At 48.0% G+C, this 241583-nt stretch overlaps 4 protein-coding genes across 10 annotated transcripts; 2 read left to right on the forward strand and 2 right to left on the reverse strand.

The window, feature by feature from the left end:
* Positions 1–1654: 1654 nt before the first annotated feature.
* PTPN11 (protein tyrosine phosphatase non-receptor type 11) lies at positions 1655–53665 on the reverse strand. Of its 4 annotated transcripts, none has more exons than XM_040986963.1 (16): positions 53438–53630; positions 34339–34461; positions 29974–30168; positions 27579–27771; positions 26682–26798; positions 25261–25374; positions 20205–20301; positions 18310–18389; positions 18025–18183; positions 15450–15581; positions 13799–13953; positions 13109–13176; positions 12548–12699; positions 8176–8288; positions 6785–6885; positions 1655–5883 (listed from the first exon to the last, which is right to left on the reverse strand). In XM_040986963.1, exons 1-15 carry the CDS (start codon positions 53449–53451, stop codon positions 6816–6818), a joined length of 1782 nt encoding a protein of 593 aa, XP_040842897.1. In that variant the 5' UTR covers positions 53452–53630; the 3' UTR covers positions 1655–5883; positions 6785–6815. The 4 variants fall into 4 exon arrangements, with proteins under 4 accessions (XP_040842897.1, XP_040842895.1, XP_040842896.1 ...); XM_040986961.1 differs by having other exon boundaries at positions 13799–13965; positions 53438–53622; XM_040986962.1 differs by having other exon boundaries at positions 1655–5918; positions 13799–13965; positions 53438–53622.
* A 7446-nt stretch (positions 53666–61111) lies between these two features.
* On the forward strand, positions 61112–63797 carry RPL6 (ribosomal protein L6). The gene is made up of 7 exons (XM_040986965.1): positions 61112–61165; positions 61608–61856; positions 61951–62049; positions 62237–62380; positions 62907–62955; positions 63236–63420; positions 63612–63797. Exons 2-7 carry the CDS (start codon positions 61608–61610, stop codon positions 63762–63764), a joined length of 879 nt encoding a protein of 292 aa, XP_040842899.1. The 5' UTR covers positions 61112–61165; the 3' UTR covers positions 63765–63797.
* Positions 63798–70504: 6707 nt separating this feature from the next.
* On the forward strand, positions 70505–209213 carry HECTD4 (HECT domain E3 ubiquitin protein ligase 4). Of its 2 annotated transcripts, none has more exons than XM_040986966.1 (76): positions 70505–70836; positions 101423–101940; positions 107147–107236; positions 107829–107959; positions 111806–111914; positions 112571–112709; positions 116743–116913; positions 119566–119758; positions 124129–124287; positions 127064–127177; positions 128399–128539; positions 132394–132626; positions 133000–133145; positions 134939–135009; positions 135597–135702; positions 136259–136379; positions 136994–137122; positions 139237–139361; positions 140493–140646; positions 141095–141195; positions 143107–143305; positions 145549–145668; positions 146675–146779; positions 147705–147868; positions 148375–148608; positions 149482–149674; positions 149895–149999; positions 150677–150765; positions 151066–151241; positions 152611–152746; positions 152869–153010; positions 153114–153280; positions 155569–155715; positions 156351–156535; positions 157378–157531; positions 159389–159669; positions 159858–160047; positions 161179–161260; positions 162689–162891; positions 163342–163477; positions 164132–164314; positions 164736–164900; positions 165304–165473; positions 166775–166890; positions 172482–172585; positions 174933–175094; positions 175203–175351; positions 175827–175906; positions 177008–177171; positions 179348–179585; positions 180785–180921; positions 181338–181464; positions 183288–183425; positions 184740–184876; positions 185026–185186; positions 186551–186732; positions 187724–187929; positions 188173–188303; positions 188592–188797; positions 189881–190060; positions 192176–193482; positions 194204–194411; positions 196556–196779; positions 196866–197017; positions 198097–198203; positions 198981–199104; positions 201227–201417; positions 202472–202618; positions 203086–203205; positions 203724–203879; positions 204778–204881; positions 204970–205191; positions 206060–206226; positions 206536–206731; positions 206941–207163; positions 207481–209213. In XM_040986966.1, the coding sequence occupies exons 1-76, from the start codon at positions 70651–70653 to the stop codon at positions 207615–207617; spliced, it is 13266 nt and encodes a 4421-aa protein (XP_040842900.1). In that variant the 5' UTR covers positions 70505–70650; the 3' UTR covers positions 207618–209213. The 2 variants fall into 2 exon arrangements, with proteins under 2 accessions (XP_040842900.1, XP_040842901.1); XM_040986967.1 differs by having other exon boundaries at positions 136994–137116.
* A 5428-nt stretch (positions 209214–214641) lies between these two features.
* On the reverse strand, positions 214642–233081 carry TRAFD1 (TRAF-type zinc finger domain containing 1). 3 transcript variants are annotated; one of them, XM_040986971.1, is made up of 12 exons: positions 232986–233081; positions 230543–230601; positions 226238–226373; positions 226055–226108; positions 222958–223369; positions 222206–222412; positions 220037–220113; positions 218303–218533; positions 217469–217589; positions 215918–216254; positions 215655–215727; positions 214642–215480 (listed from the first exon to the last, which is right to left on the reverse strand). In XM_040986971.1, the coding sequence occupies exons 2-12, from the start codon at positions 230587–230589 to the stop codon at positions 215421–215423; spliced, it is 1755 nt and encodes a 584-aa protein (XP_040842905.1). In that variant the 5' UTR covers positions 230590–230601; positions 232986–233081; the 3' UTR covers positions 214642–215420. The 3 variants fall into 3 exon arrangements, with proteins under 3 accessions (XP_040842905.1, XP_040842903.1, XP_040842904.1); XM_040986969.1 differs by having other exon boundaries at positions 230543–230607; XM_040986970.1 differs by lacking the exon at positions 232986–233081 and having other exon boundaries at positions 230543–231190.
* Positions 233082–241583: the final 8502 nt, after the last annotated feature.

The following is a 241583-nucleotide window of genomic DNA, read 5'->3' on the forward strand; positions in this document are numbered from 1 at the left end:
ATAAAAGCTAAGCTTTCTGCATCGGTGGGGAAGGGACAGGTGCTCCACGCACCCACATCCATATTTATTTTTGGGACTGTGGGGGTCGTTACGCCCAATAATAACCCCACTCATCTGCCACAGTATTTTTTTTTTCCTTTTTAAAACGTTTCCCTTTATCTTATTTGAAAGGCAGAGTGACAAAGATGAGAGCTCTTTCATCCACTGGCTCACTCCCCAAATGCCCAAATAGCAGGGGTCAGGCCAGGTTGAAGCCAGGAGCCCAGAACTCCATCTGAGTCTCCCATGTGGATGGCAGGGGCCCAAGTACTTGAGCTGTCACGGCTAGGGTGCGTGTGGACATATTCCAGCGTGTGTGTGGACACCAAGATGTCCAAGACACCCTTTGCTCTCTGTCCACAGTGGATTTTGTTGTGGGAATTCCTCCTGAGAGTGGGCACTGTGTAGCTAGGCAGCCCTTGCCTTGGCTTTAATGCACCACCCAGGTTCTCAGGAAGGACTGCATAGAACCAGGTGTCCCCCAAAAAACACTTCCTGAATCCTAGCGGGAAGTCGACCAGCGGCTCCAGCGTGGAGGTCCAGGAGACACTTTCTGTCCAAGCCAAGTTCCATTTCCCCACCAGCCACACCCTCAGCCACTGCAGGACTTCCTTCCCACGCGTGGAGTTCACTGCCTTAGCCCTGGGCTATCTTCAGTAAGCTAGCATAAGGACAACTGCCCACCTGGTGACTCATGCGGGCTCTAGCTTCACCTGGAGGACAGCAGCCATCACGTCCGTTCCAGTCGCTGCTCACTCCCAGGGCCTGGCATCTCTCAGTTTCTGCATGGGAAGGTGTCCGAGTTAGACAAACACAGCAGCTGGATCTGACTTACATGCTCCAAAGGACTCAGCTGGGGTAGACAGGAAGGCACTTTGCTGAATCATCAGGGATCTGAAGCCTTCCTCATATCCACAGGGGAGCACTAACAGCTCTCTGGTTTACTTTTTATAAAATGACTTCCTTCTATTCCAGCCGATATGCACTGTGGTGGGACGATCATCACGTGTGTAGGGGCCTAAGCGTACCCTCCAGGGAAGAGCTGATGCCTCTTATGTGGGACCCCACCAAATCCCCGACATTCAGTTCTCTGTGTGTGCACGTACACACACATACACACACACCTTACCTTTAACCTACCCACATGTTCTTCCAATCTCACCACCAGACAGCAGGTATAAGTCTTTGAACTCCGGGGGACTGAGCCGCGTGTCTGATGTGAAGTCACTGAAGACAGGATCTGCTAGATGCCTGTTAGCGTCTCAGTGGGTGTTGGACAGCCTGGGATGCGCAAGTCCCAGCTGCACTCCCAACTTCATCTTGCTGCTGACACACCCTGGAAGGCAGTGCTGATGGCCCGAGCAGGGGGGTGGGAGGCCTGGACTGAGATCTTGGCTCCCAGCCTCACTCTGTACCAGCCCCAGCTTTTTGTGTTTTGGTGAACAAATCAGAAAGGATGGGAGTTCTGTCTCTATCAAATAAACTCAAGCAGTACATCTTTAAGATTATTTTTTAAAATGACATCAGTGTTCTACCGGTGTGAAAGATTGGGTTAGCCCCAATCTTAATTTCCCCCTGAGTATTTCTGATGAAGTGAATGACAACTACCACAACCTAAGAAAATGGTTTTATTCCTAACTTTTAGTTCCCATACAGTTTACAAATACACTTATACTCTGATAATACAGCTTTGAAACTAGCAAAGCAGTTGAACTAACACCCATAAATACAGGTGGGGAGACAATTAACATCACTAATGTTTCTCTACATAAACTATTCTTTTAATGTCACTGTTTAAAAAAAAAAACAATTGCAAATAGACTCCATGATATAAGTGGGCAAAAAGGCAATGGCTGGGTCTCTTGGACCACTAAATGTATAATAAACAACATATTATCAACATTTACATGATTCACATCAAAATGATGGCATCCTAAAACGTTCTCCTTTTAAAGGATAGATTTATCAATAAAATATTACATATCTTTTTTAATACTCTGGTACAATACTTCTTCATAATGCTGCAGGAAAATTAATAATGGGTCTAGTCATCAGCTTAATAAAGGATCCTTTTCCATTAGCTTTTATTAATAAAAGAATCACAATTAGTTCATAAATAAACAGGCAAATGATTAATTACATGATTTGTGGTTTAGGATGGAAAAAAAAAAAACTTGTAGAAATTAGTTTAATAGATGGCAAAGTGATGTAACATTAAAACCAACTGTGGACTATTCTTGCCTATGTGAACTGCCCCTAGTGAGAAAGAGCGATCTTTTTAAGTAATGGAGGATACAATAAACTCTATTTCAGAACTTAGTTTTCAAGAGGAAGAAGGAGAAAGATTTCCACAAAATGAAGGGCTGATCCACTTCCTAATAAAGGCATCTTGATGCCAGGGCGGCCCTGTGCTTGCTGTGTCAAACTCTCTCCCCCAGCAACTGGGGGAACGCAGCAATGTTGGTGTGCCTTCTTGCCTGCAGGCTAAGTCCCCTTAAGGATTACTACTCTACAACTAAACACTTCCCAACCCCATACTCTCCCACACCCTCATCCCCCCCCCCCATACTAGAAATAACCCAGGCTGTTAGATCAGTTCTTAAGATCCCCAGTGAAACGGCTGCTACAAGCAATCGGGACTGTTTGCTTGGCTGTTCCGAAGCCACTGGGTTGTGCAAAGCCAGCTGGGTCTCCAGGTGGGCCACCACGCGCCTCCGCCTTCCTGTGTGGCCAGGTTTGAGAAGTCACTGGTGGCAACGGGAGATGTGACCTCCGAAGCAGGTCACGCACTGGACTAGAAGTATCCTTTGACACTTCTTTAAAAAAAAAAAAAAAAAGAGCTATCAAGACACTGGCAGTTGGCCTTTTTCATGCGTCAGATCGTGTCTTCCCTTTGAATATAAACGCCTATGCTTACAATTGTCAAATGCACTTCCGGCTCTGGCCTGCTGTCCACACTGCACCTCTAACAGCAGGCTGCAAGTGCGGGGCTCTCACAGCTGCCTTCCAAGTCAGCTGAGGCAACTGGTGACGGACTGCTCTGGCCCTGGACCACCTGACTTGCTCAGAAACCGCTTCTTCAGAACTTTCGTTTCCACCTTCTAACCTGTCTGAGCTTCCCCATACCTCAGCCCCTCTGTCCAATTCCACCCCACACACAGCACCCTCCCCTGAGAACCCACCATCACCTTTTATCAAACACGCCGTGAGCCTCAGCCACCAAGAGACTAGGAGGAATCTAGTCTTGGCCTAAGTTGACAAAACAACAGGATAGTTTTCTGACTTTGCAGAGGGAAATGCAAATGAAAACCAACAGATTAAGCTAGCCAAGATCAGGTATTTCTGTTCCGAGGGCAAAAACAGCTCATCTTGAGCTACAGGCGGAAACATTAATATGGCAGGTGTTTCTGTACAATCAGACTCTTGTATGCTGGTGAAAGCCTTTGTTCCCCACCTCCCACTACACCCCCAAAGCCCAGAATCAGAACACAGCCAGAAAATCCAAGCAAAATAGAGAACAATTCCATGTAACACTGCCAGGGAAAGAACAAGACTCAAGACCCTGGTCGCAGACACTGAGCTGGAATCCCTCTCTTCACAGGCTTGATGAGACCACAGTCATTACATCTCCTAATAAGTAACACCTTCAGCCCACACCTGTATTCAGAAGCAATGTTAAAGGTCATGGGGAGGAGAGGGGGAAGGAACGCTTTGGCGGTGGCCACTGCACTGCTCAACCGTCTCGGGGTTCCCAGGGAATGAAAGACCTCCAGAAGGGAGCACTTCTGGAACTGGACCATGAGTCCTTCCTGTCAGGAGCCAAAGCAAGAAGCATCTGGGTCAGGAGGCCAGGACTTCCGGGCACAAGGGGCCATGGCGCTTCCTCATGGTTACCCAGGAGACTGTCACTGAGACACTGAGGCTTCAGGCCGAAGGGGATGTCTTTGGAGAAGGCACTTAAGGTAGAACATCAGCAAATCTCACTGCTTGGTTCAAACCCAACTGAGCTCAGCCAGTGTGATGGGAGGCCTCCCTAGGGCTGAGCCCCTTCTCCCCACAGCCCATCTACACGTGTGCACGTGTAAGGCCTGACCCAAAACTACTGGCCCCAATAGCAGCTCATGCTCTCCCAAAGGATGGCTCTACTCTCGTGGGGTCCGTCCCCTTACATACATCGGGGCTTAGGACACCTGCTTGTCCAAGTGAAACTTCAGGAAATGGGCTCAAAGCTGCCAGAACTGGCTCAGGAAGTTTCTCAAAGGCCCTCTCTTTTTCACTTTGACTTGCAGCTCAGGGAACAGCAGTGTCAGCAGCTGTGGCCTCTGCCAACCACGCTTGGGGTTTCCATGGCCACTGCTCAGGAGGGTTGGAAAGACTGGTGGCTGCCAACAGAGCCCTCCACTGCGAGGTTGGCCATGGACCTGTGGCAGGGGGCCCTCAGTCGTCAGTCAGCCTGCACGGAGGGGGAAGATGTGGTGGCAGTTCTGAGCTGAGGTCCCACGAAGACTTGGGTGCTGCTTCTGCTGTGGAACCCTTGGGAGCTCGGAGCTGCCATGGGAGAGGTCTAGCTGCCCTGCTGGCGAGGTCCCGAGGGGGACTGCATGCGGAGAGTGGCCTAGTCAGCCACGGGTCTCAGCCCACTCGACACTCATAGGAGTAGCCAGCCACCTGCAAGATCAGTTGAACAATCGCTAGGACTGTGGGGAGGGGACAGTGCTGTATCAAGCCACTACGTTTAAGGGTAGCAGTTTGTCAGCCATATTGGATAACCAAAATGCTAGTCATCCATGGATGTCTTTTCTTCCTAAACACAAGACAATCGCTCAAATGCAAAGAAAATATGGCCCACCACAACCTTCGCAGTCAGCAGCTGAATGGTCACTGGTTGTAGGTCAAGAAGAGAAAGACAGCTCTTACCCTAATTCATGCATTCCCATGATTTTCCCCAATATTAATCAAGGATAGTGCAAAGGGAGATGGTCAAATTCTATCTCAGCTGATGGCCTAATTCATCCCCCCCAAAAAAAAAGCATCGCCCAGTGGATCACAGCTACTGTTTGACAAAGTCCCCCAGAGTTCACGTGCCGGAAACCGAATCCCCAGTGCAACAGTGCTGACAATGAGGACCTTGGGCCTAGGCCGTGAGGGCTCTGCCCCCTCTAAGCAAATGGGGGTGGGTTTGTTCTTCTGAGAGTGGGTCCTGTTGGAAGGAGCACCCTCGGTCCTCTCTGGCCCTCTTCCGGCAGGTGACGGCTTCCGTTGTGTTCTGGTATAAACAGGCCCTCACCTGTAGGCCGTCGATCTCCAACTTCCTGGTCTCAGTTCATGACAAATCACCCCGTCTGCAGGATTCCATCCGAGTGACACAAAACTGACTCACATAGTAGCGACGGTCAAGGAAACTGTCCTCCTCTCTCAAAGAAGTTGTGACCTAGTCTTCCCAAACTACTTCTGCTTACAAGCACCCTAATGTGCTCCACCAAGAGGAAAACAAAACAACATAGGGTTATAAAAAGAAAAAATGCAATTACAAAACCACCCATAACTAGAACTTGAATCCCCATATAAACCTGCAAAATACAGAGCACAGCTGAACTGCTTCCTCAATTTAAAACGAAATTCTAGAAAATGTCACAACATCTACATTGTAGAGATGGTTTCTTCTTATCTGAGGAAATGAACTGTGGAGTTAGAATACAGTGGTCTTCAAATGGTTTCAAATTTTGCTTCTCCAAAGGCAGTCAGCCACAGTTAACGCAGGCCTTGCCAATTCGAATTCATTCTTCATGTCAACTTTCTTGTGACTGCTCTGGATCTTTTCAGGGAGACGGCAAAAGTTGACATCTGGGGAGAAGTAAGGATGTTTAATCCCTTTATAGCTGCAAGTACAACAAAGCATTCAACTTGTGAGATGCAGAGTTTAAAAAGAGCTATACTACCCAATTAAAAGGGAGGGGGGTTCAACCTGAAAACTGTGACACTGCACATCTATAACTTGCCATTAAAACACACAGGATGCAATGGGTCTCCACCTAAAAAGGTGACTGCCAGAGAATGGAGATGAGTTCGCAGTAGCAGAGCTGGCAGGGGCGTGGAGCTGACACGGCCAGGGGCCAGGCGAGCCTGGAACAGGTGTCATATCTCAGTCAACAGGGATGAGAACTTGGACACCATGACCCCACCCACCTGATACCACATCCAATCACTTCCCAGGTCCTTGGCAGATCATCCAACAGCATAGCTTGGGCTATGCTAATACCTGCTGCTGTCAGGGCGCATGTTGGGCACAGCAGTGAAGATGCCAATTGGACCCCATTTCAGAGTGCCCGGGTTCAAGCCCCACCTCTGCTTCCAATCCAGCTTCCTGCTAATACACACCCTTGGGTTCCTGCCACCTACGTAAGGAGACCTAGATGGAGTTCCAGAGTCCTGACATGACCCGGGCCTAGCTGTTGTGGCATGTGGGGGAAGAAGATCTCTAGCTCTCTTTCAGATAAAATCAAAATAAATAAGTAAGTATATTTTTTAGGTTCCCAGCACCAACTGTGTCTAGAGTCAATACCAGCCTTACCCCTCCCCTCTGCAGACGCAGGTCTACATTTGATTTTAATGTTTATAGGAACTCTAAGCTACATCGCACTTGGAGATGGAAGCACAAAGAGAGGAAGAGGAGGGTGCTTAATCGAGCTGGGACAGCCACAAGTCACGTGAGTCTCTAGTCAAGACAGCGCTGACATGTCAGTACCGAGTCCTGTGCTGAAGTCAGGTGCCTCCTCTCACCGGAAGCTTTTCTGCTGCTGCATCAGCCCCACATTCTCGTAGACTCTGGCGTTATCTTCTCGCATCCTGTGGAGGAAGGGAGGCAGGTGTTTATAGAAGCACAGCCTGTGCTGCTCGAGCTGCCACGACACAGACAAAGCACAGCTACCACCTATGGGGACCGGTTAGGATGCAGTCACTGTCCCTGCCCTGTGGAAGGGGAACGAAACATGAACACTCAGCAACGAACGACCTGGGGCCCGGTGCTGTCTGAGATTTGGAGGGAAGCAGGCTGTTTTTTAGGAAGGCACAGCAAAGGAACCTGTAGGATATGGCATTTGAGTGCGACTGGAAGGAGAGAGAGACCTGCACACAGAGAGAGGAATTGTTGTTCCCAGCAGAAGGACTGGACCAGGCTAAAAGGCCAGGAAAAGCAGGCATAGGAACAGTCAGACCAGGGGATGCAGGTAACACTAGGGCAGGGAAGGTTCAGAGCCCTGGCACAGAGGCCCAGAGCACCAGAGGCAGGGAGGAGCTCAGAGCGGGCAGGAAGGACAGGCTGTCAGCCTGCAGGGACTCGAACACAAGTCAACCCAAATGGGGGTCCATGGGACAGAGATGCGGAGGGGCTGTGAGCCCCCAAGCCTGCCACCACCAAGCTGGGAGTCGCTCGAGCTGCTTCGGGGAGGCCAACACGAGGAGACAGCTTTTGGCAGGCACTCAGATTGCTGATGTTCTAGTTCTACCACAAATGACGGCAGAGAGTGAAAATGCCAGGTCCCTCGGCCCCATTCCACTGGGACAGAGAGAAAAGCAGGCAACAGCAAGAGGCAGCCTGCAGCAGGGACCACCTCTGCCACGCAACGTCACTTCCGCATTAATAGGAAGTCAGTGTAAACACAAGTCGCCCATACGCCAAGAGGTTGACGTAGTGTGCAGGGCTTTCATAATCCACAGCAGATGCTTAGGGGAAAATGCAAAGTAAATGTTATACTAAGGAGTGAGTTCAAAATACACAGAATACAGAAAAATAACAACTTAGAACTGCCATTCTCATAAACACTACAATGGACTGTTTTCCATTTTCTTGAAAAAAAAAATGGAGTTAAAGTTTATTTTAGTACAAAAAAATTTTGAAATCTTAGCTTTTTTTTTCCATAGTAGGCATTTTCCATGAAGTTTGCAAGCCCCCTTGCAGGGTCTCTTAGCATCCTCGGTGGAGGAAAAACTTGTGCCTCAGTGGCATCAACACAACCCACACAAGCCACCCGCTCACCTCTCAAGTGCCACAACATGCCTTCTTTTTTTTTTTTTTAAATGAAAAGCTGCATGTAAAACTCTGGAGCAGTACAAAGAATTTCCTTCCCCGCTACTTACTCTGCACACGGTGGCGTTGGGGTGCAAGGCGGAAGGGGACTCTGATCTCCACTTGTCTGGTCCGCTAGGGAATACTTAATATTGGTGTATTCATGCCCTTTCCTCTTGCTTTTCTGAAAGTTGGAAGAATACATGTGTGAGGGACCGTAGCCTTTTTTTAAAAAAAAGGAATAAAGAATCAAAAACTTAAAACAAGAGACAGAAGGAAAGAGAGCGAGATGGACCAGAGGCTGGAGGATGCCAACTGGCTGACCGGTAGTTAGGAGCCACACCATGTGACTGAGGAGAACGTGGGAGCCACAGCACTGCAAGGCACGGAGCTGGACGTCCACAACTTACCACACTGGATCAGAGGGAGGGAGAAGGCGTACTCCTTGCCACATCAGCATCTAATCATCCCAGGGGCCAAGGGAACACATTTAATGATTTCCAGAGACACCGTGGGGAGAGGAGTCTAATGGCTGTACTCTTACTAGAAACAGTAATGCACTCCACCCTCTCTTCTCTCACCCAGGGAACACCTTTAACACTTCACTTTCGGCTCTAATGATCCCTGGGGTAGGAAAGGCAGGAGCAATGGGGACGTGCAAGGGGAAGCAAACAGAACCAGTGTGTCTCCTTTCAGACATGGAGTGAGCTATATTTGGCAGAACTCCTGGTTGGATGACTGATTATTTCTTTCTCTAATATTCACCTAGACACAGCCAATTTGGAAAAATCTCATCTGTCAAATAAGCAGTATTCTACAATGCGGCTTCCTTAAAAGTCTGCTTGGAAAGGGCAAGCAGCTCGAAGGGTAGCCCTTTCAAATATAAGGAGGGGGCTTCCATTCACCTCTGCTGGGTGGGAAGACAGGAGCCCAAGCAGTTAGAAAAGGCAGTGCTAATAATTCAGCTAGCAACCCAACTGGAAAGGCATCTGGCTTCCAACCTGGAACATGACTTCTCCAGGAACCCCTGGAGCCTGAAGGAGCTGTCCAACAGTGGCCTTTGAGTGCATAGTCTCGCCAAGGCCCACTAACAGGACGAGGGAGTGTGATGTGCTCAGATGGTGAAACGATACGTGATACTAAGGAGGAACACAACAGATGTGTGTGAAAACAGACTTCATAAACAAGGTGCAAAAACACAAGTCACACAACAATAAAACAACACAACATACACAACAATAAAACAACAGAGCATATGCCATCTGGGCATATGTTCCAAACTTCTAGAACAAAGTTACACACTGTTTACAGGTACTTGTATTTCATAATATAAAAAGCGACTAGTGACTGCTTTTGGATTTCAGGAATGGAATGAGGGATGGATCTAGGGGTAAGCGTCAAAGGGAAATTCACTGGTAACTTGTTACACTTGTTTCCTTAAAGTTTCTTTATTTCCATCTCTTTGAAAGGAAGAGCAACAAAGAGAGAGACAAGCTAGATTTTCCACCCACTGATTTACTCCCCAAATACCTGGAAACAGCCAGGGCTTGGCCAGGCCAAAGCCAGCAGCTGAGAATTCTAGCACAATCTCCCACACGAACAGCAGGATTCCAAGTATTTGAACTATCATCCACTGCCTCGTAAGCACATTAGCAGGGAGCTAATCAGAAGAGGAACAGCCAGGATTCAAATCTGCTCTCTGACCTGGGATGCAGGTGTGCCAAGTGGCAACTCAACCTGCTGCGACACAATACCAGCCCCATGGCGTGTTCAATAAAGAGAAGGACCTTGAAGGAAATGTTGGAGTTAGCACTACAGCACAATGGGTAGAGCTGCCACCTGCAATCAGCATCCCATATGGGCACCGGTTCATGTTCCAACTGCTCCACTTTCAATCCAGCTCCCTGCTAATGGCCTGGGAAATCAGGGGCAGATGGCCCAAGTGTTTGGGCACTTAATATTCATGTGGGAGATCTGGATGAAGCTCCTGCCTCCTGGCTTCAGCTTGGTCCAGCCCTGACCACTGCAGCTGGTCAGGTTCACCTGGAGAGTGAACGAGCAAATGAAAATCTCTCTCTTCCTTTCTCTCCCTTTATTGTTTAACTCTGACTTTCACAATAAATAAACAAATCTTTAAAAAATAATATGGGGCCCGGCGCGGTGGTGCAAGTGGTTAAAGGTCCTCGCCTTGCACGCCCGGGATCCCATATGGGCGCCGGTTCTAATCCCGGCAGTCCCGCTTCCCTTCCAGCTCCCTGCCTGTGGCCCGGGAAAGCAGTCGAGGACGGCCCAAAGCTTTTGGAACCTGCACCCGCGTGGGAGACCCGGAAGAGGCTCCTGGCTTCGGATCGGCATAGTATCGGCCCGTTGCACTCACTTGGGGAGTGAATCATCGGATGGAAGATCTTCCTCTCTGTCTCTCCTCTCTGTATATCCACCTTTCCAATGAAAAAATAATAATAATAAAAAAAATAATAATATGGGCCCAGAACACCACAGCCTAGTAAAAAAAGTCCATACCTTGTATCTGCAGGGATCCCATATGGGCACTGCTCCACTTCCCTTCCAGCTCTCTGCTTATGGTCTGGGAAAGCAGTAGAAGATGGCCCAAAGCCTTAGGACCCTGCACCCACATGGGAGACCCAGAGGAGGCTCCAAAGCTTCTGGCTCAGGATTGGCTCAGCTCCAGCCATTGCAGCCACTTGGGAAGTAAACCAGCAGATGAACCATCTTTCTCTGTCTCTCCTCCTCTGTAAATCTTACTTTCCAAAAAATAAAATAAAATAAATACATCCTTAAAAAAAAAAAGTGATTGGGGCCCAGCGGCGTGGCCTAGCAGCTAAAGTCCTCGCCTTGAACCCACCAAGATTCCATATGGGCGCCGTTTCTAATTCTGGCAGCTCCACTTCCCATCCAGCTCCCTGCTTGTGGCCTGGGAAAGCAGAAGAGGATGGCCCAATGCTTTGGGACCCTGAACCCGTGTGGGAGACCTGGAGGAGGTTCCTGGCTCCTGGCTTCAGATAGGCACAGCACCAGCCATTGCACTCACTTGGGGAGTGAATCATCAGACCAAAGATCTTCCTCTCTATCTCTCCAGCTCTTTGTATATCTGACTTTGTAATAAAAATAAATAAATCTCTTTTTAAAAAAAGTGATTGATCCCTGTCCCCCTATAAGAAAAAATGTCAATACTAAATCATTTTGTGGATGCTATGTTTTTTGATTTTTCAAAATAAGTTGTAAATCATACATGAAACCTCAGTCCATCAAGGAGGTGTCTTTCCCCTATCTTACTCAGAACCATAACCCGTGCCCAACAAAGAACAGAAAAAGATTTTAAGAGACACAAAACCATGTCCGGCACGATAGCACAGTGGTTAAAGTCCTCGCCTTGCACGCGCTGAGATCCCATATGGTCACTGGTTCTAATCCCAGCGGCACTGCTTCCCATCCAGCTCCCTGCTTGTGACCTGGGAAAGCAATCCAGGACAGCCCAAAGCCTTCTGACCCTGCACCCACATGGGAGACCCAGAAGAAGCTCCTGGCTCCTGACTGGCTTAGCTCCAGCCGTCGTGGTAACTTGGGGAGTGAACCAGTGGGATGGAACATCTTCCTCTCTGTCTCTTCTTCTCTCTGTGTATACTGGTCACTTGTTAATTATTTGGCCTCAGATCTTCATTCATATCCTGTTTCTGAAGTTATTTCTGTACAATGACACAACCCAGAGTCTTTAGGTGGATCCAGATGCCCGATTCCGGATAAGCTAGAAATATTCCAATTGGGTGCCGGGTCCCCTTTGTGATGTAAAGCTTTCTGGCAGGAATAAACAGAGAAGGAGGCATGTGGGTGTTGTTTAAACATCTCCCTGCCTGCAGCGCAGCAACAAGGCTGAGGGGAGTCTTTAAGGGGGAGTGTAGGCACGGCTCCCTAAAAGCGCAGCCCTCTCCTCCTCCCGCTCATTTCAGCATACTCCTCATTAACACGGCTTTGTGTCTGTTATGAATAGCTTCAAATGGAGAGGCGCCAACTCCACATTCTTCATTATGCATAGCTTATTAAAACTGAAATTTCACTGTTTCCAACTCAACCAAGTTAGTGGTTCAAATAGCCATACGCTATTAAGAGTGAGGCACTCATTTTCAAAGATGGAATCAGGATAAACAGGGCCGGGATCAAAGCTGACCAGGCTGGAGGCTCCAAGGCTGAGCTGGGCGGGCTCTGTGAGCCTGGGAACTGTCCACGGGGCAGCTGCTCCATCGGTAGTGCTTCTCCCTGAGGGCCAGACTGGAAACCCTGAGAGCGCGGCAAGAAACGCTTGCAGTGGGAATTTGTTTCCCACTCCCCAACAAAGACAGGTGCCTACTGGAGTCATGAAGAAAAACACAGCCTAGATATGCAGAGAGGAAACGAAACCCCACATGCCACCCTTTCCTGGCTCAGCACCTGCTCCTCCTCGATCCTGCGCTGTAGTGTTTCAATGTAGTGCTGGACAGCCATGTAGATAAAGCGGTACTGGGCTTCCGTCTGGACCATCCCTGACCTCTGGGACCGCACCATCTGAATGGTCTTGGGCACGTCAATGTCACAGTCGACACCTGCAAAGCAAACACCACAGAACATCAGGAGGCACTGCAGGCGGCAGCACGTCGTCCCACGCACAGCTCCTGGCAGACTGAGAGGGGGCAGCTTCAGTCTTGAAGGTGTGAGCTGAGCTTCTTCCAAAGTCTACTGGACTCTGCACCAACCCCAGGGATCCAGGACGAAGGGGTGAGCAACACATCGCACACCGGGGCTGCCTAGCCCCTCCTCTCCAGTGATCCATCCCACCCTGTAAACAAGGATCCAGTGGCTGGGCAGGGACCACCACTGCCCTCACCACAAAAAGCCATAGCAGTAGGGTCCTAGACTCCTGACTAGGGTCCCAAAGCTCAGACAGCCTGGCTTCTATTCTGCCGAAACTCTGCAGGAGAATGTTTTGGGCCGGTTTCCCTCCAGGAGACCTACCTTTCTCTCTGATGATGTCAATGAGGATATCAATCACAATGAACGTCCCGGTGCGGCCAATTCCAGCACTGTGGGCACAAGGACAGAGGACTCATTCATCGGCATTTAAAAACTATATTCTTTATAAAAGAAAAAAAAATTCTGGTGTGGGGCTCAACCTCCATCACAGGCCTTGTAGGAAGCAGCTGGACTTTGGAAGTAAACAAGCAGAGGAATATGGTCGGGGAAAACTACGAGGGACGTCAAAAAGTCAGCAGGAAGTGGAATTAAGTGCAAGAACAGATCTTCAATCCGTGCACAGGTTTTTAATAACATGAATTTTTTTTAATTGTGGGAAGGCCCTACACCTCTTATCTCCTTGACAGACGCGAATAGTCCCAAACAAGATGAATTCTGAGCTGGCAGGTTAGGACAGAAAACCAAGCCAGAAGGCCCAGACACAGGAGTCCACAGGAGTCCATGAGAACAAGGGCTGTGACTGCCCCTCCCACCCCCAACACCTGGCAGTCCTGCAGGGTCTGCAAGAAGCCATCTCAGAGCAAGTGTCCCTTCAAGAAGCTTGTGCATGCCTGGGGCAGACACTGAGGGCCCCCACAGGTACACTGCTGAGGCTGGGGGTGAAAGAAGCCCTAGGAGATAAGCTGGGAGTTGGGCACAGACTGTAGCCAAGACAGAGGCAGGGGATGTCACCTGCAGTGGACCACAACCGGGCCTGCGTCCATGATGCTCTCCTGCTTGTGGTGGACCTCCTCCAGGAAGTCCAGCACGCCTCCAGGATCACTGGGCACGCCGTGGTCAGGCCAGGTCCGAAAGTGGTACTGCCAGACCGTTCTCTCTGTATTCCCCTGGAGTAGAGCCAAGAAAAACCAGAACCGAATTAAATAAATCAAGGGGTTGAGGAATTACCCACTTCTCAGCTTTCCTACATCCCACAGAAGCCAATGGTGCTACTGGGCCCAAGGTTCCGGCTCGCCACTTAGGGGTCCACTTTCTGAGTCTCACATCTGGCTGGGTCACCACCAAGGGAACTCTGCCTGTCGTGGGAACTAAAAGTTCTGGTGTGACAATTAGCTTCCTGTATCACCTCTCTGCATTGTTCCCAGCACGGGGTGGCCCCACTCCTCCTCATCCAGGTGACACTCAACTCCAGAGCTGCAGGCCCGGCCAAAGTCAGGTCTCTGTTCTCTGCAGGAGAGGACAGCTGTGGCCGTCTGTGGCCTCTGTGGACCTGGCCCATGTTACAATGTCACTGAATTTCGCTCTCCCCCTAGTGCCAAGCAGCCAAGCAGACTGACGTTGCCAATCAGATGATGAGGTCTGGGCTGACATCCAGACATTTACACTCACTAGCCCTCAGACATCTCTGGGTCTCCATTTCTTCATGTGTAAAAGAGGAAGAGTGATCTCTAACTTGCTCTCTCCCACCACCACAGCGGGGACTATCCGAGCTCGGAGACCCTTTGAGGGCCAGCACACAGTTGGGAACCACTGAGAGGGACAGCGAAGGCCTCAAGCCTTCCCAAGACATGCAGGGCTCAATGTGGCTCAGGTTCTTGCCCATGAGGGCAAGCACGAGGTTCAGCACGAGCCATGGCCACTCTCTCTCCTCCTGTGTATCAGGGGACAACTCAAGCTGAGTGGAAACAAGGAACCAGGCTGTAAGGGAGGCTTTGCTTTGGTTCTACTGACAATCGGTCTCCCTATTCATCAGCATGGGTTTCTTTTCAGTTTTAGTGACAAACCCATGCCTAGTGCAGCTCATTGGTAGGAGTACACACAGAAATGCCGGTGGGCGCAGCAGTCCGGGCGTGGTGCCCTGCCTGAGCACTGCTGCTTCTCCTGACTCCTGCTTGGGACAGTATGGGAGATTTGCTCAGAAGTGCCTCCCCATGACACAGTGGAAGCTCTGCACTGCCAGGCAGGAGGAGTGAGAACAGAGGCCTCACAGACCACTTTCCAGGGGACAGGGCGTGGATGGGCAACTCTGAGTGATTTGGGGCCACCCTGTAACATCAGCTCACACATCACCATCTGAGGGAGTGCCTTCCCTATTGACCCCATGCCAAGGGCCCAGTCACTGGGGAGTACCCCACCCTGTGGCCTTGGCACACTCAACACAGAGTTCAACTGACTCCAAATGGCCCATCTCCCCAGTTACCACTGTCCCCATCTAGCTCAACATGTGCCAGCAGTGCCTGGACTGTGCCCGCCACCCAGATGGTATCCAATCAAGGAGTGAAGGAGGGCACAAGCGCACACACACATGAGTAGCCTCAATACCCTGGCTCATGGCACACCTCACACAGTCATCCAATCTCTAAAAATACGACAATATACTTACTTGTCCAACCTTTGAAAGTTTAAGTTCTCGTAAGGTATAGTCATGAGCAGCGCTTTCCTTGACGTTTCTAACACGCATCACTCCGTATTCTTTTAGGGCGTACTCATCAGGCCAGTATTTGACACATTTACTCTGGAAGGGATTGGCGAAAAGACAATTCACTTCTGTGAGCCTGGCAGCAAACAGTCAAGTCTGGCTTAATGACCACTCACAGGGAGAATGGCATGTCTAGCACCTGCTGGGTTTTCAAAGAGCAGGAAGGGGTGCAGACATGTGGCTCGACAGTTAATTCACTCCTTGGGACAATATGTAGCACGTATCAGAGAGCTACATGTCCGAGGACTTGGGGGCCCGCCACCCATGTAAGGGAGTCACACTGAGTTCCTGGCTCCTGGCTTAGCTGAGGCAGACATCTGTGAGGTCAACTAGGGTACGGAACAACTCTATCTGACTCTCTGCCTTTGAAACAAAATGGAAATCAACAAATTAAAAGGAAGGTAGAGTTCAAATAAGAAAAGTAGATGCCTGGAGAAGCGGGCGGAAGCGGAAAGGGAAAGTCACGAGTCAAGGTCAACGTTTGTTCGTCTCCAAGGGACAGAGGGACCCACCAGTTGGGTGCTATCTAGCACCACTGATTTTTGAGTTCTAGAGATCTGCCAGTCACTCTAAGGGGAAGGGAAGGGAAGCAAGAATGTGGAGGTGGCGGGGCTGCCCACCAAGCCAGACTGTCTGGTTTGTTTCCGCACTGTGTAGGAGGACTCGGCGCCTTCTCTAACCCAAGTGTGAACAACTCTGTCACGAAAAGGCAGCCTCTCGGGCTTTTTCTATATCCAGACCCATCTGATACCCACCACATGCGTCACTTTCCCTGAACTGAGGGCCTGGGGATGCCACATCTGCGGTCGCCGTGGACGTCAGGAGCAGGCGCACTGAGAAGCGTGACAGTCAGGAAATCATCCTGTTGCCAACAGGGAAGCTATTTTGCTCAGAGAGACTTTCTATCTATTTGGTGATGTGTTCTGGGCAGAAAATGCTTTTATGTTTTGTTTTTTTCTAGCAATGGCCAACTGTACTATGCACTTCCCAAATCCTCTGAGACACAAATATCAGCAAGAGAAATTTATGTTGCCTATTAGGAAGACGGAAATTTATTTACCCCAAGGTTAAGACACTCACGTTTCCCATCAGAAATAGGGGTTCAGCACCTGGCTCCAGCTCCTGACTACACCCCCTTCAATGCACAAACTGGGAGGTAGCCGTGATACTTCAGATGAATGAATTCCTGCCACCCACCTGGGGGATGTGTAAACTGCATCCCCAGTCCCCAGCTTCAGCCCAGGCCCAGTCCCAGCTGCTACGGTTATTTGAAGGAGGAGCAGCACATAGGAGCTTGCTCGCTCTCTTGCTCATTCTCTCAAACAAATTAGCTAATTAAAATGGCTTTAATTTAAAAAAGAAAAAGAGGGCCTGGGGTCCAGCGCAGTGGCCTAGTGGCTAAAGTCCTTGCCTTACATGCACCAGGATCCTACATGGGCACCAGTTCTAAACCCGGCAGCCCCTCTTCCCATCTAGCTCCCTGCTTGTGGCCTGGGAAAGCAGAAGAGGACGGCCCAAAGCCTTGGGACCCTGCACCCACATGGGAGGCCTGGAAAAAGTTTCTGGCTTCAGATCAGCTCAGTTCCAGCCATTGCAGCCATTTGGGGAGTGAAACAAATGGAAGATCTTTCTTTTTCTCCTTCCCTCTGAAAATCTGCTTTTCCAATAAAAACAAATAAGTCTTAAAAAGGGCAGGGGGAGGAAATGATACATATGACAATTAAAGGGCAAGGACATTAAAATGGGCATTATAAAGAGATCGCACGTTCACAGAACACGGGGAATGCTGCACATGTTAAAAGCAGACAATGAAGATGTTTAAAAGACCCACATAAGACTTCCTGAGATTAAAAAAAAAATCGAATGTTTGCTATGAAAAATATACTGGATACACTAAGAACAGATTATATATTGTGGAAGAAATCATCCAAAACTAAACACAGAGCAGAAAAAGAACTGATTCACAAGACTGGCACTGTGATGCACTGGGCCAAGCCACTGCTCACGCCACAGGCATCACTGGGCATTTTAGATCAGGAGTGCCGGTCCAAGCCCTGGCTGCTCCATTCAGCTCCCCGCTGATGTACTGTAAAAGAAGCAAAAGATGACCCAAGCAGTCAGGCCCCTGCCAACGATGCAAGAGTCGCCTTTCCAATAAATTTTAAAATACATATATTTTTTTTAAACAAGTAACTAGGGGCTTGGGCCAGGACAAGGAAGATACCCGAAGACATAAGGCTGGACATTACCCATATTTGAAATAACTACCAGCTCCACAGCTTCATGAGCCTCAAGTAAGCAAAACAACAAAAATTACACCAAGGTACATAAATCCTAATCAAATCTATTCTGGTCTGGTTTTTTTTTTTCTGGAAGGTAACATAGAGCATGCATAATTTGTTTATCCATTTCCTAATACAGCAAACCTGGACTGTCAGGTACTTACAAACAGCTCCTGAGAGGGGATGCCAGGACATACCTTCCCTCGCTCCACCTCTTTCGTTGTCATGACGATCACACGCGAGTTCTCTTGGAACACCATCCGCCAGAAGTCATTCACTGTGTTCTGCAGGCAGCCCTGGGTGGCAATGTAACTCTTCTTCGGCTTTGAATTGTTGCACTTGGTTTCAAATTCAGGCTAGGATTTTAGGAAGAAAGTCCTTTGAACACTAGAATATTGCTTTGAGGACACAAAGAAGGACACAGAACCCAGGAAAAGGCCAGCAACGTGCAATCGGAAAACACCGGGCACAGCCAAGCTTACCATGATGATGTTTGCGTTGATGTAATCCGAGGCTGGCTCATTGGGGTCCCCGTCGTGGAGCACGACCCTGGTGTGATCAACTGCAAGGCAAGGAGACTACAGTCACCTCCAGATACACAGTGTTCCGGGACACATCTGTTCAAATCAGCCACACCTCAACTAGTCTAAGTTTTGTTCACGCAATGATAAAGCCACACACACACACACACACACACCAGTCATGTAAATGCCACATGAGACCCGGTCATGCTTTCTCCAGAATTTCCTGTGTTTAGTAACATACTATGGGTATGTGGTACAACGATCACAAAGGACACTGAAGACAGGTATGTGAGGATCTGCTATACTATCTTTGTAATTTCAAAACAGAAATTACAAAAATCTTTTATTTTTAAAAAGATAAATGTACAGAGAAATGCCATGCGATCTGAGATTTGCTTCAAAATAACTTGGGGGACAGATCAGAGAGTATAGACACATACACACAGGCTGGGTTCACAATATCTGCCCAACTGGCTCTGACCACTTTGATCATACACCCCAATCAAAAACTTTCAAACACTGAAACACATATATGCAACATAGATACAAATAAGCCTTATGTTTTCATTGGATAAACATACTGTAAATGTATCAATCTAGACATCAAACTTTTCTTTTTTTTTCTTTTAAATAAAACCTGTAAGTAAACAGAAGTTCTAAAGTCTCCTCCGCTTCCCTCCAGTGCATTGCCTTGCATGGCCCATCCTGCCTGAAAGCCAGCTGCACCTCAGCTTCTCCATTTTGACTACAACCTTGACCAAAAGGTCTATGAGGCCTATGATAAATGCGCCTGTTTCAGGTATGCAGCACAGGTGAACAGAGGCCCAGACGCAGAGTTTGGTATAGACTTAGCCCTTGGGAGAGAAGAGCTACGATGTTTTGAGTCATTCTGGAGTATTCATTAAGGACCTGCCCCCTCACAGTTTAACTTGACCTCCACCTCACACCACTTGGGTGTTACAGGAGGCACAGCTTTCTGAATGCTCTCGAAGCCCTTACCATGGTCTAGACATGGTTCAAGTCTGTCCCTCAACAATCCATGTGCTGAACTTAAACCCCACTGTGAGTGAGGCAGGAGATCACTGAAATGTGACCTGGCTGTAGTGTTCAGAGCTGGGACCTCTGGGAGGGAACAGGACTGGACGAAGTCATCAGGGCAAAACCTCCATGACTGAATCCTGCAGACTCTGTAAGAACAGAGAGAGACCAACGCCTACACGCACACACACACACACACACACACACACACCCTGTCTCCAGCCACACAGTGGGTCAGCAACACACCAGCCGTGGCCCCTCAGCCTTGGACATTCAGAACCATTAGCCAACATAGATCTCTTTCCTTTATGGAGTAGCCTGTCTTTGGTGTTTCACAACAGAAACCAGAAACAAGCCCAAAGTGTCTTCTGAGCCAAGAGTAGGTGAGCACAGCAGCTAAAGGAACCACAAGGAATTTGGCTGTTGCCAGTGAGACAGTTGGAGGCCCAGAAAGGAGGTACACCTGACCCAAGACTTACAAACAGACATAAATCTGAATCCCTGAGGCTTGGGCAGTAGCCTGCCACTGAGTGATCACAAGCCACGCAGGCAGAAAAATCAACTGATTGGCTAACAAACTGACAGAAGGAAGTGACCACAGCCAAAGCCCCCTGGTGGCAATGTTATTCAGTCACCAGCATCATAGGAGCTCGCTGAGTGAGGCCTCCCATTCCCACTGCAGTAGACTGTGGAAACCGCTTACAATTCAGAGGCTTTGGGCCAACATCTGCCAGCCTGTCCCCCAGGAGGAGGTCTAGGGACACATTATGCCATCCGAGCTATAGTGACCAGCACAGGGCAGGCTGGATACTTACAGGGCAGGATGTTTTTATATCTATTCTTGTTCTTATTTTCTTGCCTCTGACCCTCTTTCCGGCTGTAAAGGAGTTTGCACTCCTGTTGCTGTAGAGTCTAGGAAGAAAGGGAAACATCACATTGCAGTCACCCTCCACTCTCCAGAAAACAATAACCACAGCAATCCCGGCTCTGTGTTCCGCTTTGAGCTCATCCTCACGAACAGTCAGGTGAGGTGGCTACAAGAATGCTCTTGTGAACAAAACAACATCAAGTGACAAGAACTTTTTAAACGCTAAATTTTAAAATGTCCAGTGGGTCAGAGCTGCCTGGTCAAAGTGTGGTTCAGAGGTGAGCACCAAGCCTGACAGTTGCACTGCCTGCCTCTGACATCCCGGTGCCTCAGGACAAATTCCGGTTCTGGTCTGATTCCAGTTCATGTGGACCACTGAAACAGAAATAACAGCAAAGAAACTGGGTTCCTGTCACCTACACGAGACCAGGATTGAGTTCCTAGTTCCTGGATGTGGCCCCATCCCGGCTCTAGCTGATGCAGACCCTCGGAGAGTAAGCCAGCAAGTAAGACCTCTATTTCTAGCCCTCCTTATCTATCATTCATTCACACAGAAGTATGCTCTGTGGTCATTTAAAAACATGTTCTAGAATGTGCCACGGGTTGGGCCATTGCTCAGAATGCCCACAACCCATGCCAGAGTGGCTGGGTTTGAGCCCTATCTCCATTTTCTAACCAGCTGCCTATGAACAAACTTGAGAAGCAGCAGAAAATTGGGCCTGCAGCACCCAAAACGGAGAACCAGATGGGCTTCCTGGGTTCTGGCTTTTGTGTGGCCCAGTTCCAGCTTTTTTCTTTCTTTCTTCCTTTTTTTTTTTTTTTTTTTTTTTTGTTGTTGTTATTGATTCTAGCAGAATAACACCTAATAGCTTGGAAAAAGCTCACAGTAAAGTGAAATGGCCGGACTTCCACACCAGAGCCTGGCATGAGCTGCACGCTTGTGGTCGTCTCTGAAAGAGAAACAGCTGGAGGGCTCACACTGCAAGGGCAACAGGAGGGCTCACACTGCAAGGGCGATAGCGATTGTTGTCTTTCCCCCAGAATGGTGGGATCGTGAAATTTCCTTCTTCTTCGCTTTTTTAATTGTCTTTTCCCTCAAATTTGTTCCCTTAATTTTCTCTAATGGGTAAATATGAGGGTATTTCAAAGAGCTCACAGAGAAACTGTTTTCAAAGATAAGACAGAGACAGAGATTATCTCCCACCCGTTGGTTCCCTTCCAAAACGACCAAGACTGGGCCAGGCCGAAGCCAGAGGCCAGAAGCCCCATCTGGGCCTCCTGTGTGGGTGGCAAGGAGCCAAGCACTTGGGTCACCTTCCACTGCTTTCCCAGGGCAAGAGCAGGGAGTTCAACTGGAAGTGGAGCACCAGGACCTGAGCGGGCACTGGATATGGGATGCTGCTGTTGCAAGCAGCAGTTTCACAATTTGAAAATAACATTAAGAATGAAAACTAATGACTACAAGTATCCTTATCCAAAAATGTGCAGGCTTGGGTTACAGAATTTTTTTAAGACTTTGTTATATTTGTAGACACATAATGAGATATCTTGGGGATAACACTGAAGCCTAAGCATTAAAGGCATGTATGTTTCAGATCTATACAAGTAGTGTAAAGTATACGATACATATTTTCTAATAATTTTGTACACAAAACAAAGTTTCAAGGCATAGAATTTTTTCTGCTAGTTTCTGCATTTTTAGATTAGACACACCAACTTTTATTGGTGTAGACAAGTATTAGATGTGACCATGTTCTTGAGACATTTAGGATCTGCCTGCTTGAACACTGATGAACTTACAGCAAACCACTGACCAGCTCTTAGACTGGGATACTGGAAGACAATGGAAGTAGCTTTGGCGCCACTGGGGAATGGGCATGTAATGCCCATTAGCAAAGCTTAGAAAACTGTGCCCCCTTCCCACCTGCCCAGGCCAAAAAATCCAAATTAGCGTCCCAGGTAGACAGCCTGCATCTACACAGACACCTGCTCTCCCATGGTCTCCCCAGCAGAACCTGGTAAGACTAAACAAATCCAAGGACAGAGCCAGCTCAGTCTCCTAAGGCAATCGCCAGGAAGGACATCTCCAAAGGAAAAAGGTGGCACTGCCATCAGGAAAAGCAGACAGACCAAGCCACACAGCCACAGTGGGGTTTAGCCCACTGGAAGAAGGAACATGGGGATGAAGAGAAGGTACCAGCTGCAGAATCGGACATGAAGACGGATGAGCCCAGCAGGTGCAAATTCAAGACACACAGTTCCTTCTCGCAGTTATCAGAGTGCCTCCTTAAGAGGCCTTTGGTTTCCATCAAGCCTAGATTTTAATGGGAAATCTCAAACCAGCAATTCATGAAAGTAAAAGGCATGCTGAAGGGAAAAACAATTTTTACATAAGCCAAGATGGCTAACCTTCAACAAGGAGAGAAAGAACTGATATTTCACAATACACAGCCCTGTTTTATTCCCATTTCATTTATCTGAATTTCAGACAGGGAGAAAAGTCAGAGTTTTAAACTGATATTTGACTTGGTTCAAAATGCAATATTCAACATGCAGCTCATAACTCAAGTGTTTATATGGCTAAAACCTGGACCAAAATAAAACAGAACATAGGGAGAACCCTGACAATGATACGGTTATCCACATTTTTTAGATGAGCTCAGTCTGAATAACCAAAGTTTCCAAGTTGTCATTTCCTTGACCTGCAAGTCAGTCTTGCCAGACGCCACTGCTGTGCAGGAAGAACTTTCCACAGATTTTCAGATAGATCATTAGGGTGAGTGAACCTGCGGGTAGAAAATCTTTCTGCTTCTCCTTCTTTCTATAAATCTACCTTTCCAATTAAGAATCAATAAATCTTTTTTAAAAGTTTGTTTTACTTTTTGAAAGGCAGAGTTACAGAGAGAGAGGTCTTCCATCCGATGGTTCACTACCCAAATGGCTGCCGATTGCCAGAGCAGGTCCATGCCAGAGCCAGGAGCCTTCTCCGGATCTCCCACGCGGCTGCAGGGCCCAGACGTTTGTGCCACCTTCTGCTGCTTTCTCAGCAGCATCAATAGGAAGCTGGATCAGAATCCTAGTCCAGTCCAGATTCAAACTAGAGCCCAACTGGGATGCCAGCACTGTAGGCAGCAGCTTTACCCACTACACCACAATACTAACCCTATCTGGGAAGATTTGTCTGTTTCCCTAAGCACTGTCCTAAATGAACTCAGTGTTAAAGAATCCACTACTGTCCGATATCTGTACTTTGTTTATTTTTATTTTCTAAATTTATTTGAGAAAGACCTCATTCACTACTTAGCTCCCTAAAGGCCCACAACATCCAGGACCGGGCCAGGCCAAACCCAGGAGCTGGTGACTCAATCCAGGCCTCCCTCACAGGCAGTACCATCACCCGGTACCTCCAGAGTCAGACCCCGGAGTTACATCCAGGTGCCCCCCTAACCAACAAAGTGCTATCATTCAGGGCTGGCACTGTGGCACAGTGCGCAAAGTCACTGCCTGTGATGCAGACACCCGATATGGATGCCGGGTCACGTCTCAGCTGCTCCACTTCCAATCTAGCTCCTTGCTGATGTGCCTGAGAAAGCAGCAGAAGATGCCCCAAGTTCGTGGACACCTGCATCCACGTGGGAGATCCAGAAGCTCATGACTCCTGTCTGGCCCCAACCCCAGCCATTGCAGCCATTTAGGGAATAAACCAATGGACAGATCTCTCTCTCTCTCTCCTTATCTACAATTTTATCTTTCAAATAAAATTTTTTAAATCTTAAAAAAAAAAAAAAGGAAAATGCTGCTGTTCTATCTCACTGCTATAAATTTTAAAGTCATAGTCACTTTAAAGAGAAGTCATTTATGCAAAGATCATTATTTCTAAATTAAATGTAAGACCAAAAAGAATTCAGATTACAAAATAACTATTTCCTTATACTTAACAAAAATTTTAACTTTAACTAATAGCTGTATTTTGCTGGTGTCAAATATGCTAATCAGAATCCTAACAATAAGGTCTGAGGGGGCAGGTGTTACAGGGCAGCAGGTTAAACTGTGCTTGAGCCACTTGGAATCCACATCAAGGAGGGGGTTGTGCCCTAGCTGTCCTGCTTCAAATCCAGCTTCGTCATGCATGCAGGTCCTGGCACTTGCAAGTCCCAGACTGAGGCCCTGGCTCCTGGCTTCAGCTTGGCCCAGCCGCAGCTGTTCTGGGAATTTGAGAAGTAAACCAGCAGATAGGAGATGCTTATCTCTCTCTCATTCATTCTGCCTCAGATAAACTAAATAAATAAGCTTTTTAAATTATGTAAGCATTAGCTAAATATAAATATTCATTCAACAAACATGAATCAGATTTCTGCTGTGTGCAAGGGACTATACTGTGTACTGAGGATAACCATACAGATGAATATGCCAGAATTTTTCCCCCTGAAGAGGTCTTCAGTCAAATGGACGAAGACAGAGAGATGATATCAACGGCGAGTGACATAGGAGTATGTGACAGAACTAGGCTCCCATCATGGACAACGTCTAAGCAAGTCATTTGGCCAGGAAAGGGGGAAATCAGTTCACTTAACTTCCCTAAGTTACCAACTTGAGTCCCAAGTTAAAGGCAACATGAGCCATTTCTGTTAGATGTATTCAATGTGATGCAATAAGGCTATAAGCTTCTGAAGACCTCAGCCAACACTGGAAGCCCTCCAGAGAGACACTTTAGTTTTTCTGGGGTTTTGCCAGTGGCCCAAACCAGAAGAGCCAAATGGAGATGCTGGCTCGTCCGCTGTACTAACTGCCAGCTCACTCTCTGGGAACACACACCCTTCTATATCAAAGAGACTCTCTCAGCAGCTTGTCGCACGTCAATGAGTGGTTGAACTAAGACAGCAGGTCAGATTCAAGTCCATCAGATCCAAGTTCAAAAACAACACCAACTTTTTCTTCAATCAAAAACAAGAGACAACAACTTCATGTGAAAAGTTTTTTTGCTTTTTTTTTTTAGAACTTACCTCAAATTCTTCCCAAAAGCCTTGCTTGACCTTATCTGTGGTCTCAGCTAGTTTGCTTAGTTCTCGAACCCGGCTTTCTATTTCAGCAGCATTAATACGAGTTGTATTGAGAGGCTGACCAAGTTCAGCAGTTGATGTAAAATGAAGGAAAACAACATCAAAGAAGAAAAGGAAAAGTTAGTTATGTCAACATCAATGTTCGTGGAGGCAAAGACCAGACTCTTGCAATACTGTATTCCACAATACAACCTTCAGATTCAGGAATCTGGTCTTCAGACACCTGTCTCCCATGTCGGAGTTCTGCTCCTGGCTCTACTACTGACCCAGCTTCCTGCTAGCTCACACCCTGAGAGGCAGCAGAGGACGGCCAAGCATGCGGGTCCCTGACTTTGGTATGGGAGACCAGGTGGAGTTCTAGACTCCTGATAGTTAGGGTTATTTAGGGAGGGAATCAATAGACAGAATACTTTCCACCTCTGTCTCTCTGCCTTAAAAATAAAAATAGATAAATAACTTTTCAGGTTTCCAAATACAGTTTCACCTCTACTGCACTGTTAGGAGATGAAATGTTCTTCATTTCCACACATACCACACTGCTCTCTGTTGATAAAAATCCAACGCTGTTTTTTTTTTTTTAAGATTTATTTTTATTATTTTTTTATTGCAAAGGCGGATATACAGAGAGGAAGATCCTCCGTCCGATGATTCACTCCCCAAGTGAGCGCAACGGCCAATACTATGCCGATCCGAAGCCAGGAGCCTCTTCCGGGTCTCCCACGCGGGTGCAGGTTCCCAAAGCCTTGGGCCGTCCTCGACTGCTTTCCCGGGCCACAGGCAGGGAGCTGGAAGGGAAGCGGGGCTGCCGGGATTAGAACCGGCGCCCATATGGGATCCCGGGCGTGCAAGGCGAGAACCTTAACCACTTGCGCCACCACGCCGGGCCCTCAACACTATTTTTCTTCACAAAGAGATCACAACATTATTTAGAGAAAATACCAACTGTCTCTGTCATAAGGGTGACCTCTGAAACAGCCACCACTCCACAGTCCGTGTGCTATCCACCCAGGGCAGCCCCACGCTGAAAATTTCCTTTAAGAACTTCATCAGTGGGAAGGGAAATTGGGAGCCTATTAAACTGCAGCATGAAAAAATAAAAATTAAAACAAAACCCATCAGGCTCTTTGCAGACACACAGGAAACACCACAGCCCCTGGACTTTGTCTCCAAAAGCTGTAGAGGGGACCAGCAAGCAGAGTGCTGGAGGAGGAAGGACCTGCTGGGCAGCCATAACTGAAGATGGAGAATGAGCACATGAAGGTTGGCAATTCCACTCAGTCTCCTTCTGTAAGTCTGCAAAATTGTAAATTGGGAGTTTCAAATTCTCAAATGGAGAAGCGGCTGTAGCTTCCCGACCTGCTCACCTGCTTAAGTTGTAGCACAGTGCCCAGAGTTTCAACCATGGGGTTCTTCTTGTAGTGCTCCACCAGATCTGTCAGAGAATCAAAGCGCTCTCCTCCACCAACATCGTACTTCAGTTCCTTGAGACAAAGGGATGGTGTATATTACCTCAGTGTTAAATGACCGTCCTTCCTGCACTCTGGTGTTCGCTGCAGCAACATGCATGACCACCTGGATTCAGAAACAACCTAAGTGTCCACCAGCAAATGAATAAAAATGTGGAGTATGTATGTGAACAGCCGTATGCACAAACACTGGAAAATTGACCCAAAGAGTGTGCAAGGTTGCGGGGGAAGCAACTCTGGATGGACATCCGTGACAAAAGTGATGAAACTGGAGGACAGGCTAGGCAAAGGCAAAGCACCACGAAAGCTCACCTACCAGCGGGAGCTAAAAGCAGACTCATGGTGGCAGGGAGCAGAACAGTGATGGCAAAGGGGAAACGTGGACCAAAGCATCAACACTTTCGGAAAAAAGGGGGAGCTCTGGAGACCTCACTCACACACACACACACACACGCACACACACACACACACACACACACACACACACGGCAGCCACAGCTAATAACAACGTCTTGTTATACTTGAACTTGCTAAGACAGCAGATCTCAAAACCATGGAAGTGGGACGATGATGGTGAGGCATGATTTAATCTGCCAGAGATAAACTGCAAGTAGATAATTCAGTAGAATTTTGAAATGCTGACATGATCAGATCAACCATAGACTACGGGTGTTGACGCCCTTGCCCTAATCAGCTAATCTGGCCCAGGAGGCCCCAGTGTCCGTCTCCTCCTGGCAGGCCAGCCCGGGAGGCCCCAGGGTCCGTCTCCTCCTTGCAGGCCAGCCAGGGCCTTACCTGACAGCGAATCATGACGTGGGTCACCTTGGACTTGCCATCATTGCTCTCCACTTTGTCATCGCCAGTGCGGACAGAGAGGACGAAATCTCCAGGGTGGCTCTGGCTCTCTCGTACGAGGAAGCTGCCATGCTTTCCCTTTTCGGTCAGTAATTTCTCTGCTTCTTTCCCAGAGAGGTGTCCATGAAACCACCTAACAGCACCAGGAATGAGAACGGATCGAGTTCCACCATCAGTTCACGACATTCTCCATGAAGTGACCATACATACTCCAGCCCGCCCAGGCGGAAATCCACAGCTTCAGCAGGTGAACCTCCCTCAAGGCACCCACAGGTATGCTCTATATACCACTTAACTAATTTTTTTGGTCTTGCAACTTTATAAAGTATTTTGCAGATCATGTTCATGCATTTCATAGCACCATCCCACATGTATCTCCTGGAACACAACCTTCTCAGTGCTGAAGAAACGTTTAAGCATGGCACTGTATGGAAGATTATATAGAAAGTTTACATAAATTTAAAACAGGGGGAAAAAAAAGAGAACTAAAACGACCATATTCAGTTGGCTCAATGAAGAATCAGTTCCTGCAAGGGACTGATCAACCTCGTGTAAATCTATATATTCAGGCCAAGAAGACAGGAAAGGACAAAAATGTTACAACAACCACTCAACTTCTTCAATGAGTCCACACTCATTTGGAGACAAATGTCTTCCTTTTTTCTATTAAAGCTCTCATTTTTTAAAGATGTAATTTGCCCTTTTGGATTGTCCAGCTCTTAACAGCCCAATTATTTAATCACAGCCATTTGAAGAAGTTGTTAATAAAATGTTTTAGGGGCAGATATCTGGCACAGCAGCAGGACACCCCTTAGGATGCCCCAGCCCCTATCGGAGTGTCTGGGCTTCCGTCCCAGCTTCCTGTTAATGCACCCTGGGAGGCAGGAGGTGACGGCCCAAGCAGCTGAGTCCCTGCCGCCAACACCGGAGACCTAGGCCGAGTCCCCGGCTTCAGCCCGGCCCAGGCTTGGCTGTCAGAGGAATCAGGACAGGGAATCAATGGCTGGTAGATTGTTTCTTTCATTGTGTGTGTATCTTCCTAATAAAAAAACAATCTTTACAAGTTGTGATAGAGACATGAAATCATTTTAAACATTTGTCCTTGCATTAGCAAAGATTAAAAAGGATCTTTGATGTAAATAAACTCAAACATTCTCAATGTTTCCATCTGTCCAACTTCAACAGCCTCCATATTGACTATCCACATGAGCAGACTGTATGGTGGGCTACCATCTTAAATTTCAGTGCACACTAAGGCCTGGGGAGTAGGTATGAGAGATTCCCTAAAAATGTGAATCCTCACACTCCACACTCAGAGTTATCAATCCAGGCACTTAAGCCGAATGGGCCCCAAAAATCTCCAGGTTTGGCCAGCAGAACAGAGTCCTAACGCAGGCCAGCAATAGTCATCTGAGGACAGACTTCGGGACCACACGCTCCAGGTCGCTATGGGGAACATGAGGAAGGTGACTTCTCTGCTTAGGAGATCAAGGCAGGCAGTGCTAACAGCCCATCAGTAAAGGCAGGGACCCTGAGTCACTGAAAAGGCTGCAGGGCAGAAACAAACGGCAGAGCTGCTTGACTGCCTTTTGCTGGGAGACACAATGAAGTCAGAGGCACAAATTATCCAGCACACAACAGCACCGACATAACGGGGTAGGATGGAAAAATGCGCACCTCAAGATACAAACAGCCAGCCCTCATTAAGAGACCCTGGCTGACAGAGCAGGCTGGGAATGCAGAATCCCACCACAATCCCAGTACATCAGTAGAGCCCCAGCTCGGATCGGCTTAGCTCTACACCAGGGAGCAATCTCTAAATTCATGCAGTTAAGGGAAGGCCATGCCCACACTTTTGCAAATACAGCATTCAGAGAATGGATGACCAAGATGACTTTCTGAGCACCCTGATTTTCCACTTCTGGGCTTGAGGTGACATCTGTTGGCGGTAGTGCTGAATGACTGGCCAGGAGCAGCCCTGGAGAGCTGCTGCTACGGCTGCTCTGGCGTCTCCGTGATCAGAGCTTCCTCTAATTACTCTCCAAGAGCTGCAACCCAAGGGAACAAATCTCACATACACTGCATGTACCAAGTATGTTCCAGAACAGCCCAAGACCCTGCAGAAGGAGCCTAAGTAACACTGACTCAGATTAGCACAAGGAAAGGTCGCTCTGAGAATCACTTGATCCAATTTAGTTTCACTTGAATGACACTAAGAAGACACAGACACCAGCCTCGGGAGCCATCCGGTCACCCGCGGCTCCCCAGGGTGCACTGAGGTAACACACGCGGCGCCAGAAGGAAAGGACCGTGTGGTCCCTACCAGGCCACTGACCTCTCAGAGGTAGGATCGGCACAGTTCAGAGGATATTTGAGCTCAATCACGTCTCCATTCTTCTCTTTCAGTTGCCCGTGATGTTCCATGTAATACTGCACCAGCTCAGCCAAAGTGGCAAACTTCTCCCCTCCATACAGGTCATAGTAATCGCCAGTGTTCTGAATCTTGATGTGGGTGACAGCTCCATTTCTTCTAAAATAGTCCAGGGGAAACGGAGGGAGACACAAAGAGTTAGACTAGTAAAAACAGATCTCGCATTTGATATTAGACTTCACCCAAATGTTGAGATAAACCTAAGGAAAGAATGAATTTGCCACTTCGCTGTAACAAACGTGATGGGTAAGACGACCACACACAGCCAACCACCCGAGACACTGCTCGTCTCCACCCTTTGTGTATCTGCTACTCTGAACGCTCGGTCAACGTGACAATGATTATTGTCTTCAGTATTCAAGGGATCACGTAACTACACAGTACCTTACTGTCCAGCCAACTCAGCTATTTGGTTCCCCAAACTCCTGAAAAGTTTAAACCCCAAAACTTCCTTAGGCCAACTGGTCACAGACTACTGGTTGATGGTATCAGAAGATGCAGCCTCCAAGGAGAGACGGAAGTGGGCTGGACTGGGTGTTGAGGGTGGAGTACATGGTCCAGCGTCAGGGCTTTCTAAAGGTGATCCTAGAGGGTCGAGGACCACGTGCCCCCTATATACCAAACAACTCCCTATACACTACATAGCTTTAATGTCTCGCAGCTTTCTGAATTACCATGTGACTGCTGGTACAAACACTTAGGCAGAATGCAGGAACTCCATGAAAAGAGGTTGAGAAGAGACTACACAAACATCACAGAATCTCATCTCACAGATCACAAAACATTATAACAGGAAAAGTCTTTTTTTTCCCCATAGTAACAAAAAAATCTGGCAACACTTTAACCAAGTGGTTAAACTGAATACAACCCCCAAAAATGAAGTGATCTAACAGGATGCAGCTAACACAGGCCTTCTCGTATGAAATCATCAGATGGGCCAACTTCCTCTAGGTAGTATGCTTGCCAGAAACGTTACACTGACCCTAAAAATGAGGAAATGGTTGGCAAGTCCAGATGCGGGGAGAACCTGTGAAGAGATCAGCCTAAACATCAATGCCAAGATGACAAACAAGACAAAGCAAACGTGAAACACCAGCAGAGGGAGCCGCTCAAAATCAAAGGAAGGGGTACAGCAAGTGAAGTCAGTCTGTGACAGCTGAATCCTGTACAGGTGCCAATTTATGTCCTGGCTGTTCTACTTGTGATCCAGCTCCCTGTTATTATGCCCAGGGAAAGCAGTGGAAGAGGACCCACATGTTTAGGCCCCTGCCACTGATGAAATGAAAGGAGGGCCCGGTGCAGTAACCTAGTGGCCAAACTCATGCGCATGAGCCAGGATCCCGTATGGGCGCCAGTTCATATTCTTGCTGCTTCATTTCCCATCCAGCTCCCTGCTTGTAGCTTGGGAGAGCAGCTGAGGACGGCCCAGGGTCTCAGAACCCTGCACCTGTATGGGAGACCTGGAAGACGTTCCTAGCTCCTGGCTTTGGGTCGGCTCAGTTCTAGCCATTGTGGCCATTTGGGGAGTGAACCAGCAGATGGAAGATCTTCCTCTCTGTCTCTCCTTCTCTCTGTAAATCTGACTTTCCAACGAAATATAAATAAATCTTAACAAAAAAAAAAATGAAAGGAAAGCAGAAAGATAATGATTTCATGCAAGGAAGCTCCTCAACAGGTCCGAGAGAGTTGGAATTTAAAATCCATTACAACAGCAAACGTCTGGCACAGCGGTGAAGACGCTGATGGAGACGCCGGCATTTCCTGTCCGAGTGCCGGACCCCAGCCCTGGCCCTGCTTCTAACTCCAGCTGTCTGCTAATGTGTCCCCCGGAGGCAGCAGGCGACAGCAAGAACCTGGGTCCCTGCTATTCATGGGGGTGGAGTCCGACTCAGTGCCTGGCTCCTGACTGCAGCCAGGGCTCAGCATTTGGGGAAGTAAACCAGCAGATGCAAGATCTCATTCTTTGTCTACCTGCCTCCTTCCCTTTGTCCTTCAACTAAAGAAAAATAAATACTAAATAAATTCTTTAAAAAATCATTGTAATCACGAAGGAAATTTAGATATGGATGATCAGATTTTATCAATCAATATTCTACATATCTATCAACATCAAATCTACATGTAAAAATTCAAAACTTCACGCTGCCGTATGGGGCAGTGAAAACAAGTGCTGTCCGACCTGCATCTTACCTTGGGAAGGTTCAGGGCAAACACAGCACTTGTCCACATGCAAAGCACACCTGCACTGCTTCTGTTTTTGTTTTTTTTTTTTTTTAAGATTTATTTATTTTTATTGGAAAGGCGGATATATAGAGAGGAGGAGAAACAGAGAGGAAGATCTTCCATCCGATGATTCACTCCCCAAATGAGCACAACAGCCAGTGCTGCGCCAATCCGAAGCCAGGATCCAGGAACTTCTTCCGGGTCTCCCACACGGGTGCAGGGTCCCAAAGCCTTGGGCCGTCCTCGACTGCTTTCCCAGGCCACAAGCAGGGAGCTGGATAGGAAGTGGAGCTGCCGGGATTAGAACTGGTGCCCATTTGGGACCCTGGCGCGTTCAAGGCGAGGACTTTAGCTGCTAGGCCACGGCACCGGGCCCTGCTTCTTCTGTTTTGATCTTATTGTTTACTCTCTCTTTTTTATTATTCGTTTTTGGCGGCTGTGTGTGTGCGTGAGTGAGATTTCTACAAAAGCACCGTCACAAAGAGAAAAGAGTAAAGCTGGCCAGTGTCAACAGCTGAAGGGAAGGTGGCTGGTTACTGTATTCATCTTTCAACTTTTCCGAGGTCTGAAATTTCTCAAGATGAAAGGTCAGTGGAAAGGAAAGAAAAAAAGAAACCCTGGAGTCGCAGCTCTGCGGCTCAGCCGCTTGGTGATTTTCACTAACGTCATCTGCAATGACGATAATAAGGTACCCAGTCACAGGATGCTGTGACATGAAACAGCACAAACCATGCAGGTGTCAGCATGGCTGCCACCGTGTCAGCCTCAGGAGAGTTTGCCACCACCACCAGCACCAGCCCCATCATGCTGTGACCTCCATCCAAGCCCTTACAGCTCAGATGTCCACGCAGAAGACGAGTCCACGAGACAGGGCATGTCTCTATACCCCACTCCTCGTGTGCAACAGAAGCAAAAGTCAACGACAGGAACTCCTCGAGGGACACCTCTCCTCCAGCAAGGGACTTCCCAGCCACGAGAAAAGCCCCTGACGGACTGACGGAAGCGTTTCACACGGCCTTTGATTTAAAAGTTAGGATGCAGAATGCTAATCCACAAAGCTCCAACAATGAGCTAGTTAAAGAAGTAAAGGAACAAAGTTAATTCCCAGACTAACTTCCACAGGCAACAAGATGTCTTTACGCTGCTTATGAAATGCTAAAACAGAAAACAACCCAATGTCCGACACCAGGAGGCCACAGCAATCAACTGGATGGTCACACCTTGTCACTGTTACACAGCCTTCCAAATTAATACTTAGATCTGTATGCCCGAGTGCAGAACTGTAAAGGCTTGGAGAGAAGGCTACAAAATGATATAGGCACTATAAAACCGTTTATTCGAGTTTTAAAAACACACACCCCAACGTTACGTAAGGATATTTTAAAAGGTTGACGGAAAAGGGAATTAAATGACATGCTTCTTTTGGTGCAAAAATGGGTTCACAACCCATGCAGCTTCTCTGTAACACACTGTCCACAAACTTTTTCAAGATCCCTCCTGTGCATGGATTTTTAAAAAATGCTCCAAAATAAATTTCTTTTAATTCTATTTTGTACAAACTTTCCAAGTCCCCCAGTGTCGTTCCTATACAATGCAAATGTGGTACAAGAATAGCAACGCCGTCAGGAAGGACACATGCCAGCCTCTCGGTGGCGGTTTCCTCTGGGGAGAGAGAGGGGGAGGGGGCCAGGCACAGGAACAGAGGGGGCCACAACTTCCTTAGCCACGTCTTCTTTCTTGACAAAGCAAAGTGATCCAAAAGAACCCTTAAGTGATGTTTGCTACTCAGGAACCAGGCTCCAGAGGCGTGGGCCCAGGATCATGCATGGAGAACTTCAGGACCTGTCTGGTTGGTCCAACTCTGCCCCAGCAGGTGGAGGCGGGGAGATGGGCATCACAGGCCCCTTGTGCTGAACTCCCTACAGCGCCCCATTGGAGGACCCTGTTCCCCAACCCTGTAGCGGGGCAGACAGCAGTCCTCAACCTCACAGCCACAGGTGGCTTGACCATACCCTATCTGGATCCTCCCTGTAACTCCCCACTTACCTGACGGAAAGGGTGAAGTCTCCAGGGTTGCTTTTGCTGGGCCTGGCCAAAAAGCTGCCATCAACTCCTCTTGTCAACAGTAGGTTTTCTGCCTCCACACCAGTGATATTTGGGTGAAACCATCTGGAGAAAGAGAGCAATAAAGTTACAAAGGCCTCCGTCAGCACTGCTTCCCATGGCAGCACTGCTAGGATGCCCCAGGAGTGGGAGAGCTGACAAAGACGCAGCTTCCCTGTACCTTCCCCTGCTTCTCCTTGGTCACCAGCTCCTCCCGGCCTTCCTGGTAGGGGCCTGGTATCCTGGCAGCACTGTGGGAGAGGCGGCCAGGATTCACAGTCCTCTGGCGGGGCCACAGGGTCAGGATTCGGAGCACGTGGAATAAGAAGGAGCCAGCAAGTCAACAAATGAACTTGTTAGTGTCTCGCTGCAGAAGCAGACACAAGCATGGAAATGGAGAAAATCAGGGCACTTTTTGTGGTGTTAGGCTGGAACTGGAGGCATCAGTGCAAACTTTAATTCTGAACATAGACAAGGAATAAATAATACGGATATAGGAATCAAAATGTATGCTCCTGTGTGTATGTGTGCTTATGAAGACACACAGGCATACACACCTTTAGAAAACAATTTGAAAGGCAGAGAGGAAAGCAGAGATGGAGATCTTCTACCCAGTGGCTAACTGTCCAAAGGAGACCAAGATTGGCTTCCCCAGCTCCTGGCTTGTGCCCAGCCCATCCCCAGCCATTGGGCATTTGAGAAGCAAACCAAGGAATGGAAGTGTACCTGCTTGCTCACTCACTCTCTGCACCTCTCAATTTTTAAAAGTGATTTTAAAAGATTATACTCCATTAATTCAATAGGAAATCAAGAATCCACCATACATTCTTGTTAAAGATTAACTGGCAGGTGACCAATCAGTTTGAAAGACACAGTGAGAGAGGAAGAATCTCTCATCCACTGGCTCACTCTGCTCAACTGATGACAACAGCTGGAGTTAAGCCAGACCAACGCCAGGCATCAGGAATTCCTCTGGGTCTCCCACATGGTTGCTAAGAACCCAAGTCCTTGCGCCACACTGCTTCCTGGGTGCACTGGCGGGGAGCTGCACAGCAGCAGAGTGGCAGGTGCCCCAGTCAGTGTTCCAATAGGGGACACAGACTCCCCAAGCAGCAGCCGAACCTGCGGTGCCACAACAAGGGCCTCCATGAACCACTAATAACTGGTGAATCTGAATGAAGAGTAAACAGGGATTATTTCTACTCAACTTCTGGGTGAATTTAAAGTTTTCTCAAAATAATGTGTTTTCCAAAACACAAACAGGGCAGTGGCACAGAGACTTGAGCTGCCCCCATCCTCTGAGGAGTGCCTGAGATCAAACCCTGCCTCTGCTTGTAATCTAACTTCCTGCTAACGGGCTCCTGAAAGACGGTATCAGCCCAAGAACTTGGCTCATCCACGCAGGGGACCCAGAAGGAGTTCCAGCTCCTGGCTCCTGCACACATCTGGGAACCAAATACCAGACAGCAAATTTCCCTTTCTCTTGGTTTCCATCTTTGTCATTCTGTGAAAGCAACCAAGCAAGCTTAAAAATTAACACCAACATAAATGCTGAAGTCCATTGTGGATGGCATTCTCTTCAGAAGTGCCTTCTCTAATTTCCAGCAGGAGTTTCTTCCTGGACCCTTAAAGTTACTAAGATGATCATTTCTAATGTCTGATTATCCCGAGACAATTCAAAGCCTTCTCTTTTTTTAAAGGTTTTTTTAATTTTTATTGGAAAGGCGGATATACAGAGAGGAGAGACAGAGAGGAAGACCTTCCGTCCGATGATTCACTCCCCAAGTGAGTGCAATGGCCGATGCTATGCCGATTCGAAGCCAGGAGCCTCTTCTGGGTCTCCCACGCGGGTTCAGGGTCCCAAAGCTTTGGGCCGTCCTTGACTGCCTTCCCGGGCCAAAAGCAGGGAGCTGGATGCAAAGCGGGGCTGCCAGGATTAGAACCAGCACCCATATGGGATCAAAGCCTTTAAATGCTCCCATGAACGTAAGTCTACACTAAACACAGAGTCCTACTACAGACAACCTAACCAACTTGTAACAGACTTCCTTATCAAACACTGGCCTGATTAAAGCACTGCACAACAGGGAAGGAGAGGGCAGGGTAAAGAGCTATGGTAACCCTACTCCAGGCACCACGGGAGCCACCCAGCACGCTACGGTCAGAAGCTACTGCCCGGACAGAGCCAAGCTCCTCCACTTACTAGACCTAACCTGGCTTAGTTTTCTTCCCTCCCTCCTTCATTCCTTTGGTCCTTTCTTCCTGTCACAGAAAGAGAAGGAAAGACAGAGATCTTGCATCTGCTACTTCACTCCAGATGGCTCCAACAGCTAGGGTGGGCCAGGCCAGGCCAAAGCCAGGGGCTACATCAAAGTCTCCCACATGGGTGGCAAGGGCCCAAACACTTGGGACATCAGCTGCTGTCTTCCCAGGCAACTGAATAATCAACCAGGGAACTATTATTTGCTCATAAAAAGGAATTAAGTTGCCTCTTACGGAACCCACATCCCTTATCAGAGTGCCTGCTTACAATTCAGCTTCCTGCCAGGAGACAAAGGGTGATGGCTCAGCACTTGGTTCAATGCCACCCACCTGGGAGATCCAGACAGAAATCCAGAGATTTTACGTGAAAGAAGCCAGACACAGGAGGCCACACAGCGAACAATCCCGTTGATAGGAAATGTCCCAAACAGGCAAATCCACAGAGCAAACGGGATGAGTGCTCATGTAGGGGGGGGACTGGGGTGGAGGCTGGATTAGAGCAGGCATAGTTAACAGGGATGGCTTTCTTGTTGACATGATGAAAACACCCTAGAACTGTGGAGACTGTCACAAATGGGAATACACAATTACCCACAGAATCTTACAGTTAAAACAAGCTAACTGTATGACAAATAAATCATATCTCAATGCAGCTATTTAGGAGTATCTGAGATAACAGAAGAGATCACTGAATTCATTCATTCAACCAACACTGAGCACTCACCACACAAGACATCCCACACAAACTGCACACAAGGCAGTTAGCAAAACCAAGTTTCCAAGCTTTCTTCAACAGGGTAGGGGCAGACAGAAAACACAGAAACAAAGGCTGATCTTAAGGCACAACGGGTTAAACCACCACTTACAATACCAATATCCCATACGGGGGCATCTTTCTGAGTCCAGGCTGCTCTACTTCTGATCCAGCTTCCTGTTAAGGCTAAGACCTGGGGCCACTGCCACCCCCATGGAAGACCTGCATGGAGTTCCTGGCTCCTGGCTTCAGCCTGGCCCAGACCTGGCCTTAAAGGGCATGTGGTATTCCCTCTTTCCCTTCCTCATTCTTCCTCGCTCACCCACCCACCAGCCTTGGTTAATGTTTTTTTAACGACCCTTTAAGCTACCATCTAAGAACAAAGACAGAAAGAAAAGCACTACATCAGTCAACGAGTCCCAGTTGGGCAAGAAATGTCAATGGCAAGGACCCAGGTGGCCACAGCAGGAGCAGGGTGAAGCAGCCCACCAGACAGACAGGCGAAGGTAGCCAAGGCCAAAAAGAAGCAAAGAATCATCCACCCCACCCCCCCCTGCGTTTGGACCAGGGCAACTAGAAAACTGAAAGCTCAGTGTACAGAGATGCAGAAAAGGTGGAGAGGAAAACCAGATGTGTGACCATCAGGATGTGGGGAACCTGAGCTGCTGAGAAGCCATCAGGCTTCCGGGACACACAGAGCTCTACTGCTTGACAGATGTTGGTACTGCCCACCCTAACCACAGGGTCCTGACAATAGCCAGCAGGGTCCACACGGAGCAGCCTCGAAGCCGCCACTGGCAGCATCTGCATCAGCCTCCGGCCATTCTGCTTTGATGCAGCTTCCTGTTCATGCATCGTAGGAAGCAGCAGAGCAGGGCTCATCTCAAAAAGAGAGACCAGGATGGAGTTCTAAGCTCCTGTCTGGCCCAGTCCAGGCCATCTAAAGAGGGAACCAACAGACACTGAACTCTCTCTCATGCTCTCCCTTTCACATAAAAATGAGATTTTAAAATGATGAGAAAAACCCAGGCGGCAGCCTATTGGCCTTGCATGCCACAGGATCCCTTATGTAAGCCGGTTCTAACCCTGGCTGCTCAACTCCACCAAGCTCCCTGTTTGTGGCCTGGGAAAGCAATGGAGGACTGCCCAGGGACATGGGACCTGCACCTGTGTGGAAGACCCAGAGCAGGCTCTGGACATTGCAGCCACTTGCAAAAAGAACGAGCAGACAGAGGATCTTTCTCGCTGTATATCTGCCTTTCTAATTTACAACATATATATATATATATATATTTTTTTTTTAAGTGATGAGACAATTCAAGAATCCAGATACAGTGTGGCTGGTTTATTTTAAGTGAAATTAACTTCCAATTTTCTTACAGTGTCTTTTTAGAACTTTGAAGAAAAATCTAAACATCATTCTAACTGACCTGAAAAAAAGCACAAGGCTCAGATGGAACCAGTAAAATACGCGTTTGCTTTGTGCTCCATCTGAGAGCTCTGTGGGAAGCAGCCTGCCTTTCATGCAGGGAAACATGAGCCGCAGCGCACGCAACACCTGCCACGCCGTCCTGCGTGCAGACTGCTTCTTCAATCGTCTCATTAACGGAAGGAAAAAAAATCATCTCTGTCCGTGGCTTCTTTGATCTCTGTTCCCATCTAGGTGCTTGCAGCTCCAGGGAATCAAAAAGGAAGAACAAGCGGTTTCCAGCTATTTATGTTTCAAAAAGTATGAGGGAACTCTTATATTAACCCTGACTTTTCCCACATAAACTAATTAAAATGTCAAAATTTCTTCTATTTTTGGCTGCAAAACAATTCTGTGAACTTGGGGTGGCAGTCTGAAGCTGAATTCCACACACACCTTCTATCAATAGGGGAAGAAAATGGAAAAAGTGAATTATTGTATAATACTGGTTTTAGAGACCAAGTCTTTCAGGATGTTATAGTTTACAAACAAACAAAAAAAGGGACAGGCGTCTGGCACAGGAGTTCTGTTGCCACTAGGGATGCACACATACGTTTCATTAGAACACCAGGGATGAGGCCAGTGTGGTAGTCCAAAGGATAAGCCTCACCTTGCACACGCCAGAATCCCATACGGGCGCCAGTTCTAACCAAGCTGCCCTGCTTCCCATCCAGCTCCCTGCCTGTGGCCTGGGAAAGCAGTGTGAGGACGGCCCAAAGCCTTGGGACCCTGCACCCACGTGGGAGACCCAGAGGAAACTCCTGGCTCCTGGTTTCAGATAAGCGCAGCTCCGGCCATCGCAGCTACTTGGGGAGTGAATCAACAGACGAAAAATCTTCCTCCCTGACTCTCCTCTCTGTATATCTAACTGCCCAATAAAAAAAAAAAAATTTTTTTAAACAAAATGCTGGGATGCACATATACGTTACATTAGCATACTACGGATGCACACATACACTCGGTGTTTGATGCCTGGCTGTTTCCAATCACCGTCCCGCCCACGCGCACCCTGGGACGCAGTGGCTGATGGCTCAGGGTGCTGAGTCCCTGCCACCCACTGTAGGATGCAACTGTATTCTGGATTATGATTCCTGGATTCAGTGCTCGTGGACATCTGGAGAGTAGATTGGCAGATAGAAATGCTCTCTCTCCCACCAAAACTTAATTAAATACAGCCAAAAATTAAGACGCCACCCCACAGGTGGAAGTGAGGACCACTAGCAGGTGTAACTTTCACGGAGGAGCATGGGCATATGTCACAGCTACGTCTTGGTTTGAATCCCAGCTCTGTGTGACCCTCGGCTGACTGTGAAATTTTTATGGTAAGTAATCTATAACTAAGGACAGCATGAGGCAGGTGTTTAGTAGCCCAGCCATTAAGACATCACCACAGACACTAGAATGCATCCTTGAAATCCAAACTCCTGGGTTGATACTGTGGTGTAGCAGATAAAGCCTCCACCTGCAACAGGAGCATCCCAGATGGGTGCTCATTTAAATTCTAATTGTTCCAAAGCGTGGGAGACCTGGAAGAAGTTCCTGGCTCCTGGCTTCAGACTGGCATAGCACCAGCCGTTGCAGTCACTTGGGGAGTGAATCACTGGACAGAAGATCTTCCTCTCTGTCTCTCCTCCTTCCTGTATATCTGACTGTCCAATAAACAGCTCCCTTCCAGCTCCCTGCTTGTGGCCTGGGAAAGCAGTGGAGGACGGCCCAGAGACTTGGGACCCTGCACCCGTGTGGGAGACCCAAAACAGGCTCTGGGCTCCTGGCTTTGGATCGGCTCAGCTCCAGTCAGTGCAGCCATTTGGGGGGATGAACCAGCAGATGGATCCTTCTATCTCTCCTTCTCTCTCTAAATCTGCCTTTCAATCAAAATACATAAATCTTAAAAAAAAAAAAGTTGAAGACAGTAGATTCTGGCTTATGAGCTTGGATTCTGGTCACCCACACAGCATTCCCAAATCGAGCACTGCGACCATGTCGAAACTGACCCGGTAGATAGAAGATTTCTTTGTTTGTCTCACCCTCTCTCTCCTTGCCTTTCAAATGAAAAGTAAATCTTAGGGAGAAAACAAAAAGGAAGCAAAATACTTTGACAAGAAGTATACTTTTAAAATTCTGGCAAATATTGGGGCTGGCACCAGGGTTCGGTAGCTGCTCCTCAGGCATCCTATATGGGCAATGGATTGAGTCCCGGCTGGCCCACTTCCCAGCCAGCTCCCTGCGTGTCCTGGGAAGGCAGCAGAGAATGACCCAGGTGTCTGGGCTCCTGCAACCATGTGGGAGACCGAGAGAAAGCTCCTGGCTCCTGGCTTCAGATCAGCTCAACTCTGGCCATTGCAGCCATGTGAGGAGTGAACCAGCAGAGGGAAGACCTCTATCAGCCTTTAAAGAAAAATAAATCTTTTTTTATAACTGACAAATATTTCCAAACTGTTCTCAAAACAAGACTATAAACTGCATGTAAAATCCACCTCTCCCTTCACTTTCGTCAATACTATATATAACCACTTTTTTATCTTTGTCAATGGAAAATGGCACATTTCAAGTCTACATTTCTTTGTGAGACTGAGGACGTTTTCATGCTTTCAAACCATTTTTCCTTTTTCTGAGTAGTCAATTTAGCATTGTTCATTTCCTATTAAATTTCTTTTATTGGCAGGGGCTCTTGAAATAACCGGAAAAATCATCTTGTATCCTAAGTGGGGCAAAAATTTGTACCGGGGGCTTTCCCCTCACCGCCAAGCCCTACCCTGCACCGTGCCTTTTCACCCTGCGGGCTTTTTTTCCTACAACAGTTCATCATGGCATGGTAAAATTTATCAGATTTTTCCATTATGACTTCCGGTTTTCTGGTCATGCTTATAAACTCACCACTCATAGAAGTGATGTGCAGTGGAAACAAATTAATACATGCAAAAACCCTTAGCACATAGCCAGTCCTAAGAGTTTCACTTTCGGAACCCAGGATTTAGCTTTCGGCCAGAAAATGTTTACAGTCAAGTCCAAGGGTCTCACAGGGCTTTGCAGGTGGGGACCCCTCCCCTACTCTCACAGTCGAATGGTCTCTCCGGGTCCCTCAGATGTGCCATCCATGACCTTGACCCTGTTTTTCTCACCTGAGACCTCATGGCCAGATCCCTGTCCTGTCTCCTCAATCCATCATGCTTGCCCTGGCTGATAGGCAAGCAGTGTCTAAAAACACACTTTTACAATGTGTCCACTGGGAAATAGACAACATAGTGTTGGGTCACAATTTCTTTCTTTTTTTGTATTAATTTTATGTAACTTAAAGGCAAAGACACAGACACAGAGAACTCTTCCATCTGCTAGTTCACTCTCTAACGCCAGAACAGCCAGGGCTGGGCCAAGCACAAGACAGTGGCCCACAATTTAATCGGGTTCTCATAAGCGGCCGACCGGGTCCTACCTACCTGAGCCAGCACTGCTGCCCCCGTGGAGCACCTGGGCAGAAAGCTGAGATCGGCAGACAAAGTCAGGGACGCCGACACAGAGCACAGGCCACCCAGGCCACCTGGCAACCACTGTTCCCAACGCCAGCCCCAAGCCACACATTTCTAGTGTTTCCCTCAGTGGCACATGCTACAACTGCCAGTTAGAGGCTAGACTGGCAAAGCCACAGAGCCCAGAAGATCCTTATTTCTCGTCCAGTGTGTCCCCATCCTCCTTGCAAAGGGACTAACACACTGATGGCAGAGGAAAAGGAGCCCAATGAGAAAACACCCCCACAGAGGTGGGCAACTATCCCACCAAGGTCACAGCAGGTAGACTGCAAACTGCTTGGCTTAACCTTCTCTTTAATTCATGAGACAAACTACAATTTTTCTATCAACTGTACTTTAAAATGACAAAAAAAAATCTGCTGGATTCTGGATTTGCTTTTCCCCCTACAATATAGACAATAAGCATACAAATTTTAAAGGAACACATCCTTTTTTACAGATTTATTTTAATTGGAAAGGCAGATTTACAAAGAGAAGGACAGACCCCACCCACTGGTCCATTCCCCAAATGGCCACAATGGCCAGAGCTGAGCTGATCCAAAGCCGGGAGCCAGGAGCCTGATCTGGGTGCCACCCCCCCCTTTCCCTGGCCACAATCAGGGAGCTGGATGGGAAGTAGAGCTACCGGGACTAGAACCGGCGCCCATATGGGATCCTGGCACGTGCAACGTAAGGACTTTAGCCACTAGGTTACCACACCAGGCCTGTAAGTACTTCTTGACGGCCACCCAGGGTACTGGAGATGAGGGGCTGATCTGCTCTGGACCCGGCATATCTCCCAGGCTTCAGCATGGAACAGGGAGAGCCACAGGAGCCAGTTACGTCACCGAGCTAGCGGGATTCCAGTTGACCAATGGCACACCTGAATGGACATTCCTTGCATAGTTGGGGCACAGACAGCCCCTTTGCCTGCCCATGTGTGAGGAGGGGTATAAAACTCCTCAACACATATCTCAGAGGCCCTTTCGCCTCCATCCTCCTTCCGCTCTGCACAAAGTGGGCCCAGGAGCAGATTTTCCAATAAAGCTTCCATTACAACTTTGAACAACTTGCTGATATTATTCCACCAGCAATCAGGCAGTTGGCGGTCATCATCTAACACTTCTTATAAGTGATAAAATTAAGACAATTATTTTTTTAAGGGTTAAGACTTTTTTTTTAAAGCTTTATTTATTTTTATTGGAAAAGTGAATATACAGAGAGGAGAGACAGAGAGGAAGATCTTCCGTCCGATGGTTCACTTCCCAAGCGGCCACAACAGTTGGAGCCAAGCCAATCCGAAGCCAGGAGCCTCCTGCAGGTCCCAAAGCATTGGGCCGTCTTCTACTGCATTCCCAGCCCACAGGCAGGGAGCTAGATGGGAAGTGGGGCTGCTGAGATTAGAATCAGTGCCCATATGGGATCCTGGAGTGTTCAAGGTGAGGACCTTAACCACTACGCTATCACGCCAGGCCCAAAACAATGATTTTTGTATGCTTATTACAATTTTGTCACAGCAGTTGGGAGCTGGCTCTGATAACAGGACTAAATCAATAAAGTATAAGGTAGGTTACAATTATAGCCCTCATACTGTGTCATTATGCAGGTTAAACAGACAGCACTTAAGACACAAATATAATCAGGTAGATAGAGCCCCTCACACACACACAGGCCTACAAACAGATGTATGCATAAGTGTGTGGCATGCGTGTGTGTGGGGGGGGGGGGACAGCTCCCAGCTCTCAGTGTTGAGAGGGCCTAGGAACAACTATTTACACACATACACATTTAAATAAAAGTAACAGCCACAGCTAGTGACCTAAGAAATAAATCACAACTACATTTACTGCAGGTAAATGTGCTAGGTGCAAACTGGAAGAAAGACATCATTCTTTCAAACATTACATCCTGCTATTTATTTCTAAAAAATTCCACGGCAGGATTCTGAATTCAGATTGTCTCCTAATGTAACTACGCCTTCTCACCTTTGCATATTTTACCAAAATCATAGTTTCCTATAACGTTCTACTGATACAGAGTGTCCGGAACATAAAAGCTGTTTCCAAGGCTGCAGGTGAGGCGGGGTTAGCACCACCCACGCCCGGCAACTAGATCAGCAATGGAAGATGAGGCGATTGTCATCCTTACCCTTCCATTAAGTAACCTGCACTACTTCACTTACAACTTATAATTAGACCTATCCTGTCATTAGCACAAATGGACGAGAGCGATGTTTTCCAGGGAAATTTAGTAACCAGCATTTAGCACAGGGGCGGGACAGCACAGCACCCAATAAACCTTCGTTTCCACTGTCGCTGTTATGCTGCTCAACATCATTGGTGTGGATTACACAGGATGGATATTTCTCAGGCATAATTATGCTAGCTTCCCATAGGCCATTCTGATAGAGGTGTCATTTAAGCTGCATGGCTTTATAGCTAATTCATAGCTCTGAGGCCGACTCTGCATTATTTAAAATTGTGTGGAGTTTCTACTCCATGCTGCATAAACTGAAGCTTTAATATATTTCGAACTCTTCTTCCTTGGCTAGTTCTTCAAAAAGCATTTATGATTACTGAAAACCTTTTTACCAGTCTCTGTTTAACATGCCTGTGCAATCACAGGCAGTCCTGGGATGTGTCCTCATATTTGGAGGAGGCTGATCGCATGCATTCAACCTCTGAGATTTGTAGGGGAAGATAATGAAGAAGAGTGGCATAATGGGCATCTTTGTTTATACAGCTGACCTCAGGGTTATAAGCACTTGGAATATGAAGCACCAAGACAAAGAACAGGGACTCCACACATCTGCACCCTGCGCTGGTCAGATACGCGACACAATTGGGGTTAGTCTCCAAACCAAGCCAACAAACCTGCACAATGCAACTGAATCAACATCCCTGAATGGAGGGACAAGGACAAGGCTAAGCAATACAATTCTGAGTTTATCAATAAGGGAATGAACACATCAGGCCAAAGGGATTAGTAGGGATACAATTTCCAGTCCTCCCCATGCACACAGTAGGTACCAAATAAACCAGAGTCACATGAACAGGAGAGCCTGTCAACCCTGCCAATGCATCCTCTCTGCCCCTCGGCTGGCATCAGCTCTCAGGTCATGATGTGGCCCAGGGCATCATCCATCTCCTGAAAGTACTGACACACACAACGCACACACTGGCATTTGTGAAAAACAGCCTTTTTCAAATCAATGCCTGAAACAAACAGCCGAGTGTTGGGGACACGGAGCTACCCACAGCCTGTCTTGGATAGCCTGAGTTGAGTCCCAGCTGTTCTACTTCCGATCCAGCTTCTTGCTGAGGCACATCCTGGGAAGCCGACGACCATGGCTCAAGTACTTGGATCCCTAGCACCACACGGGAATCCGAGATGGAGCTCCAGGCTCTTGGCTTCCGCCACGGACCTAGATATTGTGGACATCTGGGGAGTGAATGAGTGCATAAAACATTCTCTCCCGGGCCCGGCGCGGTGGCGCAAGTGGTTAAAGGTCCTCGCCTTGCACGCCCGGGATCCCATATGGGCGCCGGTTCTAATCCCGGCAGCCCCGCTTCCCTTCCAGCTCCCTGCCTGTGGCCCGGGAAAGCAGTCGAGGACAGCCCAAAGCTTTGGGAACCTGCACCCGCGTGGGAGACCCGGAAGAGGCTCCTGGCTTTGGATCGGCATAGTATCGGCCCGTTGCGCTCACTTGGGGAGTGAATCATCGGACGGAAGATCTTCCTCTCTGTCTCTCCTCCTCTCTGTATATCCGCCTTTCCAATGAAAAAATAATAAAAAATAAATCTTTAAAACATTCTCTCCCTTTCAAACAAAATGAAATAAATCAACAAGAATTAAACACCCCCTCTGAACTATTAATAATTGTTCCTAAAATCAGACTTCAGTGCCTACTACGCAGGAGGAGGATGCTGAATGGGCTTGAAGAAATCAAAGACCTAATCCGTGCCTGCAGGAGTTCACAAACCCAGCCCTTGTGCTCCGACATCACAGCCACAATCTAAATCCCTCATTAGGGAATGCAGCGTCTGCAAAGCCTTTGCTCTCTGAGGCCGGGAACTTAACTTACGCCAAGTGGTTAAAAACTGCTGATGAAACAAAAAGAAAAGACAATGACGCTGAATATTTTGTTTCATCTCCACATCCCCCGACTCCGGTGATGTGCAGAAACAGGAAGGCAGGCTAGCCATTTCGGGAACTTATCCTGAGGACCGCCGGAGTTCAAACGAGAATCCCACAGTAAGACGCAGCCGCCTGGGACACCCACATCTATGAGCAGGGTGCTTCAGGGTGAGTCCTGGCACCTCCGGCTCATGCACCCCGGAGAGGCAGCAGGTGTCAGGCCAGGGATCAGGGCCCCTGCGACCCACATGCGAGACCTGGGTGGGTTAAGTTCTAGCCTCTTGGCTCTGGCATGCTGCAGACATCTGGGGAGTGAACCAAAGCACAGCTCATCTCTCCCTCCCTCTCTCCCATTCATATAGAAAAAAAAAAAAAAGCAAATGTTTGAGTCCAGCGTCAGTCTCTTGCCTACATACAAAGCAATATTCTTACTTGTGGCTCAATAGAAATGACCCTCTTTGTCCTCGAAGAGAAAAGGTTTACCATTTAGAACTCTGCAGGCTACAAGCCCAGTCCTCCTTTCTAATGTAGGGCTGGAGACTGGCAGTAAGGACAAGCACTGTGAGAAGCCGGGTGCTCACAGCACTTCCCGGCGGGAGGCAGAGAGCGCTGCTTTCCCAAATCGCCATCTTCCCCTCAGGTGTCACTAAGCAGCCCCCCCCAAAGCTGGTCCCACCACCCGCCCGCTGGGCTCAGAGCTGCTCCCCTCACCTGTCTCATCTCCCTAAGTACCCTCACAACCCCTCCCAGCTGCCAGGGAGATATTTTTAAATAGATCAGCTCATGCCCCTGATCACATCCTTCTGTGGTTTTGCACTGCTCTTAAAATACAATTCAAATTCCTCTCCATGGTCGCAGGATACAGAGGACCTTAAGAATAATGCACTTGGCCTATAGCTCATTATCTTTAGCAAGCAGATGTGTGTATATATGGGGGCTTCAAGAAGTTTATACAAGATACTATTTAAAAAACATGCAGGGAGTTTAAAATTCTTCACATCAAAATAAACTTATCTTTTTTTTTTAAAGATTTATTTTTATTATTTTTTCATTGGAAAGGCGAATATACAGAGAGGAGAGACAGAGAGGAAGATCTTCCGTCCGATGATTCACTCCCCAAGTGAGCGCAACAGCCGATACTGTGCCGATCCGAAGCCAGGAACCAGGAGCCTCTTCTGGGTCTCCCACGCGGGTGCAGGTTCCCAAAGCTTTGGACCGTCCTCGACTGCTTTCCCAGGCCACAGGCAGGGAGTTGGAAGGGAAGCGGGGCTGCCGGGATAGAACCGGCGCCCATATGGGATCCCGGGCGTGCAAGGCGAGGACCTTTAACCACTTGCGCCACCGCGCCGGGCCCAATAAACTTATCTTTTAATTCCATTTTTCACAAACTTTCTCAAGTGCCTACTTACATATGTATGCACACACAGAACATTTACATTAAATAAACACATAATATATACTCATGTATGCACAGCTCAGTGTGTGTGTATATACCAAACAGCCTATTCTACAGTGATAAATTTAAATCGTACTTTTCAGTTTGGTACTAACATTATCAAACACTTCGGTAATAGTATAAAAATCTGACTCCAATTCAACGCTTCCTGCAAACACGGGTAGTATCTTTCCTATTGGTCACAATGCACACACAGAAATGCATCACAGTTAACCGGGCTACATTTCAAGGGCCTCAAACCCTTGGTTGCAGTCCAAAACCCCCCCAAGCATTGGGCTTTTGTTGCCCTTTAAAATGTCAGCTTTGGGTAGCAAGTGCTGCCTGCACTGCCCAAAGGAGAGGGGAATCCACTCAGGGTCCCCATTGTTCCAGAGCTGCTGGACAAAGCACACCAAAGCCTGCTTGTCACCATGGCAAACGCGAGCTGGCGCTGCCGTTCCAGGATCCTGTGTGACTCCCGACAGTTTCCGCACTGACCACACAGAGCTAAGTAGCTCAGCAGCGGTCCCTGAGCCTGAACAGCCCTGCTCGGAAACCTGGCCTTGTGTCACAAATAAAGACAACTCCGTTTCAATGGCAAATACACAGAAACTGTCATTTTTTCAGCCAAGCAAGTTTATTTACTCCCATAGGAGATAAACACACATGGCCACCAGGCACAGCCTGGGATAAAATGTACTTAATCTGTCAGATATATCAACAACTTCAAGCATGAGAACAAGCTCAGTTTTCTGTTCTGCACCTCCCAACCACCTCTAGTCATTATCCTACATATCTTCCAAGCAAACGTGAGAGGTGTGCTCCACGCGGACGGGAGAGCTCAAAGCAAAGACGGCTTTGGCAGCGGGAGAAAGGACAGCACAGAGCACAGACTCAGGACCAAACCTCGGCATAACTGCCACTCAACCCCCTGCAAGGGCAGCCAGCCAGCTGCTCGGGCCTTCCTTTAACATCTGTGAGGTTGAGATTTTAGTACAGTACATGGAATAATTTTTAAGATAAGTAATTTTTTAAATTATTTTAATTAATTTATTTTCATTTTCTTTGAAAGACAAAGGGAGAAATCTTCTGTTGACTAGTTAAAGTCTGCAACAGCCATGGCTGTGGCACGCCAAAGCCCAGAGCCAGAAAACGTGTCGCAGCCTCCCACGTGGACGGCAGGGACTCAGCACCTGAGCTGTCATCTGTTGTCAGAGTGGACCTCAGTAGGAAGCTAGAGTTGCAAATGCAGCCAGATGTGAACCGAGGCACTCCAATATGGAATGCAATCAACCCAAGTGCATCTTAACTACTGTGCCGCATACATGTCCCTTCTATAGATGTTTTAATTACTGAACTGATACCAAAATCTAAACCCTTAAGATACCAATTAAAAGGAATGATTTGGAGGCCCAGTGCAATGGCTCAGCAGCTAAATCCTCGCCTTGCATCCACTGGGATCCCAGTTTGTGTCTCAGCTGCTCCACTTCCCATCCAGCTCCCTGCTTGTGACCTGGGAAAGCCGTCGAGGACGGCCCAAAACCTTGTGATCCCACACCCACATGGGAGACACAGAAGAAGCTCCTGGATCCCAGCTTCCAACCAGCTCAGTTCTGGCCATTGTGGCCACTTGCGGAGTGAACCCAGAGAACAGAAAATATTTCTCTCTCTCTGTATCTCCTTCTCTCTGTAAATCTGCCTTTCCGGTAAAATAAATAAATCACCTTTTTAAAAAAAGAGTTTGTTTGATAATCATACAAAATACAGAATACTTGTCACTGCAGTGTCAGCTCAGATGGTCACCTCCTGAGACCTTCCCTCAACCAGCGACCTAACCTCGCTGCGCTCTCCCCACCCCACGTTCAGCACAGCTGAAACTCCCTTATTTATGAATGCGCTGGTCTCCTCTTGCTTCCTCAGTCATGAGAGCAATCCTTGCCAATCTTACTGTTTCACCCTGCCAGGCTCAGTAACCACTTGTTGAATGAATTAACACCAAGATTAAAGTAAATGGAAAAAGAACAAAGCTGTGGAATTAACACGATCCAACTTCAAGACTTACTAGAGGGCTACAGTAACCAAGCACACATGGTATGAGTCCAGAAGCAGACAGGTCCTTTTCAACAAAGGTGCAGATCCACCAGCCACAGGCGCTTTCTCTCACCTAGCAGTTACAGCAGTATGTGCCGTGCCACAGCGGGCTCGGCCACGGTCTGGCATTCCCACATCCCACATCAGAGTGTCCGCTCAAGTCCCAGCTCCTCCACTTCCAGCCCAGCTTCTTGCTGATCTGTCTGGAAAGACCCCAGTTCCTGGGTCCTTTCCATCCCCGTGGGAGATGGGCTCCTGGCTTCAGCTCGGCGCAAAGCCACACCTCACATTAGACACAAAAATAAATTCAAAATGAATGGGTAGCCTAAAACTACTATAAAAACTTGCACAAGACATTTGAGGCCTTAGTTTAAGGAAAGATACCTCAGAAATAATGCCAAAAGCATCATCTATTTTTAAAAAATCAATAAACCAGACTTCGTCAAAATTAAAACCCTCATGCTATTAAGAAAATGAAAAGACGAGCCGCAGAGCTGGAGGGGATGTTGGCAATTCTGATGAAGGACTGCCACAGGGTTACATAAAGAACCCAATGATAAGAAAGCAGACAGTGAAAAGTAGGCAAAGACGACAGGTAGATGGCCAACACACAAGTCATCAGAGAAAATACAAATTACAACTACAACGAGATACCACAACGCTTCCACCGAAAGGGCTAAACTTCAATTGCTGGCAAGCGCGTGGAAGAACCCTAACTCCCCAGTCACAACAGCAGAACAGGACAATGGTATGACCACTTTGAAAAGCAGGGGCGATTTCTGAGCACATTAAATCACCGTCTGCTCTATGATCCAGCCATTCTACTCATAAGCACATCTCCACATGAACACTCGGGGAATTCTGAGACAGCCCCTGGGGACGGCCAAACTCGGGAAATAATCAAATGTCCATCCATGGGCAAGAATGGATTCAGCATTCTGCAATGTACCCACACAACGTTACACACACACTACACATTGTAACGTGGATGAACCCCCTACATAACCATCCTGAGCCTAAGAAAACAGGAACACACTGTCCAAGCCGGCTTACACCAAATTCTAGGAAATGCAAACTAGCATGTACTCGCAGAAAGCAGAACAGTGGCCGCCCGAGAACAACGGAGGGATTTATAAAGAGCCCAAGGCACCGTCACGAGGGGTTCTGGGAATGTCCATCACCTTGACCGTGTGGATGACTTCTCACATGCTCACACACATCCACACTCACACTGCACAGCAGCCACGCCCCAAGAGAGCTGGTCAAACGGCGGCCACTTGATCACACTCTAAAAAGTGAGACCACTTTCCAAAGAAGCGTATTTCGCTCCTCCTCTGACATTGCTGGTGGTAGCCCATTTCTTTTCCACAACAGACAAGGCAGAAACACTGGAGCATTTGAAACAGACACCTTTGGGGGGTTTTTGACTCACTCAGTGCACCCCATATTGTGGCGTCTGGGTTGCAGTCCCATCACAGCTTCTGACCCCACCTGCCTGCTAGCACCTGTGTCCTGGGAGAAGTGGCCAGTGTGGGGACTGCTCCAGCCCCCGTGGGAGACCTGGAGTGGGCCCTGGACCCCTGACTCGGGCCTTCCGGGAGGAGAACCTGTGGTTAAAGACCCCTCTCTCGCACTCCCTCCCACTGCCACTCATCCTTTCACTAATTTAACAATATTCTTTTAATGTCACTTTGACCGTTTGCTGCTTTGGCAAGGCCCACACTTCTTTGCTTCTAAACCCCCAAGCAGGACAATGTAGGGTCTATTACTACCCCTTTCCCCAGCCCCCAGCCCCGAGTCTTTTTGTCTCCTAAAGCAGCACATCCCTATTTGTCTGGAAGAGCAGAGCGAGGAACAAAAGGCTCAATGACCATTTGACAGATGAGAGAACAGACAACTGTTTGACTTAAAAGCTCCCTAAAGAAGTGGGACATTTGCGGCTCTAACTCTTCTGTTGAAATGCAGTAATAGATTACCCCAATCAGGGAGCACCTGCCAAGAAGAGATCAAGAAACCGGTCCAAGTCACTCACTTCCTAAGGACCTTCAGTTTCCTTTTATTTTTTTCCCCTTTCCCTCCTTGTTCCAGATCTAGAAGTGAATGATACGCAGGTGTGTCTGCGGGAGACCTGCCTAATATTTGAAAAACGTTGCTCTTTCAAATAGCCCTCAAAGGCTTGAAATCAATTTCTCCAACGCCTAGGACAGTGTGAACCTCAACAGCCCAACAGGGCAGAGGCACAAAGGGGTCTTATGTGTGACTCCTACGTAATGAGTGGTGACAGAAAATAGCAGGCCCATTATCTGAGAACAACAGGTCACATGACTGTTGAACAACAAAACGGAGGTTTCCTAATGACTGACCAGAGTTGTAAAATAATAACAGCGATTTGCTGATGGGCAAGGAGGACGCGGGCTCCACCACTTACTGAGCGAGTGCTTAACCTGGGAAACAGAGTTTTCTTCTCTTGACCACAGGGTTTAGAGGACCGACCTTATCGCACGGTCGTGGGGGGTGGTTAAAAGTCTGTGGTTTGGAATAAGCGCTGAGAAGTGTTAGCTCGTAGTAATTAATACAAGGACCGCAGCGGCTCTCCTGCCCAGCCGCACCTTCAACTTCGGTCACTTGCTGGCATGTTCCCTCCCAGCCTCAATTTCCACATCCACAAAACGGGTAGCAGCCAAGTCCTCGCGGTTTTCCAAGGTTACAGCCAAGGGATGAAAAAGGGCGAGAAAAAGCTCCCGGCCCTGCCATCTCCCAAAGCGAAGATCGGGGAGGAAGGAAATACTTGCAAGCGGCTGCACATACAGTCAGTTTTTCCACTTGCGGCCCGTGAAGGGTAGGAGCGGAGGTGGGGGGAAGGGGAGGCCAAGGGTCAGGGGGTCCTGAGCGAAGCCCCCCCAGTCTCTCCTCCCCGAGGCGCGCTCGAGGGGAGCGGCCGGGGAGCTTCCCCCGGAGAACGGGGTTATTTCGGAATCACCATGAGGCAATTCTCATGAGGCAATGGGTCAGGAATGCGGCGCCGAGCCGGGCCGCTGGCGGCCGCGCCGAGCTGGGCACCTCTACCTGCCCCCCGGGCCGGCTGGGCATCCCCCCCTTGGGGCCGCTAGCAGCCGGAACTCGCCGAGAGGCAGGAAATGAATGGGGACCCGAGGATGGGGCGGGGGGCGCGGTGGGCCCCCCGGCTTTGGGGCCGGAGAAGGGGGTCGGGAGAGACCCTGTCCGTCCACCACCCCTCCACACGCTGCACCCCACTCACTCCACTCCACCCCCGCGGTCCCAGGCCCGGCCTGGACGCTCTCCCTTCCTCCCAGTCCCAAGCAGGCGAGGTTGGGGGGCACCCCCCGAGAGCCGAGGCCCGCGCCGGGGCCCCCCTCGGGGCTCCTCACCTCCGCGATGTCATGTTCCTCCCGCCCTCCGGCTCCGCGACGGACCCGCTCCTTGCTCAGGCTCCGCTGGACCCCGGTCACATCGGGCTGGCCCGAGGGAGGCCCCGCTCGGGACCGGACGGGGAGCGAGCAGAGCCCAGCCGGCCGCGCGCAGACCCCCCTCCAGGCCTGGGGATTCCGGAGACTGTGCAGCTGCCCCCCCAAAAACCCGCCTCGCTCCGCCTCCGCCCCCGCCCTTCGCCGCCGGCGCCGCCGTGACGTCAGCCGCGCGACGCCCGCCGCCGCTTCCGGCTTCCCGTGGGCCGCTGCCGGCTGCCCGGCGCCCACGCCGCGTCCAGTGCCCACCCAGCTGCGGTCACTGCGCTCCTCGCATCGCCTGCCCCGCTCCTCAGGTGTGCAGCCCCCAAAAGCTCCCTGGGGATCTCTAGGTCTTGGCTGCCGCCCTGCCTTCATTTATGTGAGAAAAATCTTCATTTTCTGTGTTGAAAAAAAAAAAGATTTGAGTAGCGCTCCCCGGGAGTGGCCGGTGAAGCGGCTGCTGCGATGGGACACTGAGCCCTGTTTTAGGCCAAGGGGACAGAGCAGAAATGCCCCAAAATCCCTGTTCTCACGGAAGCCGAATCATAGTTATAAGTTTAATATTTATGAATATGAAAAGCTACACGGAGACTAAAAAGGGTGAGGGTAAATTCCAACATTTCTGACACGCTAGTTTGGGGGTTTTGTTTTTTTTTTTTTCGTATTCATACATGCATGCTACAGTATAGGATATTTAATTAATTAAATAAGACAGGACAGTGTGGAGGTTCATTGCAGTAATCCCGCCCCTGCAAGCACCCATATGGGATCCCTGCGAGTTCAATGTGAGGACTTGAGCCGCTGGGCCACCACGCCGGGGCCAGGGCGCTGATTCAAATCAGGCACCTCCACTTCCCCTCCAGCTCCCTGCCTGTGGCCTGGGAAAGCAGTCGAGGACGGCCCAAAGCCTTGGGACCCTGTACCCACATGGGAGACCCAGAAGAAGTTCCTGGCTCCTGCCTTCAGATCAGCGCAGCACGGGCCGTTGCAGCCACTTGGGGAGTGAATCATTGGATGAACATCTTCCTCTGTGTCTCTCCTCCTCTCTGTATATCTGACTTTGCAATAAAAATAAAATCCTTTTTTTTTTAAAGCCTATAAAAAAAATCGGATGAAGAAGTAGGATGTGGGAGACCACGGAGTTGGAAGCCAATGTTCAAATGCCAGGGCCTCAATTTTGAAACATTTGCATGTTTATTCGCATTTTATTTAAAAGAGTTTTCATGTGCTGGTTCAGTCTGCAAATGTCCAGGCTGAAGCCAGGAGCTAACAGGATCTCCCACGTAGGTAACAGGCCATCTTCCTCTGTTTTCCTAGGCACATCAGCAGGGAGCTGGCTGGGAAGTGGAGCAGCCGGGACATGAAGCATCCCTCTTGTGGGATGACAGGCAGCAGCTTCAGTTGCTGCACCACAGCGCCCCCTTGCTTCCAGCTCAGGACTTGCACACAAGCTAATTCCCCTCCCAGGAGAGGGTCTTCCTGACCGCACCCCCCCACACACCCTAGCATAAATGTTTTTCATCTTGGGCTCAGGGCCTCTTCCCTTGGGCGAGGAAGCCTTGCCAGGGCCTGCCAGCCCAGGTGAGATGCTTCCACAAGGCACACTGCCTTAGCCAAGAACCTGGCCCTCTCCAGTGTCCATCTGAGAAGTAGCTTCCTGAGCCGGGAAAGGCCCTGACCATCGTGCCTGAATGTTCTCTGTAAGATGGGGTCTGAATCTTCACTTTCCCTGTTGGGGAAATGTATGCGGAACCTAGCACACGCCTGGTGAGGTAACACTGCTTAGCTGGTGTCTGTGTGCCGAGGTAATGGCAAGCCTCTGCAGCGCAGGAGCCATCAGCGCCTTCCACTCCACACACGCTGCAGCCAGAACAGTCTAGAACATCGATGGAATCACACATCCCATCCCGGGAAGGAGGCGGGAGGCCTGCGTCCTGCACTGGGACCCCCGGGACACGTCCCCCGAGCTGCCTGCTCTTTCCCTCCCCCTGACCTGACAGAAATCTGCTTCCTTCAGCCTGGGATGCTCTTCCAACGTTTCAGCCCCAGCTCAAGCAGCCCTTCCTGGAAACGGTCTGAGAATAAATTGGAGCCCCCACCCCCCACTCTTTCCTACACTTCCAGAGCTCCCACCCATGGTCCTGTCAGTACCTGGCACATTTCAGTGACATTGGATGCCCCATCCAGCTCTTCCCATAGAATGTGAGCTTTTCAAATAACGTTACTAGTCCCAGCATGATGGTTCAATGGCTAAATCCTCCCCTTGCAAGCTCCAGGATCCCATGTGGGTGCTGGTTCATGTCCCGGCTGCTCCTGGGAAAGCAGCAGAGGATGGCCCAAAGCCTTGGGTCTTGTACTCATGCATGGGAGACCCAGAAGAAGCTCCTGGCTCCTGTCTTTGAATCAACTCACTCCAGCTGCTGCAGCCAGCTGGAGAGTGAACTAGCAGATGGAATATCTTTCTGTGCCCTTCTCTCTCTAAATCTGTCTTTCCAATAAAAAATAAAAATTTTTAAAGAAGTCTAAAGAAAGGGAGGATTAAAAAAAGAAACAAGCCCGAATATCTTTGAATCACTAGTTCACTCCCTACCCACAAAAGCCAGAGCTAGTCAGGTCCAAACTCAGGGGCGTAGAACTGCACCCCAGTCTCCTCTGAGGAGGACAAGAACTTGAGCCATGACCTGCTGCCTCCCAGGACACGAAACCCCAGGCCCTCCAATATGGGATCCAGGCATCCGAGGCAGCAGCTTAATCTGTTGTGCCACAACGCCCACCTTCCAAGTGGCATCTAAGCTGACTGCACCAAAGTCTTAACCCCAACTTAATGTAGTATGCAGGATTTTGTGGGGGTTTTTTTGATTGGCTTACTGGGGGAGCACCCCTGCTTCAGCTCTAACTCCCTGGTGCCATGCCTGGGAGGCAGCTGGTGATGGCCTGTTGGATTCCTGCCACCCACAGGGGTGACCTGCCTGCATTCCTGCCTCCTGGCTTCAGCATAGCCCAGCCCTGGCTGTTGCGAGTATTTAAAAAGTGAAGCAGCAAATGGAAGATTTTTTTCTCTGCCTCTTCTTCCTTGGTCCCTCTGCCTTTCAAATAACTACATCAAGAATAAAAAAGAAGGGGCCAGCACTTTGGCACAGTGGGTGAAGCAGCTGCTTGTGATCCTGGCATCCCATTTGAGTGCCAGGTTCAAGCCCCAGCTCCCCCGATTCTGATGCAGCTCCCTGCCTAGGAGAGCGGGCCCTAGAGCCTGGGCTCTGGACAGAACTCTGGGCTCCTGGCTTCATCTTGGCCCATCCCTAGCCCTTGCAGGCACTTGACAAGGAACTAGTATTTGGAAGATCTTTTTCTCTCTCTGGGTTTATCTGTGTCACTCTGCCTTTCAAATAAATAAATCTTTCAAAGAAAGGGAGGAAGAAAATTCAATATATAAACAATTTTTTGGCACAATTTCTAAACCATAATGACTATGAGGACCAGCGTTGTGTCACAGTGGGTTAAGCCGCTGCCTGTAATGCTGGCGGCTCATATGGCGCTGACTAGAATCCTGGCTGCTCTACTTCTAATCCACTCTCTGCTAATAGCCGTGGGAAGCAATGGGAGATCGTGCTGGTAGTGCTTGGCCCAGCCCTGGTGATGGTGCCTTCCCGGGAGTGAGCCAGCAGGTAGAAGACTGATCTCTCTCTGCAACTCTGCATTTCAAGCAAATCAATCTTTTTAAAAATACACTAGTTTTTCCACCACACAACAGGTTATTTGTCTTTCTGTATTGTGAAAAGCTATAATTAAGCTGAAGTATATATATATTTAAAGATTTATTTTACGTTCTATTGCAAAGTCAGGTACACAGAGAGGAGAAGAGACAGAGAGGAAGATCTTCCATCCGTTCGTTCACTAACCACCAAGTGACCACAAGCCGATCCAAAGCCAGGAGCCAGGAACTTCCTCCAGGTCTACCATGCAAGTGCAGGGTCCCAAGGCTTTGGGCCGTCCTCGACTGCCTTCCCAGGCCGCAGGGAGGGAGCTGGATGGGAAGTGGAGCTACCAGGATTAGAACCGGTGTCTATATGGGATCCCAACGCACTCAAAGTGAGGATTTTAGCCACTAGGCCACTGCACCGGGACCTGAAGTCTATTTATGACCTTGAGTAGATCATTAACAAGCCTCACCTCCCAGTTCTACTTCATTAAGAAGTTACATTAAGGCTCAAAGCAATGTCATCTCTGCAGAAATGTCTGAACTGTGATTAAAGTGCTGAAAAAATGTAACTGTTTTTTCTCTCTCAAATTTATTTTAATTGAAAGTTAAAATTGGACCCAGTGCGATGATTCAGTGGCTAAATACTCAACCTGCACTCTCCAGGATCCCACCTGGGCACTGGTTCATGTCCCGGCAGCCCCACTTCCCATCCAACTCCCCAGTTGAGGCCTGAGAAAGCAGTCGAGGATGGCCCAAAGTACTTGGACCCCTGCACCCGTGTGGGAGACCTGGAAGACCCGTGCGGCCACTTAGAGAGTGAACCAGTGGATGGTAGATCTTTCTCTCTGTGTCTCCTTCTCTCGGTAATTTTGCCTTTCCAATATTGAGAGAAAGATCTTTGATCTCCCTAAATGGCTGCAATGGCCAGAGCTGGGCTGCTCTGAAGGCAGAGCTGGGAGCTTCCTGCGAGTCTTCTATCTATGTGGGTGCCGAGGCCCGTGGGCTTGGGTCATCCTCTGCTGCTTTCCCCGGTCAGAAGCGGAGCAGCTGGGACACGAACCAGCACCACGCGTGAAGCATTTGACTGCAAAGGGCCTCATAAGAGAATTTTCTCTGAAGCAAAGCCAGGTGCTTATTAATAATATTTAGGAGTGGATATTTGGGGCAGTCGTTAAGCTTCCCTTGAGACACACACATGCCATATCAAGCGTGTGGGTTCCAGCCTTGCCTCCGTTTCCAAGGCTTCCTGCTCATGCACACTCCCCAGGAAGCAGCAAGTGATGGGTCAAGCAACTGGGCCCCTAACACCCAGTCAGAGACACAGAATCCCAGGCTCCTCCTGGCTTCGTCCCTGCCTAGGCCCAGCTGCTGGGAGCATTGGGAGAATGAGCCAGCAGAGAGATCTTTCTCCGTCTTACTCTCTGTCTTTCAAGGAAAATAATGATAATGAAACTCTATAATCTACACATTGATAGTTTCTGGTCCAGCCCTCCCATTTTAAGTATTGCAATACCACAATCGAACACAAGAGGGCCTCAGCTACGCTCTGATTCCAATGCCGGGGGCCCCTGCCAAGTGTCTGGGGCTGCGGAGCAGGTGAAAGTCTGTTACAATGCAGAGGGTTTCATGTTGCCAACTCGGGATTTTCTGCAGCAGAGGTTTCTTGGGAGTGGTTTGCTCAGGAAGCTGACCGATAGAGCTAACTCTCCCATTCGAACAGGATCTACCAGGGTTGTGGAGTTCTTTTCTCTGTCAATCATCATTTGGATATTTGCGACATTGTTCATGAACCAGAAAACATCATCAAATTAAAAGTTAGCCTGTGGTTGCCTTGACAGGGCCAGATCAGATGATTTTATGGACCAGACGGTCCCCATCCTGGTTGAATATTACGTACCTGAAAGGTGAATACTGTTGAAGTGGCATCAGGGGCAGCCCATTGGGCTCTTCATTTTAAATCCATATGGAAGGCAGGCAGGTTTAAGGTCATAGCTTTGGGCAGGAGCACCTGTCTTTACACACTGTGCTCTGGGCAGCCTGGAAAGCTCGGGGGCCTTCAGTGAAATGTGATTCCTGTGTTTGAAACCTCAACCAGCCAGAGACAGAAAAACATGCAGTGCTTGGGGCCTGGGGAAGTAGCCTGGTGGTTAAATCCTCGCCTGGCATCCACCAGGATCCCATATAGGCGCCAGTTCAGATCCCAGCTGCTCCACTTCTGATCCAGCTCCGTGCTCGTGGCCTGGGAAGGCAGTCAAGGCTGGCCCAAAGCCTTGAGACCCTGCCCCTGCATGGGAAACCCGGAAGAGGGTCCGGGTTCCCGACTTTGGATTGGCTCAGCTACAGCCGTTGCGACCATTGAGGAAGTGACTCAATGGATGAAAAATCTTTTTCCCTATCTCTCCTCCTCTCTGTATATCTAACTTTCCAATAAAAATAAAAATAAACCTGGAAAAAAAAATAAGGAGAGGGTCTGACACAATAGCTAATGGCTAAATCCTTTCTTTACAACCACTGGGATCACATATGGGCACCAGTTCATATCCCAGCTGTTTCACTTCCCATCCAGCTTCCTGCTTGTGGCCTTGGAAGACAGTTGAGGACAGTCCAAAGCCTTGGAACCCTGTGTATGTGTGGGAGACCCAGAAGAGGCTCCTGGCTCCTGGCTTCAGATTGGCTCAGCTCTGGCCACTATGGTCATTTGGGGAGAGAACCAGTGGATGGAAGATCTTTCTGTCTCTCCTTCTCTGTGAATCTGGCTTTCAATTAAAAAAAAAAAAAAATACATCTTATGGATCTGGCGGCATGGCCTAGCAGCTAAAGTCCTCGCCTTGAACGCACCAGGATCCCATATGGCTGCCAGTTCTAATCCCAGCAGCTCCACTTCCCATCCGGCTCTCTGCTTGTGGCCTGGGAAAGCAGTGGAGGATGGCCCAAAGCCTTGGGATCCTGCACCCGCGTGTGAGGAGACCCGGACGAAGTTCCTGGCTCCTGGTTTCGGATTGGTGCAGCACCAGCTGTTGCAGTCACATAGGGAGTGAATCAACAGACAAAAGATCTTCCTCTCCTTCTCGCCTCCTCTCTGTATATCTGACTTTGCAATAAAAAAATTTTTTTTTAAATCTTAAAAAATAAATACATAAGATGTCCCAGCAGAGTAGCCTAGAGGTTGAAGTCCTCACCTTGCACACATTGGGATCCCAAATGGTTGCCGTTTTGTGTCCCTGCAGCCCTGCTTCCATCTAGCTCCCTGCTTGTGGCCTGGGAAAGGAAAGCCTTGGGTTCCTACACGCACATGGGAGACCCAAAAGAAGCTTCTGGCTTCGGATCGGCTCAGCTCAGGTCGTTGCCGGCCACTTGGGGAGTGGATCATCGGACGGAAGATCTTCCTCTCTGTATATCTGACTATGCAACAAATGTTAAAAGACAGTGATTTTTATACACTTATTTTTTCCCCCAATCTATTTGAATGGCAGAGAGAGACATCTTTTGATGGACTGGTTCCTCCCCCAGCCAGGGTTTCCCAAGTGGGTGGCAGGCGCCACGGAGCCAGCCGGCTTCTGTTGTTTCCCAGGACACACCAGCAGGGAGCCGACTTGGAAGCCGGGCGGCCGACAGCCATTGGAGGGCTGAAAGGAGAAGGTGTCCCACGCTGGATCTACTCCACTGTGTCTCCATGCTGGCCCCAAGCACTTAAAAAAAAGAAGAAGAAGTTAGCATCCTCAGAGTGCAGCCTTGTGTGTGTGTCGGAGGTGATATATCCTTTGTGCCTCTTCTTAAAGAGGAAAAAAATAAACCTGGCATTCGCCCTTCAAGACTACATTTCCCAGGGCTCAGGAATAAACTACACTTCCCATGATGCCTCGGATCCGGAAGGAAGTGAGCGTAGACGTCTCCCGTGATTGCTTATAGACCGGAAGCCGGGCGCTTAGTTCTCTTTCCCAGCTTGCAAGGTAAGAATGGCGCGGCGTTCCGCGACACCGGAGTCCAGGCTCCCAATCTTTAACCATCCGAAGCCGGAGGCCGTCAGGGCCAGATCCACAGGCGCGGGGCGGGCCCGGAGACAACTGAGATGCCTCCCAGCGGCTTTATTTCTGGGTTTTGGGTTCGCGGCGGTAGCCTAGAGGGACGCGGGCGGCTCACCAGCCCTCATGGGTTCGGGGGACGAGGCTCCCGGGGCCCGGTGAGGTGAGACGGGGCCGGGGTGCGTGTGTGGGGGGGGTGGTCGCCGGGGGCCGGGTTCCCTGGCGCCGCCGCTGCCGGGGTGTGGGCCACGTCGGTGCTGGCGCTCGCCTTCTGCCCGGAAGTCGGCACAAGTTGGGGCTGCCGTGTGTGTGTGTGTGTGTGTGTCTTCGCCCCCTAAACGAGCGATTTCTCTGTCTGCACAACTGGTAGATGGCGGGTGAAACAGCCCCAGCCCCCAAGCCGGACGCCAAGAACAAGCCTCCCCCAGCCAAGAAGGCCGACAATGCCGGCGACCCAGCGAAGAAACAAGCCGTCAAAGGCAAGAAGAAGGCGAAGAAGGGGGTCCCCCACTGCAGCCGGAACCCCGTCCTGGTGAGGGGCATCGGCCGCTACTCCCGCTCGGCCATGTACTCCAGGAAAGCCCTGTACAAGAGGAAGTACGCGGCCCCCAGGTCCAGGGTAAGGCGCGGGACGCCCCCGGGCCGGCCCTGCAGCGGCGTGTCCGGCCGGCCCGACTGACCGCTGCCCACCGGGGGGTCCTCTGCCCATCCAGATCGAGAAGAAGAAGAAGGAGAAACCTCGGGCCACCGTCACCAAGCCCGTGGGCGGCGACAAGAACGGCGGCACGCGGGTGGTGAAGCTGCGCAAGATGGTGAGGGGCTGCGTGGGCGCGTGTCCCCACGCCGAGGCTGACCTTGCTGGGGGTTCCTTAGTCTGCCTGGGAGAAAGGAAAACGTAATTGCGTGATCAGGTGCCGGTCATCGCTGAGGTGCCTGGCCAGCCCTGACCTTGGCTCTGCCGTCCTGGGTGAGTGACCACTGACCCTGAACCCTCTGCAGCCTAGATACTATCCCACGGAGGACGTGCCCCGCAAGCTGCTCAGCCACGGCAAGAAGCCCTTCAGCCAGCACGTGAGGAAGCTGCGGGCTAGCATCACCCCCGGGACGGTCCTCATCATCCTCACGGGGCGCCACCGGGGCAAGGTGAGCGGGGCAGGGCTGAGCCGGGGGCTAGCGTGTGAGCGAGGCAGGGCCGAGACGGATGGCCGACCAATGTGCTGCTCAGAGCTTCGGTGTGGAGCCCTGTGTACGTAGGTGGAAATTGTGTTTGCCTAGATAAGAGGGCCACAGGCTGCTCCACTTGCAAACCAGCTCCCTGCTAGTGGCCTGGGCCAAGGAATAAAAGATGGTTGTAAGTGTTTGGGTGTCTGCCAGGCATGTCGAAGAAAACATAAACCATCTGAGCGTGGACCAGTGTTTTTACTGGAGTCAGATCTGCAGGAAAGAGCTTCCATCTGCTGGTTAATTCCCCAGGCGGGTGCAGGGTCCCTGGGCGTTAGGCGGTCCTCGACTGCTTTCCCAGGCCCCAAGCAGGGAGCTGGATGGGAAGTGGGGCTGCCGGGATATGACTGAGATCCCGGCTCATTCAAGGCGAGGACTTCAGCCACTAGGCTGCTGCGTCAGGCCCAGGAAGGTTCTTGCAGCTAATTGTTTTCTGTGTAACTTGCAGAGAGTGGTGTTCCTGAAGCAGCTGGCCAGTGGTTTGCTGCTTGTGACTGGTAAGTAAGGAAACCTTGTTCAGGTAGCTGAGAAGGTGCCATACTCACGGCGAGGGCGGTGGGGAGCTGGCCGGAAGGATGCTCTTGAAAGCCAAGCCGCTCGCAGCAGGAATGCTGACGTGTCGGCCATATCAATTACTCCATCACCAGGGAGGACTGTGGCCAGGCACCTTGACCCTGAAAGGGGAGGATGGGCAAACCTCGGAGGTGCTGGATGCCGGCGCGGTAGTGCCCACTCAGCTGATGGTTCCTGTTTCCGTTGCTAAATTCTTTCCCCTAGGACCTCTTTCCCTCAATCGGGTCCCTCTGCGTAGAACACACCAGAAGTTTGTGATCGCCACCTCCACGAAGATCGACATCAGTGGGGTGAAGCTCCCCAAGCACCTGACGGACGCCTACTTCAAGAAGAAGAAGCTGCGGAAGCCGCGGCATCAGGAGGGCGAGATCTTTGACACAGAGAAGGAGGTGAGAGCTGGGCTCGCTGACCTCATCCTTGACCACCTGGTGTTAGTGTTGCGGTAGTGTGTGTGAACCCAGGAAAAGGGACAAGAGCTGCCGCTTGCCCTGCGGTTACGCTCTGAATCTTCCCGAGTGTGCCCTTGGCAGGATTTCATCTTGACCTAAAGGTTCCTGAAAACACTTTTCTCTTTATTTAGAAATACGAGATTACAGAGCAGCGTAAGGCTGATCAGAAAGCTGTGGATTCGCAGATTCTGCCCAAGATCAAGGCCGTCCCTCAGCTCCAGGGCTACCTGCGCTCCGTCTTCGCCCTGACCAACGGCGTTTACCCTCACAAATTGGTGTTCTGAATTTCATAGAATCTTACTAAATATCTATTGAAACCTCGAGTCCTTGTCCTTTTCTACTTCACGCTTGATGTGGCCATGCCAGCAGTACCCTGGGATGTGAGGGAGAGCCTGCTCCTGCCGCCGAGCTCCAGGGCTCTTCGAGGGACTGGCCTTGGCTTGTTCACCCACCCCAAGCCATGGAAAGTAGAGGGATTAGGCAAGATGTGCCTGAACAAAGTAGCAGGCAGAACTGGGACTAGAACGCCGCTGACGGGCTAAGGGATCTGCCATCTGATGGCACGGGGCCAGTCATGCTGGTGGTTCACCACACATGGGCACAGGGACCCAGTGACTTGGCCCATCCTCTGGCGCCACCATGGGATGCCACCCCACAGTGAAAGGGGCTTGGATTGGTTCCTGGCCACCTCATTGCTGTTCGCTGCCTGTGAACGCAGCAGACTAGTAGCTGCCTTGATTCAGCGGGCTAAGCACTGATGTCCCATCCCGAAAGCCCCGCAGAGGTGCCATTGGGTGGGAGCTCTGCAAAGTGCCCTGTGCTGTGTAGTCTTGGGGGCCTGAGAACTGAGCGCAGCAGTGGCGCTTGCACCCACCGAGCTCCACTTGTGGCCCTGGTGACTGAGCGTGATCTCATTCCATCACCAGGTGCAACCATGTAACTACTTGTTTTGACCTGCTGGAAACTTGGAGCCAGCTGACAGCATCGCAAGCCTGGTGGTGCCTGTGGGGTCCCTCTCTCCTGGCCTGACTTTTCGGGGTGGGGGTAGCCCTACCTGGTGATGCTTGGGTCCTCCCAGCTTTCCACCCTGGAAAGTGACTGCCTTGGGGCTGCAGCAGCTCAGCCCCAACTGAATGCCAGCATTCGTGGTGTCCTGTTGGGACCAGATAGCAGCCTAAGCTACAATCTGCCCTCCACTGCTCTGTTCTACTCTTAAGATCACTGAAGAAGTTAGATTGTGGGTCTAGCACAGCACCCTAGTGGCTGAAGTTCTTATCTTGCAAGTACCAGGATCCCATGTGGGTGCCAGTTTGTGGGAGACCCTGAAAGAAGTTCCTGGCTCCTGGCTTTGGATCAGCTCAGCTCCAGCCATTGTGGCTGCTTGAGGAGTGTATCAGTGGATGGAAGATCTTCCTCTTTCTCTTTATATGAACTTTGCAATCAAATTTTAAGAAATGAGACGAGGGCTAGCACTGAAATAGTGGGTAAGCCTGTTCCCTGTGTTGCCAAGTCCCATGTGGGTGTGGGTCTGCGTCCCCACGGTTCTGCTTGGTTACAGCTCTGCTAATATGCTTGGGGAAACAGGATAGCTCCTTCCAGCCAGAGTTTCTTCATCTCCCATGCGAGTGCAAGGCCCCAAGGACCAGGGCCGTGCTCCACCTGCCCAGGACGTGGACAACCGGATGGGAGGTGGAGCAGCTGTGATTCAAGTGGGATGCCACAGCTTGTGAGAAGAGGGTTAGCCTGCCGAGCCACTACATCACCCTTCCCCCTGAGTTGATTTGGGAGATTTACACAGCGCCCTCCCGTGTGCTGAGTGCTTCTCTGGTGGCTGCATTGGCCAGAGCCAGGCCGGTTGCAGCTAGAAGCCAGGAGCTTTTCCTGGACCCAGGTGGTTATACTGAACAAAGCACTTGGGCCACCTGCTGCTTGCCTAGACCATAACCAGGGAGCTGGGGTAGAGGCGGCACAGTTCCCGTATGGAGTGCCAGCGTCATAGGCAGCGGGCATCACCCGACAGGCTGCAACACTGGCCCCGGAAAATACCACTTCATACTTCTGAGCGTTTGTCGGAGTTGCACAATTACCCTTTTCAATGGTTGCACAGGATTTTCTTCTAAAATGGGCTCACTGTGGGCCTGGCACCATAGTTCAGTTGCTAAATCCTCATGTTACAGAGCTGGGATCCCATAGGGGCACAAGTTCTGATCCCAGCAGCTCCACTTCCCATCCAGCTCCCTGCCTGTGGCCTGGGAAAGCAGTCGAGGACGGCCCAAAGCTTTGGGACCCTGCACTCGCGTGGGAGACCCGGAAGAGGTTCCCAGTTCGCAGATTCAGATTGGCTCAGCTCTGACCACTTGGGAAGTGAGCCAGCAGAGAAAAGATACTTCCCGTATCCCATTCTCTCTGTAAATTTTCATTTCCAATAAAAATAAGAAAATCTTTTAAAAAGAAAAGAAATCCTCGGCCCAGCCCCTCAGGACGAGCTTATTTGGAATGTGGTTTTATCAAGGTAACCGCGTTACAGGGAAGGCACTAGGATGGGCCCAGATGCCCTGGGATGGAACCACCCCTTTGCCCTTCTGTCTCTCCTCTCTATTTTTGATCTGCCTTTCCAATAAAAAAAAAAAAAATTCGTAATTTTTTTTTTTTTTACAAAAGCCTTTCATCTCCTTTCCCAAGGGCTCCTCCTCCAAATCCTTGGTTTCTTTCTTTTTTTTTTTTTTTTTAAGATTTATTTATTTTTTTTATTGGAAAGGCAGGTATACGGAGAAGAGGAGAGACAGAGGAAGATCCTCCATCTGATGATTCACTCCTCAAGTGACCACAACAGCTGGAGCTGAGCCAATCTGAAGCCAGGAGCCAGGAACTTCTTCCAGGTCACCCACGCAGGTGCAGGGTCCCAAGGCTTTGGGCTATCCTCCACTACTTTCCCAGGCCACAAGTAGGGAGCTGGATGGGAAGCAGGGCCGCTGGGATTAGAACCAGCGACCATATGGGATCCTGGCAGATGCAAGGCGAGGACCCCAACCACTACACTATCGTGCCGGGCCCCCTTGACTGCTTTCATAAGCCACAAGCAAGGAGCTGGAAGATAAGTCGCACACCCAGGATTAGAACCAGTGCCTGTATAGGATCCCAGCTTGTGCAAGACGAGGATTTAGGTACTTAGTCATCGCGTTGGGCCCTGGATCACTGTTTATACCCAGTTTTCTTCTATGGCAATGAGTTTGTCTTAAACTCAAATGTTAGCAACTTGTGCTAAATCAGACCTGTGCTTCCCCGCGCGGCAAGGCCGCTAAAGGCCACAGGGTGGCGCCAGAGACAGCGTCCTTGAGCATTCTGGTGCGTATACAGACTTGCATAATGCTACTTTATTTTGGGTCGTTTTGTTTGTTTGAAAGATAGAATGTGGCAAAGAGAGGGGAAAACAAGAGACCTTCCATTCTGTTTTTTTTTTTTTAAGATTTATTTTTATTGGAAAGTCAGAATTACAGAGAGGAGAGACAGAAATCTCCCATCTGCTGGTTCACTCCCCAAAGGCCAGAGTTGAGCTGATCTGAAGCCAGGAGCCAGGAGCTTCTTCCATGTCTGCCACGTGCATGCTTGGTCCCAAGGCTTTCGGCCGTCCTTGACTGCTTTCTCAGGCCACAAGCAGGGAGCTGGATGGGAAGCTGAGCAGCCAGAATACAAACCATAGCCCCATATGGGATCCTGATACATGCAAGGCGAAGACTTTAGTTGCTAGGCTACCGCACCCAGCCTAAGATCTTCCATTCTTAAATCCTGTCCCCAAATACCAGACCAAATCTAGGAGCCAAGAACTCCTCCTCTGGGTCTGCCAGGTGGGTGGCAGGGTCCCCAGGACTTGAGCCATGCCCCGCTTCCTCTCAGGGAGTGCATGAGCGGCAAGCTGGCCAGGGAGTGGTGCTGTGACGCGGGTGTAAGTGTGCACACACCTGCCTGATGTGTGGGCCTCTCACTCCTACGGAAGCTGCTTCCTGAAGTCTGTTCAACACTGCTGACCTTCACGCCGCACATGCGCATCTGTGGGCTCCGGAAGGTGTGCGGGCTCACTTTATAGAAAAACTGGCAGAAATGGGCAGAGGAATGCTCTGCCAGGGCCAGGGCCACGAACACAAGCCTCAGGCCAGCGGCTGTGGCAGCGGGGAGATAGACTCCAGCTCTTCCCGCCTACAGCGCTGGCTGCTGCTCCCACCCACGGCTCCCTGGCCCACGCTCCTCCTGCGTGTTTCCTTTTCGCCATCCTCTTCTCGGACTCTGTCCTTTACTGTAGGAGTGCTGTGCGCACGTGTGTGTGCAGGCCCGTGTGTTGCCTGGGCCTCGTGGATGCCGTAGTCGCCCAGCTTTCCAGCGTGAAGTTCTGTTGACCTGGGATTTTCTTCACCCTGCTGATCTGTTCTAGAAATTCCCACAAGATGGCCTCATTTCCAGCGGGGGTTCTATAAATACGAACCCATCAGCTGCTGCATCGCAGTACAGTGGCAGCCCTGCGGTCTGTGACTAATTAATTACTCTTGCTAAAATATTAAGTAACTGTTCGTTCTACTGTCTGAAGGCTTTGAGCCTTGGCCATGCACTGTGATCATTCGTTAGCTAAAAGGACAATGTCCTTATTTTAATTTTTTTAAGATTTATTTTATTTTTTATTGAAAAGTCAGAATTATAGAAAGACCTTCCTTCTGCTCGTTCCCTCCCCAAGTGGCCGCAATGGCTGGAGCTGAGCCCATCTGAAGCCAGGAGCTTCTTCCAGGTCTCGGCTTTGGGCCGTCCTCCACTACTTTCCCAGGCTACAAGCAGGAAGCTGGATGGGAAGTGGAGCAGCCAGGATCTGACACCCATACAGGAACCCAGAAATTGAAGATCTCTTGAGCCACTGTGCAGGCCCCTAGGAGATTTTTTAAAGATTTATTTGGCGGGCAGCTAAAGTCGTCTACTTGAACACACCGGGATCACCGGTTCTAATCCCAGCAGCTCCGCTTCCCATCCAGCTCCCTGCTTGTGGCCTGGGAAAGTAGTCAAGGACGGCCCAAGGCCTTGGATCCTGCATCCGCATGGGAGACCTGGAACTATTTCTGGGCTCCTGGCTTTGGATTGGCACTGCTCTGGTTGTTGCAAACACTTGGGGAATGAATCATCGGATGGAAGATCTTCCTGTCTCTCCTTCTCTCTGTATATCTGACTTTGCAATAAAAATAAATAAATCTTTGGAACAAAGGAAAGAATATATACGAATGGACTTCCTTGTAACCAAGAGGGCAGCTGATTTGAGGAACCTGACCGATTCAGATTCAGCTTATAGCCCCAGAGCTGACTGGGCTTCTGACTTCGAGCAAAGTGTTTAACTGAGTCTCAGCTTACAGGCTAAAAGTGAGAACGATAACACAGCCTCTCCGGCTGCCACAAGGGCTGGACAAAATGGCTGTTCCCTTCCATCCACTTGCCTGCTTAAAAAGCTTCATTTTGAAAGGCAGAATTACAGGGGCAGAAGGAAAAAGTATTGGAGGGAGGGAGAGGCAAAGGGAGAGACAGATCTCTCCCACCCACTGGTTCACTCCTCAAATGGCCACAAATACCAGGGCTGAGCCAGGAGCCTGGGACTCCATCCTGCTCCCCTACGTGTGCGTGCGGGCCCATGCACTTGGACCATTTTCTGCTGCTTTCCCAGACACCTTAGCAGGGAGCTGGGATGGCAGCAGAGCAGCTAGGGTTTTTCAGGGCCAGGGGTAGAGGAATGCAGAGTGCAGTCAGTCATGAGTTCAAATCTTGGGGCTGCCTATTCTTGCGCAGGTCCAAGTTATCTCCCTCAGAGCCTTCCTTCCTTGTAGCAAGTGTAATCAACTGGATTCTGAGTATAGACTCACAGAGAATGGAGTGGGGGTGGGGGTGTGGCTCCCAGATAACCACATCAGATTTTATTATTATTATTATTATTACTATTATTCTTCTAAGATTTGAGGCGCTGAGCCCAAGGTAGTAGCCTCGTGGCTAAAGTCCTCACCTTGCCTGTGTCTGGGAACCAGTTTGTATCCTGGCTGCCCCACTTCCCATCCAGCTCCCTGCTTGAGACTTGGGAAAGCAACAGAAAACGACCCAAAATCTCGGGACCCTGCAGTAGTGTGAGAGATCTAGAAGAAGCTCCTGGCTCCTGGCCTCAGATCAGCTCAGTTCCAACTTAAACAGTCATTCGGGGGTCAACCGGTGAACCTAAGATGTCTCTGTCTGTAAATCTGCTTTTCCACTAAAAAAAAAAAAATCCTTATAAAAAAAAATCACTTGAAAAGCTGTGTGAGAGAGGTGTGGGCTAGGCCCAAGCAGGAGTTTCGTCTGGGTCTTGCACATGGGTGCAGGGGCCCAAGGACTTGAGCCATGTGCTACTGCTTTCCTAGATTCTAAACAAGGAGTTGGAAGTGGAGCAGCTGGGATATGAACCAACACTCATATGGGATGCGGGCACTGGTTTTACCCAGTGCAACACAACGCCTGCCCCTCTACACACATTTTTTTAAACGTGATGGCTGGGCATGGCTGGCAGGTGGTTTTTTTTTTGTTTGTTTGTTTGTTTTCCCACCAAGCTCTGGCAGCGCCTTGGCTACTAGTACCCACTGTGCTGTCCCAGTAGGTGCTGCTGACCAAGCAGGCACGACCCTCCACGCCCCCCGCGCAGAGTGGACGCTCTGTCCATGGCGAGGGGTGCACACACTCAGGCCGGGAGAACAGGAGGAGAGGAGGCGTCGGGGGGGGCGCGCCTAGCACCCCCAGGGCCACCCCAGGGGCGCCCAGAGGGTCCCAGGGAGGTCAGGGGGAGGGCAAGATGGAGGCCAGGCGAGGCCCGGGGGCGGGGCCTGGCGGAGGGCGGGGCCTGTATTGTCCGCTCCGCGGGGCATGCCGGGAGCCCCGCCCCCATCATGGCGTCTCCCTGACAGTTGGCTGCTGAGAGGCAGAGGCGGATCCTGCTCCTCAGGGCGGCGGCGGCGGCGGCGGCGGCGGCGACGGCGGCGGGGCCGGGGTCTCCCGGGCCGGGCTTGGAGGCGGATGGCGGCTCGGACCGCTTAGGGCGGAGCTGCAGGGGCGAGGCGGCGGCTGCCATGGGCTGGTGAAGGCGGCCGCGGTCTCCTCAGCCGGCGTCCGCCCTCCGAGCCGGGGGCCATGGGTTCGTCGGCGGCCGCGGCGGCTGCGGCGGCGGCGGCGGCTGCGGCTGCGGACTCGGCGCAGTGGCTCTCGGTGAAGGAGGAGACCATCTTCCTGCACGACGGGCTGATCCGGGTCACCGACCTGGCCGAGCTGCCCAGCGAGATTCTCGGGGCGCCCGAGGCCGCCGACACCGACCTGGAGGTGAGCGAGGCCGCCCCCTCCCCACCCTCCTGCGGCCCCGCACCCCTCGGGGCTCGGGGCCGCGCGGCAGGTGCGTGCGGTGCGGGGCAGGTGCGGGCCGCCGCTGCCGCAGGTCTGCAGCCCGCCGCTGCCGCTCCCTTTCCACCCCCTTCCCTCTCTGTCTCCGCGGGGATTTCGTTTGCGGCTTCATGTTTGAACGTTCTCGACTCCAACCTTTTTATGGAGAGCATCACCCCGAAACGGCCTTCACAACCCCCCAAACCCCTCCGCCACCTCCCCCGCGACCGCTCCCCACCCCCAGCCCTCCAGACTCACTTCCAGGGCACACCCAGGTTGCTCAGCGTTGGGGGGGTCTTTTTTATTTTTAATGCTGCACACCCTCCTAATAGCCCCCCTCTCCCCTAGTTGTGTGTTGACTGTGTTTTCCTCCTCCGCCGCCCCCCACCCACCCCGCACCTCCAAGCCCCGGGGAGAGGAATATAGCAGCTGCCGGTTTCTGCGATGGGCAGCCAGCAACTTGTCGTCGGTGGCGTTCCTCGGGATTGACGGGGAGGGGTGGGGGGCTTTGTCAGGGAAGCTGGCGGTGTGGAGAGCCGGGGACGGGGGTGGAGGTGATGCTTGGCGGCTGAGGGTCACAGGCGCCTCAGGCCGCTGGGCCTGACTGTGTGCCCCCAGGGGGTCACGCAGAAGCCAGGGCTTAGGAACCCGAGGCAGGTGCAAAAAGAAGCAAGTCCCAGGGTTTGTGCTGCTGTTGGGTTTGGAGGGAGAAAAGCAATCGGACGTGTTCGGCGGATGGGAACTTGGCCGTGACTGGGCTGTGTCTGACGCTGGCCCCGAGGTGGGCATGCAGGGCGGTGTTGATGCGTCCAGCTTGCAGGATTGCTGCTCCCCCTCCAGCTTGTGGGGTGACATCTTGATGTGTAGGTAGCTCGGGGTGTCATGAACTGCGCTATGTCGCGAGGAGAGCTGTCAGGGAAGGCGGGGCGGTGCAGGGCGCGGGGAAGACGGACTGTCGGGACTATAAACAGACCGTGAGGCATCTTTTGTGTTTTGCGGTTTTGCTGCACTTTGGCTCTCAGCGCTAGGAACATTAATAGAAATGGACTAGAACCCATTACTGCTTGTTTCTGCAAAGAGATGGCCATGGACGAGACCTGGGGCGCTCCTGAGACGGATTCCTGCCTGTTTTTGTGTCTGGATTGGAGGTGACTTCAGCATTTCCGCGTGCACCTTCCCATATCGACTGGTTATACAGTCTGGCCACCAAAGCCTGCAAGATGACAAGTTGCTAGGGAATTCCTAATGTGGGGTCAGCATTTTATCACACCTCCCTCGGGCCTGCTCTATAAAAAGGAAGGTGTGTCTGAGGTTATCTGCCTGAAAACTCAATGGTTCCATGCCATGATGATGGTGGAGTCTTTGGATTTAATTGACTCTCTGGCGTGGGAAAGGTAGGAGGCTGGAGCGCTTTGTTCCTCGGAGACTTAAGTTCGTGGAACCGAATATACATACATACGTATATTTTCCCTCTATGGAATTTATTTTTAGAATTAGAAAGAAGGGTTAGTTAAAATGCCTGAGCTCTGAACTTGTCTCTCCTGAAATGTTTACTGACTGTGTAACTGAATTGGGTAAGTGTGCAGCGATTTCCTCAGAATGATTTCAAGAGAAACAATCTCTGGCCTAGAAGATTGAGGTGTTTTTGTTTGTTTGTTTGTTTGTTTGTTTTCCTTTTTGAAATTTATGATCTGATCTCTCCCAGTGTGCATGAGTGGTAGCAAGGAAAGACTTTTTACATTTTATCCCACCTGTTGTTTTGGGGGGGCGGGTACATAGTATCAGGTGATGGAGGAAACTGAGTTTTTTTGTAGCTGTTGGCTTTGTGCTTAGGTGCATTCACAGTTAGTCCCCAGTACTGACGAAGTGCCTGCTGTGTGGCAGGCATCCTCTTCCTACATTCGTAAGGACCTGAGCCTTGCTCTTCGTTGTAGTAACTGCACATGCTGTACCTATTGCACAGTAGTCGGTCGGCACGTGGCTTGCTCCGCATCACCTGGTCAGAGCACCTGGGGGTGAACCCAGTTCTGTTGTTGGTGTCAGACACGAGCTCCTCCTCGTGGTACTTCCCAGCCCCTTGTGTGTGTGATAGTCTCCTGGCTAGCTGCAGATGGAATCCTACACAGATGCTCTATTTCGCTTTTTCATAGCCATGACCTTCTCAGATTTGGGGGCGATTTGAGGGTTATCCATTTTTTCACAAGTTAGCTTTGAAATGTTACCGCTGCTATCAACTGCCACTCACCTCCAAGACTCTCCTTTCTGTCAGTAACTGGGATGAATAATGGCCATTTTCCATAGTTTATAATTATGTGGAGTCTCCAGTTAGCAATTTTGGATTATGAAGGATGAGTCTGAAAATCAGTGTAGTAATTTATGACTGGTGGCCTTGAAGAAGGGACTTAGAGCTTTCGTCCAAGGAGAGGCCTTTAGAGATGATTGTTTACTGCATTCTGGAAAAAAGTTACCTTTGCTCAGGGCAGCTTATGACTTGGGCATTTGGTGTAGCTGCTCAGGACAGTTTTCTTGTCTCTGAATTCCAGTGTTGTTGTCACTTTCTAAGGGCTGTGCAGAGCTAAAGGTCAGACTGAAAACAGTCCATCCTAAGGAGCCGTTCAACACTGACGTAGTGTTTTCATTTAGCAAGAACATGGCGTCAAAATTAAAATTGCTCTAGTGGGCAAATTTTATATATATAATTTCCATGTGGGGCCGATGCTGTGTTGTCTGGATGCCAGTGTGCCACATGGGTGCTGGCTGGAGTCCCTGCTGTTCCACGGCTGGTCTACATCGTGACTGATGAGCCCGGGCAGGCAGGAGAGGATGGCTCTGGTGCTTGGCCCCCATCCCTATGTGGATGTCCTGGATGAGGTTCCTGGTTTCATCCTGGCCCAGCCCTGGCTGTTGTCATCTGGAGAGAGAGCCAGTAGATAGAAGATCTTTCTCTAAAACAAAACAAAATAAAGCAGTGTGTAGTCAACAAGTTTGTTCAAGTCTTTGCAATTCAGAAGTGAACTGAGCCCACTGGGAGTTAGGGATAGAGCAGTGCATGAAAATCTGTTCTCAACAAGCTTACATTACAGGGACTGGGCGCTGTGGCATTGCATGTTAAACCACTACTTGTGTCGCTAACTTCCTGTTTTAGAGCAGCAATTTGAGTCTTAGCTGCTCTGGTAAATGTGCTTGAGAAAGCAGTGGACGATGACCCAAGTGGAAGATGACCATGTGGGAGACCTGGCTGGTGTCCCAAGCTCCTGGTTTCCGCTTCACCAAGCCCTGGATGCTGGCAGCCATTTGAGAAATAAATCATTGGATCTGGTTCATAACCTGAGGGGATCTTTCTCTCTTTCTCTGTGCCTCTCCTCTGTCACTCTGCCTTGCAAATATCTTTTTAAAAAAACTACTGATATTTTATTGAGATGAGATACAGGCCATACTGAATAACTGATTATTTAATGTGACATCTATGTAACCTCTCTGAAGCTGTGGCAGATTGGCTCCGCGACCCTCCACAGCTACCCAGACGCTCTGGCCCCCTTATGTAAGATGGCGTACCAGCTGTGTCTAGCTCGCATGCAGCCCCCAGCATACTTTAAGTCCTCTTTACACAGGCTGTGAAATGTGCTGCCAGGTCAGCACTGTGGAAATCGGTGCTGAGTTGTATTGTCTGGGGCACAGTGACAAGCAGGCCTGTGAGTGTGCCGTGCTGACAGTCCCGAGAGGCCTCCTGCGTCATGCACCAATGGGACTCAAGGCCCGGAGTGCTGAGACAGGGGTCCCTCTGCAGGGAGGCCGCCGCAGGGGCTATGTGCACGTCACTTCATGCCTGTGGGTTCAGCATGGTGCTTGGCATGTGGCTTACTGAGCTCTTTAGAACTTTCTGGATGGTTTTTACCCCCTCAAATGTTTTAAGGCTGTGCTCGGCAGACTCCATAGGTGTGGAAGGCAAGGTTACAGAGAGCTGACTGGGTGTGTGCACGTGCAAGCACTGTGTGCATCCATACAGCTTTTAAGCAGAGACCCAAGGAAGTGAAGGAATGTGCCATGTGGCTGGGGGAGGGCACAGCCCGTGCCGAGAGGACGGCGGGGACCACGTTCCTGAGAGGGAAGGCAAGCAGGGAGAAGAGGAGCAGGAGCAGGCTGTGCATCTGCAGGGGCTGTGCATCCGCAGGGGCTGTGCATCTGCAGAGGCTGTGCGGCCTCAGGGGCTGTGGGCAGCATGTTTGGATCTTAATTAAGTGAATTAGGAAGGTGGAGTGAGGTTTTTCATTGTCTTTTTGTGTTTTTTTAAAGATCTGTTTTATTTTTTATTGGAAACTCAGATATACAGTAAGGAGAGACAGAGAGGAAGATCTTCTGTCCATTGATTCACTCCCCATATGGCTGCAGTGGCCGGTGCTGCGCTAATCTGAAGTCAGGTACCAAGAGATTCTTCCAGGATTCCCACGTGGGTGCAGGTTCCCGAGGCTTTGGACCGTCCTGACTGCTTTCCCAGGTCACAGGCAGGGAGCTGGATGGGAAATGGAACAGTAGGGGCTTGAACCTGTGCCCAAATAGGATGCTGGTGCCTTAGGTGGAGGTTTAGCCTACTGTGCCACCACGTCATCCCCTCAATCAAGATACTTCTTATTGCATAGTTTAGACCACATTTTTTAGAAACTTGTTTTCATTTTGTTTAAAAAAGCAGAAAGAGAAAGAGCTTTCATGTACTGGCTCACTTTCCAAATGCCTATAGCAAGTAGGGTTAGGCCACACCGAAGCCAACAGCCTGCAGCTCTGTGTGGGTCTCCTTGTGGATGGGACAGCTCCAGGCACCGGAGCCATCGTGTGCTGCCCCGGGGTACGCGTCACTAGGAGTTGGGTTGGGAGTGAAGGAGTGGGGACTGAAAGCCAACATTTCAATGTGGGAACCTAAATAGTGCCTTAACCACTGCACCAAGTCCCTCATCACTTTTCACTGTGTTCCTAAAGACCTCTCTTCCCTGCCCCCCAACTACACAGCCTGAGAGCATTCATTCTTTACTGAAAAGTGCCAGAAACTGGTGATAGGCCAAGTGTCTGTCAGCAGGTGAATGAGTAAACAGGCCTGGTGCGTCCGTACAATGGAATATTACTCAGCAGGAAAAAGTAGCAGACTGTTAACTCACAGCCCGGATTTATGCTTGGTGGAAGAGGTCCGATGGGCAGCGGCACGTGCTGTAAGCTTCCATTCATACTGAAATTCTAGAAAATGCAGATTGTTCTGTAGTGGCTGCTTGGGAGTAGAGGGAACATGAGAAACTTCTGGGATGGTACATATTTTTCTATGATGATTATGATTTTACATATATATGCAAAATATACACATTTATGTATTTATATGTATAAACACATATATATACATGTCAAAACTCATCAAATTGTACCCTTCAAGTAAGTGCAGTCTGTTGTATGCTGATATTTTTTTTCTCTCCTTTGCATTCTACTCTACTCTACTCTTTTCCTTTTTTTTTTTAATTAAAAAAATTTTTTTAAAGATTTTATTTATTTTTATTGGAAATTCAGATACACAGAGAGGAGGAGAGACAGAGAGGAAGATCTTCCATCCATTGATTCACTCCCCAAGTGAGTGCAATGGCCGGTGCTATGCCGATCTGAAGACAGAAGCCAGGAACTTCTTCCAGGTCTCCCACGCGGGTGCAGGGTCCCAAGACTTTGGGCTGTCCTCCACTGCTTTCCCACAAGCAGGGAGCTGGATGGGAAGTGGAGCTGCTGGGATTAGAATCGGTGCCCACATGGGATCCTGGCTCGTTCAAGGCGAGGACTTTAGCTGCTAGGCCACGCCGCCTGGCCCTCTTCTCCTTCTCTTTTGTTCACTCAAGAGGTAGAGAGACCTGCTGATCTGCTGGTTCCTTACCCGTGGCCAGGGCTGGGCTCAGGGGAAAGCCATAGCTGGGAATTCAATGCAGGTCTCCCATATGGTTAACAGGGACCAAACCATTTGAGCCATTACCATTGTGTCATAACCATTGTGTTAATCACCAGCCTAAATGCCTCCAAGTGAAGTTATGACATAAGAATCTAGCTATGTTGATTTGCTCTCCTAGAAGAAAACCACCAACTCATTTATCCTCTGGAAAGTGTTTAGTTGCAAATTGTAGATTTGGAGGAGTTAATGAGTCATTGGACACACAGCACAGCACGTGTTTACTGGTGGCATTCGTCTTCATGCAGTTCATGGCTTTGGTGGAATGTTCTGGGAGCTTAGGCAGGAGCTTGTCTGCCAAGTGCGGATGAAGTGTCTGAAGGTTGTGGGAGGCAGCGTTGCCTAGAGGTCACAGTCAGGTCTAAAGATTGTCGAGCTGGATTGAAATTCCAGCTCTGTGACCTTGGGCAGATGACACACCTCTTTCTGGTCCAAATCTGTCGCCACTGTCATGACCTCCAGCACTGCAGTGACAAGAGTGTCAGCATATTGTGTGCCAGTTTCTCTGCTCCACGCTGTGCACCTGTATCGTGTTTAATCCTCACCAAAGCCTTACCCAGGTGGGCTGCCTTGTCTATGGAGGAGAAAGTGGCATGGCTAGGACTGGGAAGTAATTGGCAAGGTGATCCAGTTAGTGGCCAAGTTGGGACTGAGGTAGAGCTGATATGGGCAGCCCAGGGTTCATGCTCTCACCCTGTCTCTAAGGGTGGGGCAGAAATACCTGGGGGCAGACCAGACTTAAGTAGACATGATGATATATTGAAGTGTGTTGGCTTTCTTTACAAGATGATGTGTGGCTGCAAAGTTAGTTTCTATAGTGAACCTGCTCGCCGTACGTGAATGCAAGGCTGGCTGTCCCAGCAACAGGATTTTTTTCTTTTTTTTCTGTAGTAGCAGATTTTTCTCCCCCTTTGGTGTGGTTCCTCTGGAATTTTCTTGCTTGCTAATCTAGCCAGGAGGTAATGGTGCTCTTGGTTTCAGTCGTCTTTCAGTTACATGCCTGAAATTCGCTGAATAAACCAGCTTTGCTTGTTATCTCTTTATTGGCCTCTGCATTGACGGTCACACAACACTGCCTGTTCTCTCCTGGGTCTCGGTTCCTGTGGTGATGGCTGTGAACGGACTGTCAGTCCTGAGGTGTCCCCTGCTCTGCCCCCGCCTCCCTCTCTTTCCATCTGATTTACAACAGCGGCTGTGGGGAGAACACAGGAGAGTCTGCCCCGCGAGGCGTTTAGTCAGTTGTTGCAGACAAATGTAAATACTGGCAGGTGACCCGCTATGGGACAGATGCAGAGTCATTCCAGAAAGAGTGATGGTTGTAGAAATTGTGTACTTTTGAAAAATGTTCATTTTTGTTTTGAAAGACAAGTTACAGAGAGACAGAAACAGGAAGAGATCTTTCATCTCACTCTCCAACTGCCCACAAGGTGGAATGGGTCAGGCCAAAGCCAGGAGACTGGATTCCATCCGGATCTCCCATGTGGGTGACAGGGACCCGAGCGCGTGGGCCATCTTTCCCTGCTTTTTCAGATACGTTAGCGGGGAGCTGGCTTGGAAGTGGGTCAGCTGGGACTGGAACCAGCACCCTAGTGGAATTCCTGCACTGCAGACAGCAGCTTACACTGCTGCACCACAGCACTATCTCGGAAAGTCTTTCTTGAATGCTGTCCGGATTCCTGATCCAAATCACCTTCATCACCTGGCTAGCTTAGTGATATAGAGAGGCTTGGATGGGGTTGAGCCACATGCCTGTCTGTCTCACTTCCTCTGTCTCTCTCTGCCTTTCAAAAAAGAACAATTCTTGCTTATACGCTTGTGGGAGTATTATTCCAGGGCAGATCTCAAAAGGGATGGCTGGATCCTAGGTGACTGTTGCACGTTTTGATACTGCCAGATTGCCTTCTCCAGGGACGGTGGCGCTGGACACTCACAGTAAGTGTGTGTAACAGAACCTCTTTGCTTCCTACTGTCAAGGAAGCCAATTTAGAATTCATGAATTTGCTGAAAACTCTCATTTTTGAAACAACTGTGCAGTTTATTTATTTATTTGATTTTTTAAAAATGTTTATTTTTATTGCAAAGCCAGATATACAGAGAGGAGGAGAGACAGAGAGGAAGATCTTCCGTCCAGTGACTCACTCCCCAATTGACCACAATGGCCGGAACTGTGCCTATCCGAAGCCAGGAACCAGGAACTTCCTCTGGGTCTGCCACATAGGCGCAAGATCCCAAGGCTTTGGGCCGTCCTTGACTGCTTTCCCAGGCCACAAACAGGGAGCTGGATGGGAAGTGGGGCAGCTGGGATTAAAACTAATATCCATATGGGATCCTGGTGTTCAAGGCGAGGACTTTAGCTGCTAGGCTACCGCACTGGGCCCACAACTGCACCAGCCCGGCCCAAAACTGCTCAGTTAAAAATAAAAGCCAGTCCAATGACTATACTTCACTATCTGGAAAGGCACCTGGGGACCCCCTTGCCAGCCAGAAGGCAGCACTTTCTGTTGATGCCACTGCCGTCTTATCAGTCTGCTTCAGAGCACACCGCTCTCTTGGCGTGGTCTTCTTCACCTCCTGGCACAGACCCAATTCATAGAGCCTGACCATATAGGCCAGAGAAATGACCCCTGCTTGCTCTGTGCTGGTTTAGGGATGCTGCCAACAGTTGGCAGAGCTGGACCACAGTGGGAAGAGCCACCCTAGCCCCTATTGCACTCCCAGTGGACAGCAATGGGACACTGGATAAAGATTTTCTTGAAATTTTTCCTTTTCTCATGCTAATATGTTGAGTAACTGCGTATTTTTACTTAAATAAAAAGATAGATGAGGTAGCTTTTATTCTGTTGCTACACAAAATCCTTATTATTTAAGATTTATATTTATTTGAAAGGGAGATCAGATTTACAGAGAGGAGAGTCAGAGACAGATCTTTGATCAGCTGGTTCTCTCCCAAAATGGCCACAATGGTTGGAGCTGAGCTAATACAAAGTCAGGAGCCAGGAGCTTCTTCCAGGTCTCCCACGTGGGTGCAGGGTCCCAAGGCTTTGAGCCGTCCTCGACTGCTTTCCCAGGCCACAAGCAGGGAGCTGGATGGGAAGCAGAGCAGCCAGGACAGAAACTGGCACCTGTATGGGATCCCGGTGCATGCAAGGTGAGGATTTAGCCATTGAACCATTGCACCAGGCCTGGAAGTTTATTACTTGAAGAGATTTTAGTAGTGGTTTGTGTTTCGTCACCCCAAGGTGCTGAATCTTTACGTGTGTGGATTTTGAGTGTAGAGGATCTTGCTGAGCACACTTGTAGACTTGGGAGAGTTCCCTGATGGGGCCTCGGGAAGGGGCAGGTGTGAGTCTGTAATGCTTCTGCTGAACCTGTAGTTGACTGAATTGCTAAATCAGAATGCAGCGTGTAGCAATTTTAGATTAACAATAAGGAGATGCATAATTTGCAAAGTCTTTTATGTAAATTGTAGGTTTGGTAATGTTGGTAACAGCAGATGCTTTGTTCAAGTAGTGGTTTTATACCAACAAAAATATTAACATTCAACTGGTATGTATAATGAGTCTTTTCTGTATTTACTGTCTTTGCTTTGTGCAGTATAGTTTGCATTACTGATTTCAAATGAACAAAATCTAATGCAATAGATGTAACTATTTCTGGAGCAGGATGGAAAATCTACACGCCCTCCCTGTTGATATGTTTGCTCTTCTTACTGATGAAATGAAATGATTAAGAATGTTAGAGAGGAATGTGTGTAACCTATGTGCATGAAAGCAGTGGCACAGGGCGGACAGGTAGCTTGGGGGTGAGATGCTGCTTGGCTTTGGGACACCAGATTCCAGCACTCTGCTGAGGTGTGTCCTGGAAGGTGGCTCCTGCTAGCGTCCTTATGACCCTCGGAGAGCTGGCGTTGAATTCCTAGCTCCTCGTTGTTCTGACATGACCCCAGCATTTGAAGAGTTAGCCCGTGGATAACAAATATCTCTTTCTTTCTCTCCCTCCCTCCCTTCTAAATAAAATGTTTAAAAACCAACTAACCCAAGCAAACCATTGCCTACCCTCCAAAAACAAAGCAAAACAAAAATCCCCAAAATCCAAGAAGCCAAGTGGTATATAATAGAAAAAAATAACTTCCTTAATTTCTTTTTTTAAAAAAACATTTATTTTTACTGCAAAGTCAGATATACAGAGAGGAGGAGAGACAGAAAGAAAGATCTTCCGTTTGGTGATTCACTCCCCAAGTGACTGCAATGGCTGGAGCTGAGCTGAGCCAAAGCCAGGAGCCAGGAGCTTCTTCCAGGTCTCCCACGTGCATGTTTGGTCCCAAGGCTTTGGGCCTTCCTTGACTGCTTTCCCAGGCCACAAGCAAGGAGCTGGATGGGAAGCAGGGCTGCCGGGGTTAGAACCAGCGCCCATATGGAATCCTGGTGCGTTCAAGGGGAGGGCTTTAACCACTAGGCTACTGCGCCAGGCCCCTCTCCTCATTTCTTTTTAGATATTTAGTTATTTGGAAGTCAAAAGTTATAGTGAGAACAGGAGAAAAACAGAATGAAATCTTCCATTTACTAATGCACTCCCCATGTGGCTGCAACAACCTGGATCAGGCCAGGATGAAGCCAGGCTCCAAGAGCCGCATCTGGGTCACCCACACAGTGTTCAGCATCCCAAAGCACTTGGGCCATCCTCCTCTGCTTTCCCCAGGCCATCAGCAGGGGGATGGGTCGGAGATGGTGCAGCTGAAATGTGCATTGGTGTTCATATGGGATGCTGGCATCCCTAACCACTATACCACAATGCTGGCCCCTCTATTTTTATATACAATGTCATTTCTAAAGGCCCAGTTATGGTGGAATGGTAAAGCATCTACAGGAGCCCATATGGGATGCCAAGGCTGCAGGTGGAGGGGCCGACCCCTCTAGGAACCACTTCATGCAAGAGCTTCAAGTAGTAACATTTGCTGTCCCAGGAGAAACACTGTTTTTAAAGCCTGAAATTCATTTTGCTTTCATCTTCTTTATAAAATACAATTATAGCTGCATTTATTGTTCAAATTGTTAGTTTTCATTGTATCTTCAAGGTGCAGGAGTTGTACTTAAATAGCCTCTAGAATGGTGGTGTCCCATTGGTAGCACTGCCCACACATGACCCTCAAGCACTTAAACTGTGGCTACTTAGAATTTAAATGTTGAGGCTGGTGTTGTGGCATAACAAGTAAAGCCACCTTTTGCAATGTCAGCATCCCGTATGAGTGCTGGTTAGTGTCCCGGCTACTCCACTTCCAGCTCCCAATAACGGCTTGGGAAAAGCAGTGAAAAGTGTCTGAAGTCCTTGGGCCACTGTACCCACACGGAAAACCTGGATGAAGCACATGGCTCCTGACTTGGGTCTGGTCCAGCCGTGGCCATTGGAGCTATCTGGGGAGTGAGTAGCTGGGTGGAAGTCAGGAGCGGGGCATTTCTTTAGAGTCTCCCGCACGGGCTCCCCAAGGTCTCGGCTGTCTTCTGCTGCTTTCCAGGCACATTAGCAGGGATCTGTGTCAGAAGCAAGGGGCCAGGAGTTGAGTCAGAACCTGGGAGATACAGGTACCAGAGAGGGCGGCTTTCCCTAGCACCTCACAGCGCCGGCCCCTGGCTCGCACATTTCTATTGGACAGTTCCCCTTTAGACGGAGATCGGCGAAGTATGGCCCTCATGACCGTATCCAGACAATTGTGTATTTTAAGAAAAGATATTGTATTTGGAAGGCAGATTTTATGACAAGAGAAGAGAGAAGGTTGTCCATCTACTGTTTCATTCCCCAAATGGCTGCAATGGCCAGAGCTGAGCTGATTGGAAGCTGGGAGCCAGGAGCTTCCCCTGGGAATCCCATGTGGGTTCAGGATCCCAAGGAGTCGGGCCATCCTCCACTGCTTTCCCAGGGTATAAGTAGGGATATAGATCTGAAGTGGAGCAGCCAGGATGCAAACTAGCTCCCATGTGAGATGCCGGAACCATATGGTCGAGGATTAGGCTGCTGCATCACCGTGCCAGCCCCAAATTATCTATTTTTTTATATAAATAAAATTGTATTGGAATTAGGCGATGTTGCCGCATAGGTTTAAGTGATGTGCTACTGAACCCCCACCGTAGGTAGCGCTGGACTTTGATAAGGAGTTAGCCGCTGCAACTGTAGTTATTGGCAGCTATTTAAAGTAAGAGGTACACAGCTCAGCCTACCCATGGCTGTCAGAACAATCTTCCTAGTTTTCTTAACAGTAATGTTATCTCCTTTCCCAAACCACTAGTGGTTTCCCACTTCCTGCAAATTAAAATAATTCCTAAGTGTGGCATTCAAGGTGGCTGTGAGGTGGCTACCTTCCCAGCCTTATCTAATTTCTCTTTCCTTTCCCCAGGCACCCCATAGTTTGCAAATCCACCTGTACAGACTCTCCTTCACTCTCAGCCCAGGAGAGTCTTTTCCTCTGGGTCCTTTGCCTCCAGTCTGGAAGCACTCCCCCAAGGGATTTCCTTGGGCTGGGGAGCCTCGCTGCTCCCCTGGTTCTGCAGTGCTGCCTCGCTGCCTCAGGAGTGTTGCTTGCATGCCTTCTCTCTGCTGACTGTACTTTGAGCTCTGTGATGCCAACCACTTCATCTTTTTCTAAGTACCTAATAATAGGAACTCCAAATTGAATGTTAATGTTTTAAAAAGGCATCTAGAGCATGCGAGACAATGTGATTTAATAAATAAGATCCTGAGTTGAGTTCATAGGCATAGGCGTTCATTCATGGAAACTGGAGAAGGTATTTTGATGAATGGAAGTAGTTAAGATGGTTCTTCAGGAATCCCAGCTGCAGTGACACTTGGCGTTTTAGATGAGCAGAGAGGATTGTCCCAACTTTGGTAACATGGTTGTTAATGTTGGAAAGTGGATAGGGGTAACTGTGCTCCAAGATTTACATATTTGTTTATTTAGAAAGGAGAGAGACAGAAATCGTATCCTCCAGCTTCCTGATTCGATCCCCAAATGGCTGCGACAGCCAGGGTTGGGCCAGGCCAAATCCAGGAGCCAGAACTTCATTGTGGTCTCCCACCTGTGGGCGGCAGGGACCCAGTGCCTTTGGCTGTCATCCAGTACCTTTTCCAGCTGCATTAGCAAGGAACTGAATTGGAAAGCAGAGCAGTTGGGACTCAGCCCAGCACCCCTGTATAGAATGGTGACGCACCAACCAGTATTCATATGCTGTGCTACGATGTGTATCTCGGCTTCATCTTTTGGGTAGAAGTCTCTATTTATTTAAAAAGATTTTGTCTATTTATTTGAAAGGCAGTTACAGAGAGTGAAAGAGAAATATAGAGAGATCCTCTGCCTGCTGGTTACTTCCTGGATGGCCACGATGGCTAGGGCTGGTCCAGGCTGAAGCCAGGAGCCAGGAACTTCCTCCAGGTCTCCCACACGGGTGCAGGAACCCAAGGCTTTGGGCCATCCTTGACTGCTTTCCCAGGCCACAAGCAGGGAGCTGGATGGGAAGTGCAGGTGTTGGGATTAGAACCAACACCCATATGGGATCCCGGTGTGTTCAAGGTGAGGACTTTAGCTGCTAGGCCACCACGCCGGGCCCTTGCGTCTGCTGTCTGTCTGTCTGTCTGTCTATCTATCTATCTATCTATCTATCTATCTATCTGTGTATCTTTCTTTCTTTCTTATTTCCTTCCTTCCTTCTTTCTTTTACAGATTTATTTATGTGAAATCAAATCAGATTTATAGAGAGAAGGAGAGACAGAGGGAAAGATCTTCCATCCACTGATTCACTCCCAAAAAGGCCGCAACAGCTGGAGCTGAGCCAGTCTGAAACCAGGAGCAAGGAAACCTCCTGTTTTCCCATGCAGGTGCAGGATCCCAAGGTTTTGGACCATCCTGTGCTGCTTTTCCAAGCCATAAGCAGGGGCTGGATGGGAAGTGGAGCAGCCAGGACTTGAACCAGTGCCCCTATTTTATGTTGGCACTAAAAGCGGAAGCTTAGCCTACTGTGCCAAAGCATTGGCCCTTGTATGTACTTTTTCTATCATGGTCCAATTTCTTGATTTCCAAAAGAGAAATAAACTTTCATTTTTTCTGATAAGGCAGATCAAAACCCATAATGTTATGATAAAATCAATTTGGTATCATAAAGAATTATTTTTCTTTCAAAAAATTACTGTTTTGAAGGATTTGCTATCAGATTGAGCAAGGCTTTTAGGCCACACAAAGCTCTTATGTAATGAAATGTCATGTTTTTTTAAAATTAAAGATCTATTTATTTTATTGGAAAGGCAGATGTACAGAGAGGAGGAGAGGCAGAGAGAAAGATCTTCATCCAATGATTCTCTCCCCAAGTGGCTGCAACGGCCCGTGCTGCGCCGATCTCAAGGCAGGAGCCAAGAACTTCTTTCCAGGTCTCCCACACGGGTGCGGGTCCCAAGGCTTTGGGCTGTCCGCCACTGCTTTCCCAGGCCACAAGCAGGGAGCTGGATGGGAAGTGGAGCTGCTTCTGGGATTAGAACCCGTGCCCATATGGGATCCCGGTGTGTTCAAGGCGAGGACCTTAACCATTATGCTATCGTGCCAGGCCTGAAATGTCATGATTTTTAAAGATATGAATGAAAAAGATTGCAAAGTGGAAGAAATAGGAAGCCTGAAAGCTGGGGCTTTCTAGCTGCTTCTCGCTGCTTCTAGTGAGCCTTAAAAATCTTTTTGGTAAATTTATGCTCTTGGAGACGAAGGCTTTAGTGGATGTATTCTTACCAAAAGGCCGATCTGTGTAAGTGGAAGATCGCTGCTAGCCCTTACCATCCTCTTCCCCAGTCATGGCTGTTCTTAACATGTTTGAGTAGATGGAAGGAAACAGGAAAAAGAAACCAAGTAAAACCCCAGCCTAGATGTTGTCTAGTTTGTGTGCACATTTGTGCTATGATGCATAGGGCCTAAAAGCAAGAGCAGCAGCCTTAGCAACTTCACCAATTCAAACCTGTTCCCCAAATATATGTCCCCCGGCTCGCATCTTAGACGTCACCTCCTATTCCGTGACAGTACTCACTCCTCTGACGCGCCAGTCTCCCTCAGCTGTTTGCGTCCCAGCCCTTCCGCACTTTGGCTTTTCCATTACTTAGGGAAATGTGAGTTATTGGGGCTGCTTCTTTTATGTTTTAATTATTTATGTTCATAATTATGTTTATCATTTTAAAAAAATGTATTGTTCCATTACTTGAGAAGGAGAGAGAGAAATCTTTCACCTACTGGTCCGGATGCCCACAAGAGCTGAGACTGGACCAGACTGGAGCCAGCAGCCCAGGACTCTGTCAGGGTCGCCCTTACAATTGAGCCAAGTCCTTGAGCTGTCACCTGCTGCTCCCTAGGGTTGGTGTGAACAGGAAGCTGGATTTGCAGCAGAGGAGCTGGGGCTCCAGGCCCGATGTCCCAGGGGACAGGCTTGGCACCGAGCCAAATGCCTGCTCCATGTTTCTCTCTCTGTGTCTCTTTTCTTTGTAAAGATTTATTTATTTTATTATTTATTTATTTATTGCACAGAAGATTTAAAGAGAGAAGGATAAACAGAAAGATCCTCCATCCTCTGGCTTATTCCCCAAGTGGCTGCAATGGTCAAAGTTGAGCCAATCCAAAGCCAGAAGCCCAGAGCCTCCTCTGGGCTTCCCATGTGACACAGGGTCCCAAGGCTCTGGGTCGTCCCTTGCTGCCTTCCCAGGCCACGAGAGGTTGGTGGGAAATGGAGCCAGGAAAGAACCGGCACCCACACAGAATCCCTTGTGTGTGTAAGGTGAGGAGTCAGCCTCTAGGCCATTGCACTGGGCCCTCTTTTTTTTTTTTTTTAAGACTTAATTATTTTTGTGAAAAGAGATTTATAGAGAGAAGGAGAGAGAAAGAGAGCGAGAGATCTTCCATCTGCTGGTTCACTTCTCAAATAGCCATAATGGTTGGAGCTGAGCCAATCTGAAGACAGAAGCCAGGAGCTTCTTCTTGGGTCTCTCATATGGGTGCAGGGTCCCAAGGCTGTGGGCTACAAGCAGGGAGCTGGGTGGGAAGTGGAGCACCTGGAATACAAACTGGAGCCCATGTGGGATCCTGGCTGTTGGAAGGGTAGGATTCAGCCACTGAACCATTGCATAGGGGCCAGAAAGGCATTTTTTTTTAAAGATTTTTTTTTTTATTATTGGAAAGGCGGATATACAGAGAGGAGAGACAGAGAGGAAGATCTTCCAACCGATGATTCACTCCCCAAGTGAGCGCAACGGCCGATGCTATGCCGATCCGAAGCCAGGAGCCTCTTCTGGGTCTCCCACGCAAGTGCAGGGTCCCAAAGCTTTGGGCTGTCCTCGACTGCTTTCCTGGGCCACAGGCAGGGAGCTGGATGGGAAGTGGAGATGCTGGGATTAGAACCGGCGCCCATAAGGGATTCCGGGTATGCAAGGCGAGGACCTTAACCACTGCGCCATCGCACCAGGCCCCAGAAAGGCATTTTTTAAAACCATCATTTGTATCTGCCTCCCAGAGATCTCCATGCCGCTTTGAGCCACATTCTGATGCAACAGAAAGAAGGCTAGGCATGCTCCTTTATCTGTGCTGCGGCAGACCCTAGGCCTTCCCCACCCCGTGCGTTTGGTTGGAGGTGATAGTGGCAGCCCTCCCTTCTGACCTGTGATGAGCCCTGTGCGCTCCATGAACGGAGGCGTCGATTTGGAAGCAGGAAGTTTGAATTATTTGTTAGTACTTATAAAGCAAGTCAGGAGGGGTGTGCAAAGCCTGGCTAGGTGATGTAGCTATACAGAAAGCTAAATGCAGATCTTGAGATCTGCAAGATAAAGGAAATGAGTCCTCTCTGGACCACGCTGTGGTCCCTGTGTGGGACGTAGCAGGTGGCGGCTGTTGAGCAGGGTGATGGTTCTGAACGCAGGTGGTGATTTATGGTGGCCTTCAGGCTCTGCCAGAGGCTTTCTAAGATGGAACTCAACTCTTTCTTAGGGAAGTTAATGGACTTTTTTTTTTTTAATTTTTTTTCATTTATGGGGCAGTGGTTGTATTTTAGTGACTTAATCCTCAACATTGAATAAGTAATTATTAAAAAATAAAAAGACACATTTTCATTTATTTAAGAGGCAGAGTTATAGAGCAAGAGGGTAAGGCAGAGAGCCTGCTGGTTCACTCAGAAGGTTTCAGCTGCTGGAGCGGGGCCCGGAGCCAGGAGCCTGGAACTCCATCCAGGTCTCCATTCTCAAATTAGGGCCCGAAGCCCTTGGACAGTTTTCTGCTTTTCCAAGGCTGTGAGCAGAAATGCTGGATCAGAAGTGGAGCAGCCGGGACTTGAGCTGGTGCTCTTTTAGGATGCCGTCCTCCAAGTTAAGGCTTAACCCACTGTGCCACAAGGCCCATCCAGTGAATGGGCTCTTAATGTGCATTGAGCCCATTTAGTAATTGATCTAGTTCACTGAGCCAGCCCTGTGAGCTGACTGTTGGCCTGGTCCCCTTAGTGAAAGGCCAGCACGTAGGAGGTAAAGGAGAGTGTGGCATGTGGCCAAAAGTATTGACATCGAAAGCCAGAGGGTGTAGGGAATGAAAGTTAGTGTTAAAGTTTTAAGAATGGGTTCTTTTTTTTTTCTCATGATAATGGAATCTTACTCCTAAGAGGGATGATATAAAGAGGCTGGGTTTTTTCATGGGTGAAAAATTAATTCCCCCGAGCACACGGAAGTCTCACGCTCCTTAGAAGTATGCTGCGCAGTTAGGACATGTTTTACTGCACTGGCCTCGTGGGCTGCAGCAGAGGCAGCAGCACACATGCTTAGGAGGCCAAAGCAGAGCCAGGCAGGCGCGGGGCATCAGAATCAAAATGCCCGGTTTGTGTGAGACTGCCTAGCCATGCTGCGCTGACCACCAGTGACCACGGCAGGGGAGGCCGCAGGAAAGGCCAGTTTTCCTCATCGCAATGGCTGTTTTCTCACAAATGAATACTGTGTTCTTGCTTTTAGCGTATTGTAAAAATGACAGGCTTTTTTTTTTTTTTTTACTTTGTAATACCAAATAGAAAGGACTGTGTTCTTTTTTTTCAGTAATTTTAATGCCTTTGCAAAAGATATAAACATTTTTAGAAATATTATTCAAGATGTTCCCCACTTACCTTACTGCTTTTCTAAAACTAAGTCAGCTTATTCATCCAGTTCGCTTTCCTGTTTTGCCCTCAGCCCTTGCCAGAAGTCAAGTCCTGCAGCTGCTCACTCAGTTTAACTCTGCGCCTCTCCAGGCACCATTTCTAGGAAAAGGTCGGGACGGGGACTAGTGTGCTTCCTGCTGACCGCCATCTTTGCGCTGCGTAGCTATGTTCTGGACCTGTTTCTTTGCCATCTGTTCTCAGCGTGGGCGAACTGAGTCATGTTACAGTAAGACAGGAGCAGAGCTAGGTATTTCCATAGGACATCTTCCCCCAGGAGCGGGGCTAGTCTTTTTTTTTTCTTTTTACCCCTGCATGAAAACTCTTTTATCTGTCTGTCTGTCTGTCTATCTATCTATCTTTATTTCCCCTGCTCCTTTCCTAAATCCCCCCCCCCCCCCCGCCGAATTCTCCTGTATTATTACTGCAGCATAGCTCTTCCTAAACAACTGGGACTCCTAGTGGTATCTGACATGGCCTGTTGGCATCACCAGTGACTGCTTAGCCTTTTTGGCTACAGTGCTGGCTAGTGGCTTATTCCTTAAGGTTAGAATGATTTTATGCAGGTAATGGACTGAATTGGACCTTCCTCTGGTCGACACATGCAAGGTCAGATCTCAGCTCATCCCAGGTGAAGCTTCTTGGGGGACTCCAAACTAAACCATTGTCCTCAAAACTCTGGCCACAGAGAGGATCACGGAGTTTATGGTCTGACCTTGGAATGCACGTCCGGGACTGGGCCTCCTTGCTTGCCGATGCCTGTGCAGTTGTCAGGATGCTCAGGTGCATATGGGGACAAGATGGTCAGCTTATTTAGGCCTGCAGAGGACAGCAAGTGCCATGTCAAGATGGAGAACAGAATGGGTTAGACAACTCTCCTGACTGAGTTTTGGCAGCAGATGTCTGGGTGAGTAGATACACTGGGGTGGGCTCTGTCAGCTAAAATCCTTAGAAGGATTTTCTCAACGTTGGAACCGCAAAACCAACGTCATCTCGGAATATCTAACTACTCAAGCAGTACCTTCAGAACATTCTTCTCTGCACTGGAGTTTCTAGGTTGACATTCTCCAGCCCTGTAACTCTGCCCCCTCTCACACACACACCCTTAGATACAGGGGAAAAGGGAAGAAAAGAAAAATTGGAAGCGTTTGTCCCACCCACCTTCCTCCATGTCTCAATCCTTCCCTCCCTAATCAGTGGTTGTTATGGGCATGCATCCTTGTCAACTATGTAAACAACATCAAAAATAAAATAAAGATTTATAAGTCTTCTTAGTCCTGTAGCAATTTCATTAAGCAAAAATATTTTTAAGCTTTGCCACCTGTGATTTAAATGCTCCATCTTGCAAATGTTTGACTTAGAAAAGTTAACTGTGTCCTAACATTTTACAGAGGACCTGTAGGGCATGTTCAAGCTATGAAGGGAACTGTTTCTGCCCAAATGTTGGACAAGGACCTTGGCAGAGGCCAGGAGGCGGCAGCCCAAAAGAGCACAGGCCCAGACAGGTCAGCTATGTCAGTGGGATGTACTTGAAGTTCCTCTGACAAGCAGTTGGCATGAGGGTCAGCCATGTGCTCCTCTGTTCTTTCTTTCTTTCTTTCTTTTTTTTTTTTTTAAGATTCATTTATTTTTATTGGAAGATCAGATTTATAGAGAGAAGGAGTGACAGAAAGATCTTTCATCCATTGATTCACTCCTCAAGTGTCCACAACTGCCAGAGCTGAGCTGATCCATAGCCAGGAGCCTCTTCTGGGTCTCCCATGCAGGTTCAGGGTCCCCCAAGACCCTCGGCCGTCTTTGACTGTTTTCCCAGGCCACAGACAGGGAGCTGGATGGGAAGCGGAGCTGCTGAGATTAGAATCGGCGCCATATGGGATCCTGGCACATGCAAGGAAAGGACTTTAGCCACTAGGCTACTGTGCCAGTCTCCACCATGCATTTTTTGAAGACCTTAAAAAGATTTCAGATTTTTTGCACCATGATCTCTAAGTCTCTGCACATGCATATTGATGATGAGTGTTTAAGTAATTGAAATGCAAATAAGTCCCTTAGAGTTGACCTGACTTTTATATCTTAGTTATCAGCTTATATCCTGTCCCAGAGTCTCATTAATCAAAAAGCTTGTATGGTGGGAACCAACTCATTTGTCATCAGAATTTTATTTTTTTATTTAACATTTGCCCCTCTTTCATGAAATATATAAACGTGAATTTTATATGGCAAATATACTTATGGAAAAAAAACCCTGAAATATAAAAAAATGAGACACAGGAATTGCAAACTATAGTGAGAGCCAAATTCAGACCAGAAAGGGTTTATTTGATAGGCAAGAATTTTCCTAGTTGATTCTCAGTACCCTTAGGAAGGATGAGGTCTCACATTGCCTGTGGGCCATTTCCTTTATAATATGGATGTGAGAGGCACTAGCCCAAATAACCGACACCCTGTTTTCTGGGTTTTTTGTTTGTTTGTTTGTTTTGTTTTTTTTTGCTAGGAAAGCTTTTATTCTATATTTTCCTCTATCTTATTTACAGATTTTTAAGGATTTTATTATTATTATTCTATATGAGAGGCAGAGTTAGGAGAGACAGGGAAAGAGATATTTAAAAGATTTATTTATTTTTATTGCAAAATCAGATATATAGAGAGGAGGAAAGGCAGAGAGGAAGATCTTCCATGCAATGATTCACTCCCCAAGTGGCCATCAATGGCTGGAGCTAAGTCTATCCGAAGCCAGGAGCCAGGAACTTCCAGATCTCCTGCACAGCTGCAGGGTCCCAAGGCTTTGGCCTGTACTCAGCTGCTTTCCCAGGCCACAAGGAGGGAGCCGGGTGGGAAGTGGAGCATCTGGGGCAGGCTCCAGTGCCTGTGTGGGAACCCGGCACATGCAAGGTGAGGATTAAGCCACTAGGCCATCATGCCAGGCCCAGAGATCTTACACTGGCTGCTTCACTCCTCCGCTTGCCCACAACAGTTGGGACTGGACAAGGCTGATGCCAGATACTCAGATCTCAGTCTGTGTTTGCCACGTGGGTGGCAGTGACCCAGATTCTGGAGCCATCATCTGCTGCCTTTCAGGGTTCACTGGAGCAGTCAGCTGGGATAATTGATGGAGCTGATCCTCGAACTCACGCACTGCCCTGTGAAGGCAGGCATCCCAAGTGGCATCTTAAGCATTGCACTGAATACTCACCCTCTCCAGTGTTTGAGGCTCACAGTGCTTATTAATACTTTGTATATTAGAAGGCAGGTAAAAAATGAAGCTGGTTGAGTTGAATCTAGGAAATGCTATTGAATAAATTTGTTTTAGAAACAAAATGCAGTGACTAATTTTTAAAGATTTCATTTTGTGGGTCCTGTGTAATAGCCTAGTGGCTAAAGTCCTCACCTTGCATGCGCCAGGATCCCATGTGGACACTGGTTCTAATTTTGGCAGCCCCACTTCCCATCCAGCTCCCTGCTTGTGGCCTGGGAAAGCAGTCGAGGATGTCCCAAAGCTTGGGAACCTGCAGCTGTGTGGGAGACCTGAAGAGGCTCCTGGCTTCTTGCTTCAGATAGGTGCAGCTCTGGCTGTTGTGGCCACTCGGGGAGTGAATCATTGGACGGAAGATCTTTCTCTGTCTCTCTTCCTCTCTGTAAAGGCCTGTAACAGCCGGGGCAGACCACTCAAGCCAGGAATCCAAACAGCATCCATGTTGCCCACATTCGTCACAAGAACTCGGTGCTTGCGCTGTCAGCTGCTACCTGTCGGGGCCGCAGTGGCGGGAAGCCAAGGGAAGCAGAGTGTCTAGGGCTGTGTGCGGGCACGGCCGTGGTGAGAGGCACAAGTTCCTGGCAGTGACTGAGTGCAACCACGCTGTGCCCATCCCAGAAGGCAGTAGTATTTTTGTCAAGGGATTTGCAGCGTAGTTTGAGAGAATAGCAGTGCGGTTCTCTGTGCTCTGGAATATCCAACAGCACGTGGAAATCACAAAAACTTAAAGTTCTGTGTTTGGAAATTTCGATTTTATACATTATATTATTTTCGATTATATTAGATATGGCGTATTTCCAGAAAGAATTTGGCATATCTTTGGAGGTGGTTTTGCCTGTAGTATTAAGAATTTTAGTGCCATTTTAAAGTTATATAATTTCAAAGAAGGATCTTGATGTTTGATTTGATTGCTAATCTTTGGGCATGAAGCGTTGTAAGTTAAATGTAAATTAATATGATATAGTGCAGTGTTTTAAAAATAACTCTCCAAGATGGACAGTTTGTGGTTGTGGTTTATGCTTCGTGAGATGGTGTGTTATTGTGCTTGCTAGGGAAAGGATCTCTTGGGTGGACAATCATATTGAAAAGAGAAGTTGAACTTTAAATGTCTTGTGACATTTCAGAACATAGCTATAATGCACTGGAATTAGTCATATGTGACTTGAGCAGTTGCATCTTGCAGAAGGAACTTTTTGCTTGGTCTTTGAATATTTACAGAATATTTTTATATATTCATTTTGCATCATTTCTGTGAAGACTTTATAACTCGGAAGTAATAGTGCTAGGAGCATTATGAGGAAGGATTTTATGTATTGTATTTAACTTATTGATAAAAATATTAGGGATATGGGCCCGGCGTGATAGCGTAGTGGTTAAAGTCCTCACCTTGCACATGCCAGGATCCCATTTGGGCGCCAGTTCTAGCTCCATCAGTCCCACTTCCCATCCAGCGCCCTGTTTGTGGCCAGGGAAAGCAGTTGAGGATGGTCCAAGGCCTTGGGACCCTGCATCCGTGTGGGAGACTCAAAAGGGCTCCTGGCTCCTGGCTTTGGTTGAACTTAGCTCCAGCTGTTGTAGCCACTTGGAGAGTGAATCATTGGATGGAAGATCTTCCTCTCTGTCTCTCCTCCTCTCTGTATATCTGCCTTTCCAATAATAAATAAATAAATCTTTAAAAAAATATATTAGGGATATAAAGTAAGGGTCTAGTTGAAGGCCTTAAAATAAGATTCCTCTCCTTTTTTTTGTAGGATTACTTGAAAGGCAGAGAGAGAAAGAAATCATTTGCTAATTCATTTTCCAATTGGCTGCAGCAGACAAGCCTAGGTGAGGGCAAAGCCAGAAGTAGAAAGTCCATGATTGTCTCGCACATGGGTGACCGAGGAGGTGGAGGCATTCAGCGCATCTTCCGCTGCTTTCTCTGCTGCATTAGCAGGGAGCTGGGTTAGAAGCAGAGGAGACAGGATTGAGCCTGCACTCTGATATGGGATTCAGGCATCCCAATTGGTGGCCTGACTTGCTACATCACAGCACTGACCATCTTTAATGTTTTCCTAAGCATGCTCCTGGACCCGAATCCTGTGCATTTCCGATACTGGAAAATGAAGCCATAGGTTTTGAACTTGTAAGCTTTATGTTTTCTGAGATCTGAATGAAGGAAGTGGTTGATCAGAAAGTTGAGGTTGTGTTTGGCAATCAGATTACTAACCCTTGGCCAGGTTGTACTAGCCCTCCGCTGGGGCTGAAGGATGGGCTCATATCCACTCCCCTTCCCGGGCTCATGAGAAGCCAGGCTACAGGGAGGGACTCTCGCTCTTTCCCACCTTCCCTCTCCCTGCCCACTCTGTCCCTGAATGTGTTTCTGTGATTTTTCTCATCTATTAAATAAACTTTACCCCAAAAAAAGTTGGGATTGATAGTCACTATTTTGGGTGAGCAATGTGTGACATGTGTTCATTTCACTGGAAACAATATCCCTCCAAATGCAAATCCTTTTTTAACCAAAAGTTTCTGGATTCGTCTCTAATCTGCTAAGAATCGGTTGCAAATCTGAGTAGCCTGAGTAAGCTGGTATTATGTTCTTTTTTATGGTTTATCCTTGGACTTCTTGCTTTTTGCCCTCAATAACATATAATGTCTTAATTAGCTAAGGTACATTTAATTTTAGTTTGTTGATTAGCTTTTCCCAACATTTGTTCTTTGCAGACTCAGGGAGACAGATGGATTTGAATTCTAAAGCAGAGTCCTTTGATTTTAGTGGGAGAAGTAAGCCATGAGGTGATAGACATGAGCTTTTCAGGCCGTTCTAATTAGTCAGGCCCAGCTGTGAACAGGAGTTGAGGAGGAGACGTTTCATGGGGATGAGTAGGGCAGCCTGCTCATTTATCTTAGAGCTCCTTAGTGGTCAGCCATATCCCTGGGTAACCTTTGGAAGTGGATCCCAGAAGGCTTTACATAAAGTGAGAACATCTGGGGATTGTCATGTACACGCAGTTTGAATTCTTCAAGTTTTCTTTTTTTTTTTTCCATTGTGCTTTGCCTCCTTACTGCTTCATGTTCCTATTTGAGGCTAGACACTTATCTTCCACACAATAGCTCTTCAGGCTTTTTATTTTACTGTGTTTTTGTTTTGTAGTTTTTAATATGTTTATAGTTTTTGTAATATGTTTATTTTTGATGGTGTTTACTTAGTTAAGGATGCATGCCCGTGTGGATCACTGATTAGGGTGGGGAGGGTTGGGAAATGGGGAAAAGTGGCTGAGACAACTATTTTCAATCTCCTTTTTTTTCACATATCTGGGGAAAATGGGGAGAGACCATTTCACTGCCCTGGGGTGCGGGACAGCCACCCAGTATGATCCCAGGGTCCCTGATGTGGAACACGTTTTGAGGGTACTGGTTTTCATAGTTCTGAGATGCTGCTGATTTGTTACTATAAGGTTGAGGAAATCCTTCCAAGGTCCATTGGCTGACACAGTCTCCATTCGCCCAGATACTCAAAGCTTGGCCGGGAAAGCTGTCCGATTTACTCTGCCTCCATGGTGCTAGACAGGCTTCAGTGAACTGGTTGTCAAGTCCCCATGTGTATCTGGACATGCTGTCCACTGCACCGACTTCAACTGTGGAGACCCAGTTCTGACACATGCACTCCACAGTTAGGTCACAGATCCTATAATTTTCCTTGTGGATGGTGTTTTGAGACCAGTGGTCCAAACCCTGTCTGCTGGCATGCCCATGTCTGCTACCGACATGCCTTTAAAAGAAAAAAGCAACTATGCTGGTACTCTGTTTAGTTAACACAAGTTTGGCATTAACCTTGCGCAGAATGTGTGCCAGCTATTAGCTGCTTTTCTCCCAGCAATGTAACACTTGCCTAGGTACAATGCAACCTAGGCGTTTGTCTACTGCTGGGCTGTTTTGTATTGCTTTTAAAGGATTTTTTTTAAAGATTTATTTATTTTCATTGGAAAGGCAGATCAGATTTATGGAGATAAGGAGAGAAAGGGAGAAAGACTTTGACCCACTGATTTACTCCCCAAAGGCCACAGTGGCTAGAGTTGAGCCCATCTGAAGCCAGGAGCTTCTTTTGGGTCTCCCACATGGAGGCAGGATCCCAAGGCTTTGGGCCATCCTCTGCTGCTTTCCTACACTGCAAGCAGGGAGCTGGATGGGAAGTGGAGCAGCCAGAACTAGAACTGGACCCATATGGGATCCCGACACTTGCAATGTGAGGATTTAGTCATTGAACTGTCGCGCTGGGCCCATACTTACTGTGTTTTATCATTGTATTTGAAAGACTGCAACACAGAGAGGTCATCCTTTTACTGGTTCATTCGCCAAATGCCTGCAACAACTAGGCCAAAGCCTGGGAGTACAGAACTTTATCAACACCTTCCTTACAGGTACCAGGGACCCATGTGCTTGAGGCATCCAGGGGTACTCATTTATAGAAGCTGGATGGGAAACAGAGTAGCTGGGACTTGAAGCCATCAATCTGATATGGGTGTTGCTATTCTGAGTGATATAAATGCTGTGGTCAACTAGAGCTTCAGAATGAGTACCCCCTACCAACCCGACGCATTTTCTGGGCCAGGCACCCCGCACTCCTTAACCAGTGCTCATAAGGTGTGATATCCAGGTTAGTCAAACCACGTTTTTCTGAGTATACCCCATGGTTTGTTAATGAGTTCTTAAAGTGGGGTGTTCAGAACCAAGTGGATTATGGCAGTTATGGTTCAACCACTGCAGAACATAAATGCAAATTTTATCTCCTTTGCTCCTGACACTGGAGTTCTGTTGGTGCATTTTAAGATTGTATTAGCTTTTTTAAAATAGCATTGACTCAAGTGACACTTGTGTTTCATTCAAACCTTGTTTATATCACCCCCACTTCTCCAAGCCACATTCCCAGGTGCCTTAATGGGGAGCTGTTTCAGAGCACCCCCCTCCCCCAAAAAAGTAGAGCAGCCAGGACTGGGACTGTGGCTGGGACTGGTGTGAGACTGGAGTGAGACTGGTGTGGGACTGGGGCCGTTGCAGGTGGTGGCTGTGCTGGCCATGCCACAGGACTGACCCCACGACTTATTTTTTTTAGACAGATATTGAAAATGAGTTTGAATGAATACATTTTTCCAAAATTTGATAAGAAAATGCAGATTTGGGGTTTCATCTATTTCTTAAACAATCCACTCTACAATAAAATTAAATAAATCTTAAAAAATTTTTTTTTTTACTTGACAAGTGAGTGAGCCTTCATTCCCATCTGCCAGTTCACTTCTCCGCTGCCTGACATGGCCAGAGCTGAACTGACGGCAAAACTGAGGCAGGAATTCAGTCCGCATCTCCCGTGGGGGTGGTCTGGGCTCACCCAGTGACCTGAGCCTCACTTCTCCCTTCAAAGAGAGTCACAAGCCAGGGATGGGAGGCGGCCCAAGCAGACAGCTTGACCAAGGGCCAAGTGCTTGTCCGTAATTTATTATGCAATATTCTATAGTGGTGTTCAATTGAATTCTGCATTTCTTCAGATTGCTTCCACTTGTTTCACCGTTACACATAAGACTGCAGTGAATATCAATGTGCACTTCTCCAGTTAGGACGGAATCTTATTTTCTGTTTCTGCTATTTCTTTCTTTCTTTCAGAAGTATATGCGATGGTATAAAAAATGTGATTTGACGTTGTTGTTGACCTGCTTAGAGAATTATCTTTGTGCTATTCTGAGTTGCAAGGCTATTGACCTGTTTAGAGAATTAGCTGCTGCTTTTCTGAGTGGCAGGGTAGATAGAAGGGTAGATTGCAGTCTTTATGCTCACATCCTTAGTTCCTGGCGCTTTCTGCTAGTGACCAGTGAAGCTAACATCTTCCCCGTGTCATCGTCTCTTCCACTCCCAGCCCCCGTTGGCTCATCCTTTCCCCACGCTGACTTGAAGTGCAGACTGCCTTCCCCTCTCCGATCATGGCTGCCTGCTGTGTGTTCTCTAGTGTTTTCCAAGACAGAAGATGAACATGATCTGATCACTTCATAACTGTCCTTACATAAAAATTGAATTCTTGCTCAGACCCTTCACTGTCCAGCAAAGAATGTTTTGCATTCCTTTTATTAGACTTTCCAGAATGCTTGTTGTTGGCTTAGCTTAGAAACTTATGTTATGTCTGATAAAAAAAATTCAGTTAAGATTGTGAATTACTTTGGCAGTTGCTCCCTTGATTGGGGTGACCTCAGCAGGTCCCCAAAGCTCAGTTAGACTTCTGGTGGAGGGGGAGGGGGCTCTCTTGTTCCCTGGACAAGCCTCCCCTTTGCAAAAGAGAGAAGTATTTATTTTCTATGAACATTTTGGACCAGAGCAGAGACTGAAATAAAATTTGTTTTATATAGATAAGGATCTCAGACAAATAATCCAATATTAATAAGTAATCAGAATAGAGCCTCCGGGCTGACATACTCAAATCTGAAGGTATGGTGTCTTTAGAAAAATGATTTTAGACCATGACCTTCAAACTTTAGAATTCTAAAAGGCAGTAGCATAGTGGACACGTCTTAGTTTTCATAAGAAGTCATGGAAATGGATCGATGCTGAGTAATCCTAATGGGTTTTTGAAAGCATGATATGCTTTAGATATTGCTAAATCAATAAACACAATGGTCACTTAAGTGTGTGTTTTGTATAGTGTTTGTTTAATTATATTATAACTCAGATCTTTCCAGAATAATTGTCTTTCAAATGGGAGTGCTAAAAACCCAAGAGAAGTACTTGTACAAATATAACCATTGAAAGATGGAGAGTATTTTATAGCATCTGTCAGCTGACTGCAACGTTCGGACTTAGCTACAGATTTTATCATATACATTATTTTTTTGCCATGAAGTAATGTTTCCAAAGCAGTTAAGTTTGAGATTTATAGCAAAAATAAACAGCTGAATTGAATGTTACCAAGTTGTTCTTGGATTCTTTAGTTCAATAAATGCCTCTATTGAATTTTTCCAGCAGTTGCTTCAGGTAGCCTGAGCAGATGATCACTTTACCACATGTAAAACTGGGAAAAGTGTGGGTGCTTTAGAGCAAAGCATTTTCTTGGGTGGAGGAAATCATAAAATCAGTAAAATTGATGAGAATTTTTTTTTAAACTGAATTTCTTATTTGGGTCTTCATAAGTGGTAAGGTGGTCAGTTTTAAAATTTGGTAGTTTTCACTTCATGGAAAAAAATCTGAGTAATTTTTGTTTATTGATGGTGGTGGATGAGTAATCATTTTTTTGAGGAGTGGAACAAGAAAGGAAAAAGGCAATCTAGCTTTCTTCAATATAATGATAGCTTCAAGGCAGGTCTTAAAATAGGGTCACTTTTTAAGGAAATGAAGTATTTTATCTGAAAAGTAACCAAAAAGGTATGTTTTATTTGATGAGTTCAGACAAGATAGAAAAAGCTAGTTTTTTTTTTTTAAATAAAGATTTTTAAAAAAGATTTATTTGTTTTTATTACAAAATCAGATATACAGAGAGAAGGGGAGACAGGAAGATCTTCCGTCCGATGATTCAAGGCTTAGGGCTGTCCTCGACTTCCTTCTCAGGCCACAAGCAGGGAGCTGGATGAGAAGTGGAGCTACTGGGGTTAGAACCGGCGCCCATATGGGATCCCGGCGCGTTCAAGATGAGGACTTTAGCCACTAGCCCACCACGCTGCTGGGCCCAAAATAAAGATTTTTTTAAAAAAATATTTATTTTATTTTTATTAGAAAGTCAGATATACAGAGAAAGGGTGAGAGACAGAGAGAAAGATCTTCCATCTGGTGATTCACTCCCCAAATGGCCACACTGGCCGGAGCTGCAGGGACCAGGAGCCTCTTCTGGGTCTCTCATGTGGGTACAGGGTCCCAAGGCTTTGGACCATCCTTGACTGCTTTCCCAGGCCACAAGCAGGGAGGTAGATGGGAAGTGGGGCCACTGGGATTAGAACCAGCGCCCATATGGGATGCCGGCATGTTCAAGGCAAGGACTTTATCTGCTAGGCTACCATGCTGGACCCAAAGGTCTGTTTGTTTTTATTTGAAAGGCACGGTAACAGAGAAGGAAAGAGAGAACTAGAGAGAAAAAGAGAGATTTTCCACCTGCTGGTTTATTTCTCAGGTGACTGTAATGACCACAGCTGAGTTGATCCAAAGCCAGGAGCTAGGAGCTTCTTATGGGTCTCCCACATGGGTGCAGGGGCCCAAGGGCTTGAGCCATCCTCCACTGCTTTTCCAGGCCATAAGCAGATAGCTAGATGGGAAGTAGAACAGTTAGTTACAACATGAATGGGGCCTATATGGGATGCTGGCACCATATGTTGAGTCTTAGCCCACTATGTCATGTTATGGGCCCTGAGAAAGTTAGCTTGGGTGACTTGAGGGTGAAGGCTATGTTGTTAATTGTTACTTTGTTGACTATGTTGTATTAAAAATTAGGTAAAAATATACCTAGTTCTTATTTTTAGTAATCTGATTTTCAATATAACTTTACCTAGTAATACTGTACTGAATGAAATTGTGACCTGGTAGAAATTTTTATTTTATTTAATTTTTAAATTTATATATTTTTGTTGTTGTTTTTGAGGATTCAGTGAATTTGGACACGTATGTAGAGAGTTTTGTGGAACCACCGCCACCAGCAGAGGCAGTCCCTTCTTTCCCCAAAATGTCCTTACTCTGCTCCTATATAGCCGTGCTGCACCCGCATACTGAGCGCCTCATGACCATTGGTTGCTTTCCCACAGTAAAGATAGAATTTTCTCTGCTTTGATTCTGAGCCTCTTCCTGTGCTGACTCTGGTCTAGAATCTAACCCAGGATGTACTGTGCCCTTTCCTCACTGGTGACGCTTCGTACTACTCTCAGGTGTATGTGCACCTGAACTCTATGGATTGGATTCATTTCTGAACATCACAGCACACCCACTGTGTTGTTTTTTGATTTGGTTCTTCCTGGCAGATCTGATCAGGAAAGCTGAGAATAGAGTGATGGGGCAGCAGTTTCCATCAGCAAAGACTTAGCTTAAACTTAACTTTACATACATATTCTCTCCTTGGAAACCGTTAGAAATGCTTGCTTCCACAGATGACTTTGGTGAGAATAATGCATAACCCGTTTCATTCTTTTTTTTTTTAAGATCTTGACATTTGAGACCAAGAACCCGACGGAATTAGCAGAACGTTTGCGCTCCGTTTGTGGGAACCAGAGCAATGCCTATGCCCGCCTACTGGAATACCGCCTGAATGCCTTGCGGGGACTGTGGAACGCGCAGCGCCAGCTGGCCCTGGAAGAACAGCATGAAAGGGACAGTTCAGGGGACGAGGAAACGCTGGCCCTGCTCAAGCGCCAGGGTTTGTTGCAGCAGCCGGAGCAGGCGCCCTTCACGTCGCGGATGGGGCTGCTGCTGGTCTTCCCCCTCATCCAGTCCCAGAGCAGAACGGACCCCTCTCTCTGTAACATAACCGCTGAGGTGCTATTGAACTGCCTTCGTGACTGCCAGCCCTTGAGCTTGACCAAGGAGCCCGCCGACTGTCTCAATGGCATTGAAACCTTGCTGTGCTCCTGGCTAGAAGAGACCTCTGACACAGGCCGGCACATCCCACAGAAGCAAAAGGAAAATGCTGCTGCCGCTCTGGTGGCCTTGGCCTGTGCCAGGTAAGGGCAGTCATGATGCTGTCACTGCTGCCTCCGGGGCTGGGCGAGTGAACGAGGGGCGAGTCTGTCTGACAGGATCTCTGACGTTCCGGAAGGGCCGCTGGTGCCAGGTGCTGCAGCGGGAGCCTGAATTTGAGTTTTCTCTTTCTGCTTAAACAGCGTAAAGTGGAGAATCAGAGCCCGGTACAGTAACCTAGCAGCTAAAGGCCTCGTCTTGCATGCACCAAGATCCCATGTGGGCGCCAGTTCTAATCCTGGCAACCCTGCTTCCAATCCAGCTCCCTGCTTGTAGCCTGGGAAAGCAGTTGAGGACGGCCCAAAGCCTTAGGACCCTGCACCTACGTGGGAGACCTGGAAGAGTTTCCTGGCTCCTGGTTTCAAATCAGTGCAGCTCTGGCCATTGCGGCCACTTGGGGAATGAATCATCAGATGGAAGATTTTCCTCTCTGTCTCTTTTCTCTGTATATCTGCCTTTCCAATAAAAGCAAATAAATCTTAAAAAAAAAATAAGTAGGACCCAGCAGTGTGGCCTAGGGGCTAAAGTCCTTGCCTTGAACATGCCGGGATCCCATATGGGTGCCAGTTCTAATCCCGGTAGTCCTGCTTCCCATCCAGCTCCCTGCTTGTGGCCTGGAAAAGCAGTCAAGGACGGCCCAATGCTTTGGGATCCAGCACCCGTGTGGGAGACCTGGAGAAAGTTCCTGGCTCCTGGCTTCAGATCGGCACAGCACTGGCCGTTGCGCTCACTTGGGGAGTGAATCATTGGACGGAAGATCTTCCTCTCTGTCTCTCCTCCTCTCTATATATCTGACTTTGTAATAAAAATAAATAAATCTTTAAAAATAAATAAATAAATAAATAAGTAAAGTGGGGAATCAAGCCTTATGTCTACAAGGGTACTTCACAAAGTACATGGAAATGTGGGGGTAAATGATACATTTATTCTGGTGTGAAAAAAGTACGCAGTTCATTACAGTTTTCTAGTAATATGCATCTTATATGAACTTTTCATTTGAATAGATTTCAAAATTACAATAAGCTTATCTTGAAGGTTTTTTTTTAAGATTTATTTTTATTTGAAAGGCAAATTCACACAGAGAGAAGGAGAGGCAAAGAAATCTGTGTTCTAGCTCACTTCCCAAATGGCCGCGACAGCCAGAGCTGGGCTGGTCCAAAGCCAGGAGCCTGGCACTTCTTCCAGGTCTCCCATGTGGGTGCAGGGGCCCAAGAGCCTGGGCCATCCTCGGCTGCCCTCCCAGGATGCAGGCAGGGAGCTGGATCAGAACCGGAGCGGTGGGGACATGAGCCCCACCTCTATTGGATGGAGCGCCGCAGAGCGGAGGGTTTTGATTGTGGTGCTTTAGATTCTGTTCGTGTCTGACCATAAGCAGTGTAGCAGAAAGCTAGTGGGTGGTTGCTCACCTGGATTCAGTGACAAATTACATTTCTGGAGCTTGGCTTTCACCTTCATCATGTGTAATGGAAAGATCTCTCAGTCGCTATCAGAATCTAACAGCGTGCCGTATTTCGGGTGCCAGTGAGGGGTGTCACTGAGCTGACAATCAGAAGGAAGTGTGCCCAGGAGTCTCTGATCACCAGCGCATGTTTGGGAGAATGAAACCTGCCATTCTGGCTTTCCCCTCAGCAGCTCGGACCGTGCTCTGACATTTTAGTGTCCCTAACGTGTTCATCTCCCTCAGAATTTTTTTCCTTGGTTGTGAATAATTTTCTTTCCTTCTTTTTAAAAAAAAAATTTTTTTAAGCCAAACATGTGAGAAAACTTCTTGGTCGATTATGGAGTTCTTAGTTATTTCTCTGTTTTTTCTTTGAATAGTTTCTAGGTTGACTTTCAAATGATTGAATCTCAAGTTATTTTTAAGATGAAATGTTACCAGTATTATTGTCAGGGTTTTTTTTTTTTCCCCCTAAGCAAACTCAAATAACCTAGTTTTAGAACCCTGAAAACTGCAATTGGATTATGAAAATCATGACATGTGCTTATGTGGTTAGTTCATTTTTATTGTTGTTTTTTAAAGATTTGTTGGCTATCTTCTCTCTTCAAAAATCTATATTTATTTGATTTGAAAGGAAGAGGTGGGGAGAAAGACGCTCCGTCCGTCTGTTGTCTGTTTCTGTTTGCTCAGTCCCCAGATTCCTGCATCCACAGGGCTGAGCCACCTGCAGTCAGGAACCTGGGCTGCGAGCGTCGTCACACAGCTGCCCAGAGCCAATGGACTTGAACCATAGAACCTTACCTCCTAGGGTGCACATTAGCAGGAAACCATTTTAGGATTGGAGTATCCTGGTCTCAAAACGGGCACTCTGGTAGGGGTATAGGCATCTGAATACGTCTACTCAGAAGATAGAACAGCAGCGGAGAGAGGGACACGCTATAGCACCGAGAGTTCTCATCCACTGGTCCGTTGCACTGACGTTCGCAGCAGCAGGCGCTGGGACAGACCGCGGCCAGGAGCCAGGTGTCCTGCGGAGGAGGCGGAGGCCTAAGCACCAGAGCCATCATTCAGTGCCTCCCTCAGGAAGAAGAGCGGACAGTTCTCAAAGCAGAACCTCTGCTATGGGGTACAGGCACCCCAAGTGGGAACTTAACTCACAGGGCTACAATTCCCACCACCTAAGCATACATTTAACTTAAAATTTTTTTTTAAAGGTTTTTTTAAAATTTTTTATTGGAAAGTCAGAGTCACAGAGAGGAGGAGACAGAGACTTCATTTCCCATCCAGCTTCCTGCTGGGGCCTTGGGAAACAGTAGAGGATGCCCAAAGCCTTGGGATCCTTCACCTGTGACTCGAAAGAGGCTCCTGGCTTCTGGCTTCCGATCTCCTCAGCCCTGGCTGTTGCAGCCACTTAAAGAGTGAACCAGTGGATGGAAGATCTTTAGTTCTTTATCTCTTTCTGTAAATCTGACTTTCCAATAAAAATAAATAAATCTCTTTTAAAAGATTGCTTTATGTACTTGATTCCAGCTAAGTTCTATTCTGCAAAGATGTTGAAATGAGGATGCTTTTATTTTCTTTCTCTTTTTCAAGATTTATTTTGAAATTTAGAGTTAGAAAGAATGAGAGACAGAGAGAAAGAGATCTTGCATCTTTTTGCTCACTCTCCACTTGGCTGCATTGGGCTAGCCACACCAAAGCCTAAAGTTTCTTCTTGGTATTCCCTACTGGTGGCAGGGGCTCAAACATGTGAGCTAAATTCTAACTGCTTTTCCTGGACCGTTAGCAGGGTGCTGGAGCTGAAGCGGAGGAGCCAGAACACAGACTGGTGGCCAAATGGGATCCCAGCTTTGGGGGTGGCAGGATGTCCCGCTTTGCCAAGCTCCAACCCCTCTTCCTCTTCTTGATGTTTGTTTAGATTCTTCCATATTCTGTTGCTAATATTATCTCTCTCCCTGCTGTGACCTTATTCACCTCAGAAGTCACATGCTTTCCAGTGTCAGAGAACACCTTTTAATAAAGTTATGGTGGGCTTATCACTGAATTTTTGAGACTGATGCTCTCAAATATAAAACAGCTTTTTCAAAAAATTGTGATGAAGATGTTTATTCATTCAGCCAGCAAACGTTTATTGAACATCTCTGATAAGCAGGCTCCTTGCTGCGTTTTAGGGCCATAATGGGACAGCTAAATGGATCCCAGGTGTTAGATTTTGCAAAAACTTTTTCCCCTGTAAGGCATTCTTTCCAAGGTAGGGATGCAGTGATGGACAGTCAGGTAGTCCCTAAAACTGCAGAATTTTCGGGAAAGTGAAGGAGGAAGACAGTGAGCAACAAACACAAGTGAAAGATCACTTTAGAGAGAGGCCCTTAAATTTTACTCAAAATCCAGTTGAATGTGGCAGATAATAATTCCTTATAGTTGGTAAGTGGCTCTAAATCTTCCAACCGTTAAAGTTGCTTGTTTCTGAATGTTACTATTCTCAAGAGAGATATTCCTGTTGGCAGATGAAGAAGCCAAAATCCGCAGGAGTTGGATAATGTCGCTGACTGGCGCATGGCAGAACCAGGTCTCAGAGGATTTTTTTTTTTAAACCGGGTCTGCTGCCTCCCTGCCTTATGCAGTTCTTTGGTTTTTATTCTCTGGAAACTGGAGATAGTGAAAGCGGCAATTAGGAGAACTCTAGGTCTACTTGGTCCCTGACTAGGTATTCCATTTCGTTGGGGCTTAGATATGTGATACCTAACTGTTAAAGCCTTGCCTGAGAGAATAAGGCAGCAAGCCCAGCCCGCCCATCTGACACGGGTGATCCTTCAGGGCAGGAAGCATTTCTGTAGTGATTTGCACTTGGGATGTTGCCACGTAAGTCTTCAAAGTACCTCCTTTTAGATCCTGCTGTCCATGTTACGCACTTTGCAGCCTGGGGGTGTGAGCCATGTGAACATCTCAGCAGGGAGAGACACAGCAGCATTTCTGGGCCCAGTCTTGATGATCTAAATGTATCCCTTGATTCATATTTAGTAAGATGGAGTTGAGTGGGCCTAGTGTGGTAACCTAGTGGCAGAGCTACTTGCTTTACACTTACTGGGATCCCAGCAGCCCCGCTTCCCATCCAGCTCCCTGCTTGTGGCCTGGGAAAGCAGTTGAGGACGGCCCAAAGCCTTGGGACCCTGCACCCGTGTGGGAGACCTGAAAGAGGCTCCTGGCTCCTGGCTTCAGATCAACTCAGCTCCGGCCATCGCAGCTGCTTGGGGAGTGAATCAACGGATGGAAGATCTTCCTCTCTGTCTCTCCTCCTCTCTGTGTGTCTGACTTTCAAATAAATAAAATAAAATAAAATGAAATAAAAAGTTGGAGTTGAATGAGAGGTTATCCAAAATAGACTAACAACGATATTAGAGAAATAAAAAACCTGACAATATTGTTAGACTTTAAGTAAGAATCTTATTTTATGGCCTCTCTCCTCTGCCCTAGAGGGTGACTTAGTGATGGAAACAGCAAATTCTTCGCACTTGAGTTTTCTGTTTTGAACTTTTGTGTCTATAGGGAAGATCGCTTACCTTTCCCAATGCCATGAGCACAGGCTCAGAATCGGAATGGGGCTGCTCCCGTGAGCCAGAGGGATAGCTAAAGGGCCAGTGGGCAGATACATGTCAGAACCTTTGCAAGTGGTTAATAGAATCAACATTAACAGCCCGCATGCTTTCAAGGTTGAGTTCTGATGGTTTTCTGTTCCTTGCTCTTGTTCCCAGGGGATCCCTGAAGACCTTTGTGCACACAGTTCATCTGTTACAGAAGCAGCCCGACCTCGGGTCTCTGCCCGTGGCCGATGTACTGTATAGGTAAGCTGTCACCTTGGACTCTGACCCTCCTCCCAAGAGGGCAGGTTGGTGTCGAGGCTGTGGTACTAAACAGATGGCTAGGCTGTTGTCAATGAATAATTCATCTTTCTAAATAAGCATAGAGTCGTATTTAACTTCTTAAGAAGTTTATCTTACCTTCTCTCCTTTGACAGTGTTCCTATTTTCATCCTTTTAACTTTTTGTATTTCTAAAAGATAGAATAGCATCTGATGAATTTTTACTGTAGATCTCAGATAATGATTATGTTGACATAAACATAATGACCTCATAATCCAAAGATAACCACTGCTAGCATTTTTGTGTATGAACTTCCTGATTTGCACTTCTTTCTGTGTTTTTCTTGTTCTCACACACTTATATATAAAAATATTCATCTCACACACAGATATAATCAGCACTTATATAAATACTGCATTTTTTTTTCACATAAGATCTGTGGTGTCTTCAGATGCTAATATCTGTGAGGCACTACTAGAGTGTTTTGATCTTCAAGATGATGGACTTTTATATTCTTGCTAACTGGAGTGACTCGGTGTCATTGTGACTCCCTCCATGTGCCCCTTCCTTACAGACTGTTGCTTTTGGAAGGCGGGCCCGGATCCCCCTCCTGCTTGCTCGGAGGCAAACACATAGTATCGTGGGGGTATGAAGACATGTTGCCTGCACCTGATAGCAACACTGGCTCCAGTTCTGAAAATAAAGGTAACATTCAGGTTTTAGTCTTGCTGTTGACATTAAGAAGCACAAAGAATGGTGTCAGATCACTGTGGCCAAATGATTTAGATTAATTGTGTTCCTTTTAATTAAGAGCTCAAAATTCTGACATAGTGTGCTCATTGTGCACTTTATCGGTGAAAGTATAAAAGCTGATACTTGGGGAGGACAGAAGTAGAGAGGCCTTCCTCACACGAGGAGGAGGCGTCCCGAGTCCGCTGCTGCCAAGGAGCACGGCTCACTTAGATGCATTCCCAGGTCTGTGAGTTTGGGTGTAGGAGCCTTGAGTCCTTTTTTGTCTATTGGAGTACCAGGTCTTGCTGCTTGATACTGTCCTTTTGGTGATTTGCTGTGTGTTAAGGGACATCCCTGTCCTAAAGTGAAAAACCAGAAAGGTCCAAGGGAGCGGGAACTGAAGTCCCCTTTAAACAAAGCAGGTTACATTAAAGTGCTTTTCCACAGTTTGACAGGCTCACATTGTCAGTTTAATCTGTTATTTCAGAAGGAGAAGCCCTGTCAGTCGTGCTGCACGTAAGCGACGTGCCAGGCTGGCTCAGGCTTCTCTTGGATGAGTGTCATGACCCACCAAAGCCCCACCTGCGGCATACCATGGCGTACCCAGTGTGCCACTGTGCCCACCTGCTCTAGTCGCTGTGGAGCTGCCATGCTTGGCCTCATTCCCAAGCCCGTCTTTTTACTATAGTCGATACTTGTTAATGTGATTGTTTCATTAAATATTGCATAATTGATAAAATGGGAACTGAAAAGCCCAGTAAGTTGTTCCCATAACAGAATTGAGTGTTTTAGAAAGACTTGACAAAGAGCTTAGTGTTCATTCATTGCGTAGTTAAGAGCCTCTTCTGCCCACCCCCTTGTTTCCCACCGTGGATGGCACGTCCTTTCTGGGGCTTGGGGCGGGCTGAGCAACAGGCCGCCTTGCACCTGCCAGGCCCAGGCCTGTGCCTTTCTCCAGTCCTTCGCTGTGGCTGGAGAGGGCTGAGGGGAAGAGGCAAGCCTTCCTCTCTCCTGACTCAGCCGAGCAAGCCACAGTGCCCACGAGTCACTGTGGTTCCCGCGCACGCGTTCCTGTGGAACCCAGGCCCCTTCTTTGTTCCTTCCATTTGAAATCTCCTGCAGGAGAGGCATTCATGGGCTGTGCCTGCATTAAAATGATCTGTTTGCTCTTTAGCCTCTTATTTTGTTTCTGGGTCGAGATTTTTTTTCCCTTAGGATAATTTTATGTAATTTTTAAATATTGAAGCATTCAATGCTGGCGGAAGTTGAAGGAGTAGTTACATAAACCCGGTCTACCCGTCACTCAGTTTCAGCAAGTATCAAATCCTGCTCAGGCTTGTTCAGTCCACCCCATCACTTTCAGCCCCCATCAGTCCAACACTTGAAAGGCCTTGGCCTTTGAGCTAAATATGGGTGAATAAATACAATTTTTAAAAGTTTTAAGTTAAATATAAGATGTAAGATGAATATTTGAAAAATGGTTACCTACTTTTACTGATTTTTTAAAAAGACCAAATAGATATAAATCCTACTGTTTTAGATTAGTGGGCTGAATTAAAAAAAAAATTCTAAGGAAAAAAGTTTCTGCATTTATTTGGGAGCTAGAGAAAGGAGAGCATGAGAGCCCACGCGGCCCCTGCCCGCTGACTGGCTTCCCAGACGCCTGCAGCGTTCCTAGGCTGCCTGGAGGTTGGCTTCAGGAACGGGGGGCTCAACCATCGTCCCACGTGGGTACAGAGACCTGGCTGGCTGAGCTGTCAGGGTGGGTATTAGCAGGAAGTTGGGATCAGGAAAGCGTCTGGGACTTGGCCCAGGTCCTCTGATATGGGATGTGGGTGTCCCAACCAGCATCTTAACTCCCAGGCCAGATGCACGCCCTGGAGGGTGAATGGTTAAGATAACAGTGTACACTGTGCCAACTGAATGATATAACATGAATTTCCTGTAACTAATATGAAATGTGCTAGGTAGACAAATTCTGCTTAAGCATGGGAAATGAAATGATTATGAAAATAAATATTGGGGCCTGATACAATAGCGTAGTGGTTAAAGTCCTCGCTTTGCATGCGCTGGGATCCCATATGGGTGCTGGTTCTGGTTCCGGCAGCCCTGCTTCCCATCCAGCTCCTTGCTTGTGGCCTGGGAAAACAGTGGAGGACGGCCCAAGGTCTTGGGACCCTGCACCTGTAGGGGAGACCCGAAGGAGCTCCTGGCTCCTGGTTTCGGATCGGCTCAGCTCCAGCTGTTGTGGCTGCTTGGGGAGTGAACCATCGGACAGAGGATCTTTCTCTCTGTCTCTCCTCCTCTCTGTATATCTGCCTTTCCAATAAAAATAAATGAATATTTAAAAAAATAACAATAAATATTGGAAATTTTACCCATAAGCTTTGTTTTAAGGCAAATTCTTTGGAATATAAGTTAATAAATTTTTACATCATATAGAGAAATACTGCTTATTAAAATGATGTTTCCTTCCCACCCCCTCATCTAAAGAGATGCATTTTTATTTAAAAAGCAGGAAAATAGGAGATAGGACAGGGTGGGAAGAGAAAAGGATCGTCTATTCACGGACTCACTCCCTAAATGTCCACAAATATCAGGGCAGGACGAGGCCAAAGCCAAGACCCGGAGCAGCAGCCAGGTCTCTGACGGAAGTGATGGCAACCCCAGCGCCTGTGCTGCAGCCTGCTGGCTTGGGGCAGCATTAGCAGGAGAGCGCATTCCTTTATGGGGTGCAGACAACCCAAGTGGCATCTTTTTAACTGCTCAGCCAAACACTGGCCCAGGCTGTTTATTTCCAATTGGAGTAGATATAATTACTCTTTTTAAGTAGAAAGGATGCACTTTTATGAGATGTCCCTTCAGAATCCAAAGCTAGGATCTCATCGGAGGCAGGCTATATTTAGGTTCAGTGTATACCATTTGTATATGAACATAATTTCATTTGTGCCTTATGAAACACTGGTTTTGGATTGGAGAGCAGTGTAGATATTACAGCCTGAATTCTCTCATTTAGCCATTGCACTGACCCTTAAGGTACCTGTTATTGTCATCATCTCATCGATGGAGAAACTGAAGTTCAAAGAGGTCCAAGGTCGTCTAGTTGGTACCCCAGGCTCTTATGAGCTTATGCCTTTCTGACTCTGTAGTCATTAGTACAGTGTTCTACTCTCAGGGCAAGTATCTGGTGCAGAAATCAAGACGTCACTTGGGCTGTACAACCCGTATCAGGAATGCCTAAGTTAAAGGGCTGGCTCTGCTTCCAGTCCCAGCTTCCTGCTAATGTGCACCCTGGGAAGCAGCAGATGATGGCAGCTGAAGTCCTTGGGTTCCCCAATTGGGCTCCCAGCTCCTGACTTCTGGCTTCAGCCTCGCTCAGCCCAACTGCTGGGGCCATTCGGGGAGTGAGCCAATGGATGGGAGATTGCTCCTTCTCTTGTCTCTGCCTTTCAAGTAAAATGCAAATATATTAAAAATTTTTGTGATATATATACTTGTAGTTATTTCATCTTAGGAATGTTTAAAATTAGCTCTGTATTTTTACTTTTAAAAAATTTAAGAAAAACCATTTCACAGTTCCCCTATTAATAAAACTATCCAGTCTCTTTCCATGATTTTGTCCCCTGGTACAACATGTATTTTGGGTGTTTGATTTGGGGGAGTTAAGCCATCTTCCCTGAAAGTCACATTGAAGCACTTTTAAAAGTGGGAGGTTATCTTTCACTCAACTTCCTAATGGCTTTTTCATTAGAAAAAGCATGTTTATACTTTCATTGGACAAAGCATATAGATCATTTACTTGTGAAAAAACGATTTCAGATGCTGACTTGGGACGCTGTCTCACGGCAGATGGCCTTTACCTGTATACTACTAACTCAGTTGGAAGAGGAGTAAGCAAATTGGGGTCTGGATTACATGGTACTCTCAGGTCAGTTGCATGGAACTTGCTGAATGATTTGGCTGGAACATTTCCCTCCCTACATAAATCTCTGTGAACGGCTCTGGAGGTGCACCCTGACTCCCTGACTCCCCGTACAGTGGTTAAATGAAGAACAGATCTGATTTCATACAAATGATTCCAGGCTTCTCTCACTGCCACCTCTTCCAGTCTTGTCCTATTGATGCATTTTAGTTCTGTGTTGACTGCAGTGTTTGCTAGCCCTCAGATCTTTGTGTCTAGCTGGAAATTCCTCCAGGGTCAGGCTTTTTAAGTATGTATGTATGTATGTATGTATGTATCAGTGACTTCTCCCAGTCACCAAATAGACATTTTTCTAGTTAAGTCTTTCTTTGCATGTGACATTGGGTTAGCTGTGATTTTCAGCTGGATTAGAAGAATGATGAATTGCTGCCCAAAGCAACACTTGTAGCTTCATTTATATTTACTTAGATCTTTCCCTACTTTCCTTCCTCTCTAAGTCATTGTGGAAAATTAGTTTTGCAAAAGTCTGTCCCAAAGTTAATGTGCTGTAGTCACTGTGTCAGTTATTTTAAGCACTTGGTCATGTGTAAAGTTAGATACAGAGTGTGTCTGTTGCAGCTTGTGGCCCAGTGACTCTGTCTGTGTCCCTTTGTCTTCCGCAGAGGGTTTGTGTACTGCCGGAACGAGGAGCTGGAGCCAGGCTGGGTGGCCTACGGCAGCGGCTGTCTTCTCCACAGGCCTGTGTCTTTTGATAATAAACCTCACTCTCTTTTCCAAGTCATTGACCAAAACACCCTTCAGGTATGTGGAAAACCAAGGCTTTGTCTTTGTGATTTGGAAAGAGCAAGGAAAGTTCTGACACCGTCTGAAGTAATCGTAGTACAGTTGCCAGATTTCCTGTTACTGGGCTATCTTTTCAAGTGGTATAATTTGGGCATTAATATCTTACATGAATGATCCGAATTTCTAAGGATAACAAATGAACCTTTTTCATGATTAAGAAACAAGTTCTAGAGTATCGAAGATGTTATAAGTACCACCTGTATTTTTATTAGATCTGTTTGGGGGAAGGCATCATTTCCCTACTCAGTGTATTCCAAATAGCCTCTCTGTGGGAAAGGGAGCTTTTCAGAAGACAGGCAGAAGAGACTTGCATCCATTGGTCCATTCCTGTAAATGCCTGCAGCAACCAGAGTGGCTGCGCTGGAGCCAAGAGCTGGGAGTTCAGTCCAGATCCCCCAGAAGGGTGGCAGGGACCCAAATATTTGAATCTTTGCTGCCACCTAAGATATACACTGCAAAAGGTATATATCCGCAAGAGGCTGGACTTGGAAGCAGATCTAGGACTCAAACCCAGGCACTGCAATGTGAGACCTGGTCCTTCCTGGCCGTGTGCTTTATCTGCTACACCAGATGTCTGCCCTGGAGAAGGAGCTTTAAGATAAGTTTTGAATGAAACTGGTGTGTGTGTTAACTAAGAACCCATCTTTAGAGCTCTCACAAGTACTCTCAAGGCACTTACGACATTATAACATTTCATGTTCTTGTATCTGACTTCACCAGCCATGTACCCCTTTAGGTCCAGATCCTGTCTTATTCATCTTGCCATTCCAAGAACACAGTACAGTACCTGATGTTGGATTGATAATAATAACACCCGTAATTTTCACTTGTCAGAATCTCAGTGCCCAGCCCTGCCTAGACAATCATTTGACATTCTTTCCTCTGACTGCCTGTGATCCATAACCATGGCACGTGCAGCTTCTAGATAAGACCTCTGAGACTAGGTGCCTGGCAACCACTCAGTGCCTATTGTTGATACTTAAAAATTATTTTTATTGGGAAGCCAGATTTACAGGGAGAAGGGAGAGAATGATCTTCCATCTGCTGATTCACTCCTGAAATGGCCACAAAGACTATAGTTGGGCTGGTCTGAAACGAGGAGCCAAGATCTTCTTCTGGGTGTCCTGTGTAGTTGTAAGGCCCAATGACTTGGGGCATCCTCTGCTGCTTTCCCAAGCCGTTAGCAGGGAGCTGGGTCAGAAGTGCAGCATACATGACTTGAACTCTCAGTGCCTGTGTGGAATTGTGGTGCTGCAGGCAGGGGTTTAGCTTGCTATGCCTTGATGCTGGCTCTGGTGCCTGTTGTTGATTGAAGGGATTTACTTCAGAAAATTCATGTAACTTGTCCAGTGCCACAAAGTCAATAATATTAGCAAGTTGAACTAGAACCCTTGGTTCTTAGCTCAGCACTGAAATTTGAGCAACTTTCTGCCTTTCAACTAAAGTTAAACTGACCAGTTAGGGTGACCATCGGTGGAGTGAATTCCCTGAGCGTAGTCAGTCAGAAACTAAGTGGAATGTTGCATCTCTTTGTGTCTGCCACTGACTGCTGCCTTTCCTGTAAAACAGGGATTGGGCTTATTCACCACTGTCATTGCCATAGCACAAAGTAGGTATTGAAGGATCTGTAGAGGGTTATAATGAATGAATAGGCAATGGAGGCCCCGATGTTTAATTTCTTGTCACTAATGCACACAGATATAAGTGTCCTGTGTGACCTGAAACAGAAGTTATCACACTGGGAGTGAAACAGTTGTTAAGTCTCCAGACATGGTGCTGGTCTGAAGCAATGCGAGTTGTCTGTGTGCTGCCGTAAAGCTTTGACACTGTCCCCAGAGAGGCAAGCTGCAGGTTGATCAGGATCTGCCAGCTTTCCGCACTTCCTGCCACTGCAGGTTCCAAGTATGGTTACAGCCACTAAATGAAACAGACAGAACAAGCTTGGGAAAGTGATCATTTGAAATAAATGAAGTCAGAAGTAACTGTAGGAGAACCCATGACTTATCTAAAGTGATGGAGTAACTGAAGGAATCTGACCTCCTCTAATTTTAGTTTCAAAGATCTATTTATTTGTTTCTTTGGAGGGCAGAGTTAGAGAGAGAAAGGGAGGGAGGCAGCTGGATCTTCCATCTGCCTGGATCACTTCCCAAATGGCTACAATAGGCAGAGCTGAGCTGGTTTAAAGACAAGAACCAGGAGCTTCTTCCTGTTCTCCTACATGGGAGATCACATAGCATGTAGACCATCTTCCCTGCTTTCCCAGGTGTAATAGCAGGGAGTGGGAAATGAAGTGGAGCAGCTGAGACATGAACCAGCTCGTGTGGGAAGCCACAGCCACAGATAGTGGCTTTACTTGCAATGCCATGGTGCTGGCCCCTAACCTTTGTATTTTGGGATTTTTTAATTCTTCTGTTGCTAAATTTTTAAAAACCCTGTTCAGTTTTCTTGGTTTTATTTTCTCCTATTTTTTTTTAAGATTTATTTATTTTTATTGGAAAGTCAGATATACAGAGTCAAGAAGAAATAGAGAGGAGGATCTTCTGTTGCTGATTTAGAAGCCAGGAGCTTATAGGTCTCCTATGCAGGTGCAGGGTTCCAAGGGTTTGGGTCGTTCTCAGCTGCTTTCCCAGGCTGCAAGCAGAGAGCTGGATGGGAAGAGGGGCTGCCAGGATACAAACCAGCACCCATATGGGATCCTAGTGCATGTAAAGTGAGGACTTTAGCCACAAGGCCACTACACTGGACCCTCATATATATATATTTTAAACAATACTTATTTGAAAATCTGAGTTACCAAGTGAGAGGGAGATGTTTTATCTGTTGTTTCAGCCCCTGGATGATTGCGGTATTGGAGCTGGCTGGCTAGGGTGGAGCGAGGAGCTGGGAGCTTCATCTTCCACATGGGTGGCAGTCACCCAAGCATTTAGGCCATCTTTTGCTGCTTTTCTCTGGCCATTAGCAAGGAGTTAGATTGAAGATGCAGCAGCGAGGACAGTGTCCATTGGACACTAGCTCCACAGGTGGAGGTCTTACCCACTCTGCTCCAATGTTGGCCCTGGCCTTCATTCTTTTAAACTTCATTTTGTTTTTCCCCTTCTATTCTGCTTTCCTTTTTATTTTTCTTTTGCTGTTTCTTTCTCTTTTTCCCCTTCTGTAATATTAAATAACTCTGTGGTAGCCCCTGAAATAGGTGTTGGGGATATAAAACTGAGTAAGGTATTACTTCTATCTTTTACGTGTAATTAACGGTCTTAAATTGACCCAGTAAGGAAGTTTCAGAAACTGTTATTTATCTAAAACTTTGTATGTTTTTTTTTAATAGGATGTAAGGAGGGGCCTTTATTAGCCAAGCTTGCTGACAACAGTAAAACTTTGTTTTTAATTAGTGTTGTATATAGCACCTGTATGTGTCAGCTTCAGGCACTTTTGCCTATTAAGATGTAATTTGGGACCTGGCGCAATGACTCAATGGCTAATGTTCCACCTTCAAGTGCTTGGATTGCACATGGGCACTAGTTCATACCCAGATGCTCAGCTTCCCATCCAGCTCCCAGCTTGTGGCCTGGGAAAGCAGTAGAGGACGGCCCAAAGCCTTGGGACCCTGCACCCATGTGGGAGACCCAGAAGAAGCTCTTGGCTCCTGACTCATGGCTACAGACCGGCCTAGCCCCAGCTGTTACAGCCACTTGGGGAGTGAACCAGCAGGCAAAAGATCCTTCTCACTATATCCCCTTCTCTCAGCAAATCTATTTTTCTAATACAAATAAATAAAAATTTTTAAAAATATAATTTAATTAATCTTAAGAATTTTCTCATTTGTCTACATGACCGTTTATAGATTTTACTGTCTGTTGTCTGAACTTTCCTATTTTTGTCATTTTATTCTCACATTTCTTAAGCCTAATGACTTAATTTCATCAATGCCAGACTAATTGAAATTTTGAATTAATTAGAGTTGTTAAGAATGGTGGTTTCCTCCCTTTTGCGTCAGGTGTGCCAGACAGTTCCAATGCCAGCCAATCACCTTCCTGTGGGCAGCACCATGAGCACCGTGCACCTCTCCTCAGATGGCACTTACTTCTACTGGATCTGGTCGCCAGCCAGTCTGAATGAGAAAACACCAAAGGGGCATTCTGTCTTCATGGACATCTTTGAACTTGTGGTAAGTTTAGCTTTGTTACTTTGTGTTTTTTTAGGTTGGTCAACAAGGACCTAACACACCATGTGTTCACTGCTTCCTTAACATTACTGTTCCCCTTGGATGTATTCGAAGCTCTTTTTGTTTGGAGTTATGTGAGATAAATAGAGCCAAGATTGATCTTTCACAAGAGGAGACATTATTTAGTGAGGAGCCAGTGGAGTACTTAAGCAGGGAGAAATGCTTGTGGGAATGTTAGAAATGTGGGACAACATTGCAGTCATAAGAATGAATTTACATAGTAAAGTTGGGAGTCTTTGAGCGCCGTCACACTTATGAGAGGGCAGCACCTGCGAGCCCCCTGTGAGGACGCAGCCAGGGTAGGTGGGCAGTGGTCTTCTTGGTCTTAAATGCTGGCCTTGGTTGAGGGATTTAGGACGGTTTTGAGGAACCATGAGGAAGTGAACAAGACCATCTTAGACAGTGACGGAAAGGTAGTCGTGAACGAGTTGGGGAGGGGACGGGTCGTTCAGAAGAGGGGACCTGGAGACAGAGGTGCTGAGGTGGGAGCTGGTGTGTTGGAGAAGCCCGAGTGAGCCTGAGAAGCTGGCATGCCTGGCAGGAGACTCAGGCTGAGAAAAGTCTGAGCTGCCAGGAGCCAGAGCTGTACTGTCCAGGGCACTGTCCAGCCCAGCAGCCGCCAGCCACATGGGGCTACTTCAATTTCAGGTACTCAGAAGGAACTAGAGTTTAAACTAGAGTTTTTCAGCTGCCTTAGCCACATTTCACTTGTGTGAGGTAGTTGCTGTATTGGACAGAACAGCTGTAAAACATTTCCATAGTCAAAGGAAGTCTCTTTGGGCAGCCTGATCTGATCTGATCTGTATAGTAACTGCAGACCTATGAGGGAGAAAGTCACCTAAGCCAGCTCTGTCACAAAGCCTTTTTTTTTTCCATCATGTTATTTAAAATTGCCTCCTAGAAGGAAAAAAAAAAAGATAGCATTCCCGGAAAGAAAAAATATGAAACAGTCTTCCAGTAAGTTCTAATGGTATGGAAAGTTGTTCTGAGGAACTGTCATGCCTTCTAATAGCCACTAGTCAGGAGTCTGTAAAAACCTCTTCCTGGTCTCCCACATGGGTGCAGGGTCCCAAGGCATTGGACCGTCCTCAGCTGCTTTCCCAGACCACAAACAGGGAGCTGGATGGGAAGTGGGGCTGTCGGGATTAGAACCGACGCTCATATGGGATCCCAGCACATTTAAGGCAAGGACTTTTAGCTGCTTGGCTACTATGCTGGACCCTGGATTCCTCTTTTAATGCTGAGACAAGAACTTGGAATAAATCCAACTGGGGTCTCAGGTCCTACACAACACGAGGAAATCAAGGAAAAGGCAAGGCTCCTAGGTGTCCATCGAGAATGTTCAAATCCTTCAGGAGTTCAGAAGTGAAGGTGAAAGAGCGAGCGTCTGGGGGCTAAGATACCTTTTCCCTCCTTTGTGATGTGAAGGACTCCTCCCAGTGCGCAGACTTTGCTGGACTTCTCTCGTCCTGGCTGTGGTGCAGCTTTTCCCTTTGGTCTCCTGCCTTGCTCTGGATTTGCTTTGGAAGAAATGTCCCGTTTGCCTTTTCCCTCTGAATCGCCATGCCTGGAGCCCTGCTGGTTGTCCCTGGGTACAGGAGCCTGCAGCCACAATGGAAAATATGTGACAATGAGCACAAGTAGCACGTGGCATTTTCATGGAGCACCAAGGTGTTGTTCAAAGTCTCAGAGACCAGTGACACAGAGAAAGGAAGGCAGTACAGAGGGGGACTCTACTGACGCAGGGGCAGAGGGCAAGGGTTAGCCTGTGTGACACAAGGTGAATTTCTCTCCCCCTGAACTAAGAGAAGGGACAAGAAAAAAAAGGTGAGTTGAAAGATTTTTCTTTTGTGAGAGAGATGTACTGGACACACTTAGGAAGTTGCCAGAATGTTTTGGCAATAAAGAAAGTCAGGTGGGCTATGAGTGTGGAAGGACAACCAGGTGGTCTGTGAGAGTCAGGCTCCAAGTTGATAAAGAGTTACCACTCTGGGATGTTGCTGGGGAGTAATCATTGATGAGGTAAAGACCCACCAAGGAGCAGAAAGTCCTGGTTGGAGCTGGTGTGCAGTGTTAACAACGTCCGCCTCTCCACGCTTGCTCTGCCTGGACCTGAGCAGTTGGTGCTGCTGACCGCTGCCGTTAATGCAGAGTCTGGATCGCAGCCACTAACTACATTGCTAGAAGACATTAACCTTGTGGTGACTGGCAAGGCAGAGACGGGTGGATTTTCTTTTTTCTTTCTTCCTTGTACCTGTCAGACACAGGTAATTAGTAAGTGCTGCTTGCAGAATTTGTTATAAGGAATTTTAATCAACATATTTTTTTCTATTTTTTGTAGACCCAATTGAACCTGGCTCATTACATTTAGAGTCTGAATTTTTTAGGAAAAAGATTCTGAAAGTCAGTACAGCGTTCCTTTTGTCCACACTCGTTTCAGTAGCATGCTCACATTATGAGATACCCTGCCCCCTTTTTCAGGATTGTAAATGGTTGGAAACAACTCACTGACACTAATGTTATTCTCAAGTCAAAATTTGCTAATAATTAGGTGGAAAATAGGGCCTTTCATGACCTCTGTTTCTTTAATGGTAGGTTGAGAATGGTGTCTTTGTAGCCAGCCCGCTCCAGGAACGCACCATTCTGATGAGGAAAGAGGGAGAGTCTGCGAAAAGCATCAACGAGATGCTGCTGAGCCGGCTCTCCCGCTACAGAGCCTCCCCGTCGGCGACCCTCGCGGCCCTGACCGGCTCGACCATCTCCAACACGCTGAAGGAGGACCAAGCAGGTACGGTGCTCTGCTGTTCTCCTTGGCTAGCTTCCTGCAGCTGCCGTCTGTTGAACTCTCTCCTCCCTATGCTGTACAAAGTGTTCGGCTTTGTGTAATTCACCTTGTTTGATCTACCAGTCATTGTCCATCTTCTACAAATGATTTCTTTATTTAAATATTTATTTGTTTGAAAAGGAGGGTGATAAAGAGAGTGTGCTGAAAGAGAAAAGGGTTGTGACATAGTGGCAAAGGGAATCCTGGACCCATTGTTCAAGTCCTAGCTGCTCTGCTTCTGATCCAGCTCCCTGCAAATGAGCTGAGAAAGCTGCAGAGGGCTGTCCGAGCGCGCGGGCTCCTGCAGCACACATGGAATAGCTGAGTGAAGCCATCCAGCAGATGGAAGAATCTTGCTGTCCTTCCCTATATCTCTGACTTTGAAATAAATAAATACGTCTTTAAGAAAAAGAAAGAGGGGGCTCTTTCACCCTCTGGTGCTGTCCTCAAATGCCACAAAAACCGTGGGTAGGCCAGGCTGAAGTCAGGAACTGGGAATTTAATCTGTGTCTCCAAGCAGCAACCCCTGCTGCCTTCCAGGGTGCACATTAGCAGAAAGGTACAAAGCAGAGCTGGGACTGGAACCCAAACACTGTGGGAGGGAATATGGGTCTCCCAAAGGGCACTGCATCGAGTGTCTGCCTGGTCATTTGTTTTTAAAAAGATTTATTTTCTTAAGATCATTTATTTACTTGAAAATCAGAGTTACACTCCCCAGATGGCTGCCACAGCCAGGGCTGGGCCAGTCCGAAGCCAGGAACCAGGAGTCTTCCATGTAGGTCTCCTTTGTGATTCTCTCATGAGGGCCCAGGGCTCAGTTGGGTTTCTGCTGCTTTTCCTGGCCCATTAGCAGGAAGCTGAGTTGAAACTGGAAGAACTCAGACTCAAACTGATGTTCATGTAGGGTGATGGCCTCACACAGTGGTGGTAGCTTTACCCACTGTGCCACAGCACTGGCCCCAAGATTAATTTCTTTATTTTAAAAGTGGAGTTACACAGAGACAGGGGCTACCAGGCAGTGAAAGGGAGGAGAAGAAGGGATAGGGATAGAGAGAGAGAGATGGAAGAAGGAAAGAGGGAGAGAGAATCTTCCATCTTCTTTAAAAAAAACAAAAACCATTCATTTGAAAAGCAGAAAGACTCAGAGAAAAGGGGCATGCGGGAGAATGAATAACTTGCGTTGTCTGCTTCACTTCTCAAGTGGCACCAACAGCCAGTGCTGGACCAGGCCAGAGCCAGCAACCCGGATCTCCATTTGTGTTTCCCACATGGGCAACAGGATCCCAAATACTAAGGCCATCTCTGTGCTTTTCCAGACGTGTTGTCAGGGAGCTGGATGGGAAGTGGAGCACCTGAGTCATGAACTGGCTTCCATATGGGATCCTGGCATTTGCAAGGGAAGGATTAGCCTCTTGAGCCATTTCACTGGGCCCTCTCATGAATATTTATTAAGTTCAAGACAATTTTGATTTTTGACTATAAAGAATTTACCATTGTTACTGTTGCTATACATTAGTTTATGTTTCCCACATGCTTCATGAATGTGAAAATCTGATATTTAGCATCTTCACTCAATATAATCTGGGCTAAGTACGTAAGAGACAAAAATCTACGATACATAGTTTATGTTTTTTCAAATTTGTCATTTAGTTTTTGTAATTTAATGGTTTTTCTAATCTCTTATTTTAATTTAAAAAGTTTACATCAGAAGTAGATAGAGAACAAAATCTCCCATCTGCTGGATCACTTCCCAGATGACTGTACTGGCTGGACTGGGCCAGGTCAGAGTAAGGAGCTAGAAACACGATTGAGTTCTTCCACATGTATGTTAGGGACGCAACCATTTGACCCATCACATGCGGCCTTGCAGTGTGTCTCTTAACAGGGAGCTGGCACTGAGGTTGGAGCTGGGACGGGAAGGAACCCAGACACCCCAGTGTGGGGCATAAGTATCAAGCGGCATCTTGCCCTCCAAGCCGCACAGCCACTGCATCCGATGTTTGAAAAGAGGTAGTGCATTTATGGAGCTGGAACATCCCAGCAATGCGACAAGGGGCGGCAGGGAAGGCTTGGTGCCTCCTGCTGATGCTGTCAGTGCTCTGCCCCTTTAGGGATCATTATTCATTTTCACTTATCCTTTTAGATTTTTTCCTATACAGTTTGCATTGACAAATTTCTGTTCTTACTTATACTTTCACTATATGTGCATTTCTGCACTTTGAAAGCAGGAGTTTGTAACCAGGATTAAATCTTTGAAAGCATTCAAACGCTTAGTACTCCAAAGTTTAAAATGATGTTTTACATATAATCATTATTATTATTCTCAGATTTTCTGACTCATATATGACCTAAGAAGGTTAAGAGAAATTATTCTAGAAGAGTTTATGGATTATGTAACAGCTACCTGGATTTATAACAAGTCAATGCAACTTCAGTGAAAAATAAGGGTAGGAAAACATGCCCTAAGTTAGAAAAATGTAGCTGAATTAATATGCACTTAGTGAATTTAATTCTCTTACTGTTTGAAATACTAGGAAGAGAAAACATCTATAGCTTATTCATTATGAGACTAACAAATAGTTTCTTATTATGCTTAATGAAGATATAATGATCCCATTTTATTTCCAGAGGCCTCCCCTCTATCAACTGTAAGTGAGGAATTTACTAATGTTTGTTATAACTTAAGTAAGTAGATAATTTTAGTTACAGTGCATTATTTGTAGAGGACAGTTTTGTTTTTTTTTTTTTAACCTAAATAACATATTCATGACAAGGTTTGTGATCTGGCTTTTTCCATGGAAGAAGGCTGAAACCTACTCTGAACAATGGAGATATTAACAGAGCCTTTGTTGCACAAAATAAGTAAATAAATGTATATATAAGGTGTCTGGATTGTGTGGGAACTGGCATGTGTGTTCACAACGTGACCTCACTGTACTTTACATGCATTCATTTAATATGCTGCTACTAAATTAGAAATTCAGGGTAAGTTTTTGAAAATAATTGAATATTCAGAAGATCTAGAAGTTGTTATTTTTTGATAAATAATCCCTATTACCATGTTAGTAAAAGTACGTAGTAAAAACATCTTGGTCAGAATGTTATCTTAGAATGTTACCAATTTTTCAGTCATTCACTTTTTAGGTTTTTTTTTATCTATGAAACTTTATGCTCCTGAATTTATGTTCTAATTGAAGACTATTTGTTGGAGGCGTTGCAGTTTTGAAAAATGAAGCTTTTTAAAACTGCAAGTATTCAAATAGCAAACAGAGCTTACTTTACTCATTTTTCTATTCTAATTCATCTAAATTTTTAAGAATCTAACTATAAATAATATATTTACAGAGAGAAGGATCTTCATGCTCTGCTTTATTTCTTAAACAGCAGCAATGGCCAAAATTGAGCCAATTCAGAGCCAGGCACTGGAAACCTGGAGCTTCTTCTGGGTCTCCCACACGGGTGCAGGGTCCCAAGGCTTTGAGCCTTCTGCTGCTGCTTTCCCAGGCCACCAGCAGGGAGCTGGATGGGAAGTGGAGCAGCTAGACCTGAATCCGTATCCTTACGGGATGCTAGCACTGCATTGAGTCATCACGCTAGCCCGGGAGACAGATTATTTTTTGTGTGTGTGAAACAGATTCTTAACTAAGACACTTTGCTTTTCTGTTGACATCATCTGCTCACTAGAGTATATAGAAAAAATTTTAATTGACTGCATATTTCTAATGTGTTGGTAAGTAAGATGAACACTTTTTATATCTCTTGATTAGAAATCATAATTATTTTCTTCGTGAGAATGTGTATCACTAAAAATAAGAAAAAATACATAATGGGTTCCAAATCAGACAGATATAAAAATTATATTGTGAAGGATATTGTAAAGCTTTTAATAAGTTCACCTTTTTTGGGCAAATTTTATGTTTAAAACATTATCTAACATGATGAAAGTGGTATCACAGACCTGTGAAGAACTTGTAAAAAAAATAATACAAATTTTTGAGTAAAATACGAGTGTCACAGGAGAACCACAGTGACAGGCTACTTGTATTCTGACCGACTCCATTGAGTTGCTTCTTTCGGAAGGGTTCTTCGGGACGTGAGGGAAGGTGGACTGATGGGCACACCTTGGAGAAATGTTGAGGCTGACAGCAGCCGGGGAGTCAGGCCGTGGAGCTGGAAGAGAATCTTTTCCTTTATCTCCTATTCCGTGTTCTTTTCCTAATCCAGCATTATCTCTGCTTGAGTCTGAGGGCCCCTCACAGGATAATCTGTTCTGGTGACCAAGCACTTGTCTGTGTCAATTCAGCCTACTCAGGCTCTTCCATCCCTTTCTGTAGCCAATACCAGCTGTGGGCTCCCTCTGAAGATGCTCCGTAAGACGCCCATCTACACCTGTGGCACCTACTTGGTGATGCTGGTGCCACCACCAGGAGGGTCAGGCAGCTCGGCCACTCGCTCTCTTTTTGGTGGAACAAGTGGTTTGTCATCCTTAAAAAGTGAGTGAATTTTACTTTTCCTTAATTTATCAACTTAGCCTTTACATCGTTTAGTTACATGTATCTATAATTTGCATGGTCACGACAATATCAAGCTCTCTTTTTGCCTTTAGAATTAAGCTAATAGGAATTCTTTTTCTCTAGCAATTCATGTGACTGTGTGCACTTTAGCCTGTGGGGTAGAGTAAATTGGGGCCTAATGTGTGTGTGTGTATAAAACCTAAAAGTTTTATTGGATTATAATTCATACACTATAAAATTCAGTTCTTTTAAATATTCAGTTCAGTGGCTTTTAGAATATTCACAGCCTTGGGCCCGGCGCAGTGGCGCAAGTGGTTAAGTCCTCGCCTTGCACGCCCGGGATCCCATATGGGCGCCGGTTCTAATCCCGGCAGCCCAGCTTCCCTTCCAGCTCCCTGCTTGTGGCCTGGGAAGGCAGTCGAGGACGGCCCAAGGCTTTGGGACCCTGCACCCGCGTGGGAGACCCGGAAGAGGCTCCTGGCTTCGGATCGGCATAGTATCGGCCCGTTGCGCTCACTTGGGGAGTGAATCATCGGATGGAAGATCTTCCTCTCTGTCTCTCCTCTCTGTATATCCGCCTTTCCAATAGAAAATAATAAAAATAAATCTTTAAAAAAAAAAAAAAGAATATTCACAGCCTTGTGCAGCAACCATCAGCCCAGGAAGCAGCTCGTGTCCGTCAGCCGTGCTCCTCCTGCCCCGGCCCTGGCGTCCAGCAGGCCGCACAGTCTTCTCGGATACAGTCTTTTGTGACTGGCCTTTTCTCCTGACATCATGTTGTCAGGGTTCATCCACGAGCCTTGTGGCATGGATCAGAACTTTGTTCCTTTTTTCTGACTGAATACTACTTTGTTTATCTGCTTGTCAGTTAATGGACATTTGAACTTCCTCTCCTCTTGTGACTGTTTTGAACTAGTTATGAACATTGGTACACAAGGGTTTTTTTTTTTTAATTATTTTTATTGGAAAAGCAGGTTTATAGAGAAAAGGGGAGACAGGGAGAGAAAGATTTTCTATTTGCTGGTTCACAATAACCAAATGATTACAAACACAAGCTAAGCTGATCTGAATCCAGGAGCCAGGAACTTCTTCCGAGTCTCCCACAGGGGTGCAAGGTCCTGAGGCTTTGTGCCATCCTCCACTGCTTTCCCAGGCCACAAGCAGGGAGCTGGATGGGAAGTGGAGGTACCGGGATACCAACTTGTGCTCATATGGGGTGCTGGTGCTTGCGGGTGGAAGATTACCCAGCATAGCTGTCACGCCAGCCCCGTATGTGTTTGTGTAGATGCTTTTGTTTCTCTCACATTCATAGAGCATTGTGGTAATTGCTTACCTTTTGGAGGGGTTGCCAAACAGTTTTCCAAAAGACTGTACCATTTTTGTTCTTGTTAGCAATATGTAATATATTCAATAAGATATTCAATATATGTAATATATTCAATATTCTCACCACCATTTGTTATTTTGCATTTTAAAAATCACAGCCTCCCTAGATATGAAATGGTACCTCATTGGGATTTTGATTTGCATTTCTCTAATGGACCTCTTTCCATATGGTCATCGGCTGTTTGTATATCTTCCTTGGAAGAATATCTACTTTAATCTTTTGTCTTTTCTTAAATTGAGCTATTTTTCTTTTCATTGACCCCTTGTCTCATTAAAGTTCTTTTTTGGTCTTCTCAGCATGGCTTTCACACTGAACTGAAATCGGCATCACTTGATTAAAGCAGGTCTTCATGGGCCTGTTGTTTCATGAAGATTGAGCTGACACAGGGATTCCATTTAAGTCTAACAAATCAATACATGTTTAACTTTCTTCTGTTCCACTTTAGTTGCTATGGGAGCAACTTGGTTAGTGGATCACTTAGTTCTTTTGATCTTTATGATAACTGTGTAAGGTAGGAATTTGTGTTATCTTCATGTTACAAATGAGGAAACTGAGGGCCACCCAAATGTAATAGAAGCAGAATTTAAAGGCGGGATCCTGCACCCATGATCTTCATCACTCAGCTGTCTTGTGTTGAGGGCAAAGGACAGTGGACTCCACATTTTAGAGCCAGTGCTTGGAAGTGAGCTGCCTTTGTACCCCAGGCCCGGCTGGGCACGTACTGAGAGTGAAGTGTTTCTTGTGAAGACTATTGCCATATGATAGTAAGCATAACCCCTCTTACAGTTACCCCTTTAAAAATCTATGTTGAAAAAGCCTTCATGGGAAAGTTGCTATTCTAAAAATATTTTCAAAGATCTAGGCCAATATTAAATTTGGCGATGGCTTTCTTTTTTCCAGCTCAGGTATATGTACATTCTCTATTTCCTGTTACCGCCAAAAAATAACATCAAAAGATGACTTAAAAATATTTATTTGTTCTCTTTGTTTGACATGTAGAGACAGACAGATGGTGATCCCCGCTCACCTACACGATAGCCAGATGCCCATAATATCCATGGGTGGGCCAGAGCGAAAGCAGGAGCCAGGAAGTCAAGCTGGGTCTCCCATATGGGTGGCAGGAACCCAACCACCTGAGCCATCGCCTGTTCCCTTCCAAGATATGTATTAGCAGAATGCTGTAATTGGGCGCAAAACTGGTACTAGAACCCATGCCCTAAAATCTAGGGGAAATATGGTGTCTTAACTGTTGGAGTAAATACCCACACCGAGGGCTTGATTTTTGGGGAAGTCTTTCTGGAATCCTAATGTTTAGACTTTGAAAAACCATCTCAGCCTGATTGATCAGCTTTGTGTTTGTTTCTGAAGTTCTCGCCTCTAGCCTGGTGTATAACATTTCCGATGGGCAGTTCACAAGCCGTGCGGATCTCATTGATGCTGCTGGAAGCTCGCTGGGGCGTGGTGCTCTTGTACCAGGATTAGGTAAGACACCAATGCCAACTCTTCCTGCAAATACAAGGTCTTGCCAATTCTCTTTGGCATTCTAGTTTCCTTAAAAAGATTGATTGATTTTCATTTATTGATTTGACAGGCAGAGTGACAGGGAGAGAGTGATCATCTGCTGGTATATTCCCCAAATGACTGCAATGTCTGGGCTGGTCCAAACTGATAACACCATTTGCGTCTCCCATATGACTGGTAGGGGCCCAGGCTTTTGAGCCATCAGCTGCTGCCTTCATAGAAACAGCAGCCAGGGCTCAACCCACATGCTGGCATAGGCTGCTGGCTACTGATATCACTGCTTAATTTGCTGTGCCACAACATTGGGTTCTGAAAATAAAAATTTTTAAGATGTTTATTTCAAAATAAGAGTTATAGAAGGAAGAATGACCCAAAAGAATTTTTAATTACTACTCCTGTGATAATTTAAGAAGTTGCTATATATGATATTCCTCTGCAATACTTTTGCTCTTAAAGATTTCTGTCCATTATGTTGTGTGATGATGTCTGCACCAAATTCTCAAAGGTTTATTCCCATGAGGAATTGGTGTGCTTGGTGTTAGTACATGAACTTCATGCATTATTTTGTCTTTCTCTGCCTTGAAGGCTAGTTCACACTGAAGTTGGGAGCTGAGTTTCTAGGTTTTCACTGCATACTAAAGCTAGTCCACCTGTACCTATTAAAGGCAGAGTGACCAGAGAAAGAGGAACAGACAGGGAGTGATGGGGAGTAGAAGGGAGAGAGAGCAATGTTTGAGATCTTCTGTTCACTTGTTCTGTCCCCCAGTGATTGCCTTGGCCACCCAACACCAGGAACCAGGAACTTTATTCAGGTTTCCCATGTGGGTAGCAGGGGTCCAAGCAATTAGACCATCCTCTGCCACTTTCCCAAGTACGTTAGCAGGGAACTGGCCTCTATACCTCTACTTTTAATGTAGACCAATTAAATCCTTTTTGGAAGAAATTCTGGGTGAATCAGTTTTGTGTGAACTGTCTATTCAAGGAAATGTACTCCTTTTCACATAGGAGTTAAGCAAAATTAAAACTGAAATACATGCTGAGTCCCAACCTAGTGCTTTGCCAAGTGAATTTGTGGGAACAGGAATGTGGAAGCTGAGTCCTCGTCTCCCCTCTCATTCTCCAGTGGTGTTTAGATAGATAGAGGGGTACACAATAATTGACTGAAATGTGCTCTTTTTTCAGGAGCCTGTTACGATACCGTGAACAACATGCTATGGACATGCTCCAATGATTATATTGACCAGTGGTGCAATCCTGGGAATCAAGCCTTCCATTATGTCTGCCAGAGACTTGGAGTGAGCCACATCATCACTGAGCCCAAAGGTGAGGTGCTGGGCTGGTCTCCCCTGAAACGTGAGAGAAGACAGTGGTGTGGATAGGTGGGAACATAGACCAGACACAGAGTGTGTCACCTGCCTTCACCCTGTGAACTGAGAAACCAGAAATCCTGTGTTAGTTGTAAAGGTTATAAATAAAGTATATAAGTAAATAGAACTTTTGAGATGGTCCATAGATTTTTGTTTAAAGATTATAGCCATGCTGATATTGTTAGGTCATTGTTGAAAAAAAGAAATGCATTATTTCTATGTGGCATGGTTTCTACACAACATGCTGTTGTAATGCCTTACATTGTTAATGACTCATTTATGCACAAACTTAAAGTTGGATCTGTGGTTGTGTTAGCTGGAGCTAAGGTTGGTCAGCAGAGCAGCTCTGCCTGCATGGATCGGATGGCGAAGGCCCCACGTGCCTGCCTGTGGGAGCTGACTTGGTTTGGAGCAGAGCACAAACGAAGCTCATCCCCAGCAGCAGTGGCCTTGGTGGCCTTGGAGAGGACAAGTGACTAGGTAGCCCAGGATCATGGTCCTGAGCAGGCATGCAGTGGACTGGCAGCCCAGTCAGAAATGTACCAGTTACTTTGGGTAATAAGAAAGCCTCAAGCAGATCTTGGTAAGCTTGCCACACAGCTTCCCAGAAGAGGCTGTCAAGGCCACTTTGATTCCAGCTCCCTACTTCTAGCCTGGGAAAGCAGCGGAGGATGGCTCAAGGCCTTGGGCTCCTGCACCCATGTAAGAGACCAGGAGGAGGCTGCCAACTCCTGGCTTTGGATTGGCTCAGCTCTGGCCATTGCTGCCATTTGGGGGGTTAATCAGTGGATGGAAGATCTCTCACTGTCCCTTCTTTTCTCTATAACTGTTCTTTAAATAAAAATAAGGGCCCAGTGCAATGACTTATCAGCTAAAGTCCTCGCCTTGAATGCGCTGGGATCCCAAATGGGCACTGTTTCTAATCCTAGCGGCCGTGCTTCCAATCCAGCTCCTTGCTTGTGGCCTGGGAAAGTAGTTGAGGACGGCCCAAGGCCTTGGGATCCTGCACCCACATGGCAGACCCAGAGGAAACTCCTGGCTCCTGGTTTCGGATAAGCGCAGCTCCGGCCATTGCAGTCACTTGGGGAGTGAATCATCGGACGGAAGATCTTCCTCCGTCACTCCTCCTCTCTGTATATCTGACTTTCCAATAAAAATAAATAAATCTTTAAAAACATAAAAATAGAATGAAATAAATCTTTAAAACTGTTGATGGATCAAGGTATTTAAGCCTAACCTTTGACTAAACATTAGTCACTAAGTAATACGGGTGAAATGACCCATAGTAAGAAAGATTTATAAATAAAAATAATAATAATTAAAATAAGAAGGAAAAAATAAGTAAGTATTTGGGAAAAAAAAAAAAACTAAAGAGAATCAGCAGCCACAGCTTCAAGGAAAACGCTGAGTCAGAAAGCAGCGGTGGTAATGTCCTCAAAGGGACCAGGGAACCTGGGCCGGACTGAAGGGTGATGACTGTGGCTAAACAGAGAATTTTGAGAAAGAAGTTGTTTTTCAAAAACAATCAAGTAGAAATTCTAGATTTGAAAAATATAATAGCAGGAAAAAAATCTTTAGATGTCCAGTAGCATATTTTAGATGGTATGAGAAATAGTCACCAAAATTAGGACATAGATTTTCTTACTTGAACAGATAAGTGCACTTATGAGGGATTCATAAGGCAGACAATTCTGTAAAATTTAGTTCTCTTTGGGTTGGTCTGATGTTTTTCACATGAATAGACTGAGGTTGTGGATTTGGGGGATGAATACTGTGAAGGTGACATGAAATTCCATATTATCACATCATATGCCAAGATGCGTAATATCAACTGATGTTAAGAATGATCCTTTGGTTTAAATGATGTCTATTAGGTTTCTCCACTATAAATATGCTTGTTTTTCCTTTCCATAATCTGATTATTAGAGGCTAGTCGGTAAGTCCAAGGGAGATGAATTAAATTCCATCTCCCAAAAGGAAGCATATTAAAGAATTTGTTGGACATGTTAATCAACATAATAATTAATATTTTTGGCTCTGGTTTACAATTGGCTTAAAGCATATGGTGACATTTTAAGGCAATTGCATGTATATATTTTTTTCTAGCTTTGAAATTTGTGGTTTGTAGAAACTCACACATTTCACTTTGGTTTTTTATTTGTTGGTATTAAGTTGCTGATAGTGTTTCCTTATTGTTTAATATCTGTAAGATATCTGTAATACCTACACTTTGATTCCTGATTTTGATATTTGCATAAGTTTGTTGGAAATTACTAAATTGTACATTTACAGCAAATTATTTGCATGTTATATAAGTTGCATCTTATAAAGCTGTAAAAGAAATTCAACCTTTTCTCCTGCATTCCAGACAATGAATTTGTCTCTACTTGCTTATCTGGTAGGCATTTGGTAACTTAGTATATGTAAAACAAGCTCTATTTTATTGATTTATTGAGAAAGAGAGAGACCGTTCTTTTGCTTGTTCCTGCCTCACAAGGTTGCAGTGGTCAGGGCTATGCCACGCCAAAGCCAGGAGCCAGGAGCTTGTTCCAGGTCTCCCACATGCATGCAGGGGTGCAAAGATTTGGTCATCTTTCAGTTTTCCGCTGTTTTTTCAGGCCATAGCGTAGAGCTGGATTGGCCATGGAGCGGTCTGGAGCTGTGGGTAATGGCTTAATATGCTATATCACACCACCAGCCTCTGCCACATCTTTTTTTTTTTAAAGTGATTTATTTATTTATTTTTATTTGAAAGACAGATTTACAGAGAGAAGAGACAGAGAACGAGATCTTCCATCCACTGGTTTCCTCCCAAAGTGGCCTCAGAGGCTGGAGCTGGGCAGATCCAAAGCCAGGAGCTTGGAGCTTCCCTTTAGGTCTCCCAAGAGGATGCAGGTTCCCGAGGCCTTGGGCCGTCCTCTGTTGCTTTCCTAGGCCATAGCAGGGAGCTGGATGGGATGTGGAACATCTGGGGCATGAACCCAGTGCTCATATGTTATGCTGGTACTGCAGGTGGGGCTTAGCCTACAATGCCACTGTGCTGGCTCCTGCCATATCTTTTTGTAGCTCTACGATCTGCCTGCTTCTCCAAGATGGCCTAATTTCTCATTCCTGGCAGGCAGTTCACTTCATCTGGTTTTAATAGGAATGAAAAAGCTGCCTTTTGTACTTTGCTGTTCAGGTTGTTTTCACTCTCATTTCTTGAATGTCTGTAACACTCCCTGAGTTAGTAAAAGAATGCTGTCAGTCTCACAGGTCTCACTGATGGATGTCTGGGCTGACATGAATGCGTGGAAGGAAATGTTGAGGTGCCGTAGGAGGAGCTGTTTATGAGTTTGGGGATTCTACCACACCACAGTGATAGAAAGTGGAGAGATGCGACTAGATGATTAACGGCAGAGACTATGGGATGAGATGGCCTGAATTCAACCCAGCTCAACTTGGTGTGCAAACTAGGGCAGTTAACTAAACCTCTCTGACTTTTGTTTTTCTGCTTAACACAGTAGACAATGCTTATCATTGTATTGTTAGGTGATGCATACTAAATGTTGGGCCCCTGGTCCAGCATACAGAAGGAGCTCAGTAAGTGGCAGCTGGGACAATTAAACTTCAGCAGTGTTTGAGGCAGGCAGGAGGTGCTTATTGTTTGTTTTTAAAGTGTTCTGTAGCAGTAAGAAGGACTTTTTAGCAGCGGTGAAGGAAATGAGGGCCCCAAGGACTGTGTCCGTATGCAAGCATGCTTCGTAACGCCGAGATCTGTCTCCTGTAGAGGGAAGGCCTCACTGAGTTTTTATTTTTTTCTTCTTCCAGAGGAGGCTATAACTACGAATGAGGTTATAAACCAGTTACTGCACCATGTTGGTGCGATGTGCATACACCAACTCAATCTTCTTGCCACGAATCCCAATCTTCCAATCACAAGTGTCTTGGGCAAGCAGCATCCAATTGAAGCGCACCATCTTAGCAGTATTTGTGACATTATGGAGAAGGCCATGGTTAACGGAGACACCTGTATTATACGCTGCATTCTTGTTGTCTTTCAGGTAAATACTTTGTTCTGAGTTAAATAGGCTGATACAGAAAAAGAAGTACAAATCCTGGCTTCAGTTAGCTAATTTGTACCAGAAAAAAATGTTAGTAACATTCCTGTTTTGCATCTTGCCATCTCCACTCCTATAAGTAGAACTGTCATCATATTCATTATGCTGTAGTTAATGGAGTATTGCTATATGTAGCTCAATGCAATTAATATGTGTAAAAATTTACTAAAATTATATCATACAATAGAAAACATTATGGTTAAAAATCTACATGATCATCCATTCATAAAAACACCGACCATGTACTATTTTCACAGTGATAATTTGCTCCCCAGTAGGATTAGCAGTTTGAGATGTACTGCTTATGTCTCTGTAGGTGGTGTTTAAATTTTTCTTCAGCCCACAAACTGAAAGGAATCGAGACATCATTCGACGGTCGGGATTGCTTCTTTGGCAGCTGTTGATGGCACCGAAAGATCAGATTTGCCCCGAGATTCAGAAGGAAGTCTGCCTTGCCATCAGGTAAACGCCGAGTGGTTTTCTGAGGGATATCTGCAGATGACTCCTCTGTTAAGATATCCCCTGCCAGCTGGCGACAGGGACACCTGTGTCCTACCGTCAGAACCTTATGCTTTGAGGACAATGTGAGAGGAATGTGTGGCTGTGTTTTTTCATCTCCCACTTTTGGTCTTGAAAATCAAAATCAAAGCCAAAGTTGCTTTAAGTGGATAATTTGATTGTTTCCAAGCAGGTGTTATTAGTCAGGAGAGCATGTGGTAGGGGCTGGTGTAGTGGCGTGCCAGAGTAAGCTGCTGTTTGCACTGCCAGCATCCCAAACCAGAGTGCCAGGTTCATGACCCAGTTGCTTTGCTTTTGATCCAGTTTCCTGCTGATGCACTTGTAACAGAAGATGGCTCAAGTACATGGACCCCTGCCACCTGGGAGGGAGGCCCTGGTAGCATACTTGGCTGTTGGCTTTGGCCTGATTCAGACCTGACCGTGGCCTGGTCATTGTGGCCTTCTGGGCAGTGAATCAGCAGATGGGAGACCTTTCTTTGTCCCTGTTCCCTTTTTCTCCCTCTCTCTCTGTCACTCTGACTTTTAAATACATGAATATTTAAAAAAAAAAAAAAAGCAATAGGGTTTGACCACAACTTGATCTGGACTGTAGGGTTTGCTCTTTCTGCCAGTCACTGTGAGCGGGTTGACGTTTTTCAGCTACAAAATAGGCATAAAAATAGCACTTACTTTCTAGAGCTGTGAGGGTTTCATCAGCAGAGACCTGAGACAGGGTTAATATTCAGCAGTACTAACATTTCTTAATTTGCTTAGAACCTTGTCAGGCAAGAGGGAAGCATTAATGAGCCATTTTCTATTTTTTGTCACTTAACCTATCACTGGAGGCAGGAGAGGGTCATGAGCTTTTATCTAGGAATGTTGCCTGCATGTGACCAAGTTTACCTAGGAGAGGACTGAGTCAGTTCTGAATATAACCAAGGTGAGCATAGAGGATGGAGGATATTTTCTTTTCTATAGTAAATTATACATTGGGTCTCCCTTGTTGAGCACTTATTTGATAATTAAATCTGTTTCCATGAGAAAACTTCTGTGAGTGGTGAGTTTGTTCATCATCTTACCTGTAGTGATGGTTCCATAGGTGTATGCATATGTCACACCTTTACACTTTTTGGATGTCAAGTGTCAAGTTTGGGATAAATAAGAGGAGGGGCAGGTGTCTGGCACAGCAGTTCTTGGTTTGACACCCTGCTCCACTCCTGATTCCAGCTTCCTTCAGAAACAGCGCCTAGGAGGGAACACATGATGGCTCAAGTAGTTTAGTCCTTAACCATTTGCCTGCAAGACCCAGATTAAGTTCCCAGCTATGCCTGGCTCAGTCCTCACTGTTACAGGAATTTGGGGAGTGAACCGTAGCAGATGAGAAAGTCTCTGTCTCTCTGCTTGTCAAATAAAATTTTTAAAGGGAAAAAGAAAAAAATTCTGGTGCTATTTGATTCTAAATATAGTTGACTATTCCTGTTCTTTTGGAAGAGCTGAGAATTGGGTATTGTCTTTGTCAGGTGACTTAGGGAACAGTCTGTCTGCCTAGCTGAGCTGACTGCATTGGCTTTTTGTAGCAAAGCGTGTTCTTGAACCAGCTCTGCCATCTAGCCTGAGTTTTACATAAAAGGCATCTTAAGGGAAAAAATAAAATTTTCAATACTTAGAATTTGATTTTTTCAGAAAACTTACTTAAAAATCTTTTGACTTTTTTTCTTTCTTTTTTCTTTTTCTTTTTTTTTTTTTTATCATTTCAGCTCTGGCTTAAATATCTTGTACCCAGGGGAAACTGAAATCAATAATTTGTTAAAGCTGGTCTTAACCGAAGGTGAGAATTATCACGTAATTATCCTGAACAAGCATTGTTTTGGCTTAAGGTGTATGTCAAAGCAGTAGATACTGTCTTCCTTCATATTTGTTGACATGTGTTTTAAATGTACCTACATACATGCTAACATTCCACTCATGTTATTTCATAGAGCATTCATTTTTTAAACCTCTTTTTATAATAGGCTTAGCATAATGCCCCTGTCAGTGTTCAACAAGTCTTTCCAAATCAAGATGTCTCGTTGATTTCTCACCCAGTTTTATTCACACATGAAAACATAACTTTGTAACAGCAATGTAAGATGCTGTGTTAAAGCCACTCTACATTTAAAAGCAGTGTTAATTTAAGAAATTACAAATCACACGTTCTGATCTATCAAGGGAGTGATTACCTTTAAATCAGCAAGTACTGGCTAAGCATGCCCAGTTGGTTGTGATGTTGTTTGTTATTAGTTGTTGCTGTAGTTTACCTGAATGCCTGGTGTTCCTAGATTGTTGGCAATCAACTTGTTCGAAAACTTTTAAAGACAGTGTTAGTTTTCTAAACCCTGTTGCTACAGTTGCTCACAGCGCTCTGTTCCATGCCAGGAGAGAGGAACAGCGGCCTTGCCCAGCTGCGGGATGTGATCCTAACCAGCCTAGCCGAGCAGCTTCAGAACAACCGATTTGGCAGTGATGAGGATGATCATTACAGGTGACAAGAGCCCCTTGTTCCCTGTTAGCCTGCTCTTCCTGTGCTTCTAGGCAATTACTTTACATTTCAGTGTGTTTGATCCAGTGTTCATCTGTTAGCTATAACACGCTCAGCAGCATGCGAAGCCCAGAGCGTGAATCCTGGGGGAAGATGATGGCTTTCACATAGTAGTCCATTTCCATTGCATCAGTAGCAGAACTCGGGCCCGAGAAAAGGCTACTTAGCAGAAATAGATGGAACTTACTTAAGAAATCTTGCTATCAGCGATGGCCCAACCCGCTGTTCTGTCAGAGGGTGGAGTGGGTATGTTAGAACTGGGAGGCAAGGAAGGTGTCAGGTTTTTGTTATGTATAAGACGCTTATACTAGGCAGTTGGATACCATTGTTTCTCTAAGTTTGATTCAAAGACTAAGTTGTTTGCATCTTTGCTGAGTAAGATGATTTGCTTACAGAAGTGATTAATCCTGTATTTTGTATCTGTTTTATACTAATTGTGTTGTTTACCCTTTTACTAATAAAGAATCACTGTTTTATCACGTTTCCCTGCATTTTAAAGATTGAATGATGAACTTCTACACTATATCCTGAAGATTGTTGTACGAGAATCCTGTATCTTAATCACCAAGTGCCAAACTGTTTCCACAGATGATTTTCAAAAGCTCCTTTCAACTGTGCCTGTAAGTAGAGACGTGTTTGACAAGAACAAAATTGTTAAGTGTTCCTGTTTTCATTTTGCTATCGTGAAAGGTGTGTGTCAAGTGGTTCATCAGTCACTTGACAAAGATAGACTTAATGTGACAGTCAGTGGATGGCTCTGCAACAAGACAATTGCGTTTGAAACACGTTTTCTGAAGACAGTCTTTCCTCTGCTTACATTGCTTTGTGGGATGAATCATTGTACCAAATTGCAGTGATTTTATTTTACCAAATGAAGAATTTTTCTTCTCCTATTAATTTTAATCTAACATTATTTTCTAAATCAGCAGCAGAATCTGACTTAAAAATGTTTTTAGGGGTTAGAGACTTCTAGGATGGAGATATGTGTGAGGAGGCGGCTAAAATGAAGTGTTTTAAATGAAGATTGTATAGCAGAATTCGTGAAGTTAAAGGCACTGTGTCAAAGAGTGTTTGAAAGCCACCTGAAATATACTGCCTGAGAACTGAACTTGGTCTATTTTTTGTAATTTCTCTTTTTTGATTTCCTTGTTCACATGTTTTAAAAACGTGGGGATTACATGATTGCTTCTTTGAGTGAAGGGTAGGTCATTCAGTGCCCTTGTTTGTGTTAAAGGCTGCATCCTCGTGCCTGCGCTATCTGATGGCGGTTCAGAATCACCTGCTCAGTAACACTATCTTGATTAAGCCCGATGAGAGTGATGACAGTGACAACTCCTTGCAGGGAGAGACATTGAAGGTACAGGTAAACACCAAGCTTTCCTCTTAACGATGTGAAGTGCGCTTCACTGGCTAACCTCTGTGTTAGGGATGTGGGAATTCACCTCGTGCCTTAGATTCTTGGGAGAGGTAACACTAGGCCACTCATTTCACAGATGTCTGTCGTCACGTGGTGGTCACCACATTTGTAACACTCGTGTCATCCATGTGCCAACCTTTCTGTGCTTCGTCTGTGTTCATCCTCATGTAAGAACTGTAAAATACGGCACTTAAAGGGATCCCACAGGCACCTGGACATTCACGAACATACGCACGCCCACAGACCAGGGAGCATGCATCTTAAACAGTTTCAACGCTTCAGCTGATTTTATATCCTCTCGATTCAAAGCACCTTGACAGAGTGATAATTTTCTCAATCTTTGTATTGAATAGTTTAATTTCTATATCTGTAGTTCATTTCAGTCTCTGTAATTATTTTTGAATTAGCTTCTGTGTAAACTCACGCATTTGTTCCCACCTGACGATTTCCAGCAGCGGTTGTCATAATTGTGGCAGATGCTCAAGGCAGTAGTTGGTGGTGTTCTTTAGAATCTCATCTTTCCGGAAAAATTAGAAAAAAACTAGTAAGAACTTTATTCTTCCTTAAAATGTGGACTTAAACACACAAAAAAATTTACCAAGGAAAATCGTAGTTGAAGATAAAAGCTATTGCATTTTGCCATTGTCTTGCTCCTTCAGGCCTAGAAACTATATGAATCCTACATCTGCTAGTTTGCATTTTTATAAACAGGAAAACATGCATGACTGTTTGTTTTAATTTAAATTGTTGGTACAACCTAGTTAGCTTCTCTTACCTTAGTTGCTAGATCCTAAAAAGAGACAGTAATGCCTCCCTTATGTGCGGTCCAGAGGTGAGGCCTCTGAACACCCGGCACTGCGCCGTCTCATGGGTGCGTCTGTAGGTGACCGTCGAGACTTGCCTTGCCTCTGACCAATAAAGCATCTTTTTTTATTTTATTGAAAAGGCAGATTTACAGTGATGGAGACACAGAGAAAGATTCTCCATTCGCTGGTTCACTCCCCATGCAGCTGCAATAGCCAGAGCAGAGCTGACTGGAACTGAAGAGCCAGTAGCCTCCTCTGGACCTCCCACGCAGCTGCAGGGTCCCAAGACCCTGGCCTGTCCTCGACTGCTTTCCCAGGCCACAGGCAGGGTGCTGGATGGGAAATGGAGCCGCCAGGACAAAAACTGGTGCCCACGTGGGATCCCAGGGGTGCAAGGCAAGGACTTTAGCCACTAGGTTACCGCACTGGGTCCCCAATAAAGTATCTTAACACCAAAAGTCTCCAGAAAATTCTACTGAAAAAAAAAGTTTTGTGTATTTGGAAGGCTAAATTTTATAAAAGTTCAATTAAACCGTAGTGAGAAGTATAAACTCAGTAAAAGCAGAATAGGCTCCATTCTAGGGGGAAAGTTAAAAACACACCAGTGTAACCTTAAGAGCTAGTTTGGCTTATTGGTTTAATATCACATAATTGCAGAGTAACCGTTTCTTTGATGTTCATTAGTGCTTCATAAGATTTGACTTATTAGTGTTTGTAATTCCATGGACTCTCTAAGAGTTATTTTTCATGTTTCATAGCCTGTAACTGCCTGCTATTTTCATTGAATTTTGCAACTTGCCTGTTTTAGGGCTAATGGGTTTCAGAGATGCAGTTAAATCTCACTCGTGCTTGTATTTTGGACCGTTGTATTTTGTCTCATTTTAGTCCCCTTTCACTGTTTTGTTTTTCTCTTCAGCTGTCCTAACACCACCCAAGGCCGCCTTCCCTGGACAGTTCCTGGGCTGGCCGCCAGGAGCGCTCTTGTGCTGGATGGGATGGGATACAGGCCTTTGCTCCCAGGGTCTCGGTGTGCTCCCTGGGAAAGACCACTTATTTCTGCCTGCACTCCAGCTTTAGCCTCCCCAAACCAAATTGCTACGTGCCATCCCTGCAGGCTTTCCTGCTTTGGTCATCTTCCGGCCACTTCATCCGTTCATTGAGAAATGCGTCCTCAAATGTATCATTTTATGTTGTCATCATTAGTGTGAGTTTATCACAAAGCTTAGAAGTAATATTCTGGTGTTTTCTACCTAGGAGCTAAAGGTCAGTATTTTGTCTCTTGCCACCCAAATCCTGATTGGATGTGATGAAGTGTTGGAAATGCTACAGCAGGTCACAACCGCACTCATAAACAGCGACATAGCGGACCGTGAGCAGAGGTGAGGAAATGGATTGGGAACCATGACCTGCTCTCCTTCAGGAAGACAATGTTACTGATCGAAACAGAGTCTTTTAGAACAGAATATTAAATGTTCATTTAGTATCGAGGGATTTTTGTGAAAATAGGTTGAAATGCATGTATCTTAAAGTCAAGTACATTTGTTTGCTTTTATGAATGAGTCGCAAATTGTGTTCTCTGATGACTTGAATTTTGGAAATGTTGGTGTAAAAACCATCCTGCCATGTAATGTTTGTTTGAGTGATCCTGGCTGTCCCAATTCTTGCACACTCGCAGAGGGTTAATGGAAGGCTGAGGCTGAGAATGTTCTAACATGGAGGGTTGCCACATGGGTCTGGCAAGGAGCGAGAGCTTGGGGATGCACAGTCTGTTTCCGGTGCAACTCAAGTATCCTTTGTGTCCTTGGAGAATTTACAACCCGTCTCTTTGTCTCACATACCTTAAGGAAGATGGGAATATTAAGAATATGGTTTCAAAGATGCATTTAAGATATCCATACTGAGAGAGAAAGAAGAGTGGTGATTGTCAGGGGTGGGAGGTAAGGGAATGGGGATTTATTGCTTAGTTTTTATAAAGTGAAGAGAGTTAAGGAGATGGATAGTGGTGAAAATGGCACAGCATTATTTAATAACTGACCTATACACTTAAAGAGGTAAATTTTATGGTATGTATATTTTATCATAATAAAAAAATGAGGAAGACATATTTCTATCTTTGTACCCCATATAAACCTCAGTCTCCCTAAACCAGAAGTAAGTTTTATAGTAGTGAGGAAACAATTTTGTGTCCATTCTCTTCCAGTCCTTTTTGGAATTTTGGTGTGTTGCAGCCACCTGGAGTCCCATAGTGCAGACTTTGCAGGTAGTAACTGCCTGGAGTAGCCATTTACATCCTAAAGCCCACTTCTAAGCGCTTGAATCGTAAAATCTCCTGGCCAAATCAAGATGAAACTCCTGAAAAGTTTCTTCCCTCTACCAGGAGTGATAGGAAGGTGGGAAATTTTGTAGACAGAATTGCCTGAAGACCTTACCCAGCTTAAAGAGGTTTCAGAGTTGCTTCATAACATGACTGTGCCCTGCTTAGGCTGTGTGTTCTCTTGAACTTGTTGTAGGTTAAAAGGCTTGGAGCAAGTTACTAAAGCTACTATGCTGGGTCACCTCCTTCCGGTGTTACTCACCTCCCTGATGCATCCGAATTTACAGACTCTGATCATGGCCGATGCCCTGATGCCTCAGCTGGTCCAGCTGGTGCTCTATACCAGCCAGGTATGAACAGTCTCTGCTATGCCAAAGGGACCAGCTTTTTAGCCAACTCCTCCACAAGCGGCTGTATGCAGGCACCGTGAGCATGATCATGCCTTCAGTAACCGAGGGAAACAGGGATGAAATCAGGGAAAGTCCCATTTCATAAAAAGTCATTAGAATGTGCAGGGAAATAATTTTATTTGTCTGACTAAATTACTTCATGTTAAAATGCTACTTAGCGATGCTATTCAAATATGCTGTTCTGTTTGGTGTTCTAAGCCCTTGCCAGCTAATATTGCCTAATCTGTTAGTGTATTCCCTGCTCCAAGTGGCGGAGCATTTCTTACTTAAGTAAGGCACAGTGGGATCGGGAAAAGATGACTCAAATGCAGATTTCGGATTTGATTCTAGTACCATCAGATAATGGGTGCTGAGCCCTTGGGGATGTGGTGATGGTTTTGTGTTTCAGACGGCTTTGTTGCTGAAAACCCAGTGTCCGGTTTTTGCCGACGTGGGCTGCTCCCCGTGTGGTGCCTCAGAGTCAAAGTGCAGGCTGTTCCCCGATGAGAGGTAATGGGTGCTGCATCCTTACACGAGTTCCTTCCTTGCATTCTTCTGGTACATTCCTCATCTTCCTTTCACAATGATTATCTCTCTGGGAAAGGAGGAAGACGTCAGGATCACTTACACATTGTGATGTAATTCTTTGGGAGTTTATAAGGACAGGTTAGAATGTGTTTCCCTGTGGATCAAGATGGTAGTTCAAAACTGATGTGAATTTTTCTTACAATAATGACAGGAATGTAAAATATTTTGCCTTTGGTAAATAATTTGAAGTTTCTTACAAAGTTAAATGTATACCTGCCTTATAATCCATCTCTTCCATGACCATATAGTTGTACGAATGAAAAGAAAATATAGATTCTTTGTTCCAATGACTTCTAGAGGAAAGTTCCTAAAATCTTTAATTAGAAAGGCCCCAAACTGGAAACACCCCAATTGTCCATCAACATGAATGAATAAACAGACTGTGGTATATCCATGGAACAGACCTCCACCTACAAAAGGAAGCAGCTATTGACACATACAACAACGTAGGTGCTTCTCAGGGTTTTTATCCTACAGTCATACATTGTGCAATTCCATCTAAATCAAATCTAGAAAATGCAGGTTCATCTTTAGTGACAGACACCAAACATGTGGTCATTTTGATGAAGTAATGAGGCTATAGAGACCAAGAAGAAAGCTTCACAGGTATGTGAAAGAAGTGTCCAGACTTGCCAGGCCACATGCTTGAAATGTGTGCACTTTGTTGTGTATCAATTATGTTTCATAGAAAATGTACAGTGATCAGAACAGATGGGTTTCCTGAGCTCCCTAGAGCAGGTGCCATCCACCTGAGACTTCCGCAGGAATTAGAACCTATATTTGTGCTGTCCAGTAATGGTCAATCACAGCTACCCACTTGCAGTTTCGCTGATGACCAAGAAACTGGATTTTACATGAATTTTTAAAGATTTATTTATTTTATTGGAAAGGCAGATGTAGAGAGAGGAGGAGAGGCAGAGAGGAAGATCTTCCATCTGATGATTCACTCCCCAAGTGGCCGCAACAGCCAGTGCTGCGCCGATCCGAAGCCCACACACAGGTGCAGGGTTCCAAGGCTTTGAGCCATCCTCGACTGCCTTCCCAGGCCACAAGCAGGGAGCTGGATGGGAAGTGGAGCTGCCGGGATTAGAACCGGTGTCCATATGGGATCCTGGTGCGTTCAAGGCGAGGACTTTGATCATCATGCTATCGCATGAATTACATGAATTTAAATGGCCACATGAGACTTGTAGCTAACGTATTCCACAGCCCAACTTTATGACTCAAATGGCAAAGAGAATAGGAAGATCCCATGGCAGTCAGCTTAGGTTGTAGGATAAAAGTAAATTTTGTAGGTTATTAATCTGGTTGTATTTAGAAAGTGACTCATATTAAGGGTCTTGTACAGTAACTTTTATGTTTCCTAAGTGCCTTGAAATGGGAGCTTATGAGATCTTCTGGGTATCAGTTGGGCTTCCTCTTAACAGAAAAACAGGAACATGATACCTAACAACAAAAGACCCTTAAGTATAAGCATGTAAGAATTTATTTCTTCATTTTCATTTATTTGAAAGATAGTGAAGCAGAGAAAGAGAGTAAGAGACATTTGCATCAGCTGGTTTATTTTCCAGCAGGGGCTGGGCCAGCCTGAAGCCGGGAGCCTGGAATGCCATCACCTGTGGCCTCCTGCCCGCGTGTTAGAAGAAAGATAGGTCAGACACCAGAGGTGCAGCTCAGTCCTGGGCACTGCAGTGTTGGTCGTAGGCGTCCCCAAGCAGCTTAGCCCACTGTGGCAAAGTGAAGAGCAGCATCTTCACTGTGTCTCTGCTGCTGTGCTTCCATTTTCTTTTTCTTGTTCTTGGTGCTGAGACCCATCCCCTTTCTCTGGTTTAGGATGCTGGAAGAGAAGGAAGAGCCAGGCTTTCTCACTGGCTTAAAGATCCCTGCCCCGTGGGCTGCCGGAAAGACTGTGGAAACAGTACACCCTGTCAGAGACAACTACAAATTTAAAGAAACAGTCCATATCCCAGGAGCTCGCTGCCTGTACCTGAGATTTGATAGCAGGTGTTCTTCACAGTATGACTACGACAAAGTAAGCAAGCTGGGCTTGTTACCGGGTCTACCACTGATTACGCCCATTTCTCCAATGCTTCTTATTTTACTTTGCTGCTGTTGATCACCTTTCTTGACTTATTTCTGTTATTCATGAAATTGATATATGTAACATGAAAAACAACTGGCAAGTAATCTACTAATGTTGTACATACTATTTTTTATGTTGCTTACTAGCTATCTGTTGCCTCTCCCGGTGAACTCTGTGAGGGCAAATGGTCTTATATAACATCAAGGGATGTTTTTAGGTAAATAAAGAATTTCCCTTTTTTTTTTTAGATTTATTGATTTATTTAAGAGGCAGACAGACCAGCAATAGGGAGGAAAACCTATCTGCTGATGTACTTCTCAAGTGCTTACACTGCTGAGGTTGGCCAAAAGGCAAGAGTCAAGAATTCCGCCTGGGTCTCCCATGTGGGTGGCAGGAGCCCCAGTGCTTAGATCGTCACCCCCACCTTCCCGGGAGCATCATCGGAGAGCCGGTCAGCTGATTGCATGCCTGGAATGCGGAATTCCAACAGGACTCTGATACAGGCTCTGCATGGCCCAAGCAGCAGCTTCACTGGCCGTAACTCATTGCTCACCCCAGAAGTGCAGGGTTTCCTAATCCTGCTTACTACGAGATGGGGAAACACATTCCTGGGCAAGTGTTTCCCCTCCATTATCTTTTAGAATTGGGAAGTGGCTAGCATGTCTGAAGGGAGTTAAGACTTACCTCCAGAACTCAGCTCCGCATCAGTGGTCTTACCCCACTTGCTAGCTCATGGCATTAGTGACCCTCACTTCCTAGCTTCAAGTGAAGTGAATATTTTTACTTTCTTTTGAAAGTTTTATCATTTTACTTGAAAAGTAGAGTTACAGAGAGATAAGGAGAGAAGAGAAATCTTCATACATTGGTTCCCCCGAAAGTGGGGAACACAATGGTCAGAGTTGGCTGGTCTACAGCTGAAAGACAGTGAAGCTTATTCTGGGTCTCCCATGCAGATGCAGGCCCAATGCCTTGTGCCATCCTCTGCTGCTTTCCCAGGCCCCAAGCAGGGAGCCAGATCAGAAGTGGAGCAGTGGGGATTCAAACCAGTGCCCAAATGGAATACCACTGCTACAGGTGGAGGGCTAGCTGGCTGTGCCACTGTGCTGGCCCCAAGGAGTGATTCTTGTTAGATTGGAATGGAAGGGTTGCCATTTCAGTTGGTGTCGTTTGTTTCTCTTTTTGCAACATTCATTTGTATCTTCTGATGTGTGAAAACTTAGGCCTACAGTAGACATTAGTGTTAACTGATAGAGCACAGAGAAGCTAACCGCATGGATCAGAGCACATTTCCTTTTCCAGTGGCGCCTGCCTGATGTTGAAAAAAGGTCTGAAAGGGTAAGAGGTCATGGGCGGCCGGCCTCCAGGGCTCACGATGTTGCAGGAGGATCTGAGCTGCCGTGCTGAGCAGCTGAGTGTGCTGGGGAAGGCAGAGCCCAAGCCCAAGCTTGGCTTTTCCTGTGGAAGGGTTGGAATGCCAAGTGAGATGTCCAGCACTTTAGGAAGTTTCTAGATTGGGTATCATAAAAAGAGCCTTTAACAAGGAAAGGTACTAATACCTGAAAATGAACCCCAGGAGAAGCAGCCCTCTTTCTGGCCCAAATTTGCATTATTTTCTTTGTGTGCCAGTAAGCAGCATTCTAAAATATATGCTTATTTTCACTTTGTTGCATTCTTAAAAAATCTTTATTTGTTCATTGGATTTTTTTGATAGTTTTATTTCATTTTTGTATTAGATATGACCATGTTTCCATTAGATTTGCTTACTTTTTAATGTGGGGGTAGACTTAAGGGGTCAAATTGGACCTATAATTACTGAGTTATACATTATTAATTAGGACTAGAATGGCTATTTCAAAAATATATCTGTTTAATAAGTGGGTATAACTATTGTAATGCAAACTCCCTGAGCCATTGGAAGGATGTTACTATACAAAGGGTACTTTTTATTGTAAGTCATTGTTACTACTCTGCCCTGTATATATCAGTGGCTGATTGCAACCCAACCTGTACCAGTTATACCTAAAAATTCATAAATGCTAATGATATCACAATGACACCAGTGCCTGGGTGTAAGTGTGTTTTTGTTTAAAACAAAATTTTGTTTAAAACAAATATTCTTTGCAGCCTTTTTATTTGTAGATGTTTTCTTTGTTTTTCTTTTACAGTCTAACGGTCTATTTTCTGTTTTGAAGTTGGTGATATGCGCGGGCCCCAGCACCAGCAGCAGGAAGGTTGCTGAGTACGGGGGCAACACGCTGGGCTATGGCAGCCGCAGCGTCCTAGGAGCTGGCTGGCCGAAGGACCTGGTGAAGGTAGGGTATCCAGTCACAAGCACCTCCAGAACAGGCCCAGGTTCTGAGTGTAATGCCAGGGAGTTTCTGGTGCAAGGTGGCACCATCTTGCCTGGCCTGTGGGCTCCCTCCTCCTCAGAATGGCCCTATTTTCCCTGAGGGACATCATCCCTCTGTCCGCCCCAGAGCTGGGAGCCCTCTTACTGGTCCTGGCATGTCTTTCACTGTCTGTTCAAAGAGCTATGAATAAATCACAGGGCCTGTGTAATTTAAAAGTGTTGAATGAATATTTGCAGTTTGACTAGGGCCTTTGGAGCATTGTTAAACTGCAATGGTCAGGATCATTCTTTGTTATCTGGGTTCCAGAGCTGTTTGCTGTTTATCTGTCTAGAGTAGCAGGCGAGCACAAATACCCATTAAAATCCCAGATCACTCCACATTCTGCCCCAGTCTTTCTTTCACTTATGTTGTGTCCCCTCTTAGAGTCAGCATAGAAAGCATGTTGCCTTGCTCCGTGTCGTCTGAGTTTGTCCACATCTGCATCAGTGTGCCACCTCTTGGTTGGGTGGTGTCTGTTTCTTGCGCTTCGAGTTGTTCTGTAATGCAGAGGAGGTTTCGAACCCTCAGCCACTGTTGTTCAAGAGGATTTGTCATTTGCTTGTCCAGTTGACACATGTGAGTTGGAGAAGTGAAGGGAAAAATGTGAGGGAAAGGACAAAAAAGAATAGGAATCTGGGAAATTTCTTAGGAACTACACTCAGTGTTTGGTGACTTTCCTGTGATCCTGCCCTTTGGGAACAGTGGCACATTTCCCAGGTTTCTTATCCCAAAGCTACCTGGCCAGAAAAAAACACCTAAATATTGGTAATCTGAATGGAAGGAAATAGCATTTAATTAAAAAGCAAGTGAGAGAAAAAGAGTGAACTATTGCTGTAGTCCTTTTGAAAGTAAATTTCTGAAATTCATTGCTGTCTTGAAACTTGTGTGTCTTGTTTTTAAAGTGCATTTTCCCCCCTTAAATTTTAAGGTGGAAGGAGATACTGTCACCTTCTCCTTTGAAATGAGAAGTGGTCGTGAACACAACACTCCTGATAAAGCTATGTGGGGCTTTGCTTGCACAGTTCGCGCTCAGGTACTTCATTCTAACCAATGCTGTGGACAAGACGTGCTCTCCCCTTTGTGCCTTGGCTACGTGCATCATATTTGCCTTGGAAGCAGGGCAAAATACAAACCATTGTTTCATCCATCTCTTCCATTTGACAGTAGTGAAATATCAGTAGTTAGTATTAGGGAATAACACTAAGAGTGATCAAAATATCAACAAAATAAAATAAAACAAAACTAGGAGTGACCTAAATCAACTGACCAGTACAGATGACATTGCTTCCGCGTCTGGAGGGGGACCCAGCCCTGGCATCCTCCCGTGTAACAAAGGACACTCTGGCACTCAGTGCAAGTCAGCACTTGGATTCTGGGTTTTAGGAGTGGCAGTTCTACGGCTCTCACTAGGTACTGGGTCTTAAAACTATACTTTAGGCTTAGAGGTTGCCTAAGGTTTACCAAGCCAAGACTCTCCTGGAGTGGAAAACTTGGTTAGAATGTAAGCTCTGAGAGGACAGGGACCTTTGTTCAGTTCTTCCATGTCTCTTCAGCTACCCAGGAGGCCCTCCCTGGTTCTCTGGTGGACTCAGTGCAGTCACTGACAACCTCCTGGTTGGAGCACAGACTAGATGCCAAAAACAAAACAAAATAGCAAGTATTACTTGAATAGACCCAGCAGAGAGGGAGCTAAGCAAGGACTTGCATATGGTTTATGCTGTATTTAATCTGGAGTCTCATCAGCTCTTCTCTCTCCAGACTTGAGTTTTGACCCATTCAGTGGTCATGCCAGTGCCACCATCTACTCATGGTGTTGGGTGCTGCACCTGTTTCCCATAGCAAAGATAACTCGCTGCTCAGTGGCACCCCCAGTTGCGGACAGTGCAGTGAGGTGCACCAGTGGCAGCGCTCTGCCTGTGACCACTGACCATTGCGGTTTACTCCTGTCTGCATTGTAGGAGTCTTCGGAGGATGTCTCAGGAGGCTTGCCTTTTCTAGTAGACCTGGCTTTAGGTCTGTCTGTGTTAGCATGTTCCATGTTAAGAATCCTGTATAATGGACCAGAAATGACCAAAGAAGAAGAAGCCTGCCAGGAGCTCTTGCGGTCCAAACTTCTGCAAAGGTAATGGAAGATTCACCTGGTTTTGACTATAAAGGAAAAGCAATTTTCTGTGGAAGAGTACCTTACCGCATTTCCCAGCTGGTTGTGCCTCCTGTTTGACAATCTCCTGGGTGTTGTCATCTGGCCCCTACCTCACTGAATGTAAAATTACATCCTGGAACTGCATGGGCTTTTCTCTAAGCCAAACATCGTGTGATTAAGTTGCGGGGTCCCCAGAAGGATGGGGATCCCCAGTAGCTGTGTTACAGTGCAAGCACGGCAATACATCGATTGCAGCATCTGGGTAGTGGGGACCAGATATTGCCCATGCACTGCTTCCAGCTTCTCTGTTTCAAAGTTTATCCAGTGTCGGGGAGGAGGTGGATTTTATCTTGCTTTGGCCTCTGGAGGTTTGGTGAATATGTAACACGTAATGTGGTAATTCGTGTTGAGATGTCAAACTTCAGGTAGCTTTCCAGAAATCTTGGTGGAAGTGGAAGTGAAGAGATTTTTTTCTGTTTGCTCAGGTGCCAGTGGCAGGTGGAGGCCAATGGCGTGATCTCTCCTGCCCTTACTCCAAGCCCCTCTCCACTGCCTCTGACCATAGAGGAAGACAGAGAATTCACCTACCCTGCTGACGTCCTTGTGCCTCCTGTTGGGAACTACTTTGACCTGCCCCGAATCAGGCTGCCTCCAGGAATCATGATAAAGCTCAGGGAAATCTCTGGGCGCGCTAGACCTCAATTCAGACCAAGTATCAAGTATGTTGCTATGTAGCATTTTACTGTTTCCCATGAAAAATGTTTCAGCAATTGGTGTGGGTGTTGTAATGGTTCCACAGGTGCACCTTTCATATACTTAGTGAAACGGGGGGCCTGGTATAAAATTCTAATCTCCTGGTAGACCTCAGGGCCTATTTCACACCGCTGTAGTGAGAAACTCTGAAGTCTGTGAGTTAGCACGCTTCCCCTGTGATTCTGATGCATACTGACGTTGACAAGGTCTGGGTTTCTCTCAGGTGGTTTGAACTAGTAGTCAGCTTCTCCTTCGGTTTCTGTATATCTGAGGCTGGGAAGGTGCTGAAGTGATGTCTGTGGTATTCTCGCTTAAGGTCTGTTTTTGCAGTACTGTGCTTTCTGCGGCAAGATTGACCAAAAAAAGAAATTGACAAAGGGAAATACTGGGAGCTGAAATTTAAAATGAAGTGATACTGAAAGCAGGATTCATTGTTTGAACCCAGTGTCCATGTACTCCAAGCAACAGAAGCCCATAGTACTGCCGAGGATTGCCTTGTTGATAAGGGGTCCTGAAGATCTGCTTTAAGCCTTAGACCTATTCTGATTTTAATATGACTAGCTCAAAACAGATAAATGCTAGAAAATGAAATTTCTTGAATTTTGATTTCCAATTTTATCAACTAATTTAGTTTTGTCAGTTAATGTACTAAATTATTTTCTAATGTAAGACTACCAAAATGCATCATCACATTCAAGCCACTTATGTTATTGGTACCAAAGCAAGTGTGGAAAGCACTTAGTGTATTTAATTCAAAGCCCACATTCTCCAACCTGTAAGATACAGTGTTGGCAAACTGGGGCCTGGTACATCCTGACCAGTTTCCATTGTAACCACAGAGAAGTGATTCAACCTGATGTGATGGAGGAGATGGTGGTATCATGTGTTATTAAGCACTTGAACTTGGTTGATGCACTGCAATCCCTAATAAACTTCCAGTATCAAGAAGAACATGCTGAGGAATATGATCTGCTATGTAAAATTATGGGAGAGACCTTTAAGAAACTTAATGCCATGGAGAGACAACTGCAGGTAAGTGAAAGCAAGACATTTGTATTTATCTATCTGTTCAGCTATAAGATAGCTGTTTATCCAATAACTATAATTTCTTTCCTGGAAATTTCAAGAAATTTAAACCAGAATCCAAATTTTTGAAAAATCAATGTGGGAGCCAAAATTTGTGAATTCAAGAGATTATACTTGCTTTCATTTCGCATCTTTTTATACATTGATTTCATTTTTTTGTGTTCAGAGTGTGGCAGAATTGGAACAGAAATGGCAAAGTGAAGTCGATGATGCCATACAGGGGAAATTGGAGAATAACATGCCTTTCTTCTACGATTACCATTTTAATGAGGTGAGCATGAAGTGTGTGGCTTATCGCTAGAGTGTAGTCCTTTATAGAGCAGAGAGAGATGCTCTGTGCACGTGTGTTAGCTCAAATAATGTCACTTTAACAGAGGGTAGATGAAAATTGACCGAATCAGCCTGTCACTATACAGATAAGCAATCACTAAGTTCTATTTTTACTTAACTAATAGTTTTGTGGAAAACCTAAAGAAATTGTCATCAGCATTAAATTTTGTTTTCAAGCCTTAGGAAAATGAAAACCAGGCAGAATTCTAAATTTAGGTGAAATACCCCAAAAATAGCCAGTGTCATTTATTACCATTTAAATATGAAGTAAGAAATTATGGATGCAGGTGTTTGGCCTGGTGGCTAAAGTACCACTTGGGACACGCCCATTCTGTGTCAGGATGCTTGCAGTGAGCTCCTAAGCTCCCTGTTTTCTGCCTGGCCAAGCATCAGCTCTTCTGGGTATTTGGAAGATCTCTGTCTCTGTATGTTTGTGTCTTATTTTCCTCAAATAGGTTTTTTTTTAAATGTTGAAGAAACTACAAATGTGCATTAAGCACAAAAATATGGATCAAAGGTGATGAGTTGTCTCTGAATTTTCTGTTCCTTTAAAAGTGTGTGCAGTATAACTTGCTTTTGAGAGAACCTGCATGCCATCTTTTCGTTTTTCTTCTTTAGAACAAAATGAAAGAATTAGAACTTTTGTGTTCAATGAAGGAAGTCTCCTTTGATGGAAATGATCTTGAAAACATGGTTCTATCACTGAGGTCAGTGACATAATTACTGTTAAGGCTGATTTATCTCCTTGATGCTCAGAACAAATCGTGAAGGTCTAGTTTCTTAGGAGTTAACATTTATTTTTAATGTGGTGCTCATTTGGTGAATTGGAAGTTTTGATTCTTGAAGTTAGCATAGCTCATTGCGGGTGGAGTGAGGGAGCCGTAAGCGGTGTTGGCTGGCTTACTTCTGCTTGGCGGCCCTCTGCCTTCTCCTAGCCCTTGAAATAAATTTCCCATCGTTTTTGCTAAGCAGGAGAACAACTAAATGAAAGCAGTCTTGCTTTACAGGGAGAAGTTCCTGCAAGAAGTGAATTCTCTCATTCAGAAGCCATCACACCCACTGGCTAAGACGAAGACCTTGGTGAAGAGTCTGATGAACCGTGCCGAGCTGCTGCTGCATGTCACCATCGCAGCCCAGTCAGGGCTCACCAGGAGCATCTCGGGGACTCCTGCGGAGACGCCAGGTACTGCTGCTCTAAATGAGACTGTGCACCTGGGCGCTTCGCAAGGCAAAGTAGGAACATCGTAGCATTGAGAAGCTTGCCTTTCTTTCCCTCGAGGGATTACTTCTCATGAGATCCCTGTGTTGTAGAGTTAGTTGCGCACCTGTGGTCCCCTGTTGCCTGTCTGATGAAGGTTTTCTTGGGAACATCCAAGAACACCCATGACTTCTATATCTATGTACACCTATATCTATATCAAGTTAGGGTTAGATCTAGATATAGATGTAGATATATCTAAAGACAGAGGTTTTTTTTTAAACTATCATTTTTTTTACACTGTGACATTTTTAATGTTTTTATTGGGGAGTTTCTTTTCCTTTTTATTATTATTATCATATTATTGTCATTTTATGTTATAGTTCCATAGGCCCTGGGATTTCCCCAACCTCCTCCCCTAACCTCTGCTCCCTCCGCCCGAGTTCTCTCATATCATTATAACAGCGTAGTTCCTCATAGACGGGTATAAGTCCATCATAGTGGGCAGGGACAGTGGCAGAGTCCATCATTACATTGACAAAACACATCCAACAGTTTCACCGAGAGTCCATCCTCAATCCAGAAGTAGAAATGCATACTGCACCGTATCCTCACTCTATTCCACCAACGTGATTCTTCCCCATGATATATACTGTTATAATCCAGTGCCCTCTGTTTTACATTTATGATCTTGACAGTTTTCATATATATGTTGTTGCATTACTATGAAATCTCTTTACATAGTTACATATATATATAGTTAGGTTCAATAGTTATGTAGTAGACATGTTATGTTATAGTGAAATTAAATGAATTTTTCAACCTTCCTTTGGAAAATAGATATGTTTTTAAGATTTACTTATTTTTATTGGAAAGTCAGATTTACAGAGAGAAGGAGAGACAGAGAGAGAAATCTGTCTATTGCTTCACTCCCCAAGTGGCCAGCCACAACAGCTGGAGCCATGTGAGTGCAGGATCCCACGGATTTGGGCCGTCCTCGACTGCTTTCCCAGGCCACAAACAGGGAGCTGGATGGGAAGTGGAGCAGCCAGGACACAAACCAGAGCCCATATGAGATCCCAGCACACCTAAGGCAAGGACTTTAGCCACAAGGCTACCATACCAGGCTTGGAAAACAGATTTAATGAGATTTTTAATTTGCAAACTAAAATAATTGTTAATCTAACACCTAGATTGTAGAAAGTTGGCCCCCAAAGTCACCGGCGTGCACTGCTGACTGCACTGGTGGCCAGACTCTGCCCAGAAGCCAAGAGTCTCTCCAGTGCTGCTTCTGTTGCCATAACTCCTGAAGAAGCAGGCAGCAGAAACATCAACCTTTCTACTCTTTTTCCAGCATGTAAATCAGCTTCTGAAACCAAAGTGATATCGCATGCTGTCCGGCAGCCAGTTTTTCTCCGCAGCATGTCGGCTCCTTCTGACCTGGAAATGATTGGTAATGAAGATTTGGAATTTACTAGAGCCAATCAGAGGTAATTGGCTGATGGCCAGGGTGGGGTTGCATGAATGCAGGTACTTGAATGCCTTCATCAGAAGGCACTCTCAGAGCCCATGCCTTGGTTTCCTGACCTCTGCACCCTCTGGCTTGCCACAGGCGGCGTCATGTGACCAGCCACCGTAGCAGCTCCTTTACACTCCTGCAGTCCCTGGCCATCGAGGACAGCAGGGACAAGCCCACCTATAGTGTCCTGCTGGGACAGCTGTTTGCTTTCATCGGCACCAACCCCGACCAAGCAGTACGTCAGGTTTTGCAGACTCCAGGTGCTCAGCCACTAGCAGCACAGGGGGCCCAGTGACCATGCGCCAAAGTCAGGTGGATTTCCTTCTTGTGCGTTGCAGGTGTCCAGTAGCAGCTTTCTGTTGGCTGCACAGACAAGGTGGCGGCGGGGAAACACACGCAAGCAGGCTCTGGTGCACATGCGGGAATTGCTAACAGCTGCTGTGCGCGTTGGAGGGGTCACTCACCTTGTGGGTCCGGTGACAATGGTCCTGCAGGGAGGACCCAGGTCAGTTGTTTTGCTTGTCTTCTGCTGCCTTGTCTAGAATGGACTGAAGCCCTACCAGAGATTAGTATTAGGGCATGACGTCACAGTTTCTTATTTACACATCTGTAAGTAAAGCCAGAAAGTCCTGTACTGGAATTGCTGGAGGTTGCTTGGGCCTCTTGGCATTTCTTTAAGGAATTCTGGCCAACAGAGGGTTAGTGGTTGGAAGAGAATATAGTACTAAGTGAAGCACAAGACATTCTTTGGAAACAGTGACTCGAAAAGCTCAAGGGTTTGTAAGAGAAAGTAGCGGTCTTGTTCCTGTCTGTGATGTGTTCTGCCTGTGGGATCTCCCCGTGGTAGACTCAGCCATCCAGAGTGCTGCCGGCTTCCTGACACATTGGCTCATCGGCCACGCTGGTTCCATGGCCGCCCAGAACGGAGTGTGTGACCACAGCTTACTTCCAAAATAGTCTTATAATGCTGGTAGCATTGTTCTTTTGTCTCTCAGTGACAAATGGCATTTTTCAAAAATGCACAAGATTCTAAAGATAAAACCCACCCGTAAATCTACCATCTTAGGATAGTATTTATTACATTATGGTGAATTTTTCCTTTCTTCTAATCATAGCTATCTCCTATATATAGTGCTTTTGATATGTGATATTCTTTTTTCTTTTTTAAAGATTTATTTATTTATTTATTGGAAAATCAGATATACAGAGAGGAGGAGAGACAGAGAGAAAGATCTTCCGTCTGATGAATCACTCCCCAAGTGAGCGCAACGGCCAATGCTATGCCAATCTGAAACCAGGAGCCAGGAGCCAAGAACTTCTTTCCAGGTCTCCTACGCGGGTGCAGTGTCCCAAAGCCTTGGGCCGTCCTCAACTGCTTTCCCAGGCCACAAGCAGGGTGCGGGATGAGAAGTGGAGCTGCCAGGATTAGAACCGGCACCAATATGGGGTCCCGGCGCGTTCAAGGCAAGGACTTTAGCTGCTAGACCACGCCGCCGGGCCCAATATGTGATATTCTCTTAACTTTTTAAATTATTTTAACATTTATTAAACTAATTCTCTTTTTAAAACTGAAGGTAGTTCTATTTACCTATTTCTGTTATTACAAGCAGGATCAGAAGATGAGTGTTTGGCACAGCAGTTAGGATATTGGGCCCCACCTTCCAGTACCAGAGTGCCTGGGTTAAGTCCTGGTCCCCCACTTCCAGAACTTCCCTGCTGGTGTGCACCCCGGAAGGCAGCAGGTGGCACCTTGTGCCTGTGATTCACATGGATTCACTTCTGGCTGGAGTCCCAGGCTCCCGGCTTCAGTTTGTCCCCGTCCTAGCTGCTGTTAGCGTTTGTGATATGAACCAACAGTGAGTCCTGCCTTTCAAGTAGAATGTAAACAACACAAATAAATAACAAAAGTTGATGAACGAAATACCTAACAAAGGAGAAGAAAAATTTTAAGACATACCCATTTGGAAGTCAGTATTATAAAGAGAGGAAGACATAGAGAACGTTCATCCTCTGTTTCATTCTTCAGATGGCTGCTGAACCCAGCATGGGCCAGGCTGACACCAGGAGCCTCCCCAAATCTCCCAGTCATTACTTCAAAAAATTCCAAATATTAAATGAGCCATCTGCTGCTTTTCCCAGGCTATTAGCAGGGTGCTGGATTGAAAATAGAGCCACTGGGACATGAACCACTATCCATATGTGGTGGTGGCATTGCAGGTGGTGGTTTTATCTGCTGCACTATAATGCCTGTGCCACAAAATGATCTTTAAAAACGATTGGATCGTAAGTCTTCGTGAATAAGCACTGACAGTGTTTGTTCTCAATGTTAATTGCTATAGATCAGCCACATGTTGTATTTTATATTGGGAAAATCTTAGTGTGTGTTGACTGTGCCCGCATACTCTGCTCACTTGAATTGCTAACTTGATAGACCTGGCAGCTAATTTATTTCGACCTTGTTTATCTCCTTAATACAATGTGTGTTTAACTGTCAGTTCTGCATGGAATATCATAAATGTGCCTCAAATAAATGGTTTCATTATCAAGTAAGTTTACAATGCATTGGCTGCCATTCCCCTGCTCTTACAGTCGCCCTGCAGTTTGCCTCCCTGCGAGTCCTGCAGCAGAGAATGCTGTGTAGTTGGGGAAGCACTGAGCTCATCTCCAAGATCCTTTCAGCTCTCAGCACCTCTGGGCGACCTAGGTTCTTGGGATGACCTCTGCTGCTCTCCTAGCCACAGTGCCCTCCTGGAAATGGCTCAGGAAGCTTAATCTTGGGTTTGTGGTCCACAGAATTGAAGAACTCACCTGTGGTGGGATGGTCGAGCATGTCCAGGAGGCGTTTGGGGAGACCATGACCTCTGTTGTGTCTTTGTGCGCGCGTTATCCGATTGCCTGTGCCAACAGCATCGGCCTCTTGTGCACCATACCTTACACCAGGTGAGGACAGCAGTCCCTGCTGCCACGTCTAAGTTAGACCACAACATTGTCTGTGAAAGTATTTTCCAATTTAAAAACTGGGACTTGTCACTTTAATTATCCATTTGCAACTACACAAGCTGTCGTGACAACTAAGATTCCTATATAGTCCTTTATTTTGAGTTCCTGCATGACCAGAAGCAGCCAAAAGGATTATGCTATATTGTGAGGAAAGGAAAGGTCAATGAGAAACAGAAAGCCCCTAGAAACTTACTAACATATTTGGGAAAAATATCGACATATTTGGGGAAAAAAAGTAATTGCATATGCACATGTATTTCTTAAGTCAGTATAATTAAAATGTCAGACATTCATGGACTCATTATTTAAAATCTCTTTTGAGAAAACACATAATTGGTTTTGTATTCTGGAAACCTGCTTGGTTCCATTCTTTACTGTTCTATATGAACAGACTGGAATTTGAAGTTCCTTGTTTGTGAGGGAAATCGTGGATACAGGCAAAAGTTCTTGTGTCTGATTGTACAAGACAGTAGGCTCAACTGTACACAGGTGCACCAGCACGTTTTGTGCCGTTTTGTTCATCCGAGCCTCACATGGGAGTGTCCTGAGACTTGATTGTTGCACTGACCTGGCAGGAGTGAAGAGAAGTGCCTGGTGCGCAGTGGCCTCGTGCAGCTCATGGACCGTCTGTGCAGCTTGAGCAGCCAGTCCGAGTCGAGCTCCAGTGAGAAGCAGACCAAGAAGCAGAAGGTGGCCACCATGGCCTGGGCTGCCTTCCAGGTGCTCGCCAACCGCTGTGTAGAGTGGGAAAAAGAAGAAGGTGAGAAATGGGAGACCTCTTTTAGTGCCCAATCTAACTTATAAAGTAAACTTAGGGGGAAGTTTTTCCACAATACTCAGGGCTATAAGTATAACTTGTTTACCCTTTATTCATTCTTTATATGTTTTAATGGCTTGAATGCCTATGGTGTACTTATGTACACCAGGCAGAAAATGAGTAAGATGTTTGTTGTTCCACCGTTTGAGAAATAGGACCTGCCAGGAGAAGCAGACCAGGGAGCAGCCATAGTACAATCTGTGCTGTCATGGAGGGCCGCAGGGGAGGCTGTGGGGCACAGGTGTCCCTGAGAGCCCCTGTGCTGGGAGTCGGGAGGGGTTCCCAGTGGAGAGGATGTGAGTTGTTCTTGAAGGATCCAAAGCAGAACCCACACCGTGTGCGCTGAGGGCCCAAAAACAGCAAGCCAAGTACCAGGAATCACCATCTTTCTGACTTTCACAAGGAATTCCAGGGGGCGCTCTGGAGCTACAGTGAACATGGAAAGGTCCTGAAAGGCCTCTGCATTCAAGAAGAAAAAGATATGAGTTGAAAAAATCAACATATTGTCATCATCAATAGCATAATGATTTTTTCTCTGTCATTCAAAATATTATTCCTTCATTTCATTTGGATTAATTAAGTTTATGTTAGCATTGAATGCTAGTTTTACTGCAAATATTGTCTTAGGAGACACTAGTAGATGTTCTGTGAAACACTGAGCAAGTAAGAGCTAGGCAAGGGATGGGCTTGAACGTGGGGAGGCTGCAAGGGAGCCCTGGCAACTTCTGCAGGCTCACCACGTGTCCTCGGGGTGTCCCTGTGTTTTTCCTGTCTTCACTGTGAAGGTGGCTCCACGGAGGCAGTGCACTCCGGCCTGGCCCGCCAGGTGTCCAGCCTGCTCACCAACCACCTCGCCCGAGCCACGGAGTGCTGCGGCAACCAGGCTGCCGGCAACGATGCCCTGCAGGATGTGCTCAGTCTCCTCAATGACCTCTCCAGGTACGGTGCGTGAACCAGGAGCTGCGGGAGGAGCTGGCGTTCCTGTAACTGAAGGTTTTCAAGGTTTTATTTATTTGAATGACAGAGTGACAGAGACAGAAAGATCTTCCACCCACTTTTGATTCTCCAGAAGGCCACAGCAGCTAGTTCCAGGTGTTGCCAAAGCTGAGAACAGAAACTCCATTCAGGTCTCCCACATGAGCGGCAGAAGTTCAAGTACATGAAGTGTACATTTGCAGAAGCTGAATTGGAAGTAGAATGGCCAGGGCCCGAACCAGCATTCCATCATAGGATGCGTGTGTCTCAAGCAGTGGCTTTACCCACTACACTACTGCACCCACCACGGAACTGAATTTCCTCTTAAGTTATTTGGATTGTCTTTGGAAACAACTGAATTGCTAGATGGGCCGTTTTGACATACTCTACTTCAAGGAAAGTGATAGAAAACAGTTGTTGAGGATCCCAACATTGTACAGTGGGTTGGGCTGCCACCTGCAGAACTGGCATCCTACATGTGCCTGTTTGAGTCCTGGCTTCTCCGCTGCTGATCCAGCTTCCTGCTAAGGTACCGGGAATGGCAGCAGAGGATGGCCCAGCTGTTTGGACCTTTGCCACCCACTTGGGAGACCTGGATGAAGCTTTGGGTTTCTGGCTTTGGGCTGGCCTAGTCCTGGCCGTTGTGGCCATTTGGGGAGTGACCCAGTGGATGGATTATCTCCCTGTCTTAGTTTCTGTGTCTCTCTAAACTCTGCCTTTCAGATAAATAAATAAATCTTTCACAAATTTAATTCAATAAATAAAACCAAATTATTGAAGCATAGTATTTAGTTTCAAAATGTGAAAATTCTTAATGATACCATATAATATGCATGATTTAAACAATGTTAGAGCTGTTAAACAATGTTAGGTGCTGTGGTAGTCAGGAGAAGCCTCCACTTGGGTCGCCTGCTGGTAATGTCAGTGTGCCTGGTTTGCATCTCGGCTAGTCTCTGCTTCTCATGCAGCTCTCTGGTAAGTGCCTCGGAGAGAGCACCTGAGGGCCCGCTATGGGAGACACCAGGATGGAGTTCCTGGCCGTAATTGCTAAGCATTGGTTGGCCATCATCCACTGCTCTCACAGGCACAACAGTGTGGCAGAGAGCTTGGTAGGAGGAGGAGCAGCTGGGGCTCGGACCGACCCTCCAGTATGGGATACCAGAAAGTGACAATTTAACCAGCCCTCATGTATTATCATTTTTTAAAATGCATTATCTTTTTAAAAAAGATTTTATTTATTTTTAATGGAAAGTCAGATATACAGAGAGGAAGATCTTCTGTCCAATGGTTCACTCCCCAAGCAGCTGTACTGGCTGGAGCTTATCCAATGTAAAGCCAGGAGCCAAGAGCTTCTTCTGGGTCTCCCATGCAAATGCAGGGTCCCAAGGCCTTGGGCTGTCCTCAGCTGCTTTCCGAGGCCACAAGCAGGGAGCTGGATGGGAAGCAGGATTACCGGGATTAAAACTGACACCCATATGGGATGCCAGTGAGTGCAAGGTGAGGACTTTAACCACTATGCTATCACGCCGGGCCCTAAATGCATTATCTTTAAAAGAGGATATTCTAGGGCCAGTGCTGTGGCATAGTGGGTTTGAGCCATCACTTGCGATACCATATACGTGGGAAAGTAGCAGGTGGTTGCCCAAGTGCTTAGGAGACCTGGATGAAGCTTTTGGCTCTTGGCTCTGACCTGGCCACTGTAGCTATCTGGGGAAGTAACCAGTGCATGGAATGTTAGCTTTGTTAACTCTACCTCCCAAATAAATTTAAATAACTTTATTAAAAAGTTTAGGGTATGACATTTCCTTCCTCCTCCTCCAGGAGTCACATAGGCAAAGCCATCCTGAGCCAGCCAGCGTGTGTCTCCAAGCTCCTCTCGCTGCTGCTGGACCAGCGCCCGTCACCGAAGCTCGTGCTCATCATTCTGCAGCTGTGCCGGGCAGCGCTGCCGCTGATGAGTGTGGAAGACTGTGGCAATGTGGAGCTCCCTCCCTGGAGCTACTCCGTGCCCTCCTTGAACAGTGAGCAGGAGGACCCCAGTGACCCGGCCTCCAAGATCGCCTCCTTGCTCTTGGCCAAGCTGGCAGACTATGTGGTCCCAGGTAAGGAGCTGCACACGGCAGGGTATGCCCAGTGCACTCCTGTGCAGTTGGGTCCCTGACCGCAGCTATGAGTTCTGTAATGAAAATGACAGGAGAGAGAAGAGACGGGAGAGAGATTTGCAAAGCAGTAGTTTTGATGTGTAGGGGGCTACAGAAACAACACAGGAGTTTTGCTTTTTTACTTATAGGATGTCAGACAGTTCTTTCTCCAACTGCTTCTGAACCTGACACCATATTGACAAAAACCAGTCCCAAGAGCTCTTTAAAAGGGGATAAAGATCCTGGAGAAGAGAGTGAAGCAGTGGATGGCAAGCTCTCCATATTCATCCACAAGCGGGAAGATCAGTCATCTCACGAGGTCCTCCAGCCGTTACTCAGGTGACTGCAAGGATAGTCGTAGCCACATTCGCCTACCATAGCCACCACTCAGCCCTCACAAGGCTAGCAGGTAGACAATATTCCTGTCATCCCTGTGATGACACTTGAAGAAACAGGCAGAACTCAGTTGTGGGTGTAGGTGTCTGACCACAGAGTCCCAACTTGGTCATCTGTGCAAAACCAGCAGAGAGCTAGAGGCCTATTGAGAATGTCTGTGGCCGGGGGCCAAGCCTGCAGTGTGACGTGGGCTTGAGAACACACGATGCCTTTGGGGCCTCCGTCCTTATTATCCCTGTCATCAGTCAGATGGAGGAGAATGAGAGATGCTTTATTAAAGCTTGACTTCACTAAAGTAGGAATAGTATGATTGCTCAATGTGCAAGTAAAAAAATGTAGCTATTGTTCAAACATTGCAAACCTATTGAGCCCTGTTAGTGGGATCCAGGAAGGCAGGATAACACAAGAGAGCCTAGATCAGATATGTGTCTCAGTGAAAGAATCCTCTGTTGAAATAAGTGATCTAATGATGTTATCATCCTGTTGTAATTGGGTCCTTCGTGTGCCAGTGAAGCATTCAGCAGCATTGGGGCGTGGTCGTGTGACCTGCTCAGGGTCACGGCTGGTCAGTGCTGAGCTGGACATATCTCCCAACAGGAAGCACTCCTGTGCATTGCGCAGCTTCCCAGGACAGGTTTGGTGAAAGGTGTTTTTGTTGAACCCCTGCAGGAAGCAGGGCGGTGGCAGTCTGAGGAAGGGAGGTTTAGTGTTCGCCCCCGGCATCAGGCTCCTGCTGCCCAGGTTCCCTTGCAGCAGGATGGGGATGCCTCCCTGAGCGCCTCCCTTGGCCTGGTCCTTCCTTCATCTGTGTTCAGATCATCCTTTTTGTGGTGCTCTTTGCTTCGCATACATTCTTAGATACCATTACATCTGCTGTTCTTGAATCCTAAAAAGGCTATAACTGAGCGATAATAAACCACTTCTTTTTTGAAAAGGTGAGAGTCTTATGCTGGAATTTAAAGGCAGGTGTAGCACATAAGGAATGGCCTGATGGTGACAGGGCTGGCGCATGGCACACAGCCCACCTCCCACAGGGCCTGAAGGTCTCTTTCACCTCTGCTTTCCTATGTGTAGCAGCTCGGAGGGACGTCCCTTCCGGCTCGGCACCGGGGCCAACATGGAGAAAGTTGTGAAGATGGATCGAGACATGACCAAGGTAACTCTGATGAGAGATGCTGACAAAAGTCAGGATTGAAAAACATTGGCCCTCCTTTAGATTTTTAGGAGAAATTTTTATTTAAAAAATTAATTTATGTGAAAGTGAGAATTACAGAGATAGGGAAAAGCAGAGAGAGCTTCCATCCACTGGTTGACCCCCCAAATGACTGCAATGGCCAGGCTGGGGCTTCATCCAGGCTGGCTGTGTAAGTGTGGGGCCCACGCACCGGGGCTGTGTTCAGCTGTTTTCCCAGGTGCATTAACAGGGAGCTGAACCAGACTGAACAGTGGGGATTCAATCCAATGCCTGTATGGGATTTGAGCATTACAGGCAGCGACTTTGCTTACTATCCCACAACACTGACCCTGGAAAATTATTTTTTAATTGGTTCATGTGTCCGTAGAGAAAGGGTGAGAAGTTAATGTCAGTAGCTTATTTGAGGGCATTTTAAAGAGAACTGGTCAAAATCAGCTTGTCAGAAACATCAAAATGTCATAGAAAATGTTTAATTTTGACCTATTTTTCTCATTTCATTTAAGAGAGTTTTGTAGCTTAAAAATAGTTTGATGTTGGAAGGAGAAGAGATTTAACAGGTTTTCCAGAATGATAAACAAATAGCTCATAAAAATATAAAAATATACACAAGGTCACCAGTGAATACAGGACAGGATTAAAAATAAATAACAGTAGTACATGATTTTTTTCCTTATCACACAGAGAGCTTAGATTGTCAAGGTGAGGGTAATTATATGTTCTCAGTATCAGAACAACACAGTAATTTTTTTAAGTTTGTTTAGAATACCAACAAAATTAAATCCATATACCCGTGGTTAGGGGATTGGTTAAAGAAATTATTCTGCTTTTATAATCAACTGATGTACAATTATTTTAAAAAGGAAGGATCATGTGTTGGCATAGTTACTCAGACACTGGGATGCCTGCATCCCATAGGGGAGTGCCCCGGTTCAAGTCCTGGCTCCACTTCTGGTAGTTTCCTGGGAAGTGACAGGTGAAGAAATGGGTCCTTGCCACCCACATGGGAGAGACCCAGATTGGGATCCTGTCTCCTGCCTTTGGTCTGGCCTGGACCCATGTCATTGGCATCAGGGTAGTTCTGTTTATACTGATATAAAAAAGTGTCTGCAGCATCTGAAACTGAAAAAGGTTTAACTGCATATCTATGTGGGGATGGGACCCCGTGATTCTACAGGTTGGAATTAACATAGAAAGACTCTGAGGACTAATGCTTACCTTGGACTTGGTGAAGGCATGTGATAGTTGTGGAAATTCAACTCACTAATTTTGTTTGAATTTTTACAAGAATGAGACTGGATTGTTTTGGTCATTGAGAGGAAGAGACCTTGAGTTGTTTAGTTCTGGGAGGAGTGGTGCTCATGTCCTAAGCATCTTCCATCTGACTCCCAGGGCGGCTGCTGTGAAGTGATCACAGAGGAGGCCACAGCTGCCCTGCGGAAAGCAACCAAGTGGGCACAGTCAGGCCTGATCGTCAGTGTCGGGCCGCCGGTGGAATCTGTCAGCCCAGAGACTGTGAGTGGACTGTCCACAGGTGACAAAAAGAAAACCGCCCAAACCTCCATTTGCCGAGAGAGGAACTCTGAACTAGCAAGGTAAACCCCCACCCACGAGTTGGAAGCTGTCCTCTCTCTCTCTCTCTCTCTCTCTCTCTCTCTCTCTCTCTCTCTCTCTCTCTCTCCCCTCAGATTTCCTTGGTGACAGGTTTGTGGTGAAGGTTTTATTTTTCTACCCATCTGGGGTAGTAACTGCAGTCAGAGTGGCTTTAGCTGAGGGAGATGAGCAGGTTGACCTGCGAACCAGGAGTAGCTGCAGCCAGTGTCTTTCTTGAGCCATGAGCTCATGGTTGGGATCTTTTCTTCCACATTATTCTTCCAGTACCACAGAGGTTATGAAAGAAGTTAATTTCCCCCAATGATAACTTCAATTCTATTTTGTCAATGGACTAAATCCATTTTTTCTTGGATAAGGAGAAAGTATCTCTGTCTCGTGGTAACCCTGGAAGCCAAGTCTGCACCATGAACTGTCCCTGTTGCCACTTGCAGGACTGACCCTGTGCGGCCCTTCATCAGCGGGCATGTGGCGAACAGCATGGCTGCTGAGGTCATTGCCCTGCTGCACAGCTTGCTCATGGCCCCAGAGTCGAATGCCGCTCAGATATGGACTACAACGGCAGAGAAGGTTGGTTCAGTGTCGCTGCCCTGCGGGAGTAAGAGGAGGAGGAAGATGGCATCCCCCGCTGGGAATGCCCGCAAAGGACGTTCTGGTAGAGATGTCCCAAATTGGCCAGATGTGCCTGTTAACTGTTTTGCCCTTGGAATTTGCAAGGACAGAGTAGTACTCTCAGAAAAGGAATGACAGTCTTTGTATCATCCTTGTGTTTTGTGAGATTGGTGCTGACATTGGGAGATCACACAGCCTTGGTTTATTGGCTCTGTTAACCAGACTCGGTCCTCAGGAGGCCTTGCCATGACACACCGCTTGAGTGCTGTCAGCCATTGGTCACGACGGGCAGTAGTCCACTTAACCCAAACCACAGAGCTGTTGTCAGTTGCCCTTTCCACAGTCCTCAAGGTCATTGACGGTGTCCTGGGATTATTTTCCTTCCGGGTGACATGTTTCATGTTTGTCCCAAGTTTTGAGGTTGTGCCTTTCCAACTCTGTGTGATTATACAAAGCAAATGTGGATAGCATGTTGTTGTCTGGACCTGGTAGTGTTTTGGTTCCTCTCATCTACAGAATCTACACTCTGTGAGACCCATCATTGTCACAGACTCTTCCAAACAAACTGAATGAATGTTAACTCCTGGTGCATGGGCTCCCTCTTGCGTTTAGGTTCTGTCTCGGGCACTGATGTACATCCCGCAGCTGGGGAAGTATGCAGAAAGCATTCTGGAAAACGGCAGTAGCAGCGGCAGAAAACTTGCCAAACTCCAGAGAATCGCCCGCCAGGCTGTGGCTGCACTGTGTGCCCTCGGAGGCTTCAAAGAGACAATCAAGATAGGATCCGAGGTTCAAGTAAGCACCACCGTTTTCCCCAGTGGGTGCTCCCCCCAGGGTAATCATGTACTGAGGAACTTAGCAGTATCCTTCACCCAGTAGGGCAAGGAGAACCTGCTTCCTTCAAGCTAAATTAGGAACCTGAGATACTCAGGAATGCTAATCCACACTTGGTGCATGTCAGTTGTTCATGATTTATTCATGTTTGTGCAGTACTGTGCCAATGCTGTCATTGACATCAGCCGTGTTTTAGAATTGAAGGTTTGGGAAGATAACATGTTATAATCCCCTTGGGCTTTAGGACTTGGTGTTTAAATTCATGTCCAGGCTTGGTTCCTGTCTTAGAAGAATTACTATGACAGCAGTCGTGGGAGCTGTAAATGTTCTTCGTTGTGTTGAATGAGAGCTGGTGGCAGCGCTCATGCGTCTCTACCTGCAGGTTTTAGGGAGAGGAATATCAGGCAGCATCGGCATCGTGGCTTCTATCAATGAGCAGGAAGGTATAGCTACGGTCAGATTCCCACCCATAGACTGTAGAAAGACTTCGCAAGCATCAGACACACTGACCATTCCATTGTCTAGACTTTGTGTTCCAAGAGCAGAGGTAAGGTGATTTTTTAAATGCTCCATAAAAATGTCACTGTAAATGGTAACCACACTGTATTGAGTGAAACATAGTAGTACAAATGCTTGGTTATTTAAATTTTGCTTGCAGCTTGCATTTATGTGGATTATAATTATTTATTTAATAGTAAAGTTGTGAAACTTCTCATCGGACAGAACAAAATGTATTTCTCTGTTGGCTAGGAATATTCCACAGAATATTTACTGTAGTTTTAATTGTTTTGATATGGCTTATAGTTTTCTGTATGGTGATTTTATGATGTTGTTTGTTTTTGTTTTTTAATGAAAATTTGAGAATTAACTCCAGGTAATAATGACAGCCTCATGTCTTATAAACTAACTGCTTGAATTTAACTTTCTGCCGCGCCCCCCACCGCCATCAGGCATTGCCTCTTCATACACTGTCCATTACTGAGAAGGTAGTACAGGCAGTCCAGTCCATGTTGCTTCCTCAGGAGGGGAGTCTCTCTATTCACACCTCACTTCCTGCAACAGGAGATGGCTCAGCTCCTGTGATGGCAGTCGTTCGGCTCCTGGCTGAGATCAGAACCAGGTGAGCACTGCCCCCGAATGCCCGAGCTTTGAAGGGGTGCCCCACCCCCACTGCCATCCCAGCTGAGTGCCAGCTGAGTGTAGGTGGAACTCAAGCAGGCTGAGGAACAGGCTCTTTTATGCATCTTTCATGTTCCCCAGTTTGTGCACTTTAGGAAAAAAAATTTAAGCTGTTCACCTAAGAAAAATTGAAATGACACATATGGAACACATTCACAATGTTGTACTGGCTTTCTTTGATTTAAAAAAAAAAAAAAAGAAAAGCCATTCAATCACAGGAATACATGCCAACATATATATGTTTTAAATGTCTCAGGCCACACTTTTACCTCCTTGGTTCATCACTTTCCAAATCGATGATGGAAAAGTGAGGGAGCATTCATAGGTTTTGGTGTCGTAAACTATGCATGACCTGTCTGTATGACTGGCAGAAGACATGTTCTGACTGCTGTCATTGGCTATATTTGTATTCAAAGTCTATTGCTGCAGATACTTTACCATTAAACAAGAGTAACATGTTCTTTCAGCAATGGGACTTCTCAGAAAGTTCTAATCTATATGTTGAATCCAATCAGAGTTGAACATACAGTATGCCTTCCCAGCTTTGGGCTCCTTCCTGCTTGCAGAGCTCAAGTGTTGCCCAGGAAGTCCAGCTGAGGGAAGGTCTTGGTAGAGATGGCACTGCCTTATCACTTAACAGCTGGCCTCTCCATGTCGTGGAGATTTTCTGTGCGGTGCCAGCAATCAGAGAGCCATGTTCATGGACTCCCTTGGCATCTTAGGATCGCTTCCAGGACCTCTCCTGTACCACCACCCAGGAGAACAGAATTTGGAGATGCTCAAGTCCTTTGCAGAACATGTGGTGGTTTTCATGTAACCTACACACATCCTTGTGTGAGAGAAAGAAATTTAAATCATCTGTGGATTACTTGTAACACCTTGTACAATGTAAATGCTATATAGTATGAGGGTATTTTTTAAAGTCCGTGGAAAAGACATGCCATGAATAAACTATGAACATATTTCAAAGTTATTTCTCACCAAAATGAACCAAAATCTATACATGTTGCATACAGAGATACTTTTAAAAACTTTTTTTTTCATCCATGATTGTTTTATGCATGAATAGATGAATCACAGACACAGAGGCCCAGCCAGTCCAGCTTAGAGAGAAGCAGGGGGTGGGAACTGTGAGCCTTCTTGTGAATGTGGGAAAAGAGGAATTAAAATGTTTTTCATAGCTGAATGTTGATAGAATGGATATTGATGACTTTGAAATGTTGTAAATCTTTTAATATTAAGAGCATGCCTGGTCATGGCCCAGCTTTTAGAAGACAGCTTGTTTTGTGAAGAATTCATACAACAGTGCCCAGCAGCTGTTGAAGTGCTTAACCTAGTAGCCCAGGAATGCAGTGCTGGTAAGTACTTGTTAATTTCCTTACCATATATCTTATTGAGTATGGTCTGTTCATTTGTGACTTACTAAGAAAACAGTAACTTTTTTCCTCTTTCTCTCCCTCTCTCTCCTTCTTTATCTCCTCAGACAACTGAGCTCTTAAAGACATCATATTCAGCCTAAACTATAAGTGTAAATAAAAAGTTTCTAGAATTTACTTGCTAGGAAATGAGCAGTTTTCAGTTTAGCCTTAGGACCATGTCACAATATTTTCTCCATTCATATCAATTCCTTGCCTTTATTCCTCTGTTAAGACTGGCATGCTCATTCTGACTGCTGTCATTGGCTGCAATCGAAGTCAGGAGTTTAGTGCTAGTTAAACTGTGTTTGTGGAAAATTTTGAACAAATATAAAAACAAAAGACAGACTGGAATAATGAATCCCTGTGTTACCATGACTCATACTAAACCTTTATTAACTCATAGCTGATCCTGTGTCATTTATAATTCATTACTTTGAGTTTAAAAGTTAATTATCTGAACAATAGAGTCAGAGAGAGACAATTAATCCCCTCCCGATGCCTGCAACAGCCCAGGCTAAGCCAGGCTAAAAGCCAGGAACTCTGTCTAGATCTTCCATGTGGGTGACGAGGAACCAAGTGCTTAGCTGCTCTCTCCTGCCTCCCAGGCACGTTAGCAGGAAACTGGGCTAGAAGCTGATGAGTTGGGACTTGAATTGGCCATCTGCTATGACATGTAGGTGTCTCAAGTAGCAGCTTAATCAACAGTATCATAATTCCCACCCCTGGATCATTTTTAATACTAGATATTATCTAATTAATTAATATTGTAATATATCTCCAAAAATGAAGTCTTAAAAAAAATGATAACACCACTGTTATACTTCAGACATCAATAATATTTCTTCAGTATTATTCAGTATCCTAGCCTTCAGCTTTCTAGTTTTTTCACAAAGGTCATGCTTGCTTTTACATGTATTTATTTGAATTGGAATCCAAAAAAAAGTTCACACATCGTTATGTCTTAAATCTTTAGGACATGAATTCCCTCAGCATTTTTTCCCCTTATAATCTGTATTGAAAGGATTCCCTGAAAGGTACACCTTGCCGATTGTGTCTCTGTGGTGTCATTTAACTTGCTCTTTTGTTCTCGTATTTCCTGTAAGTTGTAGATGGGTTGGGTATTTTTAAGTTAAAATTTGCTTTTTGAGCCTGCATCCCCAGGTAAAGTCATTCACAAGTGGACAGACATTCCTCCTGTGTTGTAACCTTCACAAACTCTAAGGAAGAAATCGATATCATTGATCCTCTTAATATTTTAGTTTTACCTCTTTTGGTCATTTTTATTACTGTATTATTACTGTTTTTCATGGTATTTGTCAATAATTGTCCTTTCTGTCTGTAAACTTTCTTACTCTTTCCGCTGTGGTTTCTGTTGCTTTGTATTTGTTTTTAGCGCATCTCTGTTCTATAGCTATTTCACTTTGCCACTCTCTCTTGCTGATGCTGGTAGTAGTAGAAGCTCTGGCTGCAGAAACAGGAACTGCTGATAAAGCTCAGGGAGGTCGTTGGAGGAAAAGGAGTAGGCTTGACTTCAAGGGGGACTTTGCTGTGACCGAGCTTTTGTCTGTGAGTTAACTTTGTACATCTAGTAGGCCTTTAGCCTCTGCTTTCTTACGTTTTTGGTTTAGATTGGATTCTAACACAAGTATGGGCTGATTGTGGCAGGGAGATGGCTTGCTGAATTAACCTTTGCTCTCCTGTAAGTCTGTTTCTGGGTAGCTTCTTTATATGTTTGTGGTGTTCTTAGGTCTCAGTGTGTGATGTTGGCCTTGATATCTAAACTCCAGGCTCGGATTTATAATCGTTTGGAGCAGTAGTTGCCAGTGGGTCTGATCATAACCCACCTAACCTGTTTTCCTAGTGGGAAAAAAGACTCTGGAGACAGAGTTGGACAGGAACATGTTGACCACGCTTACCAATTGCTACAAAAGAAGATTTGCATTCGTACCATTGGTTTATTTTTTTAAATGGTGTCCTAGGACAAGATTAAGAATTTTTAACAGCTCATTCATTAAGTTACCATAAATAATGAAGAGCATTAAATAAATACATATCAGAATTTACTAACTCCAGAACCATTTCCCCATAAAAATCAAGAAGCTGCACATTCTGAGCTCCCTTGTGACACAGCAGTTGGATCTCAGATGAGTCATAGACCGTGCATCGGAGCAACCCCATTAGTTAAATGAAATTCCAGGTAATGAAGTGAGAACCGATAGGATGATTAACTGATTTTAACTTTTGAATGTCATTAAGTTTTAACATTTTGGATATGCAAATGTAATAAAGTTTATAAGCAATAATACATGGAAAAGAAGTTTCCAAACATTATTTGAAATGTACTATTTCAGCCTAATCCTTCTATTTGCCTCATCTGGTTTAAGTAGCAGACAGGGCCATTATAACACCAGCTCACATATCTGGATTTTTAACCCTTCATCTAAAGAAGAGAGTACCTCATTCCATTTGGTTTAGGAAGATAGCACTTCCAGAAAGTATTCCCATGAAGAAATGTTCCTGAGAAGTGAGCTGAACCCCTTGGTTGACATGGCTCAGGAAACAGATCTCAGAACCTAAAGAAAGCACATAGAAACTATGTAGAGCCCGGATGTGCCCAGGTCAGCCGCTGCTTCTCCCAAGTCTAATGTGCACATCCCCTGAGCCCACTGCTCTCAGACTCCGCAAGCTCCTAAGAACACACAGGGAGCATAATTAAAATGCTTCGCAAGCACTCCCAGAGTCAGAACTTCAGCCTGGCTGGGCCCAGGTGGGTGTTTTGCAGGCGCCCCCACCCATCCTCGCAGCAGGGCAGCTTCCACTGTGGACGTGTGCTCTCGTGAGATCCAGCCCATGAGTGTAGCAGGGTGAGCTGATGCTTACTCTGAGCTGCCCTTCTTTCCAGCTTTCCTGTGTTAGTGATGTGCAGATGCTCAGTCTAATCTGATGCCTCCTCCTGGTCCTACCACAGCTGATCACACACCACGTCTGAAGTTGGTCCTTCTGTTGCCACCGCCAGGTCAGGACCGACTCTGTCTCGTGTTCAGATGCTGCCATTTTCCTCAAGCACCTGCCTTGGTGCTCTCGTTTCACGTCGGCTGCACGGTTATCTTCCCAGTGCCCCAGCTTGATGACACAGGACTGGCTTTCTTCAACTCGATTTCACTCAAAATTGGCATTTATCCTTTAACAAGCTTATAGCTGGTTCATACAAGTATTATTACAGTGGCCCCAATACAGTCTTTTCTTTCCTGAATGTGAACTATAGGAACTTAGTGTTCTCACACCAGATACTAATACTACTTTATGACAAAGGTTCCTCAGTTCTGTCCACCAGCCTCCAGTCCTTTTTCCTCTAAGGATTGCTTTCGCCTTATTACCTGGTATGATTCCACATACCTGTACTGCAGTGACACTAAGAAACTTGCCACTGATTGTTCATATGGACATTATTACTGGGTTGGGTTTTTGGGTTTTTTTTTTTGTACTATCCAATATGAGCTCATTCAGAATAATTTCTTCAGCTGGGCGCAGTAGCCTATTTGCTAAAGTGCCCACATTGCATGCACCAGGATACCTTGTGATTGCTGGTTCATATCCTGACTGCTCCACTTCCCGTCCAGCTCCATGCTTGTGGCCTGGGAAAGCAGTTGATGATGGTCCAAAGCCTTGGGACCCTGCAGAGACAAGGAAGAAGTTCTTGCCTCCTGGCATTGGATCAGCTCAGCTTCAGCCGTTACGGCTACTTGGAGAGTGAACCAGTGGATGGAAGATCTTTCTCTATTTCCTCTCTGTAAATCTGACTTTCCAATAAAAATATATCTTAAAATACAAAATAGAACAATAATTTTTCAACTTATTTTAACAAAAATTAATCAGCAAGTATTCATCAAAAGTAATTTGGAAAAATTTTTTAAAAATTTTTAAAAAAGTAATTTGGACTGCTTATTCCGGTTTACTTTTATTTAGAACTCTGAATCCTTTTAGCTAACTGGTTTCCCTGTTCTATGTGGCCACTGGGAAGGCCAGACGCAGCCTGGTGCCTGTAGGTGTGCACAGAGGACCTGTCTACACATCTGGCCTGGCAGCTCTGCTGGCCGTTTCCTAAGAGCTTCATCTTTCTTACCTCCTAATCCAGCTCGTGGAATTTTGCTTGTGATCTGGGACACAAGACATCTTAACCCTCAAGCTAAATACTTATCCCGACCCAGTGCCTTTTGCATCCATACTTTCTGCTAAGAGCTTTATGGTTGTAGCCATAGAGGGTTTTCCTTTTCTCTGTCTGATCCATTTGGCAGTTATTTTTGTGTGTTATGTGAAGTATTCCTTGAGATCTGTCCACATAAAGCCAAGCCATTCAGGATTGCCATCCTTTGTTTACTGAGGTTCTGTCTTTCCTGGGATCCAGCTGACTGATATCTCTATGAAGCCTTTTTGAATCCTGGAATGAAGCCATCCCTCTTCTGTGTGTGTCCTTATGTCACATGGTCACGTGTGGCAGCCCTCTGCTGTGTTCCTCATTGGGCATGGGTATTTGCGTCTTCTTTTCTCTCCAAGGGTGGTGGCTTTGGCTCAGATATTTTTGCATTCTCCAGCATCTAGTCAGCGTGCCTGGCTCAAAAGAAGTGGTCAATTCGATTTTGAAAAATCAAACCAAGTAGTAGAATAAAGGCATTTATCATGTGATAAATGATAGCTCTCCCTTGGTTAGCCCTGTGCTGGCTGAGGGTTCTGTGCCCGAGTCATTTCTTGTGAGATACACGTGCATTGGCGCCCCGGCCCAAGCATGATGTCCTCTAAGACGTCCAGTGGAGTTCTGGAGCTGCAGGGGTCAGCAAGCCCTTTAGCTCCCTTGTTTCTTCCCAATGTATACCTACCTATGGTAGCATTTAATCTGTAAATTAGATGCAGTAAGAGACTGGCAACAGTAAGAAATAACAAAGTACAGCAGTTGACAGCATGTCACATCTCTTGTGCATTGGGGCCATTATTAGGTAAGATAAGGAACTCCGAAGCACTGAGATCCCCCACATTTGATTCAGAAGATCAAGACGGCTGCTAAGTGACGGCCAGGCAGGGAGCTCAGGCAGTGCACAGGTGACAGGCAGAGGGCTGGCTCGCATCCCGGGCACCATGGGCAGGACACACAGTGAGACTACCCGGATGCCCATTTCAGACTTACATATTTGCTTTGAATTTTTTATTGAATAGTTTTAGTCCATGTTTGATATGAATAATTAAGGTTGTCTATAGAGGGGCCACTGTGTAATTATTACCCCACTATTAAAAGCAAGATGGTGCATACTGAATAATGGCTTGGGTTCTGAATCCAGATGGCTGTGGCTGGCCCACAGAGCCTGTGCTTCCCTCCATTGCTGTGTTCTGGTACTCAGACAGCTCAGGCATTTGCTCTTCCGTGAGCATGGTAATGACCTCTGTAGTCAGGGTTATTGTTGGGCGCTACTCCACGGGAGCTGGCGCTGCCTCAAGGGTGGACAGAGTGGTTTTCACGGATTCCACATATACCTCTGCAGGAGAGCGACTCGCAGTGGTGGAGGTGCAGTGCGAACGGCTGAGGATGCTCTACCGGGACTGTGCTCGGCCCCCGCCGCCTCCCCTGCAGGCCGACCGGAGACAGGTGAGCCCTCTGCAGCGCCTCACGCCTCCTGCCGGGCAGCATCAGGCACCACATAAAATGCCAGCAAAGGAACACTGAGCATGAGCGTTTGCAAAAACCCTTCAGAGGTACACCCGGCAAAACATGTTGCCATCTGTGACTGTCAAGGCATGTGGAACTGACAGTAAGTCTGTTGAAGACCTTTCGGAGGCGAGCAGAACTCATTAATGTATAGTTAGTTTCTATATGTTAACAATAACAGAGAGAAAACTTTAAAATATTTGAAATCTATGCTCTATTTCATAAATATATTTGATGAGAGGATGAGAGAGTAATTAAAGAACAAAAGTGATAAAATGTTTAAAACAGGTAGGTATGTGAGGGTTTATAGCGGTTTTATTCTTGGAGCTAAATCTCTGAGTATCTTTCAGTTCTTTCTTTGTGAAAAACTGAAATCAGAGGATTAAAAGCATACTTTTACCTGAACGATAAGCTTAAATGTCTATAAGACTGATTAAAAATCGGGCCTGGCACGGAGGCCTAGCTGCTAAAGTCTTAGCCTTCCACCTGCCAGGATCCCATATGGGCACCGGTTCTAATCCCAGCAGCCCCTCTTCCCATCCAGCTCTCTGCTAGTGGCCTGGAAGAGCTTTGGAGGAGAGCTCAATGCCTCGAGACCCTGCACCCATGTGGGAGACCCAGAAGAGGCTCCTGGTTCCTGACTTTGGATTGGCTCAGCTATGGCCATTGCAGTCATTTAGGGACTGAATCATTGGTGGAAGATCTTCCTCTCTGTCTCTCCTCCTCTCTGTATATCTTATTTTGCAATAAAAATTTTAAAATCTAAAAAAAAGACTGATTAAAAATCATGAAAGTTGGAAAGGCAAGTCAAGTAACCTAAGAAACAAAACAAAACATACCAGGTCCTCACAGTAGCTCTGGCCCCAGTGTGTGTGCTGGTTCAAGTCCCTGCTGCTCCACTTCCTATCCAGGTTCCTGCTAGTGTCTGGAAGGGCAACTGATTATGGCCCAAGTGCTGGTCCCTGCACCCTTGTGGCAGACCCAGGTGGTGTTCCAGGCTCCTGACTTTGGCCTGAGTTCTAGCAGCCTTTTGGCAATAGGGGAGAGGATGAACCAAGAGATGGAAGATTCCTCTGTCTCTCTCCCTCTCTCTCTAACTTTGCCTTTCACATAAGTAAAACATATCTTAAAAACAAAACAACAACAACGGAATTGAGCCATGGAGATATAACTCCTGATCACAACTAAGCTAAAGTTTATCCTGTAACTATGTGGAGACTTTTAAGAGGATGAGGTCATCTCTGCATTTTTATAAGGAGGGGTACAGATACCAATTCAAAGCTGGTTTGTCATAATGGGAAATAGGTGGTGCTTACTTAAAGGGTGGTAAAATTAACAACAACATGGAAAAGAGAAACATGGAGGTAGATGTTACAGTTAACCATAGAGTTTAAGAGGGAACAAGACTGGACATGGGAAAGGAAATGGCCTTTTTTTTTTTTTAATCAAATAAAATTTCCTTTGGGCTCAGCAATGTGGTGTGGCTGACTATGTCTCTGCCTGCAGCATCACATTCCATATGGGCACTGGTTCAAGTCCTGGTGGCTCCACTTTTGATCCAGCTCCCTGCTGGTAGCCTGGGAAAATAGTGGATGAGGGCCCAAATGCTTAGCTTAGGCCACTGAACCCACATGGGAATTCCAGAAGAAGCTCCTGGCTTGTGGCTTTAGACTAGCTCAGTTGCAGCTACTTTTGGAGTAAACCAGCAGATGGAAGATCTGTGTGTCTCTCTTACTCTGTCTCTCTCTCTAACCCTGCCTTTCAAATAAAAAAATAAAATAAAGAATTTTTTAAAAACTCCCTTTCAGGGAAAAAATACACACACACACACACACACACACACACACACACACACACATGCGTGCTTTGGGGCAGCCATTTTCTTTAGGGCAGTGCTGGGGATGCTCCATTCTATGCTAAGTGCTGCTTTGGCCTGGCTCAGTTTCCATTCCTGCTTCCTGGTAATGTGTGCCCTAGAGGCTCAGGTAGTTGGGCTGGCACTACTCCAGGGCCGAGTGCCCAGCTCCTGGCTTTGGCCTGCCGCAGTCCCAGCAGGTGGGTGATCTTTGTCTGTTTCTTCCCTCACTCTCACTCATTCTGTCTCCCTCTCGTATCTATATATTTCTCTATTTTTTTTCAAATAACATATAAATAACCAAAAATAAGTGGAACATGCCTATATTTTTATGCTAGCAGACAAAACTATCTTTTTGAGAAGGAAAACAGACTTGTATGTGTTAATTCTATCGAATGAGGTTTTTGTTTATTTGTTTTTCCCTTAATGCAGCCCAAGGAGATTACCTGGAGTCCCTCTCGAGTGTTCCCTCCTGTCCGAGCCTGCATGTTCTCCTCTCACCTGACTTCAGTCACCTTCCTGGCTGACCCCAGTGCTGGGGGCGGTCTGCCCCGGGGCACTTTCATCTATGCCACCTCACCCCTGCCAGTTCAGGTGAGATAGCCCACGATGCTCTCTTGGCCTTTCCTTCCCGTGTGCCCAAGAAGGCAGAGTATAGGGCCCAGGTTGAACCCCACCTGTCCCCTTCTGATGTCGCTGCAGGCCCCATCCTTTTACTGGGAAATTGAGATCGTCTCCTATGGAGATACTGATGATGACACTGGACCAATAGTTTCCTTCGGCTTTGCCACAGAAGCAGAGAAGCGAGATGGAGCTTGGACAAATCCGGTGGGCACGTGCCTTTTCCATAAGTGAGTGGCTACTCTTGCTTTTATTATAAAAGAAAAAAGAAAGTAGGTTTCTATTGCACACCGCTGGAGCTACCCCACAAGGTGTTAACAGGTGTTTATGGAGCAAAAACAGAGTTCTGTCTTCAGATGAGTTTGGAGAAAGGCAAGTTTTGGGGGACGTTTATAGTACACATTAACAAGATTCCTTCCTAGTTATCCTGAAGTGGGAAACCCATATATTTGTTTCCCAAATCATGTATCCCTTTATCCTATGAAAACATCTTGGGAAAGACTAATGTTACTGAAGTAAATTATTACTAAGGTAATAGCAATAATTTCTACCCTCAGAAAAGTGGAAAACACCAGTTGGAAATACATTTGTATTTGAGGGAGGAGAGAAACTCTTAGGATTTCTGTTGACTCTCATGCCACTCCCTGCCCACCTCCGGGGGGTCTGGCTAGGCTTGACCGGGCTTTCCCTTCTCTCTCTCCCTAGCAATGGCCGGGCCGTGCACTACAATGGCTCAAGCTTGTTGCAGTGGAAGAGCGTTCGCTTGGATGTGACTCTCTCTCCTGGTGAGTGTAACAGTGTATTCTGACAGTCACAGGTTCGTTTCCAGCAACTGGAAATGGTTTATCTGTTCTTTACAAACCCCATGCTGAATGAAGCCATGATCCTGAGAGTCCCAGCTTCACTCTAGAATCACATTGACTTTCATTCCTCCAACTTGAGAAGATTCTGGGATTTTACTCCTCTCAGATGTTTGCATCTGGTCTTATATCAGCTCTTACCTGATGAGCAGAGATTGGGAAGAAAATCACTTGGTTTAGACTCTGTTTGCTTCTTGTAAAAGACTTTAAATGGTTGTAAGTAAGTAAGGAGGTCATGTGATTGAATAGTGCCCTTTTAGCCTATACTGTGGGTTTAGTTTCATGTTTTATAAGGTCTTTTCTGAATCGTTCACAATCTTATAGTAAAGATATTACCATTTACCTTTATGCCACAAGTAATTGTTACACATCATGAGAGAAAACTTGTATTTTTGTTCAAAAATTATTCTGTTTTTCCTTTTTCTGTTGACTGTCAAGAATGTAAAGGGTTAAACTGACTTTATAATTGTGGTAACTAATTCAACTTAGATCCTGGGTATTTCCCATCTTCCAAATAACTTCTGACTTTTCTTTTTTAAAGATTTTTTTTTAAATTGAAAAAGCAGATTTCACAGGGAAGAGAGACAAATAAAGATCTTCCATCTGCTAGTTTACTCCCCAAATGGTCACATTGGCTAGAACTGAGCTGATCTGAAGCCAGGAGCTTCTTTCAGTTCTCCCACAGTGGTGCAGAGTCCCAGGGCCTTGGGCCATCCTCTGTTGTTTTCCCAGGCCACAAACAGGGGACTGGAAGGGGAAGAGGGGAAGAGAAGCAGCCAGGACATGAACTAGTACCTATAAGGGATGCTGGAGCTTGCAGACAGAAGATTAGCAAGCTGAACCATCCTGCTGGCCACGTGGCTCTTTTTTTTAAGTGGTTTCTATTATGCTATCATAACAGTAACTTCATGTCCTCCTTAGAGATAGCTGAAGATATAGATAAGTAAGTACAGACAGTAACCTTGTTGCAGATTAGAATCCATGAAGGGAGAAAATGTGTTGATTCTTCCCTGTTCTGTTTCACAGGTGATGTGGCAGGAATTGGCTGGGAGAGGACAGAGGGGACTCCGCCTCCTCCAGGACAGCCCGCCAAGGGCAGGGTCTACTTCACCTACTGTGGGCAGCGCCTTGCACCCTATCTTGAGGATGTCTCTGGGGGAATGTGGCCTGTGGTTCACATTCAGAAAAAGGCAAGTTACCTTATTGGGAAAGGAAAACAAATTCTCCTTGGCACCACGTTCCTGTCAGAGGAAAGAACAAAACTCTGGGTCATCCCTAGTATGTAATACTCCAGGAGACAGGAAGGCAGAGCAGGCGGGGAGAGGGGGCGCTTTCCTTTTGAGTGTCCCTACTCTTGAATGATGCTCTGTCCAAAACTTAGTGCTTAAAAGACCTGCTTTTGGCCATTTCTCCTGAACAGTAAGGCAGCAATTCTTTTTATTTTTTTTATAATCCTGACATAATTAGGGTAGAAAGGTTCAAGCACTACAGGAAGATGGGTAAGACAATTAGTTCCGTATTGTTTCCTTAATATATCTGATGTAAAAGGAGATTTTAAGGGGGAAGCCCCACCCAGTCTCCCATCCACCCCAGGTCCCAGATGTGGGGCATGCTCCGAGGGTCTTGCCCAAGTGGTTTTGATAGTTCAACAGTTCTGAATTGCTGACACTCTCACCACTCCAAGCACAATGCGTTTGTTGGAGATTCCACTGACCAACATAGTCCATCATAGCGGCTCTGTTTGCCCAGTATTTTCATTGCCAACATATAGCTGAGGTGACTGACTTGTTCTGTGCTCTGTAGTTTGGTTAGCGTTCTGGGTCTGAAAGCTCGATTGAGGGGATCCCCAAAGAAATTTTGTCTAAGGTGTTCCCAGACCAGATTCTTGTATGTGCTAGCAAGCACAGGGCCCAGTACAGTTCATTGCCCCGATCAGCTGGTGGTTGCAGTTGCTGGGTTGGTTCTGTTTCCATCCCTGTCTTCCTCTGGAACCAATGGGTGTTTGCAGTCCAGCCTGGTTCTGTAAGGCAGCAATTCTATGGCTTGGTAGTTTGTGAAAGTGTCCCTCATGGGTCACCTACTGTGTCAGATCCAAAGTTCAGCATCATTGAACTCGGCCTCCCACACACATTTGATCCTGGAACTCTTGTTTCTTAAGGTGTGCCTATTAACAGCTAATTTCTGTAGAACAGTGTTACCTGTTGTGTGCTGGTAGCTCCGAAATTTACACTAACCTTACTCTAAGCTCCAAACTCATTCTGGCATCCTAGACAGTATCCGGCTCCTCCCCGACTAAGACAATAGGGCCCTCCTGCTATAGGGAGACCTCGCTGCTGCCCACCCCTGAGCTCGGGGTAGGGCTGGGTTGGCGCCCACCCTCTTCTCAGGCTGTTTTGTCTGTAATTAAATATGTTAAAGCAAAGTCATTATTGGAAATTAAAAAAAAAAAAAAACTTGAGCTAGATGTCCTGCTGGCTGTGAGAGCCAAAGCTCCTGCTCCCCTGCTCTGCCTGACCTCTGCTTCCTGTTGCTTTAACCCAGGCTCAGTTTCTCTTTTTTCTCGTTCCTTGTCCAGTCGGTCAGCAAGTCTTGCTGGCTCTACTCTCAACATGTATCCAAAAAGTTCCTGCTAACGAGCAGGTTAACCCACCATCCTACCACTGTCTCCTGGTTTGTGTCTTGCAGTCTGTTCTTACCACGAACAGTCCTTTTCAACATAACAACACAGAAATTCTTTTAAAATGTTAGTTCCATTGTCCTGCGTCCACTCTAACCCAGCTCCTGGCTCCTTGCTGACTTACTGTGCTAAGCCACAGGGTCCTGAAGGAGCTCACCCTTTGCTTCAAGGCCCCCTTTCTCAGCAGGCATCGCTCATTATTCAGTGAACATTACTGCACACCTGCTTTGTGGGAGGCACGTGCTAAGCTCTGGCAGGCACAGTGAGCCCACCAGAGCTGCTGTCTCCGTGGGCTTAGCGTCAGCGGGAGAGACGAGCCATTAGCCCCGTAATCACACAGACATCAGTGTACAAATAAATGCTGTGAACGAAAATCATCGACTTCATGGAGTCAAGCATGTCCTTACCACCCTGAAGAAGTGATGTCGAGATAGCTTAGAGGAGAGAATAGCAAGGGGAGAGCACAATAAAAGCCGTGGTGTCTGGCGGAAAGGCACAGTGTGGGCAGTGAGCAAGGTGGCTGGGTTTAGCCAGAGCACGAACATGCAAGGTGAGTGGAAAGAGGCAGGGCCGGCCCAGGCTTGGGCCTTTCTCCTGTTTGGATGCTTAATGAAGTGCACCTTAGAATGTTAAGCCAGGTTTTAAAAATGAGCTCAAGTCCTTTCAAGCTTTTTGTTTGTTCTTTCTAGAATACCAAAACACGTGCTAACTTTGGCTCCCGTCCATTTGCCTACGCTGAAGGGCAGGCCCACCGCAACGCCGCCGACCTGTGCACCGACCTGGCAGAGGAGATCAGTGCCAACTTCGAGGCCTTGCCCTTTGCCATGGCATCTGACAGTGACAATGATGCTGGCACCAGCATTGCATCAGACCCGGGCACCCACGGTCCACCCTGCCGGATTGCCGCTGTGGCCACTGCTCAGCAACGTAGGTCACCTCCTCCCAGGAGGCCACTACTGTGGGGAAACATGAATGCCAGGAGTTCCATGAGTCAATTTAACTTAGTTAGCAAATGCAAGTGCCTTTGAATACAAGGGTGACAGGGCCTGTGGAGCAGGAGGGATGCCTTCGTTCTGAGTGAGGCATGCTCAGACCTGCACCTTTCCTGCGCGCCATGTGGTTAGTTCAGTTTGCAGAAACATCTGCCAGTAGTATGACAGAAAGCCTTCCATCTCTCACCACCGACAGAATAGTATAGTCCCCTAAGCATGCCAGAATCCCATAAGAAATCTCACTGTACACTCTTCCTTGTTTTAACATTGAGGCCACTGGGGCAGGTGCTGGGCAGAGCAGTTAAGCTCGCACCACTTAATTGCAGTGTGTCATTTGACCCCAGCTGTTTCCAATCCCAGGTTCTCATTAACGCCCCCAGGAGGCAGCATGTGGTGGTGCAAGTACTTGAGACCTGACAGTCCATTTTGGGAGACCTACATTGAGTTCCTGGCTTTCGTATTTAGGGACCTGTAGGGTGGACAGGAGGTCTGCTGTCTCCTCTCTGTGTATCTCCCATGTCCCTATCTCTGTGCCTTGCAGATAAATAAATTTTTAAAGAACCAGTCCTTGAAGAATAATACAATTCTAGTTGTCTCTTTAAAAAAAGAATAGGTAAAATACCAAAAATAATTAAGCTAAATACACATTTTTTAACAAAGTTGTTTAATTTTTTCTCATAATGAAGAACTTGGTAAATTCATCTCTGGGTTAAATAAATTATACCCATAAGAACTCCTTTTTTTAAAGCTTCTTAAAAGGTTTTTTTAGTTATCTTCCACCCACTGCTTCACTCTCCAGACAAACACAGCAGGTAGGGCTGAGCCAGGCCGAAGGCAGCGGTGGCCCGGAACTCCATCCTCGTCTCCTGCAGGGGTAGCCTGGACTCGAAGTAGCACTCCCATGGGACACCAGCCTTGCGAGTGGCAGCTCAGCCCACCGTGCCACAGCAAGAGCCCCAGAGGACGCGCAGATGACGCAGTATTCCTTGATTCTGTGCTTTGCAGTTCCTCAGTGTACTATGATAGGAGTTTGTCTGTCGTGCAAACTAAGAGAATCCCGTTTGTCCAAGGTGAGAAGGTGATGATTTGTCCAATATACTCCTGCTGAGGATTCACTGTCATGCTTTGTTCTAGAATACGATAGTGACACCTCCTGTCATTATAAAGTGGAGCTCAGCTATGAGAATTTCATCACCTCTGGCCCCGATCCTCACCCGCCTCCCATTGCTGATGATGAAAGTGATGACGATGATGACGATGACATCCCACAGGTAAGAGACCTGTGGCAGCATCTGCTTAACTCCCTGGTACCTGGGATCCTGGTGTGAGGGGGTAAGGCCGCTCTTAGGACACAGCTGATTGTCACTGTGTGAGTGCTACCTGGAGCCTTGCTTTTTCTGACTACCCATCGGTAGCCATGTCTGTTGGCTCTTGTTCCGTGGAAGTCCAGGAGTTGGAGAGATGAGCGCTGGCATAGGAGCCCTGCAGCATTCTGAGGAGAGCAGACTCTGCCCGTCAAGCTGTCCCTCCCCAACCCCAGATGTGCGCGTGCATGCAAGGGTCTGCACCTTGCATTGCCATTCCTGGGGCTGGAGTTGTGAAGGCCCCAGGAGAGCTGTGCGTCTAAAAGTGACTATAACTGCATGAGGCACTCGTTCTCTGCTCACAAGTTTCCTTCTCTTTCTAGGAGGACCACTATGCCCTGCTGGTGAAAGCCTGGGAGACCAAGGTCTTTCCTACCATCCGGAGACGCTTCCGCAATGAAGCGGAGCGGAAGTCGGGCCTGGACCAGATAAAGGGAGCTTTACAACTAGGTCTGAGCCTTCTGTTTTTTGGTGCTCGCATAGTGACTTAGAGCCAGGGGATATGACAGTGAAGATGACAGGAGGGGGCCCCTCAGTGCCTCCTGTGCCCCTGTGAGCCCAGCGCTCCTTTGTGACTGCGCTTCTGTGTGTTCCTCGGTCTGACTGGGGGACCGAGTTGATGGGTTGTTGAAATGAAACTGGAATGGGTATGTGACTTGCTGGGCATGGTGCGCTGGCAGACACTTCCCTCAGCACTCACAGATGGACCCCTGGTCAGCCCTGGGAGCATGGGGACATTTGCTAACATGTCTGGGCTTTCCTTAAAAAGGAATCAGTAATAGTAGATACTTAGAAATACCAGGTTGGCCCAGGTGAGGCTGTGTGCCTTCAGTTTACAGCCTTCTAAATCACATAGATCGTGCTGGGCTCCAACTGCTTGGCCTCTTGCACCATGTGGCTTCTCTAATGAAGACGCCCACTCAGACCCACGCCCTTCCTGCACGCCATGTTATCAGCGAGTCTGCAGTTCACACAGTGGGTGGTGGTTTGAAGGCCTATTTCCCCCTTGTATGCTTTTTGAGAAAATATTTATTTAAGAGACACAGAATACAGACAGGCAAAAAAGAAGCTCCCATCTGCTGGTTCACTCCCCAAACGCTTACAACAGCCTTAGGGATCACATCCGGGAACTCAGGTCAGGCCTCCCCCGGGGGTGGCAGGCATCCAGCTACAAGAGCCATCACCGTAGCCTCAGCCTCTGCCTCACCAGGGAGCTGGATCAGGCATGATGCCTGGGCACTCTGGTCAGGGACATGAGCATACATCTACTTTTTTTTTTTAAGGCTTATGCATTTATTTGAAAGATACAATTATAGGTGGAGGAAGAGACAGAGATCTTCTGCCCACTGATTCACTTCCCAAACGGCCAGAGTGGCTGGAGTCGGATTTGGGGCTGGGCCAAATTAAAGCCAGGAACGTAAGCAGGAAGCTGGATTAGAAATGGAGAATGGAGCCACTGGAACTCCAAATGGGGCCCATATGGGATGCCAACCACCGAGGCAGCAGCTTTACCAACCTCGCCATGACGTGGCTCCATGATGACATCCTAACTTGCATCGTAACTGCTCAGTACTCGCCCCTGCACCTGCCTGGGGACATGCAGAAGGCATGTCCTGTCCTGATGCATGCCTGTGTGATGGCCCTGAGGGCCTGCCCCATCATGTTGGGCCGGCCACCTGTCATCAAGACCCCACAGAAGGTTCATGAAGCCAGCACGTACTCCACTGTGTGACTGCTAGTCTTGTGCTCCCTGACTCTGCCTAGTGGACCAGGGCGTGGTTTGTTTCTCTTATGCACTTTTTTTTTTAATCTGTTGCAGAGATTGTTGTCCCATAACCCTCTAATAGCAAGCCATGGTTTTTTTGCTCATCCTGTCTGACACTTCCTTCTGCAGGCATCCTGCTGTAACAGACTCCCCCTTTAGTGCTGGTGTTAGGACCTCGCAGGTTAAACCACCACCTACATTATCAGCATCCCATGTTAGCGCTGATTCAAGTCCCAGCTGCTCCACTTCTGACTCAGCTCCTTGCTAATGTGCTTGAGAAAGCAGCGGAGGATGGCCCAAGTGCTTAGCCTCCTGCCACCCCATGGGAGACCTGGATGAAGGTCTAGACTCTAAAAGACATGCATGTGGTATTTTAATCTTGATAGATCCACCCAGTGCAGTCCCCAAAAAGCTGCTTCCTCGCACTGCTGGGAGGATTCCCTGTCCTCCGTTCTGGACAGCAGTCCGCAGGGCAGTCGAGCCGCAGCTCACGCTGTTACGTTTGCAGGTATGGTGGATATCGCCCGGCAGACGGTGGAATTCCTCTACGAGGAGAATGGGGGTATCCCAAGAGACCTTTATCTTCCCACTATCGAAGACATCAAGGACGAAGCGAACAAGTTCACTATTGATAAAGTTCGAAAAGGTTCTGCCTGCCTTCTCACTTCACCTGTGAAATTCTTGTAAAACAAGTCATTGAATTTTCCCCAACCCTGAGCTAAGCAGCTGGTGGCTCCCAGAGTGATCTGGTTCACTAAGGGGCTTGGCTTCTTCCAGGCTTCCCCTTGTGAAGTCCTCAGGCACCTTGTGTGGCGTCCGTGGACCTGTGGCCTCTGGGGGACTCCCCCACATTCCCAGAACTTGGGCATGTGAGCTGCTTAGACAGGAAGTGGGCCTGGTCAGATGCCATCAAGACACCTCAAATCGAGTCCTGGCTCCCAGGTTATTCTTGGCCTTTTAGAACGATACTAAAATGTGCCTGTTTGGTTAAAAGCCTCCTGCACTTGAGGACGATACGGAAAATGTGTACAATGAAAGAAGACTCGTTTTTAGAGTTACCAGGTGATAAACGTCAGAACAGCATTGTCAGGCACAAGGGCCAACATTTGATGTTCTCTCTCTCTCTCTCGTCCTCTTTCCCTCTTTCCTTGAGATACAGTTCACATCTCTGAAATTCATCATTTTGAAGTATATAATCTGGCAGATTTTAGTATGTTCACTAAATTTTGGAGTCATGAAACTGTCACCTCTTCTTCTGGAACATTTTCATTCTGCCCCCTCACCTTGCCAGGGCCCAGGCTCAGAGCCTCTGATCTCCACTCTCTCTAGGCCCTTTGCCAGGGTGAACGTTGCTTGGGAATGGAATCACATAGCGTGTCTTTTGTGTCTCTCTCCTTTTACTTAGTGTAATGTTTTTCAAGATTCATGGCCACTGTCGTGGTGTTAGTCCCTTCATTCCTTTCTATGTCCATTTCATTCCATTTTGTGGATAGGTCCTATTCTGTTGACTCGCCCACTGATGGATATTTGAGTGGGCTCCACCTTTGGCCCCGTGAGTAATCCTGCAGTCAGCATTTGTGTGCGTGGCGTTGTGTGCATCTGTTTTGTTTCTGTTGGGTAGAGATGGCACTGGACATGCTCGGTCACTTGGGAACTTTCCCTCCCTTAGTGACTAACAGTGAATATCTTTTGATTCATCATTTTTAATTTTTCTGTAAGGAAATGATTATTGAGACCTTAAGGACGTTTTTACTGAGCTTATTTGGCTTTTTGTTTTTTAAATGTTAACAGTATTTACGAGATTTTGTTGTATTACCTTCCAGCATGAGCTGCGTTCCTTTTCTGGTTATATAAACCTGCAGTTGTGTCATGCTGCAGGTGTGTTTAGACCCTGAAGTTCAGGGTCCTAGGCTGCCCTGGTTCTCACTCCTGATCACGCCCCTCTGTCTCGGCTCCCCAGGTCTCACAGTGGTGACTCGCTCTCCGGACAGCAACAATGTCGCCAGCAGCACTGTTGGAACTGCTCTTCCCAAATTTGCCATCCGAGGGATGCTGAAGACCTTTGGGCTCCACGGGGTCGTCCTGGACGTGGATTCAGTGAGTGAGGGCCGTTCGGGTCCACAAGCCTGCTGTATACACTGACACTGCTCACTTCCGGTGACCTTTGAAGTATTCTTATATACATAAACTTGGCTGGGAACCTCAGTGCTTGGAAAATCCACTGAACTTTTCTTTTCCTGTTGTAGGTGAATGAGCTGGTGCAGGTGGAAACCTACCTCAGGAGTGAAGGGGTGCTGGTGCGATACTGGTACCCCATTGACATGCTGGAGAGGCCCCCCGCTGGCTACCGAAGGACTGCCACTAATGGGCTTGTCACCCTGGACAACACCAACCTTCAGATTCATAGGTAACACTAGACCTTCTTCCTAAAGGATCATGGAAGCCTGCCTTGTGGGTTTTACCACATGTACTGTTCATCCTTACGGTGTATGAGGCCTCACCTTCCAGAACACGACCCCCTGTGTCCAGTCGAGGCCTTCCCCCTCCTTCTCCACAAGTTGCAGGATTTGACCAGACCTCACTGTCTCACTCCCCTCATTCAGCCTTCCCCGGGGCTTTCTGTTCCTGCTCTTACTTAGAGCAAGCGCGCCTCCTCCCCTGGGCTCTGTGTTTGCCCAGACCTTGGCATGGTCATCTCATCCTTGTGCCGGAACCGGCAGGTTCCTGATCCTGACGTCTCCCAGGACTTGATATTTTTGCTTTCTGTTATTTTATTGAAACTTATTTGTGTGTCTTCTCTTTGGAATATAAACGTCCCTGGTGGGGACGTGGGCTTGTTCATCGTTAGAGGCCCCAGCACGTGTTGCAGACTGCTAGAATGTCAACATGGCACCAATGAAAGCTTTTCAAGCTTTACTTGCAGTAAATCTTTCAGTCCTATTTTTTAGCCGGGATCTCTGACCAATGAAACCTGATGACTGTCAACTCAAAAGAAACGTTATAGCCAACCTGCCCTCTCAATATTAACATAATGAGCTCATTTTTGGAGCAGTATTTATATTGGCATACAATGCAGATTTGATCAATCCAGTGGTTGGACTTCTGGTCCTAGCAGATTGCCAGGGGTGGACTGTGCCAGGCTGTGTCCCTGCTGCTTCTGATTCTAGTTCCTTACAACACAGAGTGTAGAAAGCAGTGGTGACAGCTTCAAGGGCTCCGTGAGAGACCTGGGTTAAGTTAGTTCCTGGTCCCTAGCTTCAGCCAGACCCAGGGCATTTGAGGAGTGAACAAGTAAGCAAGCAGGAGCTCTCTCTCTCTCTGCTTCGATAATGAATAGATTGTTGATTTGCTCAATTCTAGACTATCTGAGGTTTTTTACATAGTACTCTGTTTTCAAGTCACCCCTAGGGTAGAGCAAGTCGGTGCCTCGTTTGCTGTGTTGGTGAATAGGAGGTGTATGCGTAGACTGTGAGTGGACATTTAGGCTGTTTGCACAGATTGGCTGTTATGAATGGTGCTTGTGTGAACACACATAGACAAGTGGTTGTGGAGACATGTATTTCCATTTATTTTTTCACAGTGCCTTTTGAGTCAGGAAAGCTGAAACATAACAAAATGTGGCTTTATGTTTAAAACACAAGTGCTTCAGCTGAAGTGCAGATTATGGGGCTGGAAAAGAAGTTGCTGGTGGTGTGGGGAGTGTGTGGCATGGCCCAAGTGCAGGCCCGTGCATCCACACTCAGGCCATCTCCCCGGCCCCTTCCCCGGCAGGGAGCTGCTGCGCTGTGAGGCTGCGCTCGCCAGGCTCTATTGCCGCATGGCCCTGCTCAACATCTTCGCCCCCAAGTTGCCTCACATGTTTACGCGCCTCTTCCACATCCCTGCCATCCGGGACATCACCCTGGAACACCTGCAGCTGCTATCCAATCAACTCCTTGCTCCCCCCCTTCCAGGTGAGACTTGGCTTCGTCGCTGTCACCCCAGCAGTCGGCCCAGATTTGGGTGGCCCTGGCACTGAGCCGGGCCCCTAGCAGAGAGGTGTGTTTCGTGGCATCCTTCTCCCATGCCAGGTGAAGAGGCTCAGCAGGATCCTGTTAGGCCGGTGTGGCTGAATTACCTTGGCATGCTTTGTCACGCCGAAGCGTGTCTAATGCACTCTTAGTTGTCAATCCATTAAGCATTCATTCACATGCCCAAACCATGGTTCGAGGAAGAGCAAGTGCTGTTTATGAAGCCCACCGCTGCAGTGCTGCTGCAGACACTCAGTGTGGCCCTGAAAGAGAGGAGAGTGTTCTCCGGCTCCAAAGCCGACCCTATCCGGGTCCTCCTGAACTCAGGCAGCCCCGTCTCGGGGCCGGCTCGTGGGCTGCTGTTAAACCTCAGCCCGGAAGTTAGGGCTCCTGCTGGCTGGGCTCACACAGCGGGGGGTGTGAGTGTGACTTCGCCCTTGGCCCCTTGTGAGACTGAGGGGCCGTGCGCCCTCCTCCGGCACCTCCGGCCAGCTTTCCTGAACTTGCAGTAGCTGAGATGGGAGCCAGCAGGGCGGGCTCTCGGTGCCCAAAGCAGGAGCCTCACCCGCATCGTGGGTCACTGCCTTCTAGCTCACAGCCAGGACAGCTCCACACCAAGTCCCCCCAGCAGCTCCCTGGGGAGTTGGGGGGGGCCCTGGGTAGCCCCACAGAAATCTGGAGAGGCCCTGAGACCCCTGCATCCAGCAGCTCCACGTTCATGTGTTCACTACTTGGGCCTTTTGGTATGATTTTTTTTTTTAGGAAGCAGTATTGGTGCTCAAAGAAATATTGATTTGCTAGCACCTGTTAGCCAAGACATGCTATCTGTTATATCCAACGTAACCTACCTGGCGCGCTCTCCGATGCTTCTTGGACTCTCAGAGCCTCTGGCTGCCATGGTTCCCGTAACCGGCCTCTCTTCTCCCCTCCGTAGACGGCACCATCAGCTCCAGCTCCATCCTGCTGGCACAGTCACTGCAGCACTGCATCCACTCACAGAACTGCTCGGCCACAGACCTCTTTTACCAGGGCAACTCGCAGACGGTGCGAGAGTGGCTGAGTGTGGCCATCACCCGCACGCTGCACCAGGGCGAGGAGAGCCTTCTGGAGCTGACGAAGCAGATCTGCTCCTTCCTGCAGGTACAAGTCCAAGGTGGCGGGCTGAAAATCCTTCCTCCCCAGACCCTGTCCCCAACCCCGTGGAGTTCTTCCTCTTAGAAGCTTTTCTGCTTTGTTCCGCCTGCAGTCGGCTCTCCTCCGGAGAGCTGCATTTGTCCTGAGTCTGTTGCAGTGTGTGCGTCCACTGATTCCTCGCCCCCCGTCAGTGTGCGGTGCTCCTGCGGTGACTAGCAGGTGGCTTTCCTCATTGAGCCTCCTTTGCAGACAGCACCGGAGCAGTTCCCCTCTGAGGAGTTCCCGATTTCCGAGTCCAAAGTCAACATGGATGTTAACTTCCCCGGGGCGGCTTTCGTCGTCGTGTCTTGCAAAGAAAGTCAGTCTGGATTCCGCAAAGAGTAAGTGACCCCGTTCTCGCCACGAGAACACCCAAGTGGGTTCTGCTGATGTCGGCAGAGGGAAGGAGCTCTGGGGGTTTTATTATTCCACGCATACAGTCTTGAAAATTAATTTAGAGTCTTCCCCACATTTCCATGTTTGGGAAATTAGTCCTCACAGAGAATGTGCTAGTAACTACTCAGGTCCGCTTCTCACGGAACTTCCCTCCGCCTCTGGCGAGGACGCGTTGCTGAGCCCAGCAGGGCTGTGGGGCTGCACTGTGGGTTAACATCCACGCTCCTTCTCAGCTCCTCGCTGTACAAGGCGCCATGGGCCCGGGTGCTGGTCTACGGGCTCGGCCACAAAGTGAAGCGGAACGGTCAGCTGAACCTCATCGAGGCTGCCTGCTACCCCCGAGACGCGTCCCCAGCCAACACGGGGCTCGCCCCGCCCCCCACGGCCGACCAGTACCCTTCAGTGGTCCTCTCCACGGACAAGGTCCACATCAAGCTGGGTGAGTCGTTAGTCCACTCACGCCGTGTTCCTTGGAGGTAGAGTGTGTCACCTGCTGTGTTCACACCCCCTTCGGTCAGGGCGGGACTGCTCGGCCGCAGGTTGTAGAGGTCGCCTGAGGACAGCTGACAGCCACTGTCTGCAGCCCATAGGTCTCCCTTTGCCTTCCCAAGTGCACTGTGGGCCGTGTGCCCTGGAGCGTGATTGAAATAGTGTGGGCTTGCCCTTGCCCCACCGCAGGTCAGATGGTCTGAGCTGCAGTCTCCTGAGTTCTTGTTAAACCAAGTTCTTGAATGTGCATTGTGGCTCCTGGGGTGCTGTGCAGAGCAGGTGTCTGTGCCCCAGCTGCTCCTGTCCCCCTGGGGTCCCTCGTGAACCTCCTGGGTCCAGGGTTCCGATGAGGGCCCACCTGCGGAACCCTCCAGCTATGGCCACCTGTTGCTGTCACACACGGCAGCCAGCTGTGCTGCTCAGGGCTCGCTGCCTTCATCAGCAGCAGGTACGCACTGAGCACAGGGAGCAGGGAACCCCACGGGCCTCCAGAGCGGGTCGGGCTCATCAGTGCCTGGTGCCTCGTGGGCAAGAAGGGAGGTAATTTGGGGTGCAGTGATATATTTGGAGGGGCCAACACTTGGGATCTTTCCACTCGTGCCTTGGTAAATGTAGGCCATGGCAGGGACAAAAGGAAAAAGGAGGCAAGCCCACTTGGTCCTGGCAGTGCCCAAGCTGTGGGCGGAGGCTGCTGGGCCCCCGGGGCGGTAGCCTGGTCCTGGTGGGCTTGCAGCTGCTGCAAGGGGCTGCAGAGCTCCGGGAAAGCTGCTCTCAAGTTGGACTACCCCCTCCCCACTTCTGGACCACAAAGCCACGTGAGGAGCGTGTGTCCTCTGTCCCCTGTCCTGTCTGCCTGGCTTTTCAGTAAATGTGCTGCGTGGAGGGCTGGCCGCTGTGTCCTGTGCCCGCCGCTCTCACAGTGTGGAGTGAGCCAGGAGCCCCACTGCTCCAACTGCACGCCCATTCCTTGCCTCGGGCTTGTCTGGCTCAGTGGCTCCCGTTGACTTGCTGTCCTGGGGGCTGTCCTTTCCAGGCGTGTCCCCACCGCCCGGAGCCGTGCTGGTGTTACACTCTCTGCCCTTGGAGTTCCCGCTGGCCATGGCCTTTGCCGAGCAGCTGCTGTCCTGGAGATCCGAGGACGGCGAAGGGAAATCAGAAGATGAGCCCGACAGCATTCCAACCTCGGTCCTCTTGCTGGTGGTGGAGCTGCTGGGTGAGCCAGGGAGAGCCCCGGGGCCCGGGCGGCCGTCACACAGTGACTGGGGGGGAGATTGTTCATACAGCCTGCACCGCCATACCCAAGGTTTGCAGAATATTCCCATTATTTTATGCTATTTTTAAAGATTTGTTTATTTTTATTGGAAAGGTAGATATACAGAGAGAAGGAGACAGAAAGATATCCATGCCATCTGCCTCTTCATTCCCCAAGCAGCCGCCACAGCAGGAGCTGAGCCAATCCAAAGCCAGGAGCTTCTGCCAGGTCTCCCACACGGGTACAGGGTCCCAAGGCTTTGGGCCGTCCTCCACTGCTTTCCCAGGTCACAAGCAGGGAGCTGGATGTGAAGTGGAGCAGCCAGGACAGGAACAGGCACTCATATGGGATCCCAGCGCGTTCAAGGCGAGGATTTAGCCACTAGGCTACTGCGCCAGAGCCCACCCCCATTATTTTGAGGGGTGGCAACTAACCATGAAACAAAATTAATTCTATCATACTTGATGTCAGTGTATAAATACATGCCATCGCAGCTTTGAGGGCGGGGAGCAGCCTGCTGGTTGGCAGGGCTTCAGCAGCAGGCCCCGTGACCACACCAATTCTGAAAGATGGAAAGGGCTGTGGAGAGCTGTCACCCCGCGTGCAGAGCACCCCGCGGAAACAGTGCACGAACACTGAGCTTCCGCTCACGACGGGACTGCCCGCGTGTTAGGGATGAAGCTTACTGATTTTTGACATGATCAGAACTGAGGATGAGCTTATGAATGAGGGACAGATGGGTGTGTATGGACCAGTAGCAGCAGGTTCATGAAAGAATTCAGGCACTGGGTTGAATGGCTTTACTGTGGATTTCCTCAACTTACCCACATTTTAAAAAATTTTTTCGTAATGTTTGACGCAGACAAAGCTTGCAAACTGAGATGCCGTGGCACTTGTCCTCTGTGACAACCACGGCCCGGGACCACTGGGAGTTTATTTCCAACCAAAATTCTCAGCGTCACTCCTGGTGAGCAAGCGACTGAGCCTCCATTTTTGCAGGTGCCCCCCTGATTCAGAGACTCCAGAAGTCTGCCCAGCTGGCCCAGGATCCTTGGCCTGTGACCTTTATCCTGCACTAACCGCTGTTTGCTCTTTGTGGACTCGGGGCTCAGCTCACTCGCCTGGACACGGGCCTTCTGTGCCCACCAGCCCTCACAGCCTGGACACGGGCCTTCTGTGCCCACCAGCCCTCACAGCCTGGACACGGGCCTTCTGTGCCCACCGGCCCTCATAGCCCCTCACCTGACCTGAATCCTCTCTGCTCGCATCCAGCTCCTGGTAGCCTAACCCTTGCAAGCCCAGGATCCCACATGGGCGCCGGTTCTACTCCTGGTGGTCCTGCTTCCCTTCCAGCTCCCTGCTTGTGGCCTGGGAAAGCATTGGAGGTCAGCCCAATGCTTTGGGACCCTACACCCATACAGGAGACCCAAAAGAGGCTCTTGGCTCCTGGCTTCAGATTGGCTCAGCACCAACCATTGTAGCCACTTGGGGAGTGACCCAGTAGATGGAAGATCTTTTTCTCTGTCTCTCCTTCTCTCCGTAAAATCTGACTTTCCAACAAAAATAAAATAGATCTTTTTAAAAAAACAAGTAAATACAAGATTAATAAGCAGTTGTTGTTCACCAGATCCTGGCTAAAGGCCACTGCCTGTCCGAGGCTCCGGGCCTATAGCCTGGTTCCCCCTGGCAGGAATGTACCAAATGCCAGGTAAGCTCTCTGGTGGGGAGAGCCGTACGGTGTGGTGTTTGCGTGCTGTGTGGTGACACTGGATCGTGCACCTTCAGCAGCAAGTGTCCACTGCCTGGGAAACATGGTTCTGGCTGCTAATTGCCACCTGGCTGGGGCACGATGGGAAGCAGAAGATCCTGATGCTGGCCTGAGCCCACTGTCCCGTGGCACGGGGGTTCAGGCGAGGCCTGTCTACCAGCTGTCCCTCCTGGCACCCGCCTTGGGTGTGGGGCTCCAGGCCCCTGCCTTTGCAGGGTGGATCTGTGAGTTGACTCCACGCAAGTGCCTAGCTTCCAGCGAGCCCCCATCCATGACTAGCTGTGGTCCTGGTTTTCTCTTTGCCTCAGGCAACTTCCTGTGGACCACGGACATGGCGGCCTGCATCAAGGAGCTGGTGTTCCACTTGCTGGCCGAGCTCCTGCGCAAGGCGCATAGCCTGGAGCAGCGGAAGCGCCCCGCTGGCCTGTCCTCCTCCCTTGCCCTCCAGCTGAACCCCTGCCTGGCCATGCTGATGGCCCTGCAGTCGGAGCTGCACAAGCTGTACGACGAGGAGACCCAGAGCTGGGTGGCAGGCGGCTCCTGCGGGGGCGCCGGGGCGGTGGCGCTTGGTGACCAGGGCCGCTTCTCCACGTACTTCCACGCCCTCATGGAAGGCTGCCTGGCGGTGGCTGAAGTGACCCTTCCCACCAACATGAGCGTCACAGCCAGCGGGGTGACCTCGGCCACCGCCCCGAACCTCAGCGACTCCTCGTCGTCCTCGTCGTCCTCCCCGGGACAGACGCCGCAGAGCCCCAGCCTCCTGTCCAAGCGCAAGAAAGTCAAGATGAAGCGGGAGAAGGCCTCCTCCTCGGGCAGGCGCCAGTCCTCCCGCGCGGTGGACGCGGACGCTGCCGTGCTCAGCATCGGGGGCGGCAAGCCCGAGGACATGCTCTGGTTCCACCGCGCCCTCACCTTGCTCATCATCCTGCGCCACCTCACCAGGAAGGACCCTCAGGGGCTGGGTGTGACCAGCGACGCCATCGCCGACGCCTGCCAGGCGCTGGTGGGCCCCACTGCCCACAGCCGCTTGCTGGTCATCTCCGGCATCCCCACCCACCTGGACGAGGCCATCGTCCGAGGCGCCATCCGCAAGGCCTGCAATGCCCACGGCGGGGTCTTCAAAGACGAGATCTATATTCCGCTGCAGGATGAAGACCCCAAGAAGCCCAAAGACAAGGCCGAGCGCAGCGATGGGCAGGGTGAGTCGGAGAAGACCGTGGGTCTGTCCAGTTCAGACGGTGTGGAGGTGAGCTCGTCCAGCAGCCTGGCCCCAGCCGCGAGCGCCAGCGCGTCGGCCTCCACCAGCCAGGCCTCCATCTGCAGCTCCCAGGGCGTCTCCCAGCCTGTCAGCGAGCTCTCGGTGGAGCCGCTGCCCTCCAGTCTCGAACTGCCCATCCCTGCAGGCCTGCTGGAGCCGCATGTGGTGTCCAGCCAGGAGAGCTTGGACACCTCCCTGTGCAGCACCGGCAGCCTGGGCAGCCTGGGCAGCCTGGCAGAGCCCCTGGACAACGCAGAGACGGCCTCCGTGTCGGATGTGGGACCTGTGTACCCCGTCACCTCCCCGAACGGCCAGCCCCTCGTGGGCCGCCCCATCAAAGGCTTCGCGGTGGTGGAGGTAACATTTCCCACACCTTGGCAACCTAGTAATTGTGTCGGATTCGTACCCCCAAGGCTCCTTGCACCTTCCCAAGTTAGCCTCAGGGCATCGAGGGATAGGTGATGGTGGAGCGCCCAGGGCTCTCCCAGGGCAGCTCTTGGAAACAGCTGGATGGCTCTGCTGCCAGTGTGCCACCAGGGGTGGGAGGGAGCCGACCTTCAGGTCCAGCCCATCAGTGTGCCTGGAGCGGCGTTGCCCAGTGGCAGCTGGCCCCGCTGGGTGTTTCTGCTCTCAGAGGGTGCACCATATGTGGCCAAGTCATTTCTCAGCACTTGTTGTGCCTCTTTGTTCAGAAACTTTACATCAGACGTCTTTCTGCACATACACCTAGCAGAAGTTAGGCTCAGAGTGAAACACCTCCTTCCGCTCTCCGGAGCCGTCCCATGGGGACGCCTGCTTTCCCGGACCCGTGCCTTTAGACTGCTGCGTCCATCTTGGGCTTGCTCAGGGCCCTGCCTGCGCAGCAGAGGAAAAGCCAGTGACAGGCCTGGCCAAGGGGTGATCTGAGATTCCGAGCTGGGTTGTTCCAGGAAGGCCTCCCCTCCCCCCCACCCTGTGAACATTGGATGGCTCTCAGCTTCAAGATGAGGAATGGGTTTCCGGAGCAAGGTGGGAAGGGGAGATGATTTCCTGTTGAACAGCTGCTCTGAGTTCACACCCTGACCCTTTGTTCACACAGATAAGATCGCGAGCCAAAATCGAGAAAATCCGAGCCAGTTTATTTAATAATAATGACTTGATTGGTTTGTCGAGCTTGGATGGTGAAGACGAACTGATGGAAATGTCAACGGAAGAGATCCTGACCGTGTCCGCGGTGAACCAGAGCCTGTTCGACACGCAGGGCAGCCCGGGGCTCGAGGACTATTTCAATGATAAGTCAATTAAAGGTAGGTTGGGAAGTTTTAAAAATGAATACATGATTTTTGGAGCAATTTCAGGTTGACAGAAAAAAAATTAGCCGAAGACCTACCCCCCCAACATCCCCTTATTAGAGAGGAACTGTTGATCTTGAAAATGATTGTGAAATCATTCACGGTGCCCTCAGGGGAGACCTGGGCGCACTGCCCGCTGCAGGTGCCTGTTTTGGAAAGGCGAATATACGTAGAGGAGGAGAGACAGAGAGGAAGGTCTTCCATCCAGTGGTTCACTCCCCAAGTGAGTGCAGCACCAGCTGTTGCACTAATCCAAAGCCAGGAGCCAGGAGCTCTTCCGTGTCTCCCACATGGCTGCAGGGTCCCAAGGCTTTCCCTGGCCACAGGCAGGGAGCTGGATGGGAAGCGGGGCTGTTGGGATTAGAACCGGTGCCCATATGGAATCCTGGAGCGTTCAAGACGAGGACTTTAACCACTATGCTATCACGCCGGGCCCTGTTTTTGGGCATCTCCACATGCGAGATTAGAATTCTTCCACTTCTCCAGCTGTCGGAGCCCGGGGGTGGCCAGGACAGTTACAGTCCACCAGAGGGACCGCCAGGAGGGGCGTGGCCATAACCTGCATTAACCTTGGAAGTGGGCTTCCTGCCTGTTCAGGCATCCCCTTATCAAGGTCAAGTGCATTTATTCTGTTTGTGGAGATCTTGAATGTGCTGCTTGGAGACAGCTGATGTTTCAGCCGCCGTGTCAGCCGACTCTTCACAAAGTGCTCTTCCCTATCCCTTCACTCGTTTTGGCAGCTGTTTTGTGGGACCCTTGCTGGCTCCCCACTTCTTCTGTTACCTGTGACCCTAGCGCCCAGGAAGTGCCGGGGAGCTGCTGGTGGCTGGCGGAAGGCCTCGCTGTGGCCCCGGCAGGACTGGGTTCCCGGGACCCACCAGCTGTGTGCCTGACAGTCTCTCTCACGCTGCATCTTACTGAGTGTTTACCGTTGTTTGAAAGTATGTCATTGAGTTTTTTTATGTTTTCTTAAACATGAAACATGCCGAATAGGGTTTTTTAAAAGCCGGTTTATTAATTTGAAAGGCAGATATGTAAGTACTTAGATTGAAACAAGGTCAAGGTCAGTATTACTGAGCTTTTTCTCCTGCTCTCACTCCAGTGTGCAGTTATGTGTTCCTTTTTTTGAGTGGTACTTCAAATGTTACTTATTTTCATGACTGCGTTTTTGGGGCTAAGGGAAAGGTGCCAGCCCTGTCCGCTTGGGCCCTGGCTGATGAGCCTCCCCCGGCCAGCAAGCACAGCTGCGGGGACGCTCCGGCCGTTCTTACCGCCTTCCCGGCTTCCCTTCTTTTCTGAATCAGAGTTCAGTTTCCGTCCTGGGGTCTCTTGCACCCTGTCCTTCCCCCTAAGTTCCTCAGGTCTCTGCTGGGCCAGTCTGCAATCACCCTGCCATGACTCAGACTCTGCACAGAGAGGCTGCTGTGTCTTGATGAGGAAAATGGGGATCCGGGGGTCCCTGGATGCTGTGATGCTAGCGGGCAGCCATTAGGACCCAGCCCTTCTCCCCCACCACCTGCCCCAGCCTCTGCCCACATATGCATGGCTGACTAGAGCTGGGCCTTCCCTGGGTGGCCGTCTGCGAGGGGACACGGGAGCAGTGGCAGCAGTGAGAGGCAGTACCTGGGGGAGTGATTGTGCTTAGGTAGGAAGGTCAGGCACGCCTTCGAGAGTGTGTGGTTGGAGACACAAAGGAGCCTGGTTCTCATGCTCTTGGGTGGTTGCCAGCACAGCCACTCGCTGACAGCGCCCCTGGGCCTGGCGTGCTTTTCCTCCTTTGGGGTTATTCTACATGTGATGTCTCTAAATGAGTCCAGCTGGGCTGCCATGGTAACAGGCACCACGAGGCTGCGCCCAGCTCCATGTGCATGTGTGGAAGTCCAGGGCACCGAGGGCAGCCTCACCTATGGCAGGGCCACGCCCCGCCACACGGCAGGCTGGCACCCATGAGTGAGATGCACAGATTTGGGCGGACAGTTCCCCCTCTCCATGAAATGTCTCCTAACTGCTTTGGAAAGTAAAAGCTGAAGCGTGCAAAGCTGCTCCCACACAGCGTGTTCATGGCGGTATGGGCGTGCCTTTCCCCTCTTCTGGGCCAGGTGAGAAGCTGGTGCCTGGGGCCAGAGAGGTTCTGACGGAAATATTTAAGAGCTGCGCCCATTCAGAGCAAACACTGAGCCTGACACCTGCTAAGCCCATCCGAGTTTCTGACATTTACCTCAGCAAAGAGCAGATCAACTCCCAGACCCCGGGCAACCTCCTGCACCTCTTCTTCACCAACGTCCGGCCTCCAAAGAAGGTGCTGGAAGACCAGCTCACCCAGGTAGGTGCCGTGGTCCCGCCGTGCCTGTGCTGGGCGAGGGGCCTCCTGCAGGGTGAGAATGCCCACCTGCCCACTGTGCCCCACAGATCCTGAGGAAGTATGGTGTGCCAAAGCCCAAGTTTGACAAAAGCAAATACAGCAAGGCCGGCAAGGAGCAGCACCCCGTGAAGGTGGTGAGCACCAAGCGGCCCGTCACCAAGCCACCGGCCAAGGACAAGGCCGTGCTCAACAGCGTCAGGTGTGTCCGGGGCCTCGGGCGCAGCCGCAGCAGCTGGGCGCCGCTGTTTTGTTTTACCCCCAGTAGAGTAAGATCTGCAGCCACACGGGCTGGAGAGACCAGGCAGCTTTAGGAAAGCCTCTGAAGTGTACGATTTTTTTTTTTACACTTGATCTTAGCAAAAAACTGAGAAGCGATGTGTGCAATTTTTTGAAATCTTTTAAACATACAAATAATGAGACATTATAATTGAGAAATTAGAAAACGAATATGTGTGTGTTTGTTGGGGAAACATTAACCCCACAGGTAGTTACTAGTTTAATATTCAAGTACATAACCTTTAATTTACATGCACATGTTGTTGTCTTAAATTTTGAGTGACTAAAATGGCACAGAATTCAAAAGCCTGTACAGTGAAGAGCTGTCCGTCTTCTTTGTACCTAAACCTCACAAAGTTCACCTCTCAGGGGATACTGGTGTTTTCTTCCAGAACTTTCCTAGGAATATATAAGCCAATGGATGCTGGGTCCAGTGTCTGCCTCACTAGATCCATTATTATTATAGTTATTCCATTATTATTTTCCACGATGATCATTCCAGAGCAGTGCTAAGGAATCTGCCTGGTTTGTTTTTTCTTTTTCCCTAAAAATAGCAAGACACCGTCCAGCAGGATTCTTCAGTGTTGTTTAAATGACCAGAAGAGGGGGTGTCTGTATTAACGTGTAGTGGGGACGTGTTGCTTTTAAGCTTGCGCTGAGAAAACATTCTGTGATGCTGGGCACCCTTGGTGCTGGGCATGTCCAGTTTGCAGAGCCATTTCAGTGGGGTGCGTGCCCACAAGGTGCCAAGAGCGGGCTGTGTTTAGTCTTCATATCACATGGAGCAGGGTGGCTGGCCGAGGGCTGCAGCTCTGCAGGGCGTGGGGACCATGTGTGAAGAGCCGCGTCACGGCTGTCCACATGTCACAGCGTTGATTGGCCCTGGCAGCTCCTCCATGAGCTCTTCAGCCCCAAGCCTGCAGGACAGCGGGCAGTCTGAGCTAACGCCCGAGGAGCCTCTGCCTCTCCCCTCGGGAGCTCACTGCCACACTTGGTCTACAGCAGGACTGCCTTAAGTGAAAAGAAGCCAGCTGTGAAGCCGAAATCCCCAGAAAAGAGCAAGCCTGATGAGAAGGACCCAGAAAAATCACCCGCCAAGAAGCAGGAAGGTAAATGGGCCACGTGGGTCCCAGGACCTGCTGGCATCTGGAGGCCCACATAGGCCCCGGGACCTGCTGGCATGTGGGGTGGTAGGGTGGACCCTGAGACCTGCTGGCATCCGGGAGAGGAGACAGCATGGGCCCCCGGGCCTGCTGGCATCTAGGAAGTGGGACAGGGGGTGGTGGCAACACGGGTCCTGAGACCTACTGGCATCAGTGGGGGGCAGTGTGGGTCCCAGGACCTGCTGGCATCCAGAGTATGGGTCCTCTGGGGGTTAGTTTAGGCACCTTCACCAGAGACTCTGGGAACTGTATTGGTTCTGAATTCCCCAGGGCACTGTCTTTGAGGACCATAAACTTCAGGAGGTAAGCCAGGAAGTTCCAGAAACTCAGGGTGAAGAACGTGAATGATTTGGGAGTTGGCTTGGAGCTTTGCTTCTGAAGATGGTGCCTAAGCTCCTCTGCCCCGGGGCGTGGGATGCCAGCGAATGCCAGCTGCCTCCCCTGAAAGCCAGTTGGGTCATTGTCAAAACTGCTCTGTCAGTCAGGGGTCTCTGAACCTTCCAGAAAGAAGGGGCTGGCGAGAGGGCTGCACTGTGTGGTGAGCTTTCAGACACGCTTTGCAGGAGTGCTGGGTGTGTCTGCAGACAGCAGGGAGTGAAGGAAGAAGACGGGCCTGGGGCCTGGGAGAGAGAAGGCACCAGGATGAGGCCCAGCAGGAGAGCGGGCGGGGAGGCCACGCCGCGCAGTGCTTGCCAGCCCACTAACCACACACTCCTCCACCAGTCCCTGAAGAAAAATATCTGACCTTGGAAGGATTCCACAAGTTTGTCGTTGACCGAGCCAAGCAGGACATCCGCAGCGTCTGGAGGGCCATCTTGTCCTGTGGCTACGATCTTCATTTTGAGAGGTAGGCGGTTGCCCTTTGCTCACCCGAGCTCATGCATGGGCACCGATCGTCCTCAACAACGGAACGCTGCACCGGGGAGCCGCTCCCTGTGCCTCGTTGAGGGCGCCGTGGAGGTTGCTTTCTGGATGTTTTAGACTTGACAGGTGGTTTTTCTCAGACATTTGAGAACTACCCCTTTCCTTGCTGTGCGAGGCACATGGGCTGGGCTAGTCAGCCGACACTGCTGCCTCACAGACAGGCCACAGCTCACACAGCACAAGGGAATTTCTCAGAGCTGACCCAGATTGAGGTGGCACAGGCCTCGTGCCTCGGCCAGCCGCCCTCGCTGTACCCTCACATGGTGTCCGCTCGGACCACGTGGCTGTCCGCTTGCCTCTTCTCCTGGGGACATCAGCCCTGTGGGAGAAGGGCTCACCACAGGAGGATGTTTCAAAAATTGAAAGGACAGATTTATTTTGGTGCAAAAGTTTCAAATCATGTAATTTTTATTCCAAAAACGTTTTAAAGATTTATTATTTTTTTTATTTGAAAGGCAGATTTACAGAGACAAAGATTTTTAAGATCTTTCAGCCACTGGTTTACTCCCCAAGTGGCCACAAAGGCCAGAGCTGAGCCAATCTGAAGCCAGGAGCGAGGAGCTTCTTCCAGGTCTCCCACGTGGCTACAGGGTCCCAAGGCTTTAGGCCGTCCTCCACTGTCTTCCCAGGCCACAAGCAGGGAGCTGGATGTGAAGTGGAGCAGCCAGGACATGAACTAGCGCCCATTTGGGATGGCAGCACTTACAGGAGACTGAGTGGCCTGTTGAGCCAACACTAACCTCTAATTCCATGAACTTCCTGTAATGACTGTATTCTACTTAGTCCTTTGCAGGCCCTCAAGCCTGCCTGTCAGCTGGGCTTAGGCCCTTGGAGAATGGGTTCCTGGGGTTACTTCTTACTCTAAGAAACCTTTTCCTTGAGTTTATAATTTCCCTCGAAGGCCTCCTTGTCCTATTGGTTCCCTCTTCCCAGGAGGGCAGTATGTTTGGGGGACAGAGGAGCTGGTCCCACCACCCCTTCTGCCTGTCCCACAGAGGCCTGTTCTGTCACAGCCACAGTAAGCCGCGCTAGGTGTTGGAGAAAGTGGCGCCATTCACGTGCTCCAGCAACGCCATGTCAGGAGTGGGTCGGGAACATGTTGCACTCCCAGCAGGTCCCGTGGTGACCCCTGCAAAAGCTGCAAGGCTCTTCTGGGCGCAGCACAGAGGCCCCGGTGACACCTGCTGGGGCCGTGTTCATCAGACTCACCTGCGGCCAGGCAGGGCATCCCCTCCGCAGGGGCTCAGGGCTCGCACAGAGTACCCTGGGCTGGGGCCTGGGGCATCCTGGAGCACAGAGCGCCCTGGGTCCATGCCCTCAATCCTGCCCGAAGTAGTACCTCCAGTGGCACATGGCCAGCGTCCCACTGGTGTCCCACTGCTCCCAGCCTGCCTGTTTTTCTTGGGGTGGTGAGAACACCATGGTTTTTCCAGAATAGATTTTTCCAGTGCTGCCTACGTGGGGTCCGGGCAGACCTGCACTGCGACCTGCATTGGTCGTTGTCTGCATCTTGCCACACCGTCCGTTCGGGTGTGTTAACGCTACCTGCTCTTCCATCCCTGGGTGTGAATGTGCAGCTAATCCCGTGTGACAGCATCTGAGCTCTGGCTGGCATTGTGGTGAGGCCCTCACAACAGCTTCACAGGTGAATCTTGCCATGCAGCTGTGGGCTAAGGATGCCTGTGGAACAGGTCAGGCACACCCTGTGTGCCTGAATTCCTGGGATTCTGCATACGGCCCCTGCACCCATTATCTCTGTTGTATGGTGAAAACAGCAGACTCCAGAGCGGGTGAGCTTGTTGCTTGGGTCACGCTGCATCCATCCTGGGACTCCAGTGTTCCCCCCCGACCCTGCCAAATTCCCCCTATGGGCGCAGGAACCCAAGACTGACTTTTGTGGAGAGTCATCTTCCCCCCAACCCCAAGGTACAGTGCATTAGGCATGACCAGAGATCCAGCCTGGAGTGTTCTAGAAGCAGGGATGTGGCTCTGTAAGAGGACCCAGCCCTCATCATCTCACCCTGCCCTTCTCCAACCGCCCCCAGGTGTGCCTGCATCGATGTCCGACATGCCCAGAAGGCCTCCCGGAAGTGGACGCTGGAGATGGACGTGGCGCTTGTACAGTGCATCAACCGCCTGTGTCGCCACCTGGCCATCACACCGGCACGGCTTCACCCCCATGAGGTGTACCTGGAGCCTGCGGACACCACCGACCCCCAAACAGCCTGTCTCGCGAGTATGTGGGCCCTGGGCCCGACCCAGTAGGGGTGTAAGACAAGAGGTGGGGCGGACGTGCCTGGGGACACTACATGCCAGAGGCTTGAAAGAAGCTGAGACAGGGCAGGACAGGCAGCAGGCTGTGCCACAGCCATATCAGGTAGGGGCTCATTCCAACACAGGGCTAGAAATTGGGGCCCCCCTCCTCACCCCGCCATTGTCAGACATGGTCTGCAGTGAAAAGGATTGGAATCTGATGCATCTCTTGCCACAGGAACAGCATAGTTTTGCCTTTGGTTAAAAATATTAAGGCCTGATTATCTTGTTGAAAGGCAAATGACAGAAAGGGTGAAACAGAAAGATACCTTCCATCTGCTGGTTCACGCCCCAAAGCCCATGAGAGCCAAGGCTCAGCTGGGTGCCAGGAACTCCATCCAGTTCTTCATGGGAGTGGCGGGCACCCAGGACTTGGGTCATCGTCCTTTGCCTTCCCAGGGACGCCAGCAGGAACCTGGATTGGAAGCAGAGCAGCTGGGGCCTGAATTGGTTCTCCAGTATAGACTGCAGGGCCTCAAGTGGCAGCTTAGTCTGCACAGCACCTCCTGAGAAGCCAGGGATGTCGAGTCGGGAGCACCCCACTGACCCACCCAGGGGCAGACCCCCCAGCAGGCTGGCAAGGGCCCTGCAGTCATGCATCTGGGTGCCAAGACAGTGCAGGTGGGCCTGAGGTTGGCCTGGTCTCAGTCTCTCGGTGGCAGTGATCGGCTAAAAGGCAGTGTACCCATCGTGGTTTCCCGGGGAGTTGGGCCCAAGGTCCCAGGACTTCTTTCTTTGCAATTCCTGTGCTCTGCAAGTATTTCCTAACAGAAGGCACTGCAGAAGGAAGCCCCGGCATGCCCTGAGCAAGGCTGGGGCCTCGGGTTCCCAGGAGCCAGTACACTGGGGACTCCTTAGGGTCTCAGGAATAAAGTTCCTGGAGGGCGTCTCTAGGTCCCACCCAGTAAGGAGTGGCTGAGTTAGTCTGTGCATGCGGCATGCCCGAAGTGCCCGGCCTGACCCCCTGCTGCCCCCAGGTGTTCCCATCGAGAGCCTGCGCCTGCGTTTCGCCCTGCTGCAGTCCCTTAACACGACGCTGGAGACCTTCTTCCTGCCGCTCGTGGAGCTGCGCCAGACGCCCATGTACACGCACAGCATCGCCGCTCTGCTGAAGGAGGCCAAAGGTCAGTGCCAGCCTGCTCAGCTCCCAGCTGGGGCACCTGCCAGCTCACAGCCAGTCCTCCGAGAGCTGCCACAGTCACAAGTTCTCAGAAACATGCCAGTTCTCTACATCCTCAGGTCAATTAGAAAAATGGGAAGTGCCATGTCGTTGTCTGCCCTGCATGCCTGCCCTTCATGCACACGGGGGCTTGTTGTGCCTTTCAGTTGCATTGAGTACCAGTTCACCCAACTGGTTGGCCTGTGCTCCCCAGCCTGGCATCTCCCGGGTATAAGAGTATCAGAGTGTGTGTGTGCACACTACTTGAATCTCTGCCACTTCCCTGACGTTGGCATTGTCGTCTGCCCCCACCAGCGTGGCACAGGAGGGTCCCCTCCAAGGACCAGGAGGGTGTCACAGGAGACCGGGAGCCCCAGGGGTGGCTGGGAAGAGAACAGCCCATTGAAGCTCTGCACATGTGCCTCCTGTCAGGGCTGATCTTCTATGACACGAAGGTGACTGTGATGAACCGAGTGCTGAACGCCACCGTGCAGAGGACGGCTGACCACGCAGCGCCCGAGATCACACTGGACCCCCTGGAGATTGTGGGAGGTGGGAGCAGCAGCGGAGTGCAGGACATGTGGGTGGCCGTGCCCAAAGCAGCCAGGACTGCTTCAGCACAAGGAAGTCCAGGGCCGTCGCACATGGGTGCTGGGACACTGGGTCCTCCATCCGGTGCTTTCAGCACTCAGGGCCTGCATCCTAGGCACAGGTGGCAAGGCTGTCAGGCTGCAGGATAGGACCTGAACTTCATTCTTATCTGCCAAGCACCTGCTCAGATGTGGAGGTCTGGCTCACGAGGAGGAGGCTGCAGGGCCTGTGTGCTAACACTGACACAGTGGAGGCCACAGGCAGGAAGGAATGAGAGGGAGGCTGTGGAAAGGTGGGGACCCTCCCTGAGGAGGAGTCTACAGGCAGGGGAGCCCTAGGGGCGAGTGCATGGAAAGTTCCAAGAAACTTGATGGCAGAGGGGGCTGAACATGAGTCCAGAAGGAGGTGAGCCCCAGGGTGTCTTGGGATGTGCAGCACGGGCCCTGGAGGCAGTGGCCAGCTCCTCTCTTGCGTCCCAGGGGAAATCAGAGCTTCTGAAAACTCCTACTTCTGCCAGGCTGCCCGGCAGCTGGCCTCAGTGCCATCTTCCCAGCTCTGCGTCAAGCTGGCAAGTGGAGGTGACCCCACCTACGCCTTCAACATCCGCTTCACAGGAGAGGAGGTCCACGGCACAAGTGAGTGGCAGCTCAGCACCCCTGTCCCCGTCCTGTCCCCCACCAGCCTCTGCCAGGGGCTTTGCTGCTGAGAGCATCTGCCAGCCCTGTGCCCAGAGGGGACAGGAGACACTTGCGCTGGCCTGGTCTCCCGGCCCTTCCACACTGGGGTCACCAGAAGAGGCAACCCCAGGGCAGGCTGGCTCACCAGGGGCGCTCAGCAGGCATCTTAGCTGTGGATACGCCTTCTCAGCCAGGTGTACCAGGAGGGGAGCCAGAGGGCCATATCCCACATCTGCCCATCCCCGGAGGACCACTGGTGCCCCCCTCCCCAAGCAGGTGTCCCCTAGCATCCCCAAGGCTGTGAGTTACTGAGCACTCAGAAAGTGCCCACTTGGAGACCCAGTGACCTTCTATGCAAGAGGAAACTGAGGCACCAGGTGGTGACAGCTCATCCCCAAGGCTACACAGCTCCCTGAGCCGCCCTAGCCAGGCCAGCAGTCAGGAAGCAGCAAGGGCCAAGTCCTGGCTTGTGCTCCAGCCTGGGTCTCCAAGTGGCCCTGTACCTTTGCCCTTTAGGGTGCCCACAGGGGACCCCAGAGAGAACCAGGGACCCAGCAGAGGCACATTGTGCTTACAGAGATGGCGGCAGTAGAGGTGTGGTAAAGCACCGGTGACCCTTTGTGTATTCCCACTCAAGGAACACAGGGCATGCTGCCCACAGGCAGGGAGGCAGGCCTGCAGCTGTGAGGTGTCCCATGTCAGGGGCTCTGCTTTTATTTCACCCCTGAAACACACCTGCAAAGCGAGTGTGACCACCGTCCTGCAGCTGCAGGCAGTTTGGCCCACATGCTGGGGCAGGGGTGCATTCGCCAGGTCCGTCCAGCTGGGGGCGGCAGTGCTGGTATCTGTTCTGCAGGTGGCTCTTTCCGCCACTTCTTGTGGCAGGTGTGCAAGGAGCTGCAGAGCTCCTCGCTGTCGCTGCTCCTGTTGTGCCCCAGCTCCGCCGTCAGTAAGAACAAGGTAAGGCTGAGGCCCGCACGCACGGGGCTCCCCTCTCCCCCTTTAGCCTCCACACCCTGGGGCCAGCTCCCTGACCTTCCACCTGCAGGGCAAGTACATCCTGACGCCCAGCCCCATCACCTATGGGGAGGAACAGCTGCTGCACTTCCTGGGTCAGCTGCTGGGCATCGCCATCCGGGCGGACGTGCCACTGCCACTGGACCTACTGCCCTCCTTCTGGAAGTCACTGGTGGGTGAGCCTCTGGACCCCGACCAGGACCTGCAGGAAGCAGACATCCTCACCTACAATTACGTCAAGAAATTCGAGAGTGTAAGTGAGGGCACACCAGCGCTCCCTGCCCCCTGGGAAGGGACGGGACCCAGGGAGCATGAGCCTGGCACGCCATCTCTGCCAGGACTGGTCTCCTGGGGCACCACAGCAGGATGCCGCTGAGTGGCATGGCAGAGGCCGCTGCAGCCAGCAGCTCAAGCCGATGTCTAGCTCAGGATCTCAGAAGCACCAGAGGCCAGCTTTGCTTTCGCCCCCATCCTGTGCGCAACACAGACCACAGCAGGGTCTGAGCAGCCTCCCCCCCCGAGGGGACAGCTGCAGCTTGCCAGCACACACTCTCTTCTCAGAGTAGTGGGCCGGCGAACCAGCCAACCCCTTACTGTCAGTTTGTAGCCAGCCAGGCTCTGCAGTTGTCCCTAGCCACCACTAGAGGGCAGTGAGCACAAAGAAGCGCCCAGTACCTGGCCCTCAGCTGGCTTCCAGGGGGAAGTGGCCCATGGGCCTGGCATCCCTGTGTCTGGGGTGGGCACTACTCCAAAAAGTTCTTCTGGGTTAGAAGGGGTACAGGGCTCAACACATAAGCCAGGCGACCAGACACTGTCTGAGGGGATAAGCGAGACCATGTAGTGTCTCCCCATTGCTGGGTACCCCTGATGCAGCCAGACACACCCCAGGACAAGACTGCAGTTGGCAGACAGGAAGAGCCCTGGGCGGGGTCTCGTCACCCCGGCCTAGATCACCAACAGAGCCATCTGACGGGCCAGGCCCAGGCTTGTGCCCCTCCAGGCGCTGATGGAGATTCTGGGCTGGGGCAGCAAGGTTGCAGTCAGGGACAGCTCCAGCCCTAGCTGGAGATCAGGGGTCCCCCTCCCAGGGCCCTGTTGGCAGGCCTCCCTGTGCCCTCCAGATCAACGACGAGACGGAGCTGGAGGCCCTGTGCGCCGAGATTGCCTCCCAGCACCTGGCCACCGAGAGCCCCGAGGGGCCCAACAAGCCCTGCTGCAAGTTCACCTACCTGACCATGACGGGCGAGGAGGTGGAACTGTGCAGTCGCGGCCGGCACATCCCCGTGGCGTGAGTATGCGCACCTGGCGGCAGGGGTGACAGCAGCATTTCTCCAGGGACCAGGGCTGGGGCGTGGATTGGCCCCCGAACTCCAAGAAATACGGTCTTCAATGTGATGATTTGATCGCATTAAGCAGCTCTGAGAGGGAGACGCTGGGAGGCATGAGGCAGGAAACAGGCCCCCAGACCAGGGCAAAGGCTGTGAGTGCGGCCAGGGCCACTCCGACACTGAGGCCGCCAGGGCAGCGGCCACAGCCCCAGACCCGGGAGCCCTTGAGCCTCCCAGCTTCCTCCTCACCCGTGCCCCTCACCCGGCAGATGGGAAAACAAGGACATCTACGCAGCAGCCATCCGGAGCCTGCGGCTGCGGGAGCTGCAGAACGTGGAGTGTGTGACGGCCGTGCGGGCCGGCCTGGGCTCCATCATTCCCCTGCAGCTGCTCAGCACACTCAGCCCCCTGGAGATGGAGCTGCGCACCTGCGGCCTCCCCCACATCAACCTCGAGTTCCTGAAGGTAGGCGGCCCCGGGCCGGGTGAGCAGGCAACGGACACCAGCCCTGCCCCTGCCATCACACATTGCCATAGCCCCTGGCAAGACAGTCACCACCATCTCCCTGTGCCCACTGCCTGCACACAGCTCTGGCCTGGGTTTAAGGCTGGCAGACCCCAGGTGGGGGGGAAGGGCAGACTGCCCTGCTCATGTCTAGGGCCTTTCTCCCCCAGGCCCACACCATGTACCAGGTGGGGCTGATGGAGACGGACCAGCACATCGAGTTCTTCTGGGGGGCCCTGGAGATGTTCACGCAGGAGGAGCTGTGCAAGTTCATCAAGTTTGCCTGCAACCAGGAGCGCATCCCCTTCACCTGCCCCTGCAAAGACGGGGGTCCGGACACCGCCCATGTGCCCCCATACCCTATGAAGATCGCCCCCCCGGATGGCACAGCAGGTACTGCTCCTGTTTGCTCCCCTTCTAGGGGGGACTCACAGGCTGCACGGCTTGGCCTGCAGCCTGTGAGGGAGGGATGACAGGGAGCCATGCCTGCTGGGCCCAAGTACAGATGGGGGCGAGAGGAACCATCCTTCCTTCTCAGTAAAGAAAAATGGTTCTGCTTAAACCCACTGACGACCAAGTCACCTGCCTGCGGCCTGGCGCCGTGCCCTGCAGCAGCTCAGTCTGTCCCATCCCACCCCAGGTTACCCAAGCCCAGAAGCCCCAGTGCTCACGCCTGGACCCTCTAACGTGGCTGCATGTCTCCCCCATAGGTCCCCCAGACTCACGCTATATCCGGGTGGAGACCTGCATGTTCATGGTCAAGCTCCCCCAGTACTCCTCTCTGGAAGTCACGCTCGACAAGCTTCGCTGTGCCATACACTACCGGGAAGACCCCCTCAGCGGCTGAGGGCAGGGAGCCCATGAGCTGGGCCTGGGCAGCCTGCCATAATGGCCCTAGGGCTGTGCGAGGAGGAGGTGACGTCGCTCTTCCAAACTTTCCTCCATGTCCCAGGGCCTCCTGGAAGACATCGCCTGTGTATTTGTCCGTGTTGTGATGGGTTGGTCCCCCTGCCGCAGTGTGTGGCACCTTGTAGGATAGTCTAGTTCCCACACAGTCTGTGTCTATTTTGATCTTCCTGGACATTCCCTCGTGGCTGGCAGTCACAAGGCCCCGATGGGCACCTCAGCCCCAAAGCCCTCTAGGCAGGTGGCCACGGCAGGCCCACCCGGTCTGTACCCACAAGCATACTCGCGGCTGGCCCTGCTCTCCTACCTGAGTGGGGGCACATCCCAGAAGTGGATGCTGCAGGCTTCCTTCAGCGTGTGGCAGTCACCGCCAGCTGCCCAGATACACCTGCCACGTGGGGAGCTCCCTGTGTCCATGTCCCCGCTTAGGAAGCCTGTGGGGGTGGCCTGGAGACTTCTCCCAGACCCAGTGAGGCCGTTTTCCCAGAGGACTCCTGTAGCAGTGGTGCCATGCCCGCTGGCTGCAGCCCAGCTGCGCCACTGAGGACGCCTGGGGCCAAGGGCCAGCGCTCGCTCGAGGCAGGAGCTTCTTAAATGCCTCTGACCAGGAAAGCACAGGAATTTGAGCCAGCCCCCACTTCGCGTTCCACGGCCCTTCCTCCCAGTGACTTGGGGAACACGTGCCCGTTTGAATGCTGAGGTGCTCCTTTCCATTTGGGGTCACTTCCAAGTCCAGATGGAAACCATTGAGGGCAGTGGGCTCCTGCCATCTGGCCAGGCTCGCTGGACACCACTCGGCCCCATTCGGTGTGCACCAGGCTGCCCTTGCACTTGAATGTGTGTGCCCCGTGGTACTTGTCCAGGAGCAGCATGTGCCATCTGTGGGACACACAGACCCTGCTGGGTTCAGAGTGTGGCTGGGACTGCAAGGGTGGCTGCTGCTCAGATGGGTACCGTGCGCGGTCAGGTTATAGCTGCTGTCCAGCATCCTTTGGAAGTGCAGGAAGGACCTCGGAGCCCAGGCGAGAGGCTCCCGGATCGGCATCAGCACGGCGGCTGCATCAGCTGCGTCTGGTGCAGGAGTCGCCTGCGGAGCGGAGAGCCCTGGACAGAAGGGTCTCACCAGGACACATTCCTGACCACAAGGATCCTCTCACCGATGGGCACAGGCAAGGACCTTCGGGTTCACTACCAGTGCTGTTGTCCCTCCATCCTCATCCCGAGGGCAGTGGGCATTCGGCCAGCTGCCTCCCCGGGCGGCTTGGGACGGTCTGGTGGCCATTGCCAGACGACAGCGATGGCTGGGAGCGAACTCCTTCACCAGCCCTGCTGCCCCTCAGAGCGCACGCGCGGGTCCACACGTCCCAGCCTTGGCCCTAAAACATGTGTGCTGGAAAGTTACTTGATGTATATTTATTATAATTATTTATGGTTGCATTTAACAAATTGTTCATTCAATCTGATGCTATTTACACTCTGCTGTGTAAAGGAAGCTCACAACAGGAAAACATCACACCAATAAATAACCTTCATGTGACCTTGACTGACCTGGTGACTTGGTGACCGAGTACAGCCAGAGGCCACCTGGCTGGGCAGCGGGGATGAGGCACTTCCGTCACGGGCTCCACGCTGGAGGCGTCTGTCCTCCGCTATCCCCTCCTGTGCTTTTCATGGGAGAAGAGTGATTGGAAGGGTGAAAACCCAAGGTCAAAGCCAGGCTGAGCCACAGGTTCTGCCCTCTCGCCTGGCAGGGATTTTCCGGAAGTGGAGGGTCTGAACCACTGTTAGACCAGACGGCCTCCTTCACTTACTGTGCGCATGAGCAGTGCGGGAAGCGGGGGTGAGGGTGGCTCGGGCCTTCCCTGGGCACTGCTCAGCCCTCTGCCCAGCTCGGGGCAGTCCTCCCCCAACGCACTTCATTCCTGTCCTCTCACTCCACCTTTCTGACCCTAATACATGCTGACTTCTAGAACACAGGCAGCCCTCCCCTGTCGTTTGGGGGCTGGGAGCAGGGAGCAACAGCACGGAGCCCTGTCTAGACCCCGGAGGCCGGCCAGCACCGCAGGGCTCTGCTCTGTGAGCCCATCTCCCCGGGCTGGCCCTGGAACCCTGCCCTGACATGGTACTCCGGCGTCAGCGGGGAAACAGGGCGCAGGCCAGGAAGACAGCAGTGTGGAGGGACAGGAAGCCATCATGCTGGGGGTGAGGACATAAGCTGCTGGCACTGCTGTGTGCACCCTGCGCCCCGACCTCCAGAACCAAGTGCACAAGTGTCCCTTGCCATCCTGACAGTCATGGCCCCAAGAGCTCACTGCTGGCTTGTGTGGCATCGCTGTTGTGCTGATGGGGACAATGGGCCATTGGCTCAACAATGCACAAGGTCAGCAAAAGCCACCACTCCCGGCACAGCACAAGGGACACTTCAAAAGCTTGTGGGAGGGTCTGGTGCAAGAGCGTAGTAGTTAAAGTCCTTGCCTTGCTCGCTCCGGGATCCCATATGGCGCTGGTTCTAATCCCAGCAGCCCTGCTTCCCATCCAGCTCTCTGCTTGTGGCCTGGGAAAGCAATGGAGGACAGCCCAAAGCTTTGGCACCCTGCACCCATGCGGGATCCCAGAAGAAGCTCCTGGCTCCTGACTTCAGATTGGCTCAGCCTCAGCCACTGAGCCATTTGGGGAAGTGAACCAGTGGATGGAGGATCTTTCTTTCTCTCTGTAACTCTGATTTTACAATAAAAATAAATTTTAAAAGTTTATTTTGAAGCAGAAAAAAAGATCTCTACTGTGTTCTCATAATATGCATTTACCATGAACTTCCTAAAGGCACCTCGCAGAAGCGTGGATCTCCAACTGCTCGCACCCAAACTCAGTTACCCATGAGCACTTGCAACTCCCCCACTTACTTACAGTTGTGGCGCACCATGAAGGGCTCCTTTTGGCCCGAAGGGGGGAAGGGAACCTGCTGGGCAGCTTTTGTCACGTTTTGTTCCTAGATTTGGGTGTGAACTTTTGTGGAAAGATGCTTACTCTACGCAGATGGCTTCATAAAAGGACACCAAATCCAGAAGCAAAGAAGGCTTTATGTCTCTGTAAGAGAAATCTGATTCAATCCACAATTTCAAAAAAGAGGACCCATGATGTAAAAATGGTAAAACCCTCAGAACATATCAATATAGGAGGCAAGTCTACTTACATACCTTTAAAAAGGAAATTATAAAAAAATTAGAAGACCCCATGTAATAGGAACAAAAAAACCAGGAATCAGATGTCCATGGGGTAGATGGCTGCCAGGCTCAAGGCCCTACCAGAGCCCCTGCGTGCACTACAGGCTCCCACGTCCTGCCGCTGCTGGCCCAACTAGGCTTGTTCCCGTGGGACACCTGGGTCAAGTTCCTAGCTTCAGGCTCAGCCCTGCACAGCCCTGCCCAGCCCTGGCTATGGCAGGCATCTACGAAGTAAACCATCAACAGTTCAATCTTTTCAGTTCATGTAAGAAGCTGCATTCAAGGGCCGGTCTACGCTGGAGCAGAGCCCAAGCACTCACACTCCATCCCAGCCGTGCACAGAAGGGCACAGAGCGTCGGCCACTACAAACTGACTCTGCCTCCCGAGCACCCCAGCCCAGCTCTGCAGACACCAGATCTTCCCCAGACTAGCCGACAGAAAAGCTCTGCAAATGCCGACTTGGGGGTTTCTTCAGGGAAGACCTGCCCCACAGCGAAGGTGAAGAGAGCTGCATTCACTGTTGTAATCTTATCTTACCTCCACGGACAACCAAAAGGGACTAGAAATTTGAAAGAAAATCTGGAACATAAAATCCTCAAGAGTTCCCAGGAGCGACTGATGCAGGCTACAGTTAAGCCGTGGCCAACGGCACCAGCACACCACACCTGAAGGCAGCTTCCGTGCCTGGCTGCTCCACTTCCGATGTCCTAGGAAAGCAGCAGATGCTGCCTATCCAGGCACATCAGTGTGGAGCTGGATCCGAAGTGGAGCAGCTGGGACTTGAACCAGTGTGCACATGGCATGCTGGGGTCACAGGCAGCGGCTTAACATCACAGTGCTGCCCGCTCAAGTATGCACGGTAAAATGATTAAAATTTGTGGGCCATAATTCTGCCACTGCTTATGTCAGCATTCCATGTTGCAGTGCCTTCCCAGGCAGCTCGCTGCTCAGATGCTGGGAAAGCAGTGCATGCCGCAAGCACCTCAGCCCTTCTATCCAAGTCAGAGTGGCAGGCTCCTGACTGCAGTCTGAACCCAGCATCCCATATGGGCGCCAGCTTGTGTACCAGCTGCTCCACTTCCCATCCAGCTCCCTGCCTGTGGCCTGGGAAAGCAGTCGAGGACGGCCCAATGCTTTGGGACCCTGCACCCATGTGGGAGACCCGGAAGAGGCTCCTGGTTCCTGCCTTTCGATCAGCTCAGCTCTGGCCTTTGTGGCCATTTGGGAATCTTCCAGTGGATGGAAGATCTTTCTTTCTGTTCTTGCACCTATATATCTACCTTTCCAACAAGAATAAATAAAAGCCCAGCCACATCAGTACATGCCCAAATCAATCAAAATGGCCAAAGTATTCCAAATAAACAAACTGCTAGCTTGGGCCAATGGGAAACCACTGTCTGCTGCCAACAGAGGAAAGGCTAAAGAAAACTTTAAACAGAAAGACACAAGTAAGGATAAAGGCAGGAGAACAAAATATGATGCCAACAATAGCCTAAACATAGTTACAGTGATTATGTTAATGTCAAAGTATATTCCAGAGCAAATTATAAAACAAGCAGGATCAGCTCATTGACTGTGGTGCGAATTAAAAGCACAGCTACCACGTCCACATGCTTGGGGCTGGCTGGCAACCTAGTGGGTGGTTACTTCCCCACACGTCCTCAGCGGGCACAACTTTGGCACAGCTGCCCCACTTCCTGTCCCGCCCTTACTAATGGCCTTACGTGGGAGACCCAGAAGCAACTGCTGGCTTCACCCCGGCCTAGCCTTGCCACTGTGGCCATCGGGAAAGTCACCCAACGGATCTAACCCCGACTTTCAAATAAATTGTTCAAATAATCTATACTTAATGGCAAGGCTTCAAACTGGTGAAACACAACTAATGGTATAAGGAAAAGTAGATAATCACCACAGTAATAAATTATACCCCCGTGAACCCTTCCTCAAACCTTTGGGGTCTCTCCCCTTCCCCTTTCGAAGCACCCCAACTCCCGGCTTTCTCTCCAGAGGGGCTTTCCCCCTCCCTCTCCCTTCCCTGCTCCCCTGGTCCCTAAGCAAATAAACTTTGCTGTCTGCAACAGAAAAAATTATACCCCAACAATTGACAGAAAATCAGTAAGGATATAAGCTACTATTACCAGTTTAACTTCACTGGTATTTATCAAATACTTTAGCCGACCGAAGAAGAAAACTCCTGCAAAGGCACACTCAACAGAGAACGTTCTTAGTAATAAAACACACCTCAGAATATTTAAAAGGGACTCGGTGCAGTAGCCTAGTGGCTAAAATCCTTGTTTTGCTTCCAAGTGCTGACATCCTATATGGGTGCTGGTTCGTGTCATGGCTGCTCCACTTCCCATCCAGCTCCCTGCTTGTGCCCTGGAAAGGTACAGAGGATGGGAGACCCAGAAGCTCCTGGCTCTTGGCTTCAGACTCACTCGGCTCCAGCAGTTGCAGCCATTTGGGGAGCAAACCAGTGGATGGAGGATCTGTCTGTCTCTTCCCTCTGTAAATCTGCCTTTCCAATAAAAATAAATCTTAAAAATGAGAAACATTTTGAGGAAATCTGTTGTAGAAAAAAAATATATCAATAGCAAAACTGAGAAAGGGGACAGCAGTATCGATTTTACAGATACTCTGCAGCTGGCACCACGGCACAGCGCAGCATGCCCTCAGCACAGCATCCCGCATGGCACTGGACCATGATCCACCCGCTCCACTTCTCATCCAAGCAAGGCAGTACAGGAGGTCTTGTGGGAGACCGGGAAGAAACTCCTGGCTTCCAGCTTCGGGTCAGCTCAGCTCAATCAGTGGATGGAGTTTCTCTACCTCGCCTTCTAAGATCTGGTTGAAAACTAAAGTAATAATACAAGATCTATTTAAAAGCCAGAGTTACAGAGAAAAGATTTCCATCCACTGGTTCATCCCACAGGGGTACAAGAACTTGGGCCACTTCCTGCTGCCTTCCAAGCTGCATTAGGAGGGAGCTGGATCGGATGTGGGGCAGCCAAACTCAAACAGGCGCTTGTACGGGAGGCTTACGCTGTGTGTGGCAGTTTAAACATGTTATGCCACATGCTAACCAAAAAAGCTTCCAGAATTGAGAAGGAATTCTTAAATTGTCTTAATTTGCAAGTGGCATGATCCTGTATGCAGAATGTCTGGATGTGTTCATTGGCTATAAAGAACACAGCCAGTCCCAAATCTCAGCCATTTTTTTCCCTCTGTCCAAGAGGCAAAGTATAGAATAAAACCCCACGATTAAAACTGGATATTATACTCACTGTGATAGAAGTCAGCAGAATAGGTACATGGACATGACCAACAGAACACACGCACACACCCTCCACCTCTGCTAGATACACACATGGACATGACATAGACCTCCACCTCTGCTAGATACATGGACATGACCAACAGAACACACACACACCCTCCACCTCTGCGGTCACAATGTGGTCCAGTGCACACCGAATGCCCATACCCTGCTTTGCAGTGATGTTCTTTGTGGGATCCAGCCATGAATGAGGCTTCCAAAGAATCTCTATGTGCTTGGAAGCTGGTCCCCTAAAGCCATTAGCAGCAGTGCCGCAGTAAGCCTGTCCGTTTCCGGTGGGCAGGGTGCCCAGACACAGGGACTGGACTCCTACAGCCCAGGCCTGCTCACACCCAACCACCCACAGCACAGATGTCTCTGGGCTCGCTATGAAGTTCATATGAGAAGGAGCCACAACACTCGGCTAAAGTCCAAGTACAAACTTTATTTTCTATTACAAGGAAATAGATAATAATTATAATAGTAAAATAAGGAGGAGGCCTCTCTGACACTTGGTTTTTAGAGTAAGCATGGGGCTAGGCCCTTGGTCCCAGTTAGGGCCGAGCCCAGGGAGTGGCAGGAGCGAGAAAAGGGGCTCGCTCAGACGTCCCTGTGGAGAGGGCAGTGAGGACAAAGGACTCATGATCCCCACCCGAAAGGAAGGCAGTGAAGCCAAATGCCAGGGTAGCAGCTCCCGGGGCAGCCCCCAGTGCGTGCAGCTCAGCCCGACTCACCTCCAAAGGCTGTGTCCCCAACATGTATTGCCACTGGCCTAAGCACCTTCCTGCAGAGGCCTGGAGCAGGAGTGGGCAGGGCAGGGCAGAGGTTACTCCAAAACAGCCAGTTATGCCCCCAAGGGAAGAAAATCACACTTTTACTCAGGAATATCAGGTTTCTAGAACCTTCCATCCCTTCCACCAGGACCATGTGGCACCCACGGGTGATAGTTACATCAAAGATGGAGTCCCAGTGGATCAAGAGACCATAACTCAAGTTTTACAGCTAAGGTCAAAACATTTCCGAACAGCTGCTCTGTAACCACCCCACCCCCCCAAACCCTCAAACCTCAGAGCACACTCTGAGAAGACAAAGTGGCCATAACCTAGAAAAAGTTGCAATCTGGAAACTGCCCTGCCCTGGAGCGTGTGCTCCCCATCAAGTGCTGTCATGCGCAGCAGGTTGGAACTCCATCAAGTTCTCTGGAGACTACTCCTCCTCCTCTTCCTCCTCTGCGTCCCCAGCACCCTGCTGCTTCGGGGGCTTTGCCTGTTGAACAAGGAGACAAAACAAGGAAATTGTGCGTGCAAAGTCAGAGCCTGCACCTTCCCTGACCATGTCCAGCTGCCCCTGCTCCCTGTGCCGACCCATCAAGGCCTTCAGCCATGCCCAGCCTGGCCCAGCCACACCATGTACCCCTGTCCAAGTCACCGACAGAATTACCTTCGCAGTTCTGTTCCGATAGTTGGCAGCTGCAGGGGTGGCCCGGGAGCTCCTGCCACCTTCACTCTTAGCACTAGAAGACAAGGAGGACGAGCTAGCTCCCAAGAAGCGAGCAAAACACAGAGGCCCTTCTGCAGCCAAGAAGGGGAGGCACCCCACAGGAAGCAAGGTCATCTTGGTGGAATCAGGTGGCACACACCCTCCCACGGGACTAAGCCACCCCCAGCTTGGCCCAGACTCTGCTCCCCAGGACTGACTCTCACCCGGCTCCGAGTCGCCCTGCGGGCCCACGGGACAAAGAGGACACCAGAGTTTCAGGGTAGGGGCTGCCAATGGGCTCAATCACTGGCACGTGCCCAGCAGCCACAGTCCCATTCTGGCTGCTTCGATTTTGCCCCCCAGTGTCCTGGCTGCCTGAGCTGAGTCTCGGCAAATGAGAAGGGCTGGTCTGGCCTCCAGGTCTACGGCCGGATGTCAACTTTGAGAGTCGGCTATAGGTAGTTGTCGTGTTGTTAAGAGGTCTGCTTGGGGCCAGAGAGTAGGTGGGCCCTTTAGCTGCTTCCTGCTTGATGTTCTCCACAAAGCCGGATGACAGGTCTCCTAGGAAGAGAAAACAGTAAAGGCTTCGGGGGAAGGTCTGCTGTTGCCACTGGGACTGGAGTCAGGGCACAAACAGGGCGAGTCTGGATAGAAGACTGCTCACCCCCCATTTAAGGAGAGCTGGAACCCCTTTGTCTACTTAGCACACATATCACCCGAGCTCTCACACACAGCTTCCTGAGTATTCAACAAACTGAACATGAAAACCTGAAAACGTTATTCATGTATTTCTTTTTTTTAAGATTTATTTACTTTTATCAGAAAGGCAGATTTAAAGAGGAGCGTTTAGCTGATCCAAAGCCAGAAGCCGAAAGTTTCTTTTGAATTTCCCACATGGATGCAGGGTCCCAAGTCTTTGGGCTGTCCATGACTGCTTTCCCAGGCCACAAGCAGGGAGCTGGATGGGAAGTGGGGCAACTAGAACACAAACCGAAGCCCATATGGGCTCCAGGTACACGCAAGGCAAGGATTTAGCCACTAGACTACTGCGCTAGGCCTGGAAACATCGTCATTTCTACGTGGCCATACAGTGGCAAGGCTTTCTAAACAGTTAACGTGCCTAGTCAGGAGGCCTTTAATAAATGCTAACTCTCTGTGCCCTGAGCACACCTGTGTTATCACCAGAAGCCCGCAGAGCTAGTAGCAAACCCTTATGTGCACAACAGGCTCCCTGCTTATTACTGAGCATTGAATACTGTGTCCCATGGCTATGCCCAATACTATCACCCTGAACACATATACTAGAAACTGCATAGTCTGATGTGGACATAAGCAGCCAGGGCTCCCCATGAGACCTGCTGCACTAGGTAACTCAAGATTCAGGTGGGGGCCTGGTACAATAGCCTAGCATCTAAAGTCCTCGCCTTCCACACACTGGGATCCCATACAGGTGCCGGCTCTAATCCTGGCAGCCCCACTTCCCATCCAGCTTCCTAAATGCCTTGGGAAAGCAGTCCAGGACAACCTAAGGACTTGGGACCCTTCACCTTGAGGAAGCTCCTGGCTTCAGATCAGCTCAGCGCCAACCACTGTGGACACTTGGGAGTGATTCATTGAAAAGAAGAGCTTCCTCCCTATTTCTCTTATCTGTATATGACTTTGCAATAAAAATAAATAAATCTTTATAAAAAAAGAAATAAAGATTCAGGTGAGCCCACATGAAGGTAGCAGTAGAGCGACAGGCAGGTGCAATGTCCTTCAGCCCGGGCTCATACCCTGGTGTCTGACACGCCTCCTCGGCAGCTCTGGGGAGGGGTCTGGAGGCTGGGAACTCCGTCCGGGCATCCTCTCTGACACATGGTTGTTTGCTGTGGCTGGACGTTGGTCACACTGGTCCTAGACAGGAAAAATAAGCATTAGCACCTCTGACCCAAGTCCTTTCTGAAAGAGGGAGCTGGGGAAAAGCACAGCTCATCTGAGTGGGACTGTGTCTCCCACTCAGAGCAGGACCAGGGAGCAAGTTCTAGCTGCAATGAGATTACCATTCCCTCAGCACCAAGAGCAGGTGCTGCCCGGGGTGGGAATGAAGGAAGTGCAGAGAGCAGCCCACCTTGGGACCAGTCGCCAATTTCAATCTCTCCCCCAGGAGACAAGCAATGAGCTACTTGATCCCAAAGCTGAAGTCTTGATTGGAATGCAATGCCAGATGTTGAAACCACAGCTGCATGGCATCATCACTGAGTCGCCGCCCGCTGAGGGGCGCCTCACAGGAATCAGACTGTGAAAGCTGAAGGGCTTCACCCGCTTACTCCAGCTGTCACATTCACAGGAGTCCCACTCTGGCTAAACCCTAATGCACAGCCAAAGCAGGCTCTCAAGTCTCCAAGGAAACCATGAGACAGGCAACCTGGTCAAAGGATTGCTTCAGCAGAGAGAGGCTGTTAACAGCTCCCGTCACCAGAGGCAGAGAATTCTGAAGACCTGTGGCACCACTGAGCTTTGAGGTGGTCCCTCACAGAAAAGGGCCAACCATCCATATGTGGATTCCTGATCAGGATGGAATGCGACTTAGAAGCCAAGGATTTATTCTCAGCTCCAGGGACCCCTACCTGATGATGGAACAGCACCTCCTCTTCCAGCTGCACCCCACAGAATTCACAGGGGATGATGACACTGTCCTCCACAGAGTGCGAACTGTTCAGGCCCATCAAAGTGCCCAGCTGGCTACTTGTAGCCTGCTGCAGAAAGTTCTGGAAGATGACATCAGAATCCTCCATCCCTCTGGGAGAAGAGCTGCCAGCATTGAGTGGTGGTAAGGCACGTGAAGGGTTACAGCTTGTCTTCCATTCAAAAACCATAGGTTAAAGAAAAAAAAAATCAGGGGTTAAGGAAAAAACCACATTCCTAAAAACATTTTCTAGAAGTCAGAAATTTTAATGTTGCTTAACGCTGAGCATTTTAAACATTTTAATGTTACTTTTTAAACATTTCAATGTTACTTTTAAGGAACTGTATTCATGTAATTATTCTTTTCAAACTGATTTGAAAGATTCAAGATTTTTCCTCCTCTCGTACAATAAAAAAAGGCCCAATTACTCTTTTTTTTTACTTTAAAGATTTATTTATTGGAAAGTCAGATATACAGAGAGGAGGAGAGACAGAGAGGAAGATCTTCCATCCGATGATTCACTCCCCAAGTGAGCGCAATGGCCGGTGCTGCTTTGATCCAAAGCCAGGATCCAGGAACCTCTTCTGGGTCTCCCACATCGCTGCAGGGTACCAAAGGTTTGGGCTGTCCTCAACTGCTTTCCCAGGCCACAAGCAGGGAGCTGGATGGGAAGTGGAGCTGCTGGGATTAGAACCAGTGCCCACATGGGATCCCGGAGCAGTCAAGGCGAGGACTTTAGCCACTAGGCCATGCCGCCGGGCCCCAATTATTCTTTAATATCCTTGTTAATGGATTATCACATACTGCTACCAAACTAAACACTACATGTATTCAAACCCTGAGGAAGGGAAGCTGCAGTGCACCACTGATACCACCATGATACCCCAGTTACGGGAATGCCAGGTAAGAGAAAGTGGCTCCCTCCACCAAGTAATTCTCAAACTCACACGGCTGCACAGGAGAGGCTCCTAAAGGGCTCAGTAACTAACAAGCATCAGGCACTTTCACACCGGCGAAGAGCTCTCTCCCTAACCATGCCTTCCCACTAGATAATGCAAATTATAAAGGTTACACAGTATTTTCTGTTAAAAAGGTTTTTTTTATGATTTATGTGAAAAGCAGAGTTGTAGAGAGAGGGAGAGAGAAAAATCTTCAGTCTTCTGGCTCAATGCCCAAATGGCCAAGCCAGCCAGAGCTGGGCCAGGATGAAACAGGAGCCAGGAAGCTAGCCCTTGCTCCCTTTCTCCCCCTCCCTCACCCTCTCTTTAGTTCTTTTAAATAAGGACATCTTTAAACAACAACAACAACAAAGGGGCCAGCACGGTTGCACAGTGGCTAAAGTCCTACTGTTGCATGTACCAAAATGTCCTGTGAGTGCTGGTTCATATCTTCCCATTTAGCTCCCTGCTTGTGACCTTGGGACCCTGCACCTGTGTGGAAGACCTGGAAGAAGCTCCAGGCTCCTGGCTTCAGATAAGCTCAGCACCAGCTTTGGGGCCACTTGGGGAGTGAAACAACGGATGAAGGATCTTCCTGTCTCTCCCTCTTCCTCCTCTCTGTATATCTGATTTTCCAATTAAAAGAAAAAACAAAACCACTAACACAGCTGAAGAGCCGAGTGACCTTAACACCAGCACGGGTGCTGCTCCCGAGAGCCGCGGGGAATGGCGCACACCTGATGGTCGATCAGCAGCTCCTCTGGGTAGAGCTCCTCGCAGAACTCACAGGGCAGCACGGTCTCATCAGCAGCACCTAGGGCCACACAGACTCAGTGAGCAAAGGAAAACCTCATTTCCATCATTTATTCCCTGACTTCCACTGTCATTCCTTAGATAATGGCAACTCGTGGGCTATTAACTCCGCAGGAAAAAAAAATTATCCAAGACAGAAACCCTACACAGAAATTTTCAGAAGTAAGATTTACTTACCACCAATTTTCAGAGAGCAATCTTCTCTTACCCCTACTAAGTAAGGAAGATTTAAACGTGTAGTGATCTTGGGCATTTATCTAAATATATCCCACATATCATTTCGATTCTTGGCAAAAACTTAAAAAGTGAATTTTACATTTTTATCACTGTGGATAACCAAATTTGAGAGTATTTAGAAGTAACTTGACTAGGAGGCAGCACCGTGGCACAGTGAATTAAACTTCCACCCATGGCACCAGCATCCCATATGGGAGCCTTCTCCAGTCCCAGCTGCTCCACTTCCAGCAGAGCTCTTGTCTGAGAGAAAGCAGAGGAGGACGACCCAAAACTCTGGAACCCTGCACCAGCATGGGAGACCCAGACTCCTGGCTCCTGGCTTCAGCTCAGCTCTGGCTGTTGCAGCCATTTGGAGAACAAACCAGCTGATAAGATCAATTAATCGATATCGCCTCTATAATTTTGTCTTTCAAACAAAACATCAATTTTTTTTAAAGCAATGACTAAAAGTAACTTAACTGAAGAAATAAACACATTTTGACTCACAAACGGCCGAACACAACACATGGAGTAACTGCTGACCAACTGGGAGGGCGAGCAGTGGAAGGAGGTAGAAACCCATGGCGCAACAGTAGCCACAGCCTCCCCCCCGTACACCAGCTACAAAGCTACAAACAAAAACCAAAAAAGTTTTCAAGGACATTATTCGCAAGCAAGGAATTCATGCTACATTGCCTGGTGTAAGCTCAGTGCTGTGTGGATGAAGCTTGTTCCTAAAGAACATGTGAGGCAGCCTTCAGGAATCCAATGCTGTGTCTTCAACACACTCAGACGATACAGGAGGAAACTACAGAGCGAGGGCTATACCACAATTCACTAGACTACTGTGACAATTAAAGAAAAAAAATATTTATTGGAAATGGGGTTTCTCCAAATAGCTACAACTGGGGCTGAGCCAGGCCAGGGCCAAGATTCAGGAGCTTTTTCTGGTCTCCCACCCAGGCACTAAGAACTTGGGTCATATCCCATTGCTTTCCCAAGCACATCAGCAGGGAGCTAGACTGCAGGTGGAGCAGCTGGAACCACACACTGGACTATATAAGGGATGTTGGCTTAATTTACTATGGCAAAACACCAGCCTCTATTTTCACAATTAAAAAAATAAGATGGGGGCCTAGCATGGCAGCTTAGTGACTAAAGTCCTCGCTTTGCATGACCAGGATCCCATAACAGTGCTGATTTATATCCCCCTGCTCCACTTCCCTTCCAGCTCCCTGCCTGTGGCCTGGGAAAGCAGCAGAGGATAGCCCAAAGCCTTGGGGCCCAGACATTCCTGGCTTTGGGTTGGCTCAGCTCTCGAATTGGGTGGTCAATTCCAGCCACTGAGGCCACTTGGGGGAGTGAACCAGCAGATGGGAGATCTTTCTCTGTATCTCCTTCTCTCTGTCAATCTGCCTTTCCAATAAAAATAAATCTTAAAAAAAAAAAAGCTAGGAGGGGAAGGCACTGTGGTACAACAGACTAAGCTACCGGTAGGATGACTGGCTCCCATAACGGAATACAAGTTCTAACTCCCAGGTCCTTCGCTTCCACTCAATTTCCTGCTGACACATCTTAGGAGGTGGCAGAGAATGGCTCACGTGCTTGGACCCCCGCCACCCGTGTGGGAGACCAGGATGGAGTTTTGGCCAGCTGGCTTCAGCCAGGCCCAGTGGTGAATGTTGTGGGCATTTGGGAAATATTTTTCTCTCTTTCTCTTCTCACTCTTTCAAGGAGATGAAAATAAAATAAACATTACAAAAAGGCTCAGAAAATCAAACAAAAATAACTATAAGGTAAGTTCTGGCTTGTTAAAATCTTTAAACATGTACAAATCATTTAAGCCGTAAAGGCCACCACAGAATAAGCAAACATACCCTTTATGTCACTCCGAGAATGGGCAGTACCATGAGGCTGGTCAGCTTCACATACGGCCCTCCAGAAGTCCTGCTCTGCCAGGCTGGAGGGCTGGCCTTCACTCTGCAGACTCAGGGCCAGCATGAAGTCCAAGTTTGCACTGTCTTCACCACCCTCTCTGTGGGGCTGTAGGCCTTTATTCCTTTCCTGTCGTTGCTGTTCTTCAACTAGGGAAAAAAAATCAGCCCTCAAGACACATTACAGCCCCTCCACTCAGTCAAGTCCCTGCCCGCAGAGGCATGCAGCACCAACAGCTCCAGCTGCGCCAGCACAGCACCATGGCTTGCACACTCTTAGGCCATCAAGTGTCATGAAAAAAGGTTCCATTACTCCGATTATATTATGAATGACTGATATTACTGCCACATAAGCTCTGCACTGTAAAAGAACTGTTTCAAGTGCAAGAACTAAAACTGATTTCAAATCTTGGCTCTACCACCCACCTACCCTCATAGGGCCTTGCGAGAATGAAATGCATATGTAAAGAACTTGGCCAATGCCTAAGGTTCAGAAGATGGGTTAGTTATTTGCAGCACTGCCACCATTACCCCCATCAACTCTCACTGTACCCCAAAAATGAGCAGATTGTCATTCCCATCTTACAGGAATGGTCAGGCTTTTATAAACACCATCGATTCGGTCCCAAAGCCCTGCTCCCACTGCACTAGGGTTTTGACATCATTCCAGTTTCCTGATCTCAAATACAACTTACATAGATTATTCTGAATCGGAAACTGGGTTGGCCCATTTCTTTGGTTGGCAGTCCTATTATGGAAAAGGTCTGATCCAAAGTCTCTCAGGGGCCTCCGGGACATTCTCACAGGCGGCTCTAAGGCTTCAATCTGTCTGAGGAGTTGGGATGCGACCCACATTCCATCTTGACCAAAGGCTGCATCGTAATCGTACACATGGGGAGACACGGCCGTGTCATTTCTCTTTTCCTCCCCTTCTCTCCCACAAACGTCAGGGTGCGTCTTCAGATCTTTCACAAGGACATTGCGCCCACAATTGCCACACAGTTCCGTGCGGGCACCGCAGTAATCTTCATGTTCCTTCAGCTTGAGAACACACAGTTCCAAATCACAGTGCTGGCAGACAGCGAGCCTCAGGGGGCACTCAGTCTCCTGTGACACACAGCAAGAATGCAGTTAAAAGAGCAGAGCTCCAAGAAGCTGCGCTTCAGTGGCGGTCAAGGAAAGCATACGATACCTAGGTCATGCCATCTGTGACCATGCTTTCACCAGACAGACCACATACACAATGGTGGTCCCATACAATCACAGACTGCCGATCGACACATGTTGGCTTGTTAAAGTACACCCACACTGTCTGTACAATAACGTGAACTAACAGATGGAATGGTCTTTGTCTCTCTCTAACTCTGTGTTACAAATAAATAAATGTTTAAAAAATAATAATAATAATAAACACTACTGGTTTAAGTTACTGAGCAAAGACCAAATAAGTACTGCCACATATTATAAAGTAAACAGCCCTAAGAAAATACCAGAACAATTGATAAAGTTTAAAATATTAAGGCAAAACAAAGAGCATTTTTAAAAAAAAGCTTGATAATAAATCTATGATCTGGGCCTGGCGCGGTGGCGCAAGTGGTTAAGGTCCTTGCCTTGCACGCCTGGGATCCCATATGGGCGCCGGTTCTATCCCGGCAGCCCCGCTTCCCTTCCAGCTCCCTGCCTGTGGCCTGGGAAGGCAGTTGAGGATGGCCCAAAAGCTTTGGGACCCTGCACCCGCGTGGGAGACCTGGAAAAGGCTCCTGGCTTCGGATCAGCACAGCATCGGCCGTTGCGCTCACTTGGGGAGTGAATCATCGGACGGAAGATCTTCCTCTCTGTCTCTCCTCTCTGTATATCCGCCTTTCCAATAAACAAATAATAAAAATAAATCTTTAAATAAATAAATAAATAAATAAATAAATCTATGATCTAAAATTGTCATAGTCCAGCTGCTGGACTATTAGGGAACACTTTGTATTTGTACCTTTGTAACAAGTGGTGTTATCAGTGGACTGCCAAAAATAGCTGGCAGAGCAGCCAGCACAAGTTGTTTCACATTGGAGTCAGAGAAACACTACCACTCATCTGACCTTACCCATCTCCTCCACAGAGACTACTGAATCGTGGCTCCAACCGGGATAATAACAGATGGCCAAGCCATTTACATTGTTGTTTTCTCTGTCAAGATCTATTTTAAAAATAAATAAGAAGGAGACAGAGAGAGGAAGATCTTCTGTTCAATGATTCAATCCCCAAGTGACCGCAAAGGCCAGAGCTGAACCATTCTGATCCAAAGATAGGATCCAGGAACGTCCTCCAGGTCTTCCACACGGGTGCAGGGTCCCAAGGCTTGGCCGTCCTTGACTGCTTTCCCAGGCCACAAGCAGGGAGCTAGACGGGAAGCGGGCTGCTGGGATTAGAACCGGCACCCATTTGGGATCCCAGTGCATTTAAGATGAGGACTTAAGCCGCTAGGCCACTGTGCCAGGCCCTCTTGTTCTCTTAACTGTGGGGTTATCAGCAGCTCTAATTTTCTACATTGAATATAAATTACCTTTTATAATTAAAGATGGTTGCAAACTAATAAAACTAGGTTACAGTTTAAACATCTATACAATAAAATACATAAATCTTAACAGCATTATAAACTTTTATATGTATATAATAGACATTCCCAGGTGACCACCATTTAAATAGCTGTGCATTTTTAATTGCTGAAATAAACTTGTTTTATCTTTGCTAGGGACTAAATGATACCATATTCTCTCTTACCAAATGGTGTCTGAGGAAGAGTTTCTTCAGGTTCGTTAGGGCCCAGTGTGTGCATTGCAGTGTGATGGGTAAACCCAAATCTGGCATCCCACAGGGAAACTGGCTCAAGTCCAGGCTGCTACACTTCTGATCTAATTCCTTATGAGCTGGGAAAAGCCACATGTTCGGACTCCTACCCACATGGAGCTCCTGGAAAAAGCTCCTGGCTTCAGCCTACCCGGCCCAGCGTAGGCCACTGCACCCACCTGGGAGGTGAACCAGCAGATAGAAGATCTCTCTCTCAGTGTCTCTCCTTTTCTAACTCTCAAATGAAACATATCAATCTTATACAAACATACACAAATGTTACACAAATGTTAATCCAAGTAATCAAGAATTCAAGCTGAGGGCTCAGCACTGCAGCATAGCATATAAAGCTGCCGCCTGTGGCCCCAGCATCCTATGTGGGTACCAGTTGCTCCACTTTTAATTCAGCTCCCTGCTAATGCACCTGGGAAAACAGCAGATGACAGGCTGTCTCGGACTACTGCACTCACACCGGAGACCAGGCTGAAGTTTCTGGCTCCTGGCTTCAACCTGGCTAAGCCCTCACCATGGCAACCATTTGGGGAGGGAACCAGCAGATACAGATCTGTTCCTCTTTCTCTCTCTTTCAAATAAATAAATCTTTAGTAATAATAATAATAAAGACTCGAGATGAAATTATCAGAGATGTAAGCCAGGCAGGCTGTGCTCTGAAGAGGATAGCTTACACCAACCAGGCCAGGCTTGGCATCAAGCTCGGAGCAGCCGCCAGTCACCCACAGAAGTGACTCTGAGGCCTAAGCAAACACAGCACTGTACTCACAGCTGGCCACAGCTCACCCGTCAGAGCCTCACACAGCCTTTGAGAGGCTGTCAGGGTGAGAGCTAACAGAGAACAAAGGCTCAACCACATTGGTTCAGGTCTGAACTGGGCCTATAATCTGCACAGAATGGTCCCAGGCACACTCAGTCCTTCACCAGGGCAAGACGACTAACCTCATGCTGCTTTAGCAATCTCCTTTCCAACTTCTTGTTACACTTGCAGGTGACCTAGGGTAAAAAACTGAGAATGAATAAACTGGCTTCGCGACAGCATACCATTTGTTAGCACAAAAGTATAAAACATGGATGAATAATGGCGACTCCAATACATTTTGCACATCCGGGTACTGAATTCACCTGGCAGTGTTCTGCAGCCATGTGCGTCTCCATGTCCGATTTGGGAAAGGGTTCTGTGCAGACGGGACACACACCAATGTTCCTTTGACAGTGGATCTCATGGATGGTAAAATTAAACACAGGAATTTCTTTTTTACTATGGAAAAAGGTCAAAGAAAAGGACAAGAATTACTGAGGAATCCACGTCTTTTCTCACACATCAGTCACATCAAAGGGAAATCTGCCCTGTACAGTCTTTGGTCTCTATGATCTCTCCCTAATTAACACCTTGTCTCTAAACTCTCTCACTGTCTTCGAACCGACTCAGACTCCAGGAAAGCAACCTCTCTCTCTCTTCCCCTTCCCGGCTACTCTCCCTGATCATGGCCCTCGTGTGCCTGTACTGCTTACCTTCTGGATAAACCTTATCATTCTCAACAGAACAAGCAGGTCCTGAAGGCTATCCCTGGGCAGCGCTCTGAGCTAGGAGAGCTATGAATCTCCTCTGGAGGCAGTTTCACTTTTTCGAAGTCAGATTAATCACAACCAACAAATACCAACAAATACCAAAAGGTAGGCTTTTCCAAAATCATCCGTGAAGCAAAGGAGACACTCCAGGATCACAAGCAGAAAACAGCCGACAACTTATTTCTACTTATTGTCTCAAAGTAGATTAGGTTCATTAAACTTTTTTTTCCTGAGTGGTAAAACCAGAACTAATTCACTCACTTTTTTTTTTATCATTTGTGCTTATTTAATAACCCAAGGATCAAATCTGAAAAGAAATCAAATAGAAAGGAAAGCAAGGGCCCCTGCGCAGTAGCCCAGTGGCTAAAGTCCTCGCCTTCCATGCGCTGGGAACCCATATGGACATCGGTTCTAATCCTGGAAGCTCCACTTCCCATCCAGCTCCCTACCTGTGGCCTGGCAAAGCAGTCAAGGACGGCCCAAAGCCTTGGGACCCTGCACTCACGTAGGAGACCCAGAAGAAGCTCCTGGCTTCAGACTGGCTCAGCTCCAGCCGCTTGGGGAGTGAATCATCAGACAAAAGATCTTCCTCTCTGTGTCTCCTTCTCTCTGTATATCTGATTTTCCAATAAAAAATTAAAAAAAAAAAAATCTATTCCCCATCTAAGCACAATGGCCTGAAGCCAGGACCCTGGAACTCCATCTATGTCCCCCTCACAGGTGGCAGAATTCTGAGTACTTGGCCCATCAGCTGATGACTTCCCAGGCACATTGAGCAGTGAGCTAAATCAAAAGTGAAGCAGCTGAGATTTGAACCAGTGCACATATGCTGATGCCAACATTCTGGCTTAATCCCCGAGCTGGCATGGAAAGTACCGATTTTAAGGGAAAGTGTTAAAAACTTTTAAACTTTTAAATTTAATAATGAGGCTAAAGGCCTCACCTTGAACGTGCCAGGATCCCATACGGGTGCCGGTTCTAATCCCAGCAGTCCGCTTCCCATCCAGCTCCCTGCTTGTGGCCTGGGAAAGCAGTCGGGGACAGCCCAAGGCCTTGGGACCCTGCAGCCATGTGGGAGATCTGGAGGACATTCCTGGCTCCTGTCTTTGGATCAGAATGGTTCAGCTCTGGCCTTTGCGGTCACTTGGGGATTGAATAATCAGATGAAAGATCTCCCTGTCTGTCTCTCCTCCTCTCTGTATATCTGCCTTTCCAATAAAATAATAATAATAATAATAATAATAATAATGAATAAATCTTAAAATAAAAAGAAAACCTTAAAAAAACTTTTTAAATTTAGGGGCTTGCATAGTTAACCATCTGCCTATGGCACTGTGGCATAGCACGCTAATCCTCTCGCATTTCATATGGACACATTCCAAATGCATCACTTCTGATCCAGCTCTGTGCAGTGGACGATGACTCAAGTCCTTCAGCCCCTGCACCCATATGGGAGACCAGGTGGAAGAAGCTCCTGGCACCCAACTTCAGACTGGCTCAGCTCCTGCCACTGCAGCCATTCGGAGAGTGAACCAGAAGACAGAGGCATGCTCTCGCTCTCATTCTCTCTCTCCCCCTCACTCTCTTCCCTCCCTCCCTTTGTAAGTCTGACTTTCAAGTAAAATAAATGAAATTTTTCTAAAAGTATTTTTTATGGGGTGGATGCCTGTGAGGTCAGCAACAGATGGTCCAAGTGCTTGGGCTACTTGCCAATCATGTGAGAGACCAGAATGAAATTCCTGGCTGCTGACCTCAGCCCGGCCCAGTCCTCCCTGTCACAACTACTTGGGGGAATCCAGAAAACAGAAGGTAAGTCTTTTTCTCCCTTTGTTTCTGCTCTTTTTTCTCTTCCTCTCTCACTACGCCTTTCAAATAAATGAAACTTAAAAATCTTTTTAACTGCCAAACTTTCTACCAAACATTCCAACCACACAAAATCAACAAGTTTTCATCCTATCAACAAAGCAAATGAAAACATTTAAGTAAGATAAAAAAGAATACAATTCTGCAACTAGACAAAACTGCTGAAGGCCAAGAACAACAAGCAGGCTAAAGGGCGAGGCAAGGCTTCTAGAAAAATTCCCTAAAACCTTCCAACACCAACACCAGACATCAGTTCTTTAATGGAGTGGCAGCCTCAGAACACTGGTGTTTCATCATCCCTGAAGCAGACAATGATGAAGGGTAAGAGCCTATTGCAAAACATCTTTAGTCACAATCTACTTCTCCTCCTGAAGGGCTGCTGGCTCTAACTTCAGTCAGATGTCCCAGAATGCTTTAATTTTTTTCAGGGAACCAGAATGACAACATGGCTCAAATGACTAAACTAGTATAAGCAAGCACAATGACTAAAATTTGAAGCCTGAAATTTACACAGGGCTACTTAAGTACAAATCTATATAGACTCCGTTAGCTCCCACACTAATCTGCTTTTTTCCCTAAATAAATTGCCCTGGCTTTGAATAACCTTCAGTTTCTACTGGCTTCCCATTAACTCACTCTTTTTAACTCCCTTAGCACAATTCTTTACATAATGTCCTAGGCTTGTGATTCCTTCAAATTGGATGAAGCTAAACAGCTGAAATGATGGCGACAGTAGCAAACACACAGAAATACCCTGTAAGGCAATGACATCTTAATCACATGCAGGGAAAACATATTTTGACTAAAAGTTGCTCTAATTACATCCTAATCCAGCCAAAATATAGGCTGAGAAGAGAGGAAAAAACAATCACAAAAATCAAAATTTTCACCAATCTATATCAAACTGCCATTCTTATCCAACATCTAACACCTACCACTTATATCATTTATAGGTCAAACATAACATACACAACTCTTTGCTTTTACTTTAGCTTTCTAATCAAATATCAGATAAGGTCTTCAGAAATCCCCCACCACAAACGTGACCTCGTTGCCTAGGCTTCATGTCGGCAGGACAGAACTGCCCTTTCCCATCACTCAGATAGGTTAGAAATGTAGAAATAGAAAGCTTAACCTTCACATCTCTGCCAAGTTTTTAAAACTTTGTGACCCACAAAATAAATAACAATCAAACTTGCCTGTCTTAAGAGTTTAACGTGGCCCAGCTCCCCTGTTTTGAAGCTGAGCTGATACGGCCGAACTACTGTTATTACATAGCTGACTCCCTAAATCCTAGTCCTACCCAACCCCAAGACAGCCACACCAGCCATTCAGTCTTGCCACATACTCCCAAAATAATAACTTAGTCCATTTTATCTATTACTATTTATTTTCCTTATTATATAAAAAGTTAAGGTGATATTTTCAGATATGTAAAAAATAAGTTCCATTATTTGAAGGTTAAAAAAAAAAAAAGTGAGGTTCCAAAGCCGCTCAATGGCTTCCCTGAAGGCAGGAACCAGGACAGGTGTGTGGCGCAGCAGGTGTGTACCACAGCCACACTCCGTATCTGAGAGATAGGCTGGAGTCCTGGCTACTCCATGCTCTCAATGCAGCCCCCTACCAATGTGCCTGAAAACAGCGGATGACCCAAGAACTTGGGTTCCTGGCACCCATCTGGGAGATGTGAAGAAAGTTCCTGGCCTCTAGCACAGTTCCTGGCTCTAGCACAGTTTTGACTTCTGCAGGCACTTGGAAAGTAAACCAGAAAGAGCAAGAAGCCAGCAATCAGAAAACTGACTACTACTTAATCCCATCACTCCACTCCCCGAAACCAACCAGCTTGTCCAATCACCAAAACAAAGCAATTCCACCAGTTAAAATGTTCCAGGCCCATGCATCTGCACACTATGCTATATGGCTCTAATTTAACTTGCCAATAAATAAATCAACTCACTGCATTTCAAAAACATTTTTTTAGATCTAATTTCTTACCAGTTGCTACACAATCGGGTATCCTGGTTGTCTGGAAATTCAGCCATTTTCAGCTCTTCCTGTAACTATAGCAGAAGTATAAACTACTTCAGTTTCATTTCTGGTTTAAGGATGACATTTAAGGATGACATTCAAAAAAACAAAATAATACACAGAATGTGTCAGCAAAACAACCACAATAAGGAATTTTACTCAACACTCAACATCCTTGGTGTGTTCCTTATTTTTAAATATTCTATTGGAAAATAACAAAAATGGTACATTTTCTTACACCCTTCACCCAATTTCCATAATATTAACATGATTAAAGATCACAGAACAGTTCTCACAAATAGGAAATTGTCACTAACACTAATAACTATTTACAGGTCTTTCTAAAACGTCCCCAACCATCTCACCAAGACCAGGATTCAATCCAGGATCACTCACTGCATTGAGCTTTTTTTTTTTTTAATCTCCCATGATCCAGGGTATGTCTTCAGTCTTTTACCTTTCAACATTTTATTCAACACACTGACTGGTTATGTGGTAGTAAGGCACTCAGTGAGGGTTGTCAGATGCTTCCTCAGGACTGAATTCAGGAACACACATTTGGGCAAGAAAACCACAGCAGTGATGCTGTGGCCACTCTGGGGCGCTCCATCCCAAGACACCTGACAGCGACAGCCTCGGTATTACAGGTGGTATTACAGGTGGCTGACACGGTGTCTCTTTTCTGTAAAAATTTTCTTTCTTTTAAACAAAACACAAATGCAGAAAGCAAAGCACTGGCAAGTTTACTGCCAGTATTTACTTCAGAGTATTCTCCTCCGTGACGCAAAGATGAATATAAATACAGACTTGCAACAGGGCCCTTTAACTGTCACTTTTCAGCATATACTATTCATTCATGAAGAGCCGTGTGCCACTGTGCCCAGCTAGGCAGGCAGAGTACTTTGCAAACATGTCTGACGAAACACAGTGATTTCACGGACAAGACCAACAATAAGCCAAAAAAGTAAATACAACGTAAGGTACTTTGGTGGAAAAGCACACAGATGAATGGGATGGGACAGAGAGAAAGCTGCTTTAGGTGACCTCTCCTGTCACTCTCCCACTCTCAAATACAACCTTTTTGTTAATTTTTCTTAAGCATTTATGTACTTATTTGAAAGGCCTACAGAAAGGAGAGACAGGGATCTTCCACCCACTAACTCAGTCCCCCAAACCACCACCACCAGGCCGGAAGTCAACACCAGCCATCCAGGCTTCCACGGGAGCCGGCTCCCCCTGCTTTCCCAAGCACTTCAGCAGAGAACTGGGTTGGAGGTGTGGCAGCCAGACTAGACCCCGCAGTCCTATGGGGACTCGGTGCCACAATGCGAGTCCTAGTACACAGTTGTTACACTAAGACCTCAAGCACAAGGTCAGCTTTGCAAACACAGAAAGGAAAGGTGGGACGGGCGGGGGCAGAGCTAGTCAAACCACCACCTGCACTGCTGGCATCCATATGGGATGGCTACTCCAGTCCCGGCTACTCCACTTCCAATCCAGTTTCCTGCTAAAGCGCTTAGGAGATCCCTGGAAGATGGGCCCAGAAATTGGGGCTCCGCATCCTCACAGGAGACCCAGCAGAAGCTCCCAGCTCGTGGTTTCTGACCCAGTCCCAACCGTATGGGCCATTCAGGGAAAGAATCAGCGCTGGAAACTCTGTCTGCCTTCCAAATATTTAAAAAAAAAAAAAAAAAAAAAAAAAGAGAGAGAGAGAAGAAAAAGAAAAGGGGGATACTGCTCAACAGTAACTACTAGAAGGTTTTAAACTAGGACATGACACCCCCTCCCAAGCGAAATGTGAACCAGGCACGGGAAGCTCCCACGTTTGAAAACAAGCTAGTTCAGGCTCCATTCCAGCTCGAGAAACGGCCAAGTTGAAAAACTACGGCCAAAGCCTCCGGGGAGGGGAGTGGCCGCTCTGCCGGCTGCCAGCTCCGCGCTCCAGCCCCGGGAAGCCTCGACCCCCGCGGGCCTCCGAGCCGCAGCTCTCCCGAGGCTCCCGGGCCGGGGCCGGCCGAGAGCTCGGGAAGGGCTCCGGCACACAGCCGCTCAGGCCGCCGGGCGCCCGTCGGGGCTCGGCCCCGCAGGTGTCAGCGGTTAACGTCCCCTCGGCTTCCCTCCCCCGCCGACCCCGCTGGGCTCCGACCGCCCACCGTGCCAGCGGCTCCGGCTCGGGCGAGCGGCGCCCCCGACGCCCAGCTCCGCCGCCTCCCGCGCCCAGGGCCTGGGGTCGAGGCCGCTGAGGGGGTGGCGCCGTGCCGAGCGAAAACGCGGCCTCCGGGCGGACGCCTTCCCCTCGCGAGCGCGACCCCCCTCGCCCACGCACCCCCCTCGGGCGAGACGCCCGCCTCGGCCCCAGCTGCAGGCCTCGGAACGCGCCCCAGACGGGGGCCTGCCTCCACCACCTCACCCGGAACGAGACGTCGGACGTCGACGGGCCGGGTTCGCCTCAGACACCGACCCCTCGGCCGGCCCCTCACACGCCGAACAACGGCCCCCAAGCGCAGCCTCACCACTTCCGACCGTCGCGCAGGGGCGCGCCTATTCGCCGGGGGGCGGCCCTGGCCGCGCGGCCATTGGCTAGCACCGCTGTCGCTCGCAGGGCCCCACCCACTGCGCGCAATTGGCTCCGTGGAGCACGAGGGGGCGTGTCCCTGCAGGGCTCAGCCCGGGCGAATCTGGCGCAGAGAGCTGACCCGGTAGCCCCCGGCTGGCTGGAGGCAGCCGCTGCCCAGGATCGAGGCTAGCAGGGTCTGCATGAATAACACCGCGCAAACATTACTAATCTGCCTTATATATCCAGACAATGACATCTGTTCTCTCGTCATGGACCGTTAATACCTATTACTCATCCCTGTTGCTGTTAGAATGCCCTTGGGCTAAACTTCTGCAAGGCTCTGAACACTTTGCTTTTACGGCAGCCGAAATGTGAGCGTCCAAGCCCGAGTGCCACGTCCTCAACTTGTTGCCTGAACTTCTGAGCGCTGCTTCCTTAGAGAATAAAACGGGAGCAATGTTCAGAGGTACAGGTGTCTGGAAAATAAATAAATAAAATGGGAAGAAAAATTAAATAAGTATGTGCTATCACCCAGCACATACTACAAACAGGACAGCAATTTAAAACTATGCTACTGTTCTTTTTTTTTAAGATTTATTTTATTTTTATTTCATTTTTTTTTAAAGATTTATTTTTATTATTTTTTATTGGAAAGGCGGATATACAGAGAGGAGAGACAGAGAAGAAGATCTTCTGTCCGATGGTGGCTGGTGCTGCTCCCCATCAGGAGCCAGGAACCAGGAGCCAGGAACTTCTTTAAGGCCTCTGATGCGGGTGCAGGGTCCCAAAGCTTTGAGCCATCCTCGACTGCTTTCCCAGGTCACAAGCAGGGAGCTGGATGGGAAGCAGGGCCACCAGCATTAGAACCGGCACCCATATGGGATCCCGGCAGGTGCGAGACAAGAATTTTAACCACGAGGCTAATGTGCCAGGCCCAGGACTTGTACTGCTTATAGTACACAATTTTGTAAGCAGACTATTTGCAAAAGCATGAAATGAATGCTCCTAATTCATGCAAAAATGAATCTCTTACATACAGAGTATCAATGAGATGCAGTTTACTGTTTTGATTTAACTATTTTCTCATTTTTTAAGATTTTATTTTTTTATTGGAAAGGCAGATTTATGGAGAGAAGGAGAAAGAAAGATTCTCTGTCTGCTGGTTTACTCACAAAATGGCTGCAATGTTCAGAGCTGAGTTGATCTGAAGTTGGGAGCCAGGAGCTTCTTCCAGGTCCACCATGTGGGTGCAAGGTCCCAAGGCTTTGCACCATGTGGGTGCAAGGTCCCTCTACTGTTTTCCCAAGCCATAAGCAGAGAACTGGATGGGAGGTGGAGCAGCCGGGACATGAACCAGCACTCATCTGGGATCCTAGCACATGGAGGTAGAGAGTTAGACAATCGAGGCATTGCACAGGGCCTACAATTCCACATTTTAGAACTTGCGTATAATGTTGTATGCCTTATGTTTGAATAACCCACGACACGATTATATTTTCCTTTAGTTTTTCTTTCAATTTTATAATGTGTATTTAACAATATTAAGGACTGGCATAGTGGCAGAGCAAACTAAGCCTCTGCCAATGGTGCCAACATCTCATATGGACTAATCCAGTCAAGGATGGCTCAAGTCCTTGGGTCCCTGCACCCATATCGGAGACCTGGAAGAAGTTCCTGGCCTTGGATCAGAATTACTGTGCTGTGAGGATTAGTTCAGTGTTTGAACCACTTTATGTACCCCAGAGCACCCAACCTCAAAAAGCACACCTGATTCTGGTGTCATGACCCAAATATTCCTGATGGACTCTGGCAGAGTTGTGGCTGCTGCAGCACTCCGACAAAGCCCAGGGTTTAGTGTTGCCTGCCCTGCTCTCCCCACCCAAAGCCAGTGCCCTGCCAGATCTGGGGGAGAGGTACCCTCTTCCCTAGCCAAGGCTGCCATGACCAAGTCTGGGAAACCAGCATGAGCTCCCCACCACCTCCTACCTCCCATCCCTGTTGTCCCAAACTGTCTTCTATCCCCTGTTCCTCCAGCCTCACACCCGCTTGTCCCTCCCAGCCCCAGCCTTCCAGCCTGCTAAGGTGAAGGTTTTTTCCTGATGAAAAGCAGTTTTGTTTGTGGTTCAAGAAGCCAACTCCCTTCCCTCTCTGGCTCCTCCACAGCTGCTAGCAGAGTCACAGATTCCTGGCCTGGTTCCTGGCAGAGCCTGGGACACGCGCAAGGCATGCCACTCGTCCCTGTTCTGTTACATCAAGGTGCTCCTGATTTGTATCTCGGCTTTCTTCTGTTGATGTGCTGCTTCAGAACAGACATTCAACAGCGGACTTCAAGACGCGGTTCTGTTTTGTTTGGCAAGAACCAAATCTGTCCTCACCGAGTTGGACTCCTTGTTGACATTCCATCCTACAGCCATCTTGGGCTGCTCTGGGGGCTTTTATGTCAGGGCTTGATTTAGTTGCTGTTAAATACCTGCATATTTTCATGTACTTGAAAGGCACAGTGACAGAGAAGTGTGACAGCTTCATCCACTGGATCACTTCCCCAAATCCTCACAACAGCAAAGAGCCGCACCAGGATGAAGTCATGAGTCAGGAATTCCATCCGGGACTCCCACGTGGATGGCAGGGGCCCAAACACTTGAGCCATCCATCACCTGCTGTCTCCTGGGATGCATTAGAAGGAAGCTGGATCTGGGATACAAGCATCCCAAGTGCAGGCTTAACCAACTGCACCACAACGTGTACCCCTTGCCTGCTACTGCTCATGTGCAGTGAGAGGCAATTCAGGCAGTGAGTGAGTACCAGCTGCCTGATGCTCAGTAAGCACCCTGTCCCGGATGCTTCTCCCTCTCCCTCTCAAATACCACTGGTAGGAAGGGATTTTTATGTTTGTGTTTTGATTTGTTTGAAATATTTTTAACCAAAGATGTATTCAATCCTTTACTTAAAAACATTTCATTTGAGCTGGCACATGAAGCTGCTGCCTGCAGCACCGCTATCCCAAATGGGTGCAGTTCGAGTCCCTGCTATTCCACTTCCTGATCCAGAAGCTGGAAATTCCATTTGGGCTTTTACATGGGTGATGTCGAGGACTTGAGCCACCATCTATGCTTTCCAGGCACGTTCACAGGGAAGAGCCGCAGGAGAAACGGAATAGCTGGCACCCAAACCAGAACAGGGGAGCAGGGGTTAGCCTGCTGTCCCCCAGCACAGGTCCATTCCATTTGGCTTATTTCCAGTTTCACCCGAGTAGAAAGAATCTTGTTTTGGATTACACGAGACATGAGTTTCTGGTGGGGATGTACTCAAGGGTGAAATTGCTGGGCTGGGCTAAGGGTATGTGCTGTGGTTTAACTAGGGTTTGTCCCCTTACAAAACTCACAGTGGGGCTTAATCCACGCTGAAAGGAGTCAAGGAAGTAAACTTTCTTCAACTGCAGTGTCCAGGGTGGGGATGATGAAATCATAGGGTGAGTCCTCCTGCCTGAGTTCTGCAGGCTTTGTGAGAACAGGGAGCGACAGAGGACACTCCCTGATCTGTGCACCTCGAAACCCTGCCAGCAACACTACCACCAGCAATGGTCCTCTGACCTTGGACCAGAACTATGGGTCAAATTTTTTTTTCCTTTTTTCCAACACACTTGTTCCATGATATTATTAGAAGCGAAACAAAACAAAACAAAACCTAATTTTGTAGACTTTCATTTAACTTTTAGTTGTTAAAAATTCTAGCTACAGGCCCAGCACAGTGGCTTAGTGGCTAAAGACCTCACCAAGAACATGCAGGGATCCCATATGGACAGCCAAAAGCCTTGGGATCCTGAACCTGCGTGGGAAACGTGGAGGAAGTTTCTGGCTCCTGGCTTCGGATTGGCTCAGTACCGGCCATTGCGGTCACTTGGGGAGTGAATCATCGGACAGAAGATGTTTCTCTCTGTTTCTCCTCCTCTCTCTCTATATATATATCTGACTATGCAATGAAAATAAATAAATCTTTAAAAAAAAATTCTAGCCACATGAGTGTGTCCTTAAGTGCTGCTGTCCCTCAGAGACAGACTTGGTACACAGAGCTGATAATAACATGCACTGATTCTGACTGATGGCATCAGAATTTATACATATAGGATAAGGAGGAGGTATTGAGCTTATCAACAAAGCCCATCATGTTCCTATACTTTTGTTTGGAATCCTTTTGTATATTCTACCAAGTGTTCTCATTCACATGCTGTCTACTCAGCTGTTCTCATACAAATGATATCCATTTAGCTATATGAAGGGTACACACTCAGTTGTTTTCATACAAGTATTATCCTTTCAATTGTAATCCTGTGCTGGCTTCCCTTCTAGGGTCACATGTTCCTTTACACTTAAGTATCTCCAGTTGTCATCGGGTATTAACATTTAGACTCATTTTCTTACTAGTCTTAATTTCTCCCTGCCAAGTTTTGGTGTTGCATCTTTTTTGTCTATTTGATTTGAAAGGTGGAGTGACACAGATTCTTCATCTGCTGGTTCACTTCCCAAATGGCCACAATGGCCAGGCAGAAGTTGGGGTTTCCCACGTGGATGGCAGGGGCCCCCATGACCAAGTATGGGATGATAGGTAAGAAACAGAATAGAGGGGACTTGAACCAGTATGAGACCGTGATGCTGTGAGTGGAGTCTTGACCCACTGTGCTACCACACAGGCCCCCTGTTGTGTCTCCTCATAGCTCTCAGCAATTCCAGAGGGTAACTCTGTGCTGGCCGTGTGGTCATTGGGCAGAGAGGGCTTAGACAGCTTAACATTTGGAAGGGAAATAGAACATGGACTAGAGAATATGGGGGAGGAAGGCTGCTTTCTGCAACACAATCCACAGAGCACATATAGATGCACCTACCCCAGGTGGACCTTTGATGTAGCATAGCAAGTCAGGCCACTGCCTATGAAGCCAGCATCCTTGGGAAAATAACAGAAGAATTAGGCCCTTGCACCCATATAGGAGACCTGGATGAAGCTCCTGGCTTTGATTATTTGCAGAGTAACCAAATAATTTTTACAAAAATCCATGTTTTAAAAGGGGCCTGGTATGGTAGCCTAGCAACAAAAGTCCTTGCCTTGCACGTGCCGGGATCCCATATTGGTGCTGGTTCTAATCCTGGCAGCCCCACTTCCCTTCCAGTTCCCTGCTTGTGACCTGGGAAAGCAGCCTAGGACGGCTCAAAGCCTTGGGATCCTGCACCTGCATGGGAGAGCTGGAGGAAGTTCCTGGCTTTAGGCTTCAGATTGGCTCAGCTCCAGCTGTTGCGACCTCTTGAGGAGTGAATCAGTGAATGGAATATCTTCCTATCTGTCTATCCTCCTCTCCGTAAATCTACCTTTCCCATAAGATTAAAAAAAAATCTATGGTTTTGGTTTTTCTGCACACAGTCCTAAGTAAAATGCTCATCTATTATTGGAGATATTTTTGTGAAACCACCATTAAAACTGTTTCCTGATTGAAGCCAGGCCGTAGAACATTCTATGTGTTTTGTCCTCAGGCCCTGAAGATATTAACATTATTTCCTTGGTTCTGATGTACAGAGCTAGAGATGCGGCCAGCTATTGTACCACGTAGGAAAGGAAGGATGGGGGTGGAAAGTTGAGTAGGAGGGGAAAGAGATTGGGGGGGGAGGGAGAGAGAAAGAGAGGGAAATTGGGAGTGGGAGGCAAGCTGTAGAAACCCAGCTGACATCTGGGGACTCATGCATATTCATGAGGAGGCCAGGGATTGGACAGAGTCCTCAGAGCATGCTGGGACCATTTTGGTTGCTAGGCAGAGTTCTCAGGAGCTGCAGCTCCTGTCCTCTGGCAGCTGTGTCCCTCAGAGTCCTGCACAGAGGAGGCTGCTGAGCAGGAAAGCTGTATGAATCACCTGCTTAGAGGCCTGATCTTGTAGGAGAGAGCCCACTTTCCCACCCTGTTCTGCTGCGGGCTGTGCGGCAGCTGGGGGGGACTTCTTGTTAAATCGGCATTTTTTCAGAGCAGTCATTTGAGGTCTGGCAGGATCAGCAGCAGGGGAGGGACGGAGAAGAAGGAACTGAGCTCAAATGCAGGTTCCCAGGCCTTCTCTGCAGCTGCTGTGGTGGGTCATTTCTGTGTTCAGTGACATTGGAGATGCCCCGGCTTCCTGGATGAACTGAAGGACAATGAATGACACACAGGTTCTTGGGCCCACTTCAAATCCCACCTGCCTGCTCCCAAAAATTACTGCTATGGAGTGTGCACACAGGTCTAGGATGACACAGACACGCACAGCAAAACTCAGTGCAGAAGAAGCACGGCTTCACCCTGCACTTGGCAAACTAGATGCATTACTCAATTTACAAGGTTTGGTGCAACTAGGGGAAAAAAAACCAACTGGAATTCAATTACATGATTCACACGGAAATGAATTCCCAATGGATCAAACATATACATATTAAAAATGAGACTAGGACATGGCGCCACGGCTCAACTGGCTAATCCTTCCCTTGCTAGTGTCAGGATTTCATATGGGCACCACATTATTGTAATGGTCCAGAACTTGGTACTAAGAATCATTAAAATTGTGAGCTTAAAACAGATGAATTTTATGGTAGGCAACAATGTTGAGTAAGTAAATTACAAATAAGTCTATCAAAATATATCACATTTGCTATTTTTAAAAAAATATTGTGGGGGAGGAAATTGGGGAGGGGATAAGAGAAATCCCAGGATCTATGGACTTGTATAATAAAACAATAAAAAAAAAAAGAAAAGAAGCTCTCAATAAAAACCTAATATACTAACCTAAAAAAAATTATTAGAGAATAACAGAGGGAGATGGATCTTTCTTTTTTGGGAAATGCCCTGGGCAACTTGGCATTCCTGTGCCATCTGGTGGACAGAACTGGAATGGCTGGAGTGGACGGTCACTGTACAACAGGATATTCATGCCTTGAACCATTATACTTATGGAGGTCAGTCCTCTTATTATTGCAACGTTACTACCCAAAAATGTTCCCTCACTTGCCTGGGATCTGATAAAAGCTGATCCATGTTAGTACCTGGATTCAGAGCTGAGTCTGGTTTCAGAGGCATGACTGCTGTTTAGCTTACTGTCCAGTGTGCAGGAAATCGAGCATGGAGATGGCAAGACGTCATTCTGTGAAGGGACAGGATTATGCAACAAACCTATGCTTCAAGACACAACAGCAACTCAGAAAGAAGGGTCATTGGGAGGAGATGCCACAATCCACACATCCCAGGTGGGTCTGCTTCTCTAGGTCCAGGGTCCACCTCTCTGTGTCCCCTGGCTGCTGAAGCCTGGATAAACCGACCATGGGACACAGCACATGCTGTGTTCTCCCACCTCGTCATGGTTCAGTTTCCAGTTCCACAATGGACAGAAAGGATGAGCTTTTGGCTCCAGGGAGGTCCTTCTGTTTGTTACCTGAAATGATCCAGACCTGCCCAAGGGTGTGGAGGCTGCTTCCAGGGAGTACGTCAGGACAGGCCTGGAGTCGGGGGGTCACCACTTCAAGTCCTCCAACAAACTGTGGGGATGGGAAAAGAGAAGGGTCGATGGATGCTACCTGGATGCTAATCCAGATTTCAGGGTGGAGGACGACACAGCTTGCTTAGCGTGATGACTTGAGGATCTGGAACCTTGTTAAGAAGGTCCAGAGCACGCCTTGGCACTGCATGCCACGGCTGTCAGCATTCCTCTGGGCCTGTGCCAATGAAGAACGCAGTGGTGGAACCACGCGGGAGTCTCCCAGGGTGCCTCTCCCATGTGCTGTACTTTTCCATCCTGGGAAATTTGGGGCATTGAGGTGACTCATCACTTCTTCCTCTTTGCCCCTGAGGTGGCACCTGAGGCCTGCTTTCTCCTTGCTACCGGCCAAGCCCACCCTTAGCTAGGTCACCCCTGTGCACCCAGAGCACGCTCTGAGCGACCCCGCCCTTGCCAGACCCAAGATTCCTGCTCATTGTTCTTGGTTGCTAGTGGGATGAGGAGTGCGTGGAGTGCTCACTGGGGGTACAGTTGGCAGATTCCACAAACAAAAATAGAGAAGTCAGTTAATTTTGACTTTCAGGTCAATAACAAATAATGTATAAATATGTCCCCAACACTGTCTAACAACCCTTCCCAAGGGGGTAATGAAATATCATCTATCAACCCAGAGCTCACTTTTTAAATTTATTTTACTTGAAAGTCAGAGTAAGAGAGAGAAGGAGAGGCAGGGAGATCTTCCATCTGTTGGGTCATTCCCTAAATGGCTACAAAGGCCAGAGCTGGGCGGATCCTAGAATTGTAGAGAAGTTGTTGAGAGCACAGAGGGAACCTCTACAGCTCTCTCTGCCTAGCCCTTAATGTTAACACTTCCCATCGCCACAGTGACAGATGAACTGTCAAATGAAGAAGCTAACCACAGTGCAACGTGGCTGATGGAACCTTAGACCTCATTC

The sequence above is a fragment of the Ochotona curzoniae genome, unplaced genomic scaffold, assembly GCF_017591425.1.
Source record: "Ochotona curzoniae isolate NIBS_2020 unplaced genomic scaffold, NIBS_Ocur_1.0 contig_46, whole genome shotgun sequence".
NCBI classification, from domain to species: domain Eukaryota; kingdom Metazoa; phylum Chordata; class Mammalia; order Lagomorpha; family Ochotonidae; genus Ochotona; species Ochotona curzoniae.

Bases quoted from the DNA above. Each gene is read 5' to 3' on its own strand.
- TRAFD1 (XM_040986971.1), bottom strand. From the start codon at position 230,589: ATGGCTGAATTTCCAGACAACCAGGATACCCGATTGTGTAGCAACTG. The intron at 226,109-226,237 runs GTGAATTCAGTA...TTTTTACCCTAG, and splicing joins TGGCTGCAGAACACTGCCAG to GTCACCTGCAAGTGTAACAA. The intron at 215,481-215,654 runs GTAATTCTGTCG...CTTGTTCAACAG, and splicing joins ATCGGAACAGAACTGCGAAG to GCAAAGCCCCCGAAGCAGCA.
- PTPN11 (XM_040986961.1), bottom strand. The intron at 25,375-26,681 runs GTGAGCAGGTCG...GAACTTGGTCAG, and splicing joins CTGTGCTACAACTTAAGCAG to CCTCTCAATACAACTCGTAT. The intron at 15,582-18,024 runs GTATGTCCTGGC...AATCCCTTCCAG, and splicing joins AAGAGGTGGAGCGAGGGAAG to AGTAAATGTGTCAAATACTG.
- RPL6 (XM_040986965.1), top strand. From the start codon at position 61,608: ATGGCGGGTGAAACAGCCCCAGCCCCCAAGCCGGACGCCAAGAACAAG. The intron at 61,857-61,950 runs GTAAGGCGCGGG...CTGCCCATCCAG, and splicing joins ACGCGGCCCCCAGGTCCAGG to ATCGAGAAGAAGAAGAAGGA. The intron at 62,956-63,235 runs GTAAGTAAGGAA...TCTTTCCCCTAG, and splicing joins TGGTTTGCTGCTTGTGACTG to GACCTCTTTCCCTCAATCGG.
- HECTD4 (XM_040986966.1), top strand. From the start codon at position 70,651: ATGGGTTCGTCGGCGGCCGCGGCGGCTGCGGCGGCGGCGGCGGCTGCG. The intron at 181,465-183,287 runs GTCTGAGCCTTC...TTACGTTTGCAG, and splicing joins AAAGGGAGCTTTACAACTAG to GTATGGTGGATATCGCCCGG. The intron at 204,882-204,969 runs GTAAGGCTGAGG...TTCCACCTGCAG, and splicing joins CCGCCGTCAGTAAGAACAAG to GGCAAGTACATCCTGACGCC.